A 286,813-nucleotide genomic window follows, 5' to 3' on the forward strand; every position below is an offset into this window, starting at 1 on the left:
TTGCTAGACCAATAGCATGGGTGGGCAGAACATTTCTATCATATGGTGAAAAATACATCACATTCCCGCAAAAAGAAAAAAGAAAAAACAAAAGAATACTTATCAAAGTTGCAGATAGTAAATGCCAGTCTCTTTTTTTAAAATCAAAATCCCCTATAATTAATGCAGCGGCCCCACAACAATACCCCTGTTGAATAGCATTAGAGCAAAATTATGCTAATTAGGGCTTTTAATGTAAAACAGGCATGAAAAATTTTACAATGCCTCCCTTTGCCAACAGCAGGGCATGGAAAAAATTTTACATTATACACCCTGTTTTACATAGCAGGGAGAGTTCACATTCTGATACACTGGTAATTGTACATCAGCCTAATGCTGTAATATACACTGGCTCAAAGAGTGGAGAACTGTAACTTAAAAGGAGACCGCAAGTTGATATTAAGTTTTCATAATTTGTGCCAATCATGGATTTCTTTTCCAATTACCAAGCCTGTAAGGCATCCACAGACCACCAATGGAGCCCAAACAAAATCATTGCCGCTTCAGAAAGTCCGGTAGTGCGGTCATGAAATGCAGCACTTGTTCTGGAGCTGGGTTTCAGGAGTCTGACACCAAGAACTTGGCAACTGCCTGATAAAGCTGCGCTTCCTCAAAGGGCTTGGAGACATAACCATCCATACCACATTTCATGCACTCCTCGTATGTTGCTTGGATGACATCGGCTGTCATGGCTAGGATTGGCAGGTGCCATTCAGCCATAGCAAAACCTTCCTCGGCAAGAGTTTCTTCTCCATTCCTGTTCTTTTCATTTGCCTTACCCTCCATCATGCGTATTTGCCGAGTTGCCTCAAACCTGTTAAAAACAGGAAAATGCATTTCTCATGGATTTCATTGTCTGTGCGGCGAAATAGATGGATGTAGATGTCATAAGCAATATTAAGAAATTCTTCCGTTACATAAATTTCTGGGATGCTTCTCTGATTTGCAGGATATTTGCTACTTCTGCAAGATCAAAGTTCCTATTGTTGACATCCATTAGAACTGGTGTTTAAATTGGAATTGTTAATGACATTTAATTGCCAACAACCAGATTTTGAAAGAAAAATAGAAGATGGTGAATTCTAGAGGTAGAAATAGTTGCAGCTAGTGTCGCCTAGAGTGCGTGACAGTTCAGCCACTAAGAAACTTAATATAGAGACATACTTTTTAAAAGAAAAAAACCCTATTCCAAGAAAAATCATATTAACAACAAAAAATTCACTTTAGTGCAAGGGTGTGACACTGAGTTAATATAGTTTAACACTTGGGAATTAAAGTAGTGCTAAGATGATGCTTCTACCTAAGCTGGGCACTCAATTTCTTCAATGCCAAGGAGTGTGGTGTTTTGCTGTGTCACTTTTGGCACTCAAAAAGCACCACTCCGCGAGCTTGTGTTTTTTGATTTTATTGGGTGCATTCGTACACGCATGGTATAAAGAACCCGCCAAAGCAGCAAAAAAAAAAAAAAATCAGTTTGAAGCGCCAAGTTAACACTACTTATGCTACACCTCTAGAGCTTTCACATGATTGCAGGCAGACCTGGGCCATCTATTGCATGTTGAACCATTTTTGCCATCTGAGTTGATGTCAAAAGGGTGCATAATATGGTGTACTTCCTGCCTATGTTTCTACACATAACTACGATCTGAGGTTGTTGGAAGGTTTTTCCCGAGAAGCATATCCTTTATTATGGAATTCATCAACAGATGATTGATCATCCATATTGTGTCAACTGCCAACAAAGGTTTAGTTGACACTAGTTTCTCTTCGGATCTATTGCAGGTAAAGAATGATTGTTCATATACAAGACATACCCATAGCTAGCTTGATTAATCATCACTATTTCTGCTAGAATGCATCATGCTTTTCAAGCAAGTTACTCTTGTTCCCATATGGACTCTTCGCTATGTGTGGACAATCCAGAGATGGAGGCGCTACCCTAGCTATGTATTCTTAAGGCCATTGAAGATTTGGCCAGTAGCGGTGGAACAAAAATTATGACAACACACAAGGGTCTACAAGAACCAGTTAATATTTTATGATATGAAGGTCAACTATTTTTATGATATGAAGGCCAGTTATAAAGGTCAACTATTTTTATGACATGAAGGCCAATTATAATGGTTATCTGCTTGCATAAGCAGTTAGCTTGAAATTTGACATTAGAGAAAACATTATATAGTATCAAGATCAATAATTTGTTTGTAACAAGGAAATATGGAATTTTAAAGATGCCTACGCTTAAATTTTGGTTTACATTGCTCTTTGTCTGAACTGAAAAGATATGGAAACATAAAGCTCAAAGAACATGAAAATTAATGGGTGTGTGTGTGTGTGTGTGTGTGTGTACATATGTCTGTGCGTGTGTGCTTGCATGCGCGTGCGCACGTTCGTCTGGCTAAATGCTCCATCCACCAATTCTAAAGGAACCATTCAAACAAGACTTTTCCTTTAAAAGACACCAACCTGGTATACTGGCAAAACATTATCAAAATCTCCAGAGGGAAGTATAAAAATTTTCATAACTAGAGAACTTGCAATTTACATGTAAATATAAAAACAGCTGTTTACATACCCATCCATCTCTGGCATTTGAACATCCATGAAGCAGGCATCGTACTTGTGTGGCAGTTGGAGGAGAGAAAGAGCATCTCTGCCACTCTCAGCACACTCCACCTTGGCCCCATACTTTTTCAGGACACCTGCAGCAACTCTGAGATTCACCTTATTATCATCAACAACTAAGATATTCTTTCCATCTAGCAGGCCATTAAGGAAAGCTGATCCTTTGGGCCTATCTCTACTTTGCTGTTTTCCCATTCCTAGCACTTCTTGAAAGCATGCGGCCACTGTGCTTGCTCTCAGAGGCTTCATGATCACAGTGTCAACATTAGATCCAGCCTTCATTTTATCAGATTCAGAAGTCGCAAGAAGGACCACCTTAGGCATTTCAGGAATGCACCCATTCTCTTTCAATTGTAATAGTTGATCCCGTAAGCAAACGTCCACTTTAGTACCCCATGAATCATGCTCAATTAACAAAATGAATGGTTGTTTGCTATACATACTGTAGAAATAACAGAGTACTGTGTTAAGAGACCTAAATAAAACATACTGCAAAAAAATTTGTCAATGGAATGGGAAAACACGAAAGTAGAATGACCTATGAAGTTTTGCAAGCCAACATTTTTCTTTTGCATAATTTTTTTTTTTTTTGGGGGGGGGGTGGGGGGTGGGGGGGTCAACAGAAGAAAATTACAGACAAAAACCAAATGGTGTGGTCATTCACATGAGCAGAAGACAATTGGTACTGAGAACATATAAAAACAGGATAACAAATTCCATGATGTCTAGGTTGTTATTTTCAAGGGAGAAGATTAGTAAATGTTGTCAAGGAAAATAATGAAAACTAGAATCTCATTATATAAAAAAGAGAGCCACCAAAATGTGTGTTTGCAGAGATGTTATTTACATGTTATTCACCAACATGCTCATGCAAATATGCGTGCGTGCGCACGCGCGCGCACAGAGAGAGAGAGAGAGAGAGAGAGAGAGAGAGAGAGAGAGAGAGAGCTTACCCAGATCTCAAGCAACCATTTTGTCCTTGTATTGCATTAAGTACCTCATTGATGGTGCTAACACATTCAACACTTATGCCCAACCTTTGTAGATGGTATCTTGTTACAGCACCTCTAACTGGTCTTCTATCAACTAAAATTGCTCCCATTCCTCTAAAACAGGTAGGTAGAGCCTCAGAAAGAGTTCTCTTTGTATCACCGCCTACACTCTTACCGCATCTTTGGAATACAGCAGTGAATGTGAATGTGCTTCCAATATGAGGACGGCTTACAAAGTTTATCTGCCCACCCATCAGTTCAACAAGACACTTACTGATGCTCAAGCCAATACCAGTTCCTCCATAATTCCTGGAGGTCGAGCTGTCAGCCTGCATAAAAGGTGTGAAAACCCGATTTTGGGCATGAAATGGGATTCCTATTCCAGTATCCTCTACAGTTACCATGAGAGTTACTTTATCAGCACGGTTGTCATATGGACTCCCATTTTCAGATGAATGAGGCCAGGTTTGCTCATGAGAAAGTGACAGCTTAAAATTTTCCCAACTGTTTCTCCTATCAGCAGCTTCCAAACCACTTAAAGTATCAAATACAGTACTGATGGATGTAAGTTTGGCTTCACCTGAAAGTCCATTCAAGCCTCTTTCGACTTTTGCATCCATGAACATATTTGAATGCTCAGCCAGATGAACATGGACAAAAATGTGGCCACGTTCAGTAAACTGTCACATTGAAAATAAATAACTGATTAGCTGTTGTAAATTACTTTAGATTAGTTAGTTGCTAGAAGTCTAGATCTATCAATGGCCCTCATGATGAGTTGTTATTTGATACCACAGTTCTTAGATCCATAGATCTTGGTATTTCAGGCTGTGAACTTCATAATAGAGAGAGGAAAGAGAAAGTAAACAATTATGCCATATACATATGCATTATACTTACTTTGACTGAGTTTCCCACAAGATTTGTGATAATTTGACGAAACCTCCCTGGGTCGCCCATGAGAATTTCAGGAACTCTGTCAGAAACATATACAGCAAGCTGCAGTTTGCAGAAGCAGCATCAAAACTGGGAAGGTCAGAATGAAATAGAGGAGTTTATTTATATTAAAAAACTAACCAACATAATGTAAGATATTTTTTATGATTACATAAATAATATAAGGGGATTGATAACCTACTCTCTGTTATGGTAGGTTATCAATCTACCCATTTTTCATTGGACAAAAAATACCCTTACTTTTTATAACTTTTGAGGGTATTTTATGTCATTTTACAATCCCACATTAATCACCCTCTCAACCCTCCAATTAATATTGTCTCCCTCCCTCTCTCTATAATACATATGTATATATGTACCTACCTACATATATACATATATACACACACACACACACATATATATTTATATTAATTGGGGAGTTGAGAGGGTGATTAATGTGGGATTGTAAAATGACATAAAATACCTTTAAAAGTTATAAAAAGTAAGGGTATTTTTTGTCCGATGAAAAATAGGTAGATTGATAACCTACCATAACAGAGAGTAGGTTATCAATCCCCATATATATATATATACCGGAGAGAGAGAGAGAGAGAGTATTAATTGAGAGGTTAAGAGGGTGAGTTAATGTAGGATTGTAAAAAGATATAAAATACCCTTAAGAGTTATAAAAAGTAAGGGTATTTTTTGTCTATGAAAAAATAGGTAGATTGATAACCTACCATAACAGAGAGTAGGTTATCAATCCCTGTAATATAATTGGAAAACAATGATTCAAAATGCCCACCCAAGCAACAACAAAAGCAGTATTGTAACAAATTGAAACAGTAGCTACTGTGATCATCACAAGGGGGCATGTATGTGGTATTTGACAGCTAGCATAGAGGGTCAAGCTCACCTCAATTCCCTTCTCTCTTGATTTTGCAGAAAACAAAGAAATGACATCATCTAGGACCGCTCGCAGGTCAAATGGCACCGACTCAATCTCCAACTTGCCAGCTTCAATTTTTGCGCGGTCAAGCACTTCATTTATCAAAGATATCAATGCCTTTCCACAGACTTGAGCAGTTTGGGCATAATCCTTTTGGGTTAGATTTAGGTTGGTATCTAGAAGCATATCTAGCATCCCTGGCATAAAAGATGATGGTAATCAGCTTTCAATTTGTGAAGGTTTTTATTTCTCAAGCCACTTAAGTAGAATCTAAGTATTAAAAGAAATTAGAGATTACCAAGGACACCATTCATGGGAGTTCTGATCTCATGAGAAACTGTTGCAAGAAACTGCCAATATGGAAACAAAATGATGATCTAGGTCAAATTATACAGTACATTAATTGCAGACAATATATTAAACAAAATATTACACCTGAGATTTAGCAACATCTGCAGCCTCTGCTTGTTTTTTTAGCTCTTCCATTTTTCTACAATCTTCCTTAACATTGTCATAGCGATTCCAAGCAGCATATAATATATATCCTGCTAGCATGCAGATCACAAAAACACCAGAAGGGGTAGTAATGGCTGACAACGGAATGGGAGGCTTCTTACTGTACCTGCCCAAGGAACCAGGCATTAGATCATCCTTGCATCTCAACATATGATCTAGGTAGCAAGCATCAATGACTGCTATTCTTACCTGCACTTCATTTGGTGCCTCCGGAATGGATCTCCAAAATCAAGCATGCTGATGTGTGAAAATGACATGTAACCATCAGGAAATTGGGGCCCATACATGATCAAGGGCTCAGAAGTGTTGGTGACATCATACACATTCACCATAATATCCTGATTTCCAGCGAGCTGCCTCAGCAAGTTTTCCACAAGTGACTCGACATCAAAAGCTCCTCCAAGATACCTAGTTTTGAATGGCTATATCAAGCATGGAACGGTAGAAACAAAGGGAAACAAACCTTTCCAATGAAAGAGAAACTTAAGAAATCTAGAAAATTATTAATGAAGACCAGTTTCTAAGTGCTCATACTTATCACCAGCACTAAGAGGAAATGGGCATCACTCACAATAACCTCAGATCATACTAATCTGCTAAAGGGGTTAATTCTTCCAATTTTGAAATCTCACAGGAGACCTAATCTGCATGTGAAGCAGTAAAGGAAGTGCAGTAAAATAAAAATTTCATCAAAAGGTACCTTGACAACTGGCTTCTTTACTGCAAATTAACAGCTAGGATGCATTTTGCTTACGACAATGGTATCATGTTAGCTTTTCCTGATCTACTTAATAACTTTCTAAAAGATTGCATTTAGTAGCTTCTTACGTATTGGCATAAAGCAATAATGCCTGAATTGCACTGGAAAGAGAAATAGCGCAGACAGGGTGACCTCATAAAAGGTTACCATTTGCTGCTGGTGGTAGAATCCAGAGTTTGTAAAATCTAACATTCTGGAAATAAATCTTAACAGGCCATCCGACCATCATGGCCAATAAACCAATACATTTCCATACAAAAAATAATGTAATTTTGTGTAAAGTCATTAAATGTAATACGTTAAAATGAATCAGTAGGCAAAATCAGTTTTAAAAATGGAAAGAAATTCTGGCCTCTAAATTGGACCAAAAAAAGAATCAAGTTAGGGAAGGGGGGAGAGCCAAGACCCTCTGTGGTACATGATTTGCACTGCCGAGAGTGGAGTGGTACAACCTTGAATGGTCGCCACATCATCCGATCATAGGATGGACAGCTATCAAACAGGGTGCAGTGTATGATGCGGAAAACACACCGTGTATGGACAAAATGCCCATCCTGTTTGATAGCCATCCATCTCCATGATCAGACGACATGGCAGCCATCTAGGGCTGTACCACTCTCTGCAATGCAAATCGTATAGAGGATCAACGCTAGCCAAAGTAATATTTCCACAGCAATCACTTATCAGGGTACATGTCATAGTTTATATTTTCTGTAAATATTAAAGTAGGAGAATATTGATATTTTTTTCCTTCCCAACTTTGAGGTAATTAATCAAGATAAGAAGACAAGCGCAGACAATCAAGCGAAAGAAATGGGTTTTGGGGTAATAATGCAAATTGTACTCATATTCTATAAGATTATACTTCTTGGACCTTATTTATCTTTTGTCTGATAAACTTTCCATGCAATGCTATGTCATTGATATCTGAAGACAGGTCCAATCCACATATGAAGAGAAGGTTAAAAGTACGTAATGTGACCCTATAGAAGCAGGATATCTCACCCTGCAGCTGCTTCTATGCGTTCTTCTTCCGTCGCATCAGCAGGAAGACCTGAGCGATATACCGGAAATGTCAAGACCACACCCAGATGATTGGATCCCAGCAGTCTGAATGGGCTTGTAAGAACAGCTTTGCCAGTAGCCCTGGCCCTCAATATATTTTCTCGATCCTCCTGCAATGTAAGCAGAGTAGAATTTGACACTATCAGAAAGATAGCAACTTGAGAAGTAAGTGAAGAGGAGTCATGGATATCATCAATGAACCTCTCCAGACATCATGTCAAGGGCTTCAATGTAGGAGACGGTCTCCTGAGAATATATCACAGGTGCATACTCATCTTGAACTGGGGATGGCTCCTGTTTCATAGTCTTGATCGTCCAGCCCTGCTGATTTTCAAACAACTCTCTTTCAGAATGAACAACCCGTTGAGCATATGCCACTCCACTGAGCAATGGCCGCTCGAATGCCGTCCTTGCTGTGTAATCTGCAAATGTCTCCTGAAAGAGAACTCTGATCAGGAAAATACCAACCAACCAAAAAATTGGCATATGAAACGGAAGACTTTTTTTTTTTTTAAGGGCGAGCAAAGAGCACTGAGACTATAAAGTTTGACCAAAGATCTAAGAAATTAAATAAGAAAAATAAACCTTAATTGGAAAATCAAACAATTTGAATCAGAGCAGTAATTGCAGATGATGTTTTATCTCTATCTTAGCAATCCCAAGCTGGAAAAAGAAAAATTTCAAACAAGACCAGACAAAGTATCATTACAAGAAAGAAAACAATAATGACTCAATCTATGAATCAACGTTTAAGATTTACCAAAGAGAAAACCGTAGGAAAAAAAATCATGAAAGGAAAGAAGTTTCCAAGGAAAGTGATAATCATCGCTACCAGGGCAAGTTGCTAGAGTCCAAGCAAAACAAATCAACAAAAAGAACATGAGAAGATGAAAAGAAGAAGAAGTTCGCAGAGAAATATAAACCAGTCTATCATAGTATAGCTCTATTTCTCCTACCTGATCGAGGGCGGGCGGGTGCTTCTGGTAGTGGAAGGTGGAGACGAGGATGGCGAGGGCATGGACATGGTTGACGCTCACTGCAAACTGGTCCTGCAACATCCTCGCACGCTCCTCGCACATGCTCACCAGCACCTCCTCAGCCTTCCTCATGCTCACCCTCCTGATGTAGCAATGGAGTCCCACCCATATCCCCACCGAGGCTGCCATCCACAGCACCACTATCGCCTTGCGGTTCAGCCACCACCTCCGGTCCCCTGCCGCCATCTCCACTGAAAAACCCACGACCCGAGCTCTCAACCCTCCTCCCTCGGTCCCTACTCTTCTTCCCCCACTTCGTACCAGGTGAAAATCCCAGCTTTCTTACTCCTTCATGTTTCCCTTTCCACAAGGAGTAAAAAGAGGGCAAGTCCGTGACGTCTTCTCCACTCTCCGCTCCTGCAAGTAGAAATTAACCAGGGAAAAAGTAAGAATGATGAACGAGAGGACCGTATAAATACTAGAAACGAAACAAAATAAGAAAGGATAGCCCACGAATCTCAAAGAGCGGGATCCAGGGGCAAAGACTCCACCTTTATCTTCGTCCGCTATCGCTTCCAAGGCATCACAAAGCCCAAGGGAGTCCGCAGATCCGACAAACGTGGGCAGAGAACAAGAACAGCGAAGCAGAAGAGGGGGGGGGGGGGGGGGGGAGGTGGCACAGGAATATCTCGATCGATCTCCTTTCTTTTTCGGGGGTGCGATGGAGGAAGGCGCAGAAATTATTCTAGATAACTCCCTTTCCCGACTCGACTGAATCGAATCCGCGGATTTCACAATATACACGGCGATTAAACTATTGCCTTCCTTTCGGATTATCTCCCTATTCTAATTCTTAAATCTCCAACCTCAGGCCCACCTCTCAATTTTTTTTTTTAATGACTATACTCTCTCTCTCTCTCTCCCCCTCTCTCCCTCTCTCCCTCTCCCTGTCTCTCCCCCCGCCTTCGGGTCAACAGAGGGGGAAAACTTGGGTTTTTTATCTACTACTACTTTGGATCGATCAGAGAGCAGAAACGCACCGATCAGAGACCTGAGCTCAAAAACACTTATTCCTCTACTCCTTTTCCCTTCTTTTTCGTTGGTGCCAGCCTAAAGGCCGAATTTTTTTCCATTCTCCAAGCTCTAAAATCTCTTCTTCATGTTTCTAGCAACCTATTTCTTGGGTTTTTTCTCCCTTCTGCAGCTCGACCTTTTGTGTTCTAAAGAGATACGCGGATCGGAACATATGAAACCGACCTCTAGGGCTGCATGTCCCCAACTACGATTCGATTTGTTAAGGGCTTGGGAGAGAGATCATTCGGATCGGCGTGGAGACAAGTCGGACCGCCGGATCTCGTCTGCTCTCGATTCAATCATGGGAGCCCCCCCGCCATTCTCTAATGGCGGAAGGGGTGGAGGATCGAGAGCAGGAGAAAGGGTTAGGGTTTTACTTTCGTCCAGAGAGCGAAGGCATCATTAAGCTCGAATGTTGCCGTCTCGAAGATTTCGGACAGCGACGCCATGACGGCTGAGTGGACTCCGAATTTACCAAAACCACCCCACTCTACGGCTCTTTCCTCTTCAAAAGCGAGGGCATTTGCGTCCATGTCGGCAATACGTGGACTCGAATATGGTATTTGATGGTCTGAACTTATCCCCAACATTCAACCAAATGACATTCATGTCCCTCGTTTGGGAACCTTCTTATCCAGCTAATACGCATTATATCTATTAATTATTACCCATTAAACTCTAATTTATTTGCCCGGTAAATACTTTGTATTTTTTTATTCCTAATCCGGAACTGCTTAGCTTCAATCTTCCCTAATAATGTTTTTTGCAATGAGTACTACACATAAAATAAAGATATAATCTGGCAAAATCAGTACTAATGTCATATGAAATGGTACATCTACATGTTGTAAAATATTAATACAGAATAATATTATATTTCTTAAGCAGTTAAGCCATCAAATAAAGGTCACCATTCTCTTGTAATAACAAAGAACGTCCAAAAACTAACAACTATTAGATAGCTGATCTAGTGGTTTGACAAGTTGTGAAGGACAGATTAATCATCGTGACAAAACCTGAGATGGATGGAGTTTACGTATGATAAGCACTCTGATATGACCTCAACTCTATCACGGGTTAGGCTCAAAGCTGCGGTCCAAAGAACGCTCGCATGCCATCATTTTATGCAAGGTTCCGGTTGGTCCGTCAACTTTGTGGAAGAGTACTCGCATGTCTCATGTCATATGGTGGGTTGTACCATTAATTGGACCATTGCATGTACGGGTGATGGCGCTTAATTGAAGACGTGAAAAGGTTAGTGACGTGTGAGAAGGTTTTCAACGTTGATATAGATCCACCTACAATTATAGGATCCTAATAAGTCGCCCTACGATATTAGCCATGAATGATTAAAATCTATTATAATGGGGTTGTTGGATTTATCGCTCCTGCATCGCCTGCAGGCTTTGCGAGCCTAGAACTTCCATTCAAGCTCATGGGATTGCGTTGGACACGTGGAAGGCATGCAAGGAGATGTATGGATGATCATGATGATATGATATGTAGATAGAAAATTAAATATATATGGCTAGAATACTCCTGTAGTTAAATTAATTGTTGAAAAGAAAATTTAAAGAGCACCATAGAAGGGTTTTTCTTTTTTTTTTTGAAAAAATAGCTCTTAAGAAAAGAGTTGGCTAAGTTTTACAGCTGATGGAATTGTAATTACCATATGGCCTAAGGTTGAAGTACTTCATGTTGTCATTTGATTATTAAATAAGTTTGGATAACTAAGACTTTGCAATTTGAGGTTGCAAGTGCAAATAGAAATGGATGCAGTGCATAGCTGTTGACAGCCAACCTGCTTCCACCTTAGTTTGCTTTGGATGGTTGTCCTAAGAACAAATGAGATTATACTTTGTCATTTAATGAATATGAAGTTTTGATAGAATTATTTGTATTTGCTATCATCCTCAAAGAGCGACAGCAACCATCTGATCTAGTTTAATTGATTCAATAGAATACTCTGTATGCAACTTCAACTGAGAAATTTTCATGATTCATATATTTGTGTGATCCAATTCTTGATTCATAGGTAGCATGTAAGCCAAGGATAAATTTTATTGCAACCTGATTTATGGTGGAGATCTAGCACCACTAATATTGTATAGCGGTTTTGATGTAATTGTCTAGTGCCATAAATTTAGCAAGTGATGATTTATTGAATTATACATGAGCATGAGTATCTTATGTGTTCCCCGCACTCGGGAGATCATCATTTATCCATAATCGTTAGATAGACCAAACAAGAACATTTAGACATAGCTATGATCACTCCACAAACTATTGATGAGCCTACGTGGCAAAGGATCTTTTGAAGGTTGGCAAGTTCTTATATCAAAATTGCAACTTAATATTAATTCAAAGTCCATATAAATAAATAACTCTGCATATAAATAACATTTCAGAAGTTTTCAAAATCTGCATGTGATTTTACCTTTATGACCAACTAAAGTGTTAACGTCCATAGCCTACCAAACAGCACTTAATCACCCAACATCATGATAACCTACAAGGTTGCTCAATGTTTACTAGGGCACAGTGAAATTAGTTTTGAGACGGCATTTCATGCTGGAGCCCATATGGCATGATGCAAGAATCTGAGACGAAGCTTGTGCAGGCAACTGAGAAGTCTTTGGCGGAGATCATGGTGTCATAGACAAGGCACAATGTGAGATATAATGGATTTTAAGTTCTTATAAACTTTGCAAGTATATACGAATTTGATCTTAACCTAGGCTTGGAGGGTTTGTCATTGAGATGTGGCTGTACAGTCTTGGTGACTTACTTCTATCCACTCTTACTATTTTCTTGATGTCTAGCCAGGGCTAGGGTGGTCCAGTGGAGCCTCTATGTCATGCATTTTAGGTTTCAATGAAAGAATGAACAAAATTTCTATCCAAAAGTAGTATAAAAAAAGAAACCTACTTATATCATAGGTTTGGTCTGCATGCAGTAGTGATAATAATATGCAAAATATTCTCTAAAGTAAAAGAAAGGAATGCTGAAACTCGAACACCACTCTAAACGAGTGCTAACTCAGATTTGTTGAGATTATTAGCATATTTTCATGTTGAGTAGTTGCATTTGATCTTTTTATTAAGGGACCAAATCTTGCAGTGTGAAACAATTAACAAGCGCAAATCTTGTATGTATACTTATGTCGAATGCGTTTGTCAATTTAATGGTGTTAAATCTTCATAGTGGTGTGGGAACAGAAAGTGCAAAATCTTGTGTATATATATATATATATATATATATATATATATATATTTTTATGTCGAATGTGTTTGTCAAGTTAATGGTGCTAAATCTTTTTAGTGGTGTGGGAATGGCAATTAACAAGTGCAAATCTTGTATATATACTTATGTCGAATATGTTTGTCAAGCTAATGTTGCTGAATCTTCTTAGTGGTGTGAGTACGGCTATTATCAATGTACAAGTTTCTACGCTAAACTTAGGCCGGCATTTGGAATAAGAAAGACCCGTGGAAGACAGGAAGAACCATTGGATGGCATATGTCAAACGAAGGACAATCAACTTCAACGGTCCCATGATGATCCTCCAACAACAAAAGCTTGTGGGGGCCCCCAATTGATGCCTCTTAAGACTTGATGCAATTGTTGCTGCTTTTTTTTTTTTTAGAAAAAAAATATACAAAGGATTATTGTCCACTGGACCAAACCATATAATCTTTATTTATCTATTTATTTATTTATTTGTTAAGAATCATTGCCAAGTACTTACAACAAAGGAAATTGACCTTTAATTAATTTGCTAACTGAACCTTATTTTATATGCTAATATTTTGTGAAATTGTCAATCCAATGATTATAAAACTAAAATTTTTTATGGTCGCTGTCATGAGTCAGCCTTATTTGACAAACAAAAGTAAAGGGCTTAGGAGGGTAGTGGAGGTTTAACAGTGTTTTGATGCTCTTGCTTTATAATACCTAACATGCAAAGCATCTTCTCCATTGTTTGGGTTTTTTTTTTTTTTTTTCCTTTCCATGATCTATTTTAATTTTTGGGCACTGCTGCTGACTTGTCACCGAACACACTGAAAATATGTTGATCTTGCATAAATTACACCAAAGTGCACGATATGCCTAGTTCAAATGTAGTTGTCATGCTATCCTCATGAAAAAAAAGAAAAAAAAGAAGAGGAGTTGGCAGCTATTTTAGTTGTCAACATATTTGTTTAAAGATAAATCAGCTTGTAAGATATTTTTTAAGGAAAGCTTATAGTTATTGATAGCCTGCATAATGGAAGTAACTCTCTGCTAATTGAACTCAATAAATTATTAGACATGCAAGTCATAATCTCATAATTAATAGTAATGATTATATGGATTTAGTGGACTTGCTTGCACCTCATGCTAGAAGAAAGCTAAATCTGCCTACTCCATTGGCTGCTTAGCTAGCTGAATGGTGGTCTTAGAATGGCCAAACCTTATCTGAAGGCATCTTTGCCTTGTAGAAGTCCAAGCAGAAGAATATTTTGAGATAGAAACCAGAACCTAACTCAACTTAAGCCGAAACTATTAAAATTTTATAGGATCCGGTTATCTATCTACTTTTCACTAACTATTTTATATGGGACTAAATCTCATATCACCCCCTTTATGTATGAGCTAATTGCAATTAATTCCGCCTTGAGTCCGGTCCATCACTTTGCATTCGAGTTTTGTACTCAAACTATTCCTGCATGCATCTCGTGTCACAGAACTACTCTTTGAGAGTTACACGATATATTAACTAGTATATAACTCTCCACTCCAAGAATAATCCATTCTTCCAAGAACTACGCTTGAACTCGTGCTCAAACTCAATACGTTGCTCCTCAAATCCAGAACCTTGCTCCATGAAGCTCACTTGCCGCTCCCCATTTGGGACGCTGCATGTTAATGTTCTTCACGGGAACTACTAATTTAAGTGCCCTTACAGCTTAAAGAGTTCATTCGGGTTGATCGGCCATCTGCTCTAATACTACTTGTTAGGGAGAAACGGAAAGTTTGAGTTTAATTAAGATGCGGTTTTGATATAGAAGTCAAAACTCAATTTAACTTAAACCTAATTATTTTGTGGGACTAAACCTCATACATGATGCTCAACAGGTAGTGCTCGTACATATTTAAGTCCCAATGTCACAGATTTTGAACTTGTGACCTCATTTGAGGGGGAGCAAGGCAGTAATCACTATCCAAGTTGTGGTAGGTATAATTATAGTTATTTTTAACTAAATAGTATATTTCTGGCCTTTGGACTTGTGTTTGAAGCTATAAGCTAAGGATACCTGGACTTGTGTTTGGCCTTTAGCGCGCCATTCCTGACCACATCAAAAGTTGAAGGGAAAAGTTGATATCATAATGTAAGAAAAGCTGAAGTTTTAACCCCTCAATTCGAACGTTGTTCTGCAGTTGTATCGGTTTGACACGCCTTCTCAAAAGCCTTACCAAAGCCGACTATCTTTAAATCTTTATAGAAAATGGATCTCTTCACGGTACTATTTCGCTATTGATCGTTCAGGAGCATTTCGCCATGCAAGGTGGTCCTGATAGCTATCACAAGATATTTAGCAGCCTTCTAGAATTCTTGCTTTTGATGTCGAAGACTTTTCCTTTTTGCTGGAAAAGAAGAAAAAAAAGCTTCTTTTGAGTTAAAAGAGAAACTGGAGTAATTGAATTGGTTTTGACACCCGAGTAATCTTAGATAGGATTAAAGGTTCTCATGCTTGATTTTGAATCTTTTGCTGTGCGTGTCTTGCACCGCAGAAGAGTATACAAACCAACTTTGTACCGCCGCATGTCATCCATCTTGAAGACGAATTGCTATCTCAACTCTCAAAAATAGGGAGGGCTATATTTAGCCTTCCGTCTTTTTGATGAATGATATGATAGCTATCCAGGACTATAAAATTTTTTGCAGAGCAAAACAGGCACCGCAGAGGATCTCAAATTCCTCAAGCTTAGAGGGCAAGTCTTTGTGCAAGCAAAAGTTTTGGTGGGTATGCTATTTGGAAAATAGATATGCAAGGTCCTTAGATGGTCGTGGGAGCTGCAACATTGCTTTTCTTAGCGGAAACCTGTGCTTGAATGCAGGGATGCACTCGTGACGTGCTATGAAGAACCATAAAGATGTACGAATAATGAGTAGAATGATCGAGCTTGTGATTGGCTAGCATCTTTGATCCAAATCATGGACGAGTCACGGCCATGGTGTTGGGTGCTTAGAAGCTGGAAAATGCGAAACAAATTACTCCACGGCGTGGTTGGTCCTTTTCCACTTCGAAAAGAAGGGATGGGCAGATCCAGCATGCCAGTGCTATACTGCTTAAGGGCGACTCGGCGATAGTCATTGGCAGGATCTATCAGAGAGCAGGAGGGGTGGGCGACTATCACCTACTGCTCAGAAATATCCGAGCGATGGTTAGTGATAGGATGGCCTTGCAGGCCAAGCATGTATATAGAAAGACTAGTTTCGGAATTTATTATCTTTTGACTTTTTTTAGATGTATTCGTACCCGCACTATATAATACATCCATTCTAGCAAAAAATAAAATAATAATAATAATAATAATAATAAAACCCAATAAGTCAATAACATATGAATTTTCTTAGCATGGTTTCCCAATGGACAATAATCCAAGTGAGTGGATGAACGACCAACTTTCCAAAGTTTTCTGCCAACGTTCCAACCAATATATATATAAACATCATGTCTGACTTCTCTTTGTCCTTTGTTAGGAACGCAACCTATCCTACGACCTAATCGATGTCACGGGGCAGGCCTGAGACAGTGACACCCAGCCCTCACGCTAGTTGTGTGTACGCTGCATGTGGCATACAATAATTGCCACACCATATATGGATTCATATGTGGAGTTTGCGTCATCACTTTGGATCAACCTATTCAATCAAGACATGCTCAAATACAAGTACACTAATTAAGTTTGATTTGTTGGAACACAATGTTGGAACAAGAATGCCAATGATTAATCTTAAACAAGTTGAGTGGGCACCCTAAATTGGATAATGTGCCTCAAACACATATGCCAACAATTAATATTAAACACAAATCCAGGAGAAGGTAGCATGATACACATTGCTTGCAATCTCGATCAATGCATAGTCAATCAGACTTGTGGATGCGAATGGATGGGCGAGGATTTTAGGCAATAATGATAAGCTTGATACATGTCATGGTGAAAGAATCATGCTTCTTCACACAGGCTACTTGATGATGGGGTTCGGATAGAGCTGAGTTGAGAAACATGCAACTCCTGCAAGGTCAAGTAGCATATGTAAGTGCATTGCCTCAACGTACATTTGTTTGATTCTTCCGCACGTCATGAGAAACTTGCTCCCTTTGGTTCTCTGAGCTCCTTTATTCCGCTTTTGTCTCTTCTCCCAAACAACTCTTTATTGTTTATTAGCGTGCATACACTTGACTTGGTCCAAGCACAAGCAACGAAGGTTTTCATAGAAAAGTATAATGAAGGTGGTAGCTGATCATTGGGACCGTATTACTTGATGATGTTCGGTTAGGGTATGTCTTCATGCATGAGATGGGTTGAGTTTAAGTAGGATTCGCCTACTAACTTCATGGAACGTCCACGGGAAGACCGCCTCAGAAGGACCACAAGATCAGGTGGTCACCATGGTTTTGGTTGAGTCGACAGGGACAAACACTACGTCTCAAGTCTTAGGTTATGAGTGCTTTAGGCAAGGTGGGCCCTCTCTTGCCACAGGTCTTCCCATTTTAGATCATTATGCACCAGACTGATCAGAACATAAGAAAGAGAAAGATAAGGCTACTTTTATAAGGAATTTACGTTGTAATCAATTAGAGTTGAAGACGTACGATGCACGTAAGAAAGCAGGGTATGCTGGGCCATGCAAAATAGCGAGCAAGAGAAAGCTGCACATGAATTGAAAGGACAGTCCAAGCCCCCAGCAATTTGCTGTACCTAGCCAACGTCGATGCCTTGGACTGTGTTTTTTTGCAGTTGTAAGTTGCTTGCAGCTGGTGTTAAATAAAAAAAAATAGTCCAAGATAAATATAAGCAGAAGTGGAGTTACTTTAGGAGTGGAGTCACATCACATCCTGATCGAGCATCCCTATTATATGGATGGAGATTAAAAAAAGATTTTTGGATTGTTTGATTGACTAGTTTTTTTAAAAGAGACATACCAAAAAGAACTCAAAATGAGTAACTTCTATAAAAAAAGAAGAAGATTATTTGGTTTTTAATCAAATATATTTTATCAAATATGTCAGGTCGTGAAATCTGAAAAATAATGTTTTTACAAAGAGTCATATTTTTATGATTATTTATTCTATATAAATTTATAAGGGATCAAACAGCCCCTTGGAGCTTCTGAGCAACAATGTAACAAGCAGGGAGAAAGTTTATGGATTGTGGCCGGTTGGTTGCTTTGCAAGTTTTCCTACTACGCGCACGATAACATATTGCAACTTGAGCATTTCAATGGATGGTTGGAAATGGAAATTTTTTTCTATGTCGTATAGTGTTGATGATGATGCGGCAGTGCAATGATGGTGGTGCATGTCATGATGTTGAAGTAGCAGGCATGACAGTGATGAAGCAATAATAATGGAGATGGTGGCATGGTGATAAAATTAGTAATGATGATGGTAGGGTTTGGTTGGTGGGTAATGCATGATCCGTCGTTGTGATGAACAGAAGCATCTCTTTTCATGCAAAGCCTAATAATAGATGGCTCTCTGCCATTAGCAGCTTAGCTGACCTGCTATAAAGCAGTGCTCTTCTTTAATCTGAACCAGATGACTGTACTTGGTTGGGGTGATGAAGGCCTGCTCTGCGTGGAAGGCATATGACAAGCTCTTTGTACAAGGTCATTGGCCTACTCCGGGCGCAAGCATCAATCCTAACACAAATACCCCTTGAAACCTCCACTTTATCTCTGTGATAATTTCAAAATCCTGAAATGCATCAATAAGGTTCAAACTAACACTCTCCCTCTAAGAGAGGAGAGTTACAAGATACCTGAGCTAAGCCTCAATAGTTTCAAAATCCCGAAAGGCATGACAGACTTGAACTGTGTTTTTCTTTTAAGCTGAAGAGTATAAATGACCCAGCGCATCACTAGTTTTTTTTACTGTAGCAGATCAAACTATTCTTTATAGCATTTTTAAAAAAACTTCTGTGCCATGAGTTTTGATTGTTCTAGATAATATATATATATATATATATATATATATATATATATATATATATCATTTTTTTATTGTATACTGAAAATATCATAACCTTTTTTATTGGAATAATCATAATGGTTCATGTTTGAAAAAGAGGCTGCTATTACAGTATCTTTTAAATTAACCACCGAAGGCAGGATTCCAATAGCACAGTTTTTTTTTTTGATGAAACAATAGCACAGAATTTCTTCTATTGAATATACACCGATCAACATGACTTATATATCCAATTTATTTCCTCTCCTATTATATTTTCCATTACACAAACTTTTAGGAATACTTTCATCTTTCTCAACTACACCTGCAGTTGCTTGAATTGCAGGTTCCAAGAAGATGGCAGGTCAGCTAATTTATCTTTCTCAACTTACATCCCAAGATTAAAGAATGATTGAAAATTTAGAAATCATAATTAGGTGTTGATATGCTTGTACTTTTTTGGAAAATATGAAGCAGGATTAACATCTCGAGTTAGAGTAAAATGGATCATACAAAACTCTATGTATGCTTTGTTGCATACGCGGATGGGAAAATAATACTTGCATACATGGACCCACCGTGAGAACCAAGACTTGCTGCTTTAAGAAATAAGGTCATATGATAGGAGTACTGCAGCTAGTTCATTTGTCAGGACCCTGTGCATGGACTAGTGTAGTTTGCGTATTATAATAATGAGAAGAACAACAACATCAACAACCACCCATGTAAGAGTAACTACAGTAATTTACAAGAGTTTCCTGCAGTAGTATTCACGTTACTTTATCGCATGGCACGGTTTACATAGCATGGTAAAAAGAGCAGCATGCTACGGTACCTCAAAAGGAATCACTCGAAAAGGTCCCTCGAATTTTCGGCCAAAAAGGTCCCTCGGAACTGTTTTGCTCCGTTCTTTTGCTTCATGGTATAGCAAGTTCAATGCCATTTCAAAAGGAGCGAGAAGGCAACAAACAACACTTCAGCTATTTTTGAATAATGCAAATTTAAAAGGACCAAAGAAAATACATCACAGTGATTTTTTGAATTATATTTTTTTAGCTGCTAAAGCATTTTTTTTTAGTTTCTATAATAACTATTTGACACTCGCCACCCTGCTCTCTCTCTCTCTCTCTCTCTCTCTCTCTCTCTCTGCTTTTTTTAAAAAATATAAATAAAGGTCGTGATTAATTAAAAAAACAGCCATTATCATTTTTTTTAAAAAAATATAGGCATTTTAATAGTTTCAACACTGGATTCAATTCTTCTCAGCAAAGCTTTAAATATGTTTTATACCCTTATAACAGACCTCCAATAAAATTGTTATCGACCATTATAATGGTTATAACAATCATTATTCACCTAAAAAAAATATCACTTTAAATTTTTACATTCCATAATCAATGTTACAGTGGTGCCTAATAGAAAATAACAGATAAAGATAAGTTTTATCCTTCCATTCGCTCAAAGATTGTTATTATTTTCTTGAACATACAATCACTTCCGGCGGTAATATGATATAGAAATTTGAATTTTTAAAAAAATGCTTTTTATCTTTAGCGAGGCATGCATGAAAATAATAGCCATTATTTATATCATAATGGATCCTTATAATAGCCAGTAATGCGCCGTTGTGGCCATTACTAATGGCTATTGTGATAATGCAATAATGGAAAATGATGGACTAAAACTGGAAATTAATAGCATCAGCTTTGCATTAAAGCTGTTATAATATTAGGATATGGTAAATCTTCATGCATTGAGCTGTGATAATTGTTACACAGCCAATAATACAACATGGTGATTATATTATATACTTTGTATGAAATAAGCACATGCAGAGCACGTATCATCTGGTCGAATTGAACTGTTAATGAGCATCGGCTGAGACATCACCTCGAGAAACTTGAGCTAATGTGCTAGATAGGATGATGGATGCAAATAAAACCTGTTGTGCAGAAGCGAATCTTTCGCCAAGCACAAATCTCAAATTCTGCTCTGCACGCTTCGCACGGATCATCCTAAAGTGTTTTTTGCTTCTTGTAATGAAAAACTGTCAATACGTTTAGTACTTCAGCATCACCGGTTGCTCAGCGTGTTTGAAAGATGTTCTCCATCGTTACAATCGGAAAAAGAAAGAGTTTTGTTTGTTATCTAGCGATGTTCATCCTCCAACCAAACCAGGTCATAACAGATGTGCCACCGCTGATTACCTGAGTGACAAAGGATCCAACCGCCCTGGCTTGGCAGTTCTTATTTTTATCAGCAATCTCATTCATGACTTCTGACCCGGCCTCAAGTTCGTCGGATTTCTCGTCTAGATTCCCTCAAAAAGCGGCTTCCTCAGTTTCTTTCTGAAGTTCACTACTGGATGAGCCGTTGTTTGAAGGTTTGATGTCTGATTGGCTGCTCAACCTTTCTAGAAGCACCGCTTCTTTTCCGAGCAGCTCGCTGTCTTTTCCTCCTACCACGTAGGGTTGCTTGAATTCCTGTGGTCTTTTATGTGCCCCTGTGCATGGTAAATGCTGTGTCTAGGTTGAGGTAAATTTATTATCTATTGACTTACAGGAAAACAATGAGATGAGATTAAATATGGTTCATAAAAATAGTAAAGGGAAAGAATGCACATAAAAAAAAAAATCATTTAAAAAATTAAAAGCGTACATAAGTGCTAATAATGTTAAGGATACTAAGAGTACTATCAAATAATTTTCTACAATTATGCGATACTTCAGATATACAGAACAAATTTTTTTTAAAAAGGAGAAAAAACAGCTTCTATTTCATTAAAAGCATCCAAAAAATCTTTTAAGATTGATATCAAACAGAATAGAATATATATCGACTTCGAACAGAATGACAGATTCTTGCTCTAAACTGTAGGTTCAAACCATAGCATAGGTAAAAGGTTCAATATATATATATATATATATATATATATATATATATATATATATATATATATATATATATTTATTTATTTATATATATATATAATATACTGTTTAGATTTCATCATAAAGATTATTTTGAATTCTTTACCTGGTATTTCATTCTTTTAATCTGAAGAAAGGATAGAAACAAGATTGCACGTAACTGTTCCAACAACACTGCATGCAAGAAAATTTTAATCAGATACATAGGAGGTTATTGTTGTTCTTGGTAACTTAGCATTCAGGATTACCAATTGAACCTGCACAATACAGTGGAAACAATTGGAGCAGCTTAAACCAAGTTCTACAAACATCTACAACAAAATAATGGTTCCCTCCGAAACTACTTTTCGATGATGAGAAGACCCTGTCAAAACTAACTGTGAAGACCCAAAGAGTTAGAGATGCAACAAAGAATCACATAAACAAGTTATCACACAACGCCTGGCACCATTACCAAACTTGCTCCCAATCTGATCTAGTTGGGCAGAACTGGTGCAACAAACAAAGGTTGATGTAATTCACAGTGTCAGGCCATCATTGTTGAGGCGGGAACCAAAATGATAGCAGGGACACAATGTAGCTTTTTTTGGTGCAAAACTTTTGGCAGGTTACAAGGTGTGGTCCAAGCAAGGGCTGCAATTATTAATAAGTATCATCATCTAAAATTATCTGTGTGCAAAAATTGACAGTGGCTTGAAACCACCGAAAGGAGTGTATCATTGGTCAAAAGAAATATGAGAAATAGGCCCAAATTAAGTTTATCCAGGCTAGCACATCAGCATCGGCAAGATGGTAAAATAACCAACCCAGCCTTACCTTACAACTACACACTAAAGAATTGATCACATGAAAAGTGCATCAATGAGAATAAACTTTGCAGTAGTCTCATAAGATGACAGCATATGATCATCAAAATGACTACATACAACATCAAATCCTAGGTGTGATTCCACAGAAAGCAGTCCAAAGAGAGGAAGGATAATATCAGACTCGCTCCATGGCCTAAGAATCACATCTAGGGTTCGGAGGCCTTAAAGCTCCCATACGGAATCACACCACAAGAGCAAAGAAAACCAAAAACTCCCATCTTTCATTCATAATCTGCGTAAAGTATGATTACATCAAACCTTAAGCGTCCAGTTTTAGAACAAAACAGAAACCCTGATTCGAGACTTCTAAAATTCCAAAACTGCCCCTAATAAGGTATAGTTATTGCTCACCATGAACAATCAAAATCTGATATCTTTTAATCTCAGCCTTTGACTTTAAAAGGCCTACTAAAAACTAAAAATAATAGAAAATAAATAAAAAAAGAAAATCGATAACCATAATGAAATCTAAGAAAAATCCACACTTCAATGCACCATGATATGTTCTCGATCTCCATCATTCAGTTCTGTTGCTGGAATCTGATCTCGAGTTCTTTTAGGTCAAAGTTGGATACCAATTATTGAATGTTGTGCCATATTGTGAGCATGGTATGCTGAACCGGCCGGTTCAACACGTACCGTATCGGTACTGAAGCCAACCGGTGCGGTTCAGCAGTTGAAAACAGTTTCCGCTGCGTACCGGTGCGAATCGGACCAGTTCGCACCGGTACATGTAGGGCAGCGCGCCTGCGTGTGCAAGGAAGAAGGAAGAAAGAAGAGGAAGAAAGAAGAGGAAGAAGAGAAAGAAAGAGGAGAAGAAGACTTACCGGTACCGGGCCTCATCAGGGTGATCCTCGTCGGGGTGCTCACCCTTCCTTGCTCACGAGAAAAGGGGGGAAAGAGAGGAGGAGAGAGGAGAAGAATCGGGAAGAAGGAAGAAGAGAAGGAAAAGAAAAGAAAAGAAAAGATAAAGAAAAACATGCAGCCGCGCACATCTTGCACATAGCCTCGCTCGTAGAAATGCGAGGAAATGTGTGGGAAATGCGGAGAATTTTTTTCTGTAGGGCAGCGCGCCCGCGCGGCAGACCGGGTTGGTACTGGTATGATACGGCCCGAACTGGGTATGCTAACCGATACTGGTTCAGCGTACCTTGATTGTGAGTAGATTTTAAACTGCTTTTCACATGTAATCTGTTTGTTCTTGGTAGAATTAATTTTTGACCTGCTTTGAATCAGCCCAAGTTTCATTAGTTTTCATATTAGCTTTGACCATCACAATGTTGCGTTGCACGAAGAAACCATTATCAACATTTATTTCTTTTAAGCAGACAATTTCTCCAAGGTTTGATGGAACCTGTAGGTCTTGTTCATTAAATTTATGAGAATCATAATAGGCAAGTTTTCCGACTTTTTTAACATCCGACGGAAATTCAGCATCAAAATAGCCTTCTTTTGAAGGATCAGAAATAGATGTCACCTTTTCTTCTAACATTATAGCAGAATCTTTTATTTCATTAAGCTCTTCCTTAAAATGAGAATCTCAAAAAGTTTTTTCCATGACTATCTTTTCTTCCACTATATCTTTACGACCTTGTACATTATAAAATTATTTAGGTAACTCCTTTATCTCTTCTTTCAGTTCCATTGCCACACAAATGGACTTGATCCTATCTTTGCTGAATTGTTGCCCTATATCCCAGTATGATCTTAAGGTACTTTATTATGGCTTTCAACTGAAATAAGCTTCACTATTCTTGCATCTGCACGTCTGCCAGTTCTCTGAGAAAAGAGGTGCTCGACTTCTTTGTCTACATTTCTTTTCTACAAGTCTTCCACCACAAAACAAAGATCTTTCACCAACTTGATTTTTGAAAATCGAGAAGTTTCTTCCATTTTTCCAAATTCTTCTCTTGGAGTCTTTTTGAAAATAGGTTGGTCATATCCATTCTGATGTTGATAATAGGAGATACCTTAAACAATTTCGTCATCCCTTCCCAATTGATAATACGAGCTTGGCCTCAACAAATAATCCTATCCTCTATGCCTCTCCACCATATGCAGACTGCACCTTTTAGTTTTGAATTAGTAAAATAGACTTGCATCTGGTCATACATAATGTACCAATCAAAACAATCTTCTAAATCTGTGATCCAATTCAAAAACTCATCTAGTTCAGGATAGTGAAATTTTCATTACGGACATGTTCATAAGTAGATATGATCCATAAATTGGATCGGCTGCTATGACAGAACATGGTGGCTTACCAGAAGCTCTGATACCAAACCGATGTAGGATAGTCTAAATGGTATAGGTCTATAGGGTATAGGGAAGCAAAGACTTAAACCTATTATGTTGTTGGAAATTCCAGCTTAGTAGTAACTTTAGGGTTTTAAATAAAACAAAGCAATCAACTGTGTTTTTTACTAGAAAGAGGGGTCTGTTGTTGGATTATAAGAATAGATTCGAGGATAAATAATAAAGATGGTAACAACAGATTTGATTCTACAGTTTCCAGATCTGAGAATCTACAAGTGTTAGGGACAGCAAGGTTAGAGTTTGTAGGCATAAATCATCGGTTGTAATGAAAATATGATAGGCTCGCTGCAATACCAAAACAACGTCTGGAATGACAATAGCTATGATCTACCAGAACAAGGTCTACTATGACGACAACCATGATCTGACCCTGATAGGTGGTTGTTTGCCTTCGACAAATGGCTAGCAATGACACAAAAGGAACAACTTTCTATGTTGTTAGTTTTGCAGGTTGTGAGGGTCTAGTATGGTTCTGTTGCAGATTAGTTCACATCGACAACAAAACAACTAGGCCATAGAAAACAAAAGGAAGCAAAGCTGAAGGCAGAAGAAAGCAGTAAAATAAGAAGGATAATACCGAATTTGTTGTCAAATACCTCTACTATGGAATCACATCACAAGAGTCACGAAAACCAAAAGCTACATAATTTTATTTACAATACATGAAGTCTGATTACATGAAACCCTAATAGTCCCATTTTCTAACAAAATAGAAATCCTAATGACTCTTTTAACATCTTAGAACTATCCCTAATAACGCATGATCATTGTTCATTATTCCTATAGTATGAAGAATGCCATGAACAGTACCGCTACTGTAAATAGGTCCATATCAAGTTAATAATTAAAATTTAGGATAAATTATAGAGAAACCCCTTCAACTTTTTGCGATTTGCACTTACACCCCAAAAGTTCTAATTTTTCAATTAGAACCCAAAAGTTACGAATTGGTTACAATGTGCCCCAGCCGTCCACCAAAGTTAATGGGGAGTGAGAAATTACTAGTTTGCCCTCTTTTTTTTTAAAAAAAATAATTTTAGGAGAAAAACTATCTGACAGCCCTCTAATCCCTAATCCATACCTACCACCTTTTCTTCCTCCATTCCGGCAAGGTATTGGAGCTATCCCTCGCCTTTTTCCCTCATTCCAACAGGGCATCTGACACACAACCATGTCAGCCCTCCTCCATCTCCATTCGCTCTCAGCCTGGCTAAGCCCCCACCCCTTAATTGCTACACTCCTTCCATCTACATGATCGAGGTAGAAGTCGTGCCCCGCTGGCGCGCCGACATGCTCAAGTCGGAGGCTATCTCCCGAACCCTCAAATAGGTAAGAGGATTCTAGGGTTTTATTTGAATATTGCTAAGTGTGTTGTTTAGTTGGTTTGAATATGTGATGCTATAAAAAATTTGAGCCATGTGTTCAAAGTTATTGTTTATTCTTGTTCAAAGAGAGACAGAAAAGTCCTATCTTCATTGTGCTCTTCTAACAAAGAAGAACTTGCAGGGACCACAGTCCTTGCAAAAGAATATTACCTCCGTCCTCTAGAATATCAGAGATCCATGAGGTGGGATTATCCCTCAAAAGATGCATAATCTAGATCCTATCTTTCTAAGACTCCTCAATCAATGTAGTGCGAGTTTAAGTAACATCAAACTACAGTACTGTAGGGTATTAAAAACATGCACAATAAGTTATCTTCTGGTTGGTTCAAAGAAAAAGTGAATTATAGTAGAAGACTTCAGAGAATAATTTTGGTAGACCCATTTTTGACTTCTAATCCAAGTGAACCCTCCTCTCACCAAGGTCGTCTTTCCCTCTGATTTCTCCTCGATTACAACATCTGCTTCCCCTAGGTTCCTCTCACCTTTCATTGCTTGCTCTCGCAACCTTCTCTTCATTCAACCCCTCTACCACGGTAACCATATTCTTCCATGAGCACCCACTGCTCCACTAAATCCTCCATCACTACACTCTTCGCTTATGACCTCCTCCCACTGCCACCCATTGCCATTCCCTCATCCTCCTCTGCCACTCCCCTTCTTTTCTCGCCTAGCTACAATGGAGGTTGGGAAAATAGGAATACGTGGCAGAACTGGGGGAAGAGGAAAGGAGAAGAGGCACAAGGAGGGAGATGATTTTCTTTTATATTTGGCTTCAAATCTGATGGATATAATGTCTCACATGATCAACTTATAGTAAAAAATTGAGGATATTCCTTTTAGAGAAGTTTGCATGTGTGAGAGAGATAGAGAGCATTGTGAAGTATCTTGAAATTTTCAGATTCATATGTATGCATATAAACTGACATTGGCGTATGCAACTATACTTCATGAGAGGTACAACAGGTGATGCTAAATGAATCAACAACGTCTCTCTTTAGTTCGATTGCCTTTTTTTTAAAGGACTTTTATACTTCTATTTTCTTTTGTGCTCGATTGATTTGTGTACCTACAGACACCACCACAAACTTTTTAGGAGGCATGCGACTTATGTGACCTTTTGCATATACATCTATTGATTGCTGACCTAAGATGGCTTACAAAATTTTGGTCTCATGTATTGCAAGACAAGGTTGAATATTTGTTTCTTGTGGAGAGTATAGCGGGACTAGTCACATATATAGCTGGTACAATTTCTCCATTTCGATCTCTTGACTAACTTTTTAAAGAATTCTCATCAATGTATTTAATTTCTCTTATTTTTAATGTATTTTGTTAGAATTTACAGTTTTTTTTCATTTCCTTATTTTAATGTAGTCAGAAAAATTCAACTAATAGATAATAGGGCAGGCTGTACTAGCTGCTCGGAGGCACAACAACTCTTCTTCCTTCCCAATTGTTTTCTTTTCTCCTAATTGTTTTCTTAATTCTTAACTATAGTGCGGTGTCTTTTCATATAGTGGATTTTTTAATAACATGATTGTCATCTCCAATCTTTAATTTTTTGTTTCATTACAAGTATAGGTATGAATGTCAGCATTAGGCTCCTATAAGAATGTTATCTATGCTGAGCAAGATAAAAGAGATATAGGATACGGTTGTTTGTCTGCTAGTGTTTGAATACCTTTTATGTTAAAGTTATCGGAAACAGGGAGAGTTTAAATCTTTATATGATGACACCAAATCTATCGTGCAACAATTTCAAGGCTAAAACTGACACTATAGAGCCAACAAAAATAAGGAAAGAAAATCCTCCAAATCTGAACATATATGTTTTCATAACAAGTTGATTTATACATACACAGTAAATAAGTTGATTTGATGTGCAAATGTAGTAGAGAACAATAGAAATAACAACACATGCTCAAGATTCTGTAAGTGTTATTTTATGGGCTTTCTTGGGACATATTTTATGTTCTCTCAACTCTCAACTGTAATGTAAATAAAGGTTTAGAAATAGGCTGCTGACCAGGGATATTCCGGTTTCTAGGTCACATTGGGGGACATAGTAATGGAGATTGAGAACATGTCATGATGCATTGAAGGGCTGCAATGCAACATGGGATTTTTTCTAGATTTAATTATAGTTATCAATTTTTTCTTGTTTATTTCCAGTTATTTTTAGTTTTACTAGGTCTTTCAAAATCAAAGGCTGCATTAAAAGATCTTAGATTTTAGGGTAAATTATAGAGACACCAATTCAACTTTTCATGATTTGCACTTACACCCGGAAAGTTCTAATTTTTTTCAATTAGACCTTAAAAGTTACGAATTGGTTGCAAATTAAGAAATTTGAGCTCACTCAAAATTGTGGTAAGCATTTTTGAAAACCACAATGCGAACTCCAGATGGCTTATTCAGAAGTACATGGAGGATATCAAATCAATTTCAATTAGAGAGTTAAAGGATTTGTGGCATGGGTCAAGAGAGAAGTCAAAAGTACAAATTTCTAAGAAAAAGGCACTTGTAGCCATTCATGGGTCACATAGTGAGCAATTTGGGAAGCTCTGACAGTACTAGGACATCATCAAGAAGACAAACCCGGGTAGCACCATGCTTATGGGAACCTTACCTAGGGAAGTGGAGCAACCCATCTTCCAGAGGCTTTATGTTTGCTTTGATGCATGCAAGAAGGGGTTCCTAAATGGATGTCGACCCATTATAAGCTTGGATGGGTGCCACTTGAAGGGTGCCATGGCAGGGCAACTACTAGTAGCAGTTGGGAGAGATGGGAAGGATGGCATATTTCTCATTGCATGGGTAGTGATAGAGGCTGAGAACAATGATAGTTGGAGTTGGTTCATTACCAATCTTTTGGAAGATATAGGGCCAGTGGAGGAGAAAAGATAGAAATTCATATCAAACAGTGCCTTAGCCACCAAGCAGCATCAGCACCAATAGCATTAGCAGCTGCAGCACCACCAGCAGCATCAGTAGCTACAGCATTGGCAGCAGTTGCAGCACCAGCAGCATCGGTAACAGCTGCAACACTAGCAGCATCGGCAACCTCAAGAAGTCAGCACTCTCAAAAGCCTCTATGGAGGATTTGTCATTTTGATACCATTTTGATACCATTTTTTTCCGATACCATTTGATACAATTTTGTACAACTGAATGGCACACTTTGTGATACAATTTGATACTTTTGATACATCTTGCTTTTGTATTATAAAATATGATATCTTTTGGTCTATGGCAGAGCATCAACATTCAATTTCGTTTCACTTGTTTGTAACACTTTCAATTTTGTTTTAGTTGAATGCGACACTTTCAGCTTGGTTTGGTTTGCAGAATGTTTAAAACTTAAGTATTAGCTCAATCTCTGCCAATACTTAAGTATCATCTTATATTTCAGCAAATTGAATTGGTTTGTAGAATGTTTAGAACTTAAGTAGCTCAAGTCATTCCATAACCTCGTTCCATAAACTGAAATGCGATTCCATACCCTTAGAATTAGTTGTAGCGCCCTTATGTATCAGCTTGAGTATGAGCTGGTTAGTACCCTTAAATATCAGCTTTAGTGGCTGAAATGCCGATGGAAATGTTGGTCGGAGGTTTGGAAGGAGCTTTGGGCAAAGTTCATACTTGAAGCCATGGACAATTTTCAGGTTCCTTTCCTCCCTCCGCTCTCTCCTCTCTTCCTTAACCAAACTCAATCGGATTGGGAAGCCTTGGCTTAGAAAGACAAAGAGGAATGGAGGGAGTCACATGATCACCACATGATCTTCCGTTCCGACCAAAACACATCACTTCTTCTAATCCAACAAGGGTATTGTTGGTATTTCATGTCTAAACTTATCTCACATGACAATCATGTATTCATGGATCCTGATGGAGATGGATGGTTAGGGCATATTGCAACCAATTCGTAACTTTTAAGGTCTAATTGAAAAAAATTAGAACTTTCCGGGTGTAAGTGCAAATCATGAAAAGTTGAATTGGTGTCTCTGTAATTTACCCTAAAATCTAAGATCTTTTAATGCAGCCTTTGATTTTGAAAGACCTAGTAAAACTAAAAATAACTGGAAATAAACAAGAAAAAATTGATAACTATAATTAAATCTAGAAAAAATCCCATGTTGCATTGCAGCCCTTCAATGCACCATGACATGTTCTCAATCTCCATTACTATGTCCCCCAATGTGACCTAGAAACCGGAATATCCCTGGTCAGCAGCCTATTTCTAAACCTTTATTTACATTACAGTTGAGAGTTGAGAGAACATAAAATATGTCCCAAGAAAGCCCATAAAATAACACTTACAGAATCTTGAGCATGTGTTGTTATTTCTATTGTTCTCTACTACATTTGCACATCAAATCAACTTATTTACTATGTATATATAAATCAACTTGTTATGAAAACAGACATGTTCATATTTGGAGGATTTTCTTTCCTTGTTTTTGTTGGCTCTATAGTATCAGTTTTAGCCTTGAAATTGTTGCACGGTAGATTTGGTGCCATCATATAAAGATTTAAACTCTCCCTGTTTCCGATAACTTTAACATAAAAGGTATTCAAACACTAGCAGACAAACAACTGTATCCTATATCCCTTTTATCTTGCTCAGCATAGATAACATTCTTATAGGAGTCTGATGCTGACATTCATACCTCTCCTTGTAATGAAACAAAAAATTAAAGATTGGAGATGACATAATCATGTTATTAAAAAATCCACTATATGAAAAGCCACCGCACTATAGTTAAGAATTAAGAAAACAATTAGGAGAAAAGAAAACAATTGGAAAAGAAGAAGAATTGTTGTGCCTTCGAGCAGCTAGTACAGCCTGCCCTATTATCTATTAGTTGAATTTTTCTGATTACATTAAAATAAGGAAATGAAAAAAAAGGGTAAATTCTAACAAAATATAGAAAAAATAAGAGAAATTAAATACATTGATGAGAATTCTTTAAAAAGTTAGTCAGGAGACGGAAATGGAGAAATTGTACCACCTGTATATGTGACTAGTCCCACCATACTCTGCACAAGAAACAAATATTCAACCTTGGTCTTGCAATATAGGAGACCAAAATTTTGTAAGCAATCTTAGATCAGCAATCAATAGATGTATATGCAAAACGTCACATAAATCACATGCCCACTCAAAAGTTAGTAGTGGTGTTTGTAAGTACACAAATCAATCGAACACAAAAGAAAATAGAAGTATAAAAGTCTTTTTTTAAAAAAAAAAGCAATCGAACTAAAGAAAGATGTTGTTGATTCATTTAGCATCACCTGTTGTACCTCTCATGAAGTATAGTTGCATATGCCAATGTCAGTTTATATGCATACATATGAATCTGAAAATTTCAAGATACTTAACAATGCTCTCTATCTCTCACGCACACACAAACACGCAAACTTCTCTAAAAGGAATATCCTCAATTTTTGACTATAAGTTGATCATTTGAAACATTATAACCATCAGATTTGAAGCCAAATATAAAAGAAAATCATCTCCCTCCTTGTGCCTCTTCTCCTTTACCCTTCCCCCAGTTCTGCCTTGTACTCCTATTTTCCCAACCTCCATTGTAGCAAGGCGAGAAAAGAAGGGTAGTGGCAGAGGAGGATGAGGGAATGGCGAGGGGTGGCAATGGAAGGAGGTCATGAGCGAAGAGGGTGGTGATGGAGGATTTGGTGGAGCAGTGGGTGCTTATGGAAGAATATGGTTACCTTGGTAGAGGGGTTGAATGAAGAGAAGGTTGCAAGAGCAAGCAATGCAAGGTGAGAAGAACCTAGGGGAAGCAGATGTTGTAATCGAGGAGAAATCAAAGGGAAAGACAACCTTGGTCAGAGGAGGGTTCACTTGGATTAGAAGTCAAAAATGGGTCTGCCGGAATTATTCTTCGAAGTCTTCTGCTATAATTCACTTTTTCTTTGAACCAACCAGAAGATAACTTATTGTGCATGTTTTTAATACCCTACAGTACTGCACTTTGATGTTACTTAAACTCGCACCACATTGATTGAGGAGTCTTAGAAAGATAGGATCTAAATTATGCATCTTTTGAGGGATAATCCCACCTCATGGATCTCTGATATTCTAGAGGATGGAGGTAATATTCTGTTGCAAGGACTGTGGTTCCTGTAAGTTCTTCTTTGTTAGAAGAGTATAATGAAGATAGGACTTTTCTGTCTCCCTTTGAACAAGAATAAACAATAACTTTGAACACATGGCTCAAATTTTTTATAGCATCACATATTCAAACCAACTAAACAACACACTTAGCAATATTCAAATAAAACCCTAGAATCCTCTTACCTATTTGAGGGTTCGGGAGATAGCCTCCGACTTGAGCATATCGGCGCACCAGCGGGGCACGACTTCCACCTTGGTCACGTACATGGAAGGAGTGGAAGGAGGGTAGCAGTTAGGGGGTGGGGGCTTAGCCAGGCTAAGAGCGAATGAAAATGGAGGAGGGCTGAGACGGTTGTGTCAGATGCCCAACTGGAATGGAGGAGAAAGGCGAGAGATAGCTCCGATGCCTTACCGGAATGGAGGAAGAAAAGGTGGTAGGTATGGATTAGGGATTAGAGGGTTGTCAGACAGTTTTTCTCCTAAAATTAGATATTTTTTTAAAGGAGGGTAAACTAGTAATTTCTCACTCCCCGTTAACTCTAGTGGACGGCTGGGGCGCATTGTAACTAATTCATAACTTTTGGGGTCCTCGGGGTGTAAGTGCAAATCGCAAAAAGTTGAAGAGGTTTCTCTGTAATTTACCTTAAATTTTAATTGTTAGCTTGATATGGACCTATTTACAGTAGCAATACTATTCATGGCATTCTTCATGCTATAGTAATAATGAACAATGACTATGCATTATTAGGAGTAGTTCTGAGATGTTAAAAAAATCATTAGGATTTCTGTTTTGTTAGAAAATGGGACTATTAGGGTTTCATGTATTATAAATAAAAGAATATAGCTTTTGGTTTTTGTGATTCTTGTGATGTGATTCTATAGTAAAGATATTTGACAGCAAATCCGGTATTATCCTTCTTTTACTCCTTTCTTCTGCCTTCAGCTTTGCTTCTTTTTGTTTTTAACGGCCTAGTTGTTCTGTTGTCGCTGTGAACTAATCTGCAGCAGAACCATACTAGACCCTCACAACCTGCAAAACAAACAACACAGAAAGTTGTTCCTTTTGTGTCATTGCTAACCATTTGTCGAAGGCAAACAACCACCTATCAGGGGCAGATCATGGCTGTCGTCGTAGCATACCTTGTTTTGGTAAATCATGGCTGTTGTCATTCCAGACCTTGTTTTGGTATTGTAGCGAGCCTAACATATTTTCATTACAACTGATGATTTATGCTAGCAAATTCTAACCTTGCTGCCCCTAGCACTTGTAGATTCTCAGATCTGGAAACCTTAGAATCAAATCTGTTGTTACCATCTTTGTTATTTATCATGGAATCTATTCTTATAATCCAACAACAGACCCCTCTTTCTAGCAAAAAACACAGTTGATTGCTTTGTTTTATTTAAAACCCTAAAGTTACTACTAAGCTGGAATTTCCAACATAATAGGTTTAAGTCTTTGCTTCCCTATACCCTATAGACCTCTACCATTTAGACCGTCCTACATCGGTTTGGTATCAGAGCTTCTAGTAAGCCACCATGTTCTGTCATAGCAGCCGATCCAATTTATGGATCATTTCTAATTATCAATAATGCCCTTATGAACATGTCCCTAATGAAAATTTCACTATCCTGAACCAGATGAGTTTTTGAATTGGATCACAGATTTAGAAGATTGATTTCATTGGTATATTATGTATGACCAGATGCAAGTCCATTTTACTAATTCAAAACTAAAAGGTGTAGTCTGCATATGGTGGAGAGGCATAGCGGATAGGATTATTTGTTGAGGCCAAGCTCCTATTATCAATTGGGAAGGGATGACGAAATTGTTTAAGGTATCTCCTATTATCAACATCAGAATAGATATGACCAACCTATTTTCAAAAAGACTCCAAGAGAAGAATTTGGAAAAATGGAAGAAACTTCTCGATTTTCAAAAGTCAAGTTGGTGAAAGATCTTTGCTCTGTGGTGGAAGGCTTGTAGAAAAGCAATGTAGACAAAGAAGTCAAGCACCTCTTTTCCCAGAGAACTATCAGACATGTGCAGATGCAAGAATAGTGAAGCTAATTTCAGTTGAAAGCCATAATAAAGTGCCTTAAGATCATACCGGGATATAGGGCAACAATTCAGCAAAGATAGGATCAAGTTCATTTGTGTGGCAATGGAACTGAAAGAAGAGGTAAAGGAGTTACCTAAATAATTTTATAATGTACAAGGTCGTAAAGATATAGTGGAAGAAAAGATAGTCATGGAAAAAACTTCCCGAGATTCTCATTTTAAGGAAGAGCTTAATGAAATAAAAGATTCTGCTATAATATTAGAAGAAAATGTGACATCTATTTTCGATCCTTTAAAAGAAGGCTATTTGGATGCTAAATTTCCTTCGGTTGTTAAAGAAGTTGGAAAACTTGCTTTTTATGATTCTCATAAATTTAATAAACAATACCTACAAGTTCCATCAAACCTTGGAGAAATTGTCTGTTTAAAAGAAATACATGTTGATATTGGTTTCTTCGTGCAACGCAACATTGTGATGGGCAAAGCTAACATAAAAACTAATGAAACTTGGGTTGATTCAAAGCAGGTCAAGAATTAATTCTATCAAGAATAAACAGATCACACGGGTTATGCAGTTTAAAACCTACTCACAATCAAGATACACCGAATCGGTACCGGTCGGCATACCAATGGCGATCCGGACCGAGTCGGTGCCGGTTCGTACCGAACCAATACCGGCCCGGTCCGTCGCGCAGGCACGTTGCCCCACGGAAAAAAAATTTTCTACATTTTCTGCGCATTTCCTTGCGTTTCCACGGGCAAGGCTGCGCGCGGGACGCACGCGGCAGCATCTTTTTCTTTTTCTTTTCTTCTTTTCTTTTTCTTTTCCTTCTCTTCTTCCTTCTTCTTCCCGATTCTTCTCCTTCTCCTTTCTTCTCTCTCCTCCTCTCTTTCCCCCTTCTCCCACGAGCAAGAAAGGGCGAGCACCCCGACGAGGCCCGGTATCGGTAGGTCTTCTTCTTCTCCTCTTCCTCTTTCTTCCTCTTCTTTCTTCCTCTTTCTTCCTCTTCTTTCCTCTTCTTTCTCTTCCTTCTTCCCCACGCACACGGGCGTGCTGCCCCACGCGTATGGGTGCGAATCGGACCGGTTCGCACCGATACACAGGGAGAACCATTTTCCATGACTGAACCGTACCAATTAGCCTCGGTACCGATACGGTACGTGCTAAACCAGCCAGTACAGGCCGCTGTGAACTAATCTGCAGTAGAATCATACTAGGCTCTCACAACCTGCAGAACTAACAACACAGAAAGTTGTTTCTTTTGTGCCATTGCTAGCCATTTGTCGAAGGCAAACAACCATCAGGGTCAGATTATGGCTGTCGTCGTAGCAGACCTTGTTTTGATAGATCATGGCTGTTGTCATACCAGACCTTATTCTAGTATTGCAGCAAGCCTAACAACTTTCCGCTACGAACAATGATTTATGCCTGCAAACTCTAGCCTTGCTTCCCTTAACACTTGTAGTTTCTCAAATCTGTAATACTGTAGAATCAAATCTGTTGTTACCATTTTTGTTATTTATCTTCGAATCTATTCTTATAATCCAACAACAGACCCCTCTTTCTAGCAAAAAACACAGTTGATTGCCTTGTTTTATTTAAAACCCTAAAGGAGAAGGAGAAGGAGAAGGATGAGGAGGAGAAGGAGAAGGAGAAGGATGAGGAGGAGGAGAAGAAGGAGAAGCAAAAGCAGAAGAAGGAGGAGGGAGAAGGAGAAGAAGAATAGGAAGGAGAAGAAGAAGAAGAAGAAGAAGGAGAAGAAGATGGAGAGGAAGGAGAGGCAGAAGAAGAAGAAGCAAAAGAAGGAGGAGGAGGAGGAGGAAAAGAAGCAGTAGAAGAAAAAAAAGAAGGAGAAGCAGCAGAAGCAAAAGAAGGAGAAGAAGAAGAAGGAGAAGCAGTAGAAGCAAAAGAAGGAGAAGAAGAAGAAGGAGAAGAAGAAGAAGCAAAAGCAAACGGAGATGGAGAAGAAGGAGAAGAAGAAGAAATAGAAGCAGAAGCAGAGAAGGAGAAGGAGAAGGAGAAGGAGAAGAAGGAGAAGGAGAAGAAGAAGGAGAGAAGGAGAAGGAGAAGGAGGAGAAGAAGAAGAAGAAGAAGAAGGAGGAGGAGGAGAAGAAGGAGAAGAAGAAGGAGGAGGAGGAGGAGAAGAAGCAGGAGGAGGAAGAAGAGAGGAGGAGGAGGAGGAGAGGAGAAACATCACATAAACATTAAAAAGCATAAAGAAATATCAAATTATACTTAAGATCATTGAAAAAATTAAAAAAAATACCATTAATTCAAACTTAAAAAATATTAAAAAAAATGGTGTGCCGATTCAGAACCAGCACACCATTGCGTACTGTGTGTTCATACAGTACCGAACCGGCCACCGACCGGTATAGGTCCCAGTATCGATTTGGCGAACCTTGGGGTATAAGCATACAACAAACAGTTACAGAACGCCCTACTGATGCAATTTCTTTTTTGAGGAAAGAGGGTCAAGTTATCAAACTCCAAAAAGAAGCTGCTGCAGACTTTCATCATTGGCCCCCAAAAATCCAAAAGTACATAACATCTTCTTAGAGGACTATAGTGTAGGTGCCATGAACTTGTTGCACCGCTTGTCCTAAATTTATTGTGCTACAAAACATTATATAACTTTTTATAACCTTTGTTGCATTGCTACTCCAAGCAAATTGCAATATTATCTATAGCTAATGTGGACCTCAACAAAGAGTAGAAGAAAAAAGAAAATGTATTGTACAAGCTAAACTGAGGACTTATTATCTAATAATGGTTACATGGCCTCGGACAGCCATAGGAAAAGAAAAGACTTATGCAGACGAACAACATGTGGCAAAACAGGGGATACATCTATTACATCATGACATATGTATTGCAGAAATAAATTCGCTAATATGTGAAACCACAAAAACTTATGCAGATGAATAAGATGTGGTGATGTAGATATGGAGGTTCTTTTCTCTACACTAAAAAAAGGTGAAAACATCTAGATCTATTGGAAGACTGGAAGAATAACTGCATATAAGGAACACAAAATTCACAAAACAGAAAGTACAGTAGCTTACACCAGGATGTACCAGCATTCTGGTAGTAAGCCCATGGAATAGGCCTAGAAACATAGGGAAGGGCCCCTGGTTTGGGCATTCATGATAACTGTACACAACCAGTTTTCTCCCGAGATACATGTGCGAGATACCAATACTTTAAAAACCAACGTAAACCAGCTGAAAATTCCACACTATTTGCCCCAAGGATTATGGTCAAGAATCAAATCACTGAACAATCAATCTTAAATAAAAAGAAAGCAGGAAATACTGGTGATCAGGGAATTATATTATCATGAATCTTTACTTGATTTCCATTTATCATAAGTCTATATGATCAGTACAAAACAGAGTGAATATCCGAAGGAAGCCGATGCGATAATCTAAACCAAGCCTATGAGGTGATCTAAACCATCTGTCATTTATATAGAAGATGATTGGGTGGTCCAAATACGACAAGCTGGTTGATCAGAATATCCCAAAGGCCTGATAGGGCTTTTTAATAGGATAATGCCTTACTCTTTGATAATAACTGAGATAAAAAAAAGAACAGAATGTATTAGGTAAGCTAAACAACAGAAAATAAAAAACCTTCTACATATAGATATCCAAGCAGAGGATTAGGGACCATTGAATTCATAGTATATGCAACAAACAACTACAAGGTGCAAGAAAGCAATAATCAATGAAAAAAAAGGACAAATCCAAAGAGAAGGTGAGTTTCATAGACATGAACAAAATTGTCTACCACTTCATATTTAAAGAATAAGCACATAAATCAGAGATAAGTGTAAACAATTATGAACATAAACAAATTGTCTCCCATTTCTTATTTATTACAAAATAAGCATAGACCAAAGAGTAAAGACTACACAAACAAATTAGGTTAGCATATGACATCCTAGATAATGTATACAAGAAAATAGATGCTATGTTATGAGAAATTTCCACTGTCTCATCTATCTTCTAGGTATAATTTGTACACAGATTGATGAAACTATAATAAAACAGTCACTTCTAAGAGGAGCAAAGTTATCATCTTATGTATTGGGAGACATCAGAAATGTAGATCATAACTTGAAGTTAACGTTTAATCCTATATTCGTCTATCCTGTGAAGGGCCTCTCCAACGATGAAAGCCTTTTCAGGCACTCCATAACATATTCTATCTATATAATAATAGCAGGCAAATAAATTTTTTTAAAAAATAATTAAACAAATTACGTTTCAGCACTAGCAAAATGAAAGATCGAAGTAGGTGCTGAATGTAAGTTATTGATCAATAGACTCTGCACAATGATTTGATCATAAGAGATAATACCAAGGATCGCCGAACCGGTACCAGGTGCCATACTGGTCGGCGCCCGGTACAGTTCAGTACCAGTTCGGACCGAACCGAACCAGTACGAACCGGTTGGCCCTAAATTTCTTTTTTATGTGGGAGTTCTCTCTCTTTTTGATATATTGGAGTCCACCATTGGCATCAGATACAACCATGCAATATTAATCTTGAAAACCTTCAAATGGTGAAACCTAAGTTATAATTTAAGAAGCTAGGCACATAGGATCTTATCAAATTTGGATAGTAAACTCTACTGATCACACACCCAGTAGAACTATTTCTATAAGAGATTCTGGTTTAATCCAGTTCAGAAAGTTTGCAAGAAATTAACTTCATAGAATATCTAATATTGAAGAGTTTGTGAAGATTCAGCCTTTCTTGGATTGTTTCAAACATAACAAAAAAAGTCACAGCAATCAAGCAGTTATCTAATAACAACAAAAGTTTTAAAAATTAAAAAAGAAAAATCTGAAAGCTCTTAACTGAAAGTTGAGATCAGCACGAAATTGAAATCTTAAAGAACTTCAGGTGGCAGAACTAGAGTTATAAATTAAAGAGCTAGACATGTAGGATCAAATCAAATGTGGAAAGTTACACCAATCACATAGCCACCAGTACATTTTCCATAAAAGATTCTTGGTTTGATTCATTGTGATAGTTTTCCAGGACTCAGGAAATATCTGAACCACAATCATGAAAAAAAAAGTTAGCAAGAATCTAGCTTAATCATCACAAAAAAAAAAGAACATTAAAGACTCACAAAAAGATGCAGCCTCTTTTGGATTGCTTTGAACATACCTAAAAATTCATGGCAATCGAACAGTTACTTAACAGACAGGATTTTTTTTTTAAAAAAAAAAACACTTGAAACCATTCATTACAATGTAAAAATAAGCAACAAAAAAAAAAAAAAGCAATCCTAGAGACCTTTACCCATCAGAACAAAAGTTGTACCCTTTATTCTTGATTTCATTTAGTATTGATAGTTCACCCGCATTCAAGATATAGATCAAACACAATAATGAAGAAGGATTAGCAAGAAACTTACTTCATCACAAAACTGAGTGAACAATCAAAAGTTGTGAATCCTTTCATGTATCGTTTCAAGCAGTGCCTGAAGAGTCACAGCAATCAAGCAGCTATCTAACAAAAAAAGGGAAAAATCTTAAAACCATTTACTGAAAGTAGAAATCAACATGAAAAGTGTAATATTGAAAACCTAAAGTTTAGAAATCAGACATCACATAATGCTCGTTTCATTAAAGCTTCTTGGTTTGATTCAGTTCGGATAGTTGAAAGCATTCAAGAAATATCTAAATCACAGTCATGAAAGAAAAAAAAAACAGAAGAATCCAACTTCAGCGAAAAAACTAAAGGAACATCAAAAAGTCCAAACACATTCAGCCTTCCTTGGATTGTTTCAAACATTACCTTAAAGTTCATGGTAATCAAGCAGTTACCTAACAAAAAGTGGAGAAAAAGAATTCTTGAAACCGTTCACTGTAGGACTTTACCAATCAGATACGAATATAGTAAGATTCCATTAAAGACTTTTGGGTTAATTCGCTTCCAATAGTCTCCCAGCATTCAAGGATCATCTAAATCACAATCATGCAAGAAAAAACTTAGCAAGAATTAACTTCTTCGCAACATTAAACCAATATCAAAAAATATCAAAAGATTCAGCCTTTCTTGGATCATTTCAAACATTATCTAAAAACTCAAAGCAATCAAGCAATTATCTTGGAAGCACCAACAAAAATTCCCAAAAGCGTTCATTAAACGTAGAAACCAGAGATCAGTTCAGATAGTTTACTGGCGTTCAAGAAACATTTGGCTCACAATCACGTAATAAAGGTAGTAAGAACGTAACTTCATCACAAACCTAAACAAACAAGATAAGCTTGAAAAAATTCGACCTTTCTTCAATCCTTTTAGGCATTACCTTAAAATAGCAGGCAATCAAGCAGTTACGATAGAAAGAGAAGGGGAAAAAAATAACTTGAAACCATTTTAGGTAGAAAACAGACACAAGAAAATAGGATTTATTCCATACAAGATTCTCGGTTCCATCTACTTCGGATAGTTTACCAGCATTCAAGAAACATTTAGATCACGCAAAAAAAAAAAAAACCAAGAACCTAACTTAATCGCAAACCTAAACTTAGATTGAGGGGTTTGAAAGCATTCAACCTTTCCTGGATCATTTCAAACGTCGAAGGAAACGTCAATCGGTCAGTTTCCTTGGGAAGGATCTCAAACTCGAAGGTGGCTTGATAGGCCGGAAGGAGCCGCCCAAGAAGGCCACGGGCTGTTGCTTCTTGAACCGATGGAGACACCCGCTCTAGTTCCTGGAACTCGAGAACGCGCGCAACATGTGAAGATTCGAGTGGAGAGGGATAAGCAATCCAAGAAACGGAACAGTGGAGGGAGAGGAAGGGAGAGAGGACCGAGGAGGAGGCCATGGAAAGAGGAGAAGGAAACCCTAATTTGGAGTCGAAGGAGAGGGACGTGGGAAGGTAGGTATAAGGGTAGGAGGGGAAGTGGCGGTCTCCGAGAGAAGGAAAGATGTAGAAGTCCGGCAAGAAGCCAGGAAGGCGCTTCCCTTTTTATAAGCATCTTTGAGGCCCTCTTAAGCAACGGTCTTCTTGATTTGTTTTTTCAAAAAAGAAAAACCTTTTTTTTTTGGGATTTTCTTCTGATATAAAATACGGTATTTGTGAATGATTAGATATATTGGAGAGGCGATGCCTAACTTCTCAACCAAACTTGTGACTCATGGGTTCGGAGCTCCATTATATTTGCCTCTCTTAGGTGAACTGCATTTAGAATGAAAAGATCTTGTTCATATTGCTGGTAAACCATATTTAGAAATTCTTTAACCAAAAAATATAATTAAAAAATATTATTTTTTTGCACATAAAAAAAAAAAAAATCATCCATCACGCAGCACACTTCTCTCTCCACTTTGGCTTTTCAAACTGGACACCATACGGTGGGCTATTTTTTGAGGAAGAGTCCATTGTATAAGATGATAGCCTTTCACTTAGGCAATATGAAGCCATAGTCTGCCGGCCTATCTATATTTTGATCTACTTAATAATCTCCTTGTTGACTATCGAATTAGCTGCCCATGGTGCATCATGGATTCTACTCTCTAAATTTGTAAGTTAAGTTTTTTTTTGTTAACCAAACATTTATTTCTTGCTTAATGAAAATAGTTTACTAATTCTAACACATGCTTATTAAAATTTAAAGGGAACCACCTTTAGAGACCTATCAATCTAAATCATCTAACAAAGTTTGTTGCTGCACAAAAATCTATATTGCAAGATTTATTTTATGATAAATTAAAGTTTCTCCATTGACCTAGTGTGAGAAACGTGTATTTAGTCCCACATCGTTATTTATTGGGTAGATCTTGAGTACTTATATAGGATTAAGGAACCTAAAAAATACATTTTCGCTAGCTATTTTAGGTGAGATCTTGGGTTGTTAGAAATGGTATTAGGACCCCGCCCATAACCTATGTAGACTAGAGGATATTGCAGCACAGATCTATTGGCTTAGCCTGACGAGGGCGTCAAGGCCTAAACGAAAGGAATATGTGAGAATCCGTGCGAACGCGCGGTTAGTCTCACATCAGTTATTCACTAGATAGATCTTGGGCACTTATATAAGATCAAGAAATTCAAAAAATACCTTTCGAATAGTCATTTTGGATAAGGTCTTGAGTTGTGACACCTAGTAAGAAAATAAAAAAGGAAAAAAAAGAGTAAGCTCTATCTAATATTAACACAGGCATCACAGGTTATATTTTTTTTTGTTTCTTGCTTAATGAAATTTTCCTTTGCTAATCTCAACACATGCTTATCAAAATTTGAAGAGAACTACTTTTAGAAATCCATCAACCGTGATCATATCATAAATTTTATTACTGCACACAAATTTTACTATGCTACAAGCATTATCCAACGATAAATCAGAGTTTGTCAAATGACCCGGCAAGAAAACAAAAAAAAAGGAAAAAAGTGGATTAAGCATCCCAAGTTACATAGAAAGCATCAAATATGACTTATTCAAGCAAGTCAGTCTCCTCTAGACAAAGCTTGGCGTTGAGGCTTTTTTCTATATATAGAAAGAAAACTCAGTCCTGGGGCTTAGGAGATTTTAGAATTTACCTAGGATTGAATCTCGTCTTCATCAGGGTTTCAAAGATTAGAGAAATCTAAAAGAGAGCTGTTGCTGGAAATTAGACCCGGGGGCAATCGTCGGTCGAGGAGAGGGAGCGGCGAGTTCTCACGGCGGGGCGGCGGTCCGTCGGCGGGCGGCGTCCTCCGTCTGGGGCGGTCGGAGAGAAGGGACGGCTGGTCCACGGGGCGAGGCGACGATCCGTCAACTGGCGGCGTCCTCCGTCTGGGTGCCTGCACACGAGCCGGTGGCCGGGTTTTCCGGCGCCGGCCCTCCGACGCTCAAGTCAGAGAGGGGGCAAATAGTGTAGGAAGGAGATAAACAGTGTCAGTAGAGTGCATCCATCTTCCAACCCCCTCCTGAGAGGCCAAGGCTCTCTTTTATAGGCGGGGGTCGGTCTACCTGCGATGTAACAAGGCGAAGCCATAGTACGGCTCGGCATGTCGTTCGGGTCGGCGCACGGTCAGGCGGATCATTGCACTGATGTCGGCGGTGGGGGCGTCGTACAGCCCGAACTAGCACGCTATCAGGCGAATTATTGCATTGGTGTCGGAGGTATGGCCGAGATCGGAGACTTATCATAGTTGACTAGACCCTGCTGGGCTGATTCGCCGTGGAGAGCTGAGAGTCCGTAGATGACAGGAGCCATGCGCATTTATTGTGGAGTAAGCCGGAGATCCGCATTTATTGTGGAGTAAGCCGGAGATCCGCATTTATTGTGGAGTAAGCCGGAGATCCGCATTTATTGTGGAGTAAGCCGGAGATCCGCATTTATTGTGGAGTAAGCCGGAGAGTTACAGCGACCATGCGCAATAAATGCCAGAGGGGCGTCAGGGTATGGTCCTCGGCCAGACTTCAGAGGCGCACGGCCGTAGTAGGTGGCTGACAAGAGTAGACCTCGAACATCGGGGTTTTTCTTAGGTCGGAGGTCTCGAGGTCGGTCGTCTTGAGGTCGGGCGTTCCGAAGTCGGACGCCGACTTCGGCCATCCGGGATCGGAAGTTGTACGGCTTCTTAGGGGCATTTATGTCATTTGGGAAAAAAATCTTATTCCCCCCAACACTACCTCCCGACTTCCGAGTTCGAGCGACTTGTGGGCTCGGACGTGGGAAGTAAGGTCTGTCACTAAGGTTGGGGGGCGAGTCTCGTCCGCCCCCTTGCGCTTCTTGGAGCTTTCATGGTGAAACCTGCGCCCTTTGGCGTCTCGAGGCTGCTTTATTCAGTGAGCTTATGATGAAGCTCGTACCATTATACTTCTTGAAGCGGAGGTGGCGTCTCTTGAATCGCCAGGATCGCTTTACGGCGGATTAATGATGGGGGTCCTCGAGCTCGTCGAGGCGGTGCCTCGATCCCGTAATCGAGGCTTCTCGCTCATTAATGAGTGTGCCGTTACGGGGTTTAAAACGGACACGCGGCGTGACCCGAGGTCGGACGCTTCCGATTTCGTGTTACTGGATCATAATTCCAAAGAGGTGGAGGCCACATCGAGGCTCCACATGTCCCAGATCTTATTAAATGAGGGGAGCGGGGCAGCGTCCGCTCGTTCCACAAGACGATTTGATTTTGCGGACCCATGATGAGGCCCCGAGATCCGATGGGACAACGCTTCGATTTCGTACCCGATTTATTAATCCGGAGTGAATACGGTGCCTCGGCTTCCGAGGTCGACACGTGGCGCAACCCGATCGGGGGATGGAAACCGACCCCATCGATCTGGGCCGTCAGGGGGGTCTATATAAACCCCTCGAGGTTGCCCTAAAGGTCTTGTTTGGCTGCTTCTTATTTTCGTTGCCTTTCTCCCCTGCTTCCTTTCCCAACCGAACCTTGCCGTCGGTGCCCGGAGCGATTTCCGGTGATGTCCAGTAGGTTCCTACCCCGTGATTGCTAGAGTTCCTCTCTTCTTCTCCTCCCCAGTTTCCATTCGCTGTTTTTAACTTTTATTTCGTTCTTCTGTGGGAATGGGTTTGGGTCCTGAGGAAGTGGGATCGAGCCTGTCGGGGGAGGAGTTGGAGCTGATCCGCTCCCGGTTCTTCTTCCAGCCCGGGTTTCGTCTTGAAACTGCGGGGCCGGAGGACAGGGTGACGCAGCCGCCCCCAGGTCGGATCGCGGTCTACCGCGAGACACTTTGGGCTGGCCTGCGTTTTCCCGCCCATGAGTTCGTGAGCCAGCTGCTGGCCGAGTACCAGCTCGTCCCGGCGCAGTTGGCTCCGAACTCGTGGAGGACTATAATCGGGTTCTTGTCCCTGTGCCTCGGGCACGGGATCCCGATCTCGGTAGGCCTCTTCCGCCGGTGTTTTCTGTTAAAGAAGAACCCGGCGGACGCAGGGTGGCTATACTTCGCCTTTCGGGGCGGTATGTCACTCTTCCAGGGTGCCCCTTCCTCGATTCATGAGTGGAAGGGGAAGTTTTTCTTCCTGGCATCCGAGGCGCCTTGGGGGTTCGACCCGAGGTGGGGGAACCCTCGGTTGAAGACCCTCAATAAGCTCTCCGAGCCCTCGAGGAGGGAGTTGAGGACCCTGGACTCCGTGCGAGCCCTCGGGAGGGGCAACGACCTGACCGAGCTCCTGCGGGAGGACGCCCTGGCGAGCGTAGGTCTGAGCTCGGTGAGCCCCGAGGGTAAGGGTGGTTACATTATTTTATTTTTTCTTCGTTCTTTGCTTTTACTGTCACTGGTCTGACACTTAACGAAATTTTGATTTCAGATATTCCCCGCCTGCCGACTAGCAACACATCACTTTTTTCTCGCCTGAGAAGGCGAGAAGCCGAGACCGGGGGAGCCGCGCCCCAGCCTCGGAAGAGGGCGAGGACGGACGGCGCCTCTACGTCGGCCGGGGGGAGTGGCCCCGAGGCGGGGGCCTCTGCAGCCGAGCCGAGGCGGGCGCGGGTCGCCAGCGACGCGGGCCCATCGGCCCTTCCTTGCCCTGCCCCCCTTGCCCAGCGGGGGGAGTCGTCCATGGCCCGGCCGCAGCAGCCAGAACCCGGGCTTGCCCGAGGCCCCGAAGCGAGCGGCTCCGGGACCTTGGGCTCGATCGTGCCGAGCTCTTCCCGGGCTTTCCGAGAAGAGTCAGTTGAGCCGGACTCCTCTATTCCCGAGGGGAGTTCGGCTTTTCGTAATGCCGAGGTCGCACGCTCCGTGTTGCGGCGTGCGATGCTCCCAGCGGACCGGGCCGAGTTCCGGAACATTCCGTTGGAGGAGGTCGTCAACGGCACCTACTGCAACACTGCCCGAGTAAGTTTCTTTCCTTGATTGCCTTGAGTCATTGGCGAGTTCATATGCTTTTCAACTCACGATATCTTCGTTCCTTTCTTTTCAGCATGTCCACGAGCTCGACGCCTTGGTGTTTATCGCCCAAGGCTGTCAAGAGGAGGCCTGGCGGCTCGGCCAACAGTTGGAGCCGGCCAAGAAGAAAGTCGCCGAGCTGGAGGCGGCATTGGCCGATGCCGAGGCTCGGAGGACGGCCACCGAGGCCGAGCGCCTTGCTATGGCGGGGGCGCTTGAGGAGGAGAGGGCGGCTCACGCCCTGACTAGGTCGGCCATGCGCGGTACGGAGGCGCGCTTGGGGGAGGTCCAGGCCGAGGTCGCGGCCCTCAAGTATGAGGACGGGGTCTCCCGCCTCCGGATCGAGCAACTTGAGGCCCGGGAGAGGAGGGCACTCGACCGAGCCGAACATGCTGTGGAACTCTTCAAAGAGTCGCAAGAGTTCCGCGACATGTTGGAGGAGGAGACGGTGGACGGTTTCCTCCGGGGCTTCGAGAACTTCCGGGTGCAGATGCGTCGGTTCTGCCCTCAGTACGACCTTTCGACGGTCCGTCCGAGGGAGGACCTGGGCTGGGGGTCCGACGTGGAAGCCCTTCCTGCCATCCTGACATCCGAGGCGGGAATATATGAACAAGACCCCGCCGAGCCTTCGACGGGGGTGGCCGAGGCGGACGGTGTCATGGAGGCGGCTCCGGCGGCCGAGGTGGACGTCGTCCTGGGGGCGGTGCCCGAAGCTCCTGCCCCCGACCCCGAGCCTGTTCCGGATGAAGATCATGAGGTCATCAATGTGCCGGACGACCCCCCGGATGTCGCTCCCGCCGCTTAGGACTTAGCGTATTTTTCTTTTCTTTTTCGTTGTATCCGGGGTCGGCCCTTGAGTGGCCGACTTCCAATTTTGTAAGTGGCCTTCCGGCCCTTTGTTAATGAAAAAATATTTTTGTCATTCCGTGTTCATCTTTCCCTCTGTTGTTGTGAATGAGGCTAGAGTCTTAGCTAACTGCCTCGAAGACCTCTAACTTTGTATTTTAATTTTCGGGCTGCTTAACGAAGTTGCCCTCTTTTTCCGGGCTATGTCTTAGCCTTCTCGGGTTCCAGTCATTCCGACCAAAAGGAGCTCCGAGTCTTAGGTTTTTTAGAAAATTTCTCTAAGTCCTATAGCTCGGATCTAAGTGTCGTAAGAGTCATCGCGTTTAGCCTTCAGAAAAATCTCAAGGGCTCGAGGTCGGGCCTTGGCCCTTCAAGTAAGACCGGACTAGGTCTGTGCGTGCTGCTATTCAGGGAGTTTAGCCGGGTTTCCGAACTCAACTCCGAACCCCTCGTAGGGAGCGCGGGCTAATAAACAAGTTATTGCCGAAGGTTTTCGTAGTTTTCGTTCTCGGATTCTGCCGAGATTTCGGTGAGCAAGGCCGGGATTTCGAAAGATTGCCTTGGTACCCGTGTTTGGCTGGTAGACTCGTGGCCGGGACCACTTTCTCAGCCGGACGTCGGAGTTTACGTAGGAGAGCCGAGTTGGGCCCTAATTTATGAAGCCTTTGCACAAATTGCGGAGACTTGACGAACGGAGCATACATAGCGTAGTTAGGGGGTCGGTCTTAAGCCGACCTATTGGAGAAGCCCGGCTTTGGGGCGTGATAAGAATCCAACGTTGAGATTCCGCTCAGCAGTATGTAGATAAAATTTGACAAGGAGGGCGTCTAGTTAGACGTACCTCTTGCATTCTCGGAGTTATGCTTCGCATGGTGGAGTAGGTTGCCTCCTTTCCTCGTCGACCTCCGGAGTCATTTTGACTTAAAGGGGGGCTCGGGTTTCTCACGGGCCCAACAGCGCCCACCGAGGTTGAGAGGATTTGGCGAGGCTTTATTGAATTGTAGCTCTCTGCGAGGTCGAGGGAGTTTCAGACCCCATGGTAGGACCTCGGGCGCCTCAACCTTGGTCGAGGGATCTTGCGTCAGGTCGGCGAGTCCGTGGACACTTTGCTGACCTGTGGTGCCTCCCGAGGTCGAGGGAGTTTGGGACTCTACGGTCGACCCTCGGGGCATCCCGACCTTAGTCGAGGGATCGTTCGTCAGGTCGGCGGGTCTGGGCACGCTCTACCGACCTGCGACGCTTCCCGAGGTCGAGGGAGTCTGGTTCTCTACGGTCGACCCTCGGGGCATCCCGACCTTAGTCGAGGGATCGTTCGTCAGGTCGGCGGGTCTGGGCACGCTCTTCCGACCTGCGACGCTTCCCGAGGTCGAGGGAGTCTGGTTCTCTACGGTCGACCCTCGGGGCATCCCGACCTTAGTCGGGGAACAGCTCGCTTCGGGGATCGGGGATCGTCGACCGCTCCCGGGGGTCCACTTCGTGGCGCCCCGGGTGGAGCCACCCTTTCCACCCCTTACGGCTTCTTCCCGAGGTCGAGGGAGTCTGGTTCTCTACGGTCGACCCTCGGGGCATCCCGACCTTAGTCGGGGAACAGCTCGCTTCGGGGATCGGGGATCGTCGACCGCTCCCGGGGGTCCACTTCGTGGCGCCCCGGGTGGAGCCACCCTTTCCACCCCTTACGGCTTCTTCCCGAGGTCGAGGGAGTCTGGTTCTCTACGGTCGACCCTCGGGGCATCCCGACCTTAGTCGAGGGATCGTTCGTCAGGTCGGCGGGTCTGGGCACGCTCTACCGACCTGCGACGCTTCCCGAGGTCGAGGGAGTCTGGTTCTCTACGGTCGACCCTCGGGGCATCCCGATCTTAGTCGGAGAACAGCTCGCTTCGGGGATCGGGGATCGTCGACCGCTCCCGGGGTCCACTTCGTGGCGCCCCGGGTGGAGCCACCCTTTCCACCCCTTACGGCTTCTTCCCGAGGTCGAGGGAGTCTGGTTCTCTACGGTCGACCCTCGGGGCATTCCGACCTTAGTCGAGGTAGGAGAACGAGCCGAGCTCGTCTGGTCAGAGAGGACCGTGCTCATAGGTGGAAGTTGATGGAGAACGAGCCGAGCTCGTCTGGTCAGAGAGGACCGTGCTCATATCTTGACGTCTCGAACATCCCTATAGCCGGGGCATCCCGACGTCTCGGGGCATCCCGACGAACCGGGGCATCCTGACCTTAGTCGAGGGAATTTCGCGCCAAGTCGATGCTTCGTCGTCCTGCGATTCTTCTCGAGGTCGAGGGAGTTTGGGACTCTACGGTCGAGCCTCGAGGCATCCCGATTTTGGTCGGAGAATCTGAGGATCACAGACGACCCAATATTAGAAGGGAATTACAGCCATCAAGATAAGAGAATTGTTTGCGAAAAGGAAGCTGAGTCCATTGTCCTGATTGTCTTGAACCCCTAGGGGTTTTACTGGTAGTACATTCGTAGATTCTCGGCAGCTTCGCGGGATCAGGGTCCCCTCTAGGAACTTTAATTTATACGCCCCTGGTCGTTGTACCCGGGCGATCTGATACGGCCCTTCCCAATTTGGGACGAGCTTTCCTTACTCGGTCGGTTGAGAAGCCTCGGCTCTCCTGAGGACGAGGTCCCCCACTTTGAAGAGCTTGGGCTTGACTCTAGAGTTGTAGTATTGGGCCGTTCGCTGTTGGTATCTCGCTATGCGGACCCGGGCAACCTATCTTGTCTCTTCGACGAGGTCCAAGTTGCTCCTGAGCTGGGAAGAATTGGTGTCGGGGTCGTAATGCTCCACCCTTGGAGAAGGCAGGCCGATCTCCAACGGGATGACGGCCTCAGTGCCGTATGCTAGGTTGAAGGGGGTCTCTCCCGTGGGAAGTCGGAACGTGGTCCGGTACGCCCAAAGGACATTGTACAAGTCCTCGACCCACTGTCCTTTGGACCGATCAAGCCTAGCCTTGAGCCCCTGCAAAATAGTGCGGTTAGTTACCTCAGTTTCTCCGTTTGTCTGGGGGTGAGCAACTGAGGTGAAACGGTGATCAATGCCGAGCTCAGAGCAAAATTCTCTGAAATGAACATTGTCAAATTGTCGACCATTGTGGAGTGATTGATTAAAACCCCATTTGATTTTAATGAGCTCAAAGCATTTGAGTATATCTTGTGACTACTAATGAATTCAATTGAGTGTTTCAGTGAAAATCCTGTCCAAGTGTCTCTAGACTTGGTTCATAGTATATTGGTTAAGTTAAGAAGTCTGCTGAACCAAAGTCTGAGACTCGAGTCGACTCCCGAGTATCACGAGTCGACTCCAAGCGTATCAAGTTCACTGGCACGAGCTCGAGTCGACTCCAGATTAGTACGAGTCGACTCCGACTGAGAACAGAAAGAAGAACAGAAAGCTTCATCTCAGAACCTGTCAACGAGTCGACTCCTGAAGTGCGCGAGTCGACTCCAATGTTCACCGAGTCGACTCCAGGGAAGTAAGAGTCGACTCCAAGCAGTCACAGGCAGAAAAGTCAGAGAGCAGTTTTCGGGTCTGAGATTCGAGTCGACTCCAGTGGAACGCGAGTCGACTCCGATGGTTGGCAGGTCGACTCCAAAGAAGGTAAGAGTCGACTCTCAGAGGAACACAAGGAAAAAGTCAGAGAACGATTTTCGAACTCTGAGATTCGAGTCGACTCCCGCAGTACACGAGTCGACTCCGAGACTGAGCGACCATCAACAGACAGAAGACCATGTTACTGCCTCTGAGATTCGAGTCGACTCACAGACAGCTCGAGTCGACTCCAAGACAAGCTACACGTCAAAAGGCAGAAGACCAACTTTCGGAAACTGAGAGCCGAGTCGACTCCAAGGAGGTTCGAGTCGACTCCAAGACTGGATGAGCCAAACGACAAAGAATCGAGAGTTCGGGCTCTGAGATTCGAGTCGACTCCCAGGACAGTCGAGTCGACTCGAGTGGACAAAATTCAAATTTGGATCCACGGACTTCAGTGGATGAGCCGACTCCAAAAATTGCCAGGTCAACTCCAGAAGTTGGCGAGTCGACTCCAGGTCAAGACGAGTCGACTCCCAGTCAAGACGGCAACTTTAATTCAAATTTGGAACAGTTGCCGAGTCGACTCCGAAAAAGCGTGAGTCGACTCCTGCTACAGCCGAGTCGACTCCTGATCGCGCGAGTCGACTCCAACCCACCAACGGTCATATTGTCAGGCTGCGCAGAGTGTGCAGAACGGCTAGAAAAAGCAGAGTAACGGCTAGTTTCCGTGGGGGTTGGCTTAAATAGCCACAGAGGACTGTAGCAAGGTAGAGAATAGATATTCCACTCCAAGCATTCAAGTTTTCAAGCTCTCCAAGTGCTCTTAAACGAAAAAGGGGAGATCTGCATTTACTGCTCCAACAACTTCTTCCCAACAATCAAAGCTTCCTCCTCCTGCATTCAAGTCGACCACTCTTTCAAGAGGAGACCGGAGTTCCAGAAGCCATACCTCTTCACCAGCTTAAAAGCGTTTGAGGGCTTCTAACTCCTTTACGATTATATTGTCTTAAATCTGCTTTTTGAGAAGCTATTTTCTGTTTTCTTCTATCTCTTGTATTTACTTGATTCAATCGGGGGATTGAATCAAGGGGTTTAAGGTTGGTTGGTGAGCCAAGTTAAAACCAACGTTTGTAAGGGTTTGATTGTGAGCCCGGGAAAACAATCGGGGTTGGTTCTAGTTGGTGAGCCTGGGAAAACCGACCGAGTTCGTTGTGAGCTCGTAAAACAACAAGTTTGGTTGTGAGCTTGCAAAACAACCGGCTGTAATCCAAGGGGGTTATAGTGAAATTCCCAAGTGAGACTTGGGGAGTGGACGTAGGAGCAAGGGTTAGCTCCGAACCACTATAAAACCTTGTGTTTGTGATTGATTGGCTCTTTTCTTCTTACTCTCACATCACTCACAGCACTTAGGATTAATTAAATAACTTGCAATAGTTTTTAATTAATCATCCATAACGTTTTAAATATCTAAGTTAATTTTAAAACCCAATTTACCCCCCCTCTTGGGTTGTCTATCTGGGCAACAAGTGGTATCAGAGCCAAAAACTCTTCCACTCAAGAGTTAAAAGATCAAAATGACAACCCCATTTGGATCTTCTCACATTGAGGGTCAGTCCACCCAAAGACCCCCTTTCTTCAATGGATCCGACTACTCATACTGGAAGGCTAGGATGAGAATATTCATCCAAGCCCAAGACTATGAGATGTGGACCATTGTAGTGAATGGCCCATACATCCCATCCACATATGTAGAGGGTGTTAAGGTACCCAAATTAGAAAAGGATTGGGATGAACATGACATGAGGAAGGCACAATTAAACTCTAAAGCTATGAATGTGCTATATTGTGCCTTAGACCGTTGAATTCAATAGGGTCTCTACTTGCAATTCTGCAAAAGAGATTTGGGACAGACTTGAAGTGACCCATGAGGGCACGAATCAAGTGAAAGAGTCCAAAATAAATATTTTGGTTCATAAATATGAACTATTTAAAGTGGACTCTAACGAAACAATTACATGCATGTTCACTAGGTTTACTGATATTGTCAATGGCCTAAAAAGCCTTGGCAAGAACTATACTAACAGTGAACTTGTCAGAAAAATCCTTCGGTGTCTACCAAGGTCGTGGGAAGCTAAAGTGACGGCAATCCAAGAAGCTAAAGACTTGAACAAGCTTCCACTTGAAGAGCTCCTTGGATCCCTTATGACGCATGAGCTTACCATGAAACAACACAACGAGGAAGAGTCCTCCCATAAGAAAAAGGTAATAGCTTTAAAATCTACTTTTTCTAACAAGGACTTGTCTTGCAGCAGCAGCAGTGAAGAAGAAGAAGATGAGGAAGATGGTGGTGAGGCTCTTCTTGTGCGCAAGTTCAAGAAATTCATCAACCACAAGAAGTCCTATCATCAAAGGAGAGGCCCCTCAAATTCCTACCGCAAGGACAAAGGTAAGGAAAGGAAAAGTGAGGGGATCGGGTGCTATGAGTGCAAAAAGCCGGGACACATCCGAGCTGAGTGTCCCTTACTAAAGAAGAGCAGCAAGTACAAGAAGAAGAAGAAAGCCCTTGTCACCACCCTATCGGACTCCGACGCATCATCTTCATCATCGGATGAAGAACAAGAAGAGAAGGCCAATTTTTGTTTCATGGCCAACAAAAATGAGGTAACTTCCGATACGCACTATGATTTTTCATTTGATGAACTTTATGATGCGTTTAACGAACTAATGATTGAATATAAGGATGTTAATGTTAAAAACAGGGAACTAAAAGTAACTAACCAAACTTATATCCGTAAGTATGATTCATTAATTAAGGATAAAGATAATCTTACCAAAGAAAATCTAGAACTTAAGACAAGCAACCAACTCTTAATTAAGAAGACTAACAACTTAACGAAAGATAATGAAAAACTAACTAAGGAACTTTCAGAACTTAAAAACCATAAACAAATCTTAAACAAGGATCTCACAAAAGAACTAAATGATTTAAAAGCAGAAAATCAAACATTAACTAAAGAACTTGGAAGATACAAACCTTTAGTTGAAAGGTTTACATATAGTTCTGAAAAGTTAAATATGATACTTAATAATCAACGAGCCGTATTTAATAAAGCGGGTTTAGGATATAAACCAAGAAATAAACAAAAACTTCTCAGTAACTTATTTGTTAAAGCTGGGGAAACTAAATTAAGAAAATAACTTGCTTTTGTTGTGGTACAGTAGGTCATAAAGCAAATGTGTGTAATTTTAGGAAAAGTAAAACTAAAAGAAAAATTAAAAAGGTATGGGTTCCAAAAGGAACCAACTTGACTAACCATGAAGGACCCAAGAAAACTTGGGTACCTAAGATGACATGATTTGCTTGTGTAGGAGTGTCTTGCAGCCAAGGTCAACAAGAACTGCTGGTATTTGGATAGTGGCTGCTCAAGGCACATGACGGGTGATAAAGACCAATTTTTCACCCTTGAAGCTAAGAAGGGAGGTGCTGTGACGTTTGGAGACAACAACCAAGGTCACATCATTGGTATTGGTAAAGTTCAAATCACCCCTTCTACTTTTATAGATAATGTTAGATATGTTGATGGTCTTAAACATAACTTGTTAAGCATTAGTCAATTATGTGATAAAGGATATGATGTTATGTTTAAACCATCACTATGTATTATAACAAATCCTAATGATAATAGTTTAGTTTTTAAAGGGATTAGACGTGGAAATGTATATGTTGTAAACCTAGAAGATCTTGCGAAACATAACCAATGTCTAGTTGTAAATGAAACTAAAGATAATGATGCTAGTTGGTTATGGCACCGTAAGTTAGGTCATGCAAGCATGGACACAATAACTAAATTAGTTAAAAGAGACTCCGTGATAGGTTTGCCAAAATTAAAATTTGAAAAGAACAAAATATGTGAGGCATGTCAATTTGGCAAACAATCTAGGAACTCTTTTAAATCCATAAAATGTGTCTCTACCTCTAGGCCTCTAGAATTATTACACATGGACCTATTTGGTCCAACTAGAACAACAAGCCTAGGTGGAAATAAATATGGCCTAGTTATTGTAGATGATTACTCTAGGTACACATGGGTCATGTTCCTAGCGCATAAGGACCAAGCATTTTTTATGTTTAAGAAGTTCCATAAGGAAATAACAAATGCTAGAGAGTCTTCAGTCATAGCCATTAGAAGTGACCATGGTACCGAATTCGAAAATCAATTATTTGATGAATTTTGTAGTAAAAAGGGGATAATCCATAATTTTTCTGCACCTAGGATACCACAACAAAATGGAGTTGTGGAAAGGAAAAATAGAACTCTAGAGAAAATGGCTAGAACGATGTTATGTGAAAGTAACCTCCCTAAGTACTTTTGGGGAGAAGCCATTAATACTTCCTGCCATATATTAAATAGAGTTTTATTAAGACCCATCATAAAGAAAACACCATATGAACTGTGGAAAAACAGAAAACCAAAAGTTAATTACTTTCATGTTTTTGGATGTAGGTGTTTTGTCCATAATAATGGGAAAGATAATCTAGAAAAATTTGATCCTAAATCTGATGAAGGAATATTCTTAGGTTATTCTACAACTAGTAAAGCCTATAGAGTCTTTAATAAAAGAACCCTAGTTATAGAAGAATCTATACATGTTGTTTTTGATGACTCTAATGACATCTCATCTAGTAAGAAGGTTAATTGTGATGATGATATTGAAATACTTGAAGAAAAGATAGATGAGATGGGATTACAAGATGATAATCAAAAATTGATTGAAGAAGCATCATCAAGCCAAGAGCCTATTGTGGATCATGGGTTAACAAAAGCTTGGAGGTATGCTCACGGGCATCCTAAGGAACTCATTCTAGATGATCCATCTCAACCGGTTAGGACTAGAGCATCCCTTAGGAATTTGAATAACCATCTAGCTTTTGTTTCACACTTTGAGCCCAAACATATAGAAGAAGCCGAAAATGATGTAAATTGGATAAATGCAATGCAAGAAGAACTAAACCAATTTACTAGAAACAAAGTGTGGGATCTAGTAGAGAGGCCTTCTGAATATCCAATTATAGGTACAAAATGGATATATAAAAATAAGCTAGATGAAAATGGAATTGTTATAAGGAATAAGGCTAGACTAGTGGCAAAGGGTTATAATCAAGAAGAAGGCATAGATTTTGATGAAACCTTTGCTCCCGTAGCTAGACTTGAGGCTATTAGACTATTATTAGCATATGCATGCTCTAAGGACTTCAAGCTATATCAAATGGATGTAAAAAGTGCTTTTCTAAATGGGTTTATTAATGAGGAGGTGTATGTAGAACAACCTCCTGGTTTTGAAAATCATCAATACCCTAATCATGTGTATAAACTGAACAAAGCGCTTTATGGACTAAAACAAGCACCTAGAGCATGGTATGAGAGACTTAGTAAATTCCTATTAGAACATGAATTCTCTAGGGAAAATGTAGATACAACATTATTTCTGAAAAAGAAAAATAAGGATATGTTATTCGTACAGATTTATGTTGATGATATCATTTTCGGTGCTACTAACAATCGCCTCTGCGAGGAATTTGCTGATTTGATGCAGAGTGAGTTTGAGATGAGCATGATGGGAGAGCTGAACTATTTCCTCGGGCTTCAAATCAAACAATCTGAAGGAGGCATCTTCATCAATCAAGCAAAATATATCAAGGAGATGCTCAAGAAGTTTGATATGGAGGGAAACAAGTCAATCAGCACCCCCATGAGCTCATCATGCAAGTTAGACCAAGATGAATCAGGTAAATCTGTAGATCAAAAACTTTATAGAGGTATGATAGGTTCTTTACTGTATCTTACTGCAAGTAGGCCTGATATTATGTTTAGTGTGTGCATGTGTGCTAGATATCAGGCTAATCCTAAAGAATCACACCTAGCTGCAGTTAAGAGAATCTTTAAATACTTAATTGGAACTAAGAACATAGGGATGTGGTACTCTAAAGAATCTAGCCTAAACTTAATAGAGTACACAGATTCAGACTTCGCTGGATGTAAGCTTGATAGAAAAAGTACCAGCGGGTCTTGTCAATTTCTAGGAGAAAACCTAATCTCATGGTTTAGCAAGAAACAAAACTCGGTTGCATTATCCACTGCAGAAGCTGAATATATTGCAGCCGGGAGTTGTTGTGCTCAAATCTTATGGATTAAACAACAATTAGAAGATTATGGCATTAAACAAGATAAAATTTCCATTAATTGTGATAACACAAGTGCCATAAATCTAACTAAAAATCCAATTCAACACTCAAGAACTAAACACATTGAGATAAGACATCACTTCATAAGAGATCATGTATTGAATGGTGATGTGTCACTCCAATTTGTGTGTACTGATAATCAATTAGCAGACATTTTTACAAAACCCCTAAGTGAAGAGAGGTTTAGTGTGCTTAGAAGGGGATTAGGAGTGATTGATTCATCCTAGTGGGAGTTTTTCACTAGATTAATTGATTTTGATGATTAGAATGTGGTTAAAATAGAGTTTCTATTCAATGATCATCAAATCAGATCCCAATTAGGTGATTTTCCCTCATTTGGCACGGTTATAGCATGATTTTTAGGTGCGTGCCAAGGTTAGAGACGACTCGAGTAAGTTTCAGAGCCGGCTCCTAAGGGGGAGTCGACTCGCGCATTTGCGGGAGTCGACTCGCAAAGATAGCAGCTGAGGGGGAGTCGACTCGCATATTGTCGGGAGTCGACTCGAAGTCTACAGGCGCATAAGGAGAGTCGACTCGCGCATATTCTGGAGTCGACTCGAGGTCGAGTCGACTCGCGACTCAGGGGAGTCGACTCGCAGTCGGGATCCGACTTTTTAACCCTAGGTTTGTCGTTTCGCAAACACTTTTCCTCAAGCCGCCACTGTTCACAAAGCCCTAGAGCCGACTCCTAGGTCATCCCCGATCGTCTCCAAGCCCTTTTCCCGTCTATTCTTCGCCGGACATTGAGTTTCCGTCCGTTCCTAGGTCATTTCCGGTCGTCCCGAGCTTCCTCTGTCGGTTCTTCACCGTCCTCTAGGTATTTTTCTTCCCGTTTAGGTCAAGATGCCTCGTAAGACCGTCGTTAGGAAGAGGTCCCGTCCCGAGGCCGGTCCCGAGCGACGCTCCAAGGCGCGGCACGATCCCGCGAGGCAACCACCTCCGGATCGTTCCCCGCCTAGGGTGGTTCTCGTTAGGCCGTTGGCCGGAAAGGCCGTCACCTCCGGGAGGTTTGTCGATTTCGACTATCTCTCCCGGGAGGGGTTCACCATAGGCGATAGGCTTAGAGCCCAGGGCCTAGAGTACTTCCTCACCTTGGACCTTCCCACCTATCCTGGCCTAGTTCAAGAGTTTTACAGTACCGTCCATCGGAGAGATGGAGGTATCGAGGGTACGGTAGTAGGTGTCCCGTTGCGTGTCACAGAGGACCTCATTGCCCATATCCTTCACCTTCCATTAGTAGGGGTGGCTCCCGCACACCCTGAGGATAGAGTTGCGGCCCTTACGGTCGTCTTAGGGCATCCACCTCAGTCCCCCCTAGATGAGGTATCTGCTAGCTCACTTCCTATTGAAGTGAGAATCCTTTTGAGCATTCTGTCCAGGTCCATCTTCCCTAAGACAGGAAGATTTGATTTTGTGAATGAGAGGGACTTAGCTATTATGTCTTATATCCTTCAGGACACCCCGATCAACTTCCCAAAGCTCATTTATAGGTATATGTGTGAGCCCCTAGATAGACCTAGGCTCTCACTCCCATACGGGATGTTATTCACTCTTCTTTTTAGGCAGTACGAGATTCCCATTCCTGAGAGGGAACCCTCTCGTGTCTTGCGATGGACTGATCGCTTGTGTACGGAGACTATGCACAGGATGGGATTTCGGAAGAGAGAAGGGATCTGGGTTAGGAAGTCTACTCTCACTGCTCAGACCACCAGACCATCACCCAGTCCTGAGCCAGATTCAGACTACCCAGACCTTCCAGACCATCCAGACCTCCCATCCACTCCTCCTGCTCCTACCACCTTTGCCGGACCTTCCTCCTCAGCTACACCATCTATGGAGGTTCGGATTAATCCAGAGCAGCTCCGGGAGCTGCGGCAGGAGATCGTCCGAGATCTGAGGGACGAGCTGCTTCGGGAGCTCCGAGGTGCGGTGCCTGCTCCCACTCCTGCACCCGTATCTTCTCAGTTGGTCCCTTCCTTGACAGCCGTGACTGACATGACGGCTCATGTACGGGAAGAGATCTACAATATCCGGAGTTTGGTCCAGGCCCAGTTCCAAAGCATGAATGAGGTCACGAGCTCCACTCGACAGATGCGAGAGGAGATAGGTCGTGACATGCACACCACCACCGAGGGGGCCGAGCGCTTGTCGAATGTACTCATCGACAAGCTGGACGCACTACAGACATCGGTGACTGGGCTTCAGGCGTCGGTGACAGAGCTCTCCACTACACATAGCAGAGCCACCACGTCTATTATCACGCAGCTCGGACATGTGACAGATGCAGTCACCCTCCTCATGGAGCAGAGCCGATTGAGAGGAGGAGCACCATCCTCGAGAGGAGGTGCCACATCCTCGAGAGGAGGAGCCACATCCTCCAGAGGAGGAGATGCATCCTCGAGAGGGGGAGCTTCATCCTCGAGGAGGACATAGATGTGTTTGAGTTTTGTTTTGTATTGTGTTACTTTACTTATTGTATGCTCAAATCTACTTCAATTCATATCAATACAATGAGTAGACATTTTATGTTCAATTATGTGCCATTTGATGATTGGTTGTGCCATTGATTGTGTGTGATTACCTCCTTTTTGGTATGATGACAAAAAGGGGGAGAAATATGTATAAAATATGGTAAAATATGTAAAAGGGGAGAAATATTGAAAAAAAAATATGTAAAAGAAATCAATGGAAATAAATAAAACGATAAACTCTTAAAAACACACACAAATTTGTTCTAAGTGGATTCGGTACCTCGAGGCTCATTATCTCTCTTTTGGGGCTCCTAATGGAGTAATCTCCAGAATCTATTCAAGGGATATTCGGAGATTAGCTGAATCCTACTCAAGAACAAATTGACAGATTTTCCCTCTAAAAACAAAAAATTCAGTTCAAAAACTTCAAAACATGAAAAGGAAATTCAGAAAATCAAAACATAGTTAAATGCATATGTTGAGGGGGAGAATCTGAATTTTAATCAAACTAAATCATTAATGACATATAAGCCAAACAATTGATTGAATAATATGAAGGCTTATATAATTCCAAATGAAAGGGGGAGTTTTAACTCCGAAATTTAATGTTTCACTCCTTTCAAACTTGGATAAATTAAATTATCAGACATTTGAATTCATTTATGGATTTTACTTCATTGTTTTATGAGCAATTCATTTTACATATACTCAAAGTTTTGTCATCATCAAAAAGGGGGAGATTGTGGAGTGATTGATTAAAACCCCATTTGATTTTGATGAGCTCAAAGCATTTGAGTATATCTTGTGATTACTAATGAATTCAATTGAGTGTTTCAGTGAAAATCCTGTCCAAGTGTCTCTAGACTTGGTTCATAGTATATTGGTTAAGTTAAGAAGTCTGCTGAACCAAAGTCTGAGACTCGAGTCGACTCCCGAGTATCACGAGTCGACTCCAAGCGTATCAAGTTCACTGGCACGAGCTCGAGTCGACTCCAGATTAGTACGAGTCGACTCCGACTGAGAACAGAAAGAAGAACAGAAAGCTTCATCTCAGAACCTGTCAACGAGTCGACTCCTGAAGTGCGCGAGTCGACTCCAATGTTCACCGAGTCGACTCTAGAGAAGTAAGAGTCGACTCCAAGCAGTCACAGGCAGAAAAGTCAGAGAGCAGTTTTCGGGTCTAAGATTCGAGTCGACTCCAGTGGAACGCGAGTCGACTCCGATGGTTGGCAGGTCGACTCCAAAGAAGGTAAGAGTCGACTCTCAGAGGAACACAAGAAAAAAGTCAGAGAACGATTTTCGGACTCTGAGATTCGAGTCGACTCCCGCAGTACACGAGTCGACTCCGAGACTGAGCGACCATCAACAGACAGAAGACCATGTTACTGCCTCTGAGATTCGAGTCGACTCACAGACAGCTCGAGTCGACTCCAAGACAAGCTACACGTCAAAAGGCAGAAGACCAACTTTCGGAAACTGAGAGCCGAGTCGACTCCAAGGAGGTTCGAGTCGACTCCAAGACTGGATGAGCCAAACGACAGAGAATCGAGAGTTCGGGCTCTGAGATTCGAGTCGACTCCCAGGACAGTCGAGTCGACTCGAGTGGACAAAATTCAAATTTGGATCCACGGACTTCAGTGGATGAGCCGACTCCAAAAATTGCCAGGTCAACTCCAGAAGTTGGCGAGTCGACTCCAGGTCAAGACGAGTCGACTCCCAGTCAAGACGGCAACTTTAATTCAAATTTGGAACAGTTGCCGAGTCGACTCCAGAAAAGCGTGAGTCGACTCCTGCTACAGCTGAGTCGACTCCTGATCGCGCGAGTCGACTCCAACCCACCAACGGTCATATTGTCAGGCTGCGCAGAGTGTGCAGAACGGCCAGAAAAAGCAGAGTAACGGCTAGTTTCCGTGGGGGTTGGCTTAAATAGCCACAGAGGACTGTAGCAAGGCAGAGAATAGATATTCCACTCCAAGCATTCAAGTTTTCAAGCTCTCCAAGTGCTCTTAAACGAAAAAGGGGAGATCTGCATTTACTGCTCCAACAACTTCTTCCCAACAATCAAAGCTTCCTCCTCCTGCATTCAAGTCGACCACTCTTTCAAGAGGAGACCGGAGTTCCAGAAGCCATACCTCTTCACCAGCTTAAAAGCGTTTGAGGGCTTCTAACTCCTTTACGATTATATTGTCTTAAATCTGCTTTTTGAGAAGCTATTTTCTGTTTTCTTCTATCTCTTGTATTTACTTGATTCAATCGGGGGATTGAATCAAGGGGTTTAAGGTTGGTTGGTGAGCCAAGTTAAAACCAACGTTTGTAAGGGTTTGATTGTGAGCCCGGGAAAACAATCGGGGTTGGTTCTAGTCGGTGAGCTTGGAAAAACCGACCGAGTTCGTTGTGAGCTCGTAAAACAACAAGTTTGGTTGTGAGCTTGCAAAACAACCGGCTGTAATCCAAGGGGGTTATAGTGAAATTCCCAAGTGAGACTTGGGGAGTGGACGTAGGAGCAAGTGTTAGCTCCGAACCACTATAAAACCTTGTGTTTGTGATTGATTGGCTCTTTTCTTCTTACTCTCACATCACTCACAGCACTTAGGATTAATTAAATAACTTGCAATAGTTTTTAATTAATCATCCATAACGTTTTAAATATCTAAGTTAATTTTAAAACCCAATTCACCCCCCCCCCTCTTGGGTTGTCTATCTGGGCAACATAACGGGTAGTCCGAATCTGCAGATTATGGACTTCCACACGAAGTCTCGCATCTTTTGCTCGGTGATCCGGGCGACGGGTTCGGCCTCGACCCATTTGGTGAAGTAGTCGATGGAGACGACCAGGAACTTTCTCTGTCCGGTGGCCAGGGGAAAGGGCCCCAGGATGTCGATCCCCCATTGGGCAAACGGCCAGGGGGCGATGATGGAGGTCAGCAGAGCCGAAGGTCGGCGCTGGACATTGGCATTTCGTTGGCACCGATCGCACTTCCGGACGAAATCTGTTGCATCCTTCTGGAGTGTGGGCCAATAATATCCTTGTCGCAGGACCTTATGGGCTAATGCCCGACCCCCCAAGTGATTTCCGCAGATCCCTTCATGGACCTCTCGGAGGGCATAGTCCGCCTCGGAGGGGCGGAGGCATCTGAGAAGGGGAGAAGTAAATGATCGCCGGTAGAGTCTATTCTCGTATAAGACATACCGGGGGGCCTGGCGCTTGATTCGGCGAGCTTCCGTCTCGTCGTGAGGTAGGGTTCCGTCCTGAAGGTAGCAGACGAGCCCGTCGATCCAGCTTGGCTCGGAGTCGATGCACATGGTGGGCTCGGGTTCCTCCGTGCTGGGGATCCGAAGATACTCGAGCGCTGTTCCCTTGGGAAGCTCGCTCATGCGGGAGGTTGCCAATTTGGATAGCTGGTCTGCCCTGAGGTTTTCCGCTCTGGGGATGTATTGAATATTGAAAGAATTCAGGGCAGATATGAGTTTCCGCACCTTTTGGAGATACTTTTGCATGGATGGCTCTTTAGCTTCGAAGTCTCCTTGGATCTGGTTCACTACCAGCTGGGAGTCGCTGAAGGCCGTCAGGTCTTCCACTTTTAGTTCCTTCGCCAGCTTGAGCCCGGCGATGAGAGCCTCATACTCGGCCTCATTGTTCGAGGCCGGGAATTCGAGGCGCAAAGCTTGCTCTGCCACCACTCCGTCTGGACTGGTGAGGATGAGTCCGGCCCCACTACCCCCCGAGGTCGAAGACCCGTCCGAGTGCAGGACCCATGGCTGCCTCGGGGCCTCCTCTACGGATTCGGGTGGCCTCTCGGGGTCGTCCGGAAGGGTGCACTCCACGATGAAGTCGGCGAGTATCTGAGCTTTGATAGCCGGCCTGGGCCGATATTCGAGGTCGAATTCTCCGAGCTCGACCGCCCATTTGGCGATCCTCCCCGCACGATCCGACCTCTGCAATATTTGCTTCATAGGCTGGTCGGTCAATATAGCTATCGTGTGGGCTTGGAAGTAAGGCCTGAGTCTCCGAGCCGAGATGATGAGAGCGAAGATGGTCTTCTCAAGTTTAGAATATCGGGTCTCAGCATCCCTGAGAACCCGGCTGGTGTAATAGACCGGCTTTTGGAGTTTGTCCTCTTTCTGGACGAGAACTGAGCTCACTGTAGCTGGGGAGACGGCCAGATATAAGTAAAGGATCTCGCCTTTCTGGGGCTTGGTAAGCAGCGGGGGAGAGGCCAGAAGGCTCCGAAGCTCTTCAAAGGCCTGCTGGCATTCTTCTGTCCACCGGAAGTCTTTCGGCCGTTTGAGGCTCTTGAAGAAGGGGAGGCATCGCTCGGCTGATCGGGAGACGAACCTTCCCAGGGCGGCAACCCGCCCCGCGAGCCGTTGCACCTCCTTAACTGTCTTTGGAGGCGACATCTCTTGCAGTGCCCGGATTTTCTCCGGGTTGGCTTCAATTCCGCGCTGGGTCACTATGAAACCCAGGAACTTGCCCGAGGTGACCCCGAACGCGCACTTCGCCGGATTGAGTTTCATTTGGTACCTTCTGAGCTTGGCGAATGTCTCGTTGAGATCGGCTATGTGGTGTTCCGCCGCTCGGCTCTTTACCAGCATGTCGTCCACATAGACTTCTATGTTCCGGCCGATCTGGTCTTTAAAAATTTGGCTGACCAGTCTCTGATAGGTGGCCCCAGCGTTTTTCAGGCCGAAGGGCATCACCTTGTAGCAGTAGGTGCCCTTGTCGGTGATGAAGGCCGTCTTCTCCTCGTCTTCTGGCGCCATTCGGATTTGATTGTATCCTGAAAAGGCGTCCATAAAAGTTAGCAGTTGGTGTCCTGAAGTGGAGTCGACGAGCTGGTCGATGCTCGGGAGGGGGAAGCTGTCTTTTGGGCAGGCCTTGTTCAAGTCGGTGTAGTCCACGCACATACGCCATTTTCCGTTGGCCTTCTTTACGAGGACTATGTTGGCGAGCCAGTCCGGGTAGGAGACCTCCCGGATGAAACCGGCTCCGAGGAGCTTGTCCACCTCTTCAGCTGCAGCCCGTTGTCGTTCCGGAGCAGAGCCTCTTTTCTTCTGCTTCACAGGCCTGCTGGTCGGCCTTACCTGGAGTCGGTGGACCATGACTCCAGGGTCAATTCCCGGCACGTCCGCAGGCGACCAGGCGAAGACGTCAGCGTTGTCCCGCAGGAAGCTGACAAGGCAATCCCTCTCGCGGGCGCCGAGGCCGGAGCCGACCTGCACAGTTAGCTCGGGAAAATTTTCTTGTAGTGGGATTTGAATAAGGAGCTCACCGGGCTCTACTTGCTTCTTCCAGAGGGTGTCCCTCGCATCGAGGGTTTCTATGGGCAGCGAAGGGCCCATCGGGTGGTCCGGCGCCTCGGCTGGTTGCTTTACTGTGTGGGCCGCCATGTAGCATTGCTTGGCGACCAGCTGGTCCCCGCGGACCTCGCCTACTCCTTGGTCGGTGGGGAACCGCATGAGCAAATGGCGAGTTGAAACCACGGCTCGAAGGGCATTTAGCCCTGGGCGCCCAAGGATGGCGTTGTAGACCGAGGGCAGACGGACCACCAGGAGGTCCATCCTCACAGTGCTCTCCCGGGGGGCGAGGCCGACTGTGACAAGGAAGCTAGCCTCACCTTCAGCCGGGACTGCATCTCCGGTAAACCCAACCAACGGGGCATTGACTCTCCGGAGATGCCCTTCTGTCAATCCCATTTTTTGGTAGGCATGATAATACAAAATGTTGGCTGAGCTTCCATTGTCAACTAGGACACGCTTTACATCAAACCTATTTACAATCATAGAGATGACCACAGCGTCATCATGAGGGGTTTCGACCCCTTCTAAGTCCTTGTCCGAGAACGAGATGACTTCATCAGTACGTGGGCGCTTCGGGGGTGCTCCCTGGGCGGCCGTTCCTGCCGAGGCCCGCCCGATCATATTGATGGTGCCGGCGATGGGCCTGTTGTCGCCCGGATTTTCCGTTGGTGCGGCATTCTCCGCCGGCCTCCTTTCCTCAGGTCGGTTCCTCACGAACCGGTTGAGTACTCCCCGTCGGATGAGCGCTTCTATCTCATCCCGGAGTTGGTAGCAGTCCTCCGTGTCGTGCCCACGATCTCGGTGGAAGCGGCAATACTTCCTGGGATTCCGGGGAAGTCCCGTGTCTCGCATAGGAGGCGGGGGTCGGAAGAAGTCCCGACCCTCGATTTCCATCAGGATTTCGGCCCGGGGAGCGTTGACGGGTGTGTAGTTCTCGTACTTTCCCGGACACGTCCGAGGCCGTGGTGGGGACCTCGGCCGAGGGGGGGTCCTTTGCTGAGATCGCCTCTGCTGTCGGGGCGGACTTCTCAGTCTGGGGAGGTTCTTCTCTCGGCGGGGGGATCGGCTCCTTTGTCGGCCGCGCTCCTCGCGGCGTTTCTTCTGCTTCTTCGAGGCGGGCTCAATTGCCCCCCGCCTGAATGCAACTGCCTCCTCGGCCTTGGCATACTTCCGGGCTCGGGCCAACATCTCAGTGAAGTCGGCCGGGAAGCTCTTCTCGATGGAGAAGAGGAATCGGTAGGAGCGAACCCCAATCTTCAGAGCCGACATAGCTATCGACTGGTCTAGCTCGCGAACCTCCCATGTGGCGGCGGTGAAGCGGTCCAGGTACTCCTTGAGGGACTCCCCCTCTTTCTGTTTGATGTCGAGGAGGGAGTCCGACGTCCGTCGCTGGCGCCGGCTGGCAGCGAAGTTGGTGGCGAACTGCCTGCCGAGCTGCTCAAAAGAGGACACCGTATTCGGCTTCAGCCCAGAAAACCAAAGCCGAGCGGTCCCTCGGAGGGTCGCTGGAAAGGCCTTGCAGAGTATGGCCTCCGAGGACCCTTGCAGGGCCATGAGGGCCCGATAGCTCTCTAGATGGTCGAGAGGGTCAGTCGTCCCGTTGTAGGGTTCCACTTGAGGCATTTTGAACCTCGCGGGGACCGGCTCATCCTCGATCTGGCGGGAGAAGGGGGATTTAGTAGTGAACTCAAAGTCTCCCTCTTGTCTTGCCTTCTTGCTGTGGAGCGCCGCAATCTGGCGCTCCAGATGCTCAACTTTCCGGTCGAGCTCCCCCACTCGTGGAATTGTCGCCGTGGTTTGCGCCGGCTCACGGTGGTCTGGGGCTGACTCCGCCTCAGAAAGCTGGGGCCTCCGGTCGAAGCCTTCTCCCGGTGACTCCCTCCGGGGGGAAGCTCGTTCTTCGTTGTTGACTCTGGAGGAGCCATGCAGGTTTTAGCTTGGGAAAACCGGGCCGTTGGGGAGACACTCCGGCAGGGCCTGAGCCCGTGGGGGGAGCGTAGGTAAGGCTTCCTCGCGCCGCAGACCCTGGACGGCGGCGGCCAGGGCCTGGACTTGCTGTACCAAGGCGTCAAACTGTTCCGGCTGGACTTGAGGAACCGGGTCCGCCGGAGTTGGAGAATTCTGGACAGAGTGTCCAGGACTTTGCGGGGGACGCCGGGAGGCGTTAGAGGCTCCCTTACTTCTCAACTTCATGACTGCTACTCGGGCCCTTCCTCTAGCGCCATCTGATGTGGGGTCGGAACCCCGACACCAGCCCACACACCGGCCGAGCAGGAAAAGCATCTGCGTCCCTCCCGAGGTATTGTCCGCTCTGGGATTGCCGCTTCGGGTCTGCGGGAGGTCGCCCAGGGAGGTCGCCCAGGGCCGGAGCCCAATGACAGTCCCAATGACAGTCCCGAGCCCTGACGGCGTAGGGGTCCGCGGAGGTTGCCCCCTACCCTCACGGTTTTGTCCTATAAAAGGCGCCTCGTGAGGAAAGGTTTTAGGCCTCCTCATTATAAGGCACAGACCTTTCCGCTGATTAGCCGATGTGGGACTAAAGTGGGAACCCCATCCCACAACACAGCCCCCCCAGTGGGAAGGTCTGTGCGTGGCCGGGGCCCTCCCTCTAGCGCCATCTGTTGCTGGAAATTGGACCCGGGGGCAATCGTCGGTCGAGGAGAGGGAGCGGCGAGTTCTCACGGCGGGGCGGCGGTCCGTCGGCGGGCGGCGTCCTCCGTCTGGGGCGGTCGGAGAGAAGGGACGGCTGGTCCCCGGGGCGAGGCGACGATCCGTCAGCTGGCGGCATCCTCCGTCTGGGTGCCTGCACACGAGCCGGTGGCCGGGTTTTCCGGCGCCGGCCCTCCGACGCTCAAGTCAGGGAGGGGGCAAATAGTGTAGGAAGGAGATAAACAGTGTCAGTAGAGTGCATCCATCTTCCAACCCCCTCCTGAGAGGCCAAGGCTCCCTTTTATAGGCGGGGGTCGGTCTACCTGCGATGTAACAAGGCGAAGCCGTAGTACGGCTCGGCATGTCGTTCGGGTCGGCGCACGGTCAGGCGGATCATTGCACTGATGTCGGCGGTGGGGGCGTCGTACAGCCCGAACTAGCACGCTATCAGGCGAATTATTGCATTGGTGTCGGAGGTATGGCCGAGATCGGAGACTTATCATAGTTGACTAGACCCTGCTGGGCTGATTCGCCGTGGAGAGCTGAGAGTCCGTAGATGACAGGAGCCATGCGCATTTATTGTGGAGTAAGCCGGAGATCCGCATTTATTGTGGAGTAAGCCGGAGAGTTACAGCGACCATGCGCAATAAATGCCAGAGGGGCGTCAGGGTATGGTCCCTCGGCCAGACTTCAGAGGCGCACGGCCGTAGTAGGTGGCTGACAAGAGTAGACCTCGAACATCGGGGTTTTTCTTAGGTCGGAGGTCTCGAGGTCGGTCGTCTTGAGGTCGGGCGTTCCGAAGTCGGACGCCGACTTCGGCCGTCCGGGGTCGGAAGTTGTACGGCTTCTTAGGGGCATTTATGTCATTTGGAAAAAAATCTTATTCCTCCAACAAGAGCTATCCTCGTTATATAGCTCAATGCCTACTTATCCCCCCCCCCCCCCCCCCCCCCCCCCCCCAAAAAAAAAAAGCATGTTTAATAAAGAAGAGAATGTTTTGACGACAAAATCTTTCCGTATAATCGGCTGAGATTTAACTGTGACAACATAACAACATTGTGTTGCAGGCAACCTGCTCCACTAAAAAATAATCAGATTGGAACCATGATGGTGGCATCCCTTCAAATATTTTTTTTTAAACAAAAATAATATGTTGTCAGCCCACACATTCAATTGCACCTCATTTTCGGGTAAAATGCTTCAAATGGCGCCTGACATATACTCTTAAATTTTTATGATATTCAGCTATATTTTTGAAGAGAATCTATGGATTTTATATATCATTTTTTCTTGTATACTGCAAAAACCATAACCATTTTTATTGGAATAATCATAATGGTTCTTGTTTGCAAAAGAGGCTGCAATTACAGGATCTTTTAAATTAACCACGGAAGGCAGGATCAATAGAACAGTTTTTTTTTTTTTTTTTTTGATGAAACAATAGCACAGATTTTTTTCTATTGAATATACACCGATCAACATGACTTATATATCCAATTTATTTATATTGAATGCAGGTTCCAAGAAGATGGCAGGTCAGCTATCGACACATCAAATAGGAGGGGCAAATCCCTCTCACTGTCCTCAATAAACAAGATACATGCACCGCAAGATGGGTGAAAACAAGTAGTCACCCAACAGCACTTCAGATCTAAAGTTGTTACATGCTTTTTGTTTCTCTTTTTTCCTATTCTTTTTTTCTCAGTCGTCCCATACATGTTCTTTGAATGGAAGCCCTTTGTCCTTCGCAAGAGAAGCACTAGAACAAAACTATAAACAGGACTTGACATAGTGGAGGAAGGAGCCCGATGAAACTTCAAAAAACTTATCAGTAAAAATGTAAGCTAACAAGTAGAAAAATGCCCGATCAGTTTTCATTGCAGAAACCAAGAATTTACACTAGCAATAGCAAACAAAATAAGACAGAAAAATATGATAACCCAATGTGCTTGATATACTGCATGTCATAACCTTTTCTGTTGTTTCGGTATCATACCTTACAAACACTTCCATAATTGCACCATTACATGTTTGACATTTCACCAATCAAAAAAACATAGAAGAAATGTTATGACTAGAAGTTGGTAGCCTTACAAACACTTCCATAATTGTACCATTACATGCTTCACATTTCACCAATCAAGAAACCTAGAAGAAATGTTATGACTAGAAGTTGGTAGCCACTTCTCCAATAAGCAGATTACCCACAGAGTCGAATAATTGGACAGATATGTCAGCAAACAGATTGGCTCATGAAATGCTATTAAACCACCTCAACAAATATCAAAAAGGGAAACTTATAATACTTGTATAGCTGTCATAGACTAACTTTACTTCTGGAAGCTTAAAGCATCCAATAATATACATGTCAAGCATTTTGAAAGCAAAGAGAACTCATCATATTTTTTATACCCACATTTTCCTTGTTGCTTCCATCCTTTCCAGCAAGCCGGCTATCTCAGCTTGCATCCTCATCTTCATCTTATGGTAGTCACAGTGAGAGTTTTCGAGGAATTTGAGCTCATCGAGCTTCCTCCTCCGGTGCTCCTCAGTCTCCTGGAGACGAAGCTTTGCGAGCTTGGTTGCATACTCCTCCTCCAGCTTCTCAGACTTGGCACAGGCAATCTGGCGGTAACCCTCCATTTCCCTCCTGGCTTCATCTGCAAGCCTCTGGAAGAGCTTTGCCTCCGCCTCCTTGAACTTCACAATAGTCTCCAAGCTCTGAAAGCCATCCTCCTTCCCTAGGGTGAAATGGGCTTCAACTGCAAGAGGTTTTGGATCTGTTTTGAGAGAATCTATCTTGGTGTCTAGTATAGAGCTGGTTGGTTTGAAGTTAAGTACAGATTTTGGAGGGGTAACAGTTGTTGATGATGGAAGAGGAAGTGTGTCTGCCTGCTGGTTTGCTTGAGTTCCAAGTATGTTCTTGGAGGAGCTTCCAGTAACAGAGAACTCCGTAACTCCATCTGCAAAGAATGAGATAGCCAACTGTTAGGTTCGAGGATTTAAGTCAAAACCCTCAACAGTTACAGATACAGTGTTGGATATGGAGAAATTCCATCATTTAAATCAGGTGCCATGATGGTACATGTTTGTGCACTGCGTGGCATGGGCAAGCGATATTGATCAATTGTTTATCACGCATATATATAAATTTATATTTGCAACACAACTTCAAAGTTCTTTCAAAGTTAACAATTTAAGTTAGTTTCCAATGTAACAATAGCGAAAGTTATAAGAGCAAAGATTTATTTTTAATTGTATAATGCAGTAATTTAATACATTCAAGCAATATTGTGGGCAAGAACATCATCAATGTATGACATCAATTCATTAGCATAAACACCACAGATCTGAAAGAATTATTTGTAAGCTCCATTTAGATTTCCATGCCTTCTTTATCAATATAACTCAACAATTGAATGGTACATCTTCTAGCAATTACTTACTGATGACATAGACTACCAACAGGCATACTTGGGAATAAGTCTTACCAGGGTTAGGGAAGGCTGCAGTTATGAGTTCATAACATTATAAGAAAACATGAGACTATTAACAGGGCAAATGAGCAGAAAATCATTCAAGATGTTCAGTGATTATATTGCATGTTGAGTAATGGTTCGCTATCAGGAAATATTTCGAAACGTATGCATGGAATCTCTGGCCAGCGAGTGCTATCAACCCATGGATAACTTATCTCTCAAATACTAAAGGACCTTCAGATTAATGTCCCATCTTAAAATTGCACAGAACACATCATCCTGCAGACTGTAAAGAAGTTCAGTTCACATGTCCCTACCAAACTGTTCAGATTAAAATTCCTCTCGCACAAGGAGAGTCAAGTTGTTTGTTTTTTTAATCCTCCATCCCAAATTGGATAATGGACATGAATCGAACTCCAGATCCCATATATGTCATTTATTTCCTGAAACACTTCTATCCCTGAAACTATAGCATTTAATGTTTAAACAGAAATTATTTATGATGTCGTCTGAATCCGGGGGAGACAATTCATAATGGAATAGTACATCATGTGTTGAAGAAGAGTCAAATCAGAAGACCAGCAAAACAGCTTCTATGGTGTGCTTGAAAATTTATATTTGGAGTTGGGTTTTGATAAGGAATACTTTTATAGGGCTTAGGATGCTATCTATGTCGAAGTTTAACGGATACAATCTGTATGGAGCTTATTTGAAAAATGCATTGGGGCACTTAATTCAGAGACATCTTAGTCCATGTTAAAATAATAATCATAAGCTGATCACCATTTGACAGTAATGACCATAAGCCCATCACTAAGTAATCACAAATTCAGCATACTTATCATAGCTTTGCAGTTGTCCTGCTTTCTAGTACATGTCCTAGATAACATATGATAATAAAAATAGAAGACATGCATCTAATTCTAATAGCTGATTGTGCCTTGTATCTTGAATAATGCTGGACACCAGCACAAGGGAGAAAAGAGCCATAGAGCAAGAGAATGCTTGGGATCTAACCTTGTTTGCACTTGTGCAATGAGATTCGATTTAAAAAGAAATTCAGAAATCAAAAGAATAAAATATTCTTTAAGCAGAGATGAATGGGACATGAGTTTAAAGCACAATTAGTAGCAACTAAACAGAACTAGCTGTTTTTTTAATTTTAATTTCATTCAGAATTTATTATTCTATATTGAAACAACCAACCTCAAATTGCCTTCTTATTGCTTCCTGATCATATTTTCTCCTACAATGCTGCATAAGAGAAAATAAGATCTAACTTTGCAATAATGCAAAGTAGGATGACCAAAGATACTAGCAGTATTTGGCTTTACCATTCAAGGCAACTTAAAGGACAGAATCATCTGGTATTACATGAGGAATTTATCCGAAAAAAAAACTGCATAAAGAATTGTAATTGGTGATGATGCAACCTGAGGAGTTGCTTAACTAGGTCACTTCCATTAATAGATTCCTCAAAAAATCAAAGAGACCATCTTTTGTATGTCAAGAAAGTCATTGACAAGGTTTTAAGCAAGGTCCGCCGTACCGGTACCGGTCGGCGTACCGGTGGCCGGCCGGACCGGTACGGTACCGGTCTGGTCCGGTACGTACCGGCTGGTACCGGTTCCGTACCGGCCGGTACGCGGTGGTTTCAAAAACCACAGCGCGCGGCGCTGTGGTTCTAAAAAAAAAAAAAAAAATTCGTACCGGTGCGAACCGGCCGGTTCGCACCGGTACGAGGCCGGTACGGGCTCCGAACCGGCCGGTACGGGCCCGAACCGGCCGGTACGCACCCGTATCGGCCGGTTCGGATAAAAAACCGGAAAATACCGGTTTTTTATCCGTTCCGATACCGGTCCACGGCCGGACCGGTACGTACCGGCCCGTACCGGCCGGTACGGGCCGGTACGGCATTCCATGGTTTTAAGTATTGGTGCCGCTGAATGTGCAGGTGTGCAGGTCACTTGCATGGTACATGCCACACTGGTACCTTTGCTGCACTGTGACAAAACAAAAGGAAAGGGAAAACATCCTGTTCTTAATTAGTGAGTATCTATGGAAAGAGTTAAATAGGTGTCATGCTGACCTGTGCTTGGCACTGGTGCTAGCTCAGCACAAACCAGCAAAGACGCACTTTGAAACCATTGTAACCATACAGTAGGTTATATTTTCCCTAGGTAGAAATAACTTGCCAACTAAGCGATGGCTGAAGACGATGAAGCTTCTTAATAATAAATTGCTTCACAACCTCTGGCATCAATGATGCAAAAAGTTTAAAACAAGGATCACATATAATTAAAGAATATGTTGGTGAGTCTGAACTATTCCCAAACAATTGATTTATCATGGTGCAACAGTTTTTCTTTTTGAGGGCTTAAGCAGTGAATCAATCAGTAACCAGAATATTTTTTTTTTTGTGTGTGTGTGTGGTTTTGTCACAGACCATGTCATGGTATTTGGTGGAAGAGGATGTTCTAATCACAAATATGCAATATGGCCAACAAATGGGGAATTGCCTGGAAGAATAAGATGTGAAGGCTAAACCCTCAAAACCAGGGCAAGATGAGGAATGCAGAAACAAGATTTCACTGGAGGAGCAATAAAATTTATATCAGGACAAAAAGTTGCTGCATGTTTTATAAGATGAAGTTCCAATTTATGTGGCTAACATTTAATTTCAATATTATCGACCAACTTACATTGGAAAAAAAACATGAGAACTAGATAGCAATAACAACTGTCTTTTCCATTTTTTGGTACAGTTTTCCTAGTATGATTGTTAAGTATCTTCAAATGCATAACCAGTAGGTATGCATGAACATCTTCCATAAACAAATTAATGATTGGTTGGCAGTAATAATTCTAAAATAATATCCATTTCCCTAAAAGAAGTCAGAGCAGCAATTTACTCAAAGAATGCAGGAACAAGAAGTAGAGGCGGCAGCAATTCTGGTTGAACTGGATAGATAATCTTGCACAAATGAATGATGAGTTGAACCAAACCCGACGAATCAATTACTGCCACTGATGAAACCACTATTACCTAAGAGTACGAGTGAGGTTAAATCTAGGCATAGTCTAAAGTATAGCCCAACACAAATCAAACACAATTGGCTTTAAGTTTATGCTTAGATCCAAATCTGACCCATTTGACATATTTGTCCATTTTCAGATCGGGTATGGGTTGATTCTGAGTCTTATAGATTAGCCCTGCACTTCTGATGTCTCAGGTCTAATTGCGTCCATCTCGGTTGATTCCATATTTCGCTCCTATGTGGCTATAGTTTAGCATCAATTTGGCTCACAAGTAGGGTTGTCAATGGACCTATAATCGGTTTGAGACAAAACGGACAAGGTTAGTGTCGTATAGTGGGACAAAATGAAACCCATAAATTCAGGTCTCTTTATATTTGGACACAGGCCAATCTCACATGGGGGCTACTCAATGTCACATAGATGCAGCTACAGTCTAGAAACAACCAGTTTTATTCAACTTAATGAACCCGTGGCTACACGATGACTTTCTAACAAGAGCTGCACGCTGCCCCTCCACTTCCCCATATCTTTCCTTCTCATTTCTTACATCTTGTCCATCTATTGTATTTTCCTTTCCCTGGCAGTGGCGGAATTGAAGCCAGAAGAAAGGGGAGGAGACAATTCTTGAGGAGAAAAATATAAATAGAATCATCAGCCCCTCCCTCTTCTCTTCTCTTGTCTTCTTCTTATATGCTAGATATTTGCCTTTCGTTTTCTTTATTCCCTTCCATCCATGAAAGTTACAAAGATGGAAAGGAGATAAAGAAGCGGGATTAGATACTAGGAGGGTGAAAGTGTAGGGAGGGTATAGGAGGGAGGCCGAGGTGGGAATGCAGGGAAGGAAGGAGAAATAGATGGAGATAAATAGGAGGGAGGCTGGGGTGGGAATGTGGGGAAGGAAGGAGAAATAGATGAGGATAAACGGCTCCAGTTAGTGAGGATATCTCATTCCATTCGCATTAATAAGATCAGCTCTTGGTATTTTGACCAATATAACTAGGATATCTCTTGTATTGACTGATATAAATACCACTATATTGGCTGGATATCTCAATCTGTTTTCTACCATCCTATTATGAACTTTTGATTATTAAAATATCAAGATCATTGCAAATGTAGTGCATAATCTCGTCTTTATATTGTGAGAGCTGATGTTTTGATCGCGACTGCTATATGTCAGTCGAAATGTTGGGATATCTCAATTATTTTTTCTAAAAAATATCTCTAGTGTTCCATTTTAGCCGTGATAATATGGCATGTTGTTTCATTTGGTAAAGGTTGCATGTTGAGATGTCAGAGAAATTGGCCTCTGAAATCTTGACTCTATGAAAGTATACTACAAGTAATTGAGAATTTAGGTGCTGGTACATATCGTACAAGACCATTTAATACATAATTTACTAGTTATATATGGGCATTATACAATGGTTAAACAATGATGCCGTGCATGCTGATCTGTGCCCGCTTGTATTGGTTCAAGCAAGTATAAAGCAAGGAATTGAAACTAGACCATGCCAACCCCAAAACTATAATACCGTACCAAGGACAAGCATAGGGGACTCGATACACCTTGACTTTAGCGCACCAAGCCCAAATCACCTCATACCACATTGTATTGAGTATCGACTGCATACATTCCTTGAACCGCCCACTACATCTTGTTATTTTTTCTTGTTTTTTCTTCTTCTTTTTTTGCTTATTTGTACCAAGGCATGCCAACCCTATACTACCCCATTATCGCATACCTTACTATGTCGAACTACAACCTGCAAGATCCCGTACCTCAATATTTAAATTTACATCTTTGGTATAAACTAAAAATAGAGCCTTGTTTTTTTGAAACAAAATTTGGAATTGAATTAGCAAAATACTGCGGTACGTAAAATACAAATATTGGAAAGAGCAACAAAGAAAAAAAATCGACACAACATTGTGCATTTTCTTAAAATCCAAGGTTTAAAATCCAATGAGATGGAGCTGTCTTGATTTTTCCGTGGAATGGAACATGCCACCATCCCACCCCATTCTGACACTTAGGATGAGGGATGTCCCAGGATGTATTGACCGGAATGCTTGAACGACGGTGGGAGGTCCCATCTCAATACTTGGGACGGTACCCTATCCCAGTAACCCATAGGATGTCCCTCCATGATTTAAAACCATGACTCCAACTTTCACTCATCTTGTCCCTTGCAGTACAAAACAACAATGCTCCAATTGGCCGCCATCTCATTTCATTCACATTAATAAGTTTCTTACTATTTTACCATCTTTGTCCAATTAATTGCCATAACCACTTTCTACCAATTGGATATCAACTATGCCCACTTTCTATAATTTTTTCTGTTTCATTACCTTCATTCTCTTTCTTTCCCTTCCTCACACTAGATGAATTTTTTTGTTTCCATCACCTCCGACTGATTAATTCACTCTCCAAGCAACTAAAATAGTGGCCTGTTGAGGACTTTCTAGGAAACAAGAAATGGCATACTACATATATCTAGTAACAATTATATTAAGTAATAATAATTACTTCTATCTTGATGTTTCTTGGATAAAACCCAGGATATAGGCATTTTTATGGTACTTACTACATCAAATAGACATGGGCACGATATAGAATTATCGATGTATGCTCCTTTGTTTCGTGCATACCAACCCATGCAGTCGATATTGATATGCACTAGCACAACCCAATTTTCTATCTTATAGCCCTTAGCATAGCAAGGCGCAATATGATATCTTAATAGCACCAACCCATGATCAACGCGAGAACGACATGCTTTACTTTGATCCTAAGATAGAACATCTGGACTCCACAGGTAATTTTGTCTGGAGTTAACAATTAATGTAGAAGTCATAGATCATGCCAAAAGCTACTGTATGTTTTTTGCAACTTGGCTAGCAACATACCCAAATGCTTATCCATTCCTAGAATAGCAATCAGATTTAATGAGAACAACCATTGTAATTATCCAATGTTATCTCCCAAGGCTCTAAATTATAGATACTCATTTTTCCAATCATCAACATAGACCTGACTCATGCTATTTAGTTTTTTCCCCAACAATAGCTATTTCAATGTTAAACTAAACAGTCTTAGGAGTCACCAAATGGGACAAAAGGAGTAGATGGTTGACATAGGAGGAATCAAAGACAGAAACTTCTCATGCAATGAAATTAAATAATGAAGATGCCTTCAAATGTAACATCAGCATCCCCAGCTTTGTCAAGAGAGAGGAGAGATATATGCTCCATCACATCCTTAGTAGTTTAGAAGCTTCTTATCCCTGGAGAACTAAATCTTATTGCAAAGAGAACATCTCTGCAAACAAAGGCTTCCACAAGTAAGACACGCATTGTAAACTTCAACTCTCAAATGATTATATTGCAAGAATTGCTAAACATTCCTCAAACATAAGAATTTTAATTTGGAAAGAAGATGTTATAACACAATTGATTTTGAGCATTATTTTAAATATCGTACAATATTGGCGATATAGGACATATTGTATCCACCTAGTAGGGTATCAACACTAGTATGGGGCTTGGAATACCCCCCACATGGAGACATGGTACTATCTATTGTAGAGGCTCCAACAATGTACCACTTGTCTGTGCCAGACATATCACACCATATTGTACTTATAAAGTACTGGTACATGGCCCAATACCTAGACTTAAACATTGATTCAAGTGTGCATAATTATCTCCTATTGCCTATTTTGAACGTTTCTAATAATCTGCACTAATGCAGCATCAATGTTCCAAGTCAAAGGTTCGACGGAAAGCATAAACATAACTCACATTCCTTTTCCAAACTATTTATCATCAGCTCCATAAATCCACTTCGCCATTTACTCCTATAAAGAGCCATATCCTTGGACAATTCAAGGATTCCAAAATCCTGGTTCTGAGCCTCCATCGAACTTTTTCCCTTTCTTTCTCTTGCCAAACATGTAACTAAATGGATCGAGTTACTCTTTATCAGGCCTCCGTGGTTTTGCAAAACCATACATTCTCTACAATATGATGGGATAATACCTGTTGCTTATTTATATGTATTTGCACCAAGAAATTTAAGAATACCTGCTCACCAGAGCCTTTTTGAAGTAACACAGCAAAGAACACATAATCCATCTATGGAACAAAAGAGCCTAGTGAGTCATAGCTATTATAGTTTAAGCAGAAAGCAAAGTGATCATAGCACATACAACATTGATTGTTCTAGATAAAGAATTACGTGATGTAAATCATACATAATCTTTAACTACATTTTCCTAAATTAGCATGAGTTCCCATGCAGAAGTACTAAAATAGAAAGTGACAATGAGTCAGGGTATTGCAAAAGAGAGGTATAACAAGAGCAGGTAAAGCACACAATAACTGCAAACAAAAAAAAAGCAACAGGGAAAATTACAGCATGATTTTTGCTGATCTGATGATAGAGGGCAGCTAATAAGACATCGATGCTTACAGAGAATGACACTTTCTTTCTTACGAAAAAAAGGCAATTGATGAAATATGAAATATGAAGTTCATGAAGAGGAACTATATTTCTAGCACATCCATGAAGAAACAGCAAGTGCAATAATAAGAAAACAAGCAGAACATTAATGTATCGAGCAAATAGTTATAGAATGAGATCCCTTCATATTTCATCATGAATTTAAGAGAAGCATGGGTAAGGAAAGTAACAAAATCAAAACTCGGTAAAGATCAGTTAAGAAACTTACACTTGAAAAAACTGCAGCATGTTGCTACACGCATCTATGGGTGAAATAAGCTTCTTGGTAAGCATGTTGAGAATCTCTTCTGCCTTCGCATGCAGGCCCTTCCCCTCAAAATCCTCGCTAGCATGGAAGATCTTCCTAACACAGTCCAGCTCCTTCAACAAGGTCTCAAGACCCCAATCCTTCGCACAGCAGATAAAAACTTCTTTAACGAATCCAAACATCTCAGAAGCATGTCCACACCCAGGGCAATGGAACTGCATCTCTGTCATACCCATCTGACCCTTCAAGGTCGGCCCAGGCCTAATCAGATTCTTCTCAATCCCACACGCAGCATGGCACCAATGGGAGCAAACATCACACCCGACCCAACTGCATGTATTTGCAGCACAATCAAACTTCAGACAGACAGGGCACATGCAAGCACTACAAAATCCCTTCTTGCCAGAGCAAATCTTGCAGTCACAATCGTCGACAGGCACTAAGCTATTGCAGTTCACATTTGGGCACCTCAGGTGCAAGAATATCTCGACCAGCTCATTTGAAGGAATGAGGCACCTTCCGGACACATAATTCGCGATACCAGTTTTGATCGCCACCAGAACTTCGAGCTGTGTCCTGTGACACTTGGAGAGGGTCTCACATGTAAGGTCCGATCTCCTCTCGAGCCTTCTCTGGAGGCTAGCAAACTCATCCCTCTTCTCCGGGGCGCTCATCAGATTCCTCAGACACTCCTTCACAGCTTCCAGCGACTCGGTGGGAAAATCTTGAAGTATCTGCGCCATGTAAGGGACTGACTCCGACACCATCTCTTTCAATACCCTGTCCAGCCTCGTAAGCATCATGCTCTCCTTCCCGGCATCAGAGGTTGCAGCAGCATTAGCCTTCGCCGGCCTTGCAGGCAACTCGGCCGGGAAGAAGGAGATGTTCTCCGAGTTGTTTGCCCGGTCCTTGTTCTCTCCCTGCATGTGAGGGAAGCCGCCGAGGTTGGAGAAAGTGATGCTGTCACCCACGGGCTTGAATCGACTGTGGACTGACCCGTTCGTCCCCTCCCCGGCGTACCACATCGTATCGTTTTCCCGCGACATATCAAAATTCTCGGTGGAATTCCTGGTGAGGGAGCAGCTGGGGTTGTGCGAGAAGGCCACCGAGCACGAGTAGGAGAGCGAGGCGCCATAGTCGTCCGAATTGGTGGCGTGGGTGTTGTTGCTAAAGGTCCTCTTCGCCGGAGCCGCCGCCGGCGTCACCGAAGTGGGAGCAGCGGGAGCCGAGACAGTTGCCGGCGGAGCAGCCGGATTCGCCGAATTGAGCGAAAGCGAGAGATTGGGCAGCCCGAGGGACAGGTTTAGGGTCCCGATCTTGAGCTTCTTTTCCCGTCCCTCTACCTCGAAGCCCTCCGGCCCCTCTCGCTTCGCCGGCGCCTTGACGCCGCCAAGCTGGAGGAAGTCCCTCTCGACCCACCGCTCCCCGCCATCATCCGGTGGGTCCAAGGCGATCTCCTTCCCTTTGGCTCGGGCTTTCTCCAGCGCGACGAAGAGATCGCTCCCAAGTCCCTCCTTTTCCTGGAGCCCCGGCTTGGGATTCTCGCAGAGGTAGCTGAGGGTCAGCTCCTGGGGGGCAGCGGCGGAGGAGGCGCCGGCTTTTTCGCCGCCGCCGAAAAGACTGGATTTCGGGCTCGGGTTTTCGAGATCGAGGGGCTTAGTGTTCGATTGAGCGGCGTCGAGCCTCGAAGAGGAACCCTTCGGGGTATCGGAATCGGCGAACATGGTGGAACTGGGGAAGGAAACGGGGAGAAAGGGGGCAAGAGAAGGGGTGAGAGAAATCGAAGGATAGGGTTTTGATCGGAGAAATTAGGGATCGGCGGGGAGCTTTGAGGGGCCGACGCCCACTCTCTCTCGCACACACTCTCACGCTCTCGCTCTCAGCTCGTCGTCTTGTCGGCTCCTCGTTGGGGTCGTCGTCTCAAGCCGCTTCCTCGCCCCATCATCCCTCGACTGCGACGCGGACTCTCTCTCTCTCTCTCTCTCTCTCTCTCTTCCCCCTTTTCCACTTACTTTAATTTAATTCTCTCAGCAAAATTAGTTCTTGCTCCCAGATTTCGCCGGCGTTCTATGATTTCGTCCTATCATAGTTGCTACGAAAAATTAGCCGCTCACATTCATTCCTGTGTGAGGGACTAAAATCTAAATGATTCTCAGAACTAGGACCGCAGATAAACTATCTGAGGCACATATTCTCAGATATACCCCCACAAAAACGACAGTTGGATAAAAGGAGGAAAAGGATAGGAGTCCATTTAATGCGCGTGCAGAACTCGGCATCTATGAAACGAAATTTAACCAGGGACGCAATCAAAACATCTAACATTCAAGATCTCCGGCAGATATGGTGGCGGCTGACGAAAATAACGGGTTTATCCAATAAATAAAATTTGACTAAGGACTGTTAGTACAAACCTCAGTCAAAGCAGGTGGCTTTAAGATGCTCCGCGTGACAGTTTTATGGTATCATGAGAATCGATCTTGTCCGTTGGATGACAGTACATCTTCGCAGGAGCGGCATAACGCGTGTGAAGCGGGAAGGAGCGCGTCTTCGTAGCACGCGCATGAAGGGAAGTTACGAGAACGCCCCCAGGAATGCGAACGTTTTAGGGTTGACCCGGTTAGACGGCTTTTTGTCACGCGGAGCATGGAGGACGGGTGGAGCTGGGAAGGAATACTGGTCAGGAACAATTTGTGGTGGGTATCTTAGTAAATGACACGTGTCCTCTTGCTGGGTTTGCTGTGATGCGAGGATTGGTTTCCGAATGGCGAGACAATGGTGTCCCTATCACAATTTTCAAACATACAAAACTAATTTAAGAAATTATTTGGTGAAGTCTAGATGAAGTAGCATCCTCCCGTTCATGAATGAATTTGAGATAGCCTTGAATCCAATACCATGCATTACGCAATAGTCCATAAACTTTTCTTTCTTTCTTTTTTAATTATTTATAAAATATAATATAATAATATAAAAATTGTAATAATAGAAATTTTAATAGCTAAATTTCTAATGTACATTGATTGCCAAGAAAAAAATCTTGGCCATTAATACCAATATTCATAGCAAATAGAGAACTCCTTCCATGCAAAAATTTTAAATTCTTATCATTAATATCCGCATCATTAACATCTACCCCATACAACATATTTTTTTCCAACTAATTTAGAAATGAAATATGATATTGTAATAAATTACAATAAATAGAAATTTTTATATATTAAGCAATGAACTTTAATGATAGCCAAATTTGGCAAATGAAGAGCCCTCCGAGTCTCTATTTTAAATATATATAATAAAATAGGTTGAGCTGCCCACCTTAAACACCATGCTTTTTGGCAAGAATTTGGAGGGCTATATTTGTTGGATTTGTATTCTATGATTGGATATGCTCAGTAATCTCCTCTTAGATAAGTTACAACTCATGAACATAAAATGAGAGGTACAATTGAACCATAGGTATTAGGTGTGCTCCATCATGCTAGTTGGTGCAACATATCAAGATTGGAAACAAAGTTACATAGCTGCATTGCATGCAATTAATATTAATCAGTACAATATTTTTGTGAGATGGATTAGCCTCAAGATCAATTCAATGCGGCAAAGGATATAATATGTTTCCAAAATCGTAAAAAGTTAGAGATATTTTTTTTTTCGTGAGATCAGGACTAGAGGAATAGCGGTTGAACTTGGGTGAGGGTGAGACTCCAATCATCTTTGATACTAACATGCAAAAACTTTACCAATTGCACGTACGTAAGTCGGGACCTCAAGATTTATAGCCTATACATATTATAGTGCGACCAGATTACAATTCATTTGCCTTCATTGGAATATACCAATTCATAGCTAATCTCTCCATGCATGGATGCATGGCTCCAAGGAACCCTTCAGCTGTTATTTATGCTCTTATGAACATTCAAATTCTTGTGAAACCCTTCAATGTTCCAAAAATATGCTGTCAATGATCAATCAACGTAAGTTACGGAGCCTAGAAAGGGTAAAATCCACCTCCAAGAAATTAGCCTCCTCTCTCTGCACCAAGTCAACTCAGGAACTTGAGCTATGAGTGCTATGCCACAATGCATGGACCCATAAAATGGTGTGAAAGCTTAGGCCCATGACCAGCAGCAGAAGACTCCCAGAGGGAGCCTTCCTCCTCTCTGATGACTTCGGAATGAAGCCGAAGTCTTAAGGTCATCTGAGGGCTCTCTATAAATAGGACCCCCATCCCTTTATGGCCCTCCACCAACAATCATCGCACCTACTTCTCTCCCTTCAAATTTGCAGCATTCTGTCATTGTGTCCACCAGAGATCGGAACGGATACATCGCCGGAGCTAAGATAAAGCTCCGACCTTCCTCTCCTTTTTTCTCTCTTCTCTCCGTGGCCCTAAATCACTCGCCACAGGCTCGATTTTGACAGAAATTAACTGAGAAAGCCTATTCCGCGGGTTGCTACTTTGTCGGATGATTGGATAGTTAATTGTATGCATATTTAGTTGAAATTTCAATATATTGTCCCACATTGATTATTCGCTGGGTAGATCTTGGGTACTTATACAGGATCAAGGAACCCAAATAATACCTTCCGGCTAGCTATTTTGGGTGAGGTCCTGAGTTGTTACTAATGGTATCAGAGCGAACCCGGCCCATAACTTATGTGGACTAGGGAACACTGCAGCACGGATCCATTAGGATTGACCACGGACCGATCGTGGTGTTTGTGATTAGATTTGAATAGATTTGAACCCTTAACCTGACGAGGACGTCAGGGCTTGAACGGGAGGAGTATGTGAGGACCCGTGCGGGCGTGTGTTTAGTCCCACATCGGTTATTCGCTAGGTAGATCTTGGATACTTATACAGGATCAAGGAACACAAATAATAACTTCCGGCTAGCCATTTTGGGTGAGGTTCTGTGTTGTTACAATTGTTTCTTGTTGAAATCTGTCAATGAATTTTTTTTTTTTTTTTGGAAGCCAAGATTAAATCTTGTTGATATTTATACAGTCTCTAGTTAAACTAGAAAGAATTTATCGTAATCTTATTATTCTAGATAGTAGAAATTTTCAGCTAGACTAAGTCTCGTAATTTTTTTCCTTCACATAGAAGAATTTTTCACGTTAAAAATTATGTTGCCTCTTGTTTCTGCATTGCTTGATTATTTTGCTTGTTAATTACTTAAGTAGATCATAGAGATTATTAATTATTGCTTGGTGAATGATATCTTATTTAATTATAAAAAGAGAAAAATAAGTTTGCGGCATCATTATTTTTTATTACTTTTTTTTCCGACACAGGCGAAGTATTCACATGTTTATAATGTAAAGTTATCAAGATTATATGGATACTTCATTAAACTTTTTAACACAACTTTTGCCGATATATGAACACTTTAACAAAATATCATTATATTTTAAATAAAAATATATCATGATTTGTTAACATTTTAAGTATCTCAAGAACTTATAAAATAAATAGACAACTTGCAACTCTCGCCTGTTTCATAAATTTATTTCTTAAATAGCGTCTAGAATTTTAGGTTTCTCCTTTTGTAAATAAGAATCAAAAGACACAAAAACATTACATATACACATAGAAAGATGTATTTGTACAGACATACATAATGCTGTATGTATGTATGTATGTATGTATGTCATGCCTTCGTGCCCAGGTTTTATGTGAAGGTTGAGGACACTTGTATATTTGGCACCTGTACCAATGCAAGTGTCTAAGGTAATACTAACCTTTCTCTATCTTCAAGGTTACGCATACACCTTAATTAACCCTGTTATTAAAAAAATGGTCTTCACTTTTCCAAACAAACCTATGTTACACTTAAACATCTTTTGCTACTCTAAAGCAAGAACGGCAATACAGACTGAGATGCATTTGAGTTGGCTGTTGCTGTTGTGCACAGCATGAATAAGCTTGAAAAATGACCCAAAAAAAAGGCACAAAAACCATAAAATAGGATCAAAGTGTAACATGTGGTGGAAAAGCACAAAACCAACGAGTAATGGAAACAGGGGGAGTAGACTAATTAGTTGTGTCCTGATGCGGGGTTTGCACCCCGGCACCAGCCCGCACACCGACCGAGCAGGGAAAGCATCCGCATCCCTTCCAGAGGTATTGTCCGCTCTGGGTCCCGGGGGCTTGCCCGATGAGTATCCCCGTGCGGGGGGCTCGCCAAATGAGTATCCCCGTGCGGGGGGCTCGCCAAATGAGTATCCCCGCTCCGGAGGCTCGCCTGATGAGTATCTCCGTGCCCGCACGGTTTTGTCCCACAAAAGGGCCCTCTGGAGGAAAGGTTTGCACCTTCTCATTATAAGGCACAGACTTTTCCACTGATTAGCCGATGTGGGACTAAACTGGGAACCCCATCCCACAACACAGCCCCCCCCCCCAGCGGGAAGGTCTGTGTGTGGCCGGGGCCCTTCCTCTAGCGCCATCTGATGCGGGGTTTGCACCCCGGCACCAGCCCGCACACCGACCGAGCAGGGAAAGCATCCGCGTCCCTTCCAGAGGTATTGTCCGCTCTGGGTCCCGTAGGCTCGCCCGATGAGTATCCCCGTGCCGGGGGCTCGCCAAATGAGTATCCCCGCTCCGGAGGCTCGCCTGATGAGTATCTCCGTGCCCGCACGGTTTTGTCCCACAAAAGGGCCCTCTGGAGGAAAGGTTTGCACCTCCTCATTATAAGGTACAGACCTTTCCACTGATTAGCCGATGTGGGACTAAACTGGGAACCCCATCCCACAACATGTCCTTTACTTTTCCAAGAGAAACTCTGATCAAAATTCCTCTTATTACCCAGACATAAAAAACAATGAAACAACCATTTATATGCGAAAAAAAATTATAACGTGCACTATTTAAGATTTATTTCTTTTAAATAGTTAGCAGAAACTATAAAATCTGGGGATAATAGGGACAAAAAAAAAAAAAACTTGTGTTTACATGTAAAAAATATGTTATGAATTCTTGGTAATTTTAGGAGCAGCCAAAAAATTACCTAGATGAATATTTTTGTCGACAAGAAATGCTATCATAACTGAAGTCATTTACAAGTTTTTGTTTGAAAAGAGTCATGGACGAGCATGGACAATTCCTCTTCAACAAACCTTATCTACGTATTGGTATATCAGGATGTTTGCTCATCCCATCCTGCTAAAACAAAAAGGTCACATTGAAATAACTGACCGTTGCTATTCAGCAGCTCTGACTAAGTGTTAAACCATGAATATATGCATACACATACATACATACATCAATATATATATATATATATATATATATATATATATATATATATTATATATATATATATATATATATGTGTGTGTGTGTGTGTGTGTGTGTGTGTGTGTGTGTGTGTGTGTGTGTGTAGAGAGAGAGAGAGAGAGAGAGGAACTACACACTTTGCATTAACTTCTTAAAAAAGAAGTTAACAAATTAAACTCAATGGTAGGCTATCCAAATTTAAGATCTAAACTATTAAATAAGATCTATACCACAAAAATATCTATAAAAAAATCATATATTTTGATGCTCTTAACCTAATAATCAAATTAGCATAAAAAATACTACTTTTTTCTATGATCTAATTATCAAAATCTAGTGAATATAAATCTATCTATATTTTAAGATATATAAATCATGATCTATAAAATAAGTTTTAATTTTTGTCTTCTATCATATATGTTATGTTACTAGACTAGTGCAATTGATACTATTTATTTTTATTCCGACTTTGATATACGTTAGAGACTATTGAAATGTACAAATTTTGGTTTCTAAAACTTTTTATAGCATAGATTATATTCAATAGTTTAGATCTTCAATTTGAATAAGCTACTGTTGATTTTAAAATTATTTCTAAAGTTTTTATATATATTGTGCAAATATAAGAGAGAGAGAGAGAGAGAGAGAGAGAGAGAGAGAGAGAGACTTGGTTGAGTCCAGTGGATCTCCACTCCAATTCAGTAAGCTCTAAATTGGATGACGGGTAATTCGTACTATAACTTTCATACGGCATCATAGTTGGTGCAAAAACAAAAAAAAAAACACTTTCATTTCATACCTTGAACAGCAAAACCATCTGTGGCATACAAAAGTCACATGAATAGAAAGAAACAATAACCATTAGGTTTGAATATAACCAAATATACATACAACATCGAATACCATTATCAAGCACAAAATATTTTTTGTTCAAAAAAGGGAAAAATCACATACCAATCACTGAATATGATTTAAACATGGAAACAAAGCTTAGCCTAGAGAAAGGGTGAAAACTTACGGCAAAGACCTATGTTCCATCACATACCTTACTGTACATTGGAAGAAACACTTGTCCACAAAAATAAAAATATCAAGATAAAAGGCAAATACTAGAGAAGAAACAACAAAGATCAACCAGTCAAAGTCTGAGAGTAAGATCAAGCTCCTCAGCTGGCAGGGGATCACCGGTTGAACGATTCAAATTTGAATTCCCCATCAGTTCAAAACCTGAGTTTGCCGATGGCCGGAAGCTCCCAGGCCAGTAGAGAATCGCATCATCATCCTCCACAAAGTCCGGCATTGGCCCGAGAAAGCCCCGGGCAAACCTTGGACTGCTCCGGCTTTCCTGCCTCTCAACCATGCCTGGATGCACTGAAGAATGAGCCTTGATTCCCAGCGAGTGGAATGCTGAACCATTGAGGGGCAGCGATGCAATACTCGCATAAGTGTATGGGAGTGCATCCATTCTAAGGGCCCTCTTCGCCAGAGTCCGTTCTCTCTTATGAGCGTTTTGGTGGCCACCCAAGGCCTGGGAGCTGAAGAATTTACGCTGGCAGTAGTTGCAGGAGAAGACTCTTCGGGGGTTGGGAGCATTGCAACCATGTGTTTCGCTGCTGCTCTCGCTCGTGCTTGACAAGGAGATAACAGCTGGTGATGATAAGTCTGCCTTGACAGTGAGCGAAAGGTCGAGTGATATAGGTTGCAGAGAGAAGGATAGATCCTCCTCCTTGTGGCATGGGAAGGGCTTTTGGACAGAGATGTTGGAAGCCACTTGACTGCTGACTTCAGACACATCTTCGGATGCTTCATGGTTGGATGTGTTCATGTTGAAGCCCAAGGGAAATGCTTATCTGGAAGGTTGGATATGTGTCTCCTTCAGCTGCATTCACAAGCATGCTCAGTGACTATGAAGGAGAACTCGGTTTTTGTATGCTGTAAACTCAATCTATCTCAGCGGCTCGAACTAAAAAAAAATGGTGACAAGAATCAACCCATGCATGTATAAGAACTAGAACAGATATCATACATGAGGAGATAAGATGTTTCAGTGATAAGATGTTTCAGGTTGTCTAAAATTAGATCTCCACTTTTGTCCCACAAGTTTTCATGCTAGAAGCTATGTAGAAGAGATGATTGCAAAATGGAACTACATACGGCCCTAAAAAAAGATCATACGGTTTCTTAGATGAAATTATAGAATGCAAAGTGACAATTCATAAATTCAGAACAAATGATTTGAGTTACGTTACCACATGTGATGGGGGAAAAAAATCAGAAGTGGCTAAGGAAGGAAGATGGACTATTTCTTCAACAATCTACTATGAGCACAGTTTCAGTTTTCCACAGGGCTTTTGCAGTTATCATGGAAGATCTAATTCTAAGATCTAGAGATGCAATTTAGCTGGTAAAACTCATTCATTGACATTTGAAAAGAAAAAGATGGTAGAACCCATAACATATAATTTAAGCTAGTATAAAATATATCATGCTAACAGCCTGTTCTGTCTCCAAGGATTTTTAACAAGACTTCGAAGCCCAAAAACATCCGGCAAAACAGAGGGAAGCTATTCTTCTTGGAAAACAAATAAAAGGTAAGTATCAATCATCGTCATCGAATACCCAAATTTTTGTTTGCAAATTGTTAATAAATATCCTCTGCTAACAATGTGCTGGTGGAGGGACATGCTAGACTTATTTCCTTCTGGTCTAAAAATATTTTGTACCCCATTCCATCAGCGAAAAAGAGAAAGACCCAAAAAATCAATTAGTGAAGACTTCATTATGGTTTGCATATGAAGGTTGTGAAGGGGAAGGATATCAGTTGCAATCATGGCTTATCATTTTCTATTAGCAATTGGAAAAGATGAAATAATTCTTCTCCCCCCCACCCCCTATCCCACCCCTTTCGGCGTGCATGTCTGTACCATGACCATACCGGGACGGCATGATATGTACACTATTGCATGGCTTGGCAAAGCAGGACACTTGAATCAATGATTAAAAGAAGCAGCTGATTTTGTGGTGTTAGGTCTGCCTTCCAAAAGATATGAGTGGTTTGGACATGATTTACTGTTGCATCCCATGTTAAAGTGGTCATGGTGCTTTAAAGCAAGTGGCAAGGTCTAACATTTTGAGAAATAAAAATGGTGCCTCATTTGAAGGGGACTGGGTATATTAAGAAGACATTTGGATTTGTGGTGATAGTTGTATCGTTATGGTCTTGCACATGATTTCTAACATGTTTATATTAGCCCTGGTTAAAGAGCTTAAGTTTCAGAGTGCCTACTTAGAAGATTTTATGAGAAGGATAGAAGATTAAAAACACTTTAGATATCATGAGGAATGGAAAACTACAGTCCTCATCCATCTTGAAGTCCGCCTATGGGGAAACTACTTAGAAGAGCATTCATAAAAGAGCATGAAATATTTGAAAAGATTGATACATACTAGACTTCTTCTGTGTTGGTGATCTCTGGAGCATTGCTCTCGACTCACAAGTTGCATGAGTATAAATTCTGAGACTATGAAGGTAAACTTCCCTGTTTATTAACTGGTTCTTCAGGTTTCATGGGGGCCACTCTCTTGTTGAAAGCTAGTGTTGATAGTTGATACGAACCGAGAAGGTTGATGCTAGCTGGTCATTGAACTCACTAAGTTTTGATGGTTTTGGAATTTAGGGATACCACCAGAGAAGACAAGGCTTGTCGGATAAAGTTAGAATTGTCAGTGGTCGAACATTGAATAAATGAGAATGCTTAAGGAGATGTAAAAAAAAATATTAAAAGGAAAAATTTTGCTAAGAAACATGTTAGAAAAGGGAAATTATAAAAAATGAATAGGCTTTAGATGTTTTGCAAAGGCAGAAACATACATGCGCTTGCATACTCAGAAGGCCACAACCAAAGCCATGGCCTGTCGCCTTAGAATGCTAAGTCACATGGTGTGCATGCTTAAGGTGTTTCATCTAAATATCTAAACACAAATATGGCTCCAAAAAGAGGAAATGTATATAAAAGACATATGGATTTTGTTTCCAAGCAACATGGAAGTACCTAAAAAATAGACAGAACTTCACCAAAATCACAGGACGCACGAAACATCGAGAAATCTTATAAGCACTCAAGTTTCAATTGATTTGGGTAATGGGCATGAAGGTTGGGGGAAAAGAGTTTCATGATTTGAACAATTTCGGTTGTCTAACAAAACAAACCTGATTTTTATTTTTATTTTTATTTTTTTTTGGTTTGAGTTGAGAAATAATTGCCCAAGTACAACAAGAAAATATGAACTACGCATCTTCAAACTTTTTATGTTTGATCCTCAATTAAAATGATTTCTGTTCAAATCATGGAAAGTCAAGTTGTAATTAGCATAAAAGAAATGAGGGGTTCTATTAAGGTGAATACATATTGATCTAAATGTTAAATACTGATTTGCTACAGACAGTAATTACCTAATTGCATAATGCCCTGATGTAATTAAATAACTCACCTTGCATATATTAAGCCTTATATAATTCTGGCAAGATTGTGACGTAATATGTACTGTGTGACTTAATTCTGTGCATCGGAAATATATGACACTACGGACATTTATATAGTTTTTTTCACAATCTTTCGCATTTCAATAGTAATGCAGGCTAGATTTCAGTTTGATACAGCAGAAACATACTGAAGTTTTCCGAAATTAGTTGCACCAACATGAGATATGACACAGTATGCCTTGCCTATGCATGCCGACTGAAACATCCAATTAATAGAAATAATTCCAGTATCCAAAGAGACTTCCAAAACTGCTTCAAATAAGTAACAATGACGATGAAAATTTTTCCAACAGATACAACTGCATTGTAATAGTAATTAAAAAGTTAAAAAAAGATTTCTTGCAGTAATTTTATCTTTTCTAATATTATTAGAGGTCATTAATCTGAATATAAAATTTTCCAGGACTGGAGATCGTGTATGTTCACTCTTGACGTTGAAGAAGCCAAATCCAAGATAAACCAAATTGGAAAAAAACTGGAGATATAACAAAAGCAAATCAGAACATCATCAATATTTATATTCCAAAGGAACTAGGTTACACAATTCAGAGTGATGTCTTTAAACGGGCAATAGGAACACAATCTGTCAAAGTCAAACATCAAATGTAGAAGGGGGCAAACAGGTAGCTGAAAAGTAGTCGAACAACATAATTATATAATCGCTAATCAAATGCAATTCTTGTATCATGAATAACCCAATAAGCCAAATCTCATTGGCAATAATATAGAGCTCTGTTTATCGATTAGAAACTTCGAATCAAAACTCAAAAGAGTAATAGGATTCTATGAACAACTAGAGAAATAAGGGTTCATGAGAACATGGGTGAGGGCATTCAAGGACAGACTGAGTACAGGTTCTATTCTATAAATGTAGCTGGAATATGACTTTAGAATGCGGGGGGAATACAACCTGATCAGTTTATGCACTTGAAAGCCTTGTTAGTTATCAATTGTATGCAGTCCCTTGAATACTCAAGTACTAGGTAATTTCGTTTTCCAAGCATCTTGTAGAAGAACTAGGAAATTAATAGAATTCGATGCCAAAAGATGAGCAGGTTAGCATCAGAGCAGACAAATAAAGCATAATGAAACAAAATTAAAGGTTTAGAAGTAGTCTACACTCTAAAATATTGCATTGAAAACCTAATACGCCAAGATGCTACATTGCTCGACAGCACTTGGAAAATGACAATGCTAATTGCATTGTGGTACTTTATCCTTCATCAGGTTTTTATTTTACTTTAGGTAAAAAAAAAAAGATGGAAATCAGAGAACCGGGTACCCTTAAAATTGCAAAATCAGAGAGCCAACCATTCCCAACAAAAGCATCATCAAAAGATGGAAATCAAAGTCATCCAGAGTCAAGAAACTGATCTGAAAGAACACCCATATCAGAATTCACAAAGAACACTTCAACCATTGGAAAAACATGGAGAAGAAGATTCAAAAGCCATGCGCTGACAACTAACCGTGACACCCACCACCATGTCAAGCAACAGATCTACAACAGGACAGAGCTGAACAGAATTTTACAAGCCATCATTTAAGCCCCCAAACAACAAGAATTCCGGAAAAAAACAAGCAACAAAAGCTTCAGAGGCAATTGGAATTTCAATAAAAGTATCACCATATGGAAGAGAATTGGCCTGAGATCTGAATCACATACCAACTAGGGAGCTGCATGCGTCCTCCCCATTGCTCTGTGGGAAACTGGACTCACGGGTGTTGCTTTGATTCTAGTACAGGAGGAAGAGAGAAAGGAGGGGAGCGAAGTGATGTTGGGTGGGTACGCATAGTGGCATGTAGTGATGTTTAATTATGGAAAGACAGAGGTTGGGAGACTGCTGGTGGGGGAGGACAAAGGTGGCAGAGAAAAGGGCAGGGGGTTAGAAAATTAAGAAAAGGTAGGACACCATGTTCTTCTTTTGTGGAATTCTGGGTGGGGAAAAGTGGGCAGTCCCTTTAATAACTAAGATACTCTTTCTACTATCACCACCAGCAGCTAAGGAATTTTTTTTTGCTTTGTTCTTCCTTTTTTTCTTACAGTAAAGGAATGGCTCTGCACTTTCCGGTATGACTTTATGGGCAAATGTATCCTACTATCTGAAAAATAAGGGAAGGGCATTAGAGTCCCTGTACTCACACAGCATCCATGGAAGGACAGGGGACCACTGAATGATTTAGTTTTGGAGGCCATTTGAGATCAGAGGAGTCAGAGCGAGTCACTCATCTTGCATGTTTGCATTTACTTATCTTTGTCCTTTGCATAGCTACCATGCAGTTCTCATTTCCAATGAAGTGTGCATAGATGGATAGACAGCCAATTCAGCCAATTCATATTTTTAATAATATCTCTGTTTAAAATAAACTTCCAAGATAAATCTATAGAATTTTATACCGAAACGTTGTCCCAAAAAAATTCATGTCAAATTTGGTCAATCCTAACATGATAACTAATAATCTGAAATATTAAATATAATCATATCATTTGAAGTTCCGTAGTTTATGTATCGAGTGGTCAAAATTAACAATTTAAATTATACGATAGTTTTTGACCACTTGATGCATAGTTTAAAAATCTCCAAATTATATGGCTGTTTTGCATATAAGCAGTTTGGTGACATATCTGATATGAAATACAATCGATTAAATTTTGAGATATATATATATATGCAATAGGATTATTTTGAAAAATCAATGGAAGTTGTATTATGGCCATAAGATGGTCAGAACAACAGGATTTTGAAAGGATTGTGCTCCTTGTATGGTCCTCAACTAGTATAACTTATATACAGGGAAAATTTTCTATTAAAATTAAACCCACTACTAAAATAAAAATTGCAGATATATTCTTAAGAATAGCTGGTAAATAAAATCAAGGCTTATGCTCCACTCACCATTAAAAATTTAAAAGAAAGTGGAGGAGAAGGTTTTATATACCTAGCACTAGCTAATAAAGGGATTCTTCCTTTTTTTTTTCTAATGACAAAGGGATTCTTACCTAGTTTAGTCTACTATTATTATGTTTTAGCTTATGTAGGTTTTATTGGTCTTTAGATACAATAATTAAAACACCTTTGATTCTCTTGCTTTGTGCAAGTTGATTAGGAAATAACAAGCCTACTTTAGGAACTATGTTGGTGCTTTACATGTAAAAGCATCGGACGAATGAAGTTAACCCTTCCTTTTTCACTGCACTGGTCCATATTGATAGCGAGACTTCTTTAAGCACCAAATAAAACAGATTTCTCTCACCGAAAGTCCCAATCCTTGGATGTATGATGAGATTTCAGTGATGTTTTAATGATGAAGAATTTCCCTTGGATGTTATAATCTCTCTCTCTCTCTCTCTCTCTTTCTCTCTCTCTAGCTCAAAAATTAAGGATTATATGATATGAGTCCCATATCTATACTATTGCCTATTTTTAATTCTTATGGGGATCGAAGTTGATATTTCATAGTTGCACTTGAGAAGCTCCACCTCAACATAGTAACGCTCTTTACGAGTTCGCATTCACAGCTGATGAAAGGCAGGACTTCTTTATGATAATGCAAGAACGATCTTCATGTGATGCAATAATGTATTGTGGAGCAAATTTCATTTTGCTGCAGACGAGACAGTAACGTAAGAGATAAATGGATCACATGAATTAAGCATCTCATAAAAATAAGAAGGAAAGAAACTTCACAAGCATACGCCATGTAAATTAGATCTTTTACTGTTGTCTTATCCTATAAATTTCTATTTTCTGAGCTTTGGAGTCAGAGAATATTTGTTTGCATCCAAAAATATCTTGAATGAGATTAGCAAGAAGAGAAGATGCCCTTAAAACTAGGAGCTCTAATATTTACCAAGTCTCCATCTTGTGCTACCAGTCAGCCATGTTGGGTAGGTGCAAGTCACAAAACTCTGTTATCTTAGAAGTTTTGGGCGCTCATGCTTGTTTTTTTTTATAAGAAGTTCAATAATTGGTTACACATTCCAAATCAAAAGTCTGTAGATTGCTTTTGTTGTTTGAGTTAATTGACCTATAAGAAAGCTTAGGAACAATTCTGATGGCTCTATGAAAAGAGGTAGACATCCCTACAAACACAAATATTTCTTTTCAAATATTATAAATTATCTTCTTGTGAACTCTTTTTCTCCTCCTTTTTTTTTATTTCTCCTCAAGGGACAATTTTGAGAGAGCTACAAGTTCTCCTCTCAAGGGGCCGCTAAAGATGAACTCATGTTGTGTCAAAATTGGTCTATTATGTTGCAAAAAGGAGAAGACTAGATATTAATTAGCAGGTGAAAGAGAGCAGATTAAAAGAGTAGGCATATGAAACTATATTTTATTAATTGCACTCGAGGAGAATATGAACTATACTCACCCCACTATGATTTGCGTCCAACTAAGTTTGGAAAGTTTATGATAGCTATTTGACACTTGCCGACCCATGAGACTGTGAGCTACTAGTGTTTTTTAGGCCAGCTATTCTAACTATTGGACTGTCCTATAATTAATGGCTTAAATGAGTGATCCGCCATCCATGAAGTTTAACTTACACCGGACGGGTCTCGGTCCGGGGGAGTTTCCAATCAAGCCTTCTCTTGGACACTCCACCTTACAGGTGTAGGTGCTACGAAGGAATAGAGCTCATGTCGTGCGAAAAGGGCCATGACACTGGCTGTAAAGTAGCGAACTTTTTTTTCCCAACTATTAAGTGCATATAAAGCACAAGTCCGGTGCAAACCTGTTTCGCTGCTCATTTTATAAGGATCTGTGCGAGCATATTTAGTCCCACATTGGCTATGTACTGAGTTGTGACAAATAGTATCAGAGCAGATTTTGCCTATAGCTGTATAAAATAAGAAACATTGCTGCACAAGCTTATTTGGACTAGTCATAAGCTGATCGTGGTATTTATGATTGGATTTGAATAGATATGAATTTCCAGCTTGGCGAAGATGCCGGAGCTTAAATAAATGCGAACCTATTTTTTGTGCAAGATCCTGAGCTGTGACATCCGTTGAGTCGGTTCGGACGGTTTGGTTGGGTTTTGGATAACCACAGGGTGGAAATTACAGAAAAGGTTCTGAAACCCTCAATGTGTTGAAAAGGATGCCTGCAACTTGAAGCATGTTCTGCGTACATATTGCTGTCGTGGACCATGCATGCTGGGTGTGCCAATGTGTACTTAATTGGTGTTTATGTGAAGCTCCTGTTAGGTGCCAGCAAGTCACATGACATGTCAAGTTGGGACCATATATATATATATATATATATATATATGTATATATATATAAGCTTTGCCAAAGTCCTCACTTGCATGTCCATGCAGACACAGCATTTCTTCTTTAGTGCAGCCCAGGCATAAACTAACCTTATTCATATTATGACATGGCAGGTTGTCCTTTGGTTTTTGGAAGGACATTATGACATGTCAGATTGTCATTCATACCTGCATCCATAACAAATCTGTCCTGGTACTGCATGGTCGCAACTAGATTAGGATGTGAACTAGAGCTATGCCTGGAATTTAGAGTGTCTAGAGGTTTTTGGATTCAATGTTAGGTCACATTTGAGTAGTGTTATTTAGAAATACATTTGAACAATTCTTATCTGGACTGAATTCTATGTCCATTTTACTCAGTTAATTTGAGAATCATATGTACGAGATAAGGCTAGATCTTCTCTTTTCTTTTTCTTTTTCTTTTTCTTTTGATTGAAAGGGAGGCAGGAAAAAAAAAAAGGGAAGATAATGGCTGCTTCTGAATCAGAGGAGTGTGAAGAAGAACCATGGCCGCAACAAGGAGGACATTCACCTGGTGTTCTGCCAAAACAAAGTATGCAGTAGGTAGGTAATCATCTTACTAATAATAGCATACTTGGCAAGTTTTTGATTTTTGACCAAACTTCCCCAAACCCGGAGATTTGATTAGGATTACAAAGAGTTGACCAGTCATTGAAACATTGCAGGCCAAATGAAGCTACACGGATCAATGAAGATTTCTTATTTAGAAAAGTTCTCGTTTTTGTTCTTTTCAACAAACACGGACCCACGAGAATAATGAGTCGAACATATTTGGAGATTTTTTTTTTTTTACCTCCAATTAAGGCAAAGATTTTCAAAGAAGGATTGTGGATGCAGCACAGGAAGCAAATGACATAGATCATCCACAGATTTAGATGCATGGTGACAGAGTACACATCCCCCAAGATTTTTTTCTAGCTTCCTCCCAAGCAAACCTCTTGTATAAGCCATTAGAAAACAATCAATTTTGAGAGGCAGCTGTAGATGAAGCAAAACTGGCATTAAAAAATTGATAAAAAGAAGTAGCGGAGAAGACTCCCTTGTTATTCATCGTCCACACCAATTGATTGTTGACAAAATTATGTTTGCACCTCAAAATCTCAAATGTGAGGCAGGTTGGTAACCTGATCCTCTAGGCCCTTGATCTTGAATTGATGGTACCTACAACCGTGCCATTTTTCCTATAATTGTATTGGTACAACAAGAGGAAGATAGTTTCCAATGTCACGCCAAGGGCTAAAGTACATTTTAATAGGCTTCCCACACATAAAAAGTCTAAACCTTTTTATAATATGCAAATTGTATCTGCTTTCTTCATAAGCCTAAGTCAGTTGAAAGGAATCTGCAGCCCTATTTGTAAGAAAATATAAAATATATAAATAAATCTTTCTCATCCTATAATCTTAAGCTTTTGAAATAAGTGGTGATTTTAACACTATTTAGTAAGGAGGGAAAGGTTGTGTCCAAGGCCCTTAACACTAAGTCCTCCATCATTTTTTTTTTTTTTTTTGAAGACAAATAGTTTTCCAATTTACTTTACAAGTAACCCCATTTGTTTGTTTGTTCTTGAGCAAAACGATCTTTGTATTATATGCTAAACATACTTCAATCAGCAAACCAAGACAAGCACATTCAGGACGTGCTTTTAGTGAATATGTAATGTACATGACTTTAAGCGATGACCATTATAAAAGTAGTTAAAAAGCAGCTTAAATTATGAAAATATAGTGGTATATTTTTAGCTATATATTTATATATACACACGTGACACATACATACATAAATGCATACGTATATACATGATTAGGGATATGATATTTATAATTGTTTAACCCGATAAGTTCGATATATCTTGCATCACCATTAATGCACACCAAGGTGACCCTTTCACCCCATTCTAAGGCCACCGGGGTTTTAACAGCATTGGATGCATGTCCTGTCACATTTTTATCTCAAACTAATACCAAGTTAAGCTGTTAAATTAGTGCTTTATGTTCCTTGAAAAAACACACAAAAAAAAAAGCATAGAATTTTATGAAGCCAAATGCTTATCTATCCTTTGCCGGAAAGGTAATATGGTAAGTGCTAGGAATCAACTTGACCGGGGTGCCGAGCTAGCTAAGTCACTAAAGGCTCCGCGATTGACTAGTCAGATCATTGAGGCTGACAGAAGGTCATGATGTACCTTCAAGGTGGCGATGATGTGCTCGAGTAGCAATGGTTCCGATTGTTCCAAATATGGTACTTAGAGGAGGAGATCGTGCGCAGACATTCGCTTTGATGTCGAATCTGTCCTAAAGTGGTAAAAACGAAGCAATCCTTTTCTAGAGAATGTCCGACGAAGAACTCTGTGATACCTAAATCAGATAGACTCTTAAGAAACAATGAAGATGTTGCAAGAGCAGCAAAGCGTCGACACAAAAGCGTACGAGTGATTGAGAGCTCTTGCATCAAGTGTCCTCCGAGATTGGTTTGTATAGGTGAGGATCAATATCCGTTATCGAAAAATTCGAACATGCATGTGGATTAACCATCTTTGGTAACCCATCGTATATTCCGAAGATCATGTGCGGCTATTTCGCTTACGCCTCTTGCCCGTGCAATTAAGAAAAATATTCACCAACACCAGCTGGAGAAAGATTTTGAAATTTAAAAAACTTTCCGCTGCATGTCTCTAAGCTGATCATGTGGTAGGCTTTGACTGGTTGATTAGAAGTATCCTAGCGAGCTCTAATTGGTCGATCTGCCACATTGGTTATAACTTATCAATAGGTATGACTAGAAACCCCACCCCTAGTCTTTGCACCCAAGTCTACAATCCAAAAGCAGTTGCTCCTGCCGGAGTAGACGCATGTTCTTTCATTCTGTTCATCAATGCATGCAACATCACCATGTTTGCAAAAATTCAAAAATCTTGGAGCATCTTAATAAGGTTTCAAATCATAATCCATAAAAATAGAATAGATGCTAATTGCTTTGGCTGAGCCAAAGTGGTGACTTAGTCTGTTGCTGGAAATTGGATCCGGGGGTGGCCACTTGGCTGAGAAGGAAGAGCTCCGGTGCGGGCGGTACGTCGGCGGGCTGCATCTTCCGTGGGACCTGCAAGAAGCCAGTGGCCGGAGTTTCCGGCGCCGGCCCTCCGATGGTTAAGTCAAGAGGGGGCTTTTGTGGAAAGAGAGAGAGAGACTGCAGGCAGAACTTCAGAGTCAGAAGTCTCCGATCTAGGGAAAGAGGTTCCCCTTTTATAGAAAGGATACAGGGTTACCTGTGAAGTGATTGGGCGAATTAATGAATCGCCGTCATGATTGGGCGTGGTCGTGTGAATTAATGAATTGCCGTAGGTGAATGGACGAGGTTGAGTGAGTCACCTAGTTGCCGTGGATGGCCTGAGGTTTTGAGTAAGCAGGAGATTTGTGGAGACCATACGCATTAATTGTTGAGTAAGCCGGAAATCTGTGGAGACCATGCGCATTAATTGCCGACGGTTGTAATAAAGCATGGTCCCTGGTTGAGCTAGCGAGCGAAGCATGGTGCGGTGAGGCTGCTGCAGAGCATTAGCCGCAGCAGGTGGACGACAAAGTCAGCCTTCTAAGGTCGGCTTGGCCTGCTGAGCTGGATTCGACCTTCTGAAGTTGGGGATGCCGAGATCGGGCGCCTCGGGATCGGGCGCCTGGAGGTCGGGCGCCTCGGAGGGTTGTTGTCGGAGCGCCTGTCATCACGTGCCGGCAATGCGCCCATGTGTTTCGAGGCGATCCGTTTTTTTCCCCCATCAATTATCATTTCCCAAGGTCATAAACATCGTGGCAATCCATATTACGATATATTGCGTTACATCCATTACCGATTCTAAGCAACAGCGTCGTGAAAGCCTTGAGCCACCGTCTCAAAGAGTAGCGAAGGCTTTACTGAAGCGCCCAAGGCCGCCCTTAACAAACTTTGACATCGAGCATCAAGCTTAAGAAAACCTACAAAATTAGAAATTAATTTGGCTTAGGTGTGCCATTTAAGATACTTGCTTGAAGACAATTATTTTCCTACTGTGCAGAAGGTTTTGTAGAAATATTGTCCTTGGGATACAAGCCCACACTTCCTAAGTATAGCACATCAATACCTACGCACTTATTAATTTGTAAGAGATAGAGTATGGTTGTAAGAATGAAGGGAAAGTTATGGGTATTATATAGAAAATAAAAAATCATGACTTTTCATTAAAAAAAAATCAGACTTTTTCTTGATGGATAAGAAGAGGAAATAAAATGACTCTTCTTTACATAAATCAAATGATCAAAACTTCAAAGAAACAACTCTCTAACAAAGAAAAAAATTAATTGTTTTGAAAACCGCAGGGACCATAGCCCTGAATTGCTCATGATTGGATGAATTTTTTAGCTCTCGGGCTGCTGGATTGACAAGTCCCTCTCTGTGAACCCCTTCCTCACAGTCCAAAACCGCAGGGATTATTTAGTTAACTGAGACCATGGCCCCATCCCGTTTGAACAGTGGTCCTTCTGCTGTTGGAGTCTATTTCATTGCCCTCTAACAAAAGGCCAAGCCTATCCCGTAATATCCGGCGGACAAATCCAGCTTTCTCCATCGCTGCAAAGCTTGATGTGTGGGAAGTCTTATCCTAAAGAGATAAGTCCAGGCTTTTTGCGTATTTCCAATTCTATTTGTCCCTATTTTATAGCTATCCCATATGCATCAAGCTAGCTAGTTTGGCTGGAATAATTTATGGGGAACTAGGCATGAAATTATTTGCATGCAAGTCACTTACATTGTACACTTGGGGGGCCTTGAAGCTGGTTTTCATAAATGAGAGCAATGCCCAGATATTTCCTAGAAAATATTTTACTTATATACAAAGTATAATGCCTCTGGGCACAAGGTTCCATACCCACGCCTCTTTATTATTATATCAAAACATCTGGCACTAGATGCCGATACGCTTTTTATATCGCATATCGGTACCAAACTACGATAAAATATACTCCATACCATTCAATTCAATATAGTATTGCATATCTTGTTTATGTGTATGGTAGTTTTGTATTTCTATTTTTTTTCTTTTTTTTCTATTTTGCTTGTATATTGCTCTTCCATTTTATATTGTACAGATTACCATGCAGCCATGCAGGGGACCAATTGGAAATTATTATATTTATAAATAATTTTTTAATATACGCATGTACGTACGTACATGTGTGGGTGCCTTTATTTCAAAAGAAGGCGACGTTTTGGCACCCGCGCAGCGGTGGAACCCAGCCAGATCGCGCTGTCGGACCAGATCTGGTGGTCCTGAGCGCAACGTTACACAGTAGCACGCGCCCATCGCAGCGGAAAGGGCCGCGTGAGGACGGCAGCCTTTGCCGTGGTGCGCCCACTGATACATCTGGTCCTTCCATCAGATGGCTCTCTCCACTCTTGGATCTCTCATAACATCTTTAAATCGCAACGTGTTGATAAAACTCGATCCCATTGGAATAAATCATGTAGCTAGCCATCAAGATGAATAAACCAACTTCAATTCTGAATTTTTTTTTTCCGTAAATCAAAATTTTTAACCATAAAAAAAATTAGTTTTTCTTTTTTTTTTATGTAATGGAAAATTCATAGAGTTTTTATACGGATACATCCAATAAAATTAAAAAATAAAATATAACATCGAGAAAAAATAACAAAAATAAAATTCATCAATAATGCTTCACCAGCATGTACATAACATACAATCCAGCATGCATCTTTATTTACTTTGTGGTAAATATTAGTTGCTATTTGCGACAAATATGAAAGGCGTAGAAATTTCTACTTTAGTGAAATGGTCCATCATCTATTCTTTGGATTATTTATTTTAAGCGACCACAGAGGTTATTCCCCATTCTTAGTGGAGATGAAAGTAAGAAAACTGCTTTCTTATTTTTACCTAAAAGATTAAGAGAAATAAAGAAAACTCCACCTTGGAGGTAAAAGAGATCCATGGCATCATGTGATCCCTTTCTTTTCTCATTTGCTTTTTTTTTTTTTTGTGGTAAAACAAAGGGGCTATGGCATCTCATTTGTTTTATCCAATGTAATGGCGGGATGCATGTTAAAGATAACAAATGGAAACTAGACGTCATTTCTTTTTTTATTAAAAAGGAATAAATGGTCCAACTTTCTCGTTTTAGAGTTTAAACATAGAAGATATTCATATTCTGAGATTAATGCCATTTAGGCCAAATATGGGACACGTTAAGTACTTGTAAACAACCTTCAAAACAAATATTACTATTTTATACCACAAATATTTTTAATTAGTTCATTACCAAAGATATCATACATTCTTATTTACATGGGAATGACCATTCATTCCACGTATGAGTATTATAGCCGTTCCTTCAAATGAAGGAATCCTGGATCCAAGGAAATTATAATTCTATCCTTTATAGTCATATCAAATATTTGGAATGAGAGAAAAGTTGAAATTCCCATTTCATTCCAATGCTCGTTCCAGTGAATCAAACATAGTATGAATTGAGGAACATATGATAACGCCAGTACCGGCAAGCCAAATCCACCAGACCATGTATCTTTATCAATGCTCCCTTAAAAACTGATGCTACAAGACAGTGGTAAAAGCCGGATCCGCTCTAATACCATTTGTAACAATCCAGAATTTCTTCCAAAAAAAATTAGATGGAAAGTATTATTTGGGTTCCTTGATTCTGCATAAGTACCCAAAATCTACCCAGTGAATAACCGATGTCACATTAAATACATACCCACATGAATCCTCACACTTTTGCCTGTGGAAACTTACGACCAAGGAAAATTTAATTCATCAAAAGAAAATTACCGCTAAAGCAAATGGAGTTGTCACTAATTTAAAGGAGTATATATAAGCAAAGAGTGATAAAATATAGCTAGCCGATCAACCGGCAACAAGATTATCTTCCCCAACCCATGGAACCTGAATTGAGTGCCAAAATGGACCAATCTTTTGAGATTGAGTGCTTACCAACTAATAAGTAGTCATAATGTGTGTTTGATTCTACCTGCGCCAACTACTGGGATCATGCTATGGCAGATTTGACAAACTTTACAAACCACTCTCCTCAAAAAAATTCAACTATGGCTATAGACATTTTCAGGTTAAACAATAAGTAGATTGCAAGAGAACCAATAATAAGCCTTGCTTGCACAGACAATGCATGTTATCAGAACCTAATCAATTAGCCTCGAAGCAAAGACAACTGATTGTCATACAGTTAAAATTGCACAACAATTTAGTTCTGATGTACATATTAGCATTTCTTCTAGCTTGGACACATCATGAAAATTTTGATGCATCGCTGCATGTTAGATACCTCTGATGATTTATCATAGTCCATTTTTCACCAAGGTTAATGATGAAGATCTAGTGCCATGAAAAGTTGGCCAGCTCCAACAAGATTATATATTTGTTACAATAAGCTTGAGATTAACATAAAAAGAATTACAGTGGATGGACCAATATCCTGCCTAACCTTCCACATCAATCAGATGACACAATTATTAGCACCTTCCGTTAGAAACCTGTCAGCAATCACCTATGTTCCCCAATACAATGACCCTATTAAGCCGCATTGCACACACTGAAAAAAAGCGAAGCAAATGATAAAGGTGACTGAAGACGCATGAATTAATATAAGGCGGATGCTAGATGTAGATAAACCTACTTACATTGTGGATTGAATTAAATTACGAGCTTTCAGCCATCTCCATTAACCGGATCAACTTGTTCATCTGCTCTAGATTCCTCGCTGAAATGTTTTTTAAGTTTCTCCTGCGTGCATGGTAGAGAGCCTTGAAATAGTTGCTCAAAAGAGAAGGTACAAGACCTTAAAATAGAAATCTTTATGAGCCATGAAAAGAAGGCATATAAAACACAAATTTCCTAACCAAAGATGAAACAGGTAGGAACCACAGGCCAAAACTTACGGCAAGAGTGGCATTTTCTGATGTCAATTTACCACAGTCCCCCTGCAGATGCTCCAATTCTTCTTTTAGCGAATTATTTTCCGCTTTCAGAGTTTCTGCACGATTGGCCAGTTCTTCAAATTCAGCCTGGATGAGATCATTTTATGTTAGTGAAACAGTCAGAAAACAATACATATTAACAACAGTAGAAGAAACTATTAGTTGTTAATATAATTTTCACAAGTTGCCAGTCAACTGAATTCAATCCTTGCTGCTGCATGGAACTTGGATATGTGGTATCTCTTGCAGTCATGCTTCCCAGTTTACTTTCAGCATAGCTGCAAGCTTTGCACTAGTAAAAGACATGGTTATTACTGAACGTTTAATGTTTCCGACATGAACAAAACAAATAATATAGGTTCAAAAGAGGACATTATGATGATCATAGGAAAGCCAACTAGTGCTGGTGTAGCCTTCATTAATACAATTTATTGGTATATAGGGCACTCTTTACAACACGTACTGCTTCACAGAGAGAAGCAAAAGTACATCCACCACAAATGAGAATGCATTTATCATTCCAGATAAAGAATGCTCGCATGGTAGCCATTCATTGCTCCAACTCGGGCATTGCACATGCCAAATATTAGTTTATACATAAATTTTACTCAAAGACAGATCAGCTAAAACAAGCAACCTGGATGTAGTTAAAGTTAAGATGAGACCCGGCATGATTATGTCTATTTAACTAATAGTTTCAAAACTTCAATTGCACAAAAAAGTGCAATTACATGAAAGACATGGGAGCTTTGCCAACATTGGTTAAACTAAGTCGCTGGTAGATACCTGCTTACGTAATCGCGAGCGGCGTGCAGATTCCCTGTTAGATTGTTTTCGTTTTTGCCTCCTAAGTTCTCTTTCATCCTTTAGATTGAAATTGGGAAAAAAGGGGGAATGAGTCTAGGAAAAACTGAAACTAACAAAACATGAAAGAGAGGAAGGTGATGCTGTGTCGGAGCTTGCTACCCGTATTGAAGGATCAGGTGGAACTCTGTCACGTGAACCTTCATGACTAGATGGAATCAAGGGTGCTGTGGATGGGGCAGCAGGGACTTTGCCTCGGACTGCAGAAATTGGAGCAGGCCCTCCCGAATAATCCATCCCAATATTCAGGGTGGTGGCTGGACCAGCAAGGCCACCTGGTGGGATCGCCACAAATGGCACAGTTGGGTTCAATACAATTGGCGTAGGTAGTGTTTGTGTGACTTCATTTGATGTGGTTCGAGCACTACTGGCTTTGTTGGCTCCATCTGCAGCCACAGATGATGTACCGATAATACTTTATGGCCATGATGGAATTTGTGTTACAAAAAGGAACTCTATATGCTCCAACCATACCATTGCCTGAACCATGTTCAGAACCATGCCTTTGCTGTGAACCCTTCAAGAAAATATCTAAATTGTAAGTGTTCTTCATTAATTTGGGGCAAAAAGGGTATAAGATAATGCTATCTTGCTGAAATTATGGGGAATGCAAGGAGACTATGTTGAGAACACAGATTTAAATGGCAGAATTACAAGCTCGAGCACTAAGTTGCTTAAGCTCTAAGCCGTTTTCACTTTGAACTGAGTATATCAAAAATAAAATAAGAGAACAAAAATAAAAAACAAACAACCACGGGTCAAGGGCACAAAGAGCATAATGCCTACTAGCTCTACAAGACCTAGCAGATTAGTTGAAATTTACCCAGAGATGGCAAAGGATACTTGGAACTTACATACTAACTAGAGGAGAATGAAGATAAAAGGAATGGTGTTTAACAGTCTTTTCTAATAAATTACATGGTCAGAATATGAAATATGACTATTGGCCATGCACATGTAACTTTCTGCAATAACTTTTAAAGCAGTTTGCATAGCGCAATATAGCCGCTTATAATTGAATAACATGCAATTAAGAGATCATGCACCCTTTGTAAGCAGAGAATGATTAAGCCTAGGCAGCTATCTTTTAACATAATTTCACTATAAAAAGTGATATCATGTTGTCATATCAGTTTAGGAAGGCTTCTGTAACAACACAACATTTTAAAATTGAAGATACTTTTTTCTTGCTTCGTAATAGTCTAACACAAATGTTGTAATGAGCTATATTGCTTTAGGGCATGGACATTATAACTGGAACTTCAGCACATGGGATGCAAATGATTTATTCAAGAGAAAGGAGCACTTGATGGATGGCAGTGATCCCACCTAACAATTTTTTTTGGATTTTGATTTAATAAGTATACTCCCTCTTTACTCTCATATACTCATCTCCTTAGAATGAATGGAAATGTAAGAGATGTATTGATTATAAAATGGGTGAACATACAAAATCAGGAAAGCAAGAGGGAAGTCCACTTGGAAGTCCCATATAGTTCAAACATAGGGGGGCTGGAGATGAAAAAGTAGCGATGGAGAATGCATGGGCCCCACCCTAAGAGTTTACATTGGAATGTTAAAGATTATAATGATATTGATACAATGGGTATTGGCATGTCAAACAAATATGTACGGAAGCATGACCAAGGAAAGCACCCTAGATACATTCGGAAGGGTCAAAAAGACGAAAAGACATAAAAGCTGTCATAAAGGATTTAGAAGTTAAACTATCAGACTGATCCTTTTTTGGTGCAAAAATGGTGTGGTCTTTAAATAGATCAAATAACAAAGAAGGATTTAAAAATATGACACCATGCAGTAGAGATAAGCTTTTGGGTGTGATTGTGGTTGTGGTTTATTAACTAAAAAGATAAGTAAAAACATCAAAATAAACAGATTTATGGGTGCAAGTCGTATTTCTTTTTTTTTTAAAAAAATGGATTATTTTGTGAACAGGAGAAGGTTAAATTTATCACCTCCAAAATACAACACAGCACAAACAGTAAATACAAATTCAGTTTTTTCATCATGTTAGGCAGACACGTGCTAGTAGATGTCTGATGTACAAGATGCTAATTTACAATTAGAAATTTGTCCCCGGTACCATCATGGTTAAACAGTTTCAGCATCTGAAAACACCATTGTCATGATGTTTATAGATCATCAAGGAAGGGAAGAGAAGAGAAATCATGCAAATTAGGAGCAACAGGAAATAATCTGAACTTCACATACATTTTGAAAATCTGCATCACTTCCTTCACTTGAAACTTCACTTCCACTCTCATCACTGCAGATATGATTTTATTTGTCTGAAAACACGTCTTAAGTGAAGCAAAAACTTGAAAAAAAAGAATCAAGTAGTGCACCTTTGTGAAAAGGCACCATTTGCAGATGCACCGGATGCATTTCTGGTATCGTTAACCTTGCCTGTAAGCATATCCAGACTTCCTATGCTTCCTCTGGACTTCTTTAAAGCACTCCTTTGTTTACCTTGATGCAACTTACCATCTGTTTCTGCACCACTAGCTCCAGCAACCTGAAAAAATATGGCTAACCCATAAATACAACACTTTTGGTTAAACTGCTCTCTGCAACAAAGTAACAAATATACCTGCCGAGGTTGTGAAACATTAGCCTTTACCACTTCATGAATGGATAATCTTTCCATAATACTGACCAGTAGAATATTTTATTGCTATACACAGCCATGGTGCAATTTCACATTATTGGTAAGCTGCATTCATTATTTTTCAGGCCATTTTTATTATGTCCAGATGAAGCATTCACTTGTGAGACCACAGTGAAGGCTGGAATGCTAAAAAAAAATTGCAGACTCTTTGGAAATCAAATTTATAAAATTCAAAAGCTGAGGTTTTTCGGTCAATTAATGAGGAAGAAAAACCCTGGCTTCAATTTTTTTTTCGTTATTATAGATTTAAAATAAAAGGATGAGGGGAACAGAAATGACAATTGTGCAGAAAATTCAAGTTCTGCAGTTATAAGTATTGAGGTACATAAGTATACAATAAGCTTAGTAGAAATGAGTTAACAAAATACATATGGGAGGAAACTAGGACGATAAGAAGCTCGGGAAGGAAATAGATGAGTGGGACTAAAAAACAAATAGAGAATGTGTTATTTGTTGCACTAAATGTCAAACACAGCTTACCAAGAAGATGGACTGCTATTTTATTTGACAGGTCTGAAAAGAAGAGAAACATAGCCAAAAAATTACATAATTTCATTTCCTGTGGAAGAGATGAGAAAGAGTTCGTAATGTCCAGCAAACAGTAGATGATGAGAATGAAAGGTGAGAAAAGATTTATAAGGCTAGACCTGCTTCTAAAGGCACTGCACTTTCAGGCAGGTATCATACTCCCTATCTCTGATTTATGAATAATGTCTGGTTGATTATGCAAATGAATCAAAGTAACCAAGTAGGGGAATGGTCTAAGCGATGCAATAAGTGCATCCTTTATGTTTAGCCCTTTTAGAGACATATGATTGGAATTTGACAACTTCTGGAGCTTGCCAGGATGAGTAATGATGAACAAAAACACTTCGGTCGCACTGCGCTGGAAATTTAGCTGCAGCCATTAGATGTTATATATCCCATATGAGGACAGGCAAAAATTTTAGCCAGTGAGTTTAAGACAGCCCCTTAGGCCCCAACCTGCACTGGTTCCTACCATGCAATGCAAGGAAGCCAAAAATTATATTGGTAGAATTTTAAGTTTCTATTGGTGTGTTGGCCTGGTTTCTATCTCTCACTCCTAGGTTTCATGCATCCTTCCTGTTACTGATGTGCGCCTTTGAGATCCTCAGTCGGAGCATCCTCTGGATGGAGGAGCTAAGGCCACAAGTCTCATTCCTTTTTGTGTGATCTTAAGTTGAATGATTGACAAAGTTCATTATGGTGTTATCAAACTTTCCACACGCAAGCAGGGAAGGGAAGGGGAAAGATATATAAAAATACAATACTCACAGAAGCCTCTGCGGTCCCATTTGCTGATGGCGTTGCAAAAGGGCTGTATGGATAAGATCCCTGATTTAAAAATAAATAAATAAATATAAACATAGGTTTGCAATGAAAACTTTTATAATCCAAACAATAGCTCTTAAATGCTTAGAAGACCCAATGAACAGTAAAGACAATACCATGGGAATGGATGGATGAGGATAGAGACCCCCATGTGGATACATAGCAACATATGGTGGTGGAGTGCCATATGGAGGAAGCATCTGCTGCCAAAGCAAAACATTAGATATGCATCCAATCCTAGAATTCAGCATAATCTTCAGCTTAATAACAAAGTTAATTTGAACTGGGGTACAACCAAACCCTGTCTTTTTTTCTTTTGGAGCAAAACCCTTTGTAAGATGAGAATGCATCATTCGGCATGCACCTCAAACTAAAATATTTATTATAAAAAATATGGTAAAAGGTTGCAAATAGCAAATACCTGTGGACCCCACAAATATGGATGCCCTTGTGGACTCAATGCCCAAGGAGAATGGAGAAACCCAGGAGGGGGTATAGGACTTGTCCCGGCAGAATTATAATATGCCTATAAGGGAGCAGAAACTATGTTACCAGGTTGCTGGAGACTCAAACAATAAGCACACAAAGGAAGATCCTAGCACCTGAAATGAAGCCCAATCAGGATAAACCATAGCAGGACTGCTAGGAGGCTGTCCCTGCAGAAAACAAAACAATATGACAAGATAAATATATATACAAATAAAAAAGTTATGCCCTGAGGAATCACTAAGAGGCTGCATCAGATTGGATTCTTGATCATGTAGACCTGTGTTGAAGTTGACATCTGAGTTTCAGTTGGTGTAGTCATCTCCCCGTTGCCCATTAAAAACACATGTGTCTTTGAACCTCCTCTAATTTCCTGGATATATTAATAACTTGGTCACTGAATGGTAGCTAACAGTAAAAACAGAGTGAAACATAACTAATGTGCTTTTGTAATATTAAGCAATCTAAATAGAACCCTAGCAAACTTGATGAAGAATTGAAATTAAGGAAAAGGGTTTTAACAACAAATGGGTTTTTAACATCAAACAACCTGGAGATCGACCAAATAAGCTGATGGGTTTCTTCTATTTTAAATAAAATTTCTTTGGACAACAATCACACTTGATCCTTACAGCCTCTGGCACCTGGCAAAGAAGTTATTGGCTAGAAATGGTCTCCAAATAAAATATTCAGGTGACGATCCATCTAGTGGCAAAAAGCCTATCTCATGGCTAAAGGTATCCAACAAGAAGGGCTTGAATATGCTAAAATCTTTGCCCCTATCACAAATTGAGTCTTTATCTGATGCTGTTTATCCACTGCTTCTGTTCGAAGTGGCCTCTAATATCAACTCAACCTCTATAATCCATTTTTGTAGCATCCACACATAAAATAGTTCATATGCATGTTCCTCCTAGTTTTGGTCGAAAAAAAGGATCAACATATTTGCTGCCTATGCAGAGTCTTTTACAGACTTCTCGCATTTGGCATGCAACTTTGACATCTATAATCAAGAATGCTAGTCAAACCAGATTGGACTTCTTGTTCATGAGTTAAGAGCCCTAGTTACACTTTTGTGCTTACTTTTTTTTTTATTTTGCTGATATCACTAGCAAGGACTCACAGTTCATCGAATGTCTCAAAGATTTCCTTCAATCATGTTTCAAGGACAAAGTTCTTGGAATTCTCAAATATTCTCTCGGTAGTTGTGAGATCTCCAAAAATCATGTTATTTGGTCAACACAAGTTTACACTAGAAATATTGGCTAAGAGTGGTCTGCATGGAGCCAAATTAAGATCCTTCCCTTCTGGAGAGAACCCTAAGCATATAAATAACTTCAATGATGTCCCTGAAGATGCATCGTCCTATAGAAGACTCATTGTACTTGATGCTTTGATCTATCGGACTACGAGTCTGCCCAATGTAGCCCATGTCTTTATTCTGGTCATATTGAGCAGTTCACGCATCATGAGAACCTGATTATGATGCTACCCCACAAATCCTTTGATATCAGAAGAGATCTCTTAAGAAAGGATTTCAAACTCATACAAGATCAACACAGTTAACTGCTTATTATAACTTAGATGGGCTGCTTATTCCAAGACATGTAAATTAATAACTGGTTAATTTCCTATGCTAAGGAATAGCTGTCTTACATAGTGATCTGAAAATCAAACAATATCTCACTCCTCGAGAGAAGCTAAACATCAAGCTGAGCTTACTGCATATGTGAGTTTGAATGGTTAAGACTATTTTTAGCTTTGTGTATCTCAAGAGTACCCAATGATATTTTATTGTGATTATCGAGCTACCCTACATATAGATCCAAATTCAATGTTTTTCAAAAAAAGAAAAAAAAATAAAGCATATTGAAACAGGTTGTCATTTCATTCAAGGAAAAAAAATCTAGTCAGGTATCATCTGCAGAACCATTGTTTAAATGACTCATCAATTTGCAGGAACATTTTCACCGAAACTCTCAGAAAAGATTAGAGTTAACATCTGCTACTTCAACACTATGGACCTTCATGCTCCAACTATGGGGAGAGGGATAATGCATGCCTCTGGTCAGCCATCCCAATTCTGGACGTCCATGCTCTCAATAAACCCTCATCATGTCACAGTGGTCACTTTCATTTTTTATTGTACAAAATTAACTTATCAACTTCGTTTCTGGGATCTTATCGACGTTGTATGCATAAAATACATTCCATAGCAAAAGAAGATTGAGCTCTACAAATTGAACTTTCAAAAGTCCATGAGTTTAGCTATCAAACACAAGACATCTCACGATATAACATCAAGATACAATATTAAAGATGCTTAGGAATCTATCTATATACAGTGGGGGAAGGGGGAAACATAGTGCCAGGAGAAAGAACAAGACAGGATAGCATGGTGCTTAAATAGCTATATGAATACCAAAAAAACTCAAAACCGGGGAGGGCAATGAAAGTGGAAGGGGAAAGTTCCAAAATTTTCCACCAAAAAATCCGTAAAACTATATGGATATCAAAAAATACCCATAAATAATAATTTAAACACTAATAATTCCCCCATAAAATTTGCAACCCAGGTCATACTCACCCAGTTAAAGATCAGAAAACCAGCCCAGCAAACAGGCAATCACACAAAACAGTCATAAAGATTCAATCTTTTCCGACATCCATTATACAAAAAGCCAAGAAATGGGGAACTCAACATGGAAACGACGTCAAATTAACAGCAGAAACCATAGTCAAATGAAAAAGATACCAACTTTAAGGCCTGCCTGTGACCTTTTCCTGCCAAGAAGAACACCCAAAACCCTAAACCCAGGGGAGAGGAAGGGAGGAAGGGGGGAGCGAGAGAGAGAGAGAAAGAGGAAAAGGGATTTGGGGGGGAGCTTTCTCTCGGAGAGAGGTTCGTTCAACTGTAACCTATTTATAGGTGTATTAGTTTATGGGATGTAAGGAATGATTAAGGATAAAAATGTGAGTTTTGGAGGCACAAGAAAAAGCCCTTTATTTATTTTTATTTCTTTTTCCATCTCTGGTAGGGGAAAGGAGCTGAAAAAGGGTCCAAAAAGAAAACAAAACCATCTCTTTCTTCTCTCTCTCCCACTCTTCCGCTATGAGTCTACGGCCACTTCTGCTCAGTTTGTCCTCCAACTAATGGTCCGGTCTAAGGTTTGTTTTGCAATTCCCAACTTGACCTTGTTTTCCAAATCCCTATTACTTTTCGTTTTTCTTAATTTCTTGAGATTTTACTTAAGAAATTCTTTTGGTTCTTCATATAGGATTTTTTGTTTTTTAATATCCTATGAGATTTATTAAATTTAATTTGATGCAATCTTGTGGAGGTCCGGATTCTGATGATTTATATATTTTTTATCTTTTCTTTTTTTAGATGATTTACCTCTGTCTTTGCTTCTTTTCTTATTCTCAAAGTCCCAACATCTTTTTTAGAAATGTAACATATTTTAAACCTTAAGAAAAAATTATTAGAATTGTGATAGAAATATTTCAAACCTTTAATGAATCTGATTATGATTATTTTTAGAATTGAAAAAGAAAAATTAAACTAGCTATATAGTTCAAGAATTTAAAGATCAAGAATGATGAAAATATTTCTCCTATTGGATATATCCATAAACACCTTTTATGATCGCAACATGGAACCTCCTCCCAAAAGTTAGGGTGCAAACAAGAGGTTGTAGCCCTATTTGTGCTGTTCAAACATTGTTGTGTCGTTTCTATACATTTACTTGTAGTCGTGTCTTATGTGCTCATGAAATTCTTTATGATCTTCAGAATGATTCTGTTCTAAAAGTTCCTCAATTGAATTCTTTTTAACACTAATTACTGAGGTCGATCTTTTTAACATACCAGTGACCCAATAATAGGGTTGTTGCTCTCACCAAGACCTTGTATGCCCTGTTTTCTAACCAAGCAAATTAAAAATGGCCTTCAAAGTACCCTTAACTTTACTTGGCAAATTACAGGCATGATGACATGATTGGAAAAGCTCATGGTTAAACAACAATCATGTATACATATTTAATGACTCAAATTAGGGTAGTAGGAAATCCAGTGAAGTTAATCCATCTTGATAGCAATGCACAACATTCCTCTCAGACATAAACAAGCAAGAAATCCTACCAAGGTAAGAAAGCCAAAAGTACATGAATTTGTTCACATCACCCTAGGGAGGACAACGGAGATGCTCACGGCCAGTCCAAATAAGAGAATTATTAGTCCAGTGAAGTTAATCAAACGGGTCTCAGGGCCTGGCTCTGTTCCCCTCTGTACAAACCCTGTCTCCGCCGTGCAAATGGTCATGAAGAAGATAGCCAGACCAGCAGAAACATGAATTGGGACTACCATCTCCCTCGTGCGCAATGATGCTTGCGGGTACCAAAAAAATAAAAATCCAAACAACCACTGCAAAGAAAAAATTGTGGCGAAGTAGCTGAGAGATCAAAACTAATGCTTGCTCACAAACAATATGCAAGAAAATAAAAAAGGGAGTATACTTTCAGGAGCTTAGGCAATGAAATGAGTTGTTGTTTAGTTTGGAAATTTGCTTCGGTTTCAGTAAAAATCCTGTAGAGAACGAGGTTTAGGTGATGCTTCGGTAGCAATGCGATTACGTATTCCCTACAATAGTTGCCAACAAAGCATGCTTTAGCATTGATTGAGTTAAAAGGTCTCTTGCAATTATAGTGTTGAAATATCTAAAACTGCTCTTTATTGAACCAAGCAAGGATTCCGCACCCATTGTACTGTTTACTTTCATTTGATCTGACAGATTATACTCACGTTAGAGTTACATGAAATGAAATACCGATTTGACCGAAAAAAAAAAAAAAAAAAACAAGCAAGGAAGGTGGCATCATGCTTTTGCCATGGTTAGATGATAGTGTTAGGCTAACTGGCTAAGACAGTGCAGGATGTCGTTAACCTGCTTATCTCAACTATTCTTGTCAAATACCCTTCTAAAAGCAACTTTTTTTTGGAAATTAGGGAGAGCTCAACTTGATCATTCCAGACTTATTCATTCCGAATAAGTTGAAGTAGCTTACTAGTTAGTCATGTAGTTGGACTTGCACTGGAGTTTCAAGTTGCAATGCAGTGCAACTCAAGTTGCAAGAAGTTGAGCTATAAGAGCTCAATCTTCCATGTTTGGAGTGAAAGATAAGGAGGAGTGATGGAGGAGGAAGGGAGAGGAGGACGAGAAGAAGGAATGGAGGAGGAAAGATGGCAAAAATCGGATTTGGTCTTAACATGGAACTTATCCTACTAGCTAGTGACGCCCAGCTTCATAACTTGTAGACTTTTACACCTACATAGGCCCATAATAAAATTGGTGTAACATCAACATGCTATTGAAACACTTGTTATTGTGAGGTTGTTTGTTTTCTGAGTGCAAGGGACAAACCTGCAAACCGAATAAGCAGATAGTACACATGCCCAACCATGAATGCAAGGTATACATGTCAGGTATAAGGCTCTCCCTGTGATATTTGAAGGCAACATAGACCCCAAAGATCCCAAGAGTAAGAGCCACTAGATGAAGCAGCAAATGCACGCATTTTTGCACTGGCCTCACCGCCCGGACTGTCTTATAAGCCATAATACCTGATTACCACACCCACGCAATGCCATCAGTGAAGCTTTTGATATATCAAAGCAGTTACCATTGTAAGAAACTTACACTAAAATTTCATCCAATGAGTTATGCAACAAGACAGTTTGGGATTTGATACACACTGTTGTTATACCTTCTCCAATAACAAGAATGAAACCCAGAGTCATCACAAGCGGATGCACCTGCAGTAAGAACGGTCAAATTCTCAAATAACATGCTTCACCCATATTAATGTTCTATGCATCTTGAAGATACCTGATAGAGTTGGTAAAGGAGGACATATGTGATCGACGTAATTAAGCAATAACAACATGCGAGAAAAAAATTTACAAGAAACAGAGCAGAATCATCAACAAAGAGGTGAGACAGAGGCACCCTCACACAGCCTGCTAGAACTTCTAATCACCACAGCTTGGATGCATGAAAACATGCAAATTACATAAGCCATGCAGTGGTCATTGGAACTTCATAACAATTTGTTAGCAAACTAAACTTTGTCCATATGGATGCAGAATAGCATGTACAAAAAGAACACATCCAGCTCCAGAAACTAGAGAGTTATTGGGAGGAAACCATGTACATTGAAGATGAGTTTTTTGTTCTCTGAATGCAGGTGGGCACCACCTCCGAAGTGGAGCACCCACACAAGCACAAGAATGGCTGCAGTCAAGGCGAGGACGTGGGCTGCCATTCCAGCACGAGAGGCTGCAACGAGGAATTCAGGCCTCGCCATGGTGCTCCGAAGAAGATAGATCGGTTAAGGATATCTCATGGACCTGTGGTTTTATGTTTAAGGACTTGGTCCATCTCCTAATGTACAGCTAAAAAGAGACGGGGAATCTGCTGCAATGGCTAAGAGACTTTGTGAATTGGGTTTGGTATATTGAGTCCTTTATCATGGTTGGAGAGGTTGGCACCTAAGCAAGGTATCAACAGCCTATGTCGGAAAAAGAAAGCATGTATAAATATGCCAAAGTAGTATGATTTTAAACAATGATTAGCTGGTACAGAATGTTAGAATGGACTGTCACAGATGAAATGGCTTCATCAATGTCTGAGGTGGATCCTTGCATCCCCATATGCTTATCCTTATCCTGGAAGGAGGATTTGGTGCCGGCTATAGCTCACATAATGGGAAAGGGGTTTCCCCCAAGGACTAGTTTGTTTTTCCTCTAAAACTAATATCGAGATATGTGACACGGGGAAATAGTTTTCGTATGTTTGATTGATCATGGAAAAATAATATGGAAAACATACTTTTCAGAGTGAGATATGTAGCATCTACCTTTCAGAAAAATTTTTGTAATATACTTATTGTGCTCTTAATAAAGTTGTGTAAAATATCTATAAAATATTACATGCATATTTTTTAATAGCTATTTTTAAAACTATTTTTTTATATTTAAATAGGTATTAAAATATATATTAGGTTGAGTTTTTAGGATCCTAACAATTTTTAATACTTGGACGACTTCTTTATATTATAGTAATTTTTAATAGTTATTAATATATTTTTATGTTAAAATTACTGGAACTTCTTTACATTGTGGTAATTTTTAATAGTATATTTTTAATATTTTAAGATTAACTATTAAAAATAGTTATTAAGAAGATCCCATATAGAAAACTTCTAAATATTCGTAAAAAAATACCATAATTTTCAGTCGGTGGAAAAGTGGTTTTTCGAATTCCATATGGATTTTTCTTTTCCATAAAATATGGAAAACTTATTCATATTGAGAAGCTACTTTCCTATCTCTTTTTTTTTTTTTGAAAACTCCATTAAAATATGAGGCACTTTTTTATTTTCTTCGACAAACCAAACAAGTCCAAGGTATTTTTTCATTTACCACACTTTCCCTCCTCCCCAACCCACCAACTTAGCGAGTCCTAAAAGCGAAGCAATGGCCCAATGATGCACTCAAAAGTCTCAAATTGCTTTAGATATATTCGGGTCAGTCCATGTTTGGCTCAAATCGGACCCATGGCACATTGGCTAGGATTATATTCGGATATCCCGGGTTTGCCTGCAATCTTTAGCTAAACCCATAATGTGTGACCTGGACCTGACATTGTGCCCCAGTCCAGGCCATCAATATACAGTGGACCTGATTTGGCTTCCATGCTCACTGGTCCAAATTTGAGGGCGAATTTGTTAACTAGGACAAAATCAGTGGTTTAACTTAATCTCCTTTGCCTACTTAGCTACCTAATAGCTAATCAAGGATAGATACCTTTAACCATTTGGAGCCAATCCCTTAATTAAATAACAATGTGCTAGAATTGTTCGTTGGTAGAATTCCAGGATTAGTGGGATAAAGTTGTGAAAGAAAGTGAAAAAGAGTAAAGAGAGAACGAAGAGAGCTTCCATGGTTAAATCTACCTCACCAAGTAAAGCTAACACATCATTCTTTGCACTTGTCCAACTAGTTAAATGAGTAGTCACGATCTAACAAATCCCTGGCCAGCATACAAACAGTGCCTTGAGTTTCCTAAATTAGAGCTATTACCGTTAAAAATCTAAGATAGGTCCAAGTTACATCTGGTGTAACTTATATAGAATACTTTTTTCTCTTTTTTTTTTTTGAATTGAACAATAGGATCTCACATCAATGATTTGAGCCATTTGATGTGATCTACTACTACTAAATTATTTGTACACTAAAATTGCATCGTTTAGAAAACCCTAGTCAGATATTGAATAGTTTAAATAGCACGAAATCTTTGCTATGTAAATGGTATAGAAATAGCAGATCACATTTAAAAACTAGAGTGATTTTCCAAATCAAACGTCTCACATTCCATCACCCGACCAGGTTTTCTATCTACATCCTTTCCGAATGGCCTAATCCAAATTCCTACCTCGACCTCGACGAGAAATGGCTACTTTTATTACACGTATACTTGGTTCAAACGTTGTGATTTATATTTCAGTCATTTTGTAAGTATCAAAAATTTACTATCTTCATTATTTTAAACCATTGGATCAGCAATATATGATTTTAAAAACATGGGTAAGCTCGGGGAAGAAGAGAAGGAAATGCGAAAGAAATAAGTAGAAGCAACCTCCAAGTGTCTCATAGAGAGCATGATTTTGATGGAATTTTTGGTTAAATCACATCGGTCCAACCATAAACCAATACATCTATATTATTTTTTTTACAAATTATTTTATAAAAAATTTAAATTTATGTATATACTTTTTTAAAATTTATAGTTATTTTTTATTCTTATAAAATATTATTTTTTACAAATATATTTATAAATAAAATAATAAAATAAATATTTTATGAAAACATAAATATAAATATTAATTTTAAAAAAAATATACATGCAAAATTTGATATCTAAAAAAATATTAATTTTGAAAAAATAATTTTATATGGAGTTATATGCGCGTAGGTTCGTAGTTTGACCGGTCTGGACCAGTGAAGCCAGTCCAACCAATAATCTCTGTCTCGTGAAGGAGCGGTCCTACATCAGTCGCCATCAAAAGACACACCTGTCCATCTCCTGTTGGCTCACGCTACGCTCACTTACGATGTAATCTGCCAGGTTTATTAAAAGGCTGACATTGAGAAAAGATCCACTTTATCCTGGACAAAAGCACCGGTCAAACTTAAAACCATTCCCACTCTAATTTTCGAAATAACACCAATAAAGCGGGGGCATTCCGGGAACTACGCAAGCCTCCATCCACTGGCAGCAAAAGTATCCAGACAAGCTGGCCCTCTGGCCCAGGCCACGGCCCACCTCCCATGTGCTCCCTCTTTGTGAAGCTGGGAATTCCTCTCTTCCCGAAATGCTCCTTCCCTGACCCTAGCCGCCACCTTCTTGCCGGAATCCCGTCACCGCCTGTATGCTCTCGCCATGGTTTCCTCTCACAGCCAGTTTCACAGCCATCTTCTGCTGGTTCTACTGACCTTCCTCGTCGTCGATGACGTTCACCTGGGGGCGGCGGAGACCGACGCGGGCGACGCGGCGGCAATGCGGTCCCTGGCGAAGGGCCTGGGGGCGGATCGGGCCTTGGGCTGGACCGGCACGGCCGACCCCTGCACCTGGACCGGGGTCACGTGCACCGACGCCCGGGTCGCCGCCATCCAGATCGGCAACCGGAGCCTCGTCGGAACCTTACCGGCTGAGGTCCGGAACCTCACCTCCCTCCTCCGGCTGGAGCTCCAAGAGAACCAGCTCTCCGGCCACCTCCCCTCCCTCGCTGGGCTCTCCTCCCTCCAGACCCTCCTCCTCCACGGCAACCGCTTCTCCGGCGCCCTCCCGCCGGACTTCTTCGCTGGTCTCTCCTCCCTCCAGTCAGTCTACCTCGACGGCAACCCCTTCGACCCCTGGTCCATCCCGGCCAACCTCAAGGATGCCACCGCCCTCGTCAACTTCTCGGCCAACTCTGCCAACGTCTCCGGCGAGCTCCCGGGTTTCCTCGCCACCGCCTTCGCCTCCCTCGACCACCTCGCCCTCGCCTTCAACCTCCTCTCCGGCGCCGTCCCTGCCGCCTTCGCCTCTGCCCCGCTCCGCTCCCTCTGGCTCAACAACCAGCTCGGCAGCTCCCGCCTCTCCGGCGGCGTCGCCTTCGTCGCCAACATGACCAGCCTCGAAGAGCTCTGGCTTCAGTCCAACGACTTCACTGGCCCGCTCCCGGACTTCTCCGGCCTCCAGCACCTCGCCAACCTCCAGCTCCGGGACAACCGCCTCACCGGGCCCATCCCGGCGTCGCTCACCGCTCTCAAGTCTTTGAAGCGAGTCACCCTCACCAACAATCTCCTCCAGGGGCCGGCGCCGGCCTTCCCGGATTCAGTGAAAACGCTGGACCTCGACCTGGAAACTGAACGCTTTTGCCTCGCAAAAGCAGGGGACTGCGATCCCAGAGTCACCGTCTTGCTCTCCATTGCGAAATCTTTCGGCTATCCGGACAGACTCGCTGAGAATTGGAGGGGGAACGACCCGTGCGGCGGCAGGTGGCTGGGGATCAGCTGCGACGGCGCGGGCAATATCACTGTTATCAACTTCCAGAAGATGGGACTGAACGGGACGATCTCGCCGGACTTGGGCTCGATCACGTCGTTGCAGAAGCTGCTGCTGTCGAACAATAACCTCACCGGCACGATCCCATTGACGCTCGCCAAGTTGCCATCTTTGAAGGAATTGGACGTGTCGAACAACTTTCTCCGGGGTCAAGTTCCGACCTTGAGCACGGATGTCTTGGTGAACACAGCCGGGAACCCAAATTTTGGGAAGAATGCCAGTACTGCTCCAGCTCCGGGCGCTGCTTCGACCGCCAGCGGCAAATCAACTTCGGCCGATGCGAGGCAGAGCAGCAGCAGCGGCAAGTCTTCTTCGTCTGTTCCGTTGGGCGTCATTGTCGGATCGATGGTTGCTGCGGTGTTGGGTATGAATATTGTCGGACTGCTCGGTTTTTGTTATTACAAGAAAAAGAAGCAAGCTTTTGGGAGAGTTCAGAGTCCAAATACTATGGCGACGCACCCCCAGCACTCAGTATCGGACCCGGATATGGTGAAAACCACAGTTGCTGGCTCGAGTTCGAATGGCGGGACCGCAAGCGACGCGTACAGCCGGACAAGCAGCAGCCCGAGCGATGTGCATGTAGTCGATGCCGGAAGCATGGTGATATCGATTCAAGTCCTCAGGAATGTCACCAATAATTTCGGCGAGGAGAATATCCTCGGCGAGGGTGGGTTCGGGGTGGTCTACAAGGGCGAGCTCCATGATGGCACCAAGATTGCAGTGAAGAGGATGGAAGCCGGGGTGATGGGGACGAAGGGGTTGAACGAGTTCAAGTCGGAGATCGCTGTGCTTTCTAAAGTCAGGCACCGGCATTTGGTCTCGCTCCTTGGTTATTGCTTGGAGGGAAGTGAGAGGCTCTTGGTGTACGAGTACATGCCCCAGGGGACGCTGAGTCGCCACCTTTTTGAGTGGAGGGAAGGAGGGTTGAAGCCTTTGGAATGGAAGAAGAGGCTGAGCATTGCATTGGATGTGGCCAGGGGTGTGGAATATTTGCACGGTTTGGCGCATCAAAGTTTCATACACAGGGATCTCAAACCCTCTAACATTTTGCTTGGTGACGATATGAAGGCTAAGGTTGCAGACTTCGGACTTGTTCGGCTTGCGGATGGAAAAGGTGGCTCCGTTGAAACCAAGCTTGCAGGAACTTTCGGGTATCTCGCACCAGAATATGCAGGTAATCCTCAATTTCCATGGCCTGACCATTTTTATTTATCTAGATTTTGGATTTGATTTCTTGCAATACATCTCGAAGTTTTCAGAATCACAAATTTAGGTATCTCGTTAGGATGATTGCTGGGTTAGTTGTTGATGCTTTATATGCACCGGATATTAATTTAGTGAAGTTTTAGGGTTTTTGTTAGGAGAAATGCACACAAAAAGATCGTACAGGCTGCCAGGTTGAAAAGCAATAGACGATTTACATGTCTATGTGTATCTTTCTGTGTCAGATTTATCCTTTTTTTTTTTTTTTTGCTATTTAACTTGTGGTTTTCTAAATCTATCTTCTATACATCATGCTGGGCTTTGATGGATCCGCATCAATGTTGGTACCGAAAAAATCGATGAAGTCTTGATTGAAGGGCACGTCTCACTAGTCTGAAATGGTTATATCTTGAATACACAAGTAGGGAAAGAAATGGCTTGCTATCATATACTAGGAAAAATAGTTAATTGCCACAGATCTCAAACTGCAATACGGGGTGTGCGGTGATGGTCTCTAAACCTTGTCTATATTCTGCTTGAAAAGAGGTCGTTCCATACTACAAGAAAATGTTGAAATCGAGCATCGGTCTGAGCGAATGCCTAAAATTATAACTACAGCCGTATCTAACTTTTACTGCTCTCACATTTATTGTAGAAGAAAAGAATTATGAAAATATAGAAATGCCATATCATACTCAGTTAGCTTCACCTTTGATGTAGAGATTATACTTATATCTAATTTAGTGATTAAACAAAAGAGTATGTTTAACTTGAAATCTTACATTGTGCTCCTCGTGCATCGGCTAAATTATCAGTCCGCATTCCTTTTTTTCGAACCACGGGGCTAGCTATTACATTTCGTTTTAGTTAGACTATTGAGGACTCTCCAAACCCTTATAGATCGGTCTAAGGAAACAAATATATGGGATGCTATCCTCATGAATAGATTCTTAATTAATCCTTATTTCCTCACACCCTAAATGGTGTCTATCTGAGTGGATGATCTTTAGCCCTAACTACATCAATGTCCATTAAGTATGGCAGTGCTTGACTGATTCTTTTTTGCAAATTGCATATAGCATAGACCATCGGTTGCTGGACTGTTATAGCTATGGAGTTAGTGGAGTTGAAATCTGATCTTGAGATGTTTATTAACACTGTTTGAAGATCTTTGCAGTGACCGGTCGTGTGACTACAAAAGCCGATGTCTTTAGCTTTGGTGTGATATTAATGGAGCTGATCACCGGTCGGAAGGCGCTGGATGAGCGCCAACCAGAAGAGAGTGTGCACTTGGTGACATGGTTCCGAAGGATGCAGCTCAACAAGGACACCTTCCGAAAGGCCATCGACCCCGCGATAGACCTTGATGAGGACTTTGGGAGCATCAGCACCGTCACAGAACTCGCTGGCCACTGCTGTGCAAGGGAGCCTTACCAGAGGCCTGAAATGGGGCACGCCGTCAACGTCCTGTCCTCACTGGCGGAGCTGTGGAAGCCCTCCGATCCCGACTCGGAGGACAGTTATGGGATTGACCTCGACCTGACTTTGCCACAGGCACTCAAGAAATGGCAGGCCTTTGAGGACAGTGGCCATTTCAATGGTGCTGCATCATCATATATCGCAAGCCTGGACAATACCCAGACCAGCATACCCACAAGGCCGCCAGGCTTTGCCGATTCCTTCACCTCGGCTGATGGAAGATAGGCGACGACTAGGGGGAAAAAGAAATATGGAGACTCAAGCGAGGTTTGTTCATTCCCTTTGTTTCTTAGTCTTTGCTTCTTCTGTTTTGGGGCTGTTTTGCTTCTCTTACTGGAACCAATTTAAAGCTTAAACACGTCGGTTTTCCTTCTTCCCATTGTTTTTCTCTAGAATTTTGTGAACACCGACCGATGTTGTATTGCAGTGAGTTGTAATATTGTTGTATCATTATCACCTTGGTGCATGAAATAGTTGGCTGATGATCGCACGGATGGAATATCTTCCGGTTGACATTTGGTGAAAAATTAGACTCCCGCCTTGTTTGTCTGTTAGGGGCTTTGATCTTGGACAACCTTCAACTCCTTGCATCATTGTTGGCCATAGGCCATATACATGAAAGCAAGGCAAGGCGAGAAACTTGTTGCCATAAAATTGGTGACAGAGACATGATCCTTTTTTTTTTTTTTTTTTTGCTTTTCTGGTTATACATTCTCTCTTTGTTGATGATGTTTTATGGCCAAGTCTCTATGCCAGTGGTTCCGAATTTGTTGCACCAGGCTATATCTGCATCTGTGCTTGGCTCTGATTACGGATAGATAATAATGGCTGGCCGCAACCAAAAGGCATTCAATGGCTGGCTGCATCTTATCTGAGGATTTAATTTTCATTCCATGGGAGGTGAACCTGCTACAGCCTACAGGAGCCTTAAACATGCATGCTAGTTTGGAGCTTGCTCGATGCGCCTGAAGCGCTCCAGGCAACAAAAGCCCATTTCACGCGCTACCAGCTCGGCTAGAGGCGGTTTCCACGTGATCACGGGGCGTCAAGAGAGAATTTTTTTTGTATCCCTCTCCTTCCTTCTTTGTCCTCCCTCATCCCTTCTCCAAAACATCCAATCCATGGCCCCCACTCTCTCTCTCCGTCCCTTCCAAAGTCGCAGCCTGGAGGCAAAAACAATTACATGGGGCAGCATAATTTAACAGGCAAAGTTTATTGACCAATGACATTCGAATCCGTGTATTAGATTTTAACGATTGAGAATGGTTTGTCTTTGACAGTGGCCGCCCTAGTTAGATCGATTTCAGCCCAAAAACTAATAGACCTGTTCTCGACTTTGGAAGTTCGGCTCGAACTGCGAATAAACCAACTTGAGTCAGCTTAAGCTCTAGACCGCATGATTCAACTAGACACGAGCAAGATTTGCTTTGAGTCCAACCCAAGTTGCACTTCTCCATGGAGAGGTTGGTTATTTCTTCTTTTCTTTCCCATGTTTTCTATTTTGGGCAATTTCGATGTCCAATTAAACCCTCAGCAACAACCAACAAAAGAATTGATTTAGACTTCTATTCTTCAAGCAAACAAACATGATCAGCAACGCAGGAGCGGCCAAGGTTGGCTTCTAGATGCTTCTTCAAGAGACCTCATTTGATGGACTATCCAGTGATGTGGTTAGTAACATGCTCACTTGGCAATAGAAAGTAATGAGACATATGATATGTTGTACAAGGTAAGCACATATCAAGGAGGACAACATCGACCACAAACTATAGCTTATACTATTCTGAGAAGAAATAAGTTTGAAAGACTCCAAGCACAGAAATGATGTCACCTATGTTAGCTGGTCCAGGAATGATGAAACAAGATTCTCTTTTCAAAGTTCGGATCCTCAGATCTTGTATAATCTATTTAGGAAGTAATGCAGACAAGAAGGGAGGGACTGTTTTCTGAGAAAGACTAACCACTGGCTGCAGAAAATAGCAAGCGTCCATATCTTCATTAACCCTACTATCATGAAAATTCATTTAGTCGTGATCCTCAAGATCTTCAAACTGATGGACGGAGTCCAAATCTACCAGAGGTATGATCGTTAACAGAATCTCAAAGAGTGCACTGCCAGTTTCACCTGCGTAAAAAAAAAAAAAAAAAAAAAAGAGAGAGAGAAGGATACAAGAATCAGCACTTTGCCTCCACCAAAAAAAGGCCAGGCAAGTATGTTGAACCAAAAACAAATGCTGCAACATATAAATTCAATTTTAGCATAAAAAATTCACAATATTATCTATAGACATTACATTTGTTATAGAAACCAGGGCACAAAATGTCTGCTTTCAAATCAGAAACAGACCAAGGAAGTTCATAAAAATAAAAATTCCCAATGCACATATTTCTCTTTATAGAACTATACCGTTAACATGCTAGGGAAGAATTTATGAAGTTCGTAAACTGGACAGGCAGTCACATGGCAAGAAAAATAAGTTTTACATAAACAAAAATTCTTGATGCATATGTTTTTCTATAGAAGACTATATCTTTAACATTGAGGAAATAATTTATGAAGCCTGTAAATTGTACAAGCAGTCCCATGTTTGGCATTCAGAACATATTTAGATACAGGTAACGATAAAGAGTTTTCATTCACCGAAAATTCAAAAAGAAATAAGGCGTTTAGAAGTTTGACAGAACTAAATAAAGATGAAAAGTAAATAGTAAAAATACCTGCATAGACAAAAACATCATAGTATGACAATCATTATGCATCACATGAAACTCACCTATGTATCTTGTTTTTCTAGGGTAAATACACTGATGTAAAGCACACAGTACACCTGCATCCTAAGTTTGCCCGATGTGCTTGCCCAAATACACAAGAACACTGAAAAAAGGACTGTACTTACCTCTACATAGCTTGGCCATTATTGATCTGGATTATAAAAGCTACTGCTCTTTGAGACGGTTCTCAACTTCTTCCAATTCCTTTATCTCCTTATTATATTTGCAAAAACGGTATATACACCTGTTCACTCAATTGAAAAAATAATAATTTTTGAGATAAAACCAACAAAATGTTTGCATGCTAAACAGAGAAAGCTGGCATGATACAATACCAATAAAGGAGACATGCCAATACACACAGAATAACATTCCTTTGAGCTTTGAAGATCTGCATAGCATGATATCATATTAGTAATATAACACTATAAAACTTCAAAAATTTGAAATATAACAACTCTGCTAGCCCCTCCCTCCAAAGGCAAGCGCTCGTCTTATGCCCAAAAAAACAGACCGGTTACTATTGACTGATGAAACAGGAAATCAATCTTTTCCTCGACCACAGCAAGATTCAAGGGAGTGACAGTAGACAGAAGCCAATACCTACAGGCTCAAGTGTGCTGATACATGGAAAATCGACTATTCATGTACATTTGAGTCATAATTTGCGCTACTGAGGAGAACTCTAACCATGCTAAAACTATAAACCCGCATTTTGTTTTCAAGCAAGATCATCCCCGTTAACTAGCTTTTTTTCCCACTCCAACTAAATCTTGTAAGCTTCTGATCCATCTTTTTTCCCTCCTTGGTTGAGTCTGTCCCCCCTTTTTAAAAGGAGAGATGCTTCTAGTGAGTGATAGCGATTGAGCTTTCACAAGAGAATAAGATTGTATCATGGGTTTGCTAAGTTGACACACAAGAAGATTGTATCATGGATTCGAATCCCATTTTCTCTGGCATGGAAGTGGAATGGGCGGGCAAAATTACATGCGAGAAAGAACCTCTTCTTGATGGAGTCCCCCGGAGGACAGACTAGCAGTACTTAGTGCCTAGGAGAGAAGCATCTCCTTGTTCTTGGTGGTGTCTATAACTAAACGAGGGCCGTTTAGTCCCCCATAGATTCCTTCTTCAATGTTGGGCATGCTTGTGTAGGGAGTTCAAGGAGAAACTGCTAGGTGATCTCAATCCTTTTCCCTTTGGCTTGGGACAAGAGGAGAATGAAACGGTATTTTCTTGGGTTCTATTTTTAGGAGTCGCCCGAATTGCACTAATGCAACAACATGTGAGAATTTGAATCAGAAAATGCCACTAGGTCAACTCAAAATCATAAAGAGATAGTGCATTTTTGAGCGCCAGTACTTAGTTGCTCCGGCTTGCCCCTTTTTATTTTGATTTTTTGTTTTGAAACAATAAAAAAAACATTGTGCACCAAATACAGCTAAATTCAGTTAAAAATGCTTATCCTAATAGTTTTGTTTCTTAACATTTTTTAATGTTACTAATTCTTTACAAAGAGATACCTCCTCTTCAAGAGTAAGGGATTTTAAATCCCTTCTCAAGCTTCCATCCAAGGTATCTTAAGTTCTTTACATGCCCCAAACCATAGTGAGCCTGGACAGAAAGCACAAATATTAAAGTACTAAGTCATACTGTAGCATGTTTTATGATATGTAGCATAACAACAAATTTGGCAGGTTATTTGGTTATATATCATGATTTGCAGCATATTAATGTGGCGAATTCACTTATGGCATCGGTGTTTCTGCTTCCATTGTTAAGTAATTTCCGTTTATTATTTCAATCACTCATGCATATAAATTTCTCCTAGTAAATTTTCTGTACTAGGGGTTAATAATTGGTGAAACCAGGAAGATCATCCATTCAAATAAATAATTATAATATAGAGCGTTGGAGGCGGGGTAGTTCTACGGTGTGATTCACCATCCAACCCTACAAAGACGACATCCGACGTTTAGATTGGCTGAAATTGCTAAATGAAGGCACCAGTTTTTGATGTCTATCATTAAATCTCGAACTAGGTATCTGCATAGTTCCCCAATTTGAAATCTTGAACAGCCAGAGGGCAACCAAACGTAAACCGCATCTCAGAATTAATTGAATAAAATAAAGAAAGAGAGAAATAAATCAAGAATCGAGAGAGGGGCTGGCTTACAGATTTCTCGTATCGGATCCTCTCGTCCGTGGTGCAGACGTCGCCGGCGCAAATCAGCCGGTGCTCGTTCTTCCAGTGTATATCTAGAAAAACAGAAAGAAAGAGAGATGGATCAGAACAGCCAACATAACGAAGTTCTCATCCCATCTGAGAGAGAGATGAGAAGATCGTTCATCGGATTCGGAAAAGAAAAGAGAGAAAGTGGGGCAGCGACGGACCCAAGAGCTGGAAGGCGGCGAAAGGGAGGACAGCGGTGAGGGGCTGGAGGAGAAGGGAGACGAGGGCGACGATCCGAGACTTGACGAGCCTCGGGGCCGGGAGGGTCACCAACACCGCCACCGCCGCCTCCACCGCTACCACCCACGCCAGGACCATCCACTGCAGCGCCATTCTTCCTCGATTGATTAATTCTAACACTCTCTCTCTCTCTCTCTCTTTCTCTATGATACGAGACGCACCGCTTTATTGTGAAGTTCGTTCTTCCTTTCTTCCATGCGAAGGAAGAAGGACATAAAAAAAGGGACGATAAAGGCGGGGTCGATGGGCTTCAACGGACCGCTTGTAGGATTACCGCTTTGCGCTAAGAAAGTACCCATAAAATGGTTTCACGAAAGACGATGTGACCAAGGCTCCCCCACCTTGATGGTATGTGAGTTGGCATGCGTTAACGAGGTTGAGGGTTCGAGCCTCGGTAAGAAAGGTGAGAAGGAGAGAGAAGAAAGAGGTATTCTAAAATACCTCATTTTTCTGACGCATATTATCTAAAAATACCTTATTTTTTAAACGCATATTATCTAAAATACCTCAATTTTTTAGTCGCATATTATCCTACTTCTTTAGACAGCAGTATAAAATATATTGTTGTTCAAGGTCTAACTGTATAAGCAACTCCAACGAAAACTGAAAGATTTGGCTACCATTTTCTGTAAGGAAGAGGTATTCTAAAATACCTCTTTTTTTTAACGCATATTATCCTACTTTAGACAACAATATAAAATATATTGTTGTTAAGGCCTAACCCTATAAGCAACTCCATCGAAAACTCGTGGCTGCTACCCTTTTCTGTAAAGACAACAGACAATATAAGATGGTTGGATTTTGCCTGTACGTCGGCATCATAACATAGGTTCGATTTTGCATTCCTCCAAAGCCATTTTTGCCCACTCGAGTATCGCAAATGATAATCACAAAACCAATTAGTACACCCTAATCATTAAAAATTACAGGTAAGGATCCAAAATTTAGCTTTTGCTATGGACATGGACGGGCAGGCCTGCTCCCCGAGCGCCAAACAGTTGCGACATAGAGATGGATATCTACTAGTCCAATGGATGAATCAAGGCTATATATATTCCAATTCACATGCATTGCACATGCCACGATCAAGTGTCATATGCAATATGATCCATGCACAATTGACTGCAACTACAACGCTGTAAAGATTGCACCATGTTTTGGACATAGTAACTACATTTTCAGTCCATACTATAATTCCTCCAACTGGTTCCCTATCAATAATCAGCAGTAAGACCACCCCATTGTCCAGCTATGAAGCTGCAAGTACTGTTGTTTAACATCCATGCCCACAGGGGACCTGCTATCAAATGCTTTTGTTCTCTGTCGGATCTTCACATCTGCAAAATCAATATACAGTTCACAAGGAAACAAGTTAGCAACTAACAAGCAAACGAGAGTTAATGAACCCAACTTTACAACAGAAAATACCCAGTTCCCCCAGATTTAATCATTTTGAAAGCATACAGATTTTGCTTTAGAACAGCCTACGGGTGGTATAACTACAACCCCAAATATATCATATTTGACACAATAAAAGAAGGTAAACACAAACTTCACAAGAGCTGTGAATGACTGCATGAACACTGGAAGATAAAATGTTATATTATGCAAGGAAGGCAAATTACAATTGCATTAATGTCCAATAAGGTTTCCTTCTGTATCTCAAAATCTTTATCACATTGGAGTGCATGCTGACTGCCACAAGAATTTGCGAGTCCCAATCTTCTGCAGGATCTGATTTGCAAAGCCACGTATGCACATTATATTTTTAAGATCTGCTACACTGAATCTGAAGACCTCTAATTATATATTAGGACATAATACACCAGGCTTTTCCAGTATCCATGATCAATAAAGACCACTGAAATGGACCAACTTTGCCTACCCAAGCTAACATCATGCATCTACATTAGATGCTTCAGTCTGAACACTAGTGCCAAAAATCGTAGTGGCTAAATGACAGCTGCACTTCCCTTCCCAAGCTAGTCATAGTTGCAGCCAGTATAGGTGCTCAATAAATCTGGCCAAGCAATAAAAAATCTCTTGCGATCCTCTCCATACTGCTGTCTACTTGCGATGCTTCCTCTTAGCTTCAGTCCTTTGCTTCTCTTCCTCCCACTCTCTTTCATATATCCTGAAGTTTGACAGGTTAAGGACATGCAATCCAGAAAGATGTCTATGTGCACATACAGTCAAAATGAAGTTGCTCAGATGTCTCAAAAATCTCAAAAGAACAACCAAAAATATGTATAAAATAGAAGTATAACTTGATAAAACTGAAGCATAAATATCACGTGACAGTAAACTCTGTTGTGTCAACCCAAGATTTTTTATAATTTTTTGCATGTTAACCCAAGATTTTTCGAGGTCGACTAAATTACTTAGGATTTATTGAGTCTTTGTCCTAAACTCTCAACTTGGACTAGGGTCAATTGACTCGAACTTCAATCAAGTCAAACTCGTTCAATCCACGCAACGATTATTGTATCTTTACGGAAGTCACATACAAAGGATGAAATTCATAATGTTTCGCGTTTTTTGTGTAAAAAAAAGATTACAGGTTATGGCCAGAATGGTGGTCAAGGAAAACCAAATTCATGGTAGCACTCAGACTACAATAAATGTGCACTCATGCATGCTGCAAAATACAAAACAGAAGGCACATGCATGCTCGTGTATAGTGTATATAATGGACATCAGCTACACGTTGGAAAATCTCAATTCTTTGATTCCAATCAAGTAAAAAATCTCAAAAGAAATTGTACTTTCATTTAGAAGAAATTTATAAGCATTACCAAATGAAAGCATGAAAGAAAAAGGTGAAGAAAGTCGATGAGTGAATTAAAAGACTACAAGAGTACACAGATATCATGACACTCAACCTTCATATAACACACGTTGACTTAAAAAGTGGTGAGTATTGGTTTTGCTTCTGTCACTGAAAAAAGGAGTGCATGGTGATAACATGATCTTTCATTATGATACAGATGAAAACTTACCTCATTATTCTACAACCAAAACATTTTTCTGCAAAATCATGCAAAATATTGAAAAGTTTCAATGAAAAATGCAAGAGAGAAGTCATTTCAATCACCTGACAACACAAGGCTGACACACTAAAAATGGTGGTTCAAAAAAAGACTGTAAAAGATAAAAGTGGTAATTCAGTAAAGGATACTGATCAGTCTCCCGACGATTGATCTTGCTTGCAGCTTCTTTGCCATGCATCCTCGGAACTTCATCCACATAAACAGCTCGATGCTGCACCATAATCCCTTTTCTATCTCCCCTTTCTCTTGCATCAAACGATTGAGATATCCCCAATGCTAGAGGTGGTGGAGGTGGCGGAACAACCGGTGAATACTCCCCTCCAGCTTCAGAAGAGGATGTATGGTCCCTTTTAAGCTTTCGCCGCTTGGGGGCTGCAGTAGGATCCATATCATCCTTCAGTACATTCCCCTTATCTCTGTCCCTCTCTTCTACCTACAGAAGCATTAAAAATGTTGAAACATCTTTGGATAGAGAAACAACTTTTTTTCTCCTGTTAAACGTAGAAATAAACAGTTAGTACATAATCAACTGGTAACTGTATGACTGTTTGAAACTTAGGTCCGCACAACTTTGTCCCCCCCCCCCCAAAAAAAAAAGAAAAAAAAGATGCAGGGTTATGAGGCTAGTAAGAGGAAGAAAAAAAATAAGGGTCTAGATACCACAGGTGATGGCATATTTCTAGGGACTAGATACCACAGCAGAAAGGGTCATAAGGAAGCAATTGTATGCCTACAATCTTACGGCTATGTTTGGTTGAGAAGAAGGTGAGAGAAAAGAAAGGCAGATCAGAATCATCTTTCATATTATTTGGCAAGAGAAACAAGAAATAGAGAGCCAAAATTTTCATAAGAGGCCGAAAAGTTATGCTCGAATGAGAGAATAAATATTACTATCAAGAGAGAGAGAGAGAGAGAGAATAACAAAAGCCACATAGACCAGGATAACTCCACCATACCCTGATAACTTTCTCAGCAATTTTTCAGTTCAATCAAACACAAGATTCTAAATTTATTTATATATTTTTCCGGCGATTTACTTTTCTTTTATTTCATGTGCTTGGCACCCAAACTGAACCTAATTCCAACTCCTTGAACAACATAATACTTCATGAAGCTGCATCCAGAAAGATGTAGAGAAAAACATAAAAATCCATCACATCATAAGCATAACGTCAACATAATCACATTCAAACAATGCACGTCTAATAAAGCACTACATCCTTCATGGTTTTCTAGTATAAGAATGATCATCTACACCTACATAATCTAAACATCGCAACATGGAGAGAAATTACAATACTCATAATGCCAGACTCCTGAAAATCTGTGGGGTCAGTGCTGTCGCAAGTTTAAAAGAGAATATTATCTTTCAATATATTATCCTATCAGCAATAAATATTCCCAATTACACTACTAAAGAAATTATCTATCAACCCACTAGAAAAGTGGGGAGATTTAGGCTCTGTTTGGTATTGTTGCTGTTTTTATGCTTTTGTTTTCCTACAAATAAGCAATATACTTCATGGAGATTGATGTTGGAGGCAGCATTTGCATAGAACTTTTGTCATTCCTTATCTATACTTTTTTTGAAAGCAATAAATATTTGCTGTCAAAAGTTTTTACCAACAATTTTATAAAAAAAGGGTTTCATCATTCATATTTGTTTAGTCGAGTTCAACTTTCTTCTTGGATTTTTGAAAGCCAAGACAGAAAACAAAAGCAATAACCAAACGGGCCCTAATATTTTCACCATGTTTTAAAAGTCTGTCTTCAATTCACTTTAATAAATCAATTTCAATAAAATACTAAACAGCATAAATTTTGCATGAACTCTCACTTGTGTTCATCAAAGTAAATATAGTTCAATCAAGATACAACACATTCAAGGTTAAATTGGACCCGGCTCTCCCTAATATAATTAGAGTTGCACACAGGTTTCAAAAAATTATCTATATTTCATTCTTAGATCCTTATTTATCTATAGAATATGCATTACCCTTATAACTAGAATTGGATCTCATAATTTTGACAACATTTTATGTTTAGAAAAAGATTTAATGAATTGTGTAACCTTTATTTAAATAGATACGAGAAACTTCACATTCTTTTGCATCTCAGAGACAAACTAATCAATCTAATCCTCTTGTACTTCAAAAAACAATGTGTTTTAAGACATTTACCTCCATATTAAAACTTTAGCAAACAATATCTGGAATCTTTTAGCCACACTCGCTTTAGAATATCTCCAAAATCTCACACCCGCATTTACTTCTTAGACACTAAATTCAAAATTATTCAAAAGCATCACTTCACCACTCCTGCATCTGAATCTGCTTCTGCATCCCTCCCAATAAGTAACTATGTTTGGACCTAATTCTGAAAATTATCAAATCCTTCAAAAAATTGAGCTTTCAACATCGTAAGAGCGAAAAACTGAACACAAATAAAAAATAGTTATAACTTTGTTACCATGAAAACTCACCATTGCCTATATCTGCTTATAAATTTGTTTTAAGACAATTGAATTATCCATTTTCTTGCTAGAAATGATCTTCCAGCATCTCTAAATCTATCATATAGAAAAGAAAAATACTCCTTTGTACTACACTCAATTTACACAACCCACATCATTCTCCAACACCAAAAAGACCTGATATCCTCACTTGAAGATCTCAGAAAAACTAAGGATAAGCGTCCACATATCACTCTAAACCTTACTCTTACAAGAAGAGCATATTAGTAAGTACCACATTCCTTGCACATTAATGTATATCAGGCCACCCTCCTACAACTAAAGAAGGCATTCCGCAGCCTTCCTAGGGCCAAAAATGAACCACATCACACACGCAAACTTGTACTTCTAGAATGTAAGAAGACATACTATCCAACATATGTAAATTTTATCTAAAGTATATTAAATATTATTTAAAATTAGTTCATAAAACTATTTTTACTGAACTTTCTTTTCTCTTGTCGGATATGTAGTTAGTGAATTCACATTACAGTGCATATTACTCAACTGGCAAAGAGATATAACATGTATCCATGAAGGTGAGCCCTGTCTATATCATCCAAAAAGCAATAAATCAATAATATAGTAAACTTTTGCCAACTGATGAACTGAACATATATATATTGGTTTTTTCAAGGACCACAAGACATTTTATTGAAAAATAAAGATAAGTTTTTCAAGGTTTCAAAAAATTCCACAACTCTTATGGGCATAAATTTAGAAAATCAGGAGACCAATGATAACTATTGGTCACATTGGTAGACTGGTAGAGCACAATTGACTATAAAAAATAAATTAAAAAAAAAAGGACCAATACTCCATTATAATAGGACTAATTATAATTGCCACTGGGTGCACGTTGATGTTCCCAGTAAAAACTCATATTAAAGTCCTAGACTGACACAGGTTTGCACATTATGTCAACAGATATGAGACATAATATTAAAGACATTCTGCTATCAGAATTCCAGAAAGCCACATACACTGACCTCTCATACATGCAATTGCTTGCGTATAAATGAATAAAGAACAATGATATAAAAACAACTTCAAAAGGATGAAGTTACAGATGTACCTTATTTGGCGCATCTCCTCGTTCCTCCCACTTTTTTTCTCGAAACTCATCATCTCTCCTACGTTTTGCATCATCATGTGATGCTAAAACATTCTCCTCTGAGCGCATACGTTCTTTTTCATCATGCCTAGGCGACAGCCGCTGTGTGTGTCTAGTGTTACTGACCCTTCTTTCAGGCTCTTCATCTCTTCGACTACCACCAACAGATTGGGGAACGAAACTTGGAGGTAGCGGAGGTGGCGGCGGCAAACCTTGTCCATGAAAACGCTCATCGGAATGCACCTTATCCATGGGAGCCTCATTGTGTCGTAGTTTATTCCTGTCATCTTTGCTTCTGTCATCTCTAGATTTATCAACAGACCTATCTATATTCCTATCTACTGCTCTCTCCTGCACTCTTTCGACAGAACGTTCTCTTCCATGTCTTTCAATTGACCTATCTCTTGATTTCTCAAGAATGTCCCCACCACGGCTCTTATCAGGCCGATCCAATTTTTCCCTGCGGTCTTTGTCATATCTTTCAATAGTTTTGTCTTTAGATTTATCAGAATGCTTATCCACAGGCCTAATTGGGCTTTGTTCTTCAATTGTAGGCCTCTCATGATCTGGAAAGTGAGATTTTTCCATTGATCTGGGGTCAAAAGTTTTTTCCTTATCAGATAATCGCACTTCCATAGCCTCACCATCCTTTCCATCAGTGTCTCCTTTCCTTCGTTTGTTCAATCTATCTTGTTCTTCAGCTGGAACAGATCTCTTTTGCTGTTTAGGGAAAGCATCAGGTGCTTCTACATTGTCATCCAAGGGTTTGATAGGTCCACTTTCCATCTTGGATAGACTAACATGCACATCATTCATTTTTGAGGAGGAACTTGCTACTTTTCCTGATGTTGAACTTAAGTTACCATTGGAAGTGGACGAAGAATTAGTAGCAGTACCACCTTGCCTACTCTCTGATTGATGAGCTGAAAGATCCCTGTCAGCTGTTGCAGAAGATTGCTGATAGGCAGTTCTGCTGATTGATTTTCCAGATTTAGTATCTTCTTTGACCAACTCCTGTTTTGGTAGCCTACCAAGAGAATTCTGTGCTGAACGTTTTTGCTGGGGTCTGGTCTGTCAAGAGCAAAAATCATGGTGAAGTGAGACTAGAGCCTGATGTTACGCATGCTGCAACAGACAACATGTAAAACTCTAATAGAATAAAGGTAGATGATCAGGTTTCAGTCACTTCACACTTTCTGCAAAATAGCTCAACAAAATATATCTTTCTTCAATTACCATTTAATGCATATCTAGAAATTCAAGCACAGTTAAACTAGCCAAATTAAAATAATTCTTGAAGTCAAAATGGCAATTCAAGAATCTATGTAATTAACCATCAGTACAGACATAAATCAGAAAAATCTTGAGAAAAAGTTAATATTTGGATTTGTCGATCTCCTTTTAACTATTTTTTCTATGGTCAACTGCCTGGGCACCTGGACAATTGGTGGTTGGGGGGGGGGGGGGGGGGGGGGGGTGTCATGCATGATCTATATTACATTTTCACCAGGCAGTCATTTATACACCGAGATGTAAGTACATATATCCATGCACACATGCATGATCATGTACACGTTCAAAATATACAGGAAACGGAAAGCGGTTTCTTTAGGGTCCAAACAGCGGGAAAATGCTTGCATATCTATGACAGAATGATGCTACAGTGAAATGAGATATGTTAAAAGGTAAGTTTAAAAGAAAAAGCTACTTTATTTGCACATCTGCACAAAAAGGTCACCTATACTTTCTGCAGACGGTTCATGTGAGACTTTGCAGGACCATTATACTGCACCCCTGATGAGTGTTATTTCTGCATATTCATCAATAAGTATTACGAGTGCATTCACCATCAATATGTATGTATTTATAAGCTAAATGTCTGCATTCATTTGAGGGTAGGAACGGTCCAGTAAAGTTCAAACAGGACATTTTGCAAAATAAATGGGGGGAGTGGGACAAGTGACCCATTTTTTTCGAAAATGAAAATAAAGTGGATTTTCTCTAAAAATCTTCACCATATTAAGAGAAAAACTACTAAAAAAAATCAAATGACCCTATAAAGTCTTTTCAACCAAATCCTTGATGCACTGCTCTAGGCTCTAGTAAGTTAAATGACCAAAGAAGCTCCGCAAACACTACCATCCCAGATAAAACAACTTTATGTTTTATTATCTCTATTATGTTTCATGCTAGCATATATTTCACAAATTGAATCATACCTTAAAGGTTGAAAGTGTGTTTAATTGTTACAGATTATCTCTACACTCGTTGTCACTTGACATTGATGCGTGTGGAAATGCTAGACCTAAAACAAATTACAGAATTAGAAACGGATAATTGAATTTCTTATTTCAATTGCCTGACCAATCACAGGGCACACAGGGAGTAGCATGGGCACAAAGCCAGCTCCTAGGTTGCCTAGGCTATCCAATGATCATCCCCAAAACAGACAAACCCAATGCAGCAACCAACAGAAATGGCCCCTCCTTATGAAACCAGTCCATCCATTGCATCAGGGAGAATCCTTAAAAAGAAACCACATTGCAGAATATCAGACTTAGCAGTTAGCACCATGACTTATGCAACAGCAAATCAAAAGGTTTCACCATCTTCTGAAAACTAACTGATTAACAATTATTTAGCCTTCTAAAGAATCGACAAGCTTGTCATCCACTTGCCTACAAACAATGGGTGTTATTTTCAAGACATCCCAAATAATAAGAAACAACTTAATAGTAAAAGGAACCAGCAATACTAAAATAAACTTCCATCTTGAAAAGTTGAAACAACATCCAGGAACCTCCTAGGAAAAGGAACTATTTGTTAAAAAATTGACCAACAATCTCTATGTTCAAAGGATTAAGGAACCACAACCATGTAATAAATATATCCTGTCAATGATGAACAATCAAAGAAAATAAAAGAATATTGCTTATGTGTTGAAATAAAAATTCCATCTCCTAGAAGCACATGACCATTTAAAAGATGAAGTGTTACTATAGACAGAATAGGAAACCCAATTCAGTATTCACCATAAAAGATCCAAACGTAAACCTTCTTATCATCCCTATAGAAAGAAGAGGGGAAAGTCTAACTCCTGGAACATGGTGCAACATGGAACTCTTGACTATTTTGAAAGACACAAATTGATAAAAGTATTCTAAATAACACGGGAGCAAGAGGGCAGGCCTTGGTACATCGTGAAGACCACTACAATGTGACAGAGGTGTCATGAATTTGAAACATGGAAACAACCTCTCCACACACAGGGATAAAGATGTGTACAACTGACCCTCCCCAGACCTCATAACGGCAGAAGCCTGGCGCACCAGGATCCCCTTTTTTTTAATTCAACAAGGCACTAACAATGGCCGGGGCAAAATAGGACATTTAACATGGGAAAAGCCACTAAGCCATGTGAATCACATTAATCCTCTCTTACTACATAGAATTGAAACACAACAGGAAAAATGAGTGGAGCACCTTAAAGAACACGCTAGCACCTTTAGGGCCACCTTTAAAAGAATGCAAGGCATCAATGGAAAAAAGAATGCTTCATGCATCTCGACAGCACATTGATCTAGAAACATGGTAAGACCTTCAGATCCCTGCTCCGATCGTACCCTCTATAAATATGATAATTAATTTTTTTTCCCTGAGGCTCAAAATTGTGTTTTGCCACTTCATATTTACCCACCAAGCACCACCAAAAGTGTTGATGCAGGATAAGCATTAAGAACCCCTAAACCACGGCAAAAACATAAAACACACTTAAAAACCATGCCTTCAGTCAACAAACCCTGACTAGAGAGGAGATAAAAAAGGGGATAAGTTAAAAATATTTCCTTATAATCGAAGTGAAGGTATCCAACTTGATTCTCTCTAAAGCAAGCTTATGAAAATATGCCTTTAGAAAATCCCTAAAATTATATTAAAAAAACAAACAAGATCCCAGCATAAAGCTCACTATTTCAGGAGACAATTAGAAGCAGATACGTGCAACTTGACAATTCTTTAGTCAACAAGGTACCTATGTAGTCAAAACACAGAAAATTTTTATCTTCAGTTTGAACATAATACTTAGATACCTCAGATTCCACAGCGCCCTTTGAAGCAACTTTTGTAACTGTTTCCTCTGCCGAAACTTTTGGAAGTTCATCTGGATTTTTCATGATCCCAGAAGGTTTAGGTGGCAAAGAAGAAGTGTGTGTTTGACTATCAGGCCCATTCGTGGAAGAGCTACTCCTTGATTTTTGTTGTGCTGAATCAGATTTCAAAAGCATTCCACCTTCTGATCGATCGGACCTGCCATCTGTAGATTTTGCACGTGTCATCTGGTCTCTAACTATATTCAACAGATCCGCTACCTGATTCCCTGTAGTGGCATTCCTTGTCCCAGACATCTCATTCTGAGATATACCAAGAGCAGAACCATTTGACGCATTGCCCAGGTTACCAGCAAGTGATTTTGCCGGTGATGCTGCATGCTTTAGATCAATATGACCCATACCAAATTCTTCCTCAGAAACCCATGAGCTCTGCATGTTTTAGGTAGAGAACATTGTATGATAAAAAAAAATTGTTAAAACCTTGCAGCAATCAAGGCTACAGATAAAACCACGGATTCAAAAAACTGCTGGAATGGGATGGCACAAGCAGTATAGTACCATTTCGATACGAAATCGGCACTGATATGGGTTCCAGGATGCCCAAACCTTATATATCGGTAATGTACCAGCTATACCAGCCCATACCATTGTGTATCAATGGTACCACACCAATGCATACTGACAATTTTCATTTTTCTGAAGTTATTGGTTTCCGAGTGTGCCGTTAGTATCAATTAAAGTTCGTCGTACCAATACCGGACCCCATACTGGTGCCACACTATCATAATGTCGGTACGGTATGGTACGCAGTATGCCTGGCGTACTGAGTGTCGATACGCCACTAGTACCTATACCGGACCGGTACGGTATATTACGTCCGGTACCGTCCGGTATGGTACGGTACCGCATACCATGGTATCAATACTGTAACATCTCAATAGAAAAAATATTATAGGGTTCGATACCGATATTTAAAAACTTAGATAAAATATTATACATGTCATGACATGTTAAATTGATTTCTTCAGCATGAAACTAACCTTGCGAGCAGCCAAAGCGGCAGCTACACCAGTAGCCAAAACTTTCAAATCTTCTCTCTCATCCCCTTTAATTTTAGCTACCTACAAAAAGAAAAAGAAAACAATAGAATATAACCTACAAAGGATGACAGCATCAATGAGTTTGAAACAAAGTAGATTTCCTTTACCCGCTTTTCAAGATTAATACCACTCTTTCGAGTAACAGGGAAAACACTAGATATCTTTGTCAACACAATAAGAGCATTTCGTATTTCCATGTACTCGGTAGATTCCAAGCACTGTACAAGCAATCTAGTTATCCTTCCGCTCCATTTCCAGTGTACCTTTAGAAAACATATGAGGGTCCACGAAAATTAAAATGTCGGCCAAAATTCAGCTGATACATAATTTACGATAACAGGCATGCTAAAACCAGTGTTCAGATTTTTGACAGAAAAAGTTTAGGCTAAATGCAACTAACATTTTGAAAACAAAAGACTATATCGCCTTTTGGGGAAAAAAGAGCAAGATGCATATTAAACACACCTACAGATGTTTAGGTTCGTTTCACAACATGGTACATAACATCCTATATTGTAACTTGTTTTATGTCATGAACTGTTAAACTACACTAAATTTACTCAGGCTTCATATACAATGTCTAATTTCAAGTCCATATAGGAAGTTCTGTCACATATCGGCAGCTGAAATCCTCAATCACAATGACACTAGGGAGTAAGAATCTTCGGATGCACGGGAAGTGAGCGCTGGGTGCAAGATGATATCCCAAGGTAAGATGATGACATCAGTGCTTCCAGGCATAGGTCAGAGAAGGAGATCAAATCAACACTGAGATGGCCTCCTCCTCCGTCAGCCTCTGAGGATCTCTAGTTGGCAGGACCAAACATCAACTAGATGGATCTATGAATAGGATGATCACAACAGTAGAGGGAAATTAGGCATAAGCTTACAAGGTGGATGCTTTTGAAACCCTCTCTACTAAAGTTTGATCAACCATCATCCAAAATAAGGCTAACATAAACTGGCTGCTTTATCAATTAGATTCGAAGATGCTCTCTTACGTGGAGATCATGCACAAGAAGCATCTCATGCAGTCAGTAGTATTTGTTGTTCACCAGGAGAAGGAAAGGGCATTCAAATTAAATATGACAATTAATGGTTCAAAACAATCATGAAGCTAAGTTACAAGTAAAAGGGAACTTGTAGAAAAACTGTAAAATTAACACCTAATTTCATCATCATAAATAAAATACATTGCATTGACAAGCAAACTAAGAAAAACCTATCGTGTCTTTGCAGTCTGTTACACTTGGCTAGAATTAGTGCATCCCTTACTCTCAAACTTCACATCCAGATTAATGGATTATTGAACATGATCCTACATGTATTTCCTACTCAAGTCATCATATATTGAAAACTAGAATTTAGAGAAAAAAAAGTAGCTCTTCAACCAAAAAATAAGAAAAGATCTGTAAGTAGTAGTGATTCTAGCTACCAAAAAAGAGAGATAAAAGTTGAAATTGTCAATGACAATATACTGACGGAAAACTAGATAAGCAGTGTTCTCCAAAGAAAACATAAAACAGTCATCATGGCAAAAGAGCATACTCTAATAAATTGGCTATAAGTTACACGCTGACTGTTCGGGAATCTGTAATAGACAGCAAACCCTGGCATGTTTCCACATTCGCGTTCATATATGGACTCATCACTCTGTAAAAGGTAACATTTTGAAGAACCTCAGAACCTCTAAAACAAATAACTGCTCATATAAATATCTGCTTAAGTATATTTCTATCATTATCTGCAAGCAAACAGCAGATAAATGTAAATGATGGGCACAATCACTCTCTCTTATAATACCTTCCAATGGTAAGCCATCTTTAGTGTCTCATATAAAAACCTTCCAAGTCTGCCAGCTTCAAATTCGGTGCAGCAACAGATCATCGGCTGTAGGGTTTTACATATAAGAACATCGATATGGTTGACCGTGTTAAAAAATGGTGTGCCAAGTGAATGTAGCATATGCACAAACATAGCACAATACACAGCATCTGGCATGCTGAAGATGCAGCGTGGGAAGATACACCGTTGAAGAAACTCCATGTTTATCTTTAGGGTATCCGGGCAGGAACTCAGCCACTTGTCCTTCTCACGACTAAGCCTTTGATGCACAGATGCAACATGTTGTTCGTGCTTTTGAAATTCACAAGTCAATCTGTCAAGTAACTCTTGGATCCTTTCCTTGTCTTTTTTCCGCTTTGTGATAGCTATATTGGAAGTGTCAGAAAGTTCTTCTAAGGCTTTAATAGCAGCATGCTGCTTCATAATCTCTGATTCATAACGTTGTCGAGGAACATAAAGATCATAGAGGGTAAGCCCCCAAAATGTAGCATACAGATCAGGAGACAGGCTATTCCAAGCTTTCAGAGGCAGCATTGACCGGACTGTGTCAAGGAGGTCTGACCAACTGTATAAGAAGAAATACAGATGAAAAGACATAGCAATCTGATTATGTTAAACAAATAGGAGCAAATGTCAAGCAGACCGTAGCCAGTCACAGATAACAAGAGAAACAGAGAAGAACAATCGTGAAGAGAAGAAATTGACATTCATGTGGCTATTCTCTGTAACAGGAAAAGATGCAATACATGTGGTATACAATTTAATGGAAAACAAAGTAAGAAAATAAAGATATTAAATTTGCAACATACTAAAGCTTACTTGACAAGCTTCCAGGGTGAACCAAGATCCAAAACAACATCACTAGATAAATTTGAGGGCTCTGCTTCATTATTTGTACTTGGAGCATGGGGCTCTTCAGTTATGTCAAGAGGCCAGCATATTTCAGCCCCACTTATGCTTTTGAAGAGCCTCATCACAGGGCGATATACCAGAAATGCTACCTGCATTACAGTTAGATCTAATCAAAGTTTAGGTGCAAAAAGCAGAGGCATGATATTATGAAGAGGACAAAACTATTCCATCTGTATCTGTAACATACAGTTGAGTTTGCTTCACAATTTGGAAAACACAAGCCAGTTATGTCAAAAGTTTACGTTAGTCAAATTTGCTGATAAAAATAGTTCTCACAAACCATTAAATATTTAAATATGCAATTCTTTAGAAATTAAATTGCTCGGAAGGAAGTGAACAAGTGAAAGCAGTTTTGATGTGCTTAACATATTACCTCTGCATCAAGATGGTACTTGTGAACAAGATCATCTAGAGGAGGACACAGCTGAGCGTAGGTCATAGATGGAGTTACGGCACTCAAGAGAAACTCAACATATTGAAGAAGTGTGCCATGGCACCTGTCAAACTGCTCGCTAACCATTTTGATGTATGGTGCATCAGCATTTATGATGACCCTGACAGCATCACATAATTACATTTAACTCATTCCATCAACTAATGCACTAACGGCAACACCCTCCTAACCCGAAAAGCAAAATCAAAACACACACACACATGATGGGGGGAGAGGGAAAAGAAGGGGGTGGAGAGAGAGTAAGAGAGAGATTGCAAGACCCTATTTGAGAGGAAAAGAGCAATTATATCCAAAATTTGTTGACAAGCACTGCTTTTTGACATCTTACATGGAGCGATGTTGAGCTATAAGTAACAAAAGAGGAATAGCAAGCTTAGGCTCTTCCTTCGGAAGTAAGGAGTCCCTAAGTCTGTTGGTAGATTTAGTCAATGCCTGCAAACGTAAACGAATAAGTCATACTTACAAGATTTATATTGTGCAAATAAGTAGACAATAGCTTACTCCATCCATCACTAAGTAAATTCAAATGGAGATAACATGTCCGTATTAATGCCATCACCGTTCAGCAATTACGAAGTAGAACAAAAATCATTAATTTCTTCAAATTAAAATATAGAAAATGAGTCATGGCGCTAAAAAAGCATGCATAAATTATAATCAAGCTTCCAAATATCACAATTACTGCGACTCAATCACTAACCATGATTATATTCGAGTTTCCTGACAAAAATCATCAGCTGAAATAAATTAATATGGGGCAGACCAGTCGCACTACCAATATCACTTTGATAGTAGGATCATATCAAATTTCAACAAGGGCAAAGAGGCCAACCCTCAGGACAACTTCATGCCCCAGATATGAGATTGTGACAAAACCTCCTTATGTGATACCATGAAAAGTAATTGCAACATACATTCAGTTCTAGTTGAAACTCTGCGCATGAGACAATTATAATTCAACAAATTCAAACTTGTCATTTAAAGAAACAATCACTACATATTTAGTGTAGGAAAAAAATATTTATTGCAGATTAAGCATGTCAAAACAAATACAAAAAACAAGGACGCCAGACACGTGTGCTTATCAGAGATAGACACCAGATCCCAATTATCACAATTCAGAGAGGAGAACAATTGCTGAAAAGTTACATAGGAAAAAGTTATATTTCACATTGTGATTTTGGATCTTAAAGGTAATAATCATCATTTGACTATCATTACCAACAAGATTAAAAAAAAACAACCAAAGAGGCTTCCCCTGATTATACCTTATTGTTTCTAGTCATTCCAAAGAGAGTAGCTTGATATCTCAATGTTTCACCTCCTGCCATAGCATCAAGTTGCTCCTCGGTCATGTTCTCAGTGTACTGAACATTTGCCATCTGCTGAATAAGCTCCTGCATCACTCAACTACTTAGACTTCGTAATGTTCCAATACATAATTTGCAAAAGACACCGAAATACTGAAACCTTAAGAATATACCTGCAACAGAACAAGCTCAATTCCTGAGCCCTTCTTCAATTGATTAACAAGATACTGAAAAAGGCCTCTCAACTCCATTGAAGGGTATTTCTTACACCTGCAAAAAGCAATGACCATCAAGTACCTACAAGAATCCCAAAGGTATTTTTCATGTTTATTTCACAAGAATCAACCACCGAAATCATAATGATTCCCAATAAAAATGAACAAACTGAAATCATATTTTAGTAATATTCAAAAATTAGGATTACGCTGCAATTTTACATATACTAAAAGCAGTTTAAGAAAAATCAGAGCATACGATAACTACATATATAGTTCATAGCTGCACCCAAATGGTTAGTTTAGTAGTGAAAAGAAAAGATTCAACTATCAAAATCATAAGTATCAGATGGTTTGAGTGAATAAGACATCATTCAATGAAGAAATACTGAATAAAACATACAAAAACGATTACAAGCTTTGAAGTCAAATATACATACAGATGGCCCCAAAAGGATGCAAGAGACTGAAGCCAATCTGACAAATTCAGGCCATCATCTTTAAGCTTCTCACGTCCACCTTGTGCTAGACGTTCAATTACAACATATTCTAACACATCATATTCCAGCTGTAACACAAACAATCATATTAGAAATACTATGGACAAGAAGTCAAACTTTTAAAATTTAGAGAAAGAAAAGATTTCCAGAAAACAGCAAAAATCATACTAAGAACATTCCAAAGAATCCAAACATTACAAATAACAACAGAATGAATTACTTTCCAACAAAAATTTTACTAAAACAAGTTGCAGATGCAAGCGTAACACAGTACTAATTAATCTCAGTACGTAAAGGCAAAACAAAACATCATAGTATAATTGAAGCACTACAACATATAATCACTCTATTCAGTTCAACCACCATTTGAAAGTGTACTTTATCATACCAAGCTTGCTAGATTTCTGCCTTACCATAACAGAAGAAACCCTTGTACTCTGCAACCTTAGCCATGCAGAATCTTAGGAACTTGGAGAGGAAACAGAAACTGAGAGAAGGAATGACATCCTACGGGCAAGTGATGGATTGTGTATCAGGAGCAGTAGGCAGAGCAGGAACATGCCTGAGAAAAACCTAATCAATGCTAAAACCAACCTAAATAGCCTTAAGAAATCTGGAAATAAAAAGAAAGAAAGAAAGAAAGAAGAAGAAGAAGAACTTGATACATCCACAAGTAGTCTCTTGCTCGGCACCAAACACTCCTATAAGAATCAAAGAAAATGAAACCAAAGAAGAAAAGCCACTTCTCAATTGGAAAATTTACAATTGAACTTTCACCTAGTGTTCTTCATTTATCTTGCCCCAAGATCTTGATATTCACCATATTCCATCTTGCAGCTAAATCTTTAGAATCAGATCATGAGACCAACATTAGAGTTTCTTCTATTCAACCTTAAAATCATTGCATCAACAGCACAAACTTATATCTCAAAATTCAACCATCGATTGGGCTAAGTACAGCAATCAATGTGTTCAATAAAAGAAATACGTATATTGTACAACACCAGATCATGAATGGTCATCACATATCCTCTTTGAAGTTTGGATTCCATGAAAAAATGACCTTCAAGATCCCTGCCATCCTGTGTCACACGATAAAACGACAAACCAAGGCAAACTATTTGATCACTTGTTTGGGTGAGAACACAGAGGTAGTAAAAAAAAAATAGCGATCGAGGACAAGGATCTGGTAAACAATGAAGAACATTTAGTCAGGTTTTATGTGAGCAGCTTGAGCCCAGCAAGGAAAGGGATAAGATGGACACGCTAACATAAACCAAGAATTCTGCATGTTCTATTTGTATTGTTGGCTGCCCTTATTTCTTCAGTTTTGCCTACTCTTTCCCCCTTCCTTACCAACCTCTTCGAAGGTTTCTTCTCTCTTCTTGTTCTCTGGCTTATAGTTTTCTTGACCATATTATTCCCCTTCCAAAACATATGGACAAGCATGAAATAACATCAAAAGCAGTCCAATGTAGGAATGCTTGATGAATGAGGGCTCACAAAACCAACCCAAAATAGTTGGGACAAAATTTGATTTCTGAACAGATGTCAGTGAACTTCATGAGCCTTCAACAACAGCTAGGGTTAGCCTTTGACTCCATAGCATAAAATCATGAGTTTTGCAATAACTAACATCAAAAAGGCACATCGCATCACTTGCAATTGTAACTGTAGTCGATCCCATGCATGCCATGCAGGTTGCTTGTAATCCTGCAATACTGCCCCCACCTCCAAACCAACACCCAGCATGCTCATCTAAAACACAAAACCCCCAAAACACACCCACATATTCATCCCAGAACTTGCATCCTCAAGAGAGAGGAAGCAACGGCTAAACTGAGCCACCATTAAAATGGATTTTTGACTCTCCAGAAAATTAAGGACCCCAACTAGCAAGATGACTGATCTAAGAAAATAAAATTTAAGGCCAAAGTCACACTTGTTGAAAGAGCCATATAGTTCAATTTTTGTGATGACAATCAGAAAGTGCACCGTAAATCCTAGGATAAGATGCTAAGCTCTCAAACAAACAAGCACAAAAAGAAGCCAATACAATCCCTACCTAGAATGCAAAAGAGACATGCCCTTATTTGTAATCATCTCCTTCCTCATGAACTCCAGGCAAATATTTGTTTAAGGCAATTCTAAATAAAATGTTAACCAAAGATCCTGCAAATGCCGACCAAGAAGCCATGTGACCAGTGACCGTTTATCCAACAACTGTCACCATAGCATCTACTTGAAGAAAATCACCTCCAACTAACCCAGCCCAGAAATATAAATAGTAAAAGTCCAACAACCACAAGCATAAATCAAGGGTAACAGCTTTAAAAACTTTTCCCTAATTCCATGCTTTCAGCATAGATTTCTGCAGGAGTTTTTATAAATCAATATGCAGAGGCTAGTCCTATTTAAATAAGAATAAAACAACACCAGCACTAATGAACCCAAAGGTCAAGCTCAAAAAATCTAAAGCATTTAGAGTCACCAGCTTGATTCTAACTACTAAAGAAATCATTTCATTACAGTTGAAACCTTGGAAACTTTTTAATTCTTCAACAACTTTCACCAACCACCATGACAGGCATAAAGAGGGTTCTAAACTAGCTCCTTCCGCAAGGGTACTATTTTCCCCATAACCTAGCATCGTTGTAGTTGTTGTGGCACACTACAACTATAAAATTGCTTACATTTTTTGAAATAGTATTCCTAAATAACAATTAAATTGCATACTTTTCTCGGACAATAATATTCAACAACACATGCCAACAAGAATGTGAAATAGTATTCCTAATACACAAATGGAATATCATTAAGATGTTTTGCTCCTTGAGAATCATAGATAATTGGCAATCAGGCATAACTAAATTGTTTATACCTGTAGTCTATTTCTCTTACCAGATACATCAGAAAAACAAAAGGTCGAGGGCAAAAATGTGAACTGAATGCATCAATAAACTCATAAATCACGGATTGGCAAAAATAAGAAAGAAAACTCATAAATCACGAGCAGGTATTGATAGCAAATTGTCTCTTATTTCTCTAAGGTAGCACATCCATACACAATAAGTTTGAAGTTCTCTCTCCCCAAGAGAACTAGCATAAGTTGCTTTAAGCATTAGAAACTAACCTTAACAAGACATTAGAAAAGAACGAGTACAGAAGAAAAACTCACCTGTCTCAAGTACTTGAAAGCATCTACGACCGGTGTTATCATATCCCTGTATGCCTCAATCTGCAAATCAATGGCAGGCATCAAATGCATTCAACTCCCACAAAGTAATAGTACAAAAAGCCAATTTTGCGAATATAATTATGACTTGGAAACCGCAAAACCTGGTGAACAATTGTGCGAAGCACAGTCATAGGGTTAGAATGAGCAAGTTTGGCCACCATGCGACCCAGCTGCTTCAAATTTTCCTTCGCAAGCCTTTTCAATATTCTTCTAGTGTCCAACTGAATATGAGAATCCAAGTGTCTAAGCAGCAACGCGTGAGATATATTTAATATTACACAAGGAATGATAGAGGAACCTTTGCAATCTGCCTTGCAGCCAGAATCATGGGGATTCTTTCATCATCCTTCTCCCACTCACCATACAGGCGGTACCGATCCTATATGAGATTATTCCATCGCTTGAATCCCATATTAAATGAAACTTAAGCACAGAGAATGAAGAGAAGTGATGTAACAAACCTCATAGGGGAGCAGAGAAAGGACTTCCCATATCACTTGCCCAACTGCAGGATTTGCAGGTATTAATTGCAATGATGGAAGCACGCATTTTCCAAGTGCTTCTTCAACCCTAAGCTTAGCTTGTTTAGCTCGTAGGCCAGCTAATTCTTCAGCACAAAGGTAGTATGCTCTCAACACTCTGCACACCTGCATATTTAAATGTCACTTGGAGAAGTGATGGCAGCAAAGCCACACCAATCAAATGTTTCAAGAACAACAATGGCAAACATCTTCAAAATATTGGTCTAACATATACGGTGAACATTTAAGTGTATGTTACAGGTTAGAAACTTGTAAAAACAAAGTGCATTCTACAGACATGGCCAGTCCAGAAAGTGGCTTATCAATATCATTGGCTAATGCAATAAAGCCTTTTCATGATATGTTATGAGGCAAGTTAATAATGTTGCAGAATTGTTTCCAATGTACAGAATACTATAAAGTTGTCAAAAGGAACTTATGACACCTTCTGAAGAAGTACAGCATCCCGATGAAGATATGGTCCTGCAGCAGCAAGCATCTGGAAAAATTCCTGAGGGAGATCAACAGAAGAATTCTGGATAGAAGATCCAGCTGTTGATTCCACAACATCGGAACCAGCGCAACTTTGACGATGCGTTTGATAAACAATAGCATAGGCCGCAGACATAGTCTTCTCAATGACCCTATTAGCAAAGAAAGAGGTATGATTTAACACGGTATTTCTTCCAAATATCATTACCAATAAATAATTATAAATATGCATCCTATCTGAAAAACTGATATTCCTGACTTCACACAAACTATAAGATTGATACATGTGAGTAATAGTAACTACAAGTCAACATGGGCTTCCTAAAATTCATGACCAATTATAGCTTGAGTTCTCAAATTTACAATGTCTACCATGATAAAGTTTCCATAAGTCCCTCAGGAACATCAACGAAATCAAAGTCGTCCAGCATATGGACCAACTTGCATGAATCAACAAAGAAACAAGTTTTATAATCAATGCAGCAATAAAGATTAACAGTCACATTTATTGAACAAGCACATAGACTCAAGTATTTAACAAGCGAAATCTTTTTTTTATTTCAAGTGTATAAAGCTCAAATCAATAGATAGATAATGAATTTGAACATCCAGTCCAAAAAGTGAATAAGAAAATTAGACCAACCTAAATAACCCTTCGCAAATTCGGATATGCTGAACAGGATTTAGATGGGACAGACGATAAAAGAGTATCTGAGCATGGTACCTGGAAATCATAGTATATTGTTATGAACAATCATTGAAGATATTGTAATTTTCAATACAACTATTAAATGAGGGAAACCTGGAGATTGTGCCAAACATAGAGCTGTAGTAATAATAGAACAACGAGCAAGAAGCAACCACAAAGAGCATACTGAAAGATATCTATACAGTTCGTTCTTCGGTGGCTTACATTAATGCCTAAAAAGAATAGTAGTATACTCACAAATTTGTTATTACACAAGCTTAAGAAAAACATATGGAAAAGCAATATGAAACTCATTATCATTCAAGTAACCAGGTTAAATCATTATTAATTAATTACATTTTGTTATGATGCTTCATTTACATAATAAAGCAACTAAAATTCATTAAAAATAACAAGCATCAAGGAAAATCATGCCTATAAGAAGAGAAGGTGACTTGCTTTAGTTTTCATAATAATATCTACATGTGTTCTATACAAGGTACGCCGTCTCGGTACCAGGCCTTGTACCGGTGTTACCCTGTCACTATGTCGATACATCTGGTACAGGGGCTGATCCGACGTACTGAGCGTCGGTACTCCCCCCCCCAAAAAAAATATGTCTAGTACAGGGGCCGGTTCAGCGCACTGAATATCGGTACCACCCCCCATTGTGTACCAATACAGTACGGTATGTCCATACCGTCCGGTTCAGTATGGTATAGCATATCATTGTTTTATAGATTAGTAAAAAATAAATTAGAAATTATTGTTAACACTCAAAACTAAAATACATTTACATAGAAAGCTAGTAAATTGGCTGATATTATCAAAAAAAACAATAAAATATAGAGAATTAACACATTACTTTTTTTGGAATTTCCTAATAAGCCTAAAGTTTCCCTTGAATTGTTGCATGTCCTTTGGTTCAATGAATTAAGGATTTAAAAATGAAAAAATTTTCAGGTCATCAAGTCAAACGCAATAGATCTGGATCATTTAATCAGTTTTTTTGTTCTAGAGAGCCATAAGAAATTGATGCCATCATAGAGGAAGCAAGAAACAAGATTTCCTAAAGCTAAAATTACCAAGCATAAAAGTGTGCTACAATTTAACCAGATCGCTGGGTTCACAGAAATATGAAAATCAAAAAAGACAATCATGAAAAGGTTCTTATAGACTCCTTCGGAGTAATATTCCTGTATCACTGCAGAGAAATTTCTCTGAAATTTGAAGTTTACTAAAATAAATATAGACCAGCCTTCTGTATACCCTTTTTTGATCTCCCCTTAAGAAGAGGAGGTGGGAAGTTGTGCATATTGAACTGGTGAAATTACTGCAGATTTGGGAGTATGCAAAATTGTATCAAAATTTCTTTGTGAGCATCCAGATAGGATATTCACTGAATTAAGGATCTTTTTATAAATCCAGATAGCAATGTGAATAGTTAAATTCCAATGGTCAATGCAACCAACGCCAGGGCAGAAAAGAGTGAAAAACACAATGTACAGACCAGGTTACTACACCAGAGCACTCCTGACAGTCCCACGCCATTCCCCTCTAGAAATACACAGAACAATAACAAAATCAACATGATCAATGCAATCTTTAGGAGAGGAGTGCAGAGGAGGGAGCAGGGCATAGAATTCCAGCTTATGAATGGCATGTGACAACATGAATTGCCCATCTTAAATTTCATGTTGAGCACAAGACAGAAACGTAGGTTGTGAGGAAGGATCTTAAAAATTTATGTATATTGTATATTCAGTCAGTTGCACTAGAAAGACATATGCATGGGGTTACATTTAGCATTTGGCCTATGCCACTAATGCATCTTTTTTTTTTGCTACAACGGATAACTCATACACTTCTAGTGTGAATACATCCAAAAAAGTCAAAAGATAACAAGTCTCGGAGCGCTCTAGGCAGCTCCCTCTCACCAACTCAGAGAGTTTCCGGCCATGGTAGGTGGAGAGTTGTCAGCCACATACGAGGCCATCCAATCCGCAACTTCATTGGCCTCTTTATAGACATGCTTGGTCTGGAAGGCAACATCTCCACCTACCATGGCCCGAATATCCCGGAGTAATGAGTGGCAGCCACCCATGTCGCCGATGCACCTTTGGATCCAGCCAATCACCGTAGCCGAGTCACCCTCGAGCAGGACTACGTTGGCCTGCAGAACACACCGGACTTGACACAACTGATGCATCCTTTTCATGCAATTATTGCCACAATGATGATTGCTTCACCTTTCAGTGCATTGATGGCATGGACCAAATGTTGAGAGTCCCCACATGAATGTAGAGCTAAGGTATCTAATGCAACGCATGGAGGGTAAATCTGTCAAGTGCTAGTAGGAGTGGGAGCATTCTTACCCTATCACACAAACAATGTAGTGTATGTGTCTGTCTGTGTGTAGAGAGAGAGAGCGAGACTAGAATGCACACCAGTGGATGTGGTCCCAAATGCTTCCCAATGAAAATCAATGGACTTCTCAATGAAAATCTACACCACCGATTACGATTTGTGATTTCTAAATTAGGTAGAAACAAGAAAATGAGACATTTTTTATGTCCTACCATGCATCAAAACGACAAAAATGGACGATTTTAAAATATGATATTAGTGCTTTGGTTAGATATCTAGTCTAGATGTATCAAAATCAGCTGAAATTTAATATGTATATGATATTTAGAACAAGATCAATGGTTAAGATCTACAAACTATATAGTCTATGATATACTTCCGCTCACTAGATATAGTGCCATTATTCACTTTGTGCTTGCTTGATGCATCGATAAGAAATCTCTAAAATAACCGATTTTTAGTCTCTGGACATTTTATACACACTATAGATCATCACCAACTGTGAAGATTTTTATTTCGAGAAGCATAACATTGATTTTCATTAGGAAGAATTTAGAGCTACATACACTCGTGCATTCTACCTTAATTCTCTCTATATATCATATATGTGTATTCACAAAAATGTATATGTATGTATGTAAGTCCATGCATGTGTATATGTGCATATGTATTACATAGCTTACACCAGAAGACATCCGTATAACAAGTAACAAAATGTCCAAAACTCCTGTAATTGTATGTAACACTTAAAATGCAAAAGACAAAATATGGAAGTCATAACGAACATGCACTTTAGCTTAGCCAATCGTCACAGATTGTGCCATAGAAACCAACTTACCAGTCATCAACAGAAAGGAAACCAATAAGCAAACCAAGTTTCTGATTATTTTCAACCTCAGGTGCTCGTTCTGTAATCGCATCATTTTCCATGTCCAAAGCAGAAAACAGATCGATAGTCACATCTTGTTTCTCATCATCCATAAGGTCTTTTCCTGTAGCAGCAAGATTAATTTTGCCAATTTTGTTGACCTGATATCAAATACTTCTTTTAGGATCACAACAAATGCTTCAAAAAATACCAGTGGGACAACTAGTGATAATTTTTCACACCATATAAATGTTAAAACGGCATGCTGAACCTCAAAAGGCAAGAACTTGTGATTTTAACACAGAACACATGTTGATTACTTTATTTTAAAAATTAGCATAAACAAGATGTCATAAAAAAAAGAAAAACAAAATGACTTATATATCTCATGATAAGTCTTTTTATATGGTACCAATTGAGCAAAGCATCCATACTACATATCAAAGATTCAGACCTCATCAAATCGTTTTGCAATAAATGCATCATAGTGCTCAAATGCCTCATCATCCTTTGGAAGTAAGTGTGCATATCTGCAAATAAATAAGCAGAAGCTATTAAACAAACATATTGACAAGTCTACATTCAAATTAGAAAGAAACTATGGTGGAACACAAATTGAAAAGCTTAAAAATAAAAAAATAAAACTGGGAACACCTCCAAAATGATAGAAAAAACAAGTGCAAAGAGAAGGCAACTGAACAGAACCACAGTATAACAATCAAAATAACAAAACCATGCAAAGTTAGAGAGGGAAATTTGGACCTGACCCCACTAAACTGGCCAACCCAATAAACTCGTCCGGCTGGGTCTGAGTCTCATATACCTAACCTGTATGTAGTTCAAGCAGGTTGAAACAGGCTTGGGTTGTACAGTTATGACCTGACCCAAACCTTATAACTAAATAAGATAAAATGCAACCTCTGAGGCGACTATCAGGCGTGTGCTCATCCAATCTTAACTACTGGGAACATGGGATCATGGCCATCCATCATATCAACCCTTCACTTGACCGAATCATGTGCACCAAATGTGCCAAATAGTGGCAAAAGCTAATAAAACTTAAAATCTAACCCTGGCCCTCAATGCTAATAAAGCTTTATATCCATAGTTGTATGGGTCATAGGCTGTCTGTAGCTGCGGGTAATAGGATCCAGTATACGACTCAGAACCTGATACGTCTATGGATCCTATTGCACGTGCGAGGTCATCTGTAGCTGCATCGTGTCCTCCTGAATGACCTTGACGAGCCTGTGTCCTATATGCAATCGGATCCTGGCGAGCTCCACCAGATCGTGCACTGTGGTTCCTATTCTGTGTAGCATTCATAAACTGGGACTCACCGGTGAATCGAAGACCACCCTGCGGTTGTCTCATAAACAGTGGTCTTTTGTCCACTCCTTCCCTGGCCAGCAGATCCATGACCACCAGAACTGTTGCTCCTAGTCTCCAAATCTGAGTGAATTGACTTCTCGACACTCTTCATTGGGATGCAGGTGCCTTTTATTTTTCTTTTTTGGTGTGCTGGGCAACTGCCTTCTTATCCTACGTGCCACTCGTTGCCTGCTTACCCTCTCTCTGCATGGCTATGTTGAAAGGATGTATGTCGCCCTCCTGACCAATCGACCGGGTAATGTAGTAGCCTCGTCTAAGCATCTCTCGATCATATTTTTGAGAGAATGTCTTAAACAAGGAGTCATGTGGTGGCTGGCTACCCTATGGTTATGGCTAATCAGTTAGAAGGATGCATGAAATATTGCTCTCCGACCATTGCCCTGCATCGTCCCTAGCCTCGCTGGCTACAAAACTGGTCGATCGTGGAGATGTTCCTAGCTCATCAAGCTCTGATTTCTGCTGCTGGCCCACAAGCCATTCGATCATAGGATCATCCTCATCATCAATGAAAGCACTATGGATCGGATCTGTGTACTTTAGCTCCACTTCCTCCTGAATGCGCTTCAGCCTCGACCTCAAATTGTAGCGAACATGTACAAAGTTGTTGAGGCGCTTCTGTCTCAAACAGTTCCTCTGTTTGCTATAGATGAGGGCAAAGATAGACCAATTGCGCTCACAGCCACTTGAAGAGACCGTCTAGAAGAGTATCCGGATAGCTAGCTGCTTAAGATTTTTCGCAGACAACCCAAAATGAATCCACCATTCAGCTACAAAAATATTAAAAAAATTATATATAAGATAGTATCATATGAGTAACCATCTAACGCCACGTAAAGGTCCTCTTGTTGTGTAACATACCTAAATTCATACTCGACAGCTGTCGAGACTCCAAAGCTGTCGGTGTCCACTCTAAATATTTTGGTCTGTGATAAAAAAATTATGTTGTACTATATTAATCATCGAAGATACCAGTTAACTTACACATCACTTAAGTTAACTTACCATTTTCTAGACAAAGGGCCGCGACTTCTAGATCAGGCTCCATCTTGTAAATCACATTACGCAGAGCGGCTAGAAGTTCGTCATCCATATCGATTCCAGCTATAGTGTACTGAAACGAGGGTTCAAGTAGTATGTTGCAGAAGTGTAAATAGAGTTCGTTATTGTAAAATTGTACAAGTAATAGAGCAATCTAGTTTTCAATATTCTTGCTTACCTGCAAGATGCAAGTCTCTACTCATCCGGTAATCCCACCGCCGCTCAATAATGTTTGATGTACTCGCGGGCATAGATTCAGATCATGGAATATATCGACATCATTGAGCGGCGGTGGGACTACCAGATGGGTAGAGACTTGCATCTTGCAGATAAGCAAGAGCACTGAAAATTAGACTGCTCCTATATTTGTATAATTTTACTAAAAAATAACAAACCCTATCGGAAGCATACTACCTGAACCCTTGGTTTTAGTACACCATAGCTGGAATCGATATGAATGACGAACTTTTGACCGCTCTGCGTAATGTGATTTACAAGATAGAGCCTGATTCAGAAGTTGTGACCCTATATCTAGAAGAGATAAATTAACTTAAATGACATGTGTAACTTAACCGGTATCTTCAATTATTAATATGGTACAAGATTTTTTCACAGACTAAAATATTTAGAGAGCTGTCGTAAGAAAAATATGAATTCAGGTACGTTACACATCAGGAAGACATTTACCTGATGTTAGATGGTTACTAATATGGCACTATCTTATATGTAATTTTCTTCAATATTTTTGCAGGTGAACAGTGGATTCATTTTGGGTTATCCGCAAAAAATCTTAAACGGATAGTTATCCGGATCCTCTTCTAGACAGTCTCCTCGAATGGCTAAAAGCGCAACTAGTCCACCTTCGCCCTCATCCACAGCAAACAGAGAAATCGTTTGACATAGAAGCGCCTCAACAACCTTACATATGCTCGCTACAATCTGAGATTAATGCTGAAGTGCATTCGGAAGAAAGTATAGCTAAAGTACACAGATCCAATCCATAATGCTTTCATTGATGATGAGGATTATCCTATGATCGGATGGCTTGTGGGCAGGAGCAAAAGCTGGAGCTTGATGAGCTTGGATCGCCTCCACGACCGGCCAATTTCTTAGCCAACGAGGCTAGGGTCGATGCTAGACAATGGGCAAAGAGCAATATTCCACGCATCCTACCAGTATATCAGCCACATCCATAAGATAGCCAGTCACTAACTCCTTGTCCGAGATATCCTCAGACATATGATTGAGAGATGCTTAGACGAGGCCACTACGCTACCCAGTCGACTCAGTCAGGAGGACGACATATATCCTCCCAACATAGCCAGGCATAAAGGGTAAGCAGGCAACGAGTGGTACAAAGGATAAAAAGGCAGCTGCCCAGCACACCAAAAAAAAACAAAAAGGCACTTGCAGCCCAATGAAGAGCGTCGAGGAGTCAATTCACTCAAATCCAGAGACCAGGAGCAGCAATTCTAGTGGTCATGGATCTACTGGCCAGAAAAAGAGTAAAGGATAGGAGACCACCGTTAATGAGACAGTCGTAGGATGGTCTTCGATTCATCGGCGAGTCCTAGTTTACGCATGCTACACAAAATAGAGACCACGATGCACAATCTGGTGGAGCCCGCCAGAATCCGATTATATATAGAAGATAGGCTCCTCGAGGTCATTCAGGAGGACACGATGCAGCTACAGATGACCTCGCACGTACAGTAGAATTTACAGACGTATCAGGTTTCGAGTCGCATACTGGATCCTATTATCCGCAGCAACAGGCAGCCTATGACCCATACGAATATGTATATGATGTGTTTGAGGCATTTTCCGGCGGCTACTACCCTATGTGGCTCGGAGCATCTTACGGGTTGAATTTTGCTGCCGGCTTATTTGGATAAGCCCATTCACAACCATTTTATCAGCCAGTTTATCAGCTAGAGGATACCTCTCAGAGCTAGAGCTTCAGCGAGAAATTCAAGAGTACTTATAACCCGGAGCGCGTTGCTTATGGGATGAACATACAAGACTACAATGCCGCTTGGCTAGAGAGGTGGGTGATGTGCCTCCTGACTATGCTGATCAAGGTCTGCTGAACCGACCAGTTCAGCTTGTACCATACCAATACCAGCCTCCACCGGTACGGTACAACCATAGTAATCGAAACCGAACGGTTCCTTGCCCATACCGGTTCGAACCGATGAGCAGAATATGGGACCTAGAGGAAAATGCAAGTATGCAACTTTCATGAGCAGAATACATCCTCAAACATCATAGAAAGCAATCTTAATGATAATGATTTGATTCTTAGAAATGACAGACCAAGGTTAAGAAGACCGATAATCATTTGATGGTTGCCTACTTTGTACTCCAAAATAGAATGGCCACTTGAGTCAAAGTGAGAATTTGTTCAAGTTAAACAGAAGACCAACCAGGGCTCCAAAGCATAAAGGTCCGATGCAAGGATGCATGCAATAAGCCTTCTCTTTTTCTTGGCTAAATGATTCGATTAACTAAAATCAATAATATTGCAACATCTATACTATAAATATAACACGAAAGTACAAATTAAACAAGCACATGTCACTTATAATTCATCATTCGGTGAACCTGGATAGTGTATCATACTCCAAAAGAGCAAAATAAACAGTTGAGTAACACCTTAAATAGTCAAATGCATAATATGCAGAATAACAAGTGATTATGTCTTGTGACCTGAAATTTTGATCCAACCATTAAAAAAGAACTAATAAAATAATCGATAAAAATACACCTCTTTCATATGATACTAAAATTATTAATTAGGATCTCCTAAAATTTTGAAAAAACAGCAAAAACGTTTGCTGGTTATCATTTAGATGCTCATACAGTAGCAACTGCAGACATCTAATATAAAGAGCACAGGCGAACTCCTCATTGCCATCATGTGCCTACAGTGAAGTACTAAAGTTGTTAACCCAACTCTAATGATGTAGCTACACATACTCTTTCTTCATCTGTTAAGGTTCAATAACAGAGTTCTGATTCAGACTGAAAAAAAATATAAAAACCAGCTGAGACCACAAAGTATTTAGTAATGACTTGACCTACCCTTCTTCATCCAGCACAAACTTCACAAAAAAAATAATAAAACAATAAAAACGATTCACCTCACATAGCACCAAAACCAATCGATATGAAATCGATCCAAAAAATGACACTAGCGTGCACGAAACTCGCCTTTGATGCAATAAACGCATTATTCATCACCAAGTGCAAATTTAATCAAGAAAAAGTTCCCCATGGCTGCTTCTTCAACGGTGCAAGGTACATAAAACAACAGTGAGAACAGTAGATTCGTGAAGATGTTTGCCACTCAGGTTCCATCACTAATGAGTTGATTGGATGCTTGTCTGGCAATTCGCCATTTTCTTCTCAAGAGACGATGTCATTAACTGCAACAGCAACTTAGGAATGGGAAGGACAATGGGTTCCAGAGTATCACCAGTTACTTCCTACCCATATCAGCTTGATGGTTTTTGTGTTCCCATCTCAAACAAAAGCACATCTCACAAATGGTCTTCACCTAAGCTTCTCGTGAAATGATACATCTTTCTCATAAAGCTCAAGATCCAAAGTCTTCCATGCACATAGAGTTGTCATCTTCAGGAATCAACAAGTTTATAGAATAATTAGTGTATGAGAAGGGCTTCATATAACTAGTAAACATAATCTGCCTGTACCAGCTATTTGCAGTCCATGATTGCCCCTCCTATATTGCAAGTAATTGTAATATTTAGTTAGCAATGTATATATCATTTTGAATGGTAAGAGAAGCAACCATCATCAACCAACAAACACATCTCCAATTACCATCAATCTAAAACTGTCCAAGTTGGAACCTGACAGGCGTGAACTTATTCACCTCTGAGTGTGCTTTTATGTTCACATCTATCTGCACTCTGAGCAGCAGCCATTGATTCTCTTTGCATGTTGCGACAAGAAAAAGTCTACAGAAAAAATTAATAAAAGCATTGCAATGAGAATATCTCTTGTCAGTCAATATAACCTTCAAATTCCACCACAAAAAGTACATGGAGGAAAGATGTCAATATGCACCACCGTAAGCATAACACCAACGTAATTGTTGTAACCAAAACACTCATCAGTCAACATATCCATCAAATTCCACCACAAACTACCATGAAGGAAAGACATTAAGATGCGGCACTGGAACCATAACGTGAAACGGATGAAAGTATCTGCCTAAACTCTTTCAAATGGAACATCAAAGTGGATACCTTCGGAAAGATTCAAACAGACATCAACATTCCAAAGCAACCCAGCTTTATAAAGTTAACTGCCATAATTCCATCAATAGGCTCACTGTCTGAGAAACCAAACTTATATATATCAGATAAGTTTTTGATCCAATACCCTGCCTCGATGAACAAATCTTCAAAGCTTTCTAATCTCAAGCAAGAGAACCCCCAGCAAATACCACATCAACAAGCCTACTCCAGATAAGGATGCAGCAGATAAGGACATCCTCAAGACTCAATGAACCCCACTTGTAGCAGGATTATTCAAATTTATGAGCACTATGTGTGATGCAAAACAAAAGACACTGTTAGATTTGAAAAAAGAAAAAGAAACATAAAAAAACAGAGGAGGAAAGAAAGACAGATTCAGCCTTTAATTTTTTTCATAGAACATGCTTCCAGTCTTTCAACAAGGTAATATGAGATTAAATACAGAATTTATCCTTCTCGATTTAATAGTAGTCATTGGAAGTGCCAAATACATTTTTGTTCAAGTATTAAGATACTGAAATGCAGTCTTAACAAGCAAAATTTACTTAATGCAAAATACAGTAAGCTATGAGTAAAACGAAGCGAGGCACAAGTACCAAGTCAGAAAATTCTGAAGAAATTGAAATTACTGAGTAAGATAAGTGAACATAACTTACATATTATCAAGATCAATAAAGTTTGCTTTCACCAGCAAAGCTGTAAGCCGATAAAGACTGGAAGGAACAGGGGTGTTCACGTCCATACGTTGATAATACTGGAACTTAAATCCCAAAATCTGAGCAGCATGTGACTGCCAAAAACAAACAAGCACGATATAACAAAATCAAGCAATACTTGAGACTTGAGTGTAAAAAATATCTCAGTGAAGAGTATACCTTTGGAAATATAGGAATGAGATTGTAACAAGTAGTATTTTCAGGATAAAGTTCAAAACACTCCAACACCTGAAAACTCACGTACAGGCAAGCATCTCTTGTCAGTTGTAGCACAATAACAAATCCAGTAATAACTCTTTCTTCTAGAAATGATTGTGAGCAGCACATGCTAGCAAACATGGGTTTGCTTTAAAATAAATTAGCCTTTTAAAAGAAAAACTAAAGGTGCGAAACAGATAAGGAAATTGTAATGACTAGCTTTGCAAAAGAAAAGCCAAAGGTATGAAACACATGAGCAAGGTTCGCAGGACCGATTGTACCGGCGTACCGGTGAGCACCGGTGAGCAAGTCCGCGCGCGTTTTTCGAAAAAAAAAAAAAACAAATGCCACAGAGCGGCTTTAAATGCCACTCTGTGGCATTAAGAGGCCCACGCGGGCTCCAGCCGCGTGGGCGCTCTTCCCCGCGCACCCCCGCGCGGGGAAAGGGTGGCTTGGACCGGCTTGTACCGGGCCGGTTCGCACCGGTACCGGCTTGTACCGGCGCGAACCAGGCCGGTTCGCACTGGTCCAGGTACAGAACCAATCGATTCCGACCCAGTTTGGGTCGGAACCGTTTTATACCCCTGTACCGGACCGGTGCCAGTCCTGTACGGGCTGAACCGACCGGTACCGGTCGGTTCAGCAGACCATGCACATGAGGAACATGTAGTGACATAAGTGCGAAACAACTTACAATATCAAAAACGCGATTTGGGTCCAGATCAAAGTGCCCAATTAATGACTGCAAAAGATCACAAATTAAAGACCATTAAGATAAAGAAGGATATTCACATGAAGACATTATTACATGCAGGGAAAAGGACTAACCTTAATTATGCTAATTGTCACCGTTGATGCACTCTCATTTGTCGAATCTAAACCACCCTGACAAAGAAGTGTCACCTACAAAGCCCAGAAATAAGGAGAAGACGTTGGTTAGCGCCTTGCAATGAACCAAATAAAGAATACAAATCAAATAGCAAACAAAAAAATTGAAAGTGCAATGGGTTTAGCTATGCAGAGATAACTTGTTTTTATATCTTAATACAGACTGAACTTGTAAGAAGACATGTGCATTATCATTACACTCATATTATGGGAAGAGCCTATTTACTATATTAGTTGATTTGTTTTTATAAAAATTGGACTCATAGAGACATGTGAATTATCGTACAAATGCCTATTGAGACGAGCACATGTGCTACACATGTAAAAACAGCTTACAAGAACATATGGGCAAAATTACGGATTTAAATTTTTAAAATGTATACACATATGTCATGCATAAGATTCTCACAGAATTTGTCTTTGCCAAGAATAATATAGGTCTATTAACACAAAGATAATATTTGGCATATAATATTCCCATCAAGGTTTTAAATGCAAATACCCAACCTGTACCCATCTTCCCATTGAAACAGTATGGTATCGATGTAACACCAATACCGATGGTCCAAATTCCAAAAGTTTAAAAAAGCTATCAATACGACCAGTCCAGTACTGCCAGTACGGTACTGACAGCGGTTTCAGCATCCCGGCACCTGTACTCGTGCTGGTTTCTGACCAGAACAGTATGGCACTAGTCATATCGTCCCATTTTAGCAGTTTTTAAGACCATGATTCCCATAGAATATTACAGTATACGTCCAAAAGGTATCTAGTAAAATTTTTAACCTTTATACTACTATTGTTTTATATTTTTCAAGGTTATCATTGTCAACAATGTGTTAGACAAACAAATTGAGAGACAAATGAAGAGATACATATTGAAATTAGAGTTAAATGGGTGAAGTGGAGCAGCGCTTCCACACTATCATGTTGCCAGCAGATGGCTTGGCAACTTAAGGGGAAATCCTATAAAACCTTATGAAACTATAACCCTAACAGTATGTAGTAGTTTACATCTACTTGCAGTTTTCTGCTATTTGATCCAACATTTTAAAAAGAATGCATCAAAATCAATGAAACTACATGCCCATACAATATGCTAAACTCTTGTATAATTCTCTTTACCTCCAAAAAAAATTGTATAAATTACAATATTTTTATTGCATGGTTATTATGTACCCAATTACTTTATTGAATGTTCCTAAACCTTATCTTGCCTTTTTATGTTTTGGTTATCTTTTTTTTCAAGACTGGAACCATGAAAACTAGAATCAAAACTGACAAAAATGTTTCTTATAGCCTCAAGTAAAACTCATACAAAAACCAAGATTATGACTTGAACAAGAAGGAATATAAACAACATCAACTTTCACAATGCTATGCATTTAAAGAGAACATTGCTGGCTGGATAGGAATACACGAGTTTTCGACAGCGAAAGCACCCACCAGAGGGTGGTGGCGGACCGAGCTCTATGGCATGCGGCGGAGATCACCGGCACCAATGAGGCTTCATCTACTGGGTTGGTCGGGGACATCTGGGGTCCTCATTTTGCTCTTTCAGCGTCCCGGACGATATTGGTATCCTAGGTGCCCCCACCCCCTAGCTTTCTCACGGTGAACTTCGATGGGAGCGTAATAGAGGACGGAAGCTGCGGAGGTGTGGGATTTGTCATCAAAGATCACGACGCCAGACTCGTGGCGGCAGGTGGGCATAAGGATTTTTGACTCGTCAGTAGTGACCGCTGAGCTTCGGGCAGCCTAGGAGGGTGTCTCCTATGCGAGGCGAATACTAGGTGCAGGTCGCATCCTCCTCGAGGAGGATTCGACCACAATGATTGAGTGGATCTAGGGATGGGGGTGCTCAGTCGAGGACCGGCCGCTGCTCCACGATATTCGCAGAAAACTTGGGGAGCCTGACTCCTACCAGGCTACGCACGTATATCGGGAGGCGAACGGTGCTGCAAACTAGGTTGCTTCCTTCGAGGCTCATCACTCAGAAGATTTTTTCTGGCTAGACCACGGGGCTATGCCTATACCTTTGCGCGGTATTTTGTTTTTTAATTATGTTGGCTATTTTCACACTCGTCAGGTGTGAGCCGCCGATGTACCAAAAAAAAAAGAGAGAGAACAAAGTGCAATTTGCCTTCGCAACATTAATGTATGATATCATCAAAGCAACCCCACAAAATTACAAAAGAACCATTACACTTCAAACAACCACACAATCAAGGTAACATTTACCACATTGAAATGTTTTTTTCCTAAAAAATAGAATCACTTTGCCATCCTAAATGCACAACCATCTAGTGGACTACTTCGCCAACATTGTTTTGTACTTGTGGGTTCTTCATATCAATACAAGGAACTTGGTTATATGATGAAAAACACACCATGATTGACATTATTAAGTATTAACTTGAAAAGAACATGATGTTGAAAATATCCTAACCTCACTCGTAGTGCAAGCCCATTGCAGCAAGTGAAGGATATTTATCATGCTTAGTTCCTCTCATCATAAAGACTCAATTAATAAAAAGAAAATGGAAGAAGATCCAATAACCCACCAGTTTGGCATAGCCCTCGCTCTCCTCTCGTAGAAGATTGAATTTTGTTTGCTGATAAAGAAGGCGGGTGTTTACTCTAACCTGCAGACATAATTATAGACAAGAGAAAAAGATCAAGCATCCAGATTTGGAAAAGGGAGGAGAGGGGTGGCAAGGGGAAAAGAAGCTCCAATCAAATGTTCGCTATTGAAAGATAGATAAAAAACATAAATAATTATAGATTATCTACCTATCAGATATGCATACATCCATTAGTTTGATGCAGTAAGGTATATTAATCTTAGCCCAGAGTGCAGAGATACAACTTTGATGTACAGGTTATGTTGGTGCCATTTATACGATAAGATTACATATGAGCATATTTGCTTGCAGCAGACCACATGTAACACATGCTCTCAATTAATCAGTAACGCTGTTGTGGTAATTACCTGTCCATATAGTCATCAAACAAAATAGCCACACTATCTTCAATTCAAAAGGCCATACCATCTAATCATTTATTCACCTCCTTATACTCTATTGGCTAGACATATAAGCTACTAATAATCTTTAAAAAGGCAGCCTAGAGCATGTGGCTCCCGCCATTGCAGGGCGGGGAGAGCGTCAAACGTATGCAGCCTTACCCCCATGGGCAGCACAAAAACACCAGTTTGGAGTGCTTAGGAACCAGTGCCCAGGAATGCTGGGTGTCTTATTCACGTCAGTACGACAAAAACCAACTACTACAAAACAATATGGACCATCCTATATCCTTAAACCAAACAAAAGCATTTTTTTAATGAAACCCTCTGCCAATAGCAAGTGTATAATGTCATGCAGCAAGTTAAAATTTCATAAACAGGAAGCATCAACAAAATGATAATTGTACATGAAGGTTTTAAAAAAAGTCTATCACAAACCCTCATGGATTGACAGTAGCACTGCACAGTCTCAAGCAGCCACATATGGAAACTATTGCTAATGTAGGCGGCATGTTTCCTCTTTACAGACTTCTTATTGATGAAAAGACAGAGGATGGAGATATGCACAAAAAATGATAATAAAACTGGATAATGCTATCCAACTCAATTTTAAAAGTTTATACCTCTTTGGCCTTCAAATCTTGAGCCTTGGCTTTAGTCAACTCAGACTCCCACAGAAATTCTTCCTGAAAATAAGAAGCAGAAGAGTACCACTTCAGACATGAAAAGAAAAACGCATCAGTGCAAAAAAATTAACAATTGAAGTAAATAGCAGGTCTCACCTCACAACGCTCTTGCAAAAGCCTAGATGGAACCAACGAAGACTCGACAAGGCATTTTGCCTACATAAGAGAAGATGTCATCAATTCTTCAAAACACAAATGACAGATAAAAATTTCAAAGCATTCAGAGACAATATATAGATGACTAAAATTCAGATATTATTAAGGAAGCCACAATTACTGTAGACACTTCTTTTGGCCAATATTGTTACTAGCAACAAGTCGACCAGAAATTTGATTTTAACAAAATACAGACCAACAGATCAATGAAAGTAGCATTGGGTCATCATTAGTAAGGAAGTTTTGGCCTTGGACAACAACTTGAGTAGATTAGTTAAGGCACAATCTTCTCTAAGAGTTCTTGGAACCATATTTTCCACTTATGGTGCTGACAGCTGTGCGATGTTGTGCCTTGCTGGCGGATATACCATGGTGTGCCAAAATAAAAATGAATATTACAAGCTGCGCATACACATGATGGCCCTTGAAATCTCATGCTATTTCAACCTAGGTGCTGTTTCAACCCACAGGAATTAACTCATACAGATTAACCATGCAAATTATAGGAGAATGTCATGCCCTCAGGAAAAGTTGCCTGTTTAAATGCACATTGAAAGGAACACAAGGAGGCCTCTGCAACACAATGTTATCTAAACACCTAGCAAAGGTGCCAGGTGTCCAGATTTCCCTAAGTATATGGCACTTCAACCTTTGAAAAGCCCAACAAAAGGACAATTTCATACAAAGAGCAACATGTAAGGTATGCATGCTTACATATGGATAAGTGTGCCAGCCATATAATTTCAACAGCTAGACTAAGTAACTAGTCAGTGCATTTTTTTCTGAAAGAAAACCTACATTCTTGCCATGCCATAATAACATGAAAAGAAAGAAGGAAGAAATTGGTGTTAGACCAAAAAAATGAGCCTGGGGACTTGATATTAATATTCTTTAATAGGAAAACTAGATGAAAAACCAAGTGTCATCGACTTAAAGGGACTTCTTTTGACAGCAGACTCTCAAAACCAGTGCTAAGTTTCCACACTTTTAGCTGATGTAAGCAACAAACTCCATTTTCTAAGTGCCACAAGGTGTCATGTTGCGCCATCTTGTGTGTGTCAAAGCATCAGCCTCTATAATTCCATAGGAAAAAGGAAAAAGACCAAAAAATGAACTTTCTGGATAGCATTGCTCAGACATGATTTTAATAGCAGTCTCCAATTCTAGCAGGTGATGAATCAATCAGGAGAAAATTTATAACATATATTTCACCTTTCTATCAGGATGGAATAATTTGTAATGTGCTATAACAAGAAACTGCTTTCAAAGCCACTCTTGATAATGGTGTAGCCAAAAAACCATATTCTACCTATACATAGCCAAGGTTCGGCACTATTAATTCACAATGATAGATCAGATCCACTGAATTTAAGGATTTAGACAAACAACGGGCAACCAGAATCTGCCAGTCTCAAAAGCCTAGAAAAAACTTATGGTTTGGATCAATCAATTTGCTTACACAAATGGCATCCAACAATGGACAGCGTGCGAGCAATCTTATTTTTGACAAGCATGCTGATATATACTTCTGCTCGAACTAATAATTTGGCATCATTCGAAAAGAAAAATGGGAGGTATTTTTTCATATTAAAGTTCAACTGCTTAGAAGTGGCAGAATTAATATATAACCAGGTGTGCGTAAACAATGAACCATACTGCAAGATCTTAAGATCTCCCATTTTGTAAACAATATATATTACTGGTACTGGTCAAAATGACTAAAAGAGACTGATGACACGATGAAAGATAAAACTAAAACCCATTCAAAATAACATCTAGGAATTGAAAAAAAAAATGCAATATACAGTGCAAATGCACAGATTAAATAATTATAACTTGATCCCCAATAGTTTATGCTTAACAGAAAAAATTCGATAGAAATCCATTAATATGAAGAGAAATTGATACATGATCAGGGTTTCTCATATCTCAACATTGTTACCATGAATAAAAGCAAAAGAATTAATCAAGTGTATCATGTTTAAGCAAGAAAATTATAGGTTTTAAAATCAAATAATGTATGAGACCAAATAATTAGAGAGTAAATTGCTTACCATTTTGATGAGACGAGCACGACAGTCTCCAGGCATCGTAAGCTGCAAGATCAGAAAATTAAGCTAGTTTGTCACACATAATTTATCATGTAAGATCTGTTATACAGAAGAGAACATCTTACATTACAAAAAAAAAGTGGCCAAGTAAAAGATTGCAAATAGCATACAGCAGAAGAAAACAATATTTTAAAAAAAAAAAAGCAACATATTAAGCATTGCTTGAATAGTTTACAGATCTTGTTAATACCCAATAAGTAAAGAATAAAATGGCAGCAATCAGCATCAAATACAAAACTTGCATCAGCAGCGTGATGCTTAATAGACAATGGCCAGATAAAATAAAATTGATCCATTAAAAGAATTCCAAGGACCCTCCCGGTGGTTTTTTTTAAAAAAAAGTCATCGAGGAATAATATCAAACTAGCATCTTTTGTGAGATTTCAAAATGCATACATTTCAGTGAATCCTTAATAAATCTAATAGTATAAGCGGATATCATAATCCTTAAAAAATAATAAGTCAAATTTTCAAAGCACACAGAGGCAACATTCAGACAAGATTCAAAAGGTCGGCTTCCAAGAATGGAGAAACTATAACAATTGACTTGTGAAGTGCTACAGTTATATAGTCATCTCCTCACCTATACAACATAGCAAATATATAATCACAAAAGGGGATATAACAGCCCAACAATAAAAACTCTAACAGTTATATATCATCTCTTCATCCGTGTTGCAAAGCATAAATTATAATAAGAAAAAGGCTTTCTAGGTATCTAATTTGCAACAACATACCAAACAAAAAATGATGTAAGACCAAGGGTTGTATTACAGGATTCTGAATTGATGAGACAGAAAAAGAGATAGTAGGCAGAGGAAACAAAGAGAAAGAAAGAAGAGAGGGACGCAGAATCACCAATTAAAGAACAAAAATTAAGAACCAGAAAAAGAAAAAAGTATACTCACCACAAGGATTTTTTTGATTCAGAAATCACTGTTAAGATTACAGTTCTTTAAATTCTCCCTTGCCTCATAAAATTGACAACAATACCAATAAGTTCAAAACTTTCCAAACCCGGAAAAAGAAAATCTGACCAATGCCACTTGTGACTTACCATCCAAGACCCTAACATAAACACACTAAAGTTAGGAAACCAAATAAAGTGAAGTATAACAACACCTATCGCACCACCTTGAACAGCCCAATTCAAGACGTACCGACTTGTACAAGATCAGAACCGACACGAAATGAGCCTTCAGCTCAATTCAGCGCCCAAGCTGGCTTAAACTGACCCGACCAAAGCTAACGCGCCCAGCTCAGCTCAGTTTGAGACAGTTTGGGCAATTCAAGCATCCGTTTCACCCCAATAGAGAAGGAGGGCGGATAAAGCCCCCTATGCCTTCTTTGCCTCTTCCTCTCTATTTTCTTCTAAAAGTCCACAAGAAAAGTCAAAAAAACAACAAATGTTTGCTGGATTCAAGCTAAAATCGAGGTAAAAACCCTCTCTCCTTCCCTTTTCCTCTCTCCTTCCCTCTTTTTTTTTTGTTTGAAGGCCTAAAATAGGTCAGAATGGAAAAAATGACGAGAGAATATGCCCTTTTTTATCTTTTGGCATGACATGATATGTTGTAGATCTAAGGATGGTCTATGCAATATTGAAGAAATCATGATCTTTCATTAATTGTATAATTTTTATATTAAAAATATATTTTCAGATTATAAATAAAAAATAAAATAATAATCAAAAAAATCTATAAAATCAGTAGCATGTTTGAAAGTATGCATGTGACTTGCTATCCCAATTTGGTAGCAATTTATTCAAATATAGACTACAAAAACCTAACCTCAAATTTTAAAAAACTAAAAAATAAGTGGTGATTGGTGTATACCCATTGACTAAAAAATATACGTAGCACCCCTGGCAGGGTACTACACTAATCCAAATTAAAATTAATTTTAAGATATTTAAATTATATACATTTATATTTTAAATTAATTTAAAATATTTAAAAAACAAAAAAAATAAAAAATTACTATTATGTATGAATAATGTAAAAGTTTTTTCTAAAATAATTCAATGATTTTCGTATTGTAGTGTAAAATTTTAAAAAAATGAGTTAAGTAATTACGAATGTCTATAAAAACACCGGATATGTGTTTGTTAAACTTGCAAAAATTGATCCAAGAAAGAGAATGAGCTGGAGTGTGGCATAGATTATGATCATGGTGTTGTGCTATGGGGTCAGCACCACTGGAGATACAAGTGGTGCGATATCGTGCTTAAGGGGGAGAAATGGCCAAGTTGAAGCAGCATCTAGCCCATGATTACTCTAATGTATCAGTTTGTAAGAAATATGTGTAGGAGATTCACCTATTAATGACAAAGTACTTAGCCTATTTCAAGATGAGCAAGCAAATAAGTGCTGAGAAAAGAAGATTGAGGGCCGGGCAACTAAGTCATTTTCATACCACTCGAAGAATCTAGAGAACTATGATGCATTGGATTCGGAGGACATGGAGGCAACGGGAGAGCTTAAATGCCCAATAGCAGAGGGAGGAGATTGCCCGGCATAAGGCTCAATTTGGCCCTCACATTACCTGGTGGGTGCTAGTTCCAGGTCCACCAAGGCAGATCCAAGCTACAAGAAACCTCATCGATCAAAGAGGTTGTTGGTTAAGGCAGTGACCGGATAACCTCTAAGTTTGGAACCTTTGGCAATAAGAAGGAGAAAATGTCCAAAGATGTCCCTACGTGAGTTCTTAGTTTATAGGCATAATAGACTAGGTTATCTTCAAGATTACTGAGACTAGTCAGCTACTAGGTTAGAATACAAGGTTTATTAGTGGGCCACGAAGATGTTTCTGAGTGAGTTCTTGGTTTATAAATTGTGCCTCAAAGATGAAAATGGTAACCTATAACTACCCATGGGTTCCTCCCTCTTTGTTTTTACTCTTTTGGGCAGTTCAAGGGTTAAAGTAAGTGCCCCACCCCCATCAACTATCCTTCTAGTTTTCATATACAAGTGCAAGGGTTAAAGCAAGTGCCCCACCCATCAACTAGCCTTCTGGTTTTCATATTAGGCCCCTTCTTTGAGTTGAAGTTGCAAGCATTACAAAGACGTAGTTGCAGTAATTGAGCCTCCAGCAGTCCAGTTATGTCCAGCAAAAAACATTAATGCAACCTCCTTGGGAAGGATTACCCTATGGATTTCGAGAAGTTTTAAAATAGATAATCTTTTATGTTTGACAGCTCTCTGCATAACGATCCAAAGAAAAAAATAATACTCAGAGCTTTAACAAATTTTTGATTTACACAAAGAACCTTAATCAGTATATAATTTGCAAATCCGCTTCTATGAAACTAATTATCCTATTCCAATGGTAGTATATATTCCAAGAGGCATTCACGTCGGTCTCATAGCTAAACGTGTCCCAAACTCGACTATGATCAAATATTTGGGGTTCAGGAATAGTCCCACATTCAGAACAATTTGCAAACGAGATTGTTGATAATTAGCCAATATCTAGCCCGCCCTAGTTGACCCCTTTCAGGGATAATGTTGATGTCCAAATCCAAAATGCAGCCACATTTATGCACTTTCCAAGAAGTACCCAGGATTTCAAGATCAAGTAAACTTTGAAAGAATTCTCACCGTGCATGCAAGAATCCAAATCAACAGCTATCAACTATTCCATTAAAATTTCACAGTATAAGGATACATAAAGAACCAAAACTCACATCTTGCCCCATGTGGGCGATGATATCAGCGATGATGGACGCCATCTCCTCCCCTTGCTGCTCCTCAACGAACACCACCGAGTCCAGCGCCACGCCGCACTTCTGGAACGGCAAATCCCCGCGAACCTGCGACCAAACCCCATCATGAACCCGCCTTTACCATCAAGAACGCTCGGAAACACATCTCAAACCCCTAGAAGACGAACCCACCATGGCCCAACAGAGCTCGTAGAGGAACCGGGTCATGGGGACCGGATCGGGGAGCTTGAAGGCGGCGTTCGAGGCCTTCCATTCCTGGAGGCATCCCTCGGCGATGTACTTGAATTCAGGGGATTGGACCGACATCGGAGGGTGGAGGGAGAAGAGGCCGATGAGGGGAGAGAGACCTAGGACTTCAGGAGGACGGAGATGGGGATAGGTAAGGTTTCATCCAGATTAGGGTTTTGGAGCGGAACGCAAGAAGATGCGGACGAGCGACGGAAGCCGGAGAGCGAAGCAGCGGAACCCACGATGGCGGTGGGAAATGCCGCGGTTTCTTAGTAATCTCGGATTAGTCTAATGGGCCGAACACCGGACCAAAACGGCCTACGGGCAAAGGATCCCTACCCGGACCCAGTAATCCAGGTCTGGGACCCGTGAAACAATATTTTGCGTTGTAAGGTACACAATGGCTTTAAATGTACCATATAATCATGGTAAGATCGATCCTGGCGTGCATTGCGTACGTGGCTATCATCACGATTCATGAAATCCATGATGCATGAGATGCACATAAAATATGTTGCATAGCTAGAGGTGATTTCCGATATATTATATATGGTGGCCATGTTGATATCATTATAGGATAGCCATAGTACATGTTATTTAATTTTTAACCATGTAACGACTACTCGTTGAGTATAATGTTAGTATATTTGATTAAGTATCTTTAAAATGTTCTTTATTCTTGCCGTTATTTTTTGTATCTTCTGCTATAGCAACTCAATCAAAATAAATATGATAATGCAACATATAAGTTTAAGTCAAATAATATTTCACTATAATGTTTTGATGATAATAGAGAAACTCGGAAGCATAAAGGATAGAATAATTTTAATTTTTCAGGATACATAAAGTTTTAGATCTTTCGGGGCAATGTGCTTCGTATGTATTAGTATATGTGCTGATTTTTTTCTCAGCTCTAGTACCAAATTTATATGACCAATGCAATATTGATTGCCCTTGCATAACTTGAAAAATATTAAAAAATTTATCAAAATGTTCTTGTGCACATATAGATAAATGCAGACATATACGTGCGTTGAATGAGGATGGTAGATGCATTGCCAAGTGGAAGATAAAATATTAATATAAAGGTGAGAAAGAAGGGTTTCCATTGCATCAAGATGCAATATATGGTCAAACTAGATTGGAGATTTCCTTATGAATAGAAGAAACTAGTTTTAAAGAAAAATATTTGGAAGAAACCTCCAAGTGACATGGTTTTCTCCTCATTATCTTGATGAAATGTTGATAGTTTTCGTACTCCTATCATCTGTTTAAACAAATTTACAACTGTTCAAAAATAAAGAAAAAATAAAGCTTAGAATAAGCCTCGCTCATGCCAAATGGGTTTAGAACTTCTGTGGAACGAGAAAGAAAAAGTTTTCCAGGCAAATCTGCTTCGCTATTATTTTTATTCTTTATATTTTTTTAGGAGAGAAATCTGCTTGTTTTAAGAATAACTATTTGAAGATGGCTGGAATGACTATGTTCCTAGAAAGAAGCCTATTTCGTCCATGCCCCTTTTTGAAAAAAAAGAATACAAGTACCCGAAGAGTAGAGTAATTACGGCCAGGAATAACAAATTTCGACCAATCAAGTAGAGGAATACGATATTGATAGGGTTTTATTTGGAAGCATATTTTTAATAATAAGTTCAAGCTAGGCGAGGCATGCTGCATGATGAGACTAGTTTGAACTCAATTTAAGAAACTAGTCTCGGTAGCTGGGGACTATTTCAAGCTCAACGTGCAAGTGATAGTTACATAGAAGCCCCTATCTAACTTAGTATTTTATTTAAGTTCTCTAACTTTTGACCACCTCCACTTGTCCCGGTACATTGCACGACATGATTACTTCAAAAGTCACGACCAGACAAGTCACTTTATGAACATAGTATTTCATGTAAATCCTATAATGTTGGCTAAATTGCCTTCTCTGTCTCCTCTACTGAAATTGAACTAGTCCCGGGAGGGAAGCCCGAAGATGATTAGAGTGGCAATTGCAAATAAGTCCTTTGATTACAGCAATATTTCATTAAAGTCCGCCTCATACAAACCCTCCACCGCACCTGCAATCCCCAACTCAACTCTTGACTTCTCTCTCTCCCTCTCTCTTTCTTTCTGTCTCTGTCTCTCCCTCTCCCTCTCCCTCGTCATATATTAATGTATATGGCATTGGAGAAGAAGATAAGAAACGGGAAACTTTTTTCTAAGAAGTTTTTGCGTGCCTCTTTGTCTCAGTTTGAGAAAGTAAAAGGGCAAAGTGTGAATGACAAGGTCTCTTCAAAAGCTATGATCTTTAGAGAAGTTTGTGCTTATTTTCAGATAAGGGAGTGAGTCCAGCTCCATCACTTCAGAAAATGAAGGGAAGATGCTCATGGTCTATTCTATCAGAAGAATAATTTAGCAAGTTATATTGTCAAATTTCCACTGAATCGATCTCAAATCCTATGTTTCACCCCTCCAAGTTGCCGAGCCTGATTGGATGGCCGGCTTGACATTTGGATCCGAGGCAACTTTACTCCATGATTGACCGGAGAGAATCCAGGGCAATGTGAACCCAATGCAACTTGGCCGAGCCCCCTTTGGACAATAAAAACTCAACGCACTACCCTCAACAATGACCACCATGCCATTCCTTTCTTTCTTCTCAATTTTCCATCCAAGTGGCAGCAATGTTTCCTAAAGTATCTACATTCACCACCTGAACATCTGAGTAAAGCTAGATACTTACCTGTAGCAAATTCCCTTTGATCATTTATGATTAAGAGAAGATAGTTCGATATTTAAGCATAGTTAAATAATAAAAGTCATAGTGATTTGGACACAACTCCATTGAACTATAAGCGTGCATAACAACCTACAAATAACTCGTGACTGCGATTTTTAACTTCACAACAATCGTATCAGCCATGCTGCGTTACTGTTTTCCAAGAAAACGTTAAAATCTAAATGCAAAATATTGATTTTAAATCTATATAATATGCTTGACTATAGAACAAAATGAGTGCAACAGTTATAATTAAGCCATTGAGGCTGTCATTGTAATCATACTGGCATTATGATTAATGAATATTTTCTAGAGAGACAAGAGGGACGCCACTTGAATTCATAGTGTCCTAACAAGCTCACGTCTTAAATATCGATGATCGATGGAAAAGAGACCATCATATGATTTGGAGAGGGCAAAATAATTTTAAGAGATGGAGGAAAGAGGGAAGCCAAAAAACATGTATAGAGAAATTATTAGACGGGTCAAATTCACCGTAAACCGAAGACAAAATGACTGCATGATAATTTCACTTGGAATGAATCTTTGTAAGATGATTCAGAGTGAAATGAATCCATCTAATAATGTTAACCTAAGATAAAATGACAAGATTCATAGTGGACTAGATCCATCTAATAATGTCTCTTATGTATACAATAATAAAGTTTTTGGAAAAAGCGCTAGTGGGAATATAGACCAAGTTGCCAAATAGGCCAGGCAGGTAGTGAGAAGGTGTCTAAAGAAGTAGAATGAGCATATTATAGTGGGGTCGGCGGATTCGAAGATCTTAGAAGCATGCTTCATGCTCCCCCTAAACACAGCAACCAACATCAAAGACACCACCTTTAGGTCCGAAAATCTCGGGCCTATCGCCATTCATATATGCCTCATCATCTCAACCATATGATTAATCAACCAGAACATATGGTTATATTATGCTGCAAGGGACCTACTCTTGTTCCTCCCCTCGGGGATCATTCTTATCGGTCTCCATTTGTATTTTATCATGTCAATAGGACATGGGTGAGATACATTGGATCCAGACTTGGACCAACTCTTTTTTCTTTCTTTCTTTCCTTTTGCCTGTTCGAGGGTAAACGAAGGCTTGCGGGTGCATTAATTAGTGTTTAAGACCTCTTATGTAGCGCTCCGCTACGTGTAGTTTCTTTTTATCCTCCGATGTCCAATTTTGCAGATCAGACTCTGTTCTTATAGAATATCCGGAATTAATTAAACAAGTTTCAATAGAATCAATTCTAATGTCGTAGCTTCTTTCTATACTCTCTTCCTCAAAGTCAACTTTGATGGATCTGTGCTGAATGAAAGTACGAGGGGAGGCCCAAGTTTCGTATCAAGGACCTGAGCTCTAGGATAGTGGTAGCGGATAGCTGTCAGTTATTCGACATCACGATCTTCAGTACGAAGCTGAGAGCTGTCTAGAAGGGTCTTCGACATGCTTGGCGAATGCTACTAGCTAGTTTAGTCATCCTAAAGGGTGACTCGGCTACGATCATCACTTGGATCCAGGAAGTCCGAGGACTGCCAACTGCAACCATCCACTGCTTCGAAACATCTCGATGGTGATGAGGAATAGAGGATCTGTCTAGACTAAGCATGTATTTAGATAAGCTAACAGGGCTGTGAATTGGGTGACCGTCTATATAACTAATCATGCTAGTAATATTTTGTTGGTTTTTGTTTTCTAATTATAGTTCTCAACAAGGAAAAAGAAAAAAAAAAAGAAAAAGAAACCTTAGCGGAAATGGCTTCCCCGGAAACCGGATCAAGAATGGGAGATGTGCTTCTCAAGTGGGAGAATGGTGGGTCCCCACCACCATCGCGTGAACCACCTACCCTCCATACCATCGCTCCCTCCCTCTCCATAACACTCCAAGACTCGCCCCTCAAACTCCCAAATCCCAATCGCTCCCATGCCCCTTCCCCAAACCCCACGTAACCCCTCTCTTCTCTCTCGTCTCTTCCTCTAATAAATTTCACTCCTTTTCCCCACCGCTTTTATAAATCCCTCTTTCTTTCTCCCGATCCTTCACTCTGTAATAATTATCAAATTAAGAAAGAAATTAAATAAAAAGAAGGAAGGGAGAAGGGGGGGAAAGAAATGGGGCTCCCGAACCGACTCCACGACGCCTCCAGCGACTCCATCCCGATCCTCCTCGTCGTGGCGGCCGCCGGGTGGGTCTCCTACTTCCGCTCCCTCCTCCTCTGCCTCCTCCACTCCCTCGGCCTCCTACGCCTCCATCCCTCCTCCGCCGCGGCCGACGATCCCCTCTTCTCCGCTGCCGGCTCCGGCCTCGCCGGACTCGTCGTCGTGGCCTCCTCCGGACGCCCCTTCGCCTACGAGGCCTTGCGGTCGGCGGCCGCGGAGGGGGAGCGAGAGGACCCGGCCTGCGTGGTGTGCCTCTGCGAGCTCGCCGACGGCGACCGGGTTCGCCGGCTGGCGTGCTGCCATGTGTTCCACAGCGAGTGCCTCGACGGGTGGTTCGACCAGATGAATCTCAATTGTCCTCTCTGCCGGTCGCCGCTGGCGGCGGAGGAGCGTCGGGCCGACGCCGACCGCCGGATCGGGGCGGAGCTCGTCGCCTGGCTCTCCCCCTGTTGATCCGACCATCCCCCCGATCGGACGGTGCTTATGCTGCCTCCTCCTTATAATTATTATATATAATTTTTTTTTAAGCTTTACCTTTTTTTTAAAGGGTAGGCGGTGCTTGAGCCGCTCGGCCTTTCTTCCTCCCCTCTTTTTTTGGGAAGAGTTCTTGGACTCTTCTTCTTCTCTTTTTGTGTGCGTATGTGTGTGTAATTTTATCATCTAACAAAAATATTTATGCTGTAAATCTTGGTTCCTAGGATTGAATGGCTGGCATTGATAATGATGTGATTTATGTTGTTGCTTGGTTTGATTGTCGTTTTGGATCATTTGTTCGAACTTTTTCTAGATCATATTGGGTTTATAGTTTTCCCTCTTTTTGGATTTAGTTGCTTTGTTATGTTTTATGTCGATTACTATGACTATGATGATGATGAGAGAAAGAATAATTAGCTGGAAATGCCAAAGAGCCCGTGTTAGCTTGCTGCTTAGATGAAGTCTCTAAGTGAGCTGGTTGGGTCCATCCTTGTACTACACTAATCTCCAATTGCTATATCAGCTTGGTGAACTGAGCAGCGATCTAAAAGTTGCTTACTTAAATACTCTTCTTAGTTTGCTTTAATATTTTTACGATCCATGTATGTCACGCTATGTTATTTATTAATTTCTTATTCAAGAAGGTGATGAGAAAGAGCAACCTCATTAATGTTTTCTATTTTATAATGTGAGTTGGCTCGAACTCTTTGAGGAATTTTGTGGATGTTAGGTTTTGGATAGAATGGCAAATCAGTGACCAAATAAATAATTATAAAAGTATTACCAGTTATGACACAAAAGTAATGGAAGAAATATGTGGGAAACACCTTGTGAGGCTTGAAAAGAAGTACCTGTTTCCAATTTTAGCTATTATAACCCCTTATCTATTGACATTTTTTCCTTGCATGCGCATGCACGCACACTTTTTAGTTAATAATCAGAAGGGAAATGGAACGTTGTAGTTATTTTGATTTCATCTAGATAGGGTCTGGATAGTTTTACTTCTCATATAATATATATTTGTTGTTTTTAATTTTAAACTTTAAAATAATAATTTTAAGTAGGAACTTTTTGTTGCTAAATCAAAAATTATTCTTTCCAAAAGTACAAGTCAAGTCAAATTAAGCCAAGCTAACCAGGTCCTTATGTCAGCTAATTCTGATTGTAGGCTCTCTTAGTTTATATCTGAAATCATTGTCATATATCCTCATCCTCTTTGATGACTCATCTTCAATCATCGGAAGCCAATTAATCCCTTATAGGAGTTCCTTTGCTTTGCATAGCTACCAAAGTTTCAATAAAAGTGAGGAGAGACGCATGTTTATTAGATTCTCTCTGCTCATTCCCTGTAATAAAACTAGTTGACTATTCAGAGAGGGATCTCATACCACTGTGCGTTCTTGTTTTTCCAAGGAAAATTGCATGTAAAATTTAATACCTATCCTGGTAGTGGTATATATTTGAAATAAGATGCTATTTGATTAGATAATTTTCCAGCAAAGGGTCATATGATGTTCCAAAGGATTATAGTTGAGTGATGCATCTGAATGGACTTTCATTTGAGAGCTTTTTTTTGCTTTCTTTCTTTCTTTTGAGAACATTTAGGTGGAGCCTAGTCACCTGCATTAAGAGAATGAAAGCAATGCAAATACAATTTGCTAGCTCTAAAATAAGAAATTTGCAGTATGAATTTCAGACGCCATAAATATTACGCCAACAGAAGCTTTATAATTATATGACACTACGATTGGCTTTGTACTCGCTTGAGCATTTATGATCTCTGCTTTTCCTGAAGACGGAAAGCTAGTTTTAACCTTCAATGCCCTGATGACAACCCCACAGTTGCAGATAATGATGCGAAAGCGAAAAGAAGCCATCCACTTGCTTCCCTGGACTTGAGGCTGCCGTGACCGTAAGAAGAGCATGCCTGATCTCTCTCTATCTTTCGCTCTCAAAACCCAGTGTATTTGTACGGTTGGAAACGTTTCTTTGGTTTTTCCTTCTTTTTTTTTTTGAAGCGAAAAGGACTGAACAGCATATGTGGACCAAAATGGTCAAGAACATCAAACCAATAGCCTTTAGCATACTCAACTACATTGACGAAAAGTTGAAGTCACAAGTTCCATGCCAGCTGCAAGGTTTGAGTTGCGTCCAACGTCACACTCAGTGGGATTAGAAGTTGATTCTTAAACTTGGGTCCAAGCTTGGACCAGGAATCAACCAATTTGTAAATTATATTGGGTTGGGTCTGATTAACTTTGACCAATAAGAGCCTGTTTTAAATATTCATACGAGGTTGGGCTGAAAATTTTATAAGGACGGAGTCTGTTGGCCCATCTATCTCACATTTTTTAAGACCTTATCTCAAATCTCAATCTTTGGATTTTTTTTGCCAAAAGATCTAGGCTAAAAGGTATTTGGCTGATAGAGCCATGCTTGGATGGACGACCGGTTCTATAAATCTTGCAGAATTTTTAGTCCAATCCTGTAGAAAAATACAAATAGACACTAAGTGTATGTTTGGATATTTCTTCAGTAATATCTGGTAGGAATATTCTTGTAGAAATCGGACCTATTATTCCACCCAGCCCGTATCTTCCAAGTGCTGTCCTAGTTTAAATTTCAGTGTTTTGGAGGAAGAAAAAGAGATTCATGAAGGCCTTTTCTTCTCCACACTGGATTCAGACCGGGAGGTATTGGGTTGAAATCGGTCATGCTCAAATGGATTCAGACCGGGAGGTATAAAAATTATTAAATTTTGTATATTAAATTCCATTATTATTTAATTGAAACACAAATAAAAAATAATCATAAATCATCTATTTCTAAGAAAGCTTGTAAGAAAATTATGTAAATTTTAGTATAAATAGAAGTTATTAATATTTTTAAATAATTCAAACAATTTTTCTTAAAATATCAGAAAGAATAAAATTAATTATATTTTTTATATATATTAAAGGAAATAAGATTTTTTATTAAAACAATTAAATATTAAAATATAAAATAACATAAAATATATCAAAATCATGCTATTTGGTAACATGAATAAATTTTGAATAAGCATAATAAATAATTGTAAAAGAGGAATGAGTTTTCAGGCGGAGTACAATTCATCCATCAATCCATGGTTTCCATTCTGAATTTAAGAGCTATTCTAGACCCACAAATTTCTATCCAAACTCAATCCGAACTGGATATAAAATCAGTGCAGCCGATCCATCCAGTCTTTGAGGGTAATCCTTTCATTGCACTCTGTTGCTTCCAAGCACGTAAAATTTGGCTTGATGGCTTAATTCGTGTTATGCTGTATAGATGCCAAAAGAACCTAGGTAATATTCAATCGTGTGACAAGATTATTCTCCTCTTCACGAGGATGCATTACACCTGTCAGTAAAATCCACATAAGAGGATCATAGATTATTTCCTCCTCTTTTTTTTTTCCTCCTGAGAAGAATCCAGACAACTTAATTTGAAGTAGAATCTGTACGTAGGTGGAGATTGGGGTGGTTAAGCATCCAAAGACACTTTTTGTTTTTTGGTTTTTCTCTCTACTGATTTTAGTTCTCTTCTCCATTGCTTCCTTTTTCCTTTTTTTTTTGGTTCTCTCTTTCACAATTTTCATTATTTTTAATAAATTATTTTGAGAATGAAATGTTGTGGTGAGATTTTACCGTTTTGTTCAAAAAAAGCTATATTGTGAGGAACATTACCTCAATGAATTAAGGTGGATTTCTCTCTCATTTCTCAACTGGTTTAGTTGAACTCAAGTATGATTCAGTATTTAATAAGTTTCCAACTAGTTTTAGCAGAAGGTGCAACAGGCTGAAGACTAAGCCCAATGAGTTCAGCCCAGTTATAGTGGAAAGAGATCCATACTGTTATCATAAGGATTCAAGTCGTAGTAATCCAACCGAAGTAGGTTTATGGATAAATGGGCATGGTGACATGGGCTATGTCTGAATCCAAATAGTGAATAGATTCATAGCCAAGTCCAACAAAACTTGAATGGAAGTGAAACCCATTGAAGAGGGTAGACCCAATTGGATATAACTGAACATAAATGGACCTAGACTCAAAACAATGTGGTTCAAGCATTTCAAGAAAAAAAAAAGAACTCAGCATTCATAATATTTTTTGACTGATAGATTATATAAGATTAGGATAAAGGAAACCTGCACCTGGTAATTGGGTCCAAAACTAAAAAAAAGAAAAGAAAGACGATAACAAAATATACATATCTAAACTTTGCTACTTTTACATATCTAAACTCTCCTAACCGTCCATTTCCTCACCTCGCCCTTCCTCATCCCATTTTCAGTCCATGCATTTTTCCCTTCCTCCTTATATCTGCTGGCTACAAGATCAAAGGTTCACCACCTCCTTCCACCATTTATTAAAAATAAAATCATATGTGCATTTCATACATTAGTTATGGAGCTGAAAGATAATTATTAATTCTATTTTTTTCTCAATAATATAAATTTATCGATACCATACCGGCTGCTAATTCTTATCTAAGATGCATTCGCTGTAAGAAATCAGCCAATTAGAAGTCAAAAAGATCGGCATCACAATGAGGCAAAGTATATCATATTCTCACATCTAGACCTGCATGTCAACCAACTAGAAGCCTTTGTAAACCCTCCATCTCCTCATCAGTTTTAATAAAGAAAAAAAAGGAGCTAGCTTACTGTTGAGCCAAGAACCTATCACCCTAATTGCATTTCATCTCTCCATCACCATGACGAACCCTCCACCACCAAAACAGTACATAGTGGAAGCTTCTGAGATATAGACCTCTTAGCTTTCGTAATGCTTCTCATCATGTCTAGGCTAGAACTTTCAAGTAGGAGCATGGTTCCTTTCAGCAGGAGCAAACTTTGAAAGTTTTGGTGGCCACAGTGCTATATTCTATTGTCATTGGCCGACTTTTTAAACTTAAATCCTAATGCTAAACTATATCCAACTCCATCCAATATATAAAGACAAAATACCAAAATATAATTCCGACTGCTGATGCTTAACTAAGAAGCAAACCAGCAAACCAACGGTCAAAAGTTTCAGATGCCACAAGAAGGCAAAGCAAAAGATGATCACGCTTCTGCAACCTGCAAGTCAAATCAACTACGAGTCTTCCCAAATCTTTCACCTGCCCGTCACTCTATAAAAGGGAGCTCGTTCCAAAACCGAACATCCATCACCATGGCTCACCCGCCACCGCCAGGGCCACCACCAACCGGACCGGCCGGTCCGCCGCCGCCGGGACCGGCCGGTCCACCGCCGCCGGGACCGCCTGGTCCTTCCCCTCCTCCTCCTCCTGGTCCAGTCGATCCTCCCGGTCCACCGGGTCCTCCACCCGGCCCTCCCGGTCCACCGCATCATCCACATCATCACCATGGGCCGCCCGGTCCACCTCCGCCATGATCGAAGCATCCGCTCCTTCGCTACTACTATCCAGTCATCCTACTAGCGTCATGGAGGTTGGTCCTTCGGCCATTTCTCCAATAACGTAGTCGCGGTCTTGCAGGAATCTTGTAAGCAAAGTATTGTGCACGAATATATGAATTTTATGGCCTGGTAAATATGGGCACTGGAGTTTTTCCAAGCTCCTTGCCTAATGATGATATCTAGAATTGTTGGTGTTGTTAATAAGAGGCCATGAATTAGTATGTGGTGAATGAATGATCGTTGATCAATGGTGATGCTTGGTGCTTGGTTTTGTTTTGAATAATTAATGATCTTCAACTTGATGCATCTTGTTCATCTGCCAAAACACCTTGTCTTCCAGCTTGCAGTTTGTTCCATGATACTACGCTTTGTTCGTATTTTCCTCAAAAAAGAAAAATCCTCAAAGAGCACACCTTAGATCCTATATTTATATAAGCAATGAATCTCGACCGGCATAGAGCGAATTCCCGAGGCTGGGGTCTCTGCGTGTTCACTTTATTACATCTCGGTTTCCACTCCCCATTTGTTCGATCTCTGCCTCACGATGGACATGGACTTCTCGTCATGTCCCTGACTTTATTTTTTGTACATGCATCCCATTTACAACAAGTACGCCTCTAAATTTTGTCGAGGAAGACAAGATAACAATCCAAAGAAAATTAGTGACATCAAACTGGAAATAGATTTAACAACTCAGTCCCCGTTTTCTTGGTTTGATGAGAGCTTGGAAACCATGCGGCAAACAGGGGAACCGGGGAGGGCAGAGACAGGAGGAGATGGAAGAGCTGCATGATGTGAAGCACCCTGATGAGCAACCTTGTTAAGCTTGTCATTAAGAACAGGAACCCATGAAGACAAGAACCACGCAGAGCTCCAAAATTCCATCTTCTTCCCACACTCGAAGGAAACTGCTCGGGCACTCCTATAAATCACGCGAATAGCAGGCGAATAACCAAAACAACACGGGGCAAGGACTATTCAAGCTCCTTACTAATGCACTCATATGCAACCTCCTCATTTATTCACAATAAATGCATCTTAATTTTGATCATTCCCTCCTAAAGAAGCACACCGACTTCCTTTCTCGTTTGTTCTTCCTTAGAGTGGAACTGCTTTGTTTAGCAGTATAGGGGACTGCTTTTTTCATCAATAAAGGTGGCGGTGGTGGCGGAGAAGGCCCGGCGGCGGCGCACAAGGATCGAAGAAGGAAGGTGGTGCAGGGTGCCCGTATATATGTGTATTTCTGAATGAAGATTGTGGAGGGAGAGGGAGGTGAATTCTTGTTCGGCTCAGCCTTCTAACACAAATATTAGTGGAAGATTAAGGGAAGTCAGACTTGATACGTTTGTCTTCTTGAACAGCTGGTTTCTTTTGATAACTCGATTCCATGGCTTCATTTCCTCATATTTCTTAACAACCAAATTGAGAGATAATAGTTATCAAACAACTTATCAAATAGCGTTTGCACCGCAAATCATAACCAGTAATGTTTATGAGTGAATGTTAATCTAGATTTCGTAAAGAATGCATACTAGCAAGGTATACTAGTGAGGTTTAGGTGTATAAAAAAAATCAAAAAAAAATGAAAAGTTTATAATCTTAAACGTTGATTTAGGAAGATCGGTAGACTCCAAGCAAACGAGACTGTTTGTTGAAAAAATCATCAAAAAATGAGAGAGAATAAGGGAAAAGGTTTGCTACAAAACCAAACAGTTCATATTTCTTTTCACCTTTTTCTCCAAAAAAAAAAAAACAAAAAACGTTATCTCATTGATAAGAGATAAAACCATCCCCCCCAAAATGCCAAACAAATGAACAGCCAAAGATAGCAATCACTTCAGCGTCACGCAATTGAAACCTTGATAACAAGGAAGAAACCAGTCGGGTGCAACCAGGCCCCGGTGTCCAAAGCAGGCCCTCCGCCACCCTCGGATTGCAAGCTCGATCTCCTGCTGTCATCTGCCAAAATATCGAACAAAGAGAACCGAGTTAGCTTCCAAAGTGACAGCTTAAATGAACAAAGAGGCCGGAGGTGATGGCAGAAGCATAGAGAGCACAAAGGAATGCGATGCAGAGCGCCATGCATCTCATCATCCGTGCTCTCTATCTTCTGTCAACAGCATCACTACACGCCTCTCTTGCATCCTTCTGATACCATTTAGTGATAGAAAAGGGGGTGGAGAAGTAGACGAAATAGTGTAAAGGGAGCCATAAAGATAGATAAGCATGGGGATAGCTCCAGGGGGACATGGCCTTGGTGAGGGATATATGTGAAATTAAGGTGTTTGACAATGGACTCCTCCCTTGCCCCCTATATATCCGAGGACCAATGGAAAAGGAAAATTCTAAAGTTCAACAATAAAAAGGATTGAGGACGAGTCGGCTTAAACCTTTCTAATTGGTCTATATACATGTGCAACTGACTCTTTTTTTGATCAAGTGGGATGACCCTCCTTTTTTTTATTCTAATTAGAAAAGTGTAGATGGATTTCACTTATCTTGAACAGCTTGATGTTTGTCCTTTTCATACTCTCTTGTGATACATCCGATGACTATTGGCAACTATTCCACTTGGAGAAGGCTTTAGTTTTGGATACTCTTGAGGTGCATAGCGGCAACAGTGGCATTGTTCCTAATCACCAATCTGGTGTTCAGCAATCACAAGGGTAGAGGTAAAAGTTTGGTGTTCAAAAATGAAAAAGGTAAGGGCTGAAACAATTTACAAATTATAAAATTAAATAACGCAAAAGCATTTACACTAATTTTGTTTGAGCCAAAGTATGCATTCAACAACATATGCCATGAGACCACTGCCAATGTTGTCAGTTTCTGTGTACAAATTCTGTTCGTTCGCATATAAATGAATGAAGGGTGGTACAGCCTCCCGTGTCATCAAAAAACCATAACGGATTTGTTGGCACTAGAAATAAAAAGCCTTTTGCAATATATATATGGATTAAGATCTATGCTATAATTTTTTTTAAAAAAAACACTTTTTATGCCATTAGAAAATAATTTATTATTATTTTTTTTTGGTACACCGATGCCCACATACGTGATTACGATCAAGAAAGTTGAAAAAAAAAAGCTGACAAAAAGAACAAGAAACATTCGCTTGATTCTTCCAGAAGAATTCACTATAGTGATGCATTGCAAAGAAAGCTGCCCAATCAACTGTACTATTTGCTTCTCGATAAATATGAATGATCCGTGAGAAGCTACATCACTCTGTAAGTCTTCAGATGTTGTAAAACAAAAATCCGTCATAGTTTACCGACGTCAAAACCACTTCGAAAAAATGATTTATTTTAAGAAGGCAAACCATCACGACTTCGTGTGAAAGGTCCAAGGAATTGCGGCTTCGTTGATATCTCCATCCGGAATCCTCTGTGCCCTCTTTGCCTCCACCCATGGTCCGTTAAAAAGCATTGGGCCATGTCATGATGTGGACTAGTGGCGGAAGGCTTTGGGGCACTTTGGCAGCTTGCCGTGGAAGAAGGAAATATTAAAAAAATTGGACGAAAAGGAAAAGGCTAAAGAAAAACAGAATAATCCAAATTGAAAACTTTCAAAGCACTCCCATGAGACGACGCCTCCTAGCACGTGTCGCACCAAGGTAGCACCATCACCAACATCTCGACACGTGTACCATCCCTCGTCGTTGGATCTCATCAGCCATCAGCCGTTTTTGTCCTTTCCGTTCGTGGGCGGCGAGGAGAAGCTATATCGTATCGTTAGCGGTCTTCTCGGTCGCGATGGGCACGAATCTGGAAGCGGATATTCGGGAGACGTGTCGATAAGGGGAAAGGGGGACCTGAGGGTGGAGGGTTGTCGCGTCATGATTCGTTTGAAGGGTCTGGAGGAGGGGGAACACGACAAGATAGGTGTGATGGGGTGTTCGTGGCCGTCGGATGGGAATGGGGGCCGTTTTCAGGAAGCTGATGATCGGGCGGAATCGGTGAGCATTTTTTTTGGTGGGTTACATCATGGAGACATTTGCTGCCAAAATACTTCCCAAGGCGGTTCGAACATGAGCAGCCCCTTTCAATAAACAAGCAGGTGGCTCGATTTGAAGGCAAGGTATCCTTATAGATTTCATAGTGAATACAAATGAATACTATGTACGTAAAAAAAATACAGACGAATACTAAAGCTGCATTTGGCATGCCTGCCATTTTTTTTACAAAAATAAAACAATAATTTTATTTTTTTTGTAAATTCTTAACAATAGAAAACATACATTATTATTATTATTATTATTATTATTATTATTAACAATAAGCTCCAATGTGGTTGATAACGGGAGGAGAAGCTAGAGAGGCTGGAGCTGGAGACGAGAAAGAGCTCAATGTTGAGTTGGGAGAGTAGCCGAAGCATCAGTAGAAAAAAATGGAGCGGATATGGAGCTAGTGACATAGCTGGAGACAAAGAGTAGCTTAGCATTGGATGCAAAATAGTCCACAAGGCCAGCAAACTTAGCGTTGTTGGGCGGGGCAACGGGCCAAGGAGAGATTGGGCAGAAGAAAAAGAATATGTGGAAAGAACTGAAAACCATTTTTTTTTTGAAAAACATTTATTTTTACTTTTTCAAAAAATAATGAAAGTTGTTTTAAAAAATAAAAAATAGTGATAAAGTTACTTCAAATTTTTTTTGCATCTAATTTTATATTTCTATTTTTTAAAAAAAAATCAGCAAAAAATAGTACCGCCTAAAACTATTTCACACATGAGTATTTATTTTATTTTATTTTTTTTTGGTACAGAGCTGAGCAGATGCAAAGAAAGAACATGACAGCTGTTAGGTGGCCATCGAAAGCAGCATGACTACAGCTGGGTAGATTAGCTCTAACAGATGAATATAGCGCCCAAACCATCAGCTCGGAACAGCAAATTTAGGTCAGCTGAGATAACATCTCCTAACTGGAGCAATACATCAGCATCAAGGGCTAAAACGGCAATGAAATCTATCGGCCGATTAGTTTCACGAAATGCGTGTGAAACTATGAACGCCTGTCTTGCGAATTTCCAAGCCATTATATCTTTTAAGAAGGCATGATCTTTATAGCTACTAACAATCAACTGTTTAATCCAAATTTGTGTTGACTTATTTTTGGCCCAAATGAATTGATCAAACCATGACCCTGCGCACGGGGATCCGTTTTTGTTTAGATAGTGAATTCAGGAATTGTACTTTCAAATTTCATTTGCTTGAGTGGATTGTAGTTCGAATCCACTGGGAACCACACGCGCGCGCGCGCGCGCGCGCGCGCACACACACACACACACACAGAGAGAGAGAGAGAGAGAGAGAGAGAGAGATTGTTTGATAGGATGGTTCTCCCTACTCCCTAGCTTGGTGCGTGAGAAAAAGTCAGGAGTGAAATTAAAACAATCAAATGGGCCGTTTTTGGGATGTTCCATTGCCACATCCTTCTGTGTCTTAAAATTGAAGCCCATGGGCGGAACTTAGATCCACAAAACATCAAATTTAAATAGACTCGGATCAAAGCCCAAGTTCTGACCGATGATCAGCTCTATTACCACTGCCCGCTGAGCCCATCTAACTCCTGCATGGGAAGAAGTGTAATTTCTGATCAATTTATTCTCTCATCCTCTCTCCTCCTTTAAACCCGGAGGTGTGATTTCTGATCACTTTTCGACACCATCATACCATTTGTCATTTCATTTAATAGATTAAGAATAATTTTAATAGTCTTGATGGTTCAAAGGAATGAAAAAGAGAGGAGAAAACTAGAGTCGGTAGAAAGGTGGCAACGGTTGGATAACCAATCAAGTTAGAAAACTTGGGCTGCAAGAGATGTTGGGTAGGTAGAGTAGCAAATTAGTTTTCTTTTTTTCCTTTTTTTTTTGCTGGCCTCCAACTCCAAGGTAGGTAGAGTAACCCTGGTTAATAGTATAGTTCCATATCAGAGACTGTGAAGCATCATGCACACAAGTCTTTTTTTAAATGCATTATTAATACTTGATTTCTCTTTTTTTTTCTTTCCGGTTGGTAGAGGCTGCTTTGACTTATTGTAAAGTCTTTTTTTTATTCACATCCATCAATAACTCTGGTTCGGATTATTAATTCGTACAGACGCAGTTTCGATCCTATTATTTTGCCAGGGTGACTTCCCTTTAGACTGCATACAGTTAGGATTCATATCGGAAGTCATGTCTCGGACATGGAAACGTTAGCTCAAAACGGCAGGAGATCTCAAGCACGACCACTTATTTAAGCAATTCCATTTGCAGCTGATCAAGAGGAAATGATGCTAAAAACTCCACATTTTGCTGGCTTGGATTGCTTATTCTTGTTTGAATTTTATACATGTTTTCAATATTATCTGGCCTGCAGAGACCAATTTTATAACATGATCACCTGATTTACACAAGTTTGAATTCAGCTTACTCTTGTTCTGATTCGTCTCAAAATATCCAATGGATCAATAGACTAAATCTCAAACCCGGTCTAATATTCCAATCCAAATGAAAACATAACTAAAAACTTCATCAAAATCGACGGATAGCAAAGCCCAAAAGCAAACTTTTACACCATGCAACGCTTTAATACTCGCGTGCTGCACTAACCGGACGCCAGGCTGCTTCTGTGGGACTTCTGCCGCCATCTAATAATACCTCTCTTTATGTTACTGAGAAAATAAAAACAAACCAATGAACGCATCAACAAGTTAGCTGATCAAACACAAGCACAAGACTTGGGCAGAAGAAAACTTTTAAAGCCAGCACACAAACACACACACAAAAAAGAAGAAGCAAATAGACATTAGAATTTTCATCCAAGCTTGCAAAGAAGTGGAAACCATGCTCTTAAATTAAAAACAAGGGAATCATTCGAGACATCAACAGCAGAAATAAAGAAAGAAATCCTGAAGGGTATTATGGGAGTTATGAGGAAGAGGAAGGAGCGCCTAAAAACAATAGGAATGGGAGGCATCGGGAAATACCCGACATGCCCATCTTCCAAACTTTGGAAGAAGTAGGAAGAGAACTTCCTCAATGATCCCATTCCCACTGCTCTTAAAAGCTCGTTCTTCCTCTTCCCTCTCCCACTAAAACAGAGTCTCTCTCTCTCTCTCTGTCTCTCCATGGCACTGATTTAAAGGCAGTATACGTTTTGAGAGCAGAAGGGAAAGGGAGGAGTAATTAGAAATCATTGGCATGGGAGGTATCGGGAGATCAGATCGTAGGAGATGATTTCCCGATCCAATCCCATTCCAACAACTCCTAGAAATTCCACCATCCCTTCCCTCCTACTCTCTCTCTCTCCCTCTCTCCTCGCTCCATCGCTCGGCGAGGGTAGGGAGATGCCGACGGACGTGCTCTTATTTGCATCAGAAAAAGGAAAACTGGTGTTGTAAAACCGCTTGAGCGCCCCTGGTTTTATCTGAAACAACTCTTCGCAGCTGCCAGCTGTTTGGTTTTTTGCCCCTTCGGGCAGCGCCCACCCGCTTTGCACATATTCCCTCGTCAACTATGGATGGCTCGGTTGTTCGCTCTAAACTTTAGTAGGAGCAGAAGAAAATAAAAAAACAAAAATAATAAATATAATATTTTTTTTGGTACACTCACTACTGATACTGGGATGCGTATTGGAGCACAACTTAAAAAAAAAACTTACCCAATAATTGAGGAACATCCCACTTTCATGCCCAGAAAATCTTTCTGATATGCTGGACAGTATAGATGGTAATCCAGTCAATAGTATTGTTCGACAGCCTAGAAGATATCATACTTTCTCATCAGCTGCTAAATGTTGCTGAAAAGCGGATGCTCTGCTCCCTCCACCTTTTATGTCGAATTTACTCTACAATAATATAATTATTTTTAAAAATAAATAAATAATATAATTATTTTTGATTAGTCTATGGATATGAATATATATATATATATATATATATATATATATATATATATATATATATATATATATATATATATATATATATATATATATATATATATATATGCGTACTCAAAATGATAAACAATGTTTTTAATACATATTTTTCAAAATCTAAATGTTACATCAATTTATCTCTATTTGTCTTATGTGAAGAATAAATTGTTATTAAATAAACAAGAATCTGATAATAATATAACTGTTTCTTTTTTTTTAACAAACATTATTTTTTTTCTTCTAGAACTCCTACTGTTGCCTTCCATAAAACAAAACTTTCTTGTTGGCTGCAAGTTCAAATTTGAGCAATGATGAGTAATTGTTGTATTTTAAAAAACTTCTACTGTCGTGAAAGCTGTATTTTTGGTAACAAGAGAAGTTAAGTATAGGTGGATGCGTCAGGTTCATAAAGAAACTATTTATCTTCATGTTTACAGCTGGTAATGAAGAAAACCACGTGTGAGTTCGGATAGAACAAAGTAGGTTCAATGCCAGCAACCTAAAAAAAAATAAATAATACTGGACCTCGAGGAACACAAACAAATAGAATAAATGAGTCCAAACACAATTTTCCAAGCATAAAAGCCAAATTGGGCTCACACAAGTCCAAAACTAATTTAATTGGCTCCAGATAAGGTATCTGGTTAAATGCATATATTCTATCATACCCCACAGTGTCAGCCCAAGTCATTGTAAGTCCATTTTATGAACCTGAGCGAGTAAATATTGTTTAAATCAAATATCTTTTCTTTAGTTTTCACTGCATCCTTCGTAATTACATTGAACAATAATTGCTTAATTTGCTACATTGTTAGGGTCTAACAATCTCGCCATTCTTGAGAAATCATTTATCTTATATGGAAATATTGTCAAATTTCTAACAATACTGTATTTGATTAGAAGTAATCTTATATTGAAATATTGTCAAATTTTCAACTATACTCTTAAATAAATAATTTCAGTAATAATATTTTTTTCAGTAGCCATTTATGCCCTACCCATATAAACGCGGTCAATATGGGCTATTTTGAATATTAAAATATATCTACATAAGTTAATAAATATTTTTAAATTAATTATGTATAGTAGAAAATATATTTTTGATTATAAATAAACTTTAGTATGTTTTGGTATATAAATAAATATATTAATTTTTAATAAATCCTATGTTAGATTTATTGATAATTAATAAATATTTATCAATGAATTAATAATAACAATACTAATATAAATAATATTAATTATATAATATAGTTAATATAATATAAGTGAGAATATATGTATCAAAAAATAATATTTTTCAGATTATCTCAACTTAGTAACTAAGTATAGAAAAATAAAAACCACTTGATGTTATTTATTTATTAAATTTTACCATTTCTCATCTATTTTTCATATCAAATATAATAATAAGTATAAAATTAATTTTTTTTGTCAGAATATCGCCTTTACTATAAATAGAAGCAGGATGAGGCAATTATAGCCAAGGAAGTCAAAGCTGCAATTGTGGGGATCAGAGCCAGCCTTCCTGGAGCTCAGCACTTTTGGCTTCTTTTAGGGGTTTCAGATTTCTGAAACTGTTTCTCGTAAATGACAAGCATAATAATACAACGTCTGTGCGTCAAGTGGCACCGTATGCTTCTCAGATGACGTATACTTTGACTTTGCTGTCCTGTCTCTGTACGTCAAAGCATTGTAGAAGGAGCGTCAGCTTTTTGCATGGTTTTGAATAACGGTGTCATAACCGGTACCATGGCCATTATAGGGAGCCACTATTTTATCAAGATAAATAACAAAAAAATATAATAACTAATATTTTTAATTATTTTTTTACTGTTTTGTTATTATAATGGACCAATAGCTATTATTTTCACTTATTTTAATGTTATGTTAAATTTAAATTTTTAATCACGATTTTTTTTTGGAAGTGGGTGCATGGCTCAAAAATAATATTATTTTGTATAATAAAAAGTGAGGAAGATGATACTGTTATTTTTTTCAATGTTATCAACTATTATTTTGGTAATTATTTTAGTACTAAAAATTTGAAGATTTGCTTGTTGAGATGAATAATTGGCTATTATAACTACTAATAATTGTTAAGTCTTTTAAAATCTTAGCTTTTTGAGAACCACACAAGTAGATGAGCGTTGCAAATTGAAGAACCTAAGCTTCATGATATTTCCTGGCCTGCTCCAGTAATTCATGGATAGGATGATCATGACATCGATATTTTCCATATTGTTAAACAAATCCTTCAACTTTAGATAATCATTAACTATATACAAGCAAACCAAATAATAAATAAAAAAGTAGAAATAGACATGCAAGCAATAAAGTAGAAATACCACCTTGGTAGTAAAAATCTGGAACCTCTCTACGCATGAGCTGAGGGAAGGGGTATCAGCAGTGGGCCAGTGTGCTGTTCAACTCGAAACAACCCCATCATGCTATGTGACGCAAATTTCGTTTTGGGAAACACACCAGCTCCCATTGGGATATCCACTCGTTCTAAACCCCCTGTTCTATGCTTGCGCTTGCTAATTTGTCCTTCCTCATATTTAAAATGGAAAGGTGACAAAATAAAAGCATGGACAGGGGAAAGGTGACTTAAAATGGATGTTGTTACATATATATATATATATATATATATATATATATATTAGATGATCCCATTTCAACTTTATGATTCGAGATAGATAATTTGTCAATTTCTCATTTTCTGAGTTTAGCAGTTATACTATAGATGATGAGTTGTAGTTTAAAAATTAGGCTGCAGTTGAAATTCACTGCAACATAATGCCCCCAAAAAATGTTACCAGTGGAACAAAGATAGGAGCCTAAGTTCAGATGTCCAATGAAGATGTGGTTTGGGCCTCATAAAGTTGCATCTTGTGATGCTACATGGGTGGATAAACTTCTTAATTTGTTAGCCTTGGAGTATATAACCTATTCTGGCATGCAGGATTTATGTCCAAGCTGATTTAGATTGAGTTTTATCCAATCTTTGTAAAAATTGGTTGGTCTATTTATTTTCTTTTTTCCCCATTGCTCTTCAAGTCTTCAAATTAAGATATATTTTAGACATGCTAAAGGTGGACTCATGATCTATGTCTATCATGCATCATGGATTAATAGGGGCCAACTATAAGGGCGGTGGTAGGTTAATAATTGGAGAGTCCAATTATTATTGAAAAGGATATATCATGTACCGAGTGGCTTCCTTGCATTCATCTTTCATTAATTGAAACAGGTAAGACATCATCTTCTATTTCAAAACTAAAAAAAACAAAAATATCTAGAGTAAGTTAGGAACAAATTAACTATCTGACGGTGCTTGTATGCTAGCAAAGCTATATATCCCTCACTTTCTATCAATTAAAATAAATTTTAAAAAATAACGACAATCTCAAAAGGAAAAAGAAAAGTAGATGAAAGAACGAAAAAACTCGTATCAACTTCGTTCAATCTTAATGAATATTGACTTAGACTCACAGATGAAATTGGTTGTAAGCGATCTACCATCTCAAAGAAGAGACCGATGAATGAATTAGACTTGGATCAACATGATTGAATGGTTGGGCGATAATTAACCCTAGATGATTATAAAAAGATGTGTGATTGTACAAGGGATACAAGCTTATCCCCTAATATTTGGATCTATGATTTTGTAAATAATTAATTTATCACAAAATTTGGAAATGAATCATCATCATTCTATATAAAGACATGATTTAAACACTCAACTAGTTAAGCAGCTCAGCTGTCTCCAATCATAAAAGGGGTTCATCTTTTGAGAGCCAGTACATTAAAACTTCAAAGGGTCGACACCTGCAGGACCTTTAAATCATGTTAGTTGGGACCAACGCTTGCAACCCCTATTTAAATGAGGCAACCTACCGGTCTCAAAGCGGAAGCCAATGAATACCCAATTTTCCCTGTGATGCATAACCCTCTATATCCAAGCCGACACATGCCAAATGGCACAATAGGTTGGGCTAGTAGTTATTTAATGACTCTGCGATGGTTATGGGTGATGAAATGAGTGCTAGGATTTGGTTTGATAGTTTATGGCATAACAGCATTGGGATAACCAGCATTGCTGATGTTGATTAATTGATTGCAAGAAATATTTCAAACTATAAAAGAAAACTAAATTTTCTACTTGCAGATTTTATTGAGAGATGGCTGCCCAAAGAAATATAATGTCGAGGAAACTCCTACCATAGCATGTGAATAAAAATGCTTGAATAAATTGTCAAAACCCGTGCGGACGTGTGTTTAATTCCATATCGGTTATTTGTCGAGAAAATTATGGGTACTTATACAAGATCAAGAATCCTAACCATTTTAGGTGAGATCTTGCATTGTTGCAAATGGTATCAGAGCGAATTTGGCACATAGCCTATGTGGACTAGGAGATATTATAGCCGGATTCATGGAGGTTGATCACAGGTCTATCATGATATTTGTGATTAGATTTGAATGGATTTAAACTCTTAGCCTGATAAAAACGTCAGAATTTGAACGGAGGAAGTATGTCAGAACTCGTGCGGACGTATGTTTAGTCCTACATCGGTTATTCATTGAGAAGATTTTGGATACTTATATAGAATCAAAAATTCAAATAATATCTTTCGGTTAGCTATTTTAAATGAGTTCTGGGCTGTTACTTAAATGATTTAAGACATCAGTAGTTGGGACAAAGCTGGGTGATTTTGGTTATAATACAGTAACTTTAAGGTGCACTTCTTTCCCTATTGAGAAGGCAGGCGAATTCACACCACCATGATGCTTCAGTTCCAACGCCCGGAAACGAGGGAAGGAGTGGAGTCTAAATCAAGTCCATCATGTGGCCCCCATCCTTGGCTTGGTCCACCTGTGTCTCTCATCACTCATCCCTGCCGCCCATCAAATTAAGTTGGGTATAAATGTGTGGGTCCCACAACTAGATCCTAGGTCCTGGGTCCCACATGACCGACCACGTGCATCGCGGGGGAGATCCAGGTTTCACATAAGCAAAGTATTACACGATAATTACGTTCGCTGGACGTAACACCTTCTCCTGCCCTTTTTTTTTTAAGATTTATTTCAATGTTATTTTATTTTGCATGGGCGTAGGCATAAAGGAAAAGAAAAAGGGAAAGGAAAAGAAAAAGGATCGGATGCTTTTTAACGTCCGTTTGCTTAACAACCAAGCGAGCTCCCGGCCTCGACCATAACCGTCCCTTTTTTTTTTTGTTTGGCTAAACAACCATAACCGTCCCTTGGCTAATAATTAAATAGCCCTTGGCTTGTTTGGCTTCCGTTAGGCTGCCGTCATGGAGGTCCACAGAATTATTGGGAGGTTTTGCGGATGGATCCTTGACACAAACTGTATTTGCAGATAAGCTCTTTACTGTTGTGCATTTACATTTGACCTGGCAATTATTTGAATGGTTTACATATCCACCCTTTCTAAACTAACAAAGCATTTATTCTGTCGGCGTGGTTCTGAATTTGTTTTTTTTTTTTGTTTTTCTTTTGGTACATACTTGGAATTTGCTGAAAGTGGTCGCATTACTTATACTAATCAAGAAATAGAACTCCTACAACATTGAAAATTTAAGTTAGACATTATTAAATGGTTCTTATTCAGTACATAAATTTGGCATCAATATCATGTGTTCATATTTGTTCCATATTGTTTACTTATGTTTCTTTGAAGAATGTTCACTGCTTAGGCATTGTTGGAGAACTCTTAATAACCGATAAATCTTTCTTTTTAGGACAAGTGGACGCTGTGCATGCTCTAAATTATTGGGTCTTTCCAATAATAAAATCTCGGAGTTAGAAAAATATATTATTCATTCCAAAGAGGGGTCGTACGCCTAGATGCCTACATGGATAATTATGCATATAAAGGGCATTTTGCCAAAATGGTCTCTTTTTTTTTTTTTTGGAAGAATAGCCATTTTTTGGTTTTGCAGAAATAATTACTCTATTTTCTTTTAGATCAAAATGTCTCTCTTCATGTCATCTCTAGATGTGGGAAGAAAAGATAGAAAATGAGATGATAATTTTTTGGCTTGTATAAAATAATATAAAAAATTGATAGCATAAGAAAAGAAAAAATCTCCAATAATCCTCTTCTCTCACTATCCACCATCGTCGACCATCATCAACCATCTTCCAACTGACGATCTACATTGCCATCTACTACCATTGTCATTGATCTCCAGCACTATTCAACATGATCTATGATCTCAACCATTGGCTTTCATCATTGAGAATCTCCACTGCCATGCACTATCATCCACTATCTCCAACAATCTCCATTATAGCCTGCCATTATTCATTATCTTCCAATTAGTGATTTGTATTACTGTTCACCACAATTGTCATTGATCTCCACTATTGTTCAACATCTTCTTAGATCTACTATTGATTTTAGTAGCTGATGGTCGCCACTATCATTCAGTACCATTTACCATCTCCAATTATCTCCGTCACTATCCATCATTATTCACTATCTTCACACTACAACTATACATCACCCTCATTAATTTTTACCATTATTGTTAATATTTTCACTATCATCCACTATTGCCAACAATAGCCATCACTACCTACCATCGCTCACCACCTCTTTTAATATTCCGACAACCCACTATCTCTTACGATCTCCACCGTCTCTATCTTCTGCTTGTATCATGAGATAACATAGCAACAGATATTTTGGTTCAAAATTTGGAAGAATAATCTTTTCTTTCTTGCAAAATATGACCATATAGTAACTAATTTTATAAAATACCTATACATCAGCATGATATGATAAAATTTTTTGCCATATGACTTCTTACCGCTAATTTTTAAGATTATATTTATGTGATAAGTTTTAAAGCTGGATGAAATTATTTATGAGCTTTATTTAAAACTCTCCACTTTTTCTTCCACAAAAAGAACTGTGTAGATACACAGCTAGATATGATCTTTCACATAATTAAATTATATAATTTGATGAATATGCTTTTAGTTCGAGGAGAGGAGATGCTCTTATCCTTATTTCTTGTGTTAAATTTGATAGTCTAAAGGGAATTTATGTGTCCAATTGTAGATTGGGATATAAAAAACTTAGCGGTCTAAAAGTGAGGAGCCCAAAATAGAAGAAAGAATCTTTACCGCGGTAAAATAGAGACTGATTGCTCTTCCCACGGCGGCAATGTTTTCTGGGGGCTCATCGATATTCGTGCTATCGAATCAAAGGATGTTCCCTAAAATATCCAGATCCTCCCTCTCTTTCGCTGCATTCCGAAAAAAGAAACACAAAGTTTACGAAATCTGCAGCGGTCCGATCATGATCAAGATGTCACACCGAAGGGAGTCGCTGCGAGCCTCGCTGGACCGCCGTGAGGTACACCTGATGACGCGTCGGCCGTCGAGCTCCACAAAAGGGGATCACGGGGACTACCCACCACAAACGGACGGTCCACAGCAATGCATCGTTCGACCGTCCTCATGCTGGCGCTCACCTTAACCCCGTTAATGGAAATCCCGAGGAACCACCAGATCAGGAGTCCCTCAATAACTCCCAGACGTGTGATGCTCATTGTAGGGTCCATAACTGCCGAACACAGACAATAGGAGAACTTCGGTCAAGCTAGTCGAGACGAGCCACGTCCGGATAACTAACGGAACGATGACGAATCGTCGGCGCCGTTATGTTCGACCGTTACTTCGTATAAATGCTCCCCCAGGCTCTTTCTTCCCTCCCCTGGCTCCGCTCACCGCTCCAGGGGCAGAGAGAGAGAGAGAGAGAGAGAGAGAGAGAGAGAGAGGAGACGAATCCGGGGAGCGGTATGGCGTCGTCGGAGGCTCGGGTCTCCGGCGAGGGTTCCGTCGATGTGGGCGTGGAGAGGGGGGAGGCGGCGGCGGCGGCGGCGCAGGGGATCATGGAGCGGATCCGATCGGAGGACGTGGAGTGCCGGATCCAGGCGGCGAGGGAGATCCGGCGGCTGACGAAGACGTCGTCGAAGCACCGGCGGCAGCTCTCCGGTGCCGTAGAGCCCCTCATATCGATGCTCATGTCTGGGGACCCGGAGTCCGGCGAGACCGCCATACTTGCCCTTCTGAATCTTGCCGTCAAGGACGAAAGGTGCGAGCTTTGGTGTTCTTCATTGTAAAAAAAAAAAAAAAATCTCTTTTCATATTTTGTTTTATAATCACTTATATTTGAACTTTATCTTATGTTTACTCTTTTTGTTTTAGTCGAGGGGGAATAGAGCTTTGCGTTGTTCTTCTGTCTCTCTTATTCTCTCTAGCCTTTGGTACTTTCCTTCTTTTTGGGAAGTCGGCGTAAGTGAGATAATTCGAAGAGTTTCTAATTTTCTATGGCTATTGTTGCAGTCCTGTTTGTTAAAGCAGTTGTAAAATTTTGCAGTTCATTACTCACTTAAGTCTGTGGAAGGATGCTTGCAAGCAACACAAGCGATCATGTAATGGGATGGCTTTATTTATTTCATTGAGGATTATTTGGTGAAGACATCTTATAAAAACATGCTATTAATCCTTACACAGCGTGCAGGCCCTAATCAGTTTATTTATATGCCAAAAAATTCGATGGGAGCTAATATCTCTCACATGGGTTACGCTGTCATCATGATGCCTTTAATTTATATATATATATATATATATATATATATATATATATATATATATATATATATATATATATATATATATATATATATATATATATATATATATATATATATATATTAGTTGTGGTATTTTTGTGTCGAGAAATTCAGAGGATTCTTCTAGATGCACTTGTCTTTGAATGATGATGATTTGCCATGAGCTTCTACTAAGTACTTAGGCATGGCTTAATTATTTCTTGGAAGTGATATGAGGTGAATCTATGGTAGAGATTCTTCGTCTATCATGTATTGAAGTGACATATTTTAAAACAAGTGATCATGCTTAAAATGGACTTCTTTTCGGTCATTTGTTCTATTTCCAGACAAGCAAATAGATTCTTTTCCCCTTTATCAACATGTCTTGCAGGACTTTCTTTTAGCAGCATTCATTTTTTGATTAATTACAAAGAAGGTATTGAGTCTTAGTTTCCCCCGTGGCTTATAGTTTTCTGTCTTAGATATATATGCTTCCACTTCTTCTACAGTCTAGACTGCTGCCAAGTTTTTGGAAACTTAGAGGGTTGTCTCCTTTGGTTTATTAGAGAACAGGTGTGATGATGTTCAAAAATGACTAATTATGAGTAGAGTGATTAAAAAGTCGTATCTTTGTGTATGCGTATGTGCATGCAAGAGAGAGAGAGAGAGATGTCGGACTTATATGTTCCAAAGATCTCCCTGGTGACGTGAGCAGGTGGGTGGCACAGAAGAAGACTAGCAAAGGAAAGAGGAAAAGACAAGATGCTGATGATTTCTGGAGGAAGAAAAAACAATCATCTTTTGGTATCATTACAATCTGAAAGCATTCGGCATAACAAAGAGGAGAGAGAGTGGAAAGAAAGAGTCAACTTCTTCTCCATTTAAACAAGTTGTTTTGGCATTTAGATATCTATAAAAATTATGAGGTCACTCTATGTGACTAATTTGGCTGGTTCTTTGTCACCGACTTTCTTGATTTTATAGGAGACCACTCTTGCCATGACATCAGGATGCAACCACAAATCTTGTAGGCATACAGGCTTGTTGAGTCACATGGCATTCCAGTACATCTCCATCTAGTATGCCCACGTTACATCCATATGATTTGCTCTCTCTCTCTCTCTCTCTCTCTCTCTCTCTCTGTTTTTTCAGCATCATGAATCCGGGATCATTATGTTTCCTGATTTTATAATTGGAGAGATGTTCCCATACACTTTATCATGCTGTTTATAATTTAGAAAAGATATTCTCTTGTTCCACCAATAATCTTCTAGTTACATAAAGTATGCACTTTATGTGTGGGTCTTGTTGATGAATTTATTAACAGCCACTCGAACTGTGATATAGAAAGTGACTTTTAACTCATGGGGCAGTTTGTACTTTACAGAAGCTCAGAGTTATCTATTGATGTGAATTGTGTTCAATTTTCAATTCAGCTCTTCAGCCTATAGTTTGTACTCTTTATCATAGACTGCATTATTACCTCTTTGTCTGGAAATTATTTCTATGTTTATTTCTTGCTACAGTGATGCATGTACGAAAGTTGCACAACCAAGGTAGATCTTCATACCTGCTGGCTGGTCTTCTAATTTTTACTGCTGGTCCTCGTCTTCCCATATTTCCCTTCACTTGAATTTCAGCACGTATTCTTATAACGTATCAAAGCAAGCTTTCTTGGATCATACCTCAATCATTTAGGCTAATGGATGTCATATGGCATGTTATTGGTGGTGAAGTAAAAACAAGTCATTGAAATATCATGTCTATGCAATTCTACTATCATCCTTCCATTTACGCCCTTTAGCCTGGTTTTGGACTGTGTCCGAGAAAGAAGAGAGAGGGGGGGGGGGGGGGTTGGATTTTCTTACTATACTGTCAATAGTCATTTGTCATATATTCCTCGTCGTTGGCTAGTCATAGTATGCTGATTCATTGACCTGTGCAATTATTGCTGACTAGTGCCAGGCATTCAAAACCAGAATGTGTCACTGCAAACTTTCTCCCTTCAAAAGATGGTTTTCTTGACAAACTTTGGTAACATCACATATAACTCTTATGTGTAGTTGAAAGAACACAAAGGCTAAGGTGATAAAATTGTTAGCATGATTTTACTGATATCATCGGACTTAACTTCTTCTTTTACTGATATAACTCTTATAATTGGCACATTCCCAAATTGTTTAAATTCTCACACTTCTTGGTACTCAACTATTCTCTATGCTCTGCATTTGTACATGTTGGTGAGTTGCAATAATTAATAGCTGTGATGATAATTATGCTGGGTTCAGTCTTAGGACCACAATAATCTGATATCTACTGAGTTTCATAGCAATTATATCCATGAGTTTGTAATAATGATGGAGTTGTCATTAGAATTTTTATAGACTTCTGCACTGTCTTTAACTTTCTAAATGATTTCTAATGTAACACCGATCACATTCGTATAAAATCTTTACTGAATTCAATGTGAACTTTACATTTGCAGGAACAAGATAAAGATAGTGGATGCTGGTGCACTTGAGCCACTTATTGGATTCCTGCAGTCAACAAATCTAAGCTTACAGGAGTATGCCACTGCTGCTGTCCTTACCCTCTCTGCTTCTTCCTTAAACAAACCCACTATTAGTGCTGCTGGTGCCATTCCCCTCCTTGTCAAAATCCTTAGAGATGGAAACCCACAAGCCAAGATTGATGCTGTTATGGCTCTCTACAATCTCTCCACAATTCCAGTTAATCTCGGCACCCTCCTCTCAGTCCGATCTATTGCCTCTCTGATCAACTTGTTGAAGAGCTGCAAGAAATCCTCTAAAACAGCTGAAAAATGCAGTGCCCTTTTGGAATCATTGGTGACCTTCGATGAGGGGAGGACTGCTTTGACAGCTGAGGAAGGTGGAGTTCTCACGTTAGTTGAAGTTCTCGAGGAAGGCTCTCCCCAAAGTAGGGAGCATGCGGTAGGAGCCCTCCTGAAAATGTGTGAAAGTGATCGCTGTCGATATAGAGAAGTAATTCTTGGAGAAGGTGTGATTCCTGGTCTTCTCGAGCTCTCTGTTCAGGGGACACCCAAGTCTCAATCAAAAGCTCGTGCACTCCTACAGTTACTGAGGAACTCCCCATATTCAAGGTCGGAATTGCAGGCAGACACTCTCGAGAACATAGTGAGTAACATTGCCTCTGAGATAGACGGCGACGATTGTACAGGTAAGGCGAAGAAGATGCTGGCTGAGATGGTGCAGGTAAGTAGGGAGCAGAGCTGGAGGCATTTGCAGCGAAGGGCCTCCATGCGCGCTCCAACCGGGCTGTCTCTTGGCAACTGCCCTTCTGAAGTCCCATCAAAATGATCGATCGCTTCATTTTGGTTTACTGTCTGTTATCTTTTTATAAGAAACAGATTCCAAAAATAGAGGAAATAAGGTAGTAGGATGATGCCAGTCCAGGCCATGATGGTATCAGGTGACTGGTGGAATTGTTGATATTTAGTGGGTCCTATGTTGTTTTTTTACGTTTGTGTGGTGTCGTGGATGAAGTGTTGACAGAATAATAAACACTCAGCTTCTTTGTGCAATAGAATGTCTGTTTCGCCAGGTTGTTTCTTGTGTTTTAAACATTGTAATACCACAAGATTCATTTCAAACATTTATGAATAGTTGAACCAAGTCAATGCTCTGTTCTTGCTTCTAATAATGATGTAAAATTTATCACCTCTTTCTTTTATCGTCATGGAAGATCAAATGCTGGTAGGAAGCTTCCATATCTATAGTAAATGCCATTAATCTTGTTTTGAAGTTATGCATATAAATGGCAGCATGGAGCATTTTTGTCACTAAAATGCTTGTAAATCACAATTTCATATGTTTACTGTGGCATCCCCCTTAAAATATGCATTTAGATAATATGGCTCTTCCATCTGTCCTCAGATCCCATTCGATCTCCACATAATCCTCTGAACCATTAACTGAGGACTCCATAAATAGATAACTAACTAATAGTTTATATCCATAATTTTATCCTCTCGCCCTGTTAAATCTGCTATGAAATTTCTACCACCAACCAAAAAAAAGGGAAAAAAGAAAACTCGTATAAAAATTCTCCTCATCCTGGCATCTTATTTTCATAAACCTTCTCTCATTGCACCAATCTTCTTCTTTCAAGGAGAATTTTGAGCTCTTCGGCTATGACTTCGTCATCCAATAGCAACATGGAAGAGATCACCAAGGTGGAAAATGGCAGCCGCGACTGGGATTCAGGATTTTGTTCTGCCGCAATGGTGAATGTCACACAAAAGGTATATTTTTGGCATGCGAATGCGACATGTTACAACTGATGATCTATGGTTTATGTTTCACTTACTTCTGTACAATGACATGCACAGTTGATTGCGGAGGCCATTGGAACGTTTTTCGTGGTCTTTGCCGGGTGTGGATCGGTGATTGTGAACAAGATGTATGGTGAAGTGACATTTCCAGGGATTTGCATTACATGGGGTTTAATTGTTATGGTGATGGTATACTCGGTTGGTCACATTTCTGGAGCTCATTTTAATCCTGCTGTCACCATTACCTTCGCAGTTTTTAGGCGATTCCCTTTGAAACAGGTTAGTTGATAAAGAAATTTACTTCTTTCTTTGTTTGTTTTGATTGATGGTTGTTGTCGAGGCAAGAGTCTAAATGGCCAATATCTCTGTCAATCTCTGGAATCTTGGTGACTACGATATTGGTTTTTATTGTCGCAAAAATTTAAAAAGAACTGAGATATCATGATGCTGGATTAATATAATGATCGATACATCTAAATATAATTTGATAAATGAAATGAGATATCCTACCCTCCTTCCTTCAATTACAGACTTAAGAAATTATTTTGGATAGAGGATTTATATGATGCCTTGTCCTTGTTAGTTCAAATTATGTTATACTTAGTAATCTTGCTATACTCAATAATTCACTTGTATCAAGCAATTAAAAAATGGTTAGATCAAATTAATACTTATAGTCCATCAAGGTCTAATGGGGATAACTTGCCTACTTGGACCCCAGCATGATAACTAAGCTAGTTTTTAGTCTTGCCATTTTAATTCTGAAAAGTTCTAGTTACAGTATATAACAATAAAAAGAGAGGGAAAGAAGGCCACATACTTTAAATGCATCTCAAGTTCCTCACCCTCAAAATGAGGTTCTTATTTTTCTACCCATACATTGCTCATCAAAAGTTATATAGCAACTGAGAACAAGTGGAAGCCCGGCCAAGAAACAAATTTAAGGTGAGATCAAGTTCGTATCTCTTGTAAGAATACAAGAGACATTAAATTACAGAAGTATGCAGTGTAAAGTTTAGCGATTGTTGTATTGTAAATGCACATGCAGGTGCCTTTTTATATCCTTGCACAAGTAATTGGGTCCATCCTTGGAAGTGGAGCATTATATCTGCTACTGAGTCCAGAGGCTGAACACTTCTATGGAACAACTCCAGTTGGATCACCAATTCAATCTTTTGCCTTTGAGATTATTATATCTTTTAGCTTGATGTTTGTCATATCAGGCGTCGCAACAGACACTAGAGCAGTCAGTATTCTCTTTATTTTCTTTTTCAGATTCTTAATGAGCATGGATACGATTGGGAAAAAAGCTTAAGTGATTAGAATATTTCCTCTAAATGTCCATATTTACTTGCGTGCATTGCAGATAGGGGAGTTAGCAGGAATTGCTGTTGGATCCACTATAGTTATAAATGTCTTCATTGCAGGGTAATTTCTAATCATCTCTCAATTATAATCTGTTCCACCAACAAACAAAAAAAAGAGAGCTTTTCTTCTACTCTACCTCGTTGTCCTTTTAGACATTAAATTAGCCATGGTTATTTTGTAGATGAAAGATGTGCAACGCCCATCAAATTCAGTTCATTAAACTTTACTTTTTTGGTCAGTATGATAATATTATTTTTTTTTTACATGTCAGGCCAATATCAGGAGCATCAATGAACCCTGCAAGGACCCTAGGACCAGCCATAATCATGAATAACTACAAGGCAATTTGGGTCTATATTCTTGGACCCATACTGGGGACTTTAGCTGGAGGTTTTACTTATAATCTAATTAGATTCACAGATAAACCGCTGCGAGAGATAACAAAGAGCTCTTCATTTCTCGGGAGCATGACTAGGAAGTAAGGGATGGTTAAGATGTATGTAGTTGGTCAAAAGGTATGTATGTCCTGTGTTTGAAGACCAAAGATTTGGCTTTATCTGTGTGTATATGTTCACTAATCACTACGTTTTCTTCCCCATTCTGTACTAAATATGGAGGCACTCTGTTTTTGTGAAGCAAAATGTTGCTTGGTTTTAATTTCCTTCTTTCTTTCTTTCTTTATTTTGTTGCTGGACTAATGAGAGAAATGTCTTGACATGCCAAAAGATCACTTGTTCATGACCAATCAAAAGTGGACTGGCCCAGGACTGTTATAGCCCTGCATTATAATTTGCATTATGAGACATGCCATGTTGAGCATAGGATAACACCAAATATCATTTTACAATGTGTTCTGATTTTTTGCGATTGCATTTGAACAATTCGATCATCGGTCTCATTGGAATTGGGCAGACCTCGATGCCGGACTACTCAAATCGCGGGACACGGTTGGGAAAACCACAGACATGGCTGTGGCTAAAGATGGTTCAGGTAACTACAAGACCATCAATGAAGCATTGGCTGCTCTCAAGCAGCGGCAGAGGGGAAGCAGGGTAGAAATCTACATAAACTCGGCATGTACAAATAGTATGTAGAGATGGGTAGGAGACTGGGGAACTTGTGATCACTTCTGAAATCTCGAACTGCATTGCACAATTTCTCTTTTTTTTCTTCTTTCCTCTTGCGAATAGTAGATAGTAATTTCTTATCATCATGTGAACTTCAGAACTAGTTGTTGAAATAGCGTGTCAAGTCTCAATCAGGAGTGCCTTAATTATCTCCAACTAATAAAGGTATGTCCCAAGGATTTAGCATTGTGATAGGCCCAAACTCGGGAGTTGCTCGATCTTGGTGGCCATTGGTGTGACTTCACACCCACCAAAACTAACTTTGAACTATCTACTTTTTCATCTTCTAAATATCTATTAGGTGTCTATTTTTCTTCGCAGTGATAGGAACTACATGAAGGGTCTACCTGGAACCTAACCAATTTGACTGAGAAAGAGACCTGAAATCAGAATCCAAAGCCTGTCCCTTGTTAGATTGGATGAAACAACTTATGATTGTGGGTTCAAGCCGGTGGAGACCGATGCAAGACCTGAACTTAACGTAGCTCGTGGAAACCCCCAAACAATTAATATAAGGATTGACATGATCATGATGTTTCTAAAACTGAAGAAAAGAAGAAAAGAATGCTCTTCTATAAGGGATTTCCAGAAGAACATTCGTGTTCACGTTCACATTTTGCTGATACTGGTCTAAGATTCTAAGCCCATCGAATTATTATTATTATTATTTTCATAACTTCATGGACGGACCATATTACGGAACAAGGCCATATTTCATGATTCTTTTGTTGGACGGGTCGAATGATTAGACCGACCATACCATTCGCATGAATCCATCACCCTTGTGCCTCAAGGAACAACTATGGTCCCAAGTACATGCAAAGATAAGAAGGAAAGACGCATTTCCTATCGAAAGCATTGCACCCTTCTGTTAAAGTAGTACATAAGAGAAGCTTAATTCATATTCTCTGACAATTCCCTTGTCAATTTTAATATGATGAGTCTCCTAAGAGTAAGCATTCATCACCTATTTTATTTGTCATTAGCCCAACTTTAGCTAACCTACTCGATCGAGCACTTTGCCTTCAGAACTTTTACCAAGGGTCGACCTTTATGATGACTAAAGGCAAAAAAAGAAAAAGAAACAAAGAAAAGCACCCACCTTCTCCTCCCTTCACCTCTTGATCGCCAAGACTCTTTCCACACCAACTACCTTCTTCTCCATTCATTTGCTATCATAAGAATCTACAGGGAAAAAAATGTATATCTAAAAAAGTGCATGTAAACAGAGAGAGTGAGTTCCAACATATTTTCCATGACAAATACAAATTCACTAGCAAAACAAGGGTGAATAAATCCAATAACAAAGACAATGTCCATCAAAAAGGAATCAACCCCAAGGCCATTATGAGCGAAGCCACGATCAAAGCACCAAGAACATTGTTCGGCAGAGGAGGGGCCTTGGAAGCCGATGGGGGTGTCTTGTAGTACCAAGGGAAATAAGGCAATATTGGGTTAGGAGGAGGAGGTGCAGGAAAATTGACGTATGGTGGTGGATTGTATGGAATATATCCGGATGGCGGTGGAGGATAACTCCAGTACTCCGGCGCGCTTGGTGCAGGAGGTGGATAGCCCGATGTCGGTGGGTTCGGGGCTGACAGAGGCGGCGGCGGGCAGTTGGTGACCGACGGCGGAGGAGGGAGGCATGGATACGGGCATACAGGAGGGGAGTTGTCCTCCGAGACCGACGTCGGAGGTCTCGACAGGAGAATTAAGAGGAGGATGGAGGTGGAATGGAAGAGTTTGGATGGCATGGTTTAGGTGTTAGGAGGAGAGAGGAGGAGGTTGAGAGAAGGGAAGGTGACAGTAGGAATGGTGAAAGAGGAGGTGAAACGTAGGGGAGAGTACATTTGGAGGTGCAGGTGGAGCGGGGAGGAGCGTTTTGTGTCTTATAATATGAAATAAATAGTTTTTATTGTTAATTCTCTTATCATTAAATTGGTGCTACGTACGGGAACCAAAGAATAAGACTCTTTGTAAGCTAATGGAGTCATGGTCCCACAGGTAGGTGAAGAGGTGGGGTTTGTTTGCTGTGTATGTGGGAAAGTGTGTCCCACAATTGAGTGCGGATTTTGAGTGCTTTCGAGTTTATTTTTAACGGTAGTAATTGCATGCTAATAATATAACGTAACGTCTACGTGGGGGTCAGGGTGCAAACTTTTTATAAAGAATTGATTGATGGGGTCGGGAGATACGGCGATGCCCGGCGCCAGTGTCGTTCACGGGACCATACGCTGTTTGTTATGTTCTCCAAAGAAAACCGCAAAATCCCTTGCTCCGTGACATTTGGATTATGGCGAGGGATGGATGGGCCTTTCGGACCAAGCATATTTACCGTGAAAGTAATGGTGCTGCGGATTGGGTAGCTGCGTATGTAGCTTCTCACTCCGGAGGCACCTTATGGAGTGGCGATGGGGAGTTGCCTTTGGCACTCCGAGGTTTTTATTTTCTGACTTTATTGGGTGTATCCGGTCTCGTCAGGTCTGATCCACCCGCATTAGCAAAAAAAAAAAGAAAAAAAAAAAGAAGACCGCAAAATGCAATCCCGGGAGTTTCTATCACCCAGCAGTTCTTAGTTTCTATTGCTTTCTGTAGTCTTCTTGATAGTGATGCGACTGGCTGTGCTCAAATAAAAATATTTTGAGTAGCCGACCCACCAAAAAAAATACTGCAAAATAGATCAGCCGACTTTTAATCTGTACCTAAGCTATAATTAGCTTCTTCAAATGTTTGAAGTATTGCAATTTTGTTTTTCTTAACCCATAGCTCTTGTTCGTCTTCTTATGCCTTTCAGCAGATTATATTAAGTATCAAAAAAGATATCGGACGTGGTATGAAATTAGTTGCGTACATAGGCGGTTTTCTGTTTCAAAAATTCTCTAAAATTAGACTCTTCTCTGAAATTTGGAGCTTGCAGTCATTCTAAATTTTGTTTTTTTTTAAGTCTCATTCGGATGTGGAAAGGGGTACAACATACAGCTTGGTCTTCTGAGATCAGTAAAACAAAACTCTTCATGTTCAAAAGAGGCTGGTATGGCAGAAAAGTGTTAGTCCGGAAATCTCCATAAAATTTCTTGAAACTTTCAGGCAATAAATGCTTTAACTTGTTAGTCTGGATGAAGTTCTTTTCTCCACTGCTTCTTCTTACGAACATTAATATTTTCTGTCCTGATTATCAGACACTTGGTTTGGAGCCATTTAGCTTCTTTTTCCCGCATATATTTCTCTCCTTTCTTGACAATATAAGTCATTTCTGCTCCTTATTTCTGTTGTAAATATGATTAATCTTTAATAAAAGCTGGATAGCTCTTTTGCATCCTGTTATGTAAAAAAAAGAAAAAATAATAATCCAACTTGCTTTGCAACCTTAACGAGTCAATAAAGCCATTGTCTTAAGTAGGCTAGTCCATCGCTCATTTAAGATGCCGAGATCCCGTACAGTATTAAAACTAAATAATAAATAATAAACTCTCCAAATCAACAATTATTCTTTTTTTCTTTCAGAAAACCATCTTACATTCATTTCCCAATAATATTTTATATACAACAATTTGTATGCATACACCACTCCCATCGATTCAAAACATGAACCAACTTTCGACCCAATCCTTTAGTTCGATCTAAACTCTTGTCGAGTTTGGTGCTCCTTTCTCCTTCCCACCTAAACAATCATTGAAAGCAAGAACGAAAGATTCCTCACGCCACTTGAGGAAGAGAACAAAGCCTTGAGCTGTACCTTGTCCTACCTTACTATACTTCTAGCTAGCATGCCCGAATTAAAGAAAAACTTTTGTGTAGGGATCTCTAAACTTATATTCGTTTCCTAACTAGATGACACTCATTGCCTCATGGATGAGGCTAACTCGATGTTTTAATTAGAATGAACAATTAGAGCCTTAATCCGAGCAGTTGGTGCCTTGCTTAATTTTGAGCATGATGTTAGTGATTTCAGTATAGCTTTGCAGAAAGCATGGTTTGAACTTGTCCTAATGTAATCTTGCCAGGCCTCATAGAGATCACCAACTTTGCTCCATATTTCAATACATGTGCCAACTTTAATTAAAGCTTTGGAACATAAATTTGAAACAGGCATCACTGGGACCTTGACAGGCCTTTCGCTATTCAGGGCCATCCCCATCCAACAAGCTTCCTGCACTAAGTTCTCCCTTCACAAAATTTATGTTATTATAATAAATGATGCAGTGCAGCTGCCCCTCTCTGTACTCCATTTCTTCTTACCCTCAGCCTTTCAAATAAATGTGATATGAGACTTTCTCCGTTCCTTGCAGAGCATGGATGGTGGCCTACATGTTGGACATAGGTTTATATTTTAAAAAGATATCATGCTCTCTCTCATTCCACTACCACGCCTTTGTTCCACGGACCTAAACTCAAATGATTTGAATGGTTACCCATTCAATAGCGTGACAATTAAACTATGGAAAGATCTTAAACTATCAATAGATGCATGTTCACTAGGAAAAGATAGGAGCTAGTTCATCACAACCCATGAGAAGACCATGGCTATCATATAGGAATTTTCTTGCTACTTACATCACACTCACACACACACAGAGAGAGAGAGAGAGAGAGAGCATTGTTCACCATTTCAGCTTAATAGAAATGGAACAACTAAAGAACTTTATTCTAAATGAAACCATCTCGGAATCAAGAGTCCCTCAAATTATTACATACACTATGCGGGAATTAGGAGAATAAAAGAGTAGAACACGAACCTATATTAAACTACTGCAATATCACAGATTTTTAGCTCCCACAGCGTCCTCAGAACCACAAGGCCAACAACCCACAGCCCGCCAGCAACGGCAACCACCATGTAGAAGAACTCAAGCTAGCCCCTCCAAAATGGTACCCACCGTCCACCGGATATAAATGTCCCGGTGGGCCGAACCAATACGGTGGAGCAGGGATATACGGTTGCGCCGGTGGCGGCGGACAGAATGGTGGTGGAGGATTCACAGGCTCAGCTGGTGGCGGCGGCGGTGGGAGTGATGGCGGCGGCAGGCTCGGACTACTGCAAGGATTTCCGCACGGCGAGTCACAAGTGCACTTCACCTCCAATTCTCGACCTCGAACAGACGCCGCACCACCATCTTCGATCAAACCTGAAGCTCCCACGACAATCAAAGTTATCGGCAGCAGCAGTTTCCAGCATGGATGCACCATTTCTCCAGCGTGGATAATTATAATTCTAACCTCAAACTCCCCTGCTTGCTCTTCTTCTAGTTCTCCTAGTTCTCCTAGTCTTCTTCAGTTTGGTGCATGGACTTCTTAAGAGAAGGAAAGGGTAAGGTGACGTGAAGCTATGTCCTCCTTCAAATGGCCTTGCCTGCCTTTGAAAGCGATCCTCACGTGGGCTGCACTGCTTTTTAGCCCAATGGGCTTCGGCTCATCCCAGCATTCCCCACTTTTTCAATGTGTGGAAACCATAACAGACATGGTGCAGACTATTGACCATTTGATACAGATCGGAAGGTTGTCGGTGGTGTCGGCCATGGTGATTGGATGGTGCGCCTACCAACAAACCAAAAAAAAAAAAACACAAAAAGGACAATGGAATTGGATTGACCCGATGACTTCAATAGTTCAATTCTCCTTTTAAGATGACTAAATTGACCTCACAATGATATCTCTAGGTCCTTCAAATTTATACTGCCGTTATGGTAATTATATAAGGGCTATCATATCAGATCATACTGTAGACCATTTTTCCATCCTAGTAAAGCTAAAATATTTTCAAAATATTGTGTTCTCAATCCTATCTTTGCTCTGTTACAACAGTTGTAATTAGCTTTAATGATGGCACACAACAAAAAGCCATTACTTGGTTTGACAACAACTCGGAATTAATAATAAAAGTTGTGTTTTAAATAATTTAAATTAATGATCTTAACGAATTTGATGGTTAACATCTCTGCAGCAAAATAAGAACAATAATGGATACAAATATGTTTTGAACATATATAAAACTAATAAAAATGTTTGTAATTATCACAGAAACCAAGTAACAACTGTCATGATTGTTATATAAAATTCTTATATACTCCTAATAAATATGCAACACTTGTTATATTTAGACCATTTTATTATATGCATGCAATATAAAGAAAGTACCTTGAAACTGTTAAAATTAGCATTATGAATGCATGGCATGCATACCGATCAACATGTCAGCTCAAAACACTTGTGTTTGTAACTCAAGCAAAGGAACATCTGCCTTTTGTACAATTCAGTTGCCCAACAAGAATGGACCGAATTGATCTCATAGGTTTTGAGCATGAAAAGGACTAACTAGAAAACGATTAGGTCCACAACAAGTCAAAAAAACTTATATTTCGACCGAAACAGAAACATAACAAGTGAAAATGTTTCATCGTTGATTTCTTCAGAAGTAACACTGAAATCTTTGTTGTGGTGTCTCCATTAGGCAATTAGTGTCTCACCGGTATGACTAACCAATTGAAGGCGAAAGGCTGAATTGATCTCGAAAATTTTGAGTTTGTTTAGTCAAATCTAAGCAACTTTGAAAATTAACCAATTTGACTCTACTCAGTTAGATCCTGATCGACTTAAGCTAGACTTGCCAAGAGCTGGCTTGAGACTTGCAGCTTGTTTTGTCATGATTTATAAAGCCATCTTGAGTGACTGTTCCGAATTTCACAAGTACATGCATTTCATATTTACATAAACATGATCCAGTATTGTTATTATTCTTAAATTTTAAGTTAAACATAATGTATATTTATTCACAAATTTTTGTACATGACAGATGAAAAATTGATTGAAGCCTCTAAGACTGCCGAGACCTAAGGGAAAAATCAGTCCATCAGGCATCTGGATTTTCTGCTATGCCATATATTTTTTGCTGGCCTGTTCTTTAATAAATGATTCCCCTTAGTGGTGATTTAGGTGGAAAAAAGGTTATGGATCGACTTGACCTCTCAGCAGCCCTGGCTTGAACCCTCGACCATTCGGCACGAAGGGTATTTGTGTGAGAAATGAAGTAGAGGGCAAACAATCATGTACTAATTAAACATGCTTCAGTGGCCAGCACTAGGGTTTTGAAGACATGGGTTGAATGATTGGATCCTATAAGAGAATGGAACAAAAGAAAAGGATATGATAGAGACACCCCACCAGCCTGCTGCTATTAGGGTAGAGAGGATTAAGAAAAGACAGGAAGGGTGGGGTTGAAGGAAAGGGGCAATTGGAAATTGGAATCCAAACAGGCATTTGATTATTGATGGAGAAAGGAAGCCCGCCACCAACCTTTTCCACTCAAAAGCATCTTTAGTCTTCCCTTATCTTCTACAGACTTTGAAAAAATGAACATGGGTGTGCACAATTTTCTACACAACTGTTTACTCATGATCTGTGAACTTTCAGTCCTCATCTTAGCTTTCTTTCTCTAAAGGTAATGTTTCAATGCCAATTTGGAAATCTTCAATTGGTTACCAATGCAAATTTTTTATGGTGAAATGTTAGCTATACTTACAGATTGCGTCTTGAAATGTGCGGAGGTGTTATTACTTTCATAGCATTAATTGTTTGTTGAATCTGCAAGTAAACATGACTTACTGGACCATGTTAAACTTTGAGTATGCCACATAGAAATATAACATGTGAATTTAAACAAAACTTTTCAATTCTAGGATGCATAATAGGTGAATCAATGAATAGATTTTTGGGGTTAGTTCTTTGTCCTACGTTCTACTAATAAAGCTTAATAAGTAATATAAGTTGCACCACAGTCATGTATTTGTCACCAATTCTAATCACCCTTCAGATAAACCTTGAAGTCTGAATCACCCCTACAGCACCTGAACATGTAACAGATACAGATAAAGATCAGATGTCGCCCACACTCGATGGCTATTTATTCTTCTGAATCAGAGATTGATGAAAAAAGAAGAGATCATCATAACATAAGGCATGGTCCACCTCTTACTCTCTAAATGGAAGTGTGGTTGCCTCATTATCCTTCCACCAGACCACCCTCCGATTGATCTATATCAACAACCAGCACCACCAATACATCTTCATCTCCCTCTAGCCCTCTCTAAAAAGTGAAAACATTCTTGAATCCTAATAATGTCATCATAAATAACAGCTACTCGGTCGAAGGCAAAAGTGATAGAGAAATGATTAGATGGAGGACCTTATCAGCCTAGTGCCTTATCTAGCTACTGTTTCATATGCGATTGTATAATTTTTGTAGGCCTATACTCCTGCAAAGTAGTACAGTTGTTATTTGTAGGAACAAAGGCAATAAAACTTTAATTCCAAGCAATAGGCACTTCTACCATCATTAGAAATTTGATAATAACACCAACACCAACCTTCTAACTAATTGGTTGACAACTTACAACATAAACCTTCATCCGACCTTATGCTGTATTGATATAGATGATCCTTGACATTAAGCAAGCAATTTAATTATTGCTCGTCAGACCTAACAGGTGAAAATTTGTCCCTGGTCCTCCCATCTTTAGCTGTGGAACTCTTGATGTTAAACTGCTAACAAACAAAAATAGGATCATCAAACACCATCAATCAAACACATTTATTAACAGAAATCTTCTCTATTCACTGCAATTTCAATTTCTTTCAACCTGAACTATCAAACTAATTGCTCAACATCTCCTGGTTCATAATCTAACACTTAGTAACTGCTGCTGTACCTGGATGAAGATCCATAAAGAATTGAAACAAAGAAATCTTGTTGTACGCGAGATGAAAGTGGGCAGCCTATTCATTTCCATAGAGTTCTCAAGGCATAAGATTCAAAATTTCCCAAATTTAATCTGCCTATTATAGGTCTGAATAAGAAATAGAATCCTGCAGTGTCATCCTAGTGTCATGTCCCAACTGTTATGTCTTGGCAGCATTAGACCTACAGAACATTGTAATTTGATGCAGATTTACACTAGTTAAGCTGAATTATTGGAAACCTCACAATTATTAGTAACCTATTGCTAGATACTGTTTATCCCTCATCTAAAGACTGTGGAAGACATAGGCCATTGTGCAATCCTGAGAATCCCAAAGAAGATGAATCAACCAAGCAAGGCTTAGGATACTCCTTGATTGTAGTTCCTGACATTTCACCCCAGTGAAACAACATGCAAAATTTTGCTATCTACTCCACTTTAGTTTTTAAAGGAAAAACAACAAAAATATTGGTGTGCACAGAGGTAAAAACAACCAGAAGAGTCACGTGAACAAATTGCACAAAATTAACTTTTTGAGGCTTGAAGGCTCGCAGCAGTTGCTATGATACCGAGGTATCCTGCACCAAACTGAACAAGGTCAAGGTCAAAACTGGATGCAACATATTAATTAACAACCAAAAAGAATGATAGCTTGGATGCAATATAGCATCAACTGGATCTAAAACAAGCAAAGAGAGTTACAGCTAAGTGGCCTTTAATAACGAATATCATTAACAATCAGAAACAGAGGCAGAATTCAATTAAAATGAAGTGAACCTCAATCTGTAAAATCAAGATAGCAGAAGGACCTCTTTTGCTGAAGATGTGGAGCAACGTGGAATTGCAGAGTGATGAATCTGCAGGAGACTTCAGGCATGATTCAGGCTCAGATAGCTTGTCATGGTGAAAGGCACAGATGCTGTAATATAACAGAGGTCACCGGCTTCATACAAAATATATAAAAAATATTCTGTGGGAGTCTTACACATGTTGAAGAAGGTTATACAACATACTTATAGTTTAAATAAAAATATATAGTCGGGCCTCCAATTTTTTTTGTTAGACTTCCAGATATTTGAAGTAAACAAAGATAAATAACAAAACACTTCAGTAATTGAATGGCAGTGGCCAAAGTTTCTTCTATGGCAACACCAACTTCCTTTAAAGAAATCAAGCAATAAAGATGGATAACAACATATCTAGAGCAGTGGAGCACTATTTAACATTTTGTGCAAATAGACTTTGGGCCTAAGTTATTGATAACAGAAAGTGTTTATGAAAGTTCCAATGCTCATTTATAATCCTTTTGGCTCTAAGCTACTGAAGGCACTTACCCATGAGAATTAGTGTGGAATCTCAACATTTTCTACTAATTCTACATAAAATTTGCCTAAAATACATATCCTATTGAAAGAAAGCTAGGCATTGCACATCCTACATGGAGTTTAGAGCCTTGATATCGAAAACTAAATTGATAAATGAGAGGGCAATGGTAAATGCTTCATTACATACATAAGATACTGTTATAAATGTTAATAAAATATTCATGGTGAATCTCATAATTGAAAAAGCAAGGGATAATATAGCAGCAATAAGGCACATATAAATGGAAGCTATATTTAATCTTGAATGAGACATGTAAAAATCAAACATAAATGTAGAATATTACAAAGCTATACGGGGCATATCATCAATGTAATAATTTTGGTGATCTTTTATACAAACCAGAAAAAAACATAAAGAATCATCAGAAGATACACCTCGGCAGTGAGAAGATTAATATGTAAGCTAAACAAAATAGAGGATCACCCTTTCTTCCTCTTACAAGTGAATTTTTCTTTTATAATTCCAAGAATTTATGGACTTCTTGGAATATTGCTCTGAGATGGTCCATGTTGCTTGGGATGTTTGTTACTTGACTGCAAAAGCAATAGGGTTTAACTTCAGTAGAACTGCATGAGACTTGATAATCTTAGATATCCTGTACCTTCCTGGTGAAGCACCATTAATGACTAATAACTTCTTGTTTTAAGTGTAATGGAGGGCCAAAGCACTATTGATGAGTAATATCATCTAATATCTACTAACTAAAAATCTTTTGTGGATCCCTAAGAATAGTATTAATAGGCGACTGCTATTTTATACATTATAATGCATACTTCTATATAACTACATGTGATTGATAAGGTGTACATGTGAAAACATAATTGTAGACATTAAGGTTTAGATGAAGATGAGCATAAAGGTCTTCATTGCTAAGCAGTCAAATACTAGTGTTTGTTGTGGTCCATGGCGAAGTAATGGAAGCTCAGAGGATAAATTCGTGGCACTAGATAGAAAAGGCATTGAGTGGCCAAAAGACATTAGCTACTATCATTTCTAATAATATGTTGACCGTTGCCATTTGAATGTGCAAATATGGAATGGAACAGATTTAGGAGTTGTTGCTCAATTTAACCTCGAAAGAGGCCCTCGAATTAAGTTGTTGAGAGAAGCCCTCCATTGATTGGCCAAGTGAGCCTTCTGCAAGGTGTCTTTGCTCAAGTGACCGGAAAAGAAGCCCTCCATTGAACTTTTTAGCGAGTCTTCGATGAAGAGGCCTTTAAACAAAATCAAGGTGTCTTTCTTTGCTTGAGTTGGCACCAGGCAGTTGTTTGGAATAGTTCAAAAAGGTATTGGTTAGCCCCTCTAATATCCCACACCTCAGGACTGTTTCAGGGAAAGTTTAATTCTCAAGCATAGTTTGTTTTGGTGGAGTAATTGCTGTAGTGGGATTGATCTATTTCAACTGGTTTTGCTATATACGCTCATTTTTCAATAAATGAACCAATAATGCTCTGCTCAACACCAAGAAAAGTGGAGGAGATATCTCATATGTACATTTTTGTAACAATAAAATTATGGAAGATCAAATTTTTTCATGCATCGGAGGTTGTACATGCCATGAAAGGAAAAAATGAAAGAAAGAAGAGCTGGAAATTGTTTATATAGAATACCAAAGGAAAAGCCAAAGAGCATGGTAAATAAAATGAATCTTTTTCATGGAAGATATAGGTAACAGGACGTTTTTGTACATGTGCTGATGGAATTACATTCAAACAAACTAAAAGAGAACTATATCAACGTAACAAGCAAATAGTGTTGCTGACTGGTTTGCTGGTTTTATTTTGGAGAATGATGGTGTAACAACCTAGGACCTCACCCAATAAGGCTAGCCGGAAGATATTATTTAGGTTTTTTTGGCTCTGTATAAGTACCCAAGATCCATTCAGTACAAAATCGATATGGGACTAAACACATGCTCGCACGAATCCTCACATGCTCCTCCCATTCAAGCCCTGGCATCCTAGCTAAGCTAAGGATCCAAATCCATTTATATAAAAATCACAAGCACCATGATAAGTTCGTGGTCAGCCCTAATGGGTCTGTGTTGCAGTGTTTTCTACTCCATATAGGCCATGGGCCACGACTATTCTGATATCATTTATAACAATCTCACCCAAAAAGACTAGCTGAAAGGTATTATTTGAGTTTGTTAGCTTTATATAAGTACCCAAAATCTACCTAGTGTATAACTGATGTGAGACTAAACACACGCCTGTATGGGTCCTCACTAATGGAGTGATTATATGGATTTCTTTCTTGTTTGACATCATGATTTTAGCTCGTGTTGTTGCTATGGCTGTCGTCATGTTAGGACTTTGTTTTTGGGCCTCATCTTGCTTATCTCAGAGTAGCAAGCTAATAATATGGACTGAACACATCCATAGAGGGTATTGGAAGTAAACGTCCCTCATTAAGTAGTCAACTGAACCAACTAATGAGGAAATGGAGAGTCACTATACAACTAAATGGACCAGCTTTATAGAATTTTTTGTTACCAAACAGTAAGATAAAAGCCAAAGAAAAGCCTAGCCACCATTTTGACATCACACTTATTTTCTAGAATACTGCCTTTTTTTTTTAAATCGTGCCAGTTTCATTAAAAGTATTGACTTCTTTATCCATGAATCAACTTGCATATAGAAATAACACTTCCAAGAAAATCCAAATGCTCAGGCAAAGTCATCATAAGCAACAACTCTAGAACTATAGAATTTAGAAATGGTGCAACATTACCCACACCACAAACAAGTTTTAGTAGAGACATTGCTCGAGTCATCAAGTAACACAACCTCCTCCTTGAGCTCTAATTAATCTAGTTAAACATTAAGAACTTTCTGATATAGCTCAGAAAATATCAGAATTGAAGAAATTTAAGATTGACCTGAATTTTGTTGTTCAAGGTGTATGCATGTATAGGTACTACCAAGGAAATAAATACAAGTACAACAAAATCAAAGATGAATTCCAAAAAAAGTAGATAAGCTGACAACAACAAAAGATAGTTCGAAGAAAAATCTGAAAAAAAAGAATAGAATCATCTAATACAGCCATTCCAACTAATCCTGCAAGAAGATATACATAGCATATCTAAGTCATCTAACCAGCAACAAACATCAGCCAAGATAGGACAAAATCCAATCCACACACAATATAAAATATAATAAAATATGTTATTTTTACCCTTCGAAACATATCACAAATAACAAGTGAAAGACTCATCCCTGACCTGCATTATCAGATCGCGCAACTTGCAGTCCTACAAGTAATGAGCTACTCTCCCACCTTTACAAGGAAAATCTCAAAGGTAATCTACCACAGCATTGCAGTTGCACCAATGAGGACAAAGTAATGAAAAACCGAAGTAGATGACAATGACACATGCAGAAAAGATTAAGACAGCTTTGGCAAGGCGAGGTGTTTGAATCTGCGATAGATATAAGAAAAGAGGAGTAAAAGATCTAATCTAACTTGAATTATAGTTGGGAGCAAGGATTTAAAAGAAATCTTACAGTAATACCAAAGGTAGCCCATGGTAGAAAAGTTTCACGAATAAGCATTGATAAAGCCATGCCAATACCACATTGTTGGTGAAGGATTTGATGGTTGTAGTGAAGGTAATATAGCTTAAAGTGATCAAATAAAAGATCAATAAAAAATATGACAAATCCCTTGTCCAAATTGTGGTATAGGAAAGAAGCAGTTACAGCCTTATTTTTTCTTACTTACAGATACAGCATTTAAGAGCCATCGCTAGTCAAGAAAGCCATGGAAATGCTTGGACTTTTGATGGAGCTTTCCAATTGTGGATCTTTTCTCAAGGAAAAAGGACCTTGGTCCACCATAAGTTTATGCTAAAGTCTAATAGCGGCACTCGCTTGTCCCTTCCAATGTTTGATGTTTTCTCTTTCAAAATTCAGCTCCTACCCAAGCTTAACAAGAAAAGTCTTCCTACCTCAACAATCTATTCATCAGTAAGGCTCCTATGGTTAAGCACATATTCTTACCATTAGCGTTTGTCCAATAATCTCTAGCAACAGCATCCTAGTCATATGTAATGGACAAAGATCAGGAAGCTTACCTGAAAACTTCCTCTCCCCAGACCATGGACCAATCTCAAATGCCATTTGACCCATTTTTAACCTTAAAACCAACATTAGACATTAAAATGTTCTATCATCAAGACAATATCTTTCCAAGAGAACACAATCAATCTCGCAGTAGCTGACTTACTTCTCTTTGCAATATATCCAGTACCCACTCATGTATAAAACTTCTAATTCCTAAAGCTCCCTATTTTAGCTTTGTATACCATGTCAAAAATGATCATGTTTGTCACTCCAGATATACAGTTATTCCCAGTTTAAGCACAATAAGAACTGGTGAATGCTGCATGATTGTATTGGACAAATCTGCCTTATATCAAGTGTAATCCAACCACAAAAAAGGGGGAAAATATAATGGTAACTAATTAGACACCGATCGATCCTCTCAATTAGTGGGTTCAGATGGTGTTTTCCTATTTCCTCAACCCAAAGGCAAGCCTAGATTTAATTGGAAGCCTCTTAACCTCACAATGAGTACACCCCAAAAACAATTCTACTATCCTCCATTCTAACCGCAATCAAAAAAACTCCTGCTACAACTCATTCAACTCAATTCTTCATTTAAAAACTGAATACAAGAATTTTCCTTTAGTAAATTAATTTAAGCCAATAGTTATTGTACACAAACTAGAGTAAGGGTATATGATAAAATATATAGAAATATTATATATGGAAGAATTCCTACTTGATATCATCATACATTAATGAGTTGCATTAGCATCACCAAACATTGTATCGAGAAAGTAAAAATGCAAGAAAGAAAAGTCACAAATGACATTATCTAAAAAAGAACAACATTAATGGCCTTTTACCAAACAGGTGCAATATGGGCCTGATGGTATGTCTTGCTAAAATGCCTATTACACATTTTCAGAGCATTTGGTTTCTTTAACCATGTCTCAACGAAAACAGCTTAACCATCACTATAACCATCAAGGCTAATAACAAATATAATTGTTTGTAAAAAAATATAAACATCATCTTTACTAAAGAGGGGGCTTTAACATTGGTCTTGGCAAGCCTCTTCCATATGCTCACAAATTCCAAGAAGATATATATATTTTTTAATTTTTACAGAACAAGATATTCTTAACATTGCAGTATTGCACAATGCCAGAGAAAGGGCCATAAGTGTCACAAGATGTAAGGATATGAAGGCAGTATTATCTACGAAAAGAGTAGAAAATAAGATCACGCCTTAAAAGTCTGCGTAAAAAACAGAAATATAAATGTTTTACTTGGTTTTATTTTTATCTTAATTTTTTTGGGTTGGGGGTGAATTTTTGCACATGACATTTCCAAATCTAAATCCTCGTAAAAAGACATTACCGAATCTACCAAAGCCAGGCATTTTTTCGTGAAATAAAAAAAAAAAAAGCAAATGAAAACCATGAACATGCCGGTCTTCTTGACCTAGCGATTGTAATGATTGCGCCGCCGGCCTCGATCGAACGCCTTGAATCCGAGAAGAAAGCCCCCCTTCTCCTCTTTTCCTTCCACCGGTAAGCGGAGCCAAGAGAGAGAGAGGGCTTCGCGTGCAAGGTGAGCCGTACGGAAGTAGAATCGGGCTTTCCGCGTCATAAGATATTTGGAGAGTCCATGGCAATATTAATATGTTGCAAGGGGTTTTATGCAATAATGCCTTCCTAGAGAGTTTTGAAAGTTTCCTTTTGGTACAAGAATTTTGAACTCTTTGCCGACATCACTTCATGCCTCGTGCGATCATAGACACGGACCCCCATGGAAACTGATGCTGCACAAAGATTTTAGAATTTTTTTGACTAACTGAGAAAAAATTAAGCTAAAACCATTTCTTCCTTAAATTGTGCTGTCTTGGGAACTCACTTCAACTTCATTTCGGACCGATTAAATGACCAAAATAAGCTCTGCTGGGGTAAACTAAATTCGGATATCCAGTTACAAGCAGCAAAACAAGTTTTAGGTTTTAAATCTCTTGTTAGTTCTATCAGATTCAAAGTTCGTATAAAGAGCTATTAAATGAAAACCCTTTGTACTGTCGCATATAACAGCTTTATAAATCTTACTTTTAACTCCCTATCGAATATATGAATTTCAACTAGATGCCTTAGAAACTCGAGCACCAAGTTTGTACCTAAGCTTATATCTTTCCCACCCACTACCTCATTTTCATAACATAATCGAATTGGTTTACTTTTTTAATTCCCTTTAGGGGCTCGTTTGGTTAGCGAAAGCTTTTTTTTTTTCCGTAAAAATATAATTTTTAACAAGTAGATTTGTAAAGAGAGTATGTAGAAAAGTACTTTTGACATATTTGGTTAATCATGAAAAAGTAACAGATTTTCAGAGTGTTCATGTTTGGTTGACCATCCACTTTTCTGAGAAAGTTATATGTAATTCCTATTACATCTTTAATAAAAATTAGGTTTTTAATACTTTAGATCAAATAAGGATAGCTGAAGATCCTTTTTGGAGAAAAATAAAAATGTTTCGATTTTTGGCTCATAGAAAAGTAACTTTTTCATGTTTCTCATAAAAAATTTTTTTTATGAAACATGAAAATCATATTTTCACGGCAATACAACTTTTCCATCTCTCTTATTTGAAAACTCCAACCAAACAAGAGGTATCCCTTTACTTTTTCGTTGACCATACTTTTCCCTCTTCTTTTTCCGCGAACCAAATGAGCTCTAAGATAGACATATTTGTACAGCCCAAATTTGTAGTGTTTATTACAAAATATTTGAAATTTATATAAATAATATTTTTTTTTTAAAAAAAAGATGGAAGTCGTAGCTAAATATTTCTTTTCATATGCATTACTTTTTGAAACAATGGGCCCACCAGTTTTCAAGATATTCCCTCCTCCAAATTACACTACATGCGAATAAATAGGAGGATGCAAGCCCTTAAGGGTTTTGTGGAGAGACTAGAGAGAGAGAGAGAGAGAGAGAGAGAGAGGTGGGTTGCTATCCTCTTGGCAAGATGATGTCCAAAGAATTTGGGAAGTGCAATGGTGATTGGGTTGATTTGTTCGTAATCTTCTAATGTGTAGATGGTGTTGACATGTTTAAGCGAATATAAATGGTGTTTACTAAGCAACCAGTCTCTATTTGCATGGTTCATGAAATAGTTTAGATTTTTTTTTTTTTCATTTTGATTGAATTAGGTAAACTTTGGTACAAGTACATGCATATACATGAATTATATATTTTTGCTATTTTCTGAATTTTGTTTTTTCAGATTGTAAGAACAATTCTTTTATAGTTTTCTTATTATTTTGATTAATAGAAATACCTATTTTATAAAAAATTTATAGTCTCACCAAACAATTGAGCTTAATTTTCACTAAAAAGAAATAGAGAATCACAATAATAGTGTTGCTCAGCCTTCTTACCAGTAACTTAGTCCTAAAACAAATCGCAAAGAACATGGGTTCAGCTTAACTTTCATGTTCCTAGAAAATTTCATATTCCCAAATTCTAGTATGAAAAGATCACAAACGGACACGGATACCATGCAGCAGAACCTACAATATCATTTTGTTTGGGTAATTTACAATATCATTTTTTTCAGGACCAGTGGAATGCAGTAGCAGCACAAAAATTTCACCTACAGTAAGAACCAGGCTGAACCATTCCCCCTTGGGCCCATTTCAGCCCGGGCTAGAGGCTTATCGATCTTCCCCTGTTATTCAACCATTCACCCCAAATTGAATTTGACTTGGACCCAGCTCTGTTCATTGTCACCCTTTGACATCTTCTTTCATGTCTCTACGCAAGATTTAGTTTAGTCTACTTTCTTCAATTTTATTTATTGTTGGACCCAAGTTTGCACCAGTTGAGAATGAATGCGAAAGACATGCTAATGCTCGAGCTGATTTGGCTTAGCTTTGAATCAATCCTTTGTGATTCCTCACAACCTTAGGAAGAAAACACTCGACGCACCTACTTCCCAAAACATGAATACCACACTCTTCCATGAAAAGGTGTTAGCTTGAGAGCTACTAAAGGTGGGGGTTTCTCGTGTATTTTTCTCGTGAAAACTAAACAAAATACAAGAAGATTTGTTATGGGAGCGGAGGGAGGCTCTAGCGGCACACCATGTAGCTAGATTTGTTATGGAGCCCGATAGTTTGTGGTCCTCACTGATGAGGGCCAAGTATGGCGTTCTGGTGCCCGGAGTGCGAGCGGCCCGTTCTCACTCCCCGGTGTGGAGGGAGATGTGTGCCAGAGCTGGGGTGGTCCTTTCGGAGATCAGATGGGCGATTGGTGATGGATGCTCCATTGATATATTGGAGGACTGTTGGGTGACTGCAGTGCCGATCAGTCGCATGCCGACCATGGTGGACACGGTGCGATTAGCAGGCCGGAGGGTTAGCGACCTGTTGGACTCAGAGGAGGGCAGGTGGAGGGAGGGATTGATCCGAGAGGCATTTGGGGCTCAGTTGGCTGAGACGATTTTGGGCCTCCCGGTGCCAGTTCAGGGGGAGACCGACAGGTTGGTCTGGGCGCCGTCGGGCCGATCACAGGTGCGAGCCAGGGACCTTCAGGCTTTGTTCAGGGGGGAGCCAGCGAGAGTGATTGAGGGAGGTTGGATCTGGCGGATGAGGATTCACCCGAGGGTTGCGCTGTTTTTATGGAAGGTGGCTTGGGGCTGCCTCCCTACCAGGAGTATACTAGTCAGGCGGGGTGTTCGGGTTCCTCAGGAGTGCGAGGTGTGTTCGGATACAGAGGAGACTATTCGACATGTTCTACTACACTGCCATAGGGCTAGGGAGATTTGGAGGCGCTCTCCTGTTCCTATTCATCACTCGGTAGAGACGGCACAGGATTTGTTGCACTTGCTGCGAGCCTCGGTACGGAGCCCTATGTTCGCAGAGGCAGGGATACTTAGAGCGTATCTGGCCTACCATATTTGGTTGGACCGGAACGCTCGTCTGTTTGAGGGTAGGAGGCTCTCGGCGATGATGGTGGTGGAGAGAGCGGTGCTTCAGGCGGAGGAGGTCCTCTCCTGCATGGCCTCGTCTTCACTTGGGCCAACTAGGGACATCTGGGGTATCCGTAGTGCTGTTTCAGCGCCGAGTTTTGCGGTGGTTTCTTGGGTACCCCCACCCCCTGGTTATCTCAAAGTGAATTTCGATGGCAGTGTGGCGAGGAATGGGAGGTCAGGAGGAGTCGGTTTTGTTATCAGAGACCACCATGGGAGGTTGATTGCGGCGGGTGGCCGGGGCTCGACAGGGCTCTCGGTTGTGGGAGCAGAGCTATGGGCAGCATGGGCCGGTGTTTCCTACGTGAGGCGGGTGCTCGGGGCCGGGCGGGTGTTTCTTGAGGGGGACTCTTCTATTGTTATAGATTGGATCCGGGGGGCGGATAGATATGGAGATGGCCACCCACTTATTCGGGAGACCCGCAGGCTGGCTATGGCGATGGAGGAGTTTCAGGCAGTACATGTTTTCCGGGAGGCGAACAGGGCAGCAGACTGGGTCGCCTCCTATGCTGCACGGCATTCTGGGGAGTTATGTTGGTCATCCACAGCAGAACTCCCGCCTGATCTGTATCTTTTGCTTTTTTCTGATTTGGCAGGATGTACTCAAGTTAGAGCTATATGAATTGCCGTTTTAACCAAAAAAAAAAAAAAAAAAACAAAATACAAGAAGCGGTGTTGTTCATCCGCTCCTTGTTGATATCTTGAGAGAGAGTGTTTCTTGAGTGACTAGGCAAACCTACCACGAAGCGATAATGATCGGGGTTGCTTCTATTGTGGCGGAGCATTCTGAAAGAGTGCTATGGACCGACTTGTTAGTTGTTTCGATCGTAGTTCATGATATTATATTTTCTAATTTTATTGAATATATTTATACTAGACTTGCACGAAATGACCATCTCATCAAAAAAAATAAAATAAAAAAATAAGTACATTAAGCAAATATTAGGAGTTCGTGTCTCAATTTTCAGAAAGTTTGGTCATGTCAGCATTCCTGTCTCGACTAAATTTGTCCGACGCCACCGCTAACGTTCTTGGCTTAGAAGCGTCCTTGCCTTCTCACCCAAACCAAAGCAATGCTCCTACCGCACCCAGAAGACCCCCGAACCATCCCTATTATAAAATTCCCAAAATTGTTCCCCCGCCACCGCTTGAATTAGGGGGAATCTGCATCATGGACCATTGGATTCCAATCAAAGGGCCCTGACTGAGTCTCCGCTGAGTTTGTGACGGCCCCACGATCCACCCTTTTGATGAGTGTGTGGTTGTCGTTGGCTGGTTTTAGCCGCATTCCACGCTTCATACTTCTCCATTCCATGTCCGGCACCGACCGGTAACTGGTCGCTCTAAAACCGGAACCTTCCGGAGTTCCGCGAATGGAAGGTATGTCACCGGCGTTTGCCGGTAAATTGACAGTGGACTTGCTTGACTCGTGAGTGGACTTACGTCAGCAACGGCTCGAGCCCGTCGACTTGACCCGGTTAACACGGTTAGGCCCCTCCACAACATTGCCCACCATGGTTCTTCTATTTACAGCATTGCCATGGCAGCTGATTTTGCTTGATAAACAAATTTTTATCGAAGCCGAATACTCCAGATCTGGTGTGGTGTTAATCTTGGAAAAGTTGAATTTCATGACTAATTAAAAAAAAAACTACAGATTGTGATCGGACATGATAAAGAACTGATATATTAAATTTAAATATTTGATGAATAATGTTAATAATGTATTTAGATTATTAAAATGATGAGCGATGAAAGGTATCTTCACATTAATCATGTATATAGATGATTTGATCTTCACTTGTATTTTGGTTACAAGTGATGTATCATGTAATATTATATATCCTCTCAAATCACATCCAGTTCATTTATCCATAGTGTTAATGGAAAGAAAAGAACAGACTATCTGATGCATTTACTTTTGTAGTGCTATGAACGAGACACATGCAGTTCATGGTTAAAATTTCTTAACAAAAAAAAATCTTGTTTAAGTATGCAAATTACACAACAATGCATTCAAAAATATCCAACGGGTTGTCCCCAGTGCCATATTTGTAATATACGGACGTAGTCTTTTCCCACTTCTACCCTCCAAAATATCCTCCCCTTCCTTAAAGCCAGAGGCTGGCGCAACGAACTTTCCACAAAAACAAACAGAGCCGCCTCCCTCTCTCTCTGTCTCCGTCTCTGTCTCTCTTGCTCTATCCATGGCTAGGCTTCTTCAAGCCCAACTCCCCATCCCAACCCTCACATCCATCTCCAACACCACAACCCTCCTCCTCCTCCTGGCCTCCGTCGCCGCCATCGCGTCCATGGTCATCTCCCTTTGCACCACCAACAAGCACTTCAAGATGTCAAAGGAGCAGAAGAACAGGGCCCCGGAACCTCTCCCTAGGGAGGACCGAAAGCTCCTCTCCAACCTGAGCAACATCGGCAGCAAGGCCATGGAAGTGGCCAAGATGATATCCTGGAAGAAGGCGGACGAAGTCGACGAGGAGGCCGTGTGGAAGAAGTCCATCATGATGGGAGAGAAGTGCCGGCCGCTGGACTACTCCGGCCAGATTTTGTACGATTCAGAGGGGAATCAGCTGCCAGAGTTGCCCCCGGGGGCTGCGCAAGGAGGTGATGGTCGTGGAATGGATCATGTGGGGAAGGCTTGAGATAAGTTTGGTATGTGTGATCTTTGGTCTTCGTATCATAGGATGGATGGAGGAGAGTTTAGATGAGCCATCGAGAGCTTCTCTCCGTCCGAATCTAACAGCAGTTTTAATCTTTGGTTTTTGTATGTGGAACTTGCAAGAGATTTGGTGTTTCAATCTTTCTATATATGATCCTAGTTGTAGGAAGAAGTTACGTGAGAGATTTTTGTAGGTTTTGTAGCTTGGGCCTGCATCTCGTACACCAGGACGGATGTATACACGCGGAAGCAGTCTCCTGAACAGCAAAAATCACAAATATTCTTCTCTTAAAGTATGTCTGCGTGTGATTCCCATTTCATTTTCCTCCTCGGCATGCTAATTATTAACCAGACTTGCGTATGCAAATTGCTGGGCTCAGGCTAAGGTTTCATCTTGAATTGGTTTGCATTAATGATGTAAATTAAAGTCCTTGTTTTCTTTTTCCCGAATCTAAGTCTCTTGTGCAATTAGTAGTGAAACTTTACTGGCAAACTAGTTGGCACTTTCAATTCCATGCTCATTATCTTGGCTTAACTTTACTGGCTACGTTTTGATTTTGTGGGCTATACCGAACATGCTTAACTTTTCTCATCACCCAAGAGAGTACTTGATCCAACTGATGATGTAGGTTTAGATTCAGAACTACTATGGATTTGTATCTAGGATTGCCATTAATATTTTTCAACTTACAATTGAAGAAGGCCCATCATGTGGGAGTCCATCCATACCATGAGATGCAAAGAGGTGACACAAAAGTTTGCATAAATGCATCATATATCATGGTCAAGCTAATATTTCTATTTTATATGGCCTAGACAATTTTTGTGATATTCCTATGAAACATCATACATGTAATCCAAGGATATCATGCAGCAGGATTTGGCCTGCAGAGGAAAAGCGTCGACAGTCATGCCACTACATGGCTCGTTCCATCTGTTTAGCATCCCTCTTTAGCTTAACATTGTAGGTGTTGGTATGCAAATAGGTCAGGTTAGGACTAATTACATAAGGCATGACTCTGTCTCAGCATGTTTAAATTTTGGGCTAAGAATTTCGACCTAGACTTTCAAATTAGACCATGGTGCAAAACTAATTTTGTGATTAAGCTAAGCAGGATTAGTGCTTACACGAAGGTGAGTTAGCAGGATGTACTCACGTTAGAGCTATATGAATTTTCGTTTCCGCTATAAAAAAAAACAATGAGTTAATCGAGTTGGATCGGTCTCACCAGATTAATGATGGAGATTGGGCTACATCACATGGAAGAGGAAGAGGAGGCTGCTAAATGGAGGGTAGAAGGGAGACAAAGTAGGTGGGGTAGGATGCGGCAGCAATGAGGGAGACAAGAGGGCTAATTTTAGCTAGATCATACTAACAAGCCAAATGTATTTCTTACTTATAGGGCTAATTTGTGTCAAGATCACTGGTAGAATTTTCTCTACTTACCTCTAGTTGCTGAAGAGAAAATGCATGCAACGAGTATAACACTCTTAAATGTTTGTGCCGTAGGTTTTGCCTATTGGCCCTCTAACCATCTGCCCTTTCGCAAGTTTTAGCATGGTTATTTTCTAATCATTATAAAAGATGGTTTCACCCTTGCGTTTTTTAATAAAAAAAATCAGACACAGCTTATAAGCGTAAAAATTCAATCCAAGCTCTTGGAGAATCATCTAAAGCCGGCATAGGAACCCAATAAAGCACACTATCTTAAAAAGGATTTTTTTTATTAAAAAAAGATAAAGAATATGACAGAAAGAAAGAAAATCTCAAACAGAAACCGAAGTTTGAACATCTTCAAAGCATAAAGGTTCAATCGAACCTCTTAAAGGCAGCATAAAAAACCAAAAGGAACCAACTATTCCAAACAGCAAAATAGGTGGAAAAGGAATCATAGAAAGAAAGAAAGAAAACTCGAATAAAGATCTCAACTTTTTGCCACTGCAGGCCTCTTTTACGAGTTTAATGATAGTAGGAGATCTCACCTTTTTGCCCCGACAGGGTTTCCATGTGGGATTTGAGAGAGCAGAAGAGTACCCATGCATGATTCCACCAATGGCGCTCCGGACGGCACAGTTGTTCCAGATGCCCTGGTCACGATCTCCTTCGGAGGGTCAATCTTCGGTTTCTCAGCTTCCTTCGTGGCCGGTTGGGGCTCTCCATCTGAGGCGGCCATGGATTGAGCTCACGACGAAGAGAGCGTTCCCCAACGCGCGGCCTTTCGAGTCTACGAAGCCCAGAGACCAGCAGACGAGCGCAGCGATAGAAGGGCGAAGAAAGTGTGATGGGCGAAGAGAAAAAATGGAGGGAGGGAGAGAGAGAGAGAGAGAGAAATGAGAGCCGCGGCTCTCTCCAATTCCATTCCTTCTGCAAGCTCCAGCTGAATGATCACGTGCATCGCACGTGGTCGTATTTAACAAATGTTGATATTTTATGAAGAGTAATGAATAATTAATGAAGTGCTTAAACTAAATTTGGAACTTGCAAGAATTTCAAAAATGAATGTGACATGCTCCTCTTCCCATAGCATGCATTCGACCAACCTGTAAACATTTGTAACTTTCGTCTTATTAATAAATAGGGGATAGCCCCTAATTTCCATCAAAGAAAACAAAAAAAAATGTTCCAGAGCTATATGAAATGCCTTTTTTATAAAAAAAATAAATAAAATGTGACATGCTTGCACATGGAGAAGGATTAAGAAGGTGCATTATGAAAACATGTGATTGATATAAAGTGTTATTTTTAGAAAAATAACAAAAACAAAATATATGCTGGAATTCTTTTATAATGTATCTCTAGAATGATCAACAACGTAAGAAATTATTTAGTCTGCAATTCTATTCATCTCTTATTACGCATGATCTGACTTGGAATGGGACAGCTCCCACTTATTCTCCGTATATCCAAAAGTAATAGATGCCGACTAAGGCAGTCTCAAGGTCCACCCTATCATTTTGAGGAGTCACCTACTAAAAAAATGTGGATGACCTGCGCAATGAACTTTGCTTGCTTGATTCCCTCCCGATATAATTAGCTTTTGAATAGGCTGACGAGACTTGCATTCATCAATTTATACATCTCTTCTCGAGTTTTTTTTTAAAAAGGATATCCTTTAAACTGTTTGACAAAAGATAATATTGGCGGCATGGTCTTCTTGATGGAGTTTTCATGCAATTGGGACCTCCACCTTCTTCTCGCGTCATCCAAAAACCAGGACAACATCTATGATACCACCTATTGAACAATAACAAAGATAACAGTAGCAACAACAATAAGATAATTTACCATGATTTATAGTGATGGGGGGCAAAATGGATCGTCTTGCTCACTACAATAGGGCCATCCAATTTTGGCCAAGTAAACACCCAGCCTTGATTGAGCCGGGTCTTGGGCCCACTAAGAGCCAATCCGAGCTCGGATTTCGTCGAGAGCTCAGCCGACCTCAGATGGGTCTCCCCGCTGCTACGGTTTGCGTCAGCCTATTTCTGATGCTCATAGCAACGACCCTAGCCTGAGCTTGGGGCGCCCAACCGATCGATTACGAGCCCAAGGGCTCCGATCATGGGTACATTCGCCGACGCGCCCCAACCAAGCTCGGGGCGTCCCCCTTTATCTTCGCCAAGCTTGAGGCACCCCCTTTACCTTCGCCGATGCGCCTCAACCAAGCTCGGGGCGTCCCCTCTTTATCTTCGCCGACACCCCTTGGCCAAGCCCGAGGCGCCTTTTACCTTCGTCGACACGGCCTGGCTAAGCTCGGGGCGCCCTTATATTTGCCGACATGCCTTGACCAAGCGCGGGGCGCCTTATCCAATAATGCGCCCTATCTCTCGGGCTCGGGATGCTCTACCGAACGCACCTCGGAGTCCGAGATGCTAGGCCGACCTCAGCACCTGGTAAGCCAACCTCGCCAAACATATGATGCAACCTTTCAACGAGCTCGGTCTCGCCTACGGCCGCCTACGTGGCCGTACATTGCAACGTCTACGCACCATGCTTTACTTGCTGGCCAACGACAGTCAAGGACAACATCATGCTGCTCTAGCTATACCCTGCTACAATTATCAACGCCTTATCGTTTACAAGAACGGACTGTGCCGTGCGCCCCAAGCATGCTCCAATTACGCGACACCTGACTTGAAGCCATCTCCACTCATGATGAGAATGGGCCATATCTCCGCCACCTGGGTATCTCTACAAGGACCATAAATAGTCCCATCAGGTGATGCCTAAAGGACTTTTGATCCATCTGAGATCTATTTTAACTTGAGTATCGGAGGGCCTTCACCGGAACCATCGGTGAGGCTTTGTGCAGGTACACCATCGTGCGGGAGGTAGTTCACCCTCTTTCTCAACCTTCCGGCAGCTCCCTTGACTCCTTCGGAGTGGTCACCCTCGGGCCAAATTTGAACCACAACACATGGGATGCTCAAGATTCAACATGTGCACTACTAATCTTAAATGGGCATTCATAGCCAACATTATCCGCCGGGGATCCATCAAGCTGTAAGAAGTCAAGCCTCGCTAGAAGTCTTTTTTTTTGTTTTTTTGTTTACCTTCTTGATGCATTTATGCAAATGCATGGAACGACTCCTCGCATAAAATCTTCTATGCGCGTACCCGCACGACATTAGGACAAAGAAATGGTGGTAAGATTGCCCGCGGGTCTTGGACGCCGGTCCCCTTCCTCACATCGAGAGCGGTGGACGCTGCACTCCGTCGTGGCGGAGCGACCGCCATGGGTCTCCCAGTTGTCTTCCATTTCTCCTCCAACCCCTCGCTCTTTCCCCGAAACCCTAACCCTAATCCCCTGATTCCGAACCGCAGAAGATCTCCAAGTAGAAATCGAGCCCCGGTGATGGCGAGTTCGCTCGATCCTTCCCGAGAGCCTACGAAACTGGTCACTTTCTTGGGCAAAGGAGGTTCCGGAAAGACCACCGCTGCAGTACTCGCCTCCCAGGTACTCTCTTCCAGGGTTTTCTTCTCTTCCTCCTCGCGTTCCAATTGAACATTACTATCGACCTCTTTTTTTTCGACATATTTCTCAGTTTGACCCATTTTAGTCGCAGTTGAAGACACACACGATCAATTTCCTGGTTCTGGGCCCTATTTTATCTATATTTCCGTAGAAATTCAAATCCTTATAACATAATTTGCAGATTCTTGGTAAAAAGATTTCCTTTTGGAGGCTGTCCTTCGAAAGTTGCAGTTTTTTTCAACCGGAACGGCCTTGTTACATGCCAGCTTTAAGATATTTGTTTGGTGTTTTTCTATGTTACCGGAAAAGGGTCTGATCTTGCTTTCCGCCGTAAGGGCTTTCTTGTATTATTTTCAGCATTATTCAGCAGTTGATTAGTCTTGCTGTTGTTGTCAGGAGAGAGATTGGTAGTGTTCCGTGGAAATCTGGACAATTATAAATTTTCTCCAAGAAAATATGTCAAAAATTGGTTATTCATTTTTTTTGATCCATAGAAAAGGCATTGATGGTAACGCCATTTTAATAACGTCTCTAATTTTCCAATTAGTAAGCTTGCGAAATGCTAGTTTTGAGCTGAATATCAAATCGATTTGTTCTTGAATGCAGCAGAACTAATTTATACTGATTAAATTCAGGTCCTTTCTTATCACTTTTATCATTCAGTAATTGAGTAGTGTCAATTTCTTTCTTTACCTTTTGATTTATCAGTATTATGCGAAGGAAGGGTTGCATACATGCTTGGTGATACAATCTCAAGACCCTACTGCAGAACAGCTAATGGGTTGTAAGATTGGAACTTCTCCAACTTTGTGCAATAACAACCTTTCTGCTGTTAGATTGGAAACCAGCAAAGTAATCAACTTCTTCTCTATTCCTTCATCTTTATTTAGGGTTCGAATCGCTTGAACTGCAATATAGATTCATCTTGACATTGTTGAAACTGTTTTGTGAAAAAGCATAGATGCTTCTTGAACCTCTTGATCGAATGAAGAAAGCTGATGCCCGTCTGAACTTGACCCAAGGCGTTCTTGAAGGGGTGGGTATGTGATTATTGGACTTCTATTCGCTGAGGAAAAAATATTGTATTTTTAGTCATCTCAAATATGGAGAAGTACTAAGTATTGTTGCTATTCTCAATAGAATAGGTTGTAGGAGAAGAACTGGGGGTTTTACCTGGGATGGATTCATTCTTCTCTGCCTTAGCACTACAAAAACTGGTGAATTTTCTTCCAACTGAAAGACGTCTTGCACGGACGGAGTTTGATATGATTGTATATGATGGCATTGGCAGTGAAGATACGTTGAGGTTGATTGGTGCTGCTGAGAGAGCAAGGTAAGGGTTTTCTATCTTGACCTTAAATACCTATTTACCTATGAACTGCAAGAGACAATGACTAGTTCTCTTGAAAGACAGATGGTATTTGAAGTATATCAGGAACATGGCTGAGAAGACAGATATTGGAAGACTGACAGCTCCTTCATTCTTGAAACTAGCATATGAATCCATCAGGTTAAATGGTGGATCCAGTGAGGGGAAGTCAAGCATAGAAATTTGGAATAATATTGAGCAAACTCTAGAGGTGTCTTCTCTATATAGTTGTGTGCACTTGTTGTCCATTTCTTGGTGATATTAACTCTCCTTGTGTTGATACTAAGTCTATCCTTAACATTTATATATTGCAGAAAGTCACCTGTTCTTTTAGTGACCCTTCAAAGTTCAGATGCTACCTAGTGATGGATCCAAGTAGATCGGCATCTGTCAGGTCTGCATTACGTTATTGGGGTTGTGCAATTCAAGTTGGAACACAAATAACAGGAGCACTTGGGTTTGCTCCACAATCTTCTATGGTGGCGGAAGTTGCTGATAAGTTCTCTCCCTTATCTTTTGCACCTGTGCCATATCTTTCCACAGATTCCTCTGTGGATTGGGATGCGACCCTCAACTCTCTAGGCAAGAAAACAAAAGATCTCCTTGGTGCTACAAATGAAAGTCTTCAGTCATCTGTTAGATTTGACCCCATCCAGAAGTCCGTGACACTTTTTATGCCAGGTTTTGATAAGTCCGAGATCAAGCTATACCAGGTATGTTCTTGGCTTCCATTTAATTTCATTTACACTTGATCAAATACTACATATATTTTTGACTGTTCAAACTTCAATGAGTTACCGTTGCTTCCTATACTGCATCGATGACCCTGAACTTTTCCGCTTTAATGTTCCTTTATTAGAGTTTCTCTCTGAAGGAGATACTAATAGATCAGTAGACTACGCCAGCAAAATATTATTGCAGTAGGATTCTACCATATATAATTGTTTTATTGTGCATTAGCTTGAGTCTAATATGCTGAATCTTCTTCTTTTGTCAGTTAAAGATTATTCTAGATCCTCCTTGTATTCTGTGTTGTGTTTGTGATGATTATACATCTTCCTAAAGCCACAATGTTAGTTATCACAAATGGCATTTTGATTCCTGTGCAATGTTAGTTATGTAAATAGATCTCAAATTTTGCCAAAATCTGCTAAATAGGTATTTGAAGATTAATTTAAACAGTATTTTGATGCCCGTTTAACATTTGATGATTATTATGTTTACCTTGTTTTAACACAAAAATGGATTCCATATTAATTATTCATCCATGCTATATGTGGCATCTTCATAATCTCAGCCGTGTAGTGTATCTCATGCTCCATTTGATACCAGAAAGCTATGAAGCAAGGTCCGCCGATCCGGTAACGAGACCCGTACCAGTCGGCGGATGGGTCGATACGGTACCGGTTTGGTTCGCCGAACTTGCACGCCATTTTTTTTAGTTTTTTAAGTTCAATTAATTGGTAATCAATCTTTTTCCTTTTTTTTTTTAATAATTTTAAGCCTAATTTGATGTTTTTTGATATTTTTATGATTCCGATTTAACCTAAATGATGCATTTTGTTTTTTTAAAATGATACAAAATATAAAATGATTAGTAAAATATTGTATGCTACAAGAAGCAATATGAAATATTCTCAAATCAAGTAGTGAGGTAAAAAATATAAAATAATACATTCAATTACATATATTTAAAGTATAACATACATATCGATACTAAAATTTTGTCGAGTGACGATGTCTCACGTAGATATCCAGATCATTGGTATAGTTAGGAAGCAGATCGGCTCACTCTTCTAATCAAGCGGCGTTGTAGTCTTGTATATTTATCCTATAAGAAACGCGCTCTGATATAAGCACTCTCCGATCTCTCGCTGAAGCTTTAGCTCTGAGAGGTGTCCTCTGGCTGATAACAGCTGTGACGGGCCTCATCCGAATAAGCCAACAGTAAAATTCGACCCGTAAGATACTTCGGGTTGCGTAAGATAGTAGCCACGGAAAGATGACTCAAACGCACCATGTCTATATTCGTATCTATATGAGTCATAGACTGCCTATGGTTGCGAGTAATATGATCCAATAAACAACTCGAAACTTGATACGTTTATAGATCCTACTCCACGTGCGAGGTCATCTGTAGATGCATCCTGTTCTTCTCAATGATCTCGAAGAGTTCGTCTTCTGTATGCAATCGCATCCTCGCAGACTCCACCAGATTGTGCATCGTGGTCCTTATCCTGTGTAGCATGCGTAAACTGAGACTCACCAGTGAATTGAAGACCACTCTACGGCTGTCTCATAAACGATGGTCTCATGTCCTCCACTCCCTCTGGGCACCAGATCTATGACCACCAGAACTGCTGCTCATGGTCTCTAAATCTGAGTGAACTGGCTCCTCCTTCACACTTTCTATTGGAGCTGTAAGTGCTTTTTTTTCTTTTTTTTTTGGTGTGCTAAGCAGTTGACTGCTTATCCTTCATGCTATTCTCTGTCTGCTTACCCTTTAGCCTTTCCAACACTTTTTTTTAACAAAAGATGGAAATGGAGAGGGGGCTTGGTTCCGAACCAGGTCGACTTAGTGCAAACTGTCCAGTTCACACCAAGTTCGAATGGAGCCGGTCGGTTTTGAACGGTTCTTGTCGATTTCGATCGGTTCGGAACCCGTTCCGGCTGGTTCGGGGCCGGAACCGAATTTAATAGATGAACCGACCTGATTCTCCATTTGGTTGACTCGATACGGGGCGAATCAGGCGGTTCAGTTCGGCCTACCTTTTTGTGAAGTTTGTTTTGCAGTTCACTGCGACACAACCATGACCCTTCAGAGTAATGTAATCAGAGATGGAATTACCTTCCTTTCAAATAATATTACATATAGACTAGCACATGAAGAGGAATAAATCCATGTCTCTGTATGCATTTACTTGTGAATTGTACTCCTCGTCTTTGATACTTTCTTGCTGTATGTAGATTGTGTCCCTCTATTGAAGCCAGAAGGATGAACCATTATCATGGTTTATTTAGGAAATTCTTCAGCATTAGCTATTAGCCTGTTTCCAGACCTGAAGCATTCTTTTTGTTGAACATTTATGTCATCCTATGTTTGTGCTGAACAAATTCATTACTTGATAAATGCAGTATAGGGGGGGATCAGAGCTGCTGGTGGAAGCAGGGGATCAGAGACGCATAATACAGTTGCCTCGAGGTATGCATGGGAAGGTAGGAGGTGCCAAATTCATTGACAGAAACCTTTTGGTCGTGCTGCGATAACTTATGCATGGAATAAAGATTTGAATACAGATTATGGTATTCAACCGGAAAGGGATACAATGTAATGTTTTCCATCAATGCCTTCTGCAATTTATGCACACGATTTTTTTCGTGGTAGGCATGAGAAGCAATGTATTCCTCGACAGGCATGGAATCCAATCTGTTGACATTATTCTGTTTGTAACATTTTGTCCAGAGTAGCACGATCATTTAAAGACTGAAATCAGAGTCACCAGTGATATTCATGGCACAAACTGACAGAAAACTAGCGGTAGGAATGATGTTTTGTTGGGTCAATCTTATTGATAGATATTGTGCTGTAAAGGGCTTTGTATACAGAGTCTGTGCAATGCATGCGAACGAGAAGGGAGAAAAGAATGGGGAGTGATGCTGGTGAAGAAACCTGACCGAGTTTGTGTTATATATTTGGCATTGAGGTTTCGCTTGTTCTACCGGCCCAATATTCACTGCTGAGTTCGATCACCATTGAAATTGACCATAAAACATTATACAATGTCATTTGTTATAATCTGGTCGTCATCACAAATCAACCAGCTCCAACAGAAAAAACACTGGCCACAGCAAATGGTGCCTTTCCAACCGTCCCGACATGAAAGGAAATTTAATAAGTGGTAGACAATTGATACTTCTCATCAAAATGTTATGGAGCTTGCTGTCCCCCTAGCATCCATATTGGGGGAAAAAAAGGAAAAATCAGGTGCAATAACATGTTGATCTTGCATCCTCAGGAGCTCTAAACCAGCCTGATGCTTCATTTGCTCAAACAAAACTTTATGTTATCAAAAGGTGGAACTGTAGTTCCTCAACTCTCCTTTTATTGACAGCAAAAATGGCAACCAAAGCCTAATCTAAAAGAACTACAGAAGCAAAGAATAAAGTACGTTAAACAACTATGACTCTTTTCCTGTAGATTCTTGCAGTATTTGAGAATCATTGCTGTCGGATCAGGTTGACTGGGGAGGCTCAAATTCGTCCTTGTATTGCCCATCTTTGTGTGGCCTGCTGTAGAGCCTTTGCTATATATATATATATATATATATATATATATATATATATATATATATATATATATATATATATATATATATATATATAATTTTATCTTTATCGGTGTCTCACTACATCAATCGTGAGTACGTCCAGAATAATCACAAAACAAAATACGCTCTAGTGGCACCAGCACATACTTCAAACCCTCCAATAGGACGGCTGCCGCACTATTTGCCTTTCGAAAAACATGCATGATTCGGAAGGAGTCCAGCTCCCGTATTAGATGGCAGATATCATAAACAAGAGGATGCAGATCTGACCTAACACGCCCACTCCGAATCCAGTCGACCACTATAGCTGAGTCTCTCTCAAGAGATTAACAAGAAAATATACACTCTTGCTCCTAAATTTTCCTAATAGGTAGTGAGCACGCACTTGCATTTCGGTGTGCGCACGCACATGAGAGAGAGAGAGAGAGAGAGAGAGAGAGAGAGAGAGAGAGAGAGAGAAGCAGCCGTTGAATCACAAAAACTAATTTCTTGGCCCTCAGAACAGGTGATACCAAAAGTTTTCATAACTTTATGTAAATATGTCATATAACAGACCAAAATTGTAGCTATAACAAGCTTGATCAGACATTTGGATCAAGTCAGGCATGTTGTTTAAAAGTACATAACTTTCCGGTGAAAGTGCATTTTTGGAGCCACCAAGATGGTAGTCTAGTGGTACTGGACGTAGTCTTCTATCCTCATGGTTCTAAGTTCGAATCGTTGCGGCGTCGATTAAAATGTGGTTTCGGCCACTGCTAGAACATGAGGCCTAGGAGTGCTTATTGGACCTCTAGTAGCTTTGGTGGTGCCACGTGTGACGTGCTCATACGGAAAATTTGAGCCGAAGCCCAGAGGGAGAGTCGAGCCGGGCCTACAGATGGGGAGGGTATGAGTAAAACCGATCAGGGTACCCAACACACAGTCATTTCTACCTGCATCGAACACTCTCTTGCCAGGGCGGGAGCCCAGTGAGGGCTGCTACGCGGGGGTGGGCTTGTCCCTTCCTTCCCCCCTCCCTTCTCTTTAGCTTCAGGAGAGAAAAAAAAAAGGTGCATTTTTGGATCCTTTCACGTTTAACCGAGAGGCCTTTTTGCTATACTCCATAAAGCCAGATAATACTTCCTGCCTGACCAGAAAATTGCCCAGCAAAAGCAAGTAGATGCCACCCAAGCCATTGTGATTATATCACTATGTAAGGCACCCATCTCTGCAGCCATTTCTACCCGCATCGAACACTCTCTTGCCAGGGCGGGGGCCCAGTGAGGGCTGCTACGCGGGGGTGGGCTTGTCTCTTCCTCCCCCCTCCCTTCTCTTTAGCTTCAGGAAAAAAAAAAGGTGCATTTTTGGATCCCTTCACGTTTAACCGAGAGGCCTTTTTGCTATACTCCATAAAGCCAGATAATAGTTCCTGTTTGACCAGAAAATTGCCGAGCAAAAGCAAGTAGATGCCACCCAAGCCATTGTGATTATATCACTATGTAAGGCACCCAACACACGGTCATTTCTACCCGCATCGAACACTCTCTTGCCAGGACGGGGGCCCAGTGAGGGCTGCTACGCGGGGGTGGGCTTGTCTCTTCCTCCCCCCTCCCTTCTCTTTAGCTTCAGGAAAAAAAAAAAAGGTGCATTTTTGGATCCTTTCACGTTTAACCGGGAGGCCTTTTTGCTATACTCCATAAAGCCAGATAATAGTTCCTGTCTGACCAGAAAATTGCCCAGCAAAAGCAAGTAGATGCCACCCAAGCCATTGTGATTATATCACTATGTAAGGCATCGTCAGATTTTTCACATAAATATGTAGATACGCCGCATAAAAGGATGAACCGAATGGCTCACACATATTACCAAAAATTATTATTTGTTTACACACTTATAACTCTAGTACTTTTATCTGGCACAGAAAATTATAATATTTTCGAAACAGACCAATGGACCATGGTGCATCTCCCCGCATGAATTGCACCCAGACGGTAATTTATGCCGATCAGAAGGGCTGTTTAAGTCCTCATCTTTTTACCGCCAAAACAACAGCGAATCTTTCGACTTAAAATTCCCTTTAGAATCCCCCTTCATACCATAGTTCGTCCTCCCAATTGGACCAATTTCCAAATACCACTAGAGGAAGCGCCGCTTCCGAGGAGCAGATGAAGGCTAAAACCCCAGCAAACCCAAAAGGGCGAGGGCGAGGGCGAGGGCGAGGGCGAGGAAGGCCGAGATCCTCCTCCTCCGCGGCGGCGGCGGCGGGGGCAGCAGCAATGGAGGCGACTTTTCCCGCCGGCGATCTCACCGTCCAGCTCGACCATGTCTCCTTCCTTCCCCTCCACTCCATGTCCTCCGATTCCCCCTCCCGCATCCAGAAGCTCCTTGAAGCCGAGGATGGCCGCGAGCCCACCCTCGAACTCGATGACGGAGGAGCGGACGACAAGGACGGCATCCTTAGCCAAGATTTCTTCTGGTAGTCCCCCCAGATCAATGGAGTTCTCCTCTCGTTTCTCTACTAATTCCATTTTCCTTCAAATTTCTTGAAAAAAATGGTTTTGAAGTCGTTTGATTATTCTTTACAGCACTCCGGATTACCTTACACCAGAAGGCCCGCAAATCATCAACAATTTCGAGTTCAATAAGGTGAACTTTGGATTTTTTTTTGATCTAGGATTTTCCCCAAGCACTGATTTGTAATTTTTCTCGGGTCTTTCTCTTTTCAGGAGAATATACCTTGTCCCAAATCACCGGAGAAATCGATCAATGGCAGGAAGAAAAGAAACAATCACGGTAAACTTGACTGTATCTATGGTTTTGATTCTACCCTCGTTTTTCCCTTCTTTCCTTCTTTCTTTTTTTCTTTTCTTCTTCTTTTTTTTTAAAGAAGAACCACGCACTAGTTTGCGGGTTTTATGATTTTAGCTTCTATATTTGCTGAAGTGAGTATGGGCTCGATTTAGTTGTTGGCTGCTGATTGACTATTGAGAAAGACTGGGCCTTTAGCTTTAGACGTTGAGTTGTCTTTAAGTTCCAGATTATATCAGTTCGATGTCGGTGCTCCATGTGTCAGTTGGAAGCGTGGAAAATACGTGATATAAATTGATAAGAATCGTACAAATCTAAACTATAGAGTATTTTTCTCTCATTTAATGAAATGTTTCTGGAAATATTTCATTGCAGTTCTAAGTGTTTGCAGTGTTTGCTATTCTTCATTCTCTCAGGTATTTCCGAACATTTCTTACTCCGAAAGATGCCACTCAAATCAGCACATAGCTGCAGCAAAATCTTATGTTTTGTTGCTACATGACTTTGGTCAATTTCGTTGATGACGTGGGAGTTACAGTTCTTAGATATAACTATACAAAAGAACAGGCTTAAGTCCAAGATTGAAAACTCCTAAAACCCTTGATGAGCAGGCCTTTTTACAGCTTATGGATCCTATCCATCTACCTTCTTTAATCAGTTGAATATGCTAACTGCAATTCTGTACCTTATGATGACTGCTGTTTTTTCTTGACCTACATTTTCCTCCAAAGAATTAGCTAATCAAGCGCAAAGCACCTAAAGTTGGAAATTGAAACTGCTAGGCTTTTGGAGATGATTTCCATTTTAGAATTCTCCAGCAATCTAAAGCTAGATATGCACCTTGAAACATCATCTTGAGTCCCTTACTCCATTTATATGCTGTTACTGCTGGTGTTTTTTGTTCTGTTATCAGTAATAGGACTTTGTTTAGTAATAATTTCACTGTCCTTGTAACATTCAATCATGTTCTTTCTTGCAGATGGCTCCCCATGTAATTCACTATCCACCAATCTTCAATGTGCTGAGCAGGGTGCTGAAGTCCAGCTGGATGCTCTTGGCCCAGATGAACTTGGGGAAGGCAAGTCAATACAAACTAGGTCACAGAAGAAAAGAAACTATGTTTCTCAATCTGCAGTAGCTTTACGTTGTCGGGTTATGCCTCCTCCTTGCATCAAGAATCCATATTTAAGCACAGTGTCATCAACCGATGTTGATATTTTTGGTGACAGAAGATTGAAATCTACAGGTGAAAATTTTCTTCTCTCTTTCATTTTCAAGTCATGATATGACAATGTCTCCTTTTATTACTGTATTTTGCCCCTTCAAATATCTTCTCATTGTTTCTAAGTTTAGCTTTTTATCCCAAATCCGAAAATTTAAGATGCACTTGGGGCATTTCCTGGTTGCCTCTAGTTAGATGGTTTCATAAAGCATTAGAGTGTTTCTTGAGCATTTACCTACTGAATTTGGCCTCTGATATGGACAAAAGTGGGTAAATGTAGCACAAGTTAATCAAAATGCTTTGATATTACAACTATATTTGTCACCTTTGGTAGTGTTCGAATTAAACAAACACTTCTTAGTTTATCAAAGTTTGGATGCCACCAGAATAGTTGGTGTGTTACTTGGGCTAAATGATAGAATTGATGTTGAGTCTTCTGTCAGAACCATCTGTTTGGAAAAGTTTAATATGTAGATGTATTTTAAAAGTTTTATAGACTGTAGTAATTTTTTAATCAGCTGCCCTAGTATGGGAGAGTTGATTATGCTTTTTTCTTGATCAGTGATATTCCATATTTAATGTAATATAATATAGCATTCACGTGTGCAGGTTTTTCTCCATCAGTTGGTGGGGATGGCCTTTCACGCTACCGCACCGATTTTCATGAAATTGAGGTCTGCTTTAGGCTCCTGTCATTTTATAGGCTCTTCCTAGTCTTGAATCATGGATGTGATTTTTTTTTCCATTGTTAAATATTTTTAGTTACTATATCCTTTATAGCAAAATGTTTCCTTTTGCAGCAAATTGGATGTGGGAATTTCAGCCATGTATTCAAAGTTCTGAAAAGAATAGATGGCTGTATGTATGCAGTGAAACATAGCATAAAGCAACTGCATCATGACATGGAAAGGTAGTTGGCTTACTTGCATGTCATTCATTCAGGATTTGTAGTTTTCTGACTTGCCTTCTAATCTGCAGGAGGCGTGCATTGATGGAAGTTCAAGCCCTAGCAGCCTTAGGTATATTACTTCAAGTTGTCTTCTTGTCTTCAGCTCTTTTAATCTCTTTTACATGCTCATTTAATAACTTGAGTTTGTTCTTTTCATTTAGGATATCATGAAAACATAGTTGGCTACTACACTTCTTGGTTTGAAAATGAGCAACTATATATTCAGATGGAACTTTGTGACAGGAGCCTTTCAATCATCAAAGGTCATATACCTAAGGGCGGAGAAATCCTTGAAATTTTGTATCAGGTTCTAGAGCCTTCCTTGAATCTTTTTTCATTATATTGCATCAATTTCTTGGTGATTGTCAATTTGCTTCAATCGTTATCTATTTTGTTAATTTTGCAACTAATTTAAGTTTATTCTTTCTGTCTTTGTTTTGTTTATCTATTTTAATGTAGGTTGCGAACAACTTGTATATGGCCATCCATTTCAAGAATTCATAATTATGTGTATTTTTTAAATAATAATAATGTGAAATTTAATTATTTTTATATTTGTTGCAGATAGCTAAAGCATTGCAGTTTATGCATGAGCGTGGTATAGCCCACTTAGATGTTAAGCCCGAGAATATGTATGTTAAAAATGGTGTTTATAAACTTGGAGATTTTGGTTGTGCAACGCTCGTTGATAGGAGTTTACGTATTGAAGAAGGCGATTCACGTTACATGCCCCAGGAAATCTTAAATGATAAATACGAGCATCTTGAAAAGGTCGACATTTTTTCTTTAGGAGCAGCCACCTATGAGCTCGTCAAGGGTTCCCCCCTCCCTGACTCTGGTCTCCAGTTCTCAAACCTCAGAGAGGGCAAAATCCCACTGCTTCCTGGATACACTATGCAATTTCAGAGCTTACTTAAGGTATAACCTCATCAGAAAGTGCTTTTCATATTCCTAAAAATGTATACATGCATGAGTTGAAATTTGGAATTGCAACACCTTTCTTCAATGTCTGCAACTGATCAAAGTGAAATTTATAGGGTGAAGACCATAGCTCAATTCAATGGCCATATATCTAAAAGGAAAATCTAGGCATCCTCTGTGATCTTTAAGAAACAACCCTCTCCTTCCCCCCCTCAATTATTCAAAAGATATCTTTTTGATTTTTTTTATCACAATTAAAACTCAAGACATGTGCATATGCTTGTAGGTATTTTCATATAATTTCGTTATTAGCAAGAGCACAATTTTTCTCCCTCCAATAGTTATAACATAATAATTATCACCTTATATATATTACTGATCAACTTTTTCTGTTTCTTTCATTTATATACCTTGAAATTTTCTTTTAGTGTTTTTCAATTAGGCCTTAAAACCTGAATCATAGAAAAATTTCCAGAATATTCCTTTGATGATAATTCTGAGATCATGTTCTGTTAGCATGCTTAATTTGTATGTGTGTAACAACTGAAACTTCATTATCATAGCTGAGATTACTCTGTAGTAACAATTTTTGGTCCAGTTTATGGTAATGCAATCATACCTCAGGGCCTACTCTTTCTTTCAAGCTCACATTTCATCTTTTTGATGATATGTTTTCAGGCTATGATGGACCCTGACCCTTTAAGACGTCCTTCTGCGAAGGAAATCATGGAGCATCCGATCTTTGAGAAATCACATGGAACCTCTATCAAGCAATCTCATCATGTGTTAAATAAATTCAGACGGTGATGGCATGAATATCAAAGGAGACATGCCAGTCTTGGTCAATTTTGGATTTGCTGTGGTTAAAGGGCACATTCTGCATCTCATTTTGTACCATACCTCAAACTCTAGTGCCCTAAATTTTGCAAGGACACCTTCGAGATGCAGTCTTTTGTTATCATATGAATATGTAAATCCCTTTTGAGGGATACTATAAATATTGTCACTTGGTATCAGGAAACAGAGAGATAGAGAAGGGGGGGGAGGCATTTCAGGTATCAAAAAATGGTGCTTTTCCTATTTTCTGATGTGTGGATTAAGCAGGGAAAGCATGTAAATGTGTAATAGGAGGTTAGAACTTCAGACTATACCTCTCTTTCATTTTCTCGGCCTTCAGTATATCTGTTTCTTTGGATCTATGCCTCTGCCTGGCTCAACACGGTTTCACAAGTAGGAGTGAGCTGTCTGCCAGACGCTTGATTAGGTCACAGTTGAAAAAGCAATGACCGTGACTTCAACTAGAAATATTAAATGCAGCATTCTAGGTTTCTTAAGCATACAAATTTGACACGACAGTTTACATTTAGAGGATTCATTACAACTTGCTCGGTTGCCCTAAAACAAAATTATCAGCGTAAACTAAGTGGCCCGAAATTGGATATTGCTGCTACTTTAACAGCCCACAAAATTTTTTTACTGATGGTAGCATTATAAACTTTAGAAGGTGTGAATTTAGATTAAGCTTACTAAGTGCAAACGTACTCATTCTGAAAAAAGTTCAGCACGGAATTACGACTTAGGGAAGCATGGGAAGGGATCGACTGCTTTCTACTACATGCTTTGGAAATTTGGGTGGGAGATTCCATGTCCGTGATATGGGTTAATGGAACATTGTTCTTGAGACGATTGCTGAACGACGCCTGACAAAAGTAAGAACCTTCAGGATTTTTCAGGATGACGGAATTATTGGGAAGGAAATCAGCCGGATTGCTCGGACTTACGAATGCAATGACGAGTGGGCTGATTCGACTCTAGATCTTGTCGCGGCAGACAGTTAAGGCCGTACTTTCGTTAGATTTTATCATTGTCGGTAGTGGGACCTTTCATTAGTGTTTCAGCATGGAATATGCTGCTATCCTGAACACTCGTAGGGACGATCACAGTAATCGTTGGAGAACTTAGCAAACAGTAAATGAACATGATTTCATCTCTGCAGCCATGCTATATCTTCGGCTTAGAGGAGCTTCAATTAGGAGAACTCTTTCAAATGATTCGAATGGATCGCTTGCATATTAACTTTTCGAGGAATCATCGTGCAGCTGGCATGAGCAAACTCTTCCAACTCAGTTAACAGAAGCCCTTGGGTTTAAATAGCTCCAATAGAGCATGAATAGATTATTCAAAGATATAGCAACACATGTTCATGGTATAAAGTTTCCCAATAATCGACTATAAGCTGCAAAACATTTCTTCTGTAATGGCCGTATCTTCAGACTCCTTTCGAGTAAGACCAGCCTTGGTGATCTGAGATCTGCAATCAGTACAAAACCGTCTAGTTCAAAGTTATGCTTGTCATAAAAAATAGTTATTAGCTGAAACAACAACATGGTCAAACTAATCAATGCTTGGCATTAGATTGGGTGGTATAGATGCACGCTAGGGACATGGTTCTCTTGTAAACTTACAATTGTGGGCTCTGCCTTTGAATGAAGGTAATCATCTATTCCCAACTCACATGGCTCGACAATATCCTCCGAATATCAAAGTTCAGCCAAATTGTTCTAGTTATTAACCAACTAATCATATCCAGGTGTTTTAATAGAAATACAAGATACTCTTCCGTTTAGGTCTTGACGTCCTCGTTAGACTAATGATCCATATCTATTTAAATCTAATCACAAGCACCATGATCAGTCTGTGGTCAATTTTCATGAAAGCATGCTACAGTGTCTCCTAGTCCACATAGACTATAGGCCGAATCTGTTTTGATACCATTTGTAATAATACATGATCTCACCTGAAAAAGCTAATCGGAAGATATTTTTTGGATTTCTTAGTCCCATATAAGTATCCAAAATTTCTCCGACGAATAATCGATATGGGACTAAATACATGCTCAGACGAATTCTTATAGATTTTATGCTCGCGTGCAATATTGCCGACTCCAAAACCCCTGCTCCTCCATGTAACCCTCGTCGTCCTCTCGGCTCTTTAGTAGGGAGAAATGGGCGCCTCTCGCCCTCCCCCATGATGACCTCCCGAAGCCCCTTACGAGAAAACTAGTCTTTTTATAAATGAAACTTAATTAAAAAAGCATGGTCTATCCCTTTTAATTTTCCTCGGAGGAAAGATGCAATTGTATATTTTAGGGAAGAGGTGACCTTTTTGTGCCTCTGTCACGACCCTACTGTTCATCAGTTATCTCCTTAGAAAACTTGATCAGTTGGGGTGCTATAAAGACCGAATTAGACGGTTAAGCTGACGGCTACGTGGAACACCTGAGAACGCATGGCTCTGCATGATGCTACGTAGGCACGTAGCCCCAAGGCTGCATATACCACTCGTAGAATTAGATCATTAAGCTGCTTCCTTCAGTTGGGCTACCATCGTCTCATATAAATTCTTTGAAACTTTGGCTGCAGTTGAAGAATGCTTGTAGCTAGAATTAGATGGATGTATAGATGGAAACGCAACATGCCCATTCCTTCCACTGCAATAACCCATAAGGGCCATGGATAAATATTTCAATACAAACAAGAGAAAAGGTCTTCCCATTAGTGGTTTCCCGACTTTCTCTCGCCAGAACACGGATAAGGTGATGATAAGCTGCCCTTATTTTGATGCTCTCCTCCGACTTTGAGAACAGGGCATGTGGATAAGTATGATTTGTCAGATGCAAGAAATTGCTGTTACGGATCTGACAGCAAGGACTCCCACCAGATCCGCGCATTTTAGGATGGTGCGTTTCTTTCCCCCTTCCCTTTTTGTTTCTTTCTTCCGGCGGAAGTCTCGCCTCCTTCGCTGCGCATCGGGAGGTTTTATGTGGGATTGCATCGAGGCCGTTCCTCCCCCACTCGTTAGCTTCTTTTGTCGTGTGGTGTGAGTTGCTGCTGTCGTGGGCCTGTTTTGGACAGAGGGCAGAAGAAAAAAAAAAAGCAAGTTTTGGCATCATGACGGAGACTTTAGGATGGTGGCAGCTGGCAGCTATTTGACATTTTGATTTTCTTATTGGGCTACGGATTGTTTGGACGGATTTTCGTTTTGCGCGGCGAAGACACCCAAGGAACTCTTTCTTTTCCTTCTTCTCTGATCCATATCAGGAGGAGGCGGCGGAGAGGGAGCAAGAGGACCGCTCCTCGTCGTCGAGGACTTGGATGTCGTCGGACTACCGCTCATCCGAGTCCCCAAACGATCCAGAACGGCTGGGATGGGCTCCCATAAGAATGTCTCCTTGGCCTCTAAAGCTCTGACCTTTCCCTTTGTTTCTGTCTCTTTGTGCCAAATTTCTGACCTTTTCTGGAGGGCGTTGCTGTTCTTGTGCTCTGCTCCCTCCTTACGTCATAAATTTTGTTTCTTTGGTAGATGACAGTGTTGACGCCTTCCAAATCTCTTGTTTTCAAATGCAAAGGTGGTTTTTTTTTTTTTTTTTTTGCCTAAAATCCTCTCTCTCGTTTTAAATGAGGAGGAGGTTAGGGTTTCCTCCTTATCTCCCGTTCCTTTCGGAAGGGAGTGAATCGATCAGTTGGGCTTTCTTTTTATATTGGAATCTAAATGGGGGATCCCAAGAAGAAGGGGGCGGGGCTCTCGCAATTGGAGCTCTTCTTGTTCTTTAGGTTTATTTAAGAAGAGAGCACCACCTCCTTCTTCTGATCTTTGGTTAATAGCTTTAGATTCCATTACTTCTTGCACTTGGAGATTTTCTTTTCTTTTCGGTCCTCTCTCTCTCTCTCTCTCTCTCTCTCTCTCTCTCATATTGGAATCAAAGTCGGGGATTCCTTTTTGGGTTTAATCCAGAGAGTTGTTATCGTCAGCCCTATCCAAAGATCCAGTTTTCATCTTTCATTTGCTATTACCATCTTAAAGAAGTCCTCTGCGTTGGGAATTATTATAAACCTCTTGCAGCACCGATCAAAAGGAGTCTCCACTTTACTCTTCTTGCTTTTATTGCTAGTTTGAACATCTTTGTTTTATTTCTACTTGTTGCGTTTGATCTCATTGATGTGCAATGTGTGTGGTCCCTCACTTTCTCATGTTCATTTCGAATCATTTAGAGCATCCTTGACAAGGAGTTCTTCACGGAATATGGTGAGGCTATTATAGTCTACTTGGTAAATCGGAAGGTATTACAAATATTTTGACAGGTTATTATTATCTTTGGAATTTCTTTATCCGCTGATACTTGCAACTTAGATAGTCTATGCCAGGTTATTCTGTAAAATGACTTCCCTGTAAGTTTGATTGGAAAGGGTGATTTACTTTTCTTTTTTCTATTTCAGAAATAATGCTATTATTTTTGAAATGGAATACTCCCTGTCCCCGTTCATTGGCTTCTCGAAAACATTGTGCATCTGTTAGACCTGTTGTTCCCTGAAAAACACTAGCACTCGGGATGTGCTATACAAACGGAAGCAAACCTTGTGCTTGAGAAGTTATGTATGTTGGCATTTCTATGTTCATCTTGGCTGCATATTCATGCAGGATAGATTTGCAAAGCACTATATCTTAGAAATGCAACTAAGATAGAGTGTTTTACAAATCTATCCGGCATGAGTATGCAACCAAGATGATATAGAAATGCCAACATACAAAACTTCTCAAGCACAAGGTTTGCTGCCAGTTTTTATCTCTTCTGTTACTTTTGATGGAAGATCTTATACTGCTGTTGTTGGCAAGGAAAAAAAAAAGGAGGCAGAACAACTGGGAGCTCGTACTGTTATTGAGTCATTTTTAGGTTTGCTTCCTTGTGCTTAGTTGATACAGGCCCTTCTTTTTGCTAAACAATATAGACTTTTTAATCTGGAGGGTCAATTATGCAATCATAAGTCATGATATTTGAAGAGTCTCATCGATGCTTCATGCTTATGTTTCAGGAAACTCAGATACAAGGACTCTAATGATTGAAATTATAAACTCCGATCTCAGATGCTCAGATTATATGATGTGATCTGTAAAGGCAGTGACTTTAGAAAGGAACAGCACATAGAGAAGAAGCCCTGTAATAAGATGCAACCTGGCCTGACATATGATAAGTCACCTAACCCCGTAGTTTCTGAGACAGTTCGACAAATTGGCTCAACAAGTAATATTTCTAGTTCCCTTTTGGCTGATTCTAAGCTGGCACACTGCATTCAAGATTGAGATTCTAGTGGATGTGCAGATACACTTTTAAATTATTCGCAAGCTATGGTTCCTACAGGCAGCAAAGAGAGACTGAGAAATAAGAAAGGAAAATCTCAATTGAAGAAAACTTGAACTGACAACCAGTAAGCTATCTACTTCTCGTCTTGCAAATCTGTCTTGTTTGTATCACGTATTTGCAACTTATGCTGTACGTATCACATAATTGCAACTTGTTTTTGATCTAACAGAAGTTACTTGAAATGTTTGATAATGTTTGAGGGGGGAATGTTTAGTCTACTAGAGCAATCTGTTATTGTAAAGTTTCTTTTTTTTATGATAAATAAACGAATAATTTATTTCTGCCAAATAATTGGTAGAACCTTCCAAATAGAATGCAACTCTTACAATTCATATTCTTTGAGATAAATGAAGAGTGCAACAGGGAAAACATCAAGCTGATCTAAGCTTGCAAGATTGTGCTTTTTTATTTGAAAATTAGTAGAGCTTGCATGATTGTGCTTTTTATTTGAAAATTAGTAGAGCTTGCATGATTGTGCTTTTTATTTGAAAATTAGTAGAGCTTGCATGATTGTGCTTTTTATTTGAAAATTAGTGTGTGTATATATTATATATATTATAAACACATCCATACATTGGGAAGCCTTGTGAAGTTTCCACATTTGGTTGTCCTCTCAACTCGTGACTTTAAGAAGATGAGTGAGGCAAGATAAGCTCAAACCTAGCTGGATGGATGTGATCGTGGACTACCACTGAGACGACAAACTCCCGCATGAGCGGCAAGAACCACAGCGGCTAAAGAGTCAAGCCACACGAAATGTCCTAACAAGGAAGTGGCCTGTTCTCTCCTAAAGGTAGTGCCAATGTCGATTCTCTCTCCAAACTCTATCGAGGTCCACATACATCTTTAAAAAGATCCACATGCTTCTCTGGCTAGTAATTGGCCAAAATGAAATGCTTGCGCATATCCAAAGGTCCATTTGACCTTGCTAGTTTAGCTTAAGGTCATAAAAGTGCTATTTTTTTGAAATATCCGTGTTTTGGTTGAAACAATTCTATCATTCGAGGCAGTTTAGCTTGAACATTTCGATTCATATAGGCATTGTATCATGACCCTTCTATTTAAAAGGGAAGGCTATAGTTTCTTATTGATGCCTGAGATGCTGCTGGCTGTTAAAAATGCTCACAATTGGAACTCAGTACCATGTCTATACGCTGACTTGTTTAGATATGGTTATAATTTTCCAAACTTACCTGGCATAATTTTTGATATGTGCCAATACTATAGAAGAGAATTTCCCCATGATCCTTTTTCTGCCAGCTTTGGATTTATGGACGTAGAAGAGTGAAAACACATTTGCATGGTAGCCACTCATGCTCGCTGCAGGCATAAAAGGCTGCCTGTTCTTGCTCCAATGAGTTGTGATGATATGGTTCAAATGAGATGTAATTTTAAGAGGTGGAAAGCTGCATGTTTTTGCTCAGGCTATATAAAAGCTTCCGTGATGCGTTAAAAAGTATAAACACATTTCACCTCAAAAAACACAAATGTATGTGGTTTTAATGTGCCTCATAGAATTCCATAGATGGAGCCTGCGGAACCTCATGGATATCTAAAGCACGCTTGCTGATGGGGGCAACGGTCCACTGAAGCTGCCATGCTCTTTTGTTGGAACACCTGATCTGGAATGCCTACTTAAGGTTTGTTAAACGGCTGCTAATTAATCGGCTTCAGATAAATGGCATCAAATTTTTTAAGCTTTAGAGGTGTTTACTGGTGAATTCGATGATTCCAAGTTCTGTATTACCTTTTGCTCTGAGAATTCCCACAGTTTTTTATCTTGCTCTGAGAATTCGATGATCCTGTTATCCCTGATGATTCTGGTGAACGTTGGCAATGACCGAGTGCCTCCGCATGGTCTCAAACAGGGATGCAGCAAAGGAAGAGATGGTCCGCAGTAGGAGCATTCTGATTTCTTTTCTTTGGCTTGTCTTCCATCAGCACCTTGTTATTCTAATTACTTCAGCATTTTCTGGAGCTGAACATTTCGGCAAGCTATTCATGTGAAAATGGAAGACAGATCTGCAGTTGTTCACACTAGGTGCCCGTTCAACTCAACCCATGTTTTAAGTAGGTTGGGCCGATATTTATGTCACAAAATTTGACCCCACTTTTGAGTTGGGCTGATCTTGGCACATGGTTTGTTAGCCGGCGAGTTGGCGCAATCCAGCCTATATTTTATAGTATGCATATAAATATATATTCCAGAATAAATTACAAAAAAAATCTTAGAGTTTATATTTATAACATTTACATCTAATAATCTGTAAAATCTACACTTACGTCTAGTTAAACTAATGGTATTAATAAAACTATTTACCTCATATGAAAAGTTGAAGTCACTCTTGAGTGGAAAGGAGGATGCATGCTATTTCTTATATCCTCGAGCAGCTGTTATATCAGTTAATATTATTTTGATCCTTTTTCAAATTTTTTCTATTATGGTATTTGGGTCCCATTAAAAGTTAATAATTTAACTAATGTTCTGTTAAGTTATTGATTTTTTAAACTATTAGATGCAAATGTAATTTATTTCTAATTTCAAAAAGCTTTTTATAATTTACTTTATATTCTATATAGCATATGAGGTAATACCCAATCATATGATACACATAAATTATCCGAACAATTCTGATGTTATACAGTAATGATTGAAGAGATGTATGGAAAGATTCCCTATAAATCTTTCATTGGCAAGTCATAAATCATAAAGAAATGAATTATATATTTTTGTTTTTGTTAATATATAATCATATCTTGCAAATATTTGTTTTAGTAAAGCTCATATTATATCTTCACCTGTTTGACAAATGAAACTTCATGCCCTTTTGATTGGAATTTACGAGTGCTCACCTCACTTGTTTGACCACCAGTAAAACTCCTACTCAGAGAAATCTACTTCACAAGTCTAACTTTGAGAGAATCTTATTATTTCTAGATCAAATTATTCTAGTCTCTTTTCACCTGAAACAAGTGTACCTAAGTGAAACAAGTGAGGGAGTTTAAGTTGTTCCTGAAATCATCAAAGATCCCACTTCGCTTCTAGGAAATTTTCTCACCTCATTTTTTAATCTTTTCCATCCTTGCATGTTGATCGCGTGCCAGAAAAAATTTGCTTCGTTTCGGCAGCTTCCTTACCGCGGTTGTGGTCCTAGCGTTCCGCATGAAATAAGACTTTGGGGCCTCACTGGGAGTCTCATGCTACAACACTATCAACAGCAAACATCTTCATCAACCTATCAAAACTAGACACACTTTACTTGAGGCTAGCCCACCAGAGAAGAACAGTTTCTAGAAGTGAGTTGGTGATCCATTTATTTCCGCCAACTTTATAGCAGATCCGTTTCTCGGCGGCTTATGCGTCTCGTGCTCCTCCTTACCCCTGGCTGTTTTCCTTCGACCTCTTGGTCAAAAGGAGTCACCGACCCCTCACTTTCCTCTCCCGTCTCTCCTCTGTTACACATTTATTAGTTCACATTGCCACCCAGGAGACAGAAGGTTGGAGGAAAAAAAACAAAGAAGGAGAGAGAGAGAGAGGGAGAGAATCCTATCAACAACTATCATCTTCTATTTCCTCTTAGCCCCCACTCTTTTTGTCCACCAACTATACCAGAGGAATGAATCAAACCAGCAGGTGGATGCTTATCTTGTGCAACCAAAGAGAGGCCTTCAGTTTCCTCCTCTTCCTTGCTACTTCTCATGTTCTCTTCCATTCTTCGTTTGGTGCTACTAAGAGTACTCCCACCTTCAAACCCATCAAACTTGATTGCTCAGATGATTCGTTCATCCAAGATGACACAACTCGGACTAGTCTTGAGGCCCTCTTCTCCTCCCTGAGATCCAAGGCTTTGCGTTCCAATTCCGGCAGCGGGGCAATTGGAAGCGGTCCTGGCGCCATCTATGGCTCCTTCCTCTGCCAAAGTGATCTCTCTTATGAAGACTGCCGGACTTGCATCCATATGGCAGCAGCCAATCTCCTTCAGAGTTGCTCCTCCTCCTCCTCCTCCGCCTCCTCACGCCGTGGTGCTATATGGATAAACTGCTGCCAATTACACTACTCGGATCGCAATATCCACGGAGTCGCGGGTATTAATGGATTCAACTTAGCCAGCCTCCATGAGGAAACCAATTCAATGAAACCAATAGAGCAGGTGTCGAAACCCACGAAAGCAGTCAATTATCTGCGTCGCCTCATGGACGCGCCGCAACCAACAGCTGCTAGTGATGGAGGTTGTTCTCTAACTTTCTTAGAATTTTGTTTCAGATTCACTTCCTCTTTTTGAGTTATATACTCGAATCAGTGGATATCTCAAAAATATTCTTCGCACTAATATCTACTCTGCAATTCAATTTTAAAAGTATTCTTCTAGGAGTATATGCAAGATGATGTGGATTGCCAAAGTTGAAAAATCGAATTGTATTTTGATTCTGACTTTGGAAATCATACTCACTTTGATCGAGTCATGATTTTTCTTCTTTTTGGGTGAAGAGTCATGTTAAGTATTTGATCTGAACAGCAGGGGATGGAAAGAAATCAAGTTCTGGTGCAATGCCTATCATGATTTCAATTCTGGCAGTGGTTCTTGCTGGCACTTCTCTCTACTGCATCTACTGCTGGAGATGGAGGAAACGCAACGGTAGATACCGGTCGATGATTCTATTATCTCAGAAGTATGGTTTTTTAGTCATAAGGCTATCCATCAAAACTCTTGCCTTTATTTTTTATTTTTTTTTCCACAGCCATCAGAAGAGCTCAAATCGAGAATCTCAGACCTCTACCAAGCTCCGACTTGCCTCTGATGGATCTGTCTACAATACAAGCAGCCACCAATAACTTCTCCGAAGAAAATAAACTTGGGGAAGGTGGATTTGGCCCCGTCTACAGAGTAATGACACCTCTAGTTCCTCAGGGATTATTCAGTCCATACTTCTCAGGGACTGACATGTAGTTCATTAAAATTCTCTTCTGACATGTAGTTCATTAAAATTCTCTCAGGGCGTGCTCTGCGGTGGCAACGAGGTTGCGATAAAGAGGCTTTCAGCCAAATCCAGGCAGGGTGCCGTGGAGTTTAGGAATGAGGTGGAGCTGATTGCAAAGCTTCAGCACAGGAATCTTGTGAGGTTGCTGGGCTTCTGCGCCGGGAAAGATGAGAAGCTGCTCATCTATGAATACCTGCCCAACAGAAGCCTTGATTCCTATCTGTTTGGTCAGTAGCAGTTGCTCTCAGTTCAGTTCTACATCAGAACACACCAATATTTGCAACCTAATAGATGAACAATCCTCTGTGAGATCTTGTAGATTTGATTCCTAGATCAGTCTTCTGAGACTTGTATTGATATGTGTGGTTCAATTTTATCCACCAGATCCAAGCAAGAGGTGTCAGCTGGATTGGAAGAAACGCCACCAAATTATAGCAGGAATTGCACGGGGTCTTCTATACCTTCATGAGGACTCGCTGCTCAAAGTCATTCACAGGGATCTCAAAGCCAGTAATGTGTTGCTGGACAATAAAATGAACCCAAAAATATCGGACTTCGGCATGGCAAAGATTTTCGAAGGAGAAGAAAATGAAGTTACCACTGGCAAAGTCGTCGGGACGCTGTAAGTTTTCTATTTCTATTTTTTTGTTCTTCTTCTTTTTTGGTGTGCTGGTTCTAAGAACAAGCTCATCCCTAAAGTTGAATACATAACAAGATCGAATTCTTTGGTGATTTTCTTTTTTACTGCATATTGCCTAGGTTCGCTAAATTTCGTCTGAAGCGTGCAAATAAACTTGCGGATATTTGGAATTTATCCAATTCTGTTGTTAGATCTTCTAAATAAGGGGGAAACCCCTTGGCATGCATATATAGATAGCTTTAAATGCCGTGCCTATGCGCTCATTTTGCTGCCTTTGCTATGATTTGTGAAACAGTGGATACATGGCTCCAGAGTATGCCATCCAGGGTATTTTCTCTGTGAAGTCAGATGTGTTCAGCTTTGGAGTTCTTCTGCTTGAGATTTTGAGTGGGGAAAGGAATGGAGGATCTTATCTCCACCAACACGGCCACACTCTTGTAAAACATGTAAATATCTCTTTGTTACTCCATTGAATTCCTTCCTGTCTCTTTCTTCTCATTTAACATTTCATATATATATATATATATATATATAGTGTTAAAGGGCTAAGTTCTCTGAATTGAATTATGTTAGGCATGGCAACTTTGGACTAGAGACAGATCAACTGAATTCATGGATCCATTGCTTGGGGACTCATATCCAAAGAACGAAGCTTGCCGATGCATCCATGTTGGTTTGCTCTGTGTTCAGGAGAATCCAGAGGACAGGCCCACCATGTCATCAGCTGTTCTCATGTTGAGAAGCGATCAAACGCCATTGTCTCCACCATCAGAGCCTCCATCCTATGCACGATCGAAAACACCGGAACTGCAGATGTCCCCAATTATGTTTTCTACTTCGACTGGAACTCAAACTGTAAATGAAGTCACAATTACTCTTGTCGAACCGCGATAGTGCATCCATGCATGCAGCAAACCTTGTTTGATAAGTTTTTGAGTGTTGGAAGTTGCTTGAGAGTGTGAATGTAATTTTTGTGTTACAAAAGGAAGTAAAAGGCAATGTTTTTCGAAATAAGGATGTACCACTGCAACCTATGTCTTCTTGTTTTTTGGGCAGGTAAGATTTGGAGCGCAACAGGCAGATGTCTTAGCTTGCAGAAGCTTCTAATTAAATCCTTAGTATCTCACTCTAATTCACCTTGAATCCTGGAGAAAGAAGTTGCGAATCCTGTAAAGGACTATTGTAAGATTTAAATGTGGTGATGCCGGCAAATGAGGAAGCTTTGGATCAACTACATGAAACAAAGACAAAGCACCCAGAAGGAAAAGCCCGGGGTAGATTTCGTAGACACAGAAGGCACTCAATGGATTTGTTTCTAATTATCTGCGTTTCAGAGATGGACAAAAAGTGCACCTTTCGATCTTTCCTTTTGTTGCAGGCTTTTATGAGGTCTCCAAACATTTGAACATAGGTCCTTTGTTTTTGCTCTAGGCGTCGCCAATGAGGAGAGGAAGTTAACCATTTCTTAAGACCACTCTTACCAAAGTTGCCTAAGAATTCACAACTTGACCGCAGGTTGAAGCTGATCGTTAGATGTTCTCAAACTTCAATAGATCATTCTTTATCCATGAATATAGTCCTTATAAATGGGATAAGGCTTGTAGAATAAACTAAGTTATAGTAGAAATGCAATTTTTTTTTTTCATAGGCTCAATCAAACATGTTTAACATCCTTGCATAAGTAGATATCTACCAATATCTAAGGCGACTTTGGTAAGTCAAAAAAAAAAAAACCTATTAAGAACAACAGAAGACACCGGTCAAATACAAGTCGGCATGCCACTGATGATCATGTCAAAATTAGCTTTAGCCGGCAAGCAAATCCGATAAGTCGCATTTGGAAAATAACCACCAAAAGCATGGTAAAATATCTTTGAGTTATTGCAATGAGATCAATTAGTCTTCATCTTTATTATATAATTTTTTGGTATATATAAACAAATTCGCCATGTCATGTCGAACCCTCTCATACAAGATTGCTCACTTATTGTAACAACCCAGAATCTAATCTAAAAAGATTAGTCGGAAAGTATTATTTAGATTTCTTGATCATGTATAAGTACCCAGCATCTACCCAGCGAATAATCGATATGGAACTAAATACACGCCTGCATGAATCCTCACATACTTTCTCTGTTTAAGCTCTGACGTCCTCGTCAGGCTAGGGATTCAAATTCAGTCAAATCAATCACAAGCACCACGATCAGCCTGTGGTCAACTTTCATGAACTTGTATTGCAGTATTTCTTAGTCCACATAGGTTATAGGCTGGATCCACTCTGATACCATTTGTAATAATACAAAATCTCACCCAAAAATGCTAATCGAAAGGTATTATTTAGATTACTTGATTCTGTATAGGTACTCAGGATTTACTCAACATATAACTGATGTGGGACTAAACACACACTTATACGTTCTTTACACTTATGCTCGCCTATGTGTCGATGTCATCATCTCACTTATCTATATGAGTGGCAACTCCATGAGATAATGTCCTTTTCAGGATCCTATTCAGTTGTATTTCTGTGCTCCAAAACAAGGTAATACGCCAAGGATGGGTCCCTGCTTTGGTGACTCCAGGAGTTTAATTAATAATCCACCAATCCTGTGAACGATGCCCTCCCCATTTTTTTGCAGAAGTCCTTGGCTTGAGATTTCTTCCATCATGCTGGTCCTTGTCACGGTGGATGTATCCATCCTACCCACTACTCTCTTAGAAAAATCCGGCCATGGTGGCTTAGAGTCGCCTTAATTGACGGCCTTCGGGCGGGCCTAAGCCACGGCGTGCCCTGTCTCCTCCCTCTTGCCTAAGGGAAGAAGAAAAGCTATTCTACGTCCCATCAGCCGCGCCCGTACGGAGATCTAATCATCATCGCTTCCAAGCGAGTAAAACAAAGCTTGTGGCTCCTCATTTCTACGTTTAGGCGCCGTGACGGTTTCTCTTTTCGTTTATACTTCGTTTTGGTTTCCGTCGGCGAACCAGTTTTATGTTTTGTTTTTTTGATTCCAGCAGGTAGAAATGGCGGTGGATTAGGCACTCCAGCCGGTTTTACTCATACCTTCTTCGTCCGTTAAGGCTGCAAATGGGTCGGATCGATCCGTGACCCGACCCGCATAGATCCGACCAAATCCGAATTTTAAGATATGCGGATCCGAGTCGGGTTCTAAAATTGAACTCGAATCATTTTCTGAGTCACGTCTGGGTCTATCGAACAGATCCGATCCGATCCGATCCAAATGGACCCAAAGATAAAGAGAGAGAAGAAAAAAAAAGAAGAAGAAAAAGCCCAAAGGCCTAAGGGGAGTAGGGTTCAAGTGTGGAAGGATAGCAATAAGCATAGGTTCACACTTCACAGAATCAAGAGAACCTCTCCCGTCAGGATTCTCTCTCGATCTATTACACTGTTGATACCTCTGGTTTCTCGGTAGCTGGCTTTCTTTTTTTTTTTCCTTCTATTTTTGGGTTTTTGTTTCTTTTAACTTTTGAAGGGCGAAAGTGAGGGAACACTGTTTTAGCAAAAAAAAAAAAAATAAAGTGAGGGAACACTGAACTGAATATGGGTCATGTGCCAGTTTTCTGCAATGGAATTGGATTTTGAAAGAAGGTATGGGATTTTTTTTGTCCTGGTGAGAGGGGAGCTGGGAGACACCAAGTTCTGTCCAATCAGCCATATAGATAAAAAATAGCGTGGTATGACATTTAGCTTGTAGACCGACTTTGTTAGTCATGGGTCATCTGTTCTGACTCAAGGTCACCCATGACTTGGTGAGTCTTTCGAGTCATGAGTCACCCAGCACCTCATAATTATGATATGACCAAATTAGATTTTTTCAAATTTTTTTCCAAAAGCACAAAAAATGAATCTGATTCGGACCCGAACCCGATCCGACTCAAACCTGGACCCGACCCGACCCGATCTTCAATCGGATCGGATCTGAATCCAAAATTAGGATCCAAAATTAGCAGAGTGATACGTCCTTCCAGATCTTATGTCCGAGCAGGAAGCATCTGGTCTCCACAATTTAATCGACGTCCGTGCGTTTCGAACTCAGAACAACTTGGTTGGAAATAAGATCACGCTCCCATTGAGCTACCACCACAGTGGTTTGCATCATTTTTTTTCAAAAGAGAAAAAAAAAGTAGAGTTAAAAACTAATAATGCAAGCGGAAAAGTAGAAGTCAAGATCATGCACTATTAGATTTAAATATGAAGGCTACTGGGTGAAAATGAACATCACGGATATGTTATGCATCATATGGATTACTTATAAATGAAAAAAAAATGTTTTGTAGACTCTTCATCAAAGCATTAAATAATTTTCTTTTTTTTTAATGAAGAAGGAGGCAAAGCCACCCGACTTTTATTAAAAAAAAGCATTTACAAAAACTATTTATCTTTTTTTAAAAATACATAAAAGAGTAATAGTTTTTTTTTAAAAAAATAGTAGTACCTAAGTAATTAAATCATCCCAAGTTAACCGCATCAATGATACAGAATGGTATTTTGATCTTCTTATACGACGTTTTAGCAAGGGGTTTTTCAGAATAGAAATTTTTTTGCATGCAAGTGTTTTAAACCATGCCGATATGTCTGATGGCTTAAACATCATCGCAGTCTCATTTTCAGTTTGCTGTTGCGTTAAAATTTTATTTTTTACTTTTGTGTATTATAATTTTATTACAAACATTAAAACTATTCCGTTATGATTATTATTCGGTAGACCTCTTCGCATCAGGAAAATATAATATAATTATAGTTGGGTTGAAGGATATTTTGCTACTCTTTTCTTAATGCATTTGTTAAATAAGAATGCAACACCCATACCAGCATAATGGCTTGGTATGTACGCATCCATGCATGTTTCAGTATAATATACCAACAACCCCCCACCCACCCCAAAAAAAACAAAAAAACAAAAAACTGAACGTAAGAAAAGTGATTTTTTTTTTAATTTTAAAACTCTTTTCAGTTAAATGATTGAAATGTATATGAAATGTCAAAAAAGAGAGATGAAATGTCAAAAAAGAGAATATAGCTTTATATCATTGCGTCTGTCAACATGAGTTGACTAAGTGCGTGGGTGCGTCCTTAGAGACGGCCAAGAACGTTATAATAATGCTCATGTTTGCCTTTCTTAAGTTAGCATGGATAAATTAAGAGATCGTGCGTTTTCAGTATTGGACTCTCTCTTGGCCTTATCTTAAGAACGCTATAATAACGCTCATGTTTGCGTTTCTTAAGTTAGCATGGATAAATTATGAGATCGTGCGTTTTCAGTATTGGACTCCCTCTTGGCATTATCGTATGAACGATCAATTTTTTTTTTTTTCTTCTGTGTTGAGTATTTGTATTCCAATTTCCAAGATCAACTGATCAACCACCCAAACTTTCCCAAGAGCCATGACTTAGCCCATCCACATAATGCTCCCAGTGGCCTTGTTGAGAGAGAGAGAGAGGCGAGACCATACTGTAATTATATATGGCCTCTGTCACCTTCAAATTTGTAAGAAGTAGCTAAATGGTTGTACATATACTTAGGAGCTGCTTGAATGCAGTCATAAGTTGTACAAAAGATTTTTTTTTTAATGATTAATAGTTATGAGGTTAAAAAGTGTTTTCTCCATATTAGAAAATTATTCTCAAGTCCCTTAATTTTTTTTTTTAATAACTAAAATCACTTCGTAAGAGATTTTTTTTATTTTTATTTTTTGGTACAACGACAGCTCACCCATGTCGGGCAAGGGAGCAACCAGCTAAGTCAGAAAAAAAAAAAGATAACCCAAAGCGTGAGGCACCATTACATGAACATCCCAAATAAAGCCTCCAGCATGGTGGGCGGCAAATGAAGCCATCCAATCAGCCGCACTGTTCACCTCCCTATAGATATATGTGGCTCCAACCATACTTGGCTAAGAGCCTACGAATGTTGCATAGCAGTGGTCTGAAGCCGGCATCATGACTCTAGCTCTAGATCCACTCAACCACCGTGGCCAAGTTACTTTCAAAAAGGATGCAGTCCGCCTCCAGAACCCGCCCTGCTTTTTAAAGTAAGGAGAGGCTCAAAGGATGCCTAGCTACCTTTAAGCACCCAATCTGACTGAGAAGATGGTTCTGCATGGCAGATGCTTCCAAAGGAGAAATCTATTATCCGGAAAATTGAGAGATTGCAAGACTCGGCAGGCTCTCTAAACACGTTGGAATTTTTTTCCTTTTTTTTGTTCCCCTTCTTTCCGTCGCTTTGAAGCTCAGAAGTTCCAGTCAAATATAAAACTACCTAAAGAAGTATCAGAATGTGTCGTTTACCCGACTTATCATCCTCAAGGCTGTGTTTTGATCTGGAGTCAAGAAAGAAGGCTTGGCAGTCATTCCGATCAACAGTGCTTATTCTTAGAACAATTATTCCAGGAAAAGGATGGAATATCTCTTCCCAGAAAACAGACCCTTTCTACTCCTTCCCCCTTCTACACTAGCTCAAACTAGAATGCAACTCGAGTTGCATATAATAATTGTGATATTATATATATATATATATATATATATATCTGACTCAAACTCTCTCTCTCTCTCTCTCTCTCTCTGTCTCTGGTTTTTTTGGGGGGTATACATTAGGCGGCAGAGCCTGGAACAAAACTACTGGAGACAAACTCTGTGTGTGTGTGTGTGTGTGTTTGGAAGGCCAAAAACATTATGAACGATATCAGCTACCTCCCGAAGCGCTTTGTATGCGCATAAGCGTGCGAGGGAGAGAAGGTGAATGGGCTGGGCCAAGCAAGGGCTGTGTCGAGGTTGTCCCAAGCATTCCCACCATCACTGCTGTCGCCACCTTCCTCATCTGCACGGCCATCCACTCCGCTGAAGCGTGGTTCAGAGAGATCGATCGGGAGGAGGCCAAGGGGCTTCCTTTCGCCACAGCTTCTCCAATTCACTTGGTGCAAGTGGGGAACCGCGTCCGCCAGAAAGGACGCACCTGATCGCGTCGTCGTCGGGGAGAACGGCCCGGATCGGTTCCCGATCTGCACCAAGCGAATTCGAGAAGGTGGCGAGTAAGAACGCTAACCGGGAGAGTCTCGGTCTTCTCGTCAAAAAAAGAGTCTCGGTCTTCGGCGGAACCGAGAGACGGGATTGAGACGGATTTAATTACGAGCGACGGAGGGAGGGCATGGGCCCCTCCCCTACATCAATCTGATCCGTTCGGTGAATGATTCATTTTAAAATAAATTGAGATTTGACATAAATAAATTTAAATCATAAATAAATCAACCCATTTAATTTTATTTATTAAATAAAATAAATTCATATTTACGCCTACGATCTATTTACTTCATTTTAATTTATTAAATAATTAGATCGAATCATACTATTTAATTTATTTAAAATCTGTTTAATTTATTTAAAATTTACTTAATCTATTTTTTACCTATTTAATTCGATCTATTTGATGTATCAAAAAATTATTTAATTAAATTTAATTTATTTAATAAATAATTTATGTGGGTAAAATTGAATTATTTATTTAATAAATAGTTCAAATTTAAATTTAATCTATTTAATATAAATCGGCACCAGTAAACAGATCCTGTGGCCTGTAGGTGTGCCCCACGTGAGCTGTCTCCATCACGTGCTCCTCTTCTCTATTTTATCATATTATATTCTATGGATTTAAAATTCAAAATTCTTGGGTTCAACAAGTTGGTCTGGGCTGGCCGTGGGAGAATCTCACGCTTTAGCCAGGCAGCTATGCTGATGTGTCGACCAATGATTGGACCATGATCTATACTATTCTGGTACGGAAATCGAGAATAACAAGAACATAAAAACAGTTATACAGCGACACCAATTTTTGGATCTTATAAAGTTGGTAAAGGGCGCGATCTCTTGACACCACCGGTTAAAAGCGCCATCGCACGGATGGTGATCGCGAGACCTGTACATATGATGTCTGTTCCTCATGTTTTTTTTTTTTTTTTTTTTGTGCACTTGCTCATGTATTTCAACTAATGTGGACCCACAAGCACCATCCCTATGCTCATCACCAATGACAAGATAAACCTAATTCATTAGTAAAATAAGTGAAAAATGGCATGCTGTGACATATTTTTGCAAGTCTTCCGTGCTACTTCGAAATGCTCCAGTGAGAGCTTCATGGATACGATGGAATCAAACTCCAAATACAATTCTAGTTAAGTTCGTAGGTTGGCCAAAGCTGATTCAAATTGCATCTCTTATTTTGATGAGCTATGATGTGGCCCACATTCGAGGCCCATCAGAATCATAAATTGCGTCTCCAAATTACGTCACACCAGCACTATCTGAGCAACAGGCAGATCAGATAGCGACTCCACAGGACAAACCAAGCGGGAGCATCCGATCTCCACATTTAATCGACGTTCGTGCATTTCGAATCTGGACTACTCCGGTAGAATCAAAGCCCTGTTTCCACCGTGCTACTATCTCGGTGGTAACACCAGCTTCTTTAGCTTAGGTTTTGGATGGCAGCAAGCAACAATCTGCTCTGCTCTGTAGTTCATTGGGATACAATTATAGGCGAGGTTTAATAGGATCAGTTTTTATTTGATAGGTAATTGATCCATTACACGTCCTAGTATAGCGATGATATAATTGGGAATATGTGAAAGAATCAGGTAGTTGAACTTCGACCTATCTGAATTTAGTTTGATATTCGTCCAACCTAGACTTGCACCAGGTTTAGATGCAAATATTGGTCTGATAAGAACCAAACTATACGCTGGGTCATGGTTGTGTTAGATTAAATTTGTCCGTAGCAATTATATGCAAATTGAGAGGTGACCTCGCTCAAAATAACTTACGGGCCCAACTGTCGTTGCTTTGCACATCTGCAGGGAAAAAAAGATTCTTCTTACGTATGGGCCTGGCAGTTATCCACACGTTTTAGACAACAAAGCCCATCGGTTCCAACTTCATTTGCATTTAAAAAGATAGGTAGATAGTCTCTTCGATAAACGGGCTACACTGCAGGAATAGCAAGGGGTCGAGTAAGCCATTATTCGGCTCCTGCTCCGGGACAAAACTGAACAGGTAGAGTCTCGAGCAAGAGAGTAGGTTAAGGAGAGTTAAATGGGATAGGATCGAATCATCTTTTTTATCTTGGGAAGAGGATTTGTGAAGTGTTATAAATATTTAGATTGGGTTCGGAGCAAGTTTTACCATGATCCGTATCCGTTTTGGACCTGCAGTAGGTTGGATAAAACCTATCTCATTAGGATCGAATTGGATGACGATAGGATAGAGTAAATTGCCACTCCTGCTGCACAATGGAGGATGACCCTTCCATCCTAATCCTGGTTTCCTGGCCACAAACTCAGCACAAAACCTTAACCTCGCATTTCACCTAGCCAGCAAGTCCACGAGTGTCACCCATAATAATTTGCATTTAACACATAGGAGATACTTCCTTCCTAAGAATGCAAATGATAGGAACTGCCAGAGCCGTGATTAAAAAATATTAGTGAGCAGCACAGCAGAGCACCATAAATGGAGAGTTATGATACTCATTTATTCATCAACTGTGCCTGACAACAACTGAAGCACAGAAGTCTCATTATTGTTGAAGTGCCACAGCCAATACGCGCCTGCCGTACTTGAAACTACAATATCATGTGTCGCCCACCATCACGGGAAAACACTTCTTTCATGATTTTTTTTTTCTTTCTTTCTTGTGCAATAAATTTTGGAATAGATGATGCTTGCTCCACTTTTAGATGCAGCCTAAAATATATGACGTTCAAGTTTTTAGTTTTGGTCGTATCAGACATCCAAAATTACAATATAATACAATTTATACTGATATCAGGCACCAACCAATACAATATAATTGATAATTTTAGATCATCATCTTGGTCAATACGAAACAAAACATTTCCATATGCCTGTTGTTTTGATATCAAAGTAATAGCATTGTGCCTCCCACTTTTCACCGGTACACAAATTGTTTCCCATATGATTCCTACATGTTTTACAGGTGGCATGCATGGAAAAAAAGCCTATATCAGCCATAAATATTGTATGCAAACTATTTGATGGACATGGAATTAATTAATGTCTAAACGTCATCATATGCTATCATGGTTGTTGCTGCCAAAATCCGAGCTCAACTACTGAGGTTGGATAAAGGAGATGAAGCAGTAAGATCGGCTTCAAGCTGGAGAATTTGGCTGGAGGAGCTCTTTTGGTATTCTGCATCAGATCTAAAACTTAAAAAAAAAAAAGTCCGCTTGCTAGAGTTTAACCAGATTCTAGTAGAATAGGAAAAAATTTGAGAATCACAGTGTGGGAGAGTGTGAGAACTTAGAAAAGGACGTATTTAGAGGCCCCCCTATGGCCCTTATATATAATAGGGCCAATTAAGACGGAAGTAGGCCTTAACTGCTCGATAATAGTCCCCATGTTATGCTGACGAATTTTAACTGTGCTAATCATGTAGAAACTGCTGATCTATTTAGGATGAGCTATAACCTTCCGTCAATTGGTAGGATCATAATCGTGCCTTTAATGATAGCTAATTGCTTTAAATATGTTTGAATTAGAGATGCTTGGCTTTTTGCCGCTGATGGGCTAGCTCACTCTGATTAGCATGACGATTCAAGCTAGCACCTCGGTAAATATCGAGGTCAACAGTTTGGTTGGCTATTGTGGCTGCCTATTCTATTAGTTGCTAAGACCATTAGCTCAATTTATGCTGATGTCTTCACTTTAGCCTTGACTAATACATACCCTTTCAATGATGTCGACGTTTATGTGGTAATAATTTTAGATAAAATACTGATAAACTTAATTTTAAAACATAAGAACCATTTAAAATCTGGGTGGGTAAGCCTTCTATTTCCTTCAAAGAAAAAAGAAAAAGGAAGAAACACAAGAACCATTAACATAATTTTATCACTTGTCTCAATCAGAAACACAAGTCATTCCTCGTGCCAAAATAGAGTGATAGTTATTTAGATGCTATACTTGAGAATGTTCTCAGTTAAAAATGGATTTTTGCGTTAAAATTTTATTTGATTATTTTTATTTGATTATCTATTCTGCAAAAAAAATTAAACTAATTTGTTTACAAATTTGGCATCTTGGATAATTTTATCCCCAACTCTAAAGACATGATGGTGGATAGTCTAAACAAATGGGTATTGGATACTCATGATATGAATATTGAACATCCAGCGGATTTGTACCTGACATTTAGTAAATATATATCACCCATGGTGCAATATTGTCCAGGATCCACGAAAATGTATTGTTCTGCAAAAAAAAAAAAATCCAATTTTTTTTTTAACAAAGTCAATAATCAAGTATATTTTTATGCAAAATTTACTAGTTAAAATTAAATTTTTTAATTATTTTTTATGATTCCTCCTGGCACATTAGATAATTCAAATTAATGCAAAACAACATTTAAGTATAGAACGCAAAACAACATTAATGCAAAACAACATTAGATAAAAAAAATTTTAAATTATTTTTTAAAATTAATTATTTAAAATCCAAAATTTAAGTATAGAACGCATAACAACATGAAGATGTGAAACAGGGTCCAAAAATATAATGACAGGAAAAGGATGGCCTCCATGAAAAATTTATTGGGCAGGACAAAGAACCAACATCCACCATCTGCTGTCCCTATTATTCAAACTTGCGCCAAGGTACATCACAAATTAGTATTCTTAAGTTTAAAATTATTAGTGTCGTCCAAATGCATGGTAAATGAATCGAAGGAAGGCATGCAGAGTTAGCACTAATAGAACATACATGGTGTTGATATCTGAAATATCGAAGGAACGGATATGCACTTCTTTCATTTTCCTTTTTTTCTGTTTTCCTTTTCTTCTCGTCATTACAGCTTAAAGCTAGTATGAAAGGTTAAAACCATAAAGAGAGAACAACAACAAAATAATCCAGGCCAAATCACATCTAGTTATGTTGAGTACCAACTCATTCAGGAACTCATTCTTTTGGGTACTCATTCTTTTGGGTACTCATTCCAGAACTTGTTTTGAATTGATTTTTCAAACTGCGATCTTCTCTCATTAGGCATTCTGAAAAGGCCAACCAATCTTTACAAAAAAACCAAACCTGATGTCTGTACCGTGTAGATGACCAAAAAAGTTACCGTTAGCACACAATGAGAGCAATAAATATACAAGGAAATCAAAGATATCAGAAAATGCAGTTCCCGAGTTCGCCATGCGACAAGAGAGGGAGAATATTGTTGCAGTCTGAAGTATGGAACTTCAGACTGGATACTAAAAAGCATGTTCAGAAGAGCATAGAACAGAAACCAACATGAAAGATAAAAACATAATAACATAAAAGATATCTTGTGAAGCAGGAAAGTCATTTCGTGCACAGCACCGGTGAACTCACACCTTAAGAAATTTAGTAATCTTTGGATCGAACAGATCTTGAGATCCTAATTCCACAAGCTCGCATGTTTTTTATTGGTTAATACCTATTTTTCGATATCGAATATAAATTTTTTAACAGTTTTCAGAAACTAGAGTGAAACGAGTAAAGATACGACCGAAACATTGATTCCTTCTCACAATTAAAATTTATGAGGCTCCCATCATGGGACCATAGATTGGAGATCTAAAACCTTCCATTGGAGGACATCTCATGGCATCTCAAGTGCCAGGAGAATCCAATGCCCTAAAGGTGCGGAGACAAGGACCAAGTCAGCAAGCAGACAAGGCCAGACCCAAAGACATGGGCCCAAAGCTCCATTCCCCTGCCGCTAGCTTCCCGTCCGATCACGCGCCGGAGCGCGGGTCCGTGACGTGCAGGCGCCGGACGAGGGGTCACGCGCGAAGAGCGAGCAATTAAAACGACTGGGGCGCCAACGGGCCCGAACGAAACTCCGCCCAAGCTTTATCACCTCGCGCCCATTCCATCCGCTTTCTTGGAATCGGTGCGTTGGTTGTGCAGTCCATTCCATTCTTCGAAGAAGCTTACCTTGGATTTGGGGCACATTAATTACTTTTACGAAGGAGTTTTAATGCACGGTGGACCCTTTTATTATTGTTTTGGATTCAGAGGGAGGGAAAGGAAAGCCCTAGCGAAAAAGAACGTGGCTGGGAGTGTACAAGGGCATTGGGAACCATACAAACAAGGTCATGAGAAACGGTTTTGATTGGTATGTCAAAGTCATCACTAAAAAAAACAAAAAAAGTAAGAATTTATACGGATGTATATTTAATTTTATAGCTATTGTGTACTAAATAGATCTTAAATATTTACAAAAAATTAAAAAATTTAAATAATATCTTTTGTTTTAATGTTAGATTTTGGATTGTAACAAAAGTTTATAATCTATGTAGATTGCTTATGGATCGGTCGTAATGGCTGTGATTAAATTTGAATAAATTTGAATTTTTAATTTAGTAAGAATAATAGAATTTAAATGAAGAAAATACATAAAAATCTGTATGGGTATATATTTAGTTTCATATGAATTATATATTATCGGATAGATATTAGATACTTATATAAAATAATCAAAAAAATTAACTAATATTTTTAACTAATTTTTTTGAAGTGAGATTTTAGGTTGGAATGGCTTTGAGATTTGCATGGCTTTCTGTTGCCTGTTGTTTCAAAGGCTGATAAATTATTCTATGCGCTACTCTACTCCCCTTTTTTTTTTCTTCCTTCGTTTCAATTCTTGGATGCAGCACCAGTCGAGGCTTGACCAAAATTAATCTTGAAAATGATGGAAGACTGTAGTTGAACGGTTTCTTTTTCCCATGGTGAGCAATGATGTATTGTTCCCAAGAAAGAAAAGGCTGTAAAAGGTGAGAGCACCTTTGCGTGATAGCTGTTGACTAAGAATTAAAATGTCTGCTTGGGAAACATATCGCGAGAACCTCAGTGTCCAATTCAAAGACCGGCCTTAATTCAGGCTTAAGATCCGCTTACGCAATGCTTGGAGGTGAACAAATGGCTCAAATAATATGAACAGCACAATTACTCTGTTTTTCCTTTTTATTTTGGGCAGGGGTCCAATAAACTAGAAACAAGCCGTATTACACCCGGGCGTGCTATGTCCATATTCACTCATGAATTTTCGCTCATACATAGAGCCTAGAGCATTATAATCTTGACTAGCAATTAGCATTTAAAATTATTCTTTTTATGGCTCTCATTCATGGCCCCAACAATTATCTTTTAAAATTGTTCTTTATATGCCTCTATTTCATGCCCATTTGATTTTCTTTTCCCTCGCATGATGATTAAATTACATATGCTGATATGTGTTGAGTATATTGAGCATAGAATTTTTTCATCATAATGATTAAATTATGAATCATCATAAAAGTAACACAAAAGCAAGAATTGCGTGTCAAAGTTTTCAAAGCATGGCATTATATCTTGCAAAATGCCAAAAAAAATTTTGAGTGTATTAGAGAGGTGAATTATTATGTGTTCAATTATTCATAAAAACAGATATCTATTTAGAGAAGCAACTTTTATGCAACTCAAGCTTCAAGTAATAGAATCTAAATATTTGATGGCGGTCATATACTTACATCCGACATTATAGGATAGAATTAACCTTTTAGAAGCAAAATTTAACGAAAAAATAACCACGGAATCAACTTCATCAGGCTCTTGCACTTAACATGGCACAACTTCATTCTATGCAACATCAACATGATTGTGAAAAAATAAATCATAAGATTCTCCCATGTGATACTAAAATAGAAAGGCTAGCATGCCTTCTTTTGGTTAAAATTCATTATAATTTTAATTGAAATTGTAAATCTAACATAAAATTATATTTAAGTAATCTATTCTTTGCAATCAAACTCAAAATAAAACACTAGCGATTGGCAAAAGATAATTAGAGGTATTTTTATGCATTACACTTGAGTCTTTTTTTTTTTTTTTTGATTGAAGTAGGTATTACACTTGAGTCGTAGGTAGAATTGTTACAGTTTTTTTAATTCCATTTTACTCGTACGTGCAAGTTATTGCAGTAATTCCGCATCATATACATTATTGTACCAAAAAAATTACAAAATAAAAAAAAAAAAATCGTGTTTTAAAATGTCTTCAATCCCCTTCACGCATTTCATCAGATACGCATGTTTTCGTCTTACGCTCAGCTGCCAGGTCAGATCCACCTTCCAATGATAAATACCATCATCTCTACCACACCCAAACTCGAACCCACCCTCCATACACCGAAGCATCGAATCCTCATACACCCTCAACCCCACGGCGAGGCAAGCTCTCTCCATCAGCCCCAGCTTCCTTTCTCCCTGCTCCTCAAAAGCTAAAGCCTCAAGTTATATTAAAGAAACCCAAAAGCAAAAGCGAAAAATAACGCCGTATCACTCCCCTCCAGTCCCTTCAAATCAAAGCGGCCATCGCAACAAGTATCAGCTTCTGAGGGAAAGAGTTCGAGGGAAACAGAGAAAGAGAAGAATGAGATCAATGCTGTCCCATATCCCTCTCCTTGTCCTTCTACTCTTTGGCCAAATCTCTCTTCTGCCCGGCCTGCCCGTGCTGGCCGACCACTACCCGGCCGCCGTCCAGCCCTCCCTCCTCTTCCCCACGTCCTCGCCACCCGCCACCATCCCGGCGTTCCCCGAGCAGTCCGACGTCGCCAGCGCCGCCTGCCCTCTCGACCTCCCCGACGACCTCCTCCCCGCCGTCTCCGCCGCCTGCTCCACATCCTCCGCCGGCCGCCTCCCCTCCCGATCCCGCTGCTGCCCGGCCCTTGCAGCCTGGCTCTACGCCGGCTACTCCGCCACCGCCCTCGCAGCCCGCCCAATGCCCGCGCCTCCCACCCTCGACCTGCCCGTCCTGCCCGACGACTCCGAGGCCTGCGTCGGCGGCGTCGAGCGCGCCCTCCGCGACCGCGGCGTCCGCCTCCCCCGTGTCAACGGCACGTGCGACGCGGCGTTCTGCTGCTGCGGCATCCGCCTCCGGAGGCTGACGTGCGCCGGGGGAGCGTTCGCGGCGTCCGGCGCGGAGGGGCGCTGGATCCCGCTGGGGGACGCAGGGCGCCGCCTGGAGCGCGACTGTAGCCGGCCCGGCCTCGCCGGTTGTTCCCGCTGCCTCCGGACCCTCGACCAGGTGAGTCTAACTCGTTCTTCTTCTCGTCCTCCCTTTCCTTAACTCGGTACGGTTCCGTTAAGTGTTGCCTGTCCGTAAAAATAGAATGACGTTCCATTAAGATCCGCGTGGCGTGAGTGACGGTTGGCGGATGGTGCACTTCGGTTGGCGATAATGCCGTTGGCCGTTTGGCTTTTGTGCATACGTGACGGCGGTAGTAACGGGAACACGAAGCTGTCGGGTCCTTTTATCCGTGCACCTGGTTGTCTCTGTAACACGCTTAATGACTCGGTCGGCTCGGTGCCATTTTGTTGTGTCCGTTCGACTAGAAGGTTACCTGGTGTTTTGTGCTGCCGGACCACGTTAGAGGAGCACGCGTGAAGCTGCGCCGCTGCATCACTAGTCGTGCGAGGAATTGAGTTGATGAGTAATGAGTACTTCGCTCAGTGGCTTAGGATCTGCTCACTCTTGTCACCGAAGTAGCTTATTCTCACTTCATTCTACAATTATCCACAGTCAAATAACCAATTTTTTTTTAAAAAAAGAAAAGTCATAAAATTTAAGAAAATAATTCATTCTTTTTCTCTCCTCTCTCTTCTTCTTCTTTTTCTTCTGAAATTTGTCGTCACTTATAAGTTTGTATTGATTTTTTTTAAAAAAAATGGATACAATACAAGTCTGGATTGGTATAGGGCGCCATTAATTTTCCTCTTTTAATTATCAATCATGCAATAACCTTGTGGTGGGTTTACAGATGAAGGGTAAAGAGGTGGGCGGCGGTAACCTGCCCAAAGCGAGCAAGGGAGAGGACGTGACTCGTGACCGGGAGTGCCAGCTCATGGGGCTGACCTGGCTCTTGTCCAAGAACCGGACCCACTACCTCAACGCCGTCACCTCCGTCCTCCGCGCCCTCATGGCCGCCGACGCCGCCGGCGCGACCGCGGACCACTCCTCCTGCTCCCTCCCCCACGACTCCATGCCCCTCGCCGTTGACTCCGCGCAGATCGACGGCAAGGCTGCCTCCTGCGCCATCCTCCGGTCACCGTTAACGTCAAACCCCCTACTTCTCCTCGTTCCCTTGCTCCTCTCATCTTTCTTCTAATCCTAATTTTGTACCTCCAAAAAGGAAAAACAAAAAGAAACAAAGACTCGTCCAGTGTAATTGTATGTAATTTACTCTGTTGTAGGTCTTTTAAGGTCTCTTTCTTTCGGTCGCTAGTTATCATGGTTTCCTGTGCCAAGAATCTTTGCATGGTGACTGGGGCCAGCTAACGTGGGATGTGGGCTCATGGTTCCGTGGACTTGGTGCAGTTTGCATGGAGGAAGGACTCCCACTTCTAGTGCCTGCTGCTGCTGCTACAGGGGGCATTGCCGTTTTATGTGATGTGGCAGTATCCTGAGACTGGATCCCATGAGATGTCCTGGTCCAACTCGACGATCTAAGCTGGTATGAGTTGGTTTTGCGATCGCACGTCACATACGTACCTACTTGTAGTGCATGCCATGTCAGCTGTGGAGTAGTCCGAACTTGTTTCCACGAGAGCCCGTGACGTTCGTATAAACGATCGATGATGCGTTCGTTGCGGTGAAATCGGTCATTTTGTGATTGCATATTAATCGGCATGATTAATATGTAACACACCCTCTCCTTCTAATCAAAAACAAAAAAGTTGCTTAAAATTTGGGACCTTCATTGAATGACCATAATATTGTTCGATTTGCTTGGAAATAATGTTTGTTTATGGTGAATTAATTATGACTTAGGATTGTATTATTATTATAAAGTTTGATCTCTCAGATTCTTTGTTTTAGTTAATCCATGTTCAAGAAGGCTTCATGAGAAACTGGCCAGCCCATTGGTGGTGTTTGAGGCCCACTCGTCCATCCAATGTCCCAGGTCCCACCACGAACAGCATTGCGAGGCGCACTGGTGCATCCAACTACCCTGTCATGCTCATTGAATATAGATGACGCATTAGGAGGGATTTCTGCTATTTGATGGACTGTTTCTTCCACCACCAGAGTAATTGGCCAACATAGTAGTTGGCTTACTCCTCAGATGCGTCTTTGAATGTAACCATTCATCCCTCAATTAAGATTTCGATAGCTCCGCCGAGCGCCATTACTTCTTGTTGAGTTTTTCTCCAATCCCTTCAAAGCCAACTCGAGCTCATTATTGTGTCCTCTAACATCTGTTGTATAAATTGCTTGAAACAAAGGAATAGATCGGACCTTGGTTAAAATATATTTCAAATAAGCTAGCTAATGATACTTACTAAATATTATTTTCGGAAAAAATGGAAGCGAAAAAATATAGCTGCAACTTGATAATTGCGCAAAATAAGAGAGAATATAGAGGACTCGCCTTTGGAACTTGATTTTTTAAGCAAGAGACAATGATTTTGTAGTTCGCTTTAAATACCTTATGCTCGCAACTATGTTCATTTGCTTTATTAATCTCCATATTTCATATTTATTAAGGTCCATCCTTAGACTAATTACCATTTGATTCTCCCTTATTTTTAATGGCCATTTTATGTCTAGCCCCTAGTCCCGAACACATCTATAGCTCTGTCTAAAATTGATAGAACTGTACATGCATGGATTAATTTAGATGCAACTGTGTGCAATATCAAACATAAACTGCTCCCAATGTTAGTACTAAATCCAAAAAAGACACAAGTAAAAGGAAAGACCGGGTGCTTGATCGCAAAGAGCCGAAACCCCCCCACGAGACAGTTGTTTGGTTGAGACACATGAATTGCACTCCTTTAACTTTTGCTTTTGAGTTCTCGTCATTTTTTGCTCTTGCTTCCAAAATATCTTTTGGCGCCTCTAGCCATAAAATCTGAGGATGTGCAAGGTTTGATATTTTCCAGGGGGTATACCATGTGGAGTAGCCTACACTTATCACTGCTGAGTGTTAGATCCATTCACCACTAATTAGCTTACTATTCCATATTGGATTTACCAATGTTGAACAAAAATTATACCTTTTATAAGCAAACTAGCTCTCAAACTTGCCTTCAATAAGTCAGTCAGTGGTGCGGAGTTGAGAGCTGCATAGGAGGGCATTATTTTTAGCAGATTGGTTTTAGGGATGAATTGTATTCATCTTGAAGGTGACGCAGCCCTAGTGATCGGCTGGATTCAGAAGCATGTTGATAGGCACAAGCGTCTGGACATGCATCTGCTCTTGTGAAATATATGTGAGAGGGCTAGTAGATTTTCGGACTACTCATATTTATCGGGAGATGAACAGTGCTGATTGGGTTGTCTTTTATACGACATCCCACTCAGGAGAATTTCGCTGCAACAGTCCGGAGTGTGCTCCCCACTCCTTCGTCGGATATATATTTTTAACTCTTTTGGATGTACTCATGCGCATATAGTATAAGTTCCCGCTATATCAAAAAGGAGGAGGAGGAGGAGGAGGAGGAGGGAAGATAAAGTGAAACCTCTTGCTGACAATTTTAAGAAAGCCAAATAAGTTTTTGGTTAAAAAAAAAAACAAAACTGTTACCATGCGGTGACCATATCCAATGTGCGGGTGTGAATGCACTCCATGCAAATCCGGCAACCTGATATCATGTTATGCAGGACCTGTTCCATTATTTATTTATTTAATATACCTTAAATCCATCCCCTCCATTTTGCTTCCACGTGGTCCGCGCTGCGCGCTCCCCCGTCCTCGCTGTCCCTGTGCATGCACGAAAATAACCCTCTACTTTTAACAAATTATTACCACGTCCCCGATTTTTTTTTTTTTCTTTGCTGTTATAAAAGGGCCCCTCCCTCCCACCACCCTTAGCATCCCACCTCTCTCTCTCTCTCTCTCTCTCTCTCTCTCTCTCAATAAACTAGCAAGTAGCCATGGCTAGCTATGTGGATCCCCTTGTGGTAGGGAGGGTGATAGGCGATGTGGTGGACCTCTTTGTTCCCACCATGAGCATGTCTGTGAGCTACGGATCGAAGCATGTCAACAACGGCTGTGACGTGAAGCCGTCCATGGCTATCAACCCTCCGACTGCCCAAATCGCAGGCCAACGAGCCGATCTCTATACTCTGGTTAGGATGGTTCTCTATATTCCCCTAGTTGTTTCAGCATGCATTATTTGGTCTCACGCTATGGTGACATCAGTTCTTCTTCTTCGTTCCTCATATATGTTTTAGGTGATGACTGATCCGGATGCACCCAGTCCTAGTGACCCCACCATGAGGGAGTGGCTCCACTGGTAGGCACCAATTTAAGCGCATGATTTCTTTTGCTCTAGTCTTTTCTTTTCCTTTTTTTCTTGTGTAAGGGTTTCTTCTTCTTGTTCAGTTTCTTCCTTTTATTACCATCTATTCTTTTCTCATTGTTTGCTTGCTTTTTGTTGTGGATTTAGGGTGGTGGTTAATATACCAGGTGGAACGGATATCTCCCGAGGTGAGAAGCAAGCACTAGGAGAGTTAGAATGTGTTATTTTTATGAAAAGGTTCATGTGTTTGGTTGTCTTAGTGTTCCAGGTAACGGAGACTTTCGATAATTAAAAAAAAAATTATAGGGAAGGAAAAGGCAACGAAAACTTATTTTTTATTCAAATGTATATTTAATATTTTTTTATGCGGTGTTTATTCAAATTATATTTTTATTCAAAATAAAGATTTTCATGCAAAGAATGCATCTATATACACTGTTGAGTCTATAATGGGACTAAGTGCAGAAAAATATGTGGTATTGGGACCGTAGGAGGAGACACACACAGACCACCGCATGAACGGTTCATGAAATGAGCTCAGAGCCCTCTTGATTCCCCAAAATGTCCTCCAAAAGTCAACCGCCTCAAGCCGCACACCCAACCCTTCTGTTCCCAGCCGGCACTCAACACCACATCTGTGACACGTGTCACGCACGACGACATTTGGCTGTGCCACCTCATGACACGTGTCCATCCGGATTCTTTCTTCCTCCCTCTAATCTTATAATTTTGTTGTCTTCTTCTTCTTCCTCTTCTGATGGTGGTGCTGGTGGTGGCGGCGGCGGCAGGGGAGGAGGCGGTGGCGTACATGGGACCACGGCCGCCGTTGGGGATCCACCGCTATGTTCTGGTGCTGTTCCAGCAGAAGTCACGGTTCTCGATGGGGGCGGGGGTGTCTCTGCCGGCGTCTCGTGCCAACTTCAACACCCGCGCCTTCGCCGCCCGGCATGACCTTGGCCTCCCCGTCGCTGCGGTCTACTTCAATGCACAGAAGGAGCCTGCCAACCGCCGCCGATGAATGCCCCCTCCAATTCATCCATCTTGCCATGCATTCTCATCACAATATTACGTACTCTGTGCTTTAATCTTTGGTGCTCTCTCTCTTAGTTTGTGGAACTCCCTTCATTAAATTAAGACCTCTATATGCTTTCATGTTGAGGATATGGTGTTGGTGACTGTCAATATAAACTATTTTTATGTTGAATGTGGAATGATGCTATAGACTATACTTTTTGATTATTATGGTGCATTTCATGTTAATTTGCTGGAGGAAAGCAAAGGAAGATTCTAGCCTTGGGATAGAAGCAAGGTTTTGGGGTTGGTGGGGCGGGGTCTTGGAGTAAATGATAGCCTTTCTCAAGTGGTGCAAGCAATGGGGTTAGCTTCATGGGTCGCTGGGGATTTTTCCTTTCCGAGCTCTCTTAGAATATATCCGATGACATCCAAAAAGAGGTCAAGCCTTTTTGGTATGCAGCTCGAGTCAGACAGAACGGAAATAAAGGTGATGCGGTTTTAAAAGATGAGAAGAATAAAATAATTAGATTGCCTTTTGTTGGATTCTTAATATGTTTTTATGATGATTGTGTTGGTAGAAATTTATGGTGAATCATTTGGGAAGGCGTATTTGTTAAGAAATAAGAGAGAATGTTGCGCTGTGGGGCAGCTGATGCGCTCTAAGTCTTTGCTTTGGGCGTTGGCCAATCGAAGAGCGGCTACTTGTCCCATGGGGCCTCATTCTCATGAATTACTCAGCTCTAACTTCAAACAAAAAGTCAAAGTGATATTAATTATTGGGTAACTCTTAAGGGCCCAATCATGGCACCCCAAAAATAAAATTAAACAAAATAAAAGGAGATAACTTGCTAAACAATTGCCTTATTGTGTGCTCCGTGTTGTGGTCGGAAGCATCAATGTGTCGACATGACACGTGGTAGTTGAGTCTTTTTTTTTTTGGGAAGTAACGAGGATGAGCCTTATAGAATTATTCATTAATTCGTTTCCTTGATTTGTTGCAAATTCGTACAATTTTGCTTCACAGTCTATGGGTACTGACTTTAAATGCTAGGAAATGGGCTTCCACCTCTATTAGGAGTTATTCAAAAAACTGAATTAGGAAATGAATGTGAAACCAGTTTTGTAAAACATCTAATCCAAGTTTTCAAAAGAGCATAAATGTTATATCCTATCCATCATCTCATTCTGTCAAATTTTTTTACATAAAATAAGAATTTATCCTTTTTCATGTAAATTCATCATTAGATCATCCACCGGTCACTATGAGCGATCCAATAGTGGATTTGTGTATGAGAAAGTGAATCTTTCTTTTACAAGAAATATACAAACCCGATTCAAAAGAGTATAGTTATTGAGAATTCTGACCTAAAAACAAACGAGATTTTACATGAGAAACCTGTTAGGAGACAAGCTTTATTATTATTATTAATGTTATTTTCCTTTTATGTATGTCTCAAACTCTATCTATGGTGCTCATAACTAGGATTAAATAGAAAATAACTTCCAAATCCCAAGATTAAATAAATAAAAACTAAGGACAAGCTAAAGCTAACGAAGGAATTCAAAAGGAAAATAACCTCCAAATCCCAAGATTAAATAAAAAGTAAAGACAAGCCAACAAAGAAATTCAAGAGGAAAAAAGAAAAGAAATTAAAACCATATAAAAAAGAGTGTTTGGTTGATATATAACTTCATCAGAACTATAAAGAGACTGAGCAGTTTATGTCGTGAATTGTATTATACCAATGCTTATCTTCTTTCCATGGTAATATAACTTTTCATTTTGTAAAAGAGATAAAAAAATAATTAATAAAAAGTCCTCTAGTTTCTCTATATATTTTTTTTGATATTTTAATATTTATTCAACAATTTATATATGTATATATATACTATAATGTTGTTTTCCATCATATCTATTGTGACTTCTTTTGAGCATGGTTTCCTGCTTGCGTATTCTTTCTCATATTCATTTGTCCTCATGGCAACAATGTATTCATCACCTATAAATTCCTTTCATCAATTTCTTCGGAAATTGTCAATATGTGGATTTGCACTATCAGTATGGAGATGAAAATTCAAAACAAGGAATCGATTTGCATCCCGAAGACATAGTGTTGCTGACTCATTGCCCTAGCTGTCTATCCATGGTAATAAATGGATGGTTTATTTAGTCACCTATTTGCTGTCCAATCTCCGTGCAAGTAAATTCTATCACTCCAAAATAAGGTCATTAGTAGGAAGATGGATATTACCATCTAATGAGTCACCCATCATTGATTAACAAGGCCTAACTGGATAGATTGTGGTGAGTGAACAACCAAATCAATTGGTTTGATGGTGCTCTTTGAATCTCGGTGTATTACCAGATTAGCATAAGAACTTTTTATGTGCCCTGAATTGGTGCCCATTGCAGTACCACATTTCAACCAGTGAAAACAGTTGAAACTTGCTGTTTAGAGCCTTTTGAGACTTGTTACTTTCTGATTTTTTTTTTTGAGGTATTTACACTAGATTTATATCAGTCATCCACTATAGCAAAAAAAAAAAAAAAGCAGCTGTAACTAAAGTTCAATCCCTAGAGTATCTTGAGCACTATCCTTTCTTAAGCGCTAGTTGTTAGGCTGCTGCCTGCCTTAATTAGCTAAGCCAAGCTCTAGAGTTTAGAAACGGATCCAGCGGGAGGATTTCAATCAATCAAAACACGGAAAGTTGGAAGATAGTGGGCAACAACATGCGTCTTAATTAATCTACTCGAATCTAGAGTTGTACCCATATCTAAAAAGCCGTTCATTCTTTGGCATTTTAAAACAAGAACGGATGTGAGCTATCTCACCTCGCAACAACCCAAGCTTTTTTCCAACAATATTTCGGTGGAGCCAATTGAAGGTTGCCACTGGATGTCCCAAGTTGGTGGACAGGCGGCAGAGTGAGATTGTGGTGAGATGCCCGCCCAGGCGATGCAGCCCCTCGCGCCTGGAAAGCACCGAGTCCTGTAGCTATCATATCTATCAGCGTGCCATAATTTGATTCCCAGGTTTAAGCATGCAATGCTTCGAAGCTTCCAACCAGGTGGTGCAAGATGTCCTGAGCACCATAGCAGGATACTTTTGCGATTTAATTACTTTGACTAAATTGAAAACCAAAAAAAGAAGATGCGCATGATGTTCCGGGTTAGGTAGATTGGTGCACAAAACATCACCCTGTATTTCTGATACAGGGGAGGGAGAAGCCAGTTTTCGTATGTTCTTATCGCTGGGTTCGGGTTGTATCTTTGGTGCGAAAGAATGATCGGTAGTCCTCTCTTTCACGACGTCGACCATTGAATCAGCCATTGCGAAGGAAGGTGAAACGTAGATACAGCCCTTGTCCCTTCACTCTGGTCTCTCATCTTCGCATGCACAGTGCTATGCTGCATCTGGCGCAGGACGGATTTGTACACACAACTCATACATGTTTGTGCTGTACTTGAGACCTGGCCCATATGAAACGCACGTAGCATCCAGTGGACCATTTGATGGCCCAACCAAATGCAGAAATCTGTTGAAATTAAGGGGGTAAGATTACTGCTACCATAGATATATGGTGAGATGCATTCGGAATCCAGATTATGCTTAGATGTCTTTCTTGGAGCGCATTGCCTAGAAAACAAGGAATGCAACTTCTTGATACATGAGAGCCTAATTCGAATGAAGAGATCTAATTTGGACCAGCTGCCCAAGCAGCCTGTGCGTTATTACAAGAAATTGTTATATCCCAATGTGTGGAGTGGTTTGGGTATTGATGGAATAGGGTTTATGTGCCCTGTGGAAAGGAAATTAGGTTTCTATTATAATAGTACAATAATGAAGACTTTGGGGCGGATCCTATAGCAGTTAATAAAGAATTTGAGGTGGTTCCAATAACGGTTCGAGCCGTAGTGCTTTGCAATTAATCAATCATATGTGCAATGGCAAACATATATGCAGAGAGTGCTTGGTTGCTAGTCATTCTAGTTGCATGAGATCAGAATTGCAGTGCAAATAGAAAAACAACATAAAAAACTAGCTGATTGAGGTATGTGAGATGCGGCTCTCGCCAAAGGGAGGATGGTTCCTCCTGGCAAGCCCAATCATTTTGAATTATCAAGACATGAGGTCCGAGTCAATAATGTTTTATCCCTAATGTAAATCTAATTTTGTACTCAAAAGCGAATTTGGCGGAGAATCATTAAATCTATTATCCACTAGATGTGTAGGTAGTGGATGAATCGACAATCAGATTGTAGATCCTCTTAATCCTGGAAGTCATCAAAAGGCGAGGTCGATGAAGCCCGGGCAAATGATGGCCATTTGATGATATAAGTGTCAGGTGAGCTCGATAGGGTTAGCAGGGTCAGTCAAAGAGGTTGAAGGGATTAGCGAGGCTACATACTTGTAAGCTAGAGATAGACAGATAGAGAGAGAGGTAAGGAGAGACATCACCTAGGGTTGGAATTAAGCCAACTTATAGGAGAGGAGCTGGTTCCATCATTGACTCTCCAAAACTGCTCAAAACTAGTGAAACTAGTTGGTTCAACTCAATGTGGCCTAGTTCAGTCCTGGAATTAGATCAAAAGGCCAAACTATCCCAATTCCTAGCCAGTTGGTACGATATGCCTGTACTATTAGATCTAGACGACTTTGGCAACCCTGGTACGTACTATAACCATGCTTTTTTTTTTTTAATTTGTACTATTTTTGTCCCTATCTTTTATGACATCAATATACATTCACCCGAGCATTCTTTATCAGTGCAAAACTCATGCGTGCCCAATTAGCTAGGCTAGGTCTTATTTGTGATGAAAATGTGGAGTTAGGATGACAGGAGTCACAAAAAAGAAGCAGCTCAAGTTATGAGCTGAATCACAATTCAACTTCCAGAATGACCACAGTGGTAAAGAAATTACATTTAGCTGTAAAGTATTTAAGCCATAGCTTAGATGGAAGATATGACCTATGAATTGGAAGCTCATAGGCCTGACATAATGAAAATGGGATCGACCAGTAAGCATGCATCCTGATTTCCCATTTCTATTCTATACTAGTGCGACAAACAAATATAAATTTCCTTTATTCAAAGCTCTTCAATATCTTGTCTAGGATCTAACGGGTCATAAGGTAATTAGTAGATGCCCGGAAAAAAGAAATCGAAATGGAATTCCAAGGCCACGTGCTCGTGGATAAGGAAGTGAGAGGGAACGCTTATATGGGAATCTCAGACGTGGGAATGCGAGAGATCCGGCGACCCTTCTGCTGCACCGCTCTCTTCCCATCTTAATTTCCTTCTCTCCGCAGTCCTCTCCTCTCTTTTCGTTTCATTCATTCATGCCAGCTAACAACTCCTCACAAAAAATAAATGCCAAGTGCCTCACGCCATGCTAGTATTATAAATACTTTAAGGTCTTTATATGGATCTAAGCTCACAAGTAGCAATATATGAGGCGAGAGTCCTATTCCATGCATAATTAAGAATCACATGACATCTCCCAAAGACTAAGGAGTTGCTCCCCTAGTTTCTTCCACCTTTCGTCTGGTCTATCCTTATTAGCTTGTTGGTTCTTCCTCTTTCTCTCTCCATGGCCCTCGCCAAGGAGCGAACACTAGAAGGCTCGCAAACCCGTTCACTCTACGGGAAAGCGCATGGAGGAGGGCCCTCCCTTCAAGGGTTGGATCCTTCTTCGCTTCAGGTGTTCAGCTACAAGGGCCACAACAGCGCGGTGCTTGAAGATGGAGAAGGCTCGGAGTCCCCTGGGAGCTACTCTGGGGATCTTGTTCCTATGTCGTCCGATCCCAGCAACTCCTCGAGCGGTAGCTTCGTGTTCGGGCCAGTGGACGCTTCGCTTCTAGAGGCCCGTTCCGTCGTCAACTTCAAGGCAGCGGCCGACCATTGGGCATGCTCGGGCTCTTCGGTGCTTAGCTTTGAGCAAGGGGATACGGCACTCTGCAGTGACTACCAAAACATTGATCAAGAAGGACCCGGCAAGGAGCAGTTCGGGCTGCTATACCGGGGTTTGGCTGCTGACGATGGTCTTCAAGAGAATGCTGAGCAAGAGAATGGCATCCAAAAGCGCCCTTACACGGTACTTTGATCCTTTTTTTTTTTTGAGAGTTGCATCGTGCTCGATAGTGTTTTCAGAGAATTCGAAGAGTGAAGCAAGATGACATGAACTGAATTCATGGTCATTTTAGAGCAATTCATGTTAATGCTTCGCAAATGAACGAGAAAACATTGTTTAGATTCTAAGTCAGTCGTGGTTATTGTTTCAGGGTGGTGATTCGCAAGCCTCCAAGAAGCACTGTGGCAACACGAGGAAAACAAAGGCCAAGCCTGGTCCATCCAAGGATCCCCAGAGTATTGCAGCGAAGGTGTGTTATCTTACCATGCAATACCTCAGAAATGGATGGCATGCAGTCTTTGGGCCGTAGCTTCTACATACATGAGTTGTTATAATGTCTCCACTATAGATACGGATAGAATCAAATTAGTAGCACCTCATCCAAACTGTAGGAAAAATTCCATTAAGAGATGATTTCATGGTGCAGAACCGGCGGGAGCGGATCAGCGAACGGCTCAAGATTCTACAAGATCTAGTGCCCAATGGCTCGAAGGTGCACCTTGCTCCTCATCTTCCTTGACAATTTCAATTTGCGCAATCATTTCATCGGCTTCATGACCTATCTCATCACTAATAAAATTTCAGCACCTCTTCACCGTAGGTTGATTTGGTTACTATGCTAGAGAAAGCCATTACCTATGTTAAGTTCCTCCAATTGCAAGTGAAGGTAATCGACAAAACTGAGTTGAGAATGGTATGATTTTTGAAATCATTAGACTAAGTACTTTGATTTTTAATATAGGTGCTGGCAACTGATGAGTTCTGGCCAGCACAAGGTGGGAAAGCACCAGATGTGTCTCAAGTGAAGGATGCCATCGATGCCATCTTGTCTTCTCACAGAAATAGGAACTCTAGCTCCGAGTAATAGACCGTTCACAGGAAGAAGTCAAGAAGACGCAAGAGAAGAGGACCTCACCAGAAGAAATAAAAAAAAAGGGAACCTCCACATGCCAAGAAAATATAAATGCATGCTTTGGAGCTTAGTGCTGACGACAAAAAAAGAATAGGGTTTTTACGTCCTTTCATTGTTGAGGCGCCCTCTTTCTTAAGTTTATGTAATATTTTTTTGATGTAATGGAACTGCTTTGAACTGAACCTCAACGATTTCAGAGAGGAGCTAGTTTTGAGTTATGTGCGACTGAGGAATACCAAAAAAAAAAAGTCCTAATTTTTTTCCCCTTGTTCAATATATGCAGTACTTTCTATATATTTTGAGATCTAATATATATCTCCTGAGAATTTTCTTGAAGATAAATATCTCTTGGGAAATTAAAGGTATACGGATTCAAATTATTTGAATGGTGAGTTTTATATTTTGAAGCATCAATGATATGGTACACGAGACAGCAACTCACTCCATTTACTCCCATCTTTCGAGATTACAGCTAATCCAGTGTACTGATAATCACATAGAGCTTTGTTTAGGAAACCTTGGTTCGCAAAAATGCCAGAGCACTTGCATGTACTTAAATATAAACCTATTTCATAGATCATTTGACAGCCAATCTAGTGATTAGTATTCAACACAATGGCAGGTTACGAGAGAAAGTTGAGCAAGACAGACAGCTTGTTTTAAAATATACAACCACCATTTAAAATAGATACAAACATGGATGCAGGGCCATGACAAGAAGCTATTGAAAATTGGGTACATTAATTAGCCTTACAATCTCTTCGTAGTAGAGCTAATCCGTATTAGCTCAATGTGCCTCAATACCAAAACATTCCCAACTCAATCGCCCCCAGTAATCCACTGGGAATAAACTGAAAGTCTCAAGCATCTCAAATTCTTCACACATTATTCATATTTGCAATTAATTGATCACTTTATTAGCCTTTATAACAGCGTATAACAAACTTATAATAGCTAACAGCTGAGAATATTAGCATGAAGATTTGATATAATTGAGTTCTTCGTATTATAAGATTATCGAACTATATCCACTACGACTGTTATATGATGCGGCTAGCAGCTGTTACTTAAAACCATCAATTAATAAAACGCAAACAAAAATGAAGATACACGCTACTATTCCTTGTATTGTTTCCTAGAATTTAGTTCTAGTCGGAGGTCTTTATAGTGTCAGTATAAGAATTCTATTAACAACTAGGAAACCAGAGGCTCAACTTCCAATGATTAGGGTTAAATGTAAGGAAAGCTGAGTGAAACTGTATATATAAGGGTTAAAACAAAAAAGAACAGTCTTTCGAAATTTTTATTTAGACTAATGATCATGTCTGCAGTCTTGTTTCTTATTTACACTACCAATCAATTACATATAGCTTGATTTTTTTCAGATGGCAATGCTCTACACGGCAAATTCTTTGCCATCCTTGTCCGTAAGCAGGATAAAATGTTAACTTTGACTCACCATTTCCAACTCAGGTGATTCTGAAAATGAGAAAAAATATTTTTCCGAGAAGGAAATCAAGCAACAGACTGATTAGCCAGGTGCGCGCTCAAGGGTGTCCAACTCAGTTATATGATCTGAGTTCTCGACTTTACTCTGAACTGTTAACTAGAAACTTGCTTAAAGTAGATTTCATGAGTTAGGGACATGCATTGCGATGGATAGATCAATCAATACCCACTTAAATATGAATTCATGTTATTAGATCTTCTAGTCATTTTTTTAGCTGGAGAGCTATAACTACGTGCAATGATAGCGATAATGATAAAAATATACGAAATGAACACCGTATGACATCAAAATTAAATGATGAGAAATTGAAGCAAGCACCCGATGACTTTTATCAGCATCCCCAGAAGGAAGGTTGGTGGAATGCTACTGCAAATATATATGACTAGTTTGATCACATTAGTCTATAACTGCATGTAGTCCATATAGTGGAGCTTCATAATTCGTCAACCAACGCACGTAGGACAAAATTTGCAGAATTAATATACTTGCAGAGAAATGGTAATGAGAAATTGGGACGCCAAGCACCCAAAGACTATG

General features: G+C 40.1%; 17 protein-coding genes and 3 long non-coding RNA genes across 44 annotated transcripts; 10 read left to right on the plus strand and 10 right to left on the minus strand.

The window, feature by feature from the left end:
* Nucleotides 1-200: 200 nt before the first annotated feature.
* On the minus strand, nt 201-10,320 carry LOC103705815 (probable histidine kinase 4). 3 transcript variants are annotated; one of them, XM_026804169.2, is made up of 12 exons: nt 9,414-10,320; nt 8,842-9,279; nt 8,087-8,320; nt 7,826-7,995; nt 6,250-6,468; nt 5,980-6,160; nt 5,843-5,894; nt 5,512-5,741; nt 4,557-4,655; nt 3,618-4,336; nt 2,615-3,106; nt 201-853 (listed from the first exon to the last, which is right to left on the minus strand). In XM_026804169.2, exons 2-12 carry the CDS (start codon nt 9,106-9,108, stop codon nt 598-600), a joined length of 2,919 nt encoding a protein of 972 aa, XP_026659970.1. In that variant the 5' UTR covers nt 9,109-9,279; nt 9,414-10,320; the 3' UTR covers nt 201-597. The 3 variants fall into 3 exon arrangements, with proteins under 3 accessions (XP_026659970.1, XP_008787902.1, XP_026659969.1); XM_008789680.3 differs by having other exon boundaries at nt 5,980-6,166; nt 9,414-10,319; XM_026804168.2 differs by lacking the exon at nt 9,414-10,320 and adding an exon at nt 9,376-9,391 and having other exon boundaries at nt 5,980-6,166.
* A 10,516-nt stretch (nt 10,321-20,836) lies between these two features.
* Nucleotides 20,837-28,805, minus strand: LOC120113299. Of its 2 annotated transcripts, XR_005515222.1 has the most exons (3): nt 22,345-28,805; nt 22,194-22,261; nt 20,837-21,660 (listed from the first exon to the last, which is right to left on the minus strand). It is a non-coding gene; the product is annotated as an uncharacterized LOC120113299 (long non-coding RNA). The 2 variants fall into 2 exon arrangements; XR_005515221.1 differs by having other exon boundaries at nt 22,194-28,804.
* An 8,182-nt stretch (nt 28,806-36,987) lies between these two features.
* LOC108511254 lies at nt 36,988-41,822 on the minus strand. Of its 3 annotated transcripts, XR_001879369.3 has the most exons (4): nt 41,439-41,822; nt 40,294-40,388; nt 40,006-40,043; nt 36,988-39,925 (listed from the first exon to the last, which is right to left on the minus strand). It is a non-coding gene; the product is annotated as an uncharacterized LOC108511254 (long non-coding RNA). The 3 variants fall into 3 exon arrangements; XR_005515223.1 differs by having other exon boundaries at nt 36,988-40,043; XR_005515224.1 differs by lacking the exon at nt 41,439-41,822 and having other exon boundaries at nt 40,294-41,425.
* A 27,885-nt stretch (nt 41,823-69,707) lies between these two features.
* LOC103705816 (protein TITANIA-like) lies at nt 69,708-81,055 on the minus strand. Of its 2 annotated transcripts, XM_039134382.1 has the most exons (3): nt 79,016-81,055; nt 76,633-76,639; nt 69,708-70,722 (listed from the first exon to the last, which is right to left on the minus strand). In XM_039134382.1, exons 1-3 carry the CDS (start codon nt 80,774-80,776, stop codon nt 70,166-70,168), a joined length of 2,325 nt encoding a protein of 774 aa, XP_038990310.1. In that variant the 5' UTR covers nt 80,777-81,055; the 3' UTR covers nt 69,708-70,165. The 2 variants fall into 2 exon arrangements, with proteins under 2 accessions (XP_038990310.1, XP_038990309.1); XM_039134381.1 differs by lacking the exon at nt 76,633-76,639 and having other exon boundaries at nt 79,014-81,052.
* Nucleotides 81,056-87,154: 6,099 nt separating this feature from the next.
* LOC103705817 (zinc finger protein 4-like) lies at nt 87,155-92,867 on the minus strand. Of its 2 annotated transcripts, none has more exons than XM_039134383.1 (2): nt 89,782-90,081; nt 87,155-88,213 (listed from the first exon to the last, which is right to left on the minus strand). In XM_039134383.1, the coding sequence occupies exon 2, from the start codon at nt 88,157-88,159 to the stop codon at nt 87,473-87,475; it is 687 nt and encodes a 228-aa protein (XP_038990311.1). In that variant the 5' UTR covers nt 88,160-88,213; nt 89,782-90,081; the 3' UTR covers nt 87,155-87,472. The 2 variants fall into 2 exon arrangements, with proteins under 2 accessions (XP_038990311.1, XP_008787905.2); XM_008789683.4 differs by lacking the exon at nt 89,782-90,081 and adding an exon at nt 92,544-92,867 and having other exon boundaries at nt 87,173-88,213.
* Nucleotides 92,868-103,383: 10,516 nt separating this feature from the next.
* LOC103705818 (bZIP transcription factor 16-like) lies at nt 103,384-112,587 on the minus strand. Of its 3 annotated transcripts, none has more exons than XM_026804170.2 (14): nt 112,318-112,587; nt 109,843-109,935; nt 109,679-109,732; nt 109,498-109,602; nt 109,193-109,276; nt 109,020-109,079; nt 107,401-107,570; nt 107,267-107,321; nt 105,509-105,551; nt 105,137-105,420; nt 104,957-105,034; nt 104,132-104,257; nt 103,874-103,976; nt 103,384-103,785 (listed from the first exon to the last, which is right to left on the minus strand). In XM_026804170.2, exons 2-13 carry the CDS (start codon nt 109,897-109,899, stop codon nt 103,902-103,904), a joined length of 1,191 nt encoding a protein of 396 aa, XP_026659971.2. In that variant the 5' UTR covers nt 109,900-109,935; nt 112,318-112,587; the 3' UTR covers nt 103,384-103,785; nt 103,874-103,901. The 3 variants fall into 3 exon arrangements, with proteins under 3 accessions (XP_026659971.2, XP_008787908.2, XP_038990312.1); XM_008789686.3 differs by having other exon boundaries at nt 112,322-112,586; XM_039134384.1 differs by lacking the exon at nt 112,318-112,587 and adding an exon at nt 112,150-112,293.
* Nucleotides 112,588-113,559: 972 nt separating this feature from the next.
* On the minus strand, nt 113,560-116,022 carry LOC103705870 (probable ascorbate-specific transmembrane electron transporter 1). The gene is made up of 4 exons (XM_008789754.4): nt 115,772-116,022; nt 115,325-115,373; nt 114,982-115,181; nt 113,560-113,984 (listed from the first exon to the last, which is right to left on the minus strand). The coding sequence occupies exons 1-4, from the start codon at nt 115,922-115,924 to the stop codon at nt 113,736-113,738; spliced, it is 651 nt and encodes a 216-aa protein (XP_008787976.1). The 5' UTR covers nt 115,925-116,022; the 3' UTR covers nt 113,560-113,735.
* Nucleotides 116,023-118,898: 2,876 nt separating this feature from the next.
* LOC103705819 (receptor protein kinase TMK1-like) lies at nt 118,899-123,440 on the plus strand. Its single transcript, XM_008789688.4, has 2 exons — nt 118,899-121,402; nt 122,609-123,440. The coding sequence occupies exons 1-2, from the start codon at nt 119,062-119,064 to the stop codon at nt 123,133-123,135; spliced, it is 2,868 nt and encodes a 955-aa protein (XP_008787910.2). The 5' UTR covers nt 118,899-119,061; the 3' UTR covers nt 123,136-123,440.
* A 1,138-nt stretch (nt 123,441-124,578) lies between these two features.
* On the minus strand, nt 124,579-128,394 carry LOC103705820. Its single transcript, XM_008789689.4, has 5 exons — nt 128,074-128,394; nt 127,856-127,938; nt 126,018-126,073; nt 125,808-125,926; nt 124,579-125,035 (listed from the first exon to the last, which is right to left on the minus strand). The coding sequence occupies exons 1-4, from the start codon at nt 128,243-128,245 to the stop codon at nt 125,848-125,850; spliced, it is 390 nt and encodes a 129-aa protein (XP_008787911.2). The 5' UTR covers nt 128,246-128,394; the 3' UTR covers nt 124,579-125,035; nt 125,808-125,847.
* Nucleotides 128,395-129,172: 778 nt separating this feature from the next.
* LOC103705821 (THO complex subunit 2-like) lies at nt 129,173-172,150 on the minus strand. 4 transcript variants are annotated; one of them, XR_003385421.2, is made up of 33 exons: nt 171,836-172,150; nt 171,626-171,751; nt 167,887-167,928; nt 165,773-165,832; nt 165,614-165,676; nt 164,530-164,610; nt 161,906-161,980; nt 161,772-161,819; nt 161,039-161,107; nt 160,820-160,953; nt 153,902-153,977; nt 153,418-153,608; nt 150,168-150,248; nt 149,478-149,676; nt 148,973-149,158; nt 148,810-148,890; nt 148,613-148,732; nt 148,452-148,511; nt 145,214-145,341; nt 144,732-144,828; nt 144,517-144,645; nt 143,577-143,680; nt 143,168-143,348; nt 142,702-142,883; nt 141,841-142,447; nt 141,586-141,690; nt 140,145-140,300; nt 139,978-140,058; nt 138,917-139,366; nt 134,790-135,899; nt 131,331-131,635; nt 129,778-130,286; nt 129,173-129,489 (listed from the first exon to the last, which is right to left on the minus strand). XR_003385421.2 is itself a non-coding variant. In XM_008789690.4 (32 exons), the coding sequence occupies exons 1-32, from the start codon at nt 171,968-171,970 to the stop codon at nt 130,220-130,222; spliced, it is 5,529 nt and encodes a 1,842-aa protein (XP_008787912.2). In that variant the 5' UTR covers nt 171,971-172,150; the 3' UTR covers nt 129,711-130,219. The 4 variants fall into 4 exon arrangements, 3 of the variants coding, with proteins under 3 accessions (XP_008787912.2, XP_038990314.1, XP_008787914.2); XM_008789690.4 differs by lacking the exon at nt 129,173-129,489 and having other exon boundaries at nt 129,711-130,286; XM_039134386.1 differs by lacking the exons at nt 129,173-129,489; nt 160,820-160,953; nt 161,039-161,107; ... (6 more) ...; nt 171,626-171,751; nt 171,836-172,150 and adding exons at nt 159,091-159,513; nt 159,594-159,610 and having other exon boundaries at nt 129,711-130,286.
* Nucleotides 172,151-176,777: 4,627 nt separating this feature from the next.
* On the plus strand, nt 176,778-177,278 carry LOC103705822 (E3 ubiquitin-protein ligase RHA2A-like). Its single transcript, XM_008789694.4, has one exon. It carries the CDS (start codon nt 176,778-176,780, stop codon nt 177,276-177,278), a length of 501 nt encoding a protein of 166 aa, XP_008787916.2.
* A 21,162-nt stretch (nt 177,279-198,440) lies between these two features.
* On the plus strand, nt 198,441-202,989 carry LOC103705825 (U-box domain-containing protein 4-like). The gene is made up of 2 exons (XM_039134387.1): nt 198,441-198,802; nt 201,808-202,989. The coding sequence occupies exons 1-2, from the start codon at nt 198,507-198,509 to the stop codon at nt 202,658-202,660; spliced, it is 1,149 nt and encodes a 382-aa protein (XP_038990315.1). The 5' UTR covers nt 198,441-198,506; the 3' UTR covers nt 202,661-202,989.
* A 105-nt stretch (nt 202,990-203,094) lies between these two features.
* On the plus strand, nt 203,095-205,663 carry LOC103705871 (probable aquaporin NIP-type). Its single transcript, XM_008789755.3, has 5 exons — nt 203,095-203,604; nt 203,692-203,913; nt 204,683-204,880; nt 205,001-205,062; nt 205,274-205,663. The coding sequence occupies exons 1-5, from the start codon at nt 203,494-203,496 to the stop codon at nt 205,482-205,484; spliced, it is 804 nt and encodes a 267-aa protein (XP_008787977.2). The 5' UTR covers nt 203,095-203,493; the 3' UTR covers nt 205,485-205,663.
* A 4,966-nt stretch (nt 205,664-210,629) lies between these two features.
* LOC103705823 lies at nt 210,630-221,913 on the minus strand. 3 transcript variants are annotated; one of them, XR_005515226.1, is made up of 4 exons: nt 221,764-221,913; nt 219,474-219,671; nt 215,671-215,780; nt 210,630-215,449 (listed from the first exon to the last, which is right to left on the minus strand). It is a non-coding gene; the product is annotated as an uncharacterized LOC103705823 (long non-coding RNA). The 3 variants fall into 3 exon arrangements; XR_005515227.1 differs by lacking the exon at nt 219,474-219,671; XR_005515225.1 differs by lacking the exon at nt 221,764-221,913 and having other exon boundaries at nt 219,474-221,740.
* A 10,729-nt stretch (nt 221,914-232,642) lies between these two features.
* On the plus strand, nt 232,643-238,052 carry LOC103705827 (uncharacterized protein At1g26090, chloroplastic). The gene is made up of 7 exons (XM_008789698.4): nt 232,643-232,953; nt 233,680-233,823; nt 233,933-234,007; nt 234,117-234,304; nt 234,386-234,551; nt 234,655-235,053; nt 237,476-238,052. The coding sequence occupies exons 1-7, from the start codon at nt 232,732-232,734 to the stop codon at nt 237,605-237,607; spliced, it is 1,326 nt and encodes a 441-aa protein (XP_008787920.2). The 5' UTR covers nt 232,643-232,731; the 3' UTR covers nt 237,608-238,052.
* A 2,691-nt stretch (nt 238,053-240,743) lies between these two features.
* On the plus strand, nt 240,744-245,726 carry LOC103705828 (wee1-like protein kinase). The gene is made up of 10 exons (XM_008789700.2): nt 240,744-241,123; nt 241,233-241,293; nt 241,374-241,440; nt 242,435-242,701; nt 243,287-243,351; nt 243,478-243,587; nt 243,656-243,696; nt 243,788-243,933; nt 244,191-244,544; nt 245,226-245,726. The coding sequence occupies exons 1-10, from the start codon at nt 240,813-240,815 to the stop codon at nt 245,352-245,354; spliced, it is 1,551 nt and encodes a 516-aa protein (XP_008787922.2). The 5' UTR covers nt 240,744-240,812; the 3' UTR covers nt 245,355-245,726.
* Nucleotides 245,727-248,430: 2,704 nt separating this feature from the next.
* LOC103705829 (cysteine-rich receptor-like protein kinase 10) lies at nt 248,431-257,380 on the plus strand. Of its 10 annotated transcripts, none has more exons than XM_039134388.1 (11): nt 248,431-250,278; nt 250,418-250,810; nt 252,262-252,386; nt 252,615-252,787; nt 253,852-254,976; nt 255,264-255,383; nt 255,487-255,632; nt 255,743-255,953; nt 256,111-256,348; nt 256,662-256,812; nt 256,940-257,380. In XM_039134388.1, exons 5-11 carry the CDS (start codon nt 254,364-254,366, stop codon nt 257,258-257,260), a joined length of 1,800 nt encoding a protein of 599 aa, XP_038990316.1. In that variant the 5' UTR covers nt 248,431-250,278; nt 250,418-250,810; nt 252,262-252,386; nt 252,615-252,787; nt 253,852-254,363; the 3' UTR covers nt 257,261-257,380. The 10 variants fall into 10 exon arrangements, with proteins under 10 accessions (XP_038990316.1, XP_038990317.1, XP_008787925.2 ...); XM_039134389.1 differs by having other exon boundaries at nt 252,272-252,386; XM_008789703.4 differs by lacking the exon at nt 252,262-252,386 and having other exon boundaries at nt 250,418-250,626; nt 250,705-250,810.
* Nucleotides 257,381-271,563: 14,183 nt separating this feature from the next.
* On the plus strand, nt 271,564-274,137 carry LOC103705830 (uncharacterized GPI-anchored protein At4g28100-like). Its single transcript, XM_008789705.4, has 2 exons — nt 271,564-272,486; nt 273,220-274,137. The coding sequence occupies exons 1-2, from the start codon at nt 271,833-271,835 to the stop codon at nt 273,565-273,567; spliced, it is 1,002 nt and encodes a 333-aa protein (XP_008787927.2). The 5' UTR covers nt 271,564-271,832; the 3' UTR covers nt 273,568-274,137.
* Nucleotides 274,138-276,290: 2,153 nt separating this feature from the next.
* Nucleotides 276,291-277,917, plus strand: LOC103705831 (protein MOTHER of FT and TFL1 homolog 1-like). Its single transcript, XM_008789706.3, has 4 exons — nt 276,291-276,533; nt 276,639-276,700; nt 276,854-276,894; nt 277,495-277,917. Exons 1-4 carry the CDS (start codon nt 276,339-276,341, stop codon nt 277,722-277,724), a joined length of 528 nt encoding a protein of 175 aa, XP_008787928.1. The 5' UTR covers nt 276,291-276,338; the 3' UTR covers nt 277,725-277,917.
* A 5,236-nt stretch (nt 277,918-283,153) lies between these two features.
* LOC103705872 (transcription factor bHLH76-like) lies at nt 283,154-285,040 on the plus strand. Of its 2 annotated transcripts, none has more exons than XR_005515228.1 (5): nt 283,154-283,817; nt 284,005-284,103; nt 284,281-284,346; nt 284,439-284,520; nt 284,596-284,677. XR_005515228.1 is itself a non-coding variant. In XM_039134394.1 (5 exons), exons 1-5 carry the CDS (start codon nt 283,314-283,316, stop codon nt 284,716-284,718), a joined length of 858 nt encoding a protein of 285 aa, XP_038990322.1. In that variant the 5' UTR covers nt 283,155-283,313; the 3' UTR covers nt 284,719-285,040. The 2 variants fall into 2 exon arrangements, 1 of the variants encoding a protein (XP_038990322.1); XM_039134394.1 differs by having other exon boundaries at nt 283,155-283,817; nt 284,455-284,520; nt 284,596-285,040.
* Nucleotides 285,041-286,813: the final 1,773 nt, after the last annotated feature.

Source organism: Phoenix dactylifera, chromosome 15 (assembly GCF_009389715.1).
Source record: "Phoenix dactylifera cultivar Barhee BC4 chromosome 15, palm_55x_up_171113_PBpolish2nd_filt_p, whole genome shotgun sequence".
NCBI classification, from domain to species: Eukaryota; Viridiplantae; Streptophyta; class Magnoliopsida; order Arecales; family Arecaceae; genus Phoenix; species Phoenix dactylifera.

Excerpts from the sequence above, each read along its gene's own strand:
- LOC103705872 (XM_039134394.1), top strand. The coding sequence starts at position 283,314 with ATGGCCCTCGCCAAGGAGCGAACACTAGAAGGCTCGCAAACCCGTTCA. Across the intron at positions 284,347-284,454 it reads TAGTGCCCAATGGCTCGAAG|GTTGATTTGGTTACTATGCT; the intron begins GTGCACCTTGCT and ends TCTTCACCGTAG. Across the intron at positions 284,521-284,595 it reads TCCTCCAATTGCAAGTGAAG|GTGCTGGCAACTGATGAGTT; the intron begins GTAATCGACAAA and ends TTTTTAATATAG.
- LOC103705830 (XM_008789705.4), top strand. The coding sequence starts at position 271,833 with ATGAGATCAATGCTGTCCCATATCCCTCTCCTTGTCCTTCTACTCTTT. Across the intron at positions 272,487-273,219 it reads GCCTCCGGACCCTCGACCAG|ATGAAGGGTAAAGAGGTGGG; the intron begins GTGAGTCTAACT and ends GTGGGTTTACAG.
- LOC103705821 (XM_008789690.4), bottom strand. The coding sequence starts at position 171,970 with ATGTCGGTCCAATCCCCTGAATTCAAGTACATCGCCGAGGGATGCCTC. Across the intron at positions 149,159-149,477 it reads ATGCTGTACTTCTTCAGAAG|GTGTGCAGAGTGTTGAGAGC; the intron begins GTGTCATAAGTT and ends TTAAATATGCAG. Across the intron at positions 141,691-141,840 it reads AGATGGCTTACCATTGGAAG|AGTGATGAGTCCATATATGA; the intron begins GTATTATAAGAG and ends TACCTTTTACAG.
- LOC103705819 (XM_008789688.4), top strand. The coding sequence starts at position 119,062 with ATGGTTTCCTCTCACAGCCAGTTTCACAGCCATCTTCTGCTGGTTCTA. Across the intron at positions 121,403-122,608 it reads TCTCGCACCAGAATATGCAG|TGACCGGTCGTGTGACTACA; the intron begins GTAATCCTCAAT and ends AGATCTTTGCAG.
- LOC103705825 (XM_039134387.1), top strand. The coding sequence starts at position 198,507 with ATGGCGTCGTCGGAGGCTCGGGTCTCCGGCGAGGGTTCCGTCGATGTG. Across the intron at positions 198,803-201,807 it reads CTTGCCGTCAAGGACGAAAG|GAACAAGATAAAGATAGTGG; the intron begins GTGCGAGCTTTG and ends TTACATTTGCAG.
- LOC103705829 (XM_039134388.1), top strand. The coding sequence starts at position 254,364 with ATGAATCAAACCAGCAGGTGGATGCTTATCTTGTGCAACCAAAGAGAG. Across the intron at positions 255,384-255,486 it reads GAGATGGAGGAAACGCAACG|CCATCAGAAGAGCTCAAATC; the intron begins GTAGATACCGGT and ends TTTTTTCCACAG. Across the intron at positions 255,633-255,742 it reads GATTTGGCCCCGTCTACAGA|GGCGTGCTCTGCGGTGGCAA; the intron begins GTAATGACACCT and ends AAATTCTCTCAG.
- LOC103705820 (XM_008789689.4), bottom strand. The coding sequence starts at position 128,245 with ATGGCGCTGCAGTGGATGGTCCTGGCGTGGGTGGTAGCGGTGGAGGCG. Across the intron at positions 127,939-128,073 it reads CGCCGCCTTCCAGCTCTTGG|ATATACACTGGAAGAACGAG; the intron begins GTCCGTCGCTGC and ends CTGTTTTTCTAG. Across the intron at positions 126,074-127,855 it reads GGATCCGATACGAGAAATCT|ATCTTCAAAGCTCAAAGGAA; the intron begins GTAAGCCAGCCC and ends CATGCTATGCAG.
- LOC103705870 (XM_008789754.4), bottom strand. The coding sequence starts at position 115,924 with ATGGCGAGGCCTGAATTCCTCGTTGCAGCCTCTCGTGCTGGAATGGCA. Across the intron at positions 115,374-115,771 it reads ACAAAAAACTCATCTTCAAT|GTGCATCCGCTTGTGATGAC; the intron begins GTACATGGTTTC and ends TTCTTACTGCAG. Across the intron at positions 115,182-115,324 it reads CATTCTTGTTATTGGAGAAG|GTATTATGGCTTATAAGACA; the intron begins GTATAACAACAG and ends TGTGGTAATCAG.
- LOC103705816 (XM_039134382.1), bottom strand. The coding sequence starts at position 80,776 with ATGTTCGCCGATTCCGATACCCCGAAGGGTTCCTCTTCGAGGCTCGAC.
- LOC103705827 (XM_008789698.4), top strand. The coding sequence starts at position 232,732 with ATGGGTCTCCCAGTTGTCTTCCATTTCTCCTCCAACCCCTCGCTCTTT. Across the intron at positions 232,954-233,679 it reads CTGCAGTACTCGCCTCCCAG|TATTATGCGAAGGAAGGGTT; the intron begins GTACTCTCTTCC and ends TTGATTTATCAG. Across the intron at positions 235,054-237,475 it reads CCGAGATCAAGCTATACCAG|TATAGGGGGGGATCAGAGCT; the intron begins GTATGTTCTTGG and ends TGATAAATGCAG.
- LOC103705831 (XM_008789706.3), top strand. The coding sequence starts at position 276,339 with ATGGCTAGCTATGTGGATCCCCTTGTGGTAGGGAGGGTGATAGGCGAT. Across the intron at positions 276,534-276,638 it reads GAGCCGATCTCTATACTCTG|GTGATGACTGATCCGGATGC; the intron begins GTTAGGATGGTT and ends TATATGTTTTAG. Across the intron at positions 276,895-277,494 it reads TGGAACGGATATCTCCCGAG|GGGAGGAGGCGGTGGCGTAC; the intron begins GTGAGAAGCAAG and ends CGGCGGCGGCAG.
- LOC103705871 (XM_008789755.3), top strand. The coding sequence starts at position 203,494 with ATGACTTCGTCATCCAATAGCAACATGGAAGAGATCACCAAGGTGGAA. Across the intron at positions 203,605-203,691 it reads TGGTGAATGTCACACAAAAG|TTGATTGCGGAGGCCATTGG; the intron begins GTATATTTTTGG and ends TGACATGCACAG. Across the intron at positions 205,063-205,273 it reads ATAAATGTCTTCATTGCAGG|GCCAATATCAGGAGCATCAA; the intron begins GTAATTTCTAAT and ends TTTACATGTCAG.
- LOC103705818 (XM_026804170.2), bottom strand. The coding sequence starts at position 109,899 with ATGGGCAACGGGGAGATGACTACACCAACTGAAACTCAGATGTCAACT. Across the intron at positions 109,733-109,842 it reads AGATGTCAACTTCAACACAG|GGACAGCCTCCTAGCAGTCC; the intron begins GTCTACATGATC and ends TGTTTTCTGCAG. Across the intron at positions 105,552-107,266 it reads GTGATGCAGATTTTCAAAAT|GGTTCACAGCAAAGGCATGG; the intron begins GTATGTGAAGTT and ends ATTTTCTTGAAG.
- LOC103705822 (XM_008789694.4), top strand. The coding sequence starts at position 176,778 with ATGGGGCTCCCGAACCGACTCCACGACGCCTCCAGCGACTCCATCCCG.
- LOC103705815 (XM_008789680.3), bottom strand. The coding sequence starts at position 9,108 with ATGGCGGCAGGGGACCGGAGGTGGTGGCTGAACCGCAAGGCGATAGTG. Across the intron at positions 5,742-5,842 it reads TCCCATGAATGGTGTCCTTG|GGATGCTAGATATGCTTCTA; the intron begins GTAATCTCTAAT and ends CTTTTATGCCAG. Across the intron at positions 854-2,614 it reads CAAATGCCAGAGATGGATGG|GTTTGAGGCAACTCGGCAAA; the intron begins GTATGTAAACAG and ends TGTTTTTAACAG.
- LOC103705817 (XM_039134383.1), bottom strand. The coding sequence starts at position 88,159 with ATGAACACATCCAACCATGAAGCATCCGAAGATGTGTCTGAAGTCAGC.
- LOC103705828 (XM_008789700.2), top strand. The coding sequence starts at position 240,813 with ATGAAGGCTAAAACCCCAGCAAACCCAAAAGGGCGAGGGCGAGGGCGA. Across the intron at positions 241,441-242,434 it reads GAAGAAAAGAAACAATCACG|ATGGCTCCCCATGTAATTCA; the intron begins GTAAACTTGACT and ends TCTTTCTTGCAG. Across the intron at positions 244,545-245,225 it reads AATTTCAGAGCTTACTTAAG|GCTATGATGGACCCTGACCC; the intron begins GTATAACCTCAT and ends ATATGTTTTCAG.